Source organism: Taudactylus pleione, unplaced genomic scaffold (genome assembly GCF_031769625.1).
Source record: "Taudactylus pleione unplaced genomic scaffold, aTauple2 ptg000138l, whole genome shotgun sequence".
Lineage (NCBI taxonomy): Eukaryota > Metazoa > Chordata > Amphibia > Anura > Myobatrachidae > Taudactylus > Taudactylus pleione.
Genome location: NW_028284540.1, coordinates 9,882,492 through 10,170,849, shown reverse-complemented (window position 1 = coordinate 10,170,849; position 288,358 = coordinate 9,882,492). Strand labels below are relative to the sequence as shown.

The following is a 288,358-nucleotide window of genomic DNA, read 5'->3' as shown; positions in this document are numbered from 1 at the left end:
CGCTGGTTCCCGGCAACAGAGGTAGAGCTGGTCCGGGAGTGTCTCACTGCCTTTTGCAGCGAGACTGACAGCAGCAAGGCAGCAGAAGATGGAGGCGGGCCAGAGGAGAGCTTTCATTGTGTTCCCCACAGTGCCAGTCAGTAGCCAGGAGGCGGGCAGCAGGCAGGACTAGGTGGATCCCTCTTCTATGAAACAGCGGGGAGGTGGGCCCGGCAGCTACAGGAGCTGTGCCTCAACTACAGATAGGAGCCGGTGTGAGAGACGAGTGTTACTACGTGATACAGTTTCCCCATCACCGCTCACCTATCGATATCAGCCTAGAAGCAGACAAAGGGCTCAATTCTATTCTGCGCAAAGTGAATAGCGCCGGAAATCAGCTCCCGGAGCTATTCAATACACCGCGCTGCTAAGCCCGAGGCTGTTTTCTTCCCTTCGCGCCTGGAAAACAGCATCGCGCTGGGAAGTTAGGTCGGGGAATGCCCATTTTTGCGCCTTAAACAAGGTGTTTAGTCGCGAGAACGGGCATTCTCAGACTAAACACCGCGCTGAATAGAATAGCTCCGGGAGCTATCTCCCGGCGCTATTTACATCTTGGGCAATTGAATCGAGCCCAAAGATAGTAAGTGCCTCCCCACAATAATTCTCCTGAGCCCTTACTAGAGAGACAGTAAAGTGGCATTTAGTAAAGGATAGTCGCATGTTAGCTGCAGAGACTACCGCCATTAAGAATGCCTGTATAGCTGACAATACTTGTGCCCGCAGTTATTGACATGAAGGAGTGAGAGCAGTCAGCTGAACATAAAGAAAGACTACATCCAGCTCTTAGATTGTCTTCAGTTAAATAGCTGGCAGACTCTGCGGCCAGATTCAGTTAGAGAGAGACAGCAAGACACTGTTGTGCCGGGCTCAGGTAAAGATGGGGGCATGGCCTAATCGCAGGTGGTGTGGTCATGACCCCCTTGAGAAAAGAAAAAACCCCACACATTTGCCGCGCTGCTTTGCTGGGGAGGGGAGCGCAGTGAGCCCCTCAGCCCGGTGCAAAGCCAGGGGGGTGCGATCAGTGTGTCGCTCCACCCCACAGGCATAGGAGACTGCTGTGGCTGCTGCTCAGTAGCCACGAGCAGTCTCCCACTGCAGCTCAGCACACGCTGTGTGCTGGGCTGCTGTGAGGGAAGGGGGGGTTGCGCCGGACCTGGGCAGGAAGCCCGGTCAAATAGTACCCGCTCCCCCCCTCTCGGCGCCCTTGGTGACATTCTGCTACTTACACACACACACACACAGGATAATCGCTGATGGATTAAAAAGGCCAGTGGAAGAGCTACATTATTGAGTCTACAGTAACGACTGATTCAGCTAATATTCAGAGTGAATCCCACAGTGAGGTTGTCTCTACAATTTATGCAGCATTAGGATCATACAACATGCAGAGCTATAGCTGTAATTGTTACAACCACTGGCAACTAGTTTACTCCCTTTGGGATACTTCTCTACTAATGCTACAAAATGTTGCTAAAGTTCTCCACCTTTATTGCCAGCACAAAACAGTATTAACAGGCGCTTATTACGTAATGCCGACATATTATAAAAGGGACAGGAAATTGCACTTGAGAAGATAAGTTTGAAACAGTCAAGTTAGTAATCACTATCCACACTCTTCTAAGGAGTATAAGATCACCAAACACTTAACTTTTGTGCACAATCGCTTCAGACTTAGCTGGCCAGCCAGTAATAAAGTGAACTGACTCTCATATTTGCTGTTTTATCTATAAACTCTCTAAGATAAATGTTGTTTAAATGTTATTTAACTACTGTGTAATGTTCTATGGTACTGTTGTGCTATAACCCTCTTAAGTCACAGGTGGGCTGTCCTGAAGTCCTTGCAGTTCCAGTAAAATAAAACTCCACTGGGTCACGTGTACTTACTTTATCTTAAATTATTTATCTTATGTATTCACAAATGTAATGTACTGAGCGGCATATTGTCATTATTCTGTCTTACTGCTTGGGTGATTATTACTGTTAATAAAATACTACAGTTCCTGGTACCAATTGGCCTGATACATATTGGTTGGCGATCAGACTGCCTTCTATTCTGTTACGAGAGAATAAGCTGGAGGAGTGCTCCTGAAAGGGATCACACTTTTTATGGTAAGACACCTGCCAAACATTATTAGTGTTAAGTTAGTGGGTGTTACATTTGGCGTCCCCTAACAGGATCCGATACAGAACCCCAGACTCCTGCATCCACTCCAGGCCAGAGACTACTACCTGCTTCACCTGGTCAGAGACCTTCACCATCGACAAATGCATCACCCAGTGGAGAAATGCTATCTGCAACACTGGTATCGCCCATTAATATGCCATACTACTTCGGGGCCCCATGGCTGCCGACATAGTGGGGACGATATGGTTAAAGAGGGAAACACATTAATGTAATTTAAGAAGAAGATAAAATTGATATTACACCTGTATCCTCTGAGTGAGCAGCAGCAAGTTGATACTCATGGGTCAACTTAGGGGAGCTGGTCTTAGAGAAGTCTCGTCATGGCCGCGGGAAGAACAACAAAAACAGTCTTGCAACTAAAAATGAAGTTTTATGGTCGACAACAACGGACCGGAGAGACGCTTAGAGACTTCGCCCTGAGCCTCCAAGAGGCGCTAAAAGCTATACAAGTTGTAGATAATCAGGAAATCAGGAATATGGACAAAACTCTTATATCTCAGTTTATTGAAGGGGCCAATGAGGAAAGTGTTCGAAGTCAATTGAGGATGTTGAGAATGAAACTGTAAGATCATACATTCCTTGACTTCAAGGAGGCTGCCATTAAAGTGATTGGTCGTAATGGCAGACAAGGAGTTACATTCCCAGAAATGCTTGGGTTTCAGGAAAAGCCTCATATCCCAGGAAATTAAAGCAATATGAGGAACAAGATAGTTGGACAAAGTGCTCAAGTACTAACAAAGTACCCCATACAAGCGTTAAAGGGACAATTGGCCGACTTAACAGCAGAGCTGATGGAAATGCGTACACCACTAACACGACAAAAGCCTGCCACATCATCAGGAATGCGGTGGGGTCCAGATCAGAGAAGAGCCATGGATAGATACGATGCCCAAGGACGACCCATCTGTCGAAGATGCAACCAGAGTGGCCACATTGAATGATAGAGAACAGAGAGAGTCGTTAACACGAAAGTCCTGAGGTCGAGGACCAGTCCTCAGGAGAGACAGACCGAATAGGTCCATTGTTGGAAGATAGGCAACCCGGAGATGTGAATCAAGGCCCAATATCACAGAACCAAATAAAATTTGTGAGCACTCCACCTGCAGGAACAATTTCCGGAAAAGTCATCTGGATCCATGTGAGACACGGGTATGGATGTCAGGGTTCAGCCTAGGATCGGCCTCTCTCACCTCCTTGCCGGCTTCCCCTGACTTCCTTGCGGTCAGACGTCTGGTGCAGTTATGGATGTGGGGCTGAGTATTGGTGGGGATCGGAGTTCCCATCATGGGCGCCGCCATGACAGTTGCTCTCATGTGACAGTACTCCTAACCTATGGTAGCATGATTTCAGTCAGCTGATGCTGTGCTCCAGTAATCTGCTACCCCTGGGTATAAATCCGCCTCCAGAACTCCAGGAAGATGCTGTTCAACTTCGTTATTCCAAGTGCCTGTGTTACTTCCACTGTTGCTTTGTGCTAAATCCTTCAGCGTGTTGCTTCAGCCTGCTCACAGTTTCCCAGTTTCCTGTATTAGCTTCCATGCTAAACCTTACTCTGAGACTTTAGCTTTCTCACAGTACTTCAATGTTTCATGTCCCTTCCCTGTGTGTCCTTGTATATGTGCTGCTAATTCTATTGCAGCTTTCCTGTGGCTATTACCCTGTATCACTGAAGTGTCAGATTACCTACTGGTATTAATTAGCTCACAGCTGGACCCCCCAGCACATGTCTGTGTCAATCTGCTCTGTGTCTTGTCAGTGCAAATCTGCACTTGCAGTTAGCACTCTCCCAGTGTATGCCTATCTTCTCTATATGTCTTGTCTGTGCAATCTGCACCTGCATATATAATTATTCCCAGTATTTTGCCTTTGCCCAGTACCAGCATTTCTAGCTCTCCCAGTATTTTGCCTTTGCCCAGTACCAGCATTTCTAGCTCTCCCAGTATTTGGCCTTTGTCCAGTACCACATTTCTAGCATTCCCAATATATTCCTTGAGTCCACTCTACTCTTGTATGTGCAATCCCTAGTATATGTTGTGTTTTCCTGCATATTTAGCAAACTCCAGTACCTGCCTGTGTCCACATCTCCCTGAGCTGCTGAGCTAGTCAGCGCCTGGATTTCTTAGTGATTCTTAGTACTTTCTCAGTAATCTCATGCAAGCCGGTGATCAGGATTTCTAATTGTGTTCCAGTGTATCTCCAGTGTTCTAGCAATAACTTAACGTAATATAGTTCCGGTCTTCTGCCATTCCCAGGTACCTGTCCAGAGGGCCGCGACCTGCTCACTTGGTGCAGCGGAAAACCAAATCCCAATTGGAGGGGTCACTGGAGAAAACCACCAAGTGAGTTAGACTCCGCGCCTCTGGGCAGGTCTAGCCAAACCTGGGTTCGGCCGCAAATAGGAGACCTAGCCACAGTCACTCCGATAGTCACCTGAACCCCCCGGCTCACCGTCCTCCACAGAGGATCACTTTCACCGGATTGTGACAATGGATTCATCAACCTGGATGACACTAAGGAAGACATGTACTTCCACTATACAGCTATCAAAAAGAACAATCCCAGGAAGTACCTCCGCAGTTTGGGAGTTGGAGAGATAGTTCAGTTTGAGGTGGTGAAATGGAGGAGAGGTCTACAGGCAGCTAATGTAACTGGCCCTGGTGGTGTCCCAGTTCAAGGCAGTAGATATGCAGCAGACCACGAGCATTATTGGCATCAGTCACGTCAAAGACGTCCTCCACGTAATTACCAGCAAAATGACCGATATCATGAAGATGGAAAAGAGATGGAATGTGAGAAAGTACTGCAGAGTCGGCAGAATGTAATTGGGCCGCAACCTTTTTCAGAACCAGAACCCAAGAATGAATCTGAAGCGGAAGACATCTATTCTAGAATGAAATACCTCAATCTGGAAAATTCAAATGCTGCTGAACAAAAAACAAACACTGAAAGGGTGATTCACACGGTCACGGTAGAAGAATGGGGACCTCCTAAACCCCATTGCTCCGACTCAGTAATATTGAAATCCGAATCTGACATCTCTACCAACACTCCAAGCTAAGGAAGAAGGAAGTATCTCTTCCCAGAGTGGCATCGCACAGACTGCGAGTACATCACAATAAGCTCTAAAAAGGTAGTTGCAATTCTGAAACAAGCATGTAACAAGTCCGGGAGGAGATACAAAGGGAATTCTACCCATTAGATAAGGCAAGAGAGTGTCTAACAATTGTTGTGATGCTAGTGACTAACTGTTTAAAAGCATCGAACGATCATGTGATATCTCAATTGGTACTTGATCCAGTATGAAATTCTATAATGTTGGTATAGAAAAATTATTTTAAATGTTTAATGTGCCACGCGTGAGGACACGCATGTTCTAGCGGCTGTAACCACCCAGGAACTCCCAACACATTTCTAGTACACTTCTTCATGCATGCTGCTGAATTTGTACTGCGACTCTGTACAAACACCATTGGGATGTAAAATCAAGACAGGGATGAATCCTGCACCAGTGTCTTTATCATAACTAATATCTTCAATAGTCCTTAAAATAGCCTTGAGATAGTCTCAAAATAGCTCAAATCTGTAGTTACATGTCTCTACCACATAGTTATATGGCTTCGATGAGGTGCTACCCACCGCTCAATTTTTACATATACCACAAAAATAAGAAGAAAAAGGTAAGTAAATATAATTTAAAAGTTGTAAACTTTATTGGTGTATTAAACACTGTATATCAATCTTATAAGTTAAAATAGGTGAAATAAAAAATGAAAGAACATGAAAAAATTAAAAATAGTAAAAAGTGTATTAAAATATATGTTCAACTAAACAACTGTTTCCATATATCACTTATCACAGCTAATTGCTTATTCGTAATCACACACCGTTATGTCTTAGTTTCATACATTATAGCCAGAGAGTTTAATAGAATGTTATTCCCTCACATAGGGAGAGATTAGTACTGTGTAGTCTAGCCCTTTATCAGATTAACCAGTTGATGCTGCAGAAGATACTCTATTACACATCATTATTACACATTCTCAACTCATCAGTAATTGGCTAATCATTATAGTTCTGCTATAATTGTATATGTAGCCTCTCTTTGCTAATGTAGTTTAATATTCCAACTGGTGGCAGTTGAGCTATATGTATCACTTATATCTCCTGATTAAATATATCCAATCAGTTCCTCTTAGGTAATTACATAACTGGGCACTATGACCTTTATGATTTCATCATTCTTATAATATTCTTTATTAACCACACTGATTTTTACTGTGTTAATCAAATGTATTTATGTCCTGCTAAAGAGGATTCATATAATATCCCACACAGGTACAACTCAGTATGAATTAGTATATATTCTTAATATCTGTTCTCACATTAATCACCAATTAGGTTGTGACAGGTTAGGGCTACATCTGCGGTATCAATTAGTTACTGCTATTCAATCCTAGCATATTGTTGCTATCAGTGCTTTTATGACAGTCTGCTCCTTTTGTGGATACCTGACCGTTTACAGCACCAATAATCCCCCTAAGCCTCTTTTAGCACCTTCCAATATTTCTACTAGCGGCTGCTGCTCCGGCGTAACTGGTATGCTTCTGTATTACCCTGTCCTCTGCCAAAGCTGTCAGTGCCTTCTCATCGATTTGTATGGCGGCGGCTAAAAAGTCACCAGGTATATAGTGTAACACATATATCAATATCAGTCTAATAGCATTAACAATAACAGTGTGTTTCAATATATTCAGAACATAGACAACAGCTGCAGAGAGCCTGCCGCCATTTCACTATTCAGGCTTTGTCAAGGCATTACCTGCAACCTCATTTCCACTTCCTTTTATCCCCTGTCCAGGGCCCTGATTGGTTGTCTGTTTTTCATTCATAATATGGAGATCTAGTAAATCCTATAATTTACAAGGTATACAAAATTGCAATCCTTGTTCATCCATTAAACTATGCACAGGAGTGAAAAAATATTTGTATATATCTTAAGCGAGTATGATGTTTTAATTAATGATGTGCTCATTTTAGGATATTTATACAATATAGCAGTAAAATAAATACAATACAGTAAAAGTATATAAGTTTAGAAAAAACATTACTCGCAATATGAGCATAATTATAATCCTTACACATCCATAAATATAAACATCAGCTGGGGAAACTATTATTAGATATAAGAGGATGTAATGTCACCATTTGTGATGTGATAATATTTGTGCTCCTATGTACTCTAGTAACAGGGAGCAGCTGATTCGGCAAAAGCCCGGGCAAGACCTGCCTCCCCTACCTCTATCTGGCGGGACTGTACAAGCTGCTGGTGGCTGGGCAGGATAGAGAGGATGCTTGTAAAGGTGCTGAGCATAAAGCAGCTGCTGATGGGACTTAAGATAAGCTAAGGTACTATACCTTATGCTTATTTATATACCCACAACATTGGGGTATAAGAGAGGAACCCCAAAGCTAAGAACAAACCTAAGCACAGAGGTAGAAGAGGAGGTAGGAAACAGAGATATATAAAATTAAGACAAAAAAAGGTGTCAGAGTTCAGCCGGGGATCGGCCGTCCCGCCCGCTTCCTCTGACTTCCCGGGCAGTCGGGCGGCTGGCACGGCGACATGGGAGGAGCTGAGCATTCACCCTGTAGCTGTGGTGTCAGGCGACCTGGTGAGCGGGGATCGCAGTTTCCATCATGGGTGCCGCCATGACACTTTCCCTATGTCAGTACTTCCCTGAGTGACCCGGCTGGTCAGCTGACGCTGTGGGCCTATCAGCAGGCTTCCAGGGGTATATATCCGGCTCCTGTGCTCCAGGTAGTTGCCTCAACAATCATTGTCGCCGCTAGTGTAACTAGAGGAGTCTCGTTCCAGGTTCCCGTGCTTCCAGTGTGTTTCTTCCAGAGCTTCTGAGCTATCTCATCACAGTGCCTTTACTATCAGCAGCCTGTGTGAAAGCTAACCTCCATCTCACCACAGTGCCTTTACTAATCAACAGCCTGTGTTCAAGTTTAACCTCCATCTCACCACAGTGCCTTTACTAATCAACAGCCTGTGTGCAAGTTAACCCTCCATCTCTCCACAGTGCTTTTACCATCACAGCCTGTGTGCAAGTTAACCCTTCATCTCACTGCAGTGCTTTTACCATCACAGCCTGTGTGCAAGTTAACCCTTCATCTCATCGCAGAGCCTTTACCATCACAGCCTGTTTGCAAGTTAACCCTTCATCTCATCGCAGTGCTTTCACCATCACAGCCTGTGTGCAGGTTAACCCTTTGTCTCATTGCAGAGCTTTTACCATCACAGCCTGTTTGCAAGTTAACCCTTCATCTCATCACAGTGCTTTCACCATCACAGCCTGTGTGCAGGTTAACCCTTCATCTCATTGCACCCTAGTGCATGATCTCCGGCCGGCAATCCGGTATATACTTCGTGGGATATCCAGCTGTTACCTCAGCCTACCAATAAATCTCCACACCTCTCTAGCCAGCACCTCAAGTGCCTTTCTCCAGCCAGGAGTTCTATCCCACTCCCCACGTGCCTATTCCAGGCATTACCCTTGGGCCACAGGTGTTTTTGATTCTCTTTTCCCTGCAGGCCTTGGTCACCAAGTCAAAGGACCGTGACCTGCTTACAGGGAGCCGCACAAGCCCATATCCCGCTTGGAGGGGTCACTGGCAAACACTTCCTTGTGAGTTAGACTCCGCACCATTGACTAGGTCTAGCCAACGACCAAGACTTGTGGATGCGGAGATCATACGTCCAGGCCCCTCGCCTTCGCCTCCTCCCGCAGCCTCAGACCTCGGCTTTCAAAAACCCGCCTCCCAGCGTGACAGTTTGTTCAGGCAAATGGAAGCCGCAGGTGCCCAAGGTACTGGGACTCTTTAAGAGTTAACAAGCCGTATGGATAACCAAGAGACGGCACAGCGACATGTGGCTCAGTACCTGCAAGAATTGTCCGGACAGTTAATGACCATACAAAATACACTGGCAGCTATGTCCATGGCCTCACCACCTGTCGTTCCTGCTGGTTCTCCAGGGTTACCTCAAGGGGCTACGCCACAGAAGTCTCGTCTCCACTTGGCCACCCCTGAACGGTTTGATGGTACTCCACAACGTTGTCATGGTTTCATAAACCAATGTGAAATCCAGTTTGAGTGCCTCCCCCAGAATTTCCCTACCTCCCGGTCCAAGGTCACCTATGTAATTTAATTACTGACTGGGGCTGCATTGGACTGGGTTTCCCCTCTTTGGGAACAGGCTGATCCGTTAGTTTCTAGATACGAAGACTTTGTGACTGCCTTCAAACAAATTTTTGATGAGCCCGGCAGATCGGTTTCTGCTTCCTCCGACTTACTCCGTGTCCGCCAAGGTACTCGCTCGGTGGGACAGTACGTGGTGCAGTTTCAGACCCTTGCATCGGAACTTAGATGGAACGAAGAAGCACTCAAAGCAGCCTTCCTCCGTGGGTTGTCCGAAAGGATGAAAGACGAATTAGCATCCAGGGATTTACCTACGTCTTTTTCTGAGACTATTTCCCTCTGCATAAGGATTGATTTACGCCATAGGGAGCGGTGGGGTAATAGAGGTCATGGGGATCACCCTCGAGATCGTCCGGCCTCAGGTAGTCAATCCTATTCCTCCACCTCCAGGGGTGAGGAACCTATGCAGATCAACAGAACCAGGCTAACCACTGCCGAACGCAATCGGCGCTTTCAAAATAAATTGTGTCTTTATTGCACTACCCCTGAGCACATGTTAAAGAATTGTCCCCTGCTGGCGGGAAATGCGAGACCCTAGTTGATGTCGGGAGCATTCAATTAGGGGTCATTTTTAAGCACTCCCAATTAACTGACAGTTTATTGCCTGTATCTCTTTCCCACCAGTTCAGGACAATGGATGTTAAAGCCCTTATAGATTCTGGTGCTGCGGGAAATTTTATTTCCAAATCTTTAATCCAGTCCTTGGCATTTCGGTGGTACCTTTACCTGACAAATTACTGCTCTCCGGTGTAGATGGTAAAACCGTGTTAGGTGAATCCATATCCTTGAAATCCCAGCCCGTGACTCTCAGGGTTGGTTGCCTGCACCAAGAGACCATTGAATTCCTCATACTTCCTAACTCTGCTTACGAGCTAGTTCTGGGTTTACCTTGGTTAAGGAAGCATAATCCTACCTTTGATTGGTCCAATATGCAAATTGTATCGTGGGGACCAAACTGTTGCCATCGGTGCCTAACCCAAGTACTTCCTGTACGTACTCACTCTGTGCACCCCAGTACAGGTGCAAAGTTCCCCCCGACCGACAAGCCAAAAGATCCTTCTTCTCCAGTCTACCACAAGCATATCAAGATTTTGCCGATGTCTTCTGCGAGCAGGCTGCTGATCAACTCCCTCCTCATCGGTCGTGGGATTGTGGAATAGAACTTCTCCCGAGGAAGATTCCCCCGCGGGGCTGGACATATCCTTTGTCAGTTCCAGAAACAGCCGCCATGGCAACTTACATTAAGGAAAATCTAGCCAAAGGGTTCATATGGCCTTCCACCTCCCCTGCAGGGGCAGGGTTCTTTTTTGTGAGCAAGAAGGATGGAGGCCTCCGGCCCTGTATAGACTACCGTGGCCTCAACCAAATTACTGTAAAATATCGGTATCCTTTACCTTTAATTCCTGAGCTTTTCGACAAGGTCCGTGGAGCTAAAGTGTTCTCTAAACTAGATCTTCGTGGGGCATACAATTTGATACGAATAAAAGCTGGGGATGAGTGGAAGACCGCCTTCAATACCAGAGATGGTCATTTCGAATATCTGGTGATGCCTTTTGGACTCTGCAATGCGCCGGCTATATTCCAAGGCTATGTAAATGAGATCTTTCGGGACATTCTCTACAGCTTTGTCATCGTCTATTTAGATGATATTCTAATCTTTTCTAAGAATCTCCAAACTCACCGCCAACATGTTTGAGAAGTTCTAGCTCGCCTTTGAAAACACCACCTTTATGGAAAGTTATCCAAGTGCCTCTTTGAACAAACCACAATTCCTTTCCTAGGACATATAATTTCTGGGGAAACCATTCAGATGGATCCAGAGAAACTGAAAGCGATCTCTGAATGGCCATTACCAAAATCTTTAAAAGCTACCCAACGTTTTTTGGGATTTTCAAACTATTATAGGCGATTCATACCAAATTTTTCCACGATGGTGTCTCCCATTACTAGTCTCACACGGAAGGATGCTAACCCAGCCCAGTGGCCGGACTCAGCCATACAGGCCTTCCAGAGATTGAAAGAGGCATTCTCTACTGCACCTATCCTTTGCCAACCCCAACTGGATAAACCATTTTTTGTGGAAGTGGATGCCTCTTCGGTGGGTGTAGGGGCGGTATTATCCCAAATTTCCAGTGACAGGAAGAATCATCCATGTGGATACTTCTCTCGTAAATTTTCCTCTGCAGAGAAAAACTATGCGATTGGAGATCAAGAACTCCTGGCTATGCGTCTGGCGTTAATGGAGTGGCGTCATCTTCTGGAAGGGGCCAAGTTTCCAGTTACCATTATTACTGACCATAAAAACTTAATTTATCTTCAGACGGCTCATCACTTAAACACCAGGCAGGCCCGCTGGTCCTTGTTCTTCTCAAGGTTTAACAAAAAAGCAGATGCTCTCTCCCGGTCTTTTCTACTCGACACACAGGAAGAAGATCATCTCAGATCTCGCCCAATCCTGGATACCATGGTCTTTGCTTCAACTCAAATATTGACTCCGCCTCCGGGGAAAATTTTTGTGACTCCCGAATTACGGAAAAAGTTGTTAACCTGGGCTCATAGTTCTCTATTTGCTGGGCATTCTGGTATTTTCAAAACATACAAGTTTCTTCAGCGTTCTTATTGGTGGCCCTCGATGAGAAAAGATTTTCAAGAATTTATTTTGTCATGTGTAAAATGCTCACAGCATAAAGTTTCTCGCAAAAAAAGTGCAGGTCTTCTACGCCCGTTACCCGTTCCTCCTATTCCTTGGACCCATATATCCATGGATTTTATCTCTGAGCTTCCACGCTCCAAAGGCCATAACACCATATGGGTAGTGGTGGATCGTTTTTCAAAAATGGCGCATTTTATACCATTAGTAGGCCTGCCATCTGCCCCCCATTTGGCAAAAATTTTTGTTAAAGAGATTTTTAGGTTACATGGTCTTCCTAGAGAGATTGTTTCCGACCGAGGAGTCCAATTCGTAGCCAAGTTTTGGAGGGCCTTATGCAGCGCTTGTGGAACCAATTTAAAATTCTCATCAGCTTACCACCCACAAACTAACGGGCAAACTGAGAGGGTTAATCAGGAACTGGAGACCTTTATAAGACTTTTTGTGTCCTCTTCACAGGATGATTGGGTGGACTTACTACCTTGGGCCGAGTTTTCACATAACTTCAAGTACCACACTTCCTCCAATTCCACACCTTTTTATACTTTGTTTGGTAAACATCCCCGGATTCCAGATTTCGAACATTTACCTTCGGTGAAGGTCCCTGCAGTTACTGACGTTGTAGAATCTTTTTCAGCCATTTGGAAGAAGATACATGCCTCGATGAAACAATCATCCAAGAATTATAAAAGATTCGCTGACAGACGACGGGTCGCGGTTCCTCTGCTGAGAGTTGGAGATAAAGTCTGGGTATCTACTAGGAACATCCGACTGAAAGTTCCCAGTATGAAGCTGGCCCCACGCTTCATTGGTCCGTACCGCATTCACAGAGTGATCAACCCTGTTGCATATAAATTGGAACTCCCACCTCAATTGAAGGTATCTAATACCTTTCATATTTCTCTATTGCGACCTTTGGTGTTAAATCGGTTCCAAACCACCTCTCCTAAATTATCTCAAGTACAAACTTCTCAAGGTACAGAATTCGAAGTTGGGAAGATTCTGGATTCTCAGTTCAGATCCAACATTCTCCAATACCTCATTGATTGGAAGGGTTACGGTCCTGAGGAGAGGGCCTGGATCAGAGCCAAAGATGTTCATGCACCTCAATTAATTCGAGCCTTCCATATCAAATTTCCTGGTAAGCCTGGTGGGTGTCCGGTGTCCACCCTGAAAGGGGGGTGTACTGTCAGAGTTCAGCCGGGGATCGGCCGTCCCTTACCGTCCCACCGGGTTCCTCTGACTTCCCGGGCAGTCGGGCGGCTGGCGCGGCGACATGGGAGGAGTTGAGCATTCACCCTGTAGCTGTGGTGTCAGGTGACCTGCTGAGCGGGGATCACAGTTTCCATCATGGGTGCCGCCATGACACTTTCCCTATGTCAGTACTTCCTTCCCTGAGTGGCCTGGCTGGTCAGCTGACGCTGTGGGCCTATCAGCAGGCTTCCAGGGGTATATATCCGGCTCCTGTACTCCAGGTAGTTGCCTCAACAATCATTGTTGCCGCTAGTGTAACTAGAGGAGTCTCGTTCCAGGGTCCCATGCTTCCAGTGTGTTTCTTCCAGAGCTTCTGACCTATCTCATCACAGTGCCTTTACTATCAGCAGTCTGTGGGAAAGCTAACCTCCATCTCACCACAGTGCCTTTACTAATCAACAGCCTGTGTGCAAGTTTAACCTCCATCTCACCACAGTGCCTTTACTAATCAACAGCCTGTGTGCAAGTTAACCCTCCATCTCACCACAGTGCTTTTACCATCACAGCCTGTGTGCAAGTTAATCCTTCATCTCACTGCAGTGCTTTTACCATCACAGCCTGTGTGCAAGTTAACCCTTTGTCTCATCGCAGAGCTTTTACCATCACAGCCTGTTTGCAAGTTAACCCTTCATCTCATCACAGTGCTTTCACCATCACAGCCTGTGTACAGGTTAACCCTTCATCTCATTGCACCCTAGTGCATGATCTCCGGCCGGCAATCCGGTATATACTTCGTGGGATATCCAGCTGTTACCTCAGCCTACCAATAAATCCCCACACCTCTCTAGCCAGCACCTCAAGTGCCTTTCTCCAGCCAGGAGTTCTATCCCACTCCCCACGTGCCTATTCCAGGCATTACCCTTGGGCCATGGGTGTTTTTGATTCTCTTTTCCCTGCAGGCATTGGTCACCAAGTCAAAAGACCACGACCTGCTTACAGGAAGCCGAAAAAACCCATATCCCGCTTGGAGGGGTCACTGGTGAACACCTCCTTGTGAGTTAGACTCCGCTCCATTGACTAGGTCTAGCCAACGACCAAGACTTGTGGATGCGGAGATCATACGTCCAGGCCCCTCGCCTTCGCCTCCTCCCGCAGCCTCAGACCTCGGCTTTCAAAAACCCGCCTCCCAGCGTGACAATAGGAAAGAGATTTGGAAAAAACTTTCAATTTATCATCAAAAAATGTATAAAAAAATTAGATTTCCCTATTAAGTAAGGGTTTGAAATTCTCTCCCTCAGTGTCACCCAACATATTTGACCTTTTTGTCAAACTTAATAGGTTCGTTAGAGCCATGTGTCGCAAAAAATTCTTTGCTAAACAACAGCTTGACAAAAAAAACTATGAAGCTTCTCCCATTATACTGGACTTGGGAGATGTTCCGGCAATCAATGCCTTAAATGAACTATGGGAGTAAAGTAATTCTAGATCCCCTGGTGAGACACAAAATATATTTAATATAAATAACAATGGAGAGAAATTCAAATTGAAATCAGAATTTTACCCAATAAAATCAAAGGGCACTAGTATAGAGAGTTTTTATAAAACCACTTCAGATGATTTCAAAAAGATGTGTATGGACTCAAGTCAACCTCAAATTAAATTGAATTTAAACAAATGGGAGAGAAAAGCACTTAGAGATTTAACCAAAAACACCACCCTAGTTATTAAAGAAGCAGATAAGGGAGGAGGCCTCATGATACAAACAGGTAAGATTACATTATAGAGACTAATAGACAATTAGGAGATATAAAATTCTATGAAAAACTAACAAAAGACCCAACCCAAAGTTTCTTATTGGAGTTACAAAGTCTGCTTGAGGAGGCAGTAATAGATGGGTTAATTTCCAGGGAGGAATTCCAATTTCTTTATGTACCTCACCCCTCAGTACCCATATATTACCACTTACCAAAAATTTACAAATCCCTCACATCACCTCCTTCCTGGCTGCCCTATTATTTCAGGCTTTAATTAACTTTCTTCTAATTTATCATTTTATGTTGATTATTTTTTACAATCAGGGTGTCCACATCGAAATCACATATCAAAGACACAACTCACTTTTTACAAATGATCCAGGATGTTGAATGGAAAGACTCATATGGGTTTATAACCTTGGATGTCCAGAGTCTATATTCAACTATTCCCCATGACTTGGGCCTCCAAGTGATCTTTTCTAGATTAAACAAGGATGGTGATCTCCCAGAGAGACATAGAGCCTTCATCCTGGATTCAATTTCATATATTCTTCATCACAATAATTTTTTATTTTTGGACACTTTTAATTTACAGGTTATGGGGACGGCCATGGGGACCAGGTTTGCGAAAAGCTACGCCAACCTCTACATGGGTGATGTGGAAGAGCACCTCATGTGGGGTGGCAGCTTTGGCACACACCTGGTCCTCTATGGCCATTATATAGATGATTTATTTATTATTTGGGATGGTGATCACACTTCAGCACAAGAATTTGTCACGTTTTTAAACACAAATTCTTACAATTTACTATTCAATTCCATTTATCATGCCAATCGGATTAACTTCCTGGACTTGACCCTGGAAATCAAAAACAATAAAATTACCACCTCCAATTACTCAAAAGAAGTAGGGAAGAATGCCTATCTACAATTTAAAAGTGCCCATTATCCCCCTTGGAAGAGAAATATCCCCAAAGGCCAACTGCTATGTCTGAAACGTAATTGTTCTGAACTAGGGACTTTTAAAAAACAAACAAATGAGATGATAGGGTCCTTCCAACAGCGAGGTTATCCTGATACTATCATAAAAAAAGCATTTGAGGAAGTAAAAATTCTCAACAGAGATAAACTTTTGGAACCAAAACTAAAAAAACAGGAAGACAAATTAAGAGATAAGGAGGTGGCATTTATCTCCACCTATAACAACCATTGTTCTAAAATTAAGAACATTGTACAAAATAATTACAATATTCTAAAACAAGATCATATATTAAATGATCTCATTCCAAACAAACCTTTGTTTATTTTTAAAAAGAACAAATCTTTAAAATCTTTATTGGCTCCAAGTTTCTTGAAACCTCTAGAAACATCAAGAAATATGACAAAAAATTGGCTGCAGCTCCAACCCAAACCAAAAGGTTTCTACAACTGTGGGGGAGATAGGTGCCTAACATGTAATGAATAAAACAACTTTCATTCCGATTGGTTCAGTTAATAAAATCTATGAAAGCAAAAGTTTAATTAACTGTAATACATCTTATGTTATATACATGCTTAGCTGTGATTGTAACCTTAAATATACAATAGGAATGCTGAAAATTAGATTCTTAGAGCATCGTGGAAATATCATCAAAAAACTACAGACCCATAGTGTATGAAAACACTTTTATAGTCATCATAATGGGGATGCTAGTTGTCTAAAATTAGTGGGATTAGAGCATATTCCAGCAACTATTAGAGGAGGAGACAGATATAGGAAATTTATGTAAACAAGAAGTATTTTGGATGTTCCAAATGAATTCCATCTACCCTGAGGGACTTAACGAAGCGGTGGAACTCAATACTGTCATCTAATCATTGATCCATTCCTATATCTCTCTGCCCCCATATCTTGTTAATATACAACAGTCACTCATGTCTTGTAATATCTTTTGTTTCCTCCCCTTTTCTCACCCTATATAAAATGTCTAATAATAATATATATGTGCATCATATACATATATTTATTCCATATTTCTCTCTCTCTCCCCATGTCTACCTTTCCACTGTAATAAGCTAACAACCAAGATTCAGACGTCACTCTAACCAATGTTATTGCCTTGTATCGGTAATTTAGAACATCCTATTGTTGATTAAATACAGGTTCTGTACTTATTCTGTTGATTCTCTTTCATCTAAATGTGTTAAAGACAAGAGAAAGAGAAACACAGAATTTATTGTAATAACTGTTGTTAAAACTACAACTCCCATAATCCTGAGGACACTAACAGGTCTAATGAAAATGGATAAAACGTCACCTGACCATGGAGGAATTAACTACAATAAGTAAGTTGATCAGCCTGGATCACGTGACGCGGAGTGGTGTCACATGACTTGTGACATGGAATATCCGAACATGCGACGTGAGTCATCACGTGATTCGGAGCCCAGTCCATTGACACATGACACGGGATGGTGTCACGTGACATATGATGCGGAACATCTGGACATGTGATGCGAGTCATCACGTGATTCGGAGCTCAGTTCACCAGCGGAAAGTGCTTCTAAATAGCAGGGAAGCAGTCTCTATGACAACTCAGAGACGCAATCCCCTGAATGGACACAATCTACGGATTATGTGATGTAATGTATACATCACATGAACGGGATTTGAGCTATAAACGAAAATAGGTTTACTAATGAGAAAATAACTATTACTCTCCAAAAGTGTTCTTATAATAAAATATATTAATTATGGATATAGGTCTGCCTCCAACTTATTTTTACATTGTTATTATGAATATATAACTGAAAAGGTTAATTGCAACCAGGTGTAAATGAGCAATCAGATAGATAAGGGGTATATGAAGACCTCACTGGACACTGTGCTTTCACCAGTGGCGTAACTAGGGCAGGGCGGGCGGGGTTCGTGCCCTGGGCGTCGTTGGACCGGTGGCGCGGGGGGGCGCCGCCGGCCACAGTACCGGCCCGCCCTAGTTAGCCATAGCCAGTGTAGCGCCGACCGCAATAAGTGTGGTCAGCGCTACACATTTACACAGGACCGGCGCTAGGTTTCTAGCGGCGGTCCTGTGCTGCACGGCTGAGCCCGTTCCCTCCCCCTGTGCGCTTGCCCAATAGCGCCAGGAGGCGGGCTCAGGCTGTGCATAACACACGCATCGCTGGCGGCGATGCGTGTGTTAAACAGCAGCCAATGAGAGTCAGATAGACTCTCATTGACTGCTGCAGCACCCACTGCAAGAGCCGGACCGTCCGGCTCCTGCAGTGGGTAATGGGACTGACGTCATGACGTCTGTCCCATAATGCTGAGCGCGCCCGCCCGGGCGGGAGCGGCGTCGCGAGCAGGACCAGGAGCAGGAGCAGAGATTCAGGAAAGTATATTTTTATAGATATATATATATATATTGTTTTTTTTTAACCTATCTGCACAACGGGGGAGGGGGGTGGCTACTACTGGGGGGACCTCTACTGGGGGAGGGGTGGCTACTACTGGGGTGACCTCTACTGGGGGAGGGGTGGCTACTACTGGGGGCACCATTGGGAGGACCTACTCTACTGGGGACTACTACTTGGAGGGGAACTACCACTGGGGGCATTATAAAAGGGGCCTACTAGAGGCACTGCACTCGGGGGACCACTACTGGGGGCAATAGGAAGGGCCACTACAGGGGGCACTGGATAGGGGGGATTACTACAGGGTGCCTGCATAAGGGGACCACTACTGGGAAAACTGCATGGGGGGGACTACTGCTGGGGGCACTATATAAAGGGCACTGCATAGGGGGGGACTACTACTGGGGGCACCATATAAAGGGCACTGCATAAGGGGATACTGCTACTGGGCGTACTGCATTGTGGGGACTGCTACTGGGGGCACTGCATAAGGGGGAACACTACTGTATAAGGGGCACTACTATGGGCCTGCATAAGAGGGACCACAACTGCATACTGGGGGTACTGTATAAGGGGTACTACTGGGGTTAAGGTGCATATGGATAGGAATGTTCAGCGTGAAAATAAAGGGGTGTGTCATGTTGACACGCCCCATTTTTAAGTGACCACACCCATTTTTCCACGCGCGCGCACATATTGGTATGTTAGGGGGGGGGTGGCTCCGTTTTCAAATTTGCCCTGGGCTCCAAATACCCTAGTTATGCCACTGGCTTTCACCTTTGAAAAAGCTGCTAATCTGCACAGCGAACCGCATTAGACATTCCTGCCATCACCCACTGAGTGACCTGCTGTTCATCTAAAACCTGAACCAACTTACCGGACATCACAAGTGTTGCTATCACTTAGGACAATATATTCCGTTTACTGGACTGAACCAGGATTGTACACTGTGGACATTTTAGGTCTCCAAGCTGCATTACATGGACATGGAGGCTACATGTTAAAGGACCATCCCTCTACCGGTGAAAACCTTGATTAACATCCATTCATTTGGACAGTCCTATGTCCATACGGATACCAATCTCCACACCCAGTAATACCAAAGCCGGAAGTATATACAGGAACAGGCACAATTACAAATGGACTATCACTAGGGTGAGGCAAACTGCTCATTTATGTTATTTTAATATGTATGTAACATTTTTATTAAAGTGGAATATTTATTCTTTATTTTAAATTGTGTCATCTTCAGTGTCACTATATTTTATTATTTATATGTTTTGAAGGGTCTGACTAACCCTATTTTTAGTGGCTGCTTGGAAAAACAGACCAATTCAGTGCCTGTACTCCAATTTATTGGTATCTTGGATTTGCATATACTTTACAGAGGTACACCACTCAAACCCCAAAGTCCTCTCTTTTACAATTTTAATTTAGCTAAATCAACACTTATAGGGGTATTCAATATGGGAGCGAAAACATTGTTTTTGCGTTAATATCGGAGGTATGACGTAATTATCGCAAGTTTTACTTTTACACCGTATTCAATTTCAAAGACTTATCGCAGTTTTGAAAAGTCTTGGATAAAAAACGGTGATAATTTTTCACCATTGAATAGGTGTCGAAAAAAAGTGCAGAATTGGGGTTTAAAAAAAATAGCCTGCACCCCTGGGAATGACATTTAAAAAAGAACTGTGTCAAAAAAAGTTTTTAAAAAAATAGGGACACCCCAAAAAATGTATTTAAAAATTTGGGTGAAAAAAAAAAATTGGGAAAAAATTGTATAACAATAGGGAAATAGGTTCAGGGCTATTCTGCAAGTATGTGGCAGGTGTTTTGAAGAATAGAATTATAGCGGCAGGTGCACAAATGCAGAATTTTTAAAAATTTACTTTAGGGACTTAAAAATATGCTAGTACCCATTTTCATGTACCCCAAATTTGATGGGACCACTTAAAAAAACCTAAAAAAATAACCTAAGTGCTCTTCTGCAACACTTCTTCAATGTCGGGAAAAAAAACACCTGCTGCGGCTATTTAAATCCCCGACTTTCAATTAAAGGCTAAAACGGGGGTACCCATAGTGATCCCCCATGTTTTTACAACTTTAGGGGGGTCTTACAATTTTTTTAAGGAAAAATTCGTAACTTTACGCAAATCCAACTTCGGAGTTTCCCGTTTTCGTTAATTTTATATTGAATACGGGGATAAGCGGGAGCGCGCCCGATACTTTAACGCAGGTAAAAACTCCGATATGAAACATTAACTTCACTGTCGAAGTTAACGTTTCATATTGAATACCCCTCTAAATGTAATTGTTATAATTAAGATATATCAAGTAAGGTGAAAAACATTATATAGCATCCTATGAGATTATAGCAAATGTATGTCCCTTACCGATCTAGATTACATCACTGAGAACTTATGTAGTTAAGTTTGTATTATGCTTATATACATCCATTGAGTAGAGCCATGCACACTTCACCTATTTTTGAGAGAAATTGGGAATAATGTCTGATGAATAGTTTCATTAAGCACTATTGATTTATGCGTTCCACCTGCATGGAACGCAAATCACTTCCTCTTCCTTCCTTTGTGTGCTGTCGCTGCCCTTCTAGAGGAGTAAGCGAGAACCGTCTAGTGCAGGGATTGAAAAAGACGGCAGTCCGACGTCACGTGATGACACCGGCGTATGCATTCCACGCTAATGCTGTGAAACGCAACCAGGAAGTAGCGGTGCTGCACTCCTGTGTTGCATTCTGATTAGCGTCAATTCTGGTGGTAGTGAGAAGCAAATGATGTCATTCTATTAATTATTAATAAACTGCTCTGTTTAAGGACTGTGATGTCTTTGTCCTGGATTATTTATTAACGACCGATTTATTAATATGGGGCACCATCTATATATAAGAATAATACCATATATATTAAGGCTATTTCCAAATGATACTAATTAGCAATGAGGGAGGTTCCAATCAAACAATCACCTCTCCTCATTTAAGGAGTCTCAGTCCAGAGCTGCAGTTACTTTTGCAGAAGCTGGACTGAGAGACATAATATAGAGGATATAGAGGATTACTGAAAGTGACAGGCAAATTGTAAGTAAATTTAGGACACTTTTATGCTGTTTTTGACCATAGCTAATGGATTGTATTATTGTAATGGCACAAGGTTACAACCAAATATAACACTGTTCTGATATTTGCCAATTATTTTTTGATGTACAATATGCACTATATCTTCTATTAAGGGCACTTTTCAATTTATTTTAAAAGGCATGACATTTAGATCTAATAGGCTGATAATCCTATATAAAGGGATTTTATTCACATTGACCTCACTTTATGATTTATGTTATGTTATTGAATTTAACAGGCTAAAGCCTGCACTTGGGATCTTATTCACATTGATCAAGGAGACCTGATTACATCCATAGGAGTCCTTATACCATCAGGTGAAATTCATTTGGTATGTATACACATTAAATATTTTTTTTAAGTTTATATGTATAATATTACACTAAACTTTGGAGTTTATATGTGCAATATTACTTTATGAAAAATACACTATTTTTATGTTTTATTTTTAAATTAAATTTGATAGGCCAAAGTCCGTTTTATAGGACCTGATCCTCATTGAATCGTGAGACCTATTCCAGTTCTCAGAACTTTTTTGTAGTACACCATATATGAATTGGTTGTGACGACCTTAGTGGTATGTATCCATTTCATTAATTTTATTTACTGAGCATTCTGAACTTGTATTAATAATATGTAAATCAATGTAATTGGATTGACATCTGATATAATTATTTATACCATCCACTGTACCATGTACAATATTCTATTATTGTACACCCTTTAAGATTACCCCTGATGAAGTCCCTGAGGGGACAAAACCCGTAGGGTTTTAGGTCAAGAATTTCTGCCAAGAATTGAAGTCGTCACCGTGATGGGTTTAAAGAAATCACAATCCACCTAATCTGCAAAGTGATATTATCTATGTTTTATGGAAGAAATTATTGCATTAAAAATACTTTTAATTGAAAGATTTTTATCTGGTTTTTACAATTCATGGTGAACATCACACATAGTGCAGCATGCTATATCATGTACGAATATATATGGACGAAACAACGCAAGACTTTTGAGTGCTCATATTACGCTAACAAATAAGCTTTTGTCCAACTCATCATCCCCAAAATCTGTACGGATTCACAGCCACTAATAATGGTCTAATGCACAGCTTCCAGGGCGCCACTGGATCCACACACAAAAAAAAAAAACAGAAAGGGATGCCTGTTTCAGTCTCTGGCCTGCAAGCCTCCGGATCTCCCCCAGCCTCTGGCACTGCAATCTCACCTGTCAGTCCGGTAGAGTCAGCACTCAGCAGCAGTGATGACAGCCATTTCTCCTGCATTCCCCTCCTTCCCTCCGGAGCTGCCAGCCTGTCACTCACATCGGAAGCTCAGCCCCCCTAAGCAAAACGAGGAACAGGCCTGCTGCTGCAGCTGAATGGAGCCAGGTAAGGGTTCTCAGTTATGTATATATGAGTGCTGGCAGCGTTAAGCTGGCCACACACTAGACCAACTTTCATCCAACCATCCAACTAGTTGTCTGGTTGGAATGAAAATCTGGTAACTTATGGGAGTAAATGATGATCAGCAGTTTGCTCCTAAATGCCAGAAAACAGATGAAAATGGTCGTTCAGACAAGTTTGTTAAATGTTTGATCTAAACAATTTTTGTCCATTTTCCGGCATTTGGGAGCAAATTGCTGATTGTCATTTGCTTTCATACCTTACCAGATTTTCATTCCAACCAATCAACTAGTTGGACAGATAATCTGTAGATGTGTGGCCAGCTTTAGTGTGTGAATGAGTGCTGGCAGTGTTAGTGTGAGTGCTGGCAGGGTTAGTGTGTTTGTGTGCGTATGTATGAGTGCTGGCAGTGTGTGTGTGACACTGCGTGGCGTATTATGAATTGGAGGCAGCAGGGGCAGTTGCTGAAATGTTGCCTAGGGTACCTGGAAACCTTGCGCCGGCCCTGACAGCTCCTCAAACTCAGGGCCTGATTCAGACCCGCTCGCGAGCGCTGAGCGCCCACAAGCGGGTCGATGGTGCCCTAGTGCGCATGCGCACAACGGAGGGAGCTCCGTTGTGCGCATGCGCGAGACCCGCATAGCGACGGCCAAGCCGTCTCTATGGGCTTCGCACCAAAGGGGGCCTGCTGTCGATGGTGAGTGACAGCACGCCCCCTTTGGTGGGCGTGCCGGGGGCGTTGCTGCCCAGACTGAGGCGTTCCCATGGGAACGCCTACCGTCTGGGTCCGGCCCCACTGACATCACTAGTGATGTCAGTGGGAGTGCTTTTGGCTCTGATAGAGCCAAAAGCACTCCTGGGCTTGCGGCAGCGAGACCCTACCGCAGGGTCTCGTCGCAAGCCCGATGGTCACGATGGTCTTGACCATCGCGACCATCTTTTTGGCCGCTCGCATAAGCTGTTGGTGGTCACCCACAGCTATGCGAGCGGCCAGGAGGCCGCTCCAATTTTAGGTAGGAGGGCCCTGATTCAGAGCGAGCGCTCTTGTCAGAGCGTCCGGCTCTGAATCAGGCCCTCAGTCCTCAGGACCATACACAGTGCATGTTTCCAGGTCTCTTCACAGAATCGCAAGTGAAACAATCAGCTCCACCTGTGGATCTTTTAAAACATGTAAGTGAGTAATGAATACACCTGTGCACCTGCTGGGTGACCTGGAAAATGTGACCTGTGTGGGGTCCTAAGGACCGAGTTTGAGAACCACTGGTCTAATGCAAGTCAAATGATAAAAGTAATTGATCATAGTCCAGTACAAATTTTGCATGTAAATTAAATGCCAGTGAATGAGCTCTACTGTATTTATTTGTTGTGTCTTAAACGAAGACTACCCCAAATGTGATTCTGGCTTGTGGAAGCAGCTACATTAGGAACACATTTCTATTTCACTTTCCAAAGTTATAGCAGGAAGTTCATATTTATTTCTATACGGGATCGGTATGAAATACGCTGGAACACCGGCAGTGAAGATCCCGACAGGTATTTTCAATATTTACTAACTTACCCCCCCCCCCTTCCTTTAGCCTAACCCTCCCGGGGGGGTGCCTAACCCTAAGTACCCTAACCTAACCCTCCTCCCCGCGCCCGCCGCCCGGCTTACCTTCGATTGGTGTGTCGGGCTCCCGGCGTAGGTAAAATGACTGGCGTCGGGATTTTGATGCCTGTCATTAGACCCCTGCCGGGATTAGACAGTGGGGAAGCCGGTGGTCGGCATTTCGACCATCTGCTTCCTGACTGCATCCCTTCTATACTACTAGAGTGTAGGTTAAATCTGTCTCCCTCTATATCTATTGAATATAATGGACATTAATGAGTTTGGGAGATCGTAAAGAGGGCGAGGGGGGTGATATTTAAATCTTTGTAGCAAATAGGACATTCTGGGGGTGAATCAACTGTTTTAGTGAATTCACAATAATAAAAGGCAACACAGGGGATACAAACAGGCGCTAACAAATTATACATAAATTGTGTGTGATTAACTGAGACAGTACTTTTAATGCTTGAAGTGAAATCTTCATACACTTCTTTATGCACAATTCCTCCTCAGGATTCACCACCGTAAATTCTCTCTATATGGTGTATATGCAAGGAAAGATAAATAGGTTGTCACTGAGGGGTATTCTCACAAAAAAAAAACAGCCAGATACTATTCCTTACAGTAGAAGGTATTTAGTGCACTTAAGATAATGCGTACCCGACTCACATAGAATATATATGAGCGCCTCCTAAAAAGGTATCTTTAAATGGGGACATTCACACCCAAAGTGTGTTTAGTAGAGGTATCTTTTTTTTTTTCTCTTTTGTTCTCAAAGGAAAATGGTCATCAGAAATTGATAATAGTCCATAGGTTTTAAGTCCCAAAAAAATTCAGTATTGCAATATATATAGTAAATAAAAAAAATCATGCAATAAAATTATTAAAAAAAGAATAATAAAAACATGTGGCCAGAGGTAGTCCAAAAGTTGATAACTAACTGGAGTAGGTGGAAAATCCAGTAGTAAAAAAGATGATAAATGACATACCTCTAGATTCTAGTAGAAAAATCATACACCACCTCAAACGGTCAAAGCGTTTCAGCTCTCCTTGGGAGCCTTTGTCAAGACATGGAGCAAGGTGTATGATTCTAATGTATTTATACAGGTTATCACCAATCAGCTCAGGTGAAAGGCAGAGTTCTCCCGCCTAACACCGAAGAAATAATTGGACGGGAGGGACTTCAATCACCTCCGGTGAGGTGAGTGATCAGGGTTTTATGATATTTTTATCCCCATTCTACTTCTGGGATCGCGTCCGTGACCTGAAGTGACATGCCCGCATCATTCACCAGACGCAGACATGATCTCAATCATGTCAAACCTCCAGTCAGCGCAACTCGTGGCCTAGAGCACGCCTTCCGGCAGCACAATACAATGAAACGCAATGACATCACTGTCATACACATCCAACGTACCGCTAGCAGGACCACGATTGCTACTGGTAGTGACACACACGTGTCATCAGCCGGAAGTGAATGCGGTGTCCTTGGCAACATCTCTAAAGTTAGTGTCGCCTATTGTCTATGGAACATGGTTGTAACCTTACAGGAAAACAATAAGCAATACACAATAAAAGCATAAATGTACATTAAAACCAACTCTGAAATAAGTGTGACAAAACAAAAAACAATAATAACAGAAAATGATAGAAATTATAATAACAATATAGAGCTATTCTTCCTTATACAGTGGATTCTGGAAAAAAACTTTGACAGCATAAATTTCTCTTTCCATTTTCTTTATATAGATAACTGACATAGTATATTCCTCTATAGGGGCAGTCCATATGTGGAATAAAGGAGAGGGTGTCCATAATCCAGAGGTTTTAGAAACAATCCAGGACTGAAAGACAGATGTTAAATACTAATCAAAATCACCGAAACCATTTCACCTCAAAATCCTTGTTAAGCCCCCTCTGGATCAATGTTTTATATGTATAGATAAAATTCATTTCCGTTCTGGCTAGTAGGGAGGTAATATCTGCGCATCTCATATTGGGCTTAATAACTTTTAAGTCCATAGAATTCTACTATTTTAGTATGCAAGCAATTATGCATTTCTTAGAAATGTGATGCTAGTGAATGGGTATCAAGACCTTTTTTAATATTGCAGAGATGTTCCCCGAAACGTATTCTCAAAGGTCTTGTAGTCCGTAAAATATAGACTTTATTGCAAACACATTTCACAGCATAGATGACATTATTGCTGTTGCAAGTGATGAAGTCTTTAATTGCTATAGTTTTCCCATTAATCTCTACATTTCCATTTTGTTTTTCCCTTCACCTTCGATGAATTTGCACACTTGGCAGCCTTCACTTCTATAAAAACCCTTCGATAAAATAGTGGAATAATTTTTATTACTACTAGATAACATACTATTGACCAGTTTAGATTTTAAACCAGGTGGCTTTCTATAAATATGGATAGGTTTCTCTGGAATCAATGACCCTGTCACCGGATCTCTCCTTAGAAGGTCCCAATGCTTTCCGAGAATTATCTCAACATCTTTATGCTGACTGGTATACTGTGTAATAAATACCAACTGATATATTTATCATTTACATTTTGGGCTTTTGTTTAGTATTAAATAGATCTTTACGTTCAAGATCTCTTATTTCTTCAAGCGATCCACTAACTCTGTCCCTATCATACCCACATGCTACAAACCTCTCCTCCATCTTTTTAGCCTGATCTATAAATTCTTTTTGTTCTGTGCAGTTTCTTTTAAGTCTTTTCAGTTGTCCTACAGGGATGGAGTGGAGCCAATTATTGTGATGGCAGCTTTTAGCCCCTATGTAGGAACCAGAGTCTGTCAGCTTAGTATAAGTGTTTGTATGTATATTACCATCCTTTATATAGACCGTTATGTGTAGAAAATTTATGGTGGAATCACTGATATCAAATGTCAGGACTATATTTTTGTTTGTTATCATTCAAAGTTTTACAAAAAGCTTCTAAACTCGTTCTTCTATCTCTCCAAACAAAAAAAATCTATATACCTATGATAGGTCACTGGGCTTGCTCCGAGGTGCCCACAGCTCCACACCACCTCTTCCTCCCATTGACCCATGAAGAGGTTGGCATAACTTGGAGCGAACCTAGTGCCCATCGCGGTACCTGTCTTTTCTAAGAAAAACTCATATTTGAACAGAAAAAAATTGTTGTAGAGGATAAATTCGATACCATCCAATATGAAATCTTGTAAATCCCTCGACAAATTGGCTTTTTCGAATGCAATTTAGTTGCCTCTCGACCTGTAGTATGATCGATGATTGTATTCAATGAGCTAACGTCACATGTGACTAACAGGTCTTCTATTTCCCAACTGATTGTCTCCAATGATAAAAGAAAATCACAGGTATCTTTGAGATGAGATTTATTGAGCACAACCAGTGGTTGCAAATGAAAATCAATATATTCTGAAAGTTTTGAAGTCATCGAATCCACCCCGGAAATAATAGGTCTTCCGGGGGGATTCATAAGACTTTTGCGCACCTTAGGCAGAACATATAGCACTGGAGTGGTCGGTTGTTCAATCATCAGAAATTGAACTTCTTTTGAGTGATGGTTCCCTTTTTGGCATATTTATCTATTAAATTCTTACATTTGCTTAAAGTTGTTTTCGTAGGATCCCCTCTTAGTTTCTTAAGTCTTTGTATCTTTTAATTGGCGGTAAACTTCATTTTCATAATTTCCAATGTCCATGAGGACAATGCCCCCCCCCCTTTATCAGTGGGCTTAATTATCAGTTCTTTATTTTCTTTCAGTCCTTTGAGTGCCATACTTTCTTTATATGTCAAATTCAGGGTCCTTTTTTTATTCTTGTTGGGAGGTTACATTTTCCACATCTTCTAGTACCAAGGAACTAAAAGTATCCAAAAAAAGGGCCTTTCAAGTGTTGTGGATAAAAAAAAAGATTTTGGATGAAAAGGGGTGAGAGATGTCTCCGTCCCTTGATCCAAATCCTGTTTTTCTTTACTTAGAAAGAATTTTAATTGTTCATTTTCTAATAAATTTTTGTACATCTACAAAGACATCAAAGGGGTTGACGAATTTGCAGGGGGCGTATTTAAGACCCTTCTCTAATAGAGAAACTTCATCTTTCTGTAAATTATGCGAGCTAAGATTTAAAATTTTTACTTTTGATAAGGAGTAACCCTTATCTGTACCTTCATCCATATTGGGAGGATTGCTATTTTTACTTTTTTTATGTTTCCTTTTCCTTTTTAGTTTTCTTAGTGGTATGGGCCTATCTGGTCTTAATTTCTTTTTGCCGCCCCTTTTTCCCCTAAATTTTTTTTTAATGTAAGTTATCTGTAGTGATGATTCCTTGGGAACGCCTCTAAAAAATAGGGCTCATCTTCTTTGTATAATATTGAGTATCTATTATTTACTGGAATGTTGTAATCCTGATCTCTATAGGAGTCAGAAGAAACGTTTTGTTTAAAGTTTGGGGGTGACGGGTTCTCTCCTTTTTTTTTTTTTTTATATATATATATATATATATATATACTCAAACAAACAAAGTGCGGCACTCGGCGGTCTAATGAACACAATAGAAGGTTCTTTCAGCAAGCTTTCTGGCTTTAATGGCCCGTCCTCAGGCTACAAATATCAAACACAATACATACAAAAGTTACCTTAAATACCCGTGAAGTCTCCATTGCCGCGTCGGGCACCTCCGGTCTCTTCTACAAGAGATATATTGAAGATGTAATCCTTTTCTGGAGTGGTAGATATGAAGAACTAATGGAGCTTGTGGAGGGTATCAATAAATTAGATCATCCCATTAAATTTACCTCAGACCAGTAAGGAGGAGATTTCTTTTTTGGATGTCCATATTACAGTGATAGAGAATAAGCTGTTTACTAAGATCTATACAAAGCCAACGGACAGAAATACCCTCTTACGAGCTGATAGCTTTCACCCACAACCAATGATTAGCAGCTTGCCTTACTCACAGCTATTGAGGGTTAAGAGGATAACAAGTGAACCAAAAGTCCTTGATGAAGAACTTGACAAAATGATGCACAAGTTCAGACAGAGAGGATATACAGAGAGATCCCTCATAAAGGTTCGTCAGAAGGTGGATTTGATTCCGAGGGAAACAACTTTGATACAGAAGAAGAAATCAGTACAGACCGATACTTTAAATTGGGTCCATACCTACAATACAGCTCATAACTTGATACGTCAAACTAGCAACAATTTATGGACGGTTATACGGAATGACCGTGACCTTCAGAGTTTAAAGAAAACTAAGATTAGATCCTGCTATAAAAGAGGAAAGAACTTGCGGGATTGGGTTGTACATTCTGATGTTACGGGACATTCAAAAACACTTGGAATTACCTGCAGACCTACAAATGGATGCTATAAATGTACCGGCTGTCTAATGTGTAGCCATATGATTGTGGGAAAATATTTTCTACACCCGCATTCAGGACGAAAATATGAAATCAGATTTAGATTGTCTTGTATCACTACTTATGCTGTCTATTTGGTGAAATGTCCTTGTGGACTGTTACATGGGCAAAACCATGCGTTCTTTTAAGGAGCGCATGGCTTTGCACAGATCTGCCATTAGATCTGCATTGAGTGGAAAAGGATCTGATCAACCTATCGCTCGTCATTTTGCTGAATCTAAACACAATCTGTCAAGCTTCAGACATATGGTAACAGACCATGTGCCTGATGATGGCAGAGGAGGGGATAGAAATAAAAAAACTTAAGATTAGAGGCAAAATGGATACATGTTTTAGACACCGTTAGTGCCGCACTTTGTTTGTTTATCGATATGGTAGCGGGCACCGCGGCATATTGGAATTGGGAAGGAGTGTGCGAGTACCTGGAATATATATATATATTTTACATACACACAGGGTCTTCCTGTCTTATATTGTTGACGACTAATCTGGGTTCTACACCCCCTATCCCATCTCTTTGGAGGGGTTCTATAACTGTCTTTTTTAGATTGGTGTTCTCTTTCCCTATTGTCAAATGTCCTAATCGGAGGAATGTATTTACTTTCTTTTCTTATATTTCCTAGCTGTTTAATTTTAGTGTTCCCTTTTACAGGACCTATATCTAAAATAAAAAAAATCTTCTTGCTGTACACCAGCTTTATCTCTATTGAATTTATTTACTTTTTTAGTGATACATTTTCTTTGCCCTTTTAATTCTATATTCAATAGTGCTTTTTAGTTCTTTAAAATCTTCTAGCTCTGAAAAGGGTGTAACTAGTTATTTATAGATATTAATTTCATCCTCTAGAGAGTTAAGTTCTTTTCTACATTCCTTAACAATGAGATCCATCAGGGAAAAAGAACATTCATTAACGAATCTTGTCCATTCTTTTGTAAACTCATCACTTGCTGTATTGAAAGATGTTTTTTTTTTTAATCAATTTTAAGTCCCTTAGGGATTATTTGGTGGGGCAGGTAGTTTTCCAAAATAACTGCCTCCCACTACATTTTGTTCTCTGAGAAGCACAAGCTCTAGTTTTTTCATAATGCCCTCCAGATCGTCATCAAGCAGTTCCACATATTCTGTATCATTATTAAAAGCTTGTTTCAGAGTATCTAATCTATCTTCTCTAAAGGAGAACATTTTAACTTTTTAATATGCTGCAAAAATAGGAACCCACCACTGGAGGTGAAATAATGCAAAATATATATAAAAAGTGTGGTGGGTTATACTGCAAATGCGCAAAAGCAGCCTTAAATAATCTCCCAGGTCTAGATGGAAATCACCAAATCCATAAATACATACACAATAATAAAAGGCAACAAAGGGGATACAAACAGGCGCTAATAACAAATTATACTTAAATTGTGTGTGATGAACTGAGACAGTACTTTTAATGCTTGAAGTGAAATCTTCATACACTTCTTTATGCACAATTCCTTCTCAGGATTCACCACCGTAAATTCTCTCTATATGGTGTATATGCAAGGAAAGATAAATAGGTTGTCACTGAGGGGTATTCTCATGAAGAAAAAACAGCCAGATACTATTCCTTACAGTAGAAGGTATTTAGTGCACTTAAGATAATGCGTACCCAACTGACATAGAATATATATGAGCGCCTCCTAAAAAGGTATCTTTAAATGGGGACATTCACACCCAAAGTGTGTTTAGTAGAGGAAAAGATCTTGCATACCATTCACTCACATCAGAAAAGGTCTGGAAAATACACATAGGAGGTTTCTTTGCAATAACCCAGAAAACACTGCGTATCGAACTCACAATTCTCATGGAGTTACAACTGCACATCAAGGTATCTTTTTTTCCCCTTTGTTCTCAAAGGAAAATGGTCATCAGAAATTGATAATAGTCCATAGGTTTTGAGGCCTTAAAATTTTTTATTCATACAAATATTCCAAAGTTTGTAAAAATTCAATATTGCAATACATATAGTAAATAATAAAAAAAAAATGCAATAAAATTATTATTTCAAAAAAATAAATAAAAACATGTGGCCAGAGGTAGTCCAAAAGTTGATAACCTGACTGGAATAGGTGGAAAATCCAGTAATAAAAAAGATGATAAATGACATACCTCTGGATTCTAGTAGAAAAATCATACACTTTCTCAAACGGTCAAAGCGTTTCAGCTCTCCTTGGGATCCTTTGTGAAGACATGGAGCAAGGTGTATGATTCTAATGTATTTATACAGGTTATCACCAATCAGCTCAGGTGAAAGACCCAGTTCCTGCCCAACACCGAAGAAATAATTGGACAGGAGGAACTTCAATCACCTCTGGTGAGGCGAGTCATCAGGGTTTTATGATGAAATTTTCAGCCCCATTCTACTTCCGGGATCGCATCCGTGACGTGCCTGCGTCATTCACCAGATGCGGGCATGATCTCCATCATGCCAAACCTCCAGTCAGTGCAACTTGTGACCTAGGGCATGCCTCCGGCAACACGATACAATGGGATGCAATGACATCACTGTCATACACATCAAACGTACTGCTAGTGGGACCACGATTGCTACCAGAAGTGACACACATAACTGTCTATATAAAAGATGGTAATATACATGCTATGACACAGTCAGGATAGGGGTCCCTCTCCTGGGGTAAATGGACTCCCTCTTTACACATACAGTAGCCGTAGAAACAGGACACAAGTCTGGGGTTCTCGTACAAACTGGTCGGTGCCAGTCTTTATTGTGCCAAATGAATATAACTAATCATAAACCAAAGTCCTAGCCCGTCTGGGCAATAACTAAACAGTAGATATCCTCACTACCAGGACAGTAGGGCCTACTGCCCACACAGTCAACAGCATGTGCACAGTACTTACAGGGTTGTCATAACAGTGTCTCTGGACATGCTAGCCTGCAGGCCTACTTCCCCAGGTGTGAGACACTCGGCTACAATTGAACACAGCTTATATCAGCCAGTTCCAGCTGTAGGCCCTAATGAGCCTGCTACCAGGCTGAAAGGCCCAAAACCTGGAGTGGCCTGTGGATGGAGCCCTCCCTCTCCTCACATCCACACTCCCAGGACCCAAACCGGCTTTTCCAAAAGCCGATACTCTGGTCTGCTTACAAAACAGACTTCTCCTGGGGGTTTTTAGAACACATAGGCCAAAAACCTAAGACAAATGTACCTGCCATTGACCACTTTACCAGTGCTTTTATCACAACACAAAGACTTCTACTAAGCTGACAGACTTTGGTTCCTACATAGGGGCTAAAAGCTGCCATCACGATTATTAGCTCAACTCCATCCCTGTAGGACAACTGAAATGACTTAAAAGAAACTGCACAGAATAAAAAGAATTTATAGATCAGGCTAAAAAGATGGAGGAGAGGTTTGTAGCATGCGGGTATGATAGGGACAGAGTTAGTGGATCGCTTGAAGAAATAAGAGATCTTGAACGTAAAGATCTATTTAATACTACACACAATAGCCCAAAATCTAATGATAAATATCAGTGGGCATTTATTACACAGTATACCAGTCAGCATAAAGATGTTGAGAAAATTCTCAGGAAGCATTGGGACCTTCTAATGAGAGATCTGGTGACAGGGTCATTGATTCCAGAGAAACCTATCCATATTTATAGAAAGCCACCCAGTTTAAAATCTAAACTGGTCAATAGTATGTTGTCTAGTAGTAATAAAAATTATTCCACTATTTTATCGAAGGGTTTTTATAGATGTGAAGGCTGCCAAGCGTGCAAATTCATCGAAGGTGAAGGGAAAAACAAAATGGAAATGTAGAGATTAATGGGAAAAATATAGCAATTAAAGACTTCATCACTTGCAACAGCAATAATATCATCTATGCTGTGAAATGTGTTTGCAATAAAGTCTATATTGGACGGACTACAAGACCTTTGAGAATACGTTTCGGGGAACATCTCTGCAATATTAAAAAAGGTCTTGATACCCATTCACTAGCGTCACATTTCTAAGAAATGCATAATTGCTTGCATACTAAAATAGTAGAATTCTATGGACTTAAAAGTTATTAAGCCCAATATGAGATGCGCAGATATTACCTCCCTACTAGCCAGAACGGAAATGAATTTTATTTATACATATAAAACATTGATCCCGAGGGGTCTTAACAAGGATTTTGAGGTGAAATGGTTTCGGTGATTTTGATTAGTATTTAACATCTGTCTTTCATTCCTAGATTGTGTCTAAAATCTCTGGATTATGGACACCCTCTCCTTTATTCCACATATGGACTGCCCCTATAGAGGAATATACACTAAGGAAATACTATGTCAGTTACCTATATAAAGAAAATGGAAAGAGAAATTGGTGCTGTCAAAGTTTTTTTTTCCGGAATCCACTGTATTGTTATTGTCATTACTATCATTTTCTGTTATTATTGTTTTTGGTTTTATCACACTTATTTCAGAGTTGGTTTTAATGTACATTTATGCTTTTATTGTGTATTGCTTATTGTTTTCCTGTAAGGTTACAACCATGTTCCCTAGACAACAGGCGACACTAACTTTAGAGATGTTGCCATGGACACCGCATTCACTTCCGGCGGATGACACGTGTGTGTCACTTTCAGTAGCAATCGTGGTCCTGCTAGCGGTACGTTGGATGCGTATGACAGTGATGAATGGGGATGAAACTTTCATCATAAAACCCTGATGACTCACCTCGCCGGAGGTGATTGAAGTCCCTCCCGTCCAATTATTTCTTCGTTATGTGGGAACTCCGCCTTTCACCTGAGCTGATTGGTGATAACCTGTATAAATACATTAGAATCATACACCTTGCTCCATGTCTTGACAAAGGCTCCCAAGGAGAGCTGAAACGTGTTGACCGTTTGAGGTGGTGTATGATTTTTCTACTAGAATCTAGAGGTATGTCATTTATCATCTTTTTTTACTACTGGATTTTCCACCTACTCCAGTTAGTTATCAACTTTTGGACTACCTCTGGCCACATGTTTTTATTCTTTTTTTTTTTTTTTAAATAATTTTATTGCATGATTTTTTTTATTTACTATATGTATTGCAATACTGAATTTTTACAAACTTTGGAATTTTTAGTATGAATACTTTTTTTTTTGGGACTTAAAACCTATGGACTATTATCAATTTCTGATGACCATTTTCCTTTGAAAACAAAAGAGAAAAAAGATACATCTACTAAACACACTTTGGATGTGAATGTCTCCATTTAAAGATACCTTTTTAGGAGGCGCTCATATATATTCTATGTGAGTCGGGTACGCATTATCTTAAGTGCACTAAATACCTTCTACTGTAAGGAATAGTATCTGGCTGTTTTTTCTTTGTGAGAATACCCCTCAGTGACAACCTATTTATCTTTCCTTGCTTATACACCATATGGAGAGAATTTACGGTGGTGAATCCTGAGGAGGAATTGTGCATAAAGAAGTGTATGAAGATTTCACTTCAAGCATTAAAAGTACTGTCTCAGTTCATCACATACAATTTAAGTATAATTTATTAGCGCCTGTTTGTATCCCCTGTGTTGCCTTTTATTATTGTGTATGTATTTATGGATTTGGTGATTTTCATCTAGACCTGGGAGATTATGTAAGGCTGCTTTTGCGCATTTACAGTGTATATATATTAATGTGTTTGAGTGAATTAGCTCCCGTCAAAAGTGGGTGGGGATAATTCAATTGTTTGCGTCATCAGCCCTGCGCTTGACACTACAGACGCATTCTTGCACCCTAATATACTGGATTAAGGGCCTGATTCAAAGTTGGGAATAAAGAGAGAGATAGCACTTAACTGTGTGCCTGGACAAAACATGTTGCAATGCAAGGGGTGTAAATGCATAAAAAAAAAATTTGCATGCAGGGTAAATACTGGCTGCGTTTACATATAGCCCACAAATACTGCACAGCTTTATTACACTACAATTTAGATGTCAGTTTGGACACCTCCCTCCCAAATCTAAATCTCTCTGCACATTTTAAATCTGTCCCACCGGCAGTGCAGCATGGTTTCACCAAGATTATCAGTTGAGGGAGATATCTCTCTCTTTTCCCAACTCAGAATCAGGCCCTAACTGCGTTAAGTGACTTCTCCTTTGCTAAATGCCCAGTGCTCTGCAGTTAAGGTGCGCCCGGCACTCACGACCCCCCTAACCCTTTCTTCATGCGGATTTATGGTAACACCTCAGGATGATCCGTGATAAAGGTCACCCAAAACAAATAAATTAGCTCCTGGCCACTTTAGACGGGAATTAATTCTCTCAAACAATGGGCGGAATTCAATTCTTTTCATCACCTATCGCACCCGACGGAACTATTCTATTCTTGCTCCTGTCGGGCGCGATCAGCTGCCAAGCGCTACATTTCAGCTCGCAGCCCCTGGGGGATGAGAGCTGAAATGTGCGAAAAGTGACATGTTTGGGCGCCCAAACATCACTTTTCGCAATCGCGCCCAGCACTTTGGTCGGGTTTAGCTGCTTTACGCGGCTAAACCTGACCTCTATGCGCGCGATCAGCGTGAAAAGCTGGCACAATTGCATAGCGGCCCGCGATCTCCTGTCACTTTAGACGGGAGATGCGGGCCGCGAAATCAATTGAATTCCGCCCAATGTGTTACTATTGCCTCAAAACTACAGTGTATGGCAACAAATATTCTTTAAAGCATTATTTTAATTTGAATATAAATTTTATATGGCATTGCATATAAACATTAACTATGTGTGAATTGCATTGTTGATTTCTAAGGCTCCTCTTCTATGTTATTATCTGTGTAGAAATGTACAGAAATTACCCTTTGGATCTACTATACATTAGCATAAAACATACAATGGGCAAAATTTACTAAGCGGCGGTTTGACGGCAGTTTCTATTCTGTTGTAAACCCCGGGTGTTTGGTGGTCGGGTTCTATTCTGTTGTAAACCCCGGGGGTTTGGTGGTCGGGTTCTATTCTGTTCTAAACCTCGGGCATTTGGTGGCGGTTTTGCAGCGGTTTCTAAATGACAGCCCTGTTCTATTCTAAAATGTGTTTTGATGGCAGTTTTGCAGCGGTTTTGGCCTTAGGAAATCTGCAGATAGCAAAACCGCCGCCAAACCACAGTCAAAACACATTTTAGAATAGAATAGAACAGGGCTGTCATTTAGAGACCGCTGCAAAACCGCCACAAAACCCCCGGGGTTTAGAATAGAATAGAAACCGCCACAAAACTGCCGGGGTTTAGAATAGAAACAGTCGTCAAACTGCCTCTTAGTAAATTTTGACAAATGAATCTAAAACTCTTGACAGGAGTTGATAATAAATAAACTCCTCAACATACTAAACAGTCACATCAAAAAAAAAGCTAATTGTTGAACTAAAATTATATTTTAAGTAGCATATTACGAAAAATGCAGTTACAAGAAGATACTGCTGTATATATTATTAAATGTAAAAATGTTTTTAGATCTGTACATGCTGATCTCTGAAGAAACACCTGGTGGTGGTCCATTGGCACCTGCTCTGCATCTAATGCTGCGCCATCCCACACGTCACCTGCTCTGTATGTAATGCTTTTTATCCTGCTCTGTTATAAGCACAACATTTTGTAATTTTAATTAATGTTTGAGAGTTTTAAGCGAAGATATTCTTTGCATAACAGACTTCTGGTAAAATATAATAATATGAAAAATGTACTCTATGCCTTACCCACAGGGTATTTAGTGGCCCAATAAGGGCATAACTGCCCATAGCTAGGTATGATCTCTCATCGATGGCCTGTACTTAATACCCTAATGGCTTGCTTATTGGTCCTAGAGAACAATATATATGCAAAGTAAAACAACTGTGCCATACCCCATTTAATGGAGAATGCCTCTACAGCATACTTGCCGACTAATGCAGGTGGGCGGAGCCAGCCGGGTTGCATCATTAAGCCCCGCCCCCTCCCTTCTCTAGGGAATTCTATGATGTCTCGCATCGCTGGGAGTACAGGATGATTCTCCATTGATCTGATTGGTGCATCACCTCGTTTATGCCCGGCAGCGTCCTCGCAGCCTTGCCGGTTATAGCGTTTCCATACGTGCCTTTCCGGTTCCTGTGGCAAGATTCCTCCTCAGCGTTGTTGTTCTTCCACCACGGTCTCCACTAGGCCACATCAATTCCTACAGCTGTATTAACCGCACCACAACTAAATTTGCCGCACCACAGTCTCCACAAGGTCGCATCAATTCCCCGGCTGTATTAGCTGCACCACGGTCTCCACAAGGCCGCATCAATTCCTCCGTCTGTATTAGCCGCTCCACGGCTAACTTAGCTGCACCACTGTCTTCACAAGGCTGCTTCAATCCCCCCAGCTGTATTAGCCACATCACGGCTAACTAAGCCACACCACTTCTAACTAAGCCACACCACGGTCTCCACAAGGTTGCATTAATATCACCGGCTGCACAAGCTGCATCAATTCCACATCAGCTTTACCAGCTGCATCAATATCACCGGCTGCACAAGCCGCATCAATTCCTCCAGTTACACCAGCTCCATCAATATCACCCTCTGCACAAGCCGCATCAATTCCACATCAGCTATACCAGCTGCATCAATACCACCAGTTGCGCAAGCCGTATCAATTCCTCCAGCTATACCAGCTGAATCAATACCACTGGCTACACAAGCCGTATCAATTTCTCCAGCTATACCAACCGCTTCAATTCCACTAGCAATTCCACTTTCATCTATACCACTGGCTGTATTAGTCGCATTACATCTCATCTGCTTCAATTGTCTCACGTGAAACTCTGGTCTTCCTAGGTAAGCTGTGTAAACCACTACTACTCCGAGTTTAAGTCCAGGGGGCCACCTAAATACCGGTGAATGTAGTTAGTTCTAAGGAAGCAGTGGGTGGCTGTTATTGGCAGAAGACCTCACCTTGCTTGAGTTCTAGGGGGTTTACACAGTGTGGCCTAGGAAACCATAACAGTAGGTGTGGTTCCCAGAGAACTGACAAACAAATCTAGGGGTACCTAGTCAGAATTCGGAATCACAATCGGGTACAGAGTCGAACAAAGTCCCGGCATTGCATGAAAAAACAGGTAAAAATTACTTCATTTTTGTTTTTTTATTTAGAAAACCAAAAAACAAATCCAAAACACATGAAGGTGGTTTTGCAAAACTAATACCAAAATCATAACACTGGATCAGCACACATCTCTACCAAAAAGTAACCTCTCTGTACATTAAGTAGGAATTATGTCTTGGTACTGACCAGTATTCAATGTCGGTAAGTAAAGTATTAACTCAGAGCTCTATAAGTGGTATACCGAGAAATCTCTTCTCCAGAAAAGGTGGGTGTTATGTGTAGGGCCCCATTAACTTTTTATAGTGTGATCTGTTAATGGGGTGTGCTCCAATAAAGTCACTGTCTTGTGCATACAACCTGTAAACAAACACTCAGTAGATCAATACTAAACACTTTTACATTAACAAGAAGTTTGTAAAACTCAAACTCTTCCATAAATTGACAGAATGGGACAAAGAAAGAAATAAATAAATACACAAATGAGCTTTTTCCTGATGGGCATCCACCTGGAACTTAATGTGTCACAAACTCAGTATACAATTTTCACTGGAGAGGGAAAATAAAAAGATTTGGTCACTGGACATTCCTCCCCCAGATGGTGAAGCAGGGACTAACTAGAACAGGTATATTTACTAAAGTGAGAGTATTTAGAAATGGAGATGTTTGCCATGGCAAACAATCAGCTTCTAGCTATTATCTTCTAGAAGGTGTTAGCAACATGTTAAGTAGAATCTGATTGGTTGCTATGGGCAACATCTCAATTTCTGAAAACTCTCACTTTAGTAAATATAAATTCTCAACCTAATGTGTATTGAAGCTTTGTTGACTTTTTTAAATGAAACTCCGCCCCATTGCTATGGGGCACAGGGCCCCGTTCACTTAGTCCCATATAATATGAACTGGGGCACTACAGTGTGGCATTATCTGTACTGGGGTCACTGTGTTGCATAACGTGAACGAGGGCAGTACTATGGGCCATTAGATGAACTAGGGCACTATTATGAGGCATAACATTAACTGCAGCACTACTATGGTTCATAAGATGAACAACATCTGCAGAGAGAGGTGCCTTTCTAAAAGTATTGAGGCAGTGGCCCCTTCAAAATATTGTTATGGAGCCCATAAAATTTTGGCTATGCCCCTTATAATGTATACAATGGTCACCAGTGGATTAGTTACTATCTCAATCCTCCCAACAAATGCAGACTTGAAAGTGGGACCCCTCATGTGCCCAAAAAAGGGGTCGTGGCTTCCCCAGTTTTGCGACTAGGACGTACTAGGAAACTGCAGATTTATTTGATATGCTACACTAGTATCATATGAGCCTCTCACTTTTTGTCTTACATAAAACGCTTGGGACTGTACAACGATGGTCTGTTTGGAGAACATCCAGCTGCCATCAATCTCTGGGAAGTGGGAAAATAACAAGATTTGGTCACTGGACAGTCCTCCCCCAGATGGTGTCTCTGAACCAGCATACAAAGTGCTACGATGCAGCAGCAGTGGCTTATTTCCACGCTAAGTTGTGTTTACAGACTCAATTGCACAAAGATCTACAAGTGTCAGTCACATATCAAGTTAATCAGCACATTCAGCAAAAAAGATGCCTTACATTTGCAGAGTTGCACGAGACCTGGCGGTTCACTCACGCCAGGCATGTCGCACTGCATGGCATATTGAGGATAGATTTAGGAAGACACATCTGTATGCTATCTAGTTACTGTTGTATTTAATGGTTCATTGTAGGGATAGTGGGCCTACTACACAGAATTATTTTTTTTTGTAATCGTTTATTGGATGAAATTGAGAATACATTGAGAAAATAGGCGGTACTATGAAATTGTTATAAAACAATCCAAATCAGCAAAAAAAGAAGCTGTAAACAATTGTATACAATATAATTAGAAATGACTAGCAGAATTAACCTGAGTGGGTATAATTGAAAATAGGGATGAGAAAGGTAGAAGGGGAAGGTGAGGGGGGGGAGCAAGTTGGAGGGGAATTTGTAATTAAAAATTACAGTGGATGCGATCACCTCGGCACTAGCCAAGACCGGGGAGGGGTACATTTTGATATCAATACCAAGGACTCCATGTAGATTGGAACTTCTGGACAGTATTGTTCCTCAAAATAGTAATGTATTCCAAACCAAAATTCTTTTCACAAGTTCTTGTCGGCTGGGAGTGTTCGGAACCTTCCAATTACGGGCTATTTGATATCTGGCAGCTGAAGATATGTGAAGAATTAGTTTATTGGAAGTATTGGGAACATTATCGATCGGGGCGCAAAGTAGAAGATTAACAGGAGTGGGGAAAGTAGGGGGTCTGAGGAGTTGGGCGAGTAGGGTACGAACCATGTTCCAAAATGGGACAATCAGGGGACAAGTCCACCATGTGTGGAAAAATGTACCTATATGACCGCAACCTCTCCAACATAAGTTAGAAGAGTTAGGATACATCTGGTGAAGACGTTCTGGTACTAAGTACCACCTTGTGAACACCTTTATAAGAGTTCTCTCTGATGGCTATACTGATGGAACACTTTGAGATAGCTAAACGGATATTATCCCAGGTCTCCTCTCTGAGGGACAAACCTAAAACTGATTCCCATGCCCGTTCGTGTACTTCAAGTGTGGGAGACTTCAACGCCAAAATAGAGTGGTATATAGACGAGATAGCTCCTTTGTTGTTAAATTTATAAATGCATAGTCTTTCAAAGGGTGAGGGGTTGAGTGTGGGGCGAGCAGAGTAAGATGAAATCACAAAATGGCGGATTTGTAAGTATTGGTAGTGTAGAGTATTAGGGATTCCGTGTTTATGTTGAATATCTGCGAAGGACTGAAGGGAAAATGCCCCAACAATATGGTGGACCCTTGTAATGCCCGCCGAGATCCAGGGGCGAGCCATGCCAAGGGAGAGGCCTGGGGGAAATGCGAGGAAAGATTTAGTTTTTTATTTGTAAAATCCCAGTTATTAAGCATCAAGTTGATAGTGGGAAATAGAAATGAGGACTTGGGTCTGTGTTTACGAGGCAGCCACGGCAAGAATGAGATTGAGTGGATATCCACAAGGTCACTCTCTAGGTCGACCGAACGCTTGATATGTCGAGGAGAATGTCATGAGGCCAACTGACTCATTCGGGTAGCATTATAATAACGTCGTAGATTGGGTAGACCCAGACCTCCCTCTCATGTGCGTTTGAATAGAATATCTTGACGAATACAGGGCTTTTTATTATCCCATACAAATTTGCTGAGCGTGGTTTGAAGAGAGTCTAGGGTGTCGGAGGGGGATAGGTGCAGGGTGGGTCTGAAAAAGATATAGCAGTTTGGGAAGAATATTCATTTTCACGGCATTAATACGTCCTATCCATGAAAGAAAATATGTTCGCCATTGTTGTAAGTCTCTATAGATTGATCTGATAAGGGAGGGATAATTGGTTTTATAGAGTGAGTCATAGGATTTTGTTATGGAGACCCCAAGGTACTTCAGGAAATCCCTCTTCCAAATGAAATAAAAATTTGACTGTAATAACCTCCTCGTGTTTCCAGGGAGATGGAGAGGAAGGGCCTCAGATTTATCATGATTGATTTTGTAGCCCGATAAAGAGCCATAGAGAGAGAGTTCCTGAAACAGATTGGGAAGTGACGTGAGTGGTCTTGTGAGCGTGAGGAATATATCATCCGCAAATAAGGAGAGGGTATATTGGGATTGTTTGATTTTGACACCGGCTATGTTAGGGTTTTCCCTTATACAACTAGCGAGCGGTTCTATGATAAGGGCAAATATCAGGGGTGATAAGGGACAACCCTGTATTGGTGATAGAAAATGAGTCTGATAATAAACCACCTGCGGAGAGTGAGGCGGATGGGTTGTAATAGAGGGCTTGAATGGCCTGCAAAAACTTCCTTTGAAACCCAAAACTGCGCAGTGTTTGGAACATAAACAACCAAGAGACCCTGTCAAAGGCCATCTCCGCGTCCAAGGCAAGCACCAGAGAAGGAAGCTAGTGGGCATTGATATAACGAACTACATCAATGGTGCGTCTAGTATTGTCTAGTGCCTGCCTGGACGGGACAAAGCCCACTTGGTCTGGGTGAATCAGGGTGGGGAGTAGTGGGTTTAACCTATTCGCGAGTACTTTGGCAAAAAGTTTTAAGTCGGTATTAAGCAGTGAAATGGGGCGGTAATTAGACGTTAATAATGGGTCCTTATTGGGTTTTGGAAGGACGGTAATAGTAGCCCTGGTAGTTTCCGGGTGAAATGAAGTTACTTCCAGGACTTGGTTAAAGACCGCAGTTAAGTGGGGTATCAATGAGGTTTTATAATAAGACATTGGAAATCTGTCGGGACCTGGGGCTTTAGAGGGTTTTTGCATTTTAAGGGCCAAGAGGATTTCATCGGTGGAGATGGGGGTCATCGCGAGCAGTGGAAGTCGTGGTATTTATGTAGGGAAGATTACAAGAGGCTAGGTAATCTGTAATTGAAGTGTCAGGTGGAGAGGGAAGAGGGGAATACTCGGAAATATTGTAGAGGTGTTTGTAATATGTTTTGAATAACGAGTCGATAGTAGTAGGGTTATATTGAAGGGTACCATGGTTGTCTTTTAATACTGGGATCAGGGTCCTGGCCTTCCGAGCTTTTAACCTATTAGCTAGTAGGGAATCTGCTTTATTACTTTTTTCGTAGAATTTTTGGTTAAGCCAGTGTAAAGACTGTTCAGTTTTTTCGGCTAGAAGGGCATTGAGGGATGCTTTTGCAGAAGTTAGTTGGTTATTTAGAGAACGGGAATGGAGACATTTATGAGAGGTTTCCAAACGGTGGACTTCTTCTGTCAGGGAAGTGATTTGGGATCTACGTTCTTTGTTTCTAAAGGAGGCATAGCTAATGATATGTCCCCAGATGACTGCTTTATGGACCTCATTCAGAGTCGGTCGAAGAGGCCGCACGGTCGTACGCCACCGATGTTCGCTATACTGCGCATGCGTAAAGTTCGCAATGCGCGTGCACAAACTAGCCGCTATGATCAGAAATTTCTCTCTCCTTGAACACAGCCAGGTCGGTAGTTTGAGTGACATATTGAGGCATTTGTGGGTGGTAACAGGGGAAAGTGCTTGAAACCGGGGTAGTGGAGATCCGAACGCAGGCGTGCCTAATTATGCGAACTGCATTTTATGGGAGTGCATACGGTTTATGGGAGTGCATAATTAACAAAGTAGCGTCATGGCACATGTGACATGGGAGGTTTTTACACTGACATGATCGTAGAGCTTAAGAGAGGGTATGGTCAACCTTAAGCTCTACGACCACTTCCGATGGTTCCCGATAGTCTCGATTAATCCTTATATGCCCGGAGATGACGTGTAATGCGTACGAGAAGGGGGCGTATTTTTTTTGTCTTCCGGCCGCTTCCTCCCCTTGGTCGGCCAGCTACCGATCCAAACTTAGGGATTCAACTTGCGAGGGAATCATTTGCATATCCGGCCCCTTTTCCCGTACGACCGAGCGGCCACTTCGACCGACTCTGAATGAGGTCCTATGTGCTTCTCATGCCAATGGTGTGCATGCAGAGTCAGTAGTGTTCAGGGAAAAATAATCTGCAAGAGCAAGTTTAAGTTTCTCCTGAAATTTTGGGATCTTCAAAAGGGTTTCATTTAGATGCCAAGGAGGTCGAGATGTGGGCGTGTCAAAAAAGTCAAATCATGTGGTGACTATGGAATGGTCAGACCAGTGATTAGTGACTATAGATGAGTCAGAGAGATGTTTGGATGCTGAGGTGCAACAGAGAAAAATATCAATCCTTGAGTAAGATTGATGGGGAATTGAAAAAAAAAAGTAAAGTCACGGGATGTAGAGCTCGCCATGTATCAAAAATGCCTGATTCACGAAGATGTGAGTTCAAAGATCTGGTCAAAGAGCAAGGTCGTAAAATAGTGGGGGCAGGAGTTTTGTCGAGTTCATAATTGAGGACGGCATTGAAGTCTCCACCCACAAGAAGATAGCCCTTCCTATATTTAATTTAGAAAAAAAGGAGTTAAAGAATGATATATGGCCATTGTTAGGAGCATATACATTAGCTATTGTGCATTCCAGATTACCCAGTTTACCAGTTAATATAATGAATCTTCCATCAGAATCGGTGTGTACTGAATTTTGGACAAAGGGCACTTTATTACTGATTAGTATCGCCACACCATTATGCTTCGAATGACTAGAGGAGTAATAGGAGGTAGGGAAGTTCTTGGAATGTAGAGAAGGGTGCATATTAGCTTTAAGATGAGTCTCTTGTATTAGAACAATCCCAGCTTTGAGACTTTGGACAGATCGAAGAAGCAAAGAACGCTTTTGAGGGGTATTCAAACCCTTGGCATTTAAAGAAATAAAAGGTTAGTGACATAGTTATTGGGTGCGTAAAAAAAAAAAAAAAATGAAAAAAATTAGTTTTTAATAAGAGTGAGTAGAATCCGACTCGCTGGGGAGAAGGGGAAAGGTAGAAGATCAGAGTAAAAGGGATAATGGGGAAGGATCCGAATGGGAATTCCTCGTGTCCTGCAGAGGAAGACACACGTGGTAATCGGGACTATAATGTCCAAAAAGGTAGCAGGGAGAATAGTCCGAGCTACCTTGGGAAATTTAGACAATATAAACTGTAAAATGGAATATCATTCAATAGGGGGGAGCATGTGGAGGTAGTCAGAAGTAGATGGTGAAAGTGTCTAAAAGTCGTAACCCTCCAGTGGTAGTCATATAGTAAAAAGGAGAGAAATATAGAAAGGCGTAGTAAAAATGTGTAAATATTTCACTGTAGGTGATAAAGGGTGGAGAGTGCAGATGCAGAGAGCAAAAAGGCCGGTAAGAGGTTGGGTATACGGTATGCAAAAATAGACATTAAGATCAAAAGTAACAGAATACCCATTATGTAAACATAGTTTAACAATCAATTGGAGATCCCCAAAGGATCACTAAAATTGAATTATTAATACACACATAGAAATTGAGCTAAACTGCTGAAAAGTTATAAAATTGTCTAAGTTTACACAAACTTTTAAGAATATAACTCTATTAATTAGGGACATAATAAAACAATGGAATATTGAGAATAGCTAATATATAACAGAGTATCGAGTAATACTATTGTTGAAAAAGATATGAAATGGTCGTTGAAGAAGAACCTAAGATGTGGGTTGAGTGACCGTTGAAAAAACGGGGTAATAATTTATGGTGATGGCAAAGCTCAGTTTGTAAAGTCCCAACATGTATTGGGGTTTGCGAAATAAAGGAACAGTCAACTTCTTCAGGTAGCAGATGATGTGGTAAGAGAAGGGCCAGAGTCCTTCAGATGAGTGAGAAAGTCTTTGCCTTCTCTGGGATCTCTAATGATGACTGTTTTCCCACTGAAATCGATCATCAGTTTAAAGGGGAAGCCCCAGCGCTAGCGGATACCTCGTGAACGTAATGCGCTAGTTAGATCTCAGAGTTTCCTGGCGTTTGACGATTGTGAGAGGGGCCAGGTCTTGAAAGAATTGGATTTAATGTTCTCGTACAGGATATGAGATTTATTGCGCGTTGGAGCAAGGACTCTTTCCTTATCCTTGAAACTGAGAAAGCGCATGATTACGTCCCGTGGGGGTTCAAATTTCTCGGGGCTTGGGTCTAAGGGCTCGGTGGGCTCTTTCCAATGGTAGTTGTTGAGGACCCAGGTCAGGGATAATAAAGGTGAATATACTGTGCAGGTAGTTTTCCCAAGTTATCCGGGGTTATAGATTCTGGGATATTCCGGATACGAAGATTATGTCTTCTTTCTCAGTTCTCTAAATCCTCATTTTTAGTGCGAAGATCAGCAAGATCTTGAATAATGTGGTCAATATCTCTGTGGGTTTCGTTTTGGGATTTTTGGAGAGCATTTTGACGAGACTCCAATTTAGAGGTTCTGGAGGACAGTGATGAGAAGTCGGATTTAATAGATGTCACCGCTTTATCCAATTTAGATTCCAGAGATTCCTTGAGGTCTGTTCAGGGATTCATTGATACAAAATGATGTAGCAAATAAAGAATGTCGTAATAGCAATGGGTTGCTGATGTGAGATAAACAGTGCTGGCAGGAGAGTTCAGGACGTTACGGAACAGTAAACAGTGATTGTGGACTGGATCCGGACACTGCTCCGGCAAATAATAATTCCAAGTGGGAGGATCTGTATAATAAAGATTCCAGTGAGGTCCGAATTTTGTATTTACTTGGTGTCACAGTAGGGGGTCATGGCTATTTACAGGGTGGTAGCCTTATATGATGGTGTCTGAGAGCTCCACAATGTGAGAGAGCCTCTCTCTGGGCTGTCAACGGTATCTCTGCAGGGGACTCGCAGGAATTCCAAGTGCTAAGTGCAGTTGACATGCTTGGAGAGAAAACAGGTCACATCACAAGATGGCGCCAGTGATCCCTTGGCTCAGTGCACAGAATTGTACAGTGCTGCGTGGGAGCCCAGGGGTGATGGCAGCAGGCTTCTGCACCACCGGGCAGTGACTCCAGCAGGCAGCTGGGGGTAAGTATAACTCTCACCTCTGAGTGGTGCCGGTGTTCTCTTCAGGTCCCCCGCTAGTCGCGGTCAGGAGGGCAGCTCCAGGTCCCAGGCTGTTGCCGCCGTTCCTAGAGCCAGTACAGTTAGCAGTGGTGGGTAGTCAGGGGTCTCCTGGAGGTCGGTGAGCCAGGGGAGGGAATATCCTTAGAGTTCCGCTACACCGCCAGGGCCGCGGCGAGCGGGCGGCGTCCGAAATCGAGGCCGCGGCTTCTAGTGTGGGGCAGCCCCAAGGCTCCAAGAGCCCAGAGCAGACCTCCGGAGCCGCCGCTACCTCTGCAGATGGATCCGCTGGGCACAGTGGGTTAATCGGTAGGTTTTAGGAGGAGTAGGTGCCCCAGTCCTAGAGGTAGAAAGGGGTTTTTGATAGCTGGTATATTGGGTGCTTTCAGAAAACGCAGCTACCCAGCTCTGTAGTCAGGCTACGGTCCCCCCCCCCCCCGAATTTTTTTTTATCCATGCCTGGAGTAAATCTCCTTTGAATTTGAAAAAGACGTTTGGAAGATAGCGTAACAAAACTGATGACACAGAACAGAAATGAAATAATTGTCTACATTATGAAAGCACAGCTTTATTTTGCAGATTAACAAATATCCACAAATACCTAATATATACATTTCCTGTAACTATAGGACTATCTTTTCCAACATTAAATATAACCACATAAATAGGTCTTAGCATTCTGTTTACATGACATGATAAAGACTAAAACAAGGCACGATCAATGGAAAATAAGCTTACTGATTTGTACAGCTGCTGGTAATCTATAAATGAGATGCCCACTAGCATTAAGAAAAAAAAAAACCCACCTCTGGATGACTAATGACGCTGTACAATGCACATGTACTATGCTATGACCAGACTCTTTCTAGAAAAGCTATTTGACCGCCCGCATCTACAGTACCTTATGCAAGTTGTCCTTTGCACCTATTATCATTATTATCCTTTATAAAGTGGCAACATATTCTTTAGGCCTGTATAATGTACGCACATCAGTCTAGGCCCCAGTAGAGCTCACACACATACCATTTAGTCAGAAGTCACCTAACTGATCAGAATGTATAAACCCCATGTAGACTGTACTTTGGCAGGAATCACCAAAGAGGCAATGCCCACCCACTGCGCCAGTGACTACTATATGATGCAATATAATAAACTAACGTATGATGTAAACATACATGGTGCACAGCATATGCAAAAAGCTATATAGTCTCAGAGTTAGCCTCAGCTGCAGCAACAAGCATTGGGCAGCCAGTACTTTTTTTTTTTTAATAGCAATATACTGTATTACTAAATAAATAATTTGTCTTTCAAATAACAAGGGATATTTTTTTTCTTAGTGCAGCATGGTTTTATGTTATAGAAAGGATTCATGTTTGCAGCCAGAGGAAATCCATTGTGCACTGCAGACTCGCATAAAAGGCAGAGAGAAGCAACATCAAGGCAGAGACATGGAGCAAAAGATTCAAATATCCAGTGTAAGCCCCGACAAAATAAATACATTAATAACTGGACCAAATTAACACTATAATAAGCCTAGAACCTTTCTCAATTCAGACACTGCATTTCCACCCCCACAAAATCCCTATTTTGAATCCTGGTCTCCATTACCTTAGGTGACTTCAATATTCCAATTGATATCCCCACTGAACTCTCAGCTTCCAAACTCCTTACCCTCACATCCTCATTTGGTCTCTCCCAATGGACCTCCTCACCCTCCCATGTGAGTGGACATTCGCTTGATCTGGTCTTTACGCACCGTTGTGATATTTCTGACTATTCTAAATCCCCATTCCCCCTCTCTGACCATCACCTTCTCTCTTTTAACTTATCCCTCTCCCCTACCCCCCCCTCTACCGCCTAAGGCCACTATCACATAGCGTAACATTGAGGCTATCGACATCGTATCCTTTTCTTCCCTACTTGACTCACTTCTCTCTCCTTTGCTCTCTCTCTCCTGCCCTGAACAAGCTGCTTCCCTATACAACACCTCCCTTACTTCTGCTCTTGACTTTGTTGCACAGGCTATCACTACTCACCCTCGCAGATCCACACTTCAACCCTGGCATTCAAAATGCACCAGATATCTGCAAAAGTGTTCCCGAACCGCCGAGCGACAGTGGATAAGGTCACGCTCTAAGGCAGATTTTAGTAATTTCAAATTTATGCTCTCATCCAACAGTGCTGCCTTTCCCTCTCTAAACAGTCATACTTCAAGCACCTCATCTCCTCCCAGTCCTCAAATCCGCAGCATCTTTTCACCACCCTGAACTCCCTCCTCTGCCCACCCCCTCCTCGCCTTCCCTCCTTGCTCTCTGCCCTAGACTTTGCTTCCTACTTCACATCTAAAATTTACTCCATACGTCAGGATTTCATATCCCACCAATCCCCCAGCACTACACCTCCTTCTATCCCAGGTCATCCCTCCCCTTCCATTTTACCTACACTAACATCCTTCTCCCCTGTATCTGGAGAGGAAGTCATGGCCCTTATCCAGTCCTCCCCCCCTTCCACCTCCCCCCTTGACCCTATCCCTTCACGTCTCCTCTGCTACCTCTTTCCCTGTGCCTGTTCCCATCTTGCCCACCTCCTCAATCTCTCCCTCTCATCTGGCACTGTCCCTTCTGCATTCAAACATGCCCTGGTCTCCCCCATTCTTAAAAAACCTACTCTTGATCCTAACACTCTCGCCAACTACCCACCCATCTCTCTCCTCCCTTTTGCATCCAAACTCCTTGAGCGTATTGTTTACAACCGCCTTACCAGCTTTCTTTCCTCCCACTCCCTCCTTGACCCTTTTCAGTCTGGCTTCCGTTCTCTCCACTCCACAGAAACTGCCCTCACTAAAGTCAGCAACGACCTCCTTGCTACCAAATCCAAAGGCCACTACTCTACTCATTCTCCTTGACCTTTCTGCTGCTTTTGACACTGTGGACCACCCTCTTCTGCTGCAAATCCTTCACTCCCTTGGTCTACGTGACACTGCCCTCTCCTGGCTATCCTCCTACCTCTCTGATCGATCCTTCTGTCTCCTCTCATGGCTTATCTTCCCTCCCACATCCTCTCACAGTAGGTGTTCCCCAAGGTAATGTTCTTGGACCACTCCTTTTCTCCCTCTATACATCCTCTCTAGGTGAACTCATCAGCTCTTTTGACCTCCATTATCATCTCTATGCTGATGACACTCAGATCTACCTTTCCTCCCCTGACATCTCTCCCTCTCTCCTCACTTGTATCTCCAACTGTCTTTCTGCTATACCTTCCTGGATGTCCCAGCGATTTCTTAAACTTAATATGTCTAAGACTGAGATGATCATCTTCCCACCCTCCCACATAACCTCACCTCCCACTATTTCTTTATCAATTGATGGCACAACTATTTCCTCTAGCCCCAAAGTGCGCTGTCTTGGAGTTATCCTGGACTCCTCCCTCTCCTTTAAACCACATATCCAGAACCTCTCACAGTCCTGTCATTTCCATCTTAAAAATATTTCCAGGATCAGACCCTTTCTCACCCAGGATGCTACTAAGACCTTAATACACTCACTGGTCATCTCAAGATTGGATTACTGTAACCTCCTATCTGGCCTCCCCAAATCCCATCTCTCTCCTCTCCAGTCTATCCTTAATGCTGCTGCATGGCTTATCTTCCTCTCCAAATGCTCTACATCTGCCTCCCCTCTCCTACAAGCCCTCCACTGGCTCCCCTTTCCCTTCAGAACCCAATTCAAGGTTCTCACACTCGCTTACAAAGCCCTCACACACTCCTCTCCCATTTACATCTCTGATCTCATCTCCCTTCACTTTCCTGTCCGCCCCTCTTCGTTCGACAAATGCACACCACCTCTCTTGCCAACTGATTACTTCCTCCCACTCCTACCTCCAAGACTTTGCCCGTGCTGCTCCCCACCTCTGGAACTCTCTCCCTCAGACTCTCCACCTCTCTATAATCCTTCAAACGGGCTCTCAAGACCCACTACTTCATCAGTGCTTTCCAGCTCTCATCCTAACTTGCTACTACATGCTCCCTCCTCCCTGTCTTCCCCATCTGTATCATGCCCATCTGTCTGCCCCTCCACTTGAGAATGTAAGCTCTTGTGAGCAGGGGCCTCTACCCTCTTGTGCTTCTCCTTACTGTGTTTATCTACTTCTTACTCACCACTAGTACACCTAACACTTGGCGCCTATGCTTTGTTGCTTAATTGGGTGTTATGGCCACCTATGTATCAATGTATATTATCCATGTCCTTGTCCTTCATTGTATTGTATTTTACTGTAAGTCACTTTTTGGTTATGTACCTTGTAAGGCGCTGCGGAACACTTGTGGTGCCATATAAATAAATGATAATAATAATAATAAAGGACAATTAATTAAGATGAAGAGTCACAAAAATCATGTGCGAGTGGCTGGCAAGTAGCAAGTATGTGTTGCAGTCACCATAGGGATCTATTTTGTGACATGTTTGATTGTAATTTATAATAGCACTCAGACAAATGATACACATAAAATAATGTATTTCTTAGCAACAGCTTCCACCGACTGGGGACGGGATGCTGGCGCTCAATATCCCAGCGGTCAGAATCCCGACAGGGTTAGCATACAGACACCTGTCGGTTAGTGTCCTAACTCTCCCTCCCCCCCTAGTGTCTAAACCTAACCCTCCCCCTAACCCCAGTACTTACAGGTCAGGATCCTGGCACCAGGATTCTAAGCGCTTTTAACTACATCCCCTTCTTCCAGTTCTAACTACAGATCTGCATTTTTGCAGCTATATCCCGAAACCACCTGTTTTTGGGGGTTAAGTGCAAAGAATACGTTTTCCCCAGATGTATGAAGGAGGAACCACAGCAGCAGCATCCCTCCATTCCTGCTGGCAGCCACATCCCCCATAAGTTTCTATGGGGGATGCAATGCTGCCAAATTTACCAACAACCGGAATGCAATGTATTCTGGATATTGGCCCCATGAAGATGACGTTAGCCGCTGTAGCCTATGGGCTACATTTCGCATAATTAGCCAATGATGGCCGTGCATGTGCAGTCAGCATGACAGAGCATGCACAGTAGCCCCGGCAGCTCTCTGTGCACATCGCAGAGATGGGCTCCTGCATGCGCTAGATGATACACATTGGCGGCTCCAGGCACAGGCAAGCAGGTCCGTCGTCCGGAGCACCATTGTATCCGGTGGGTGCAGGAAAAGCCCTCTCTCCCGGCGCTAAATTCAGTATATATACGCTCAGGGGGAGAGAGCGGGGGAGGGAAGGGGCGGCAACAAAGGCCGGCCCTGATGATACATTCCGGTGACAGGATCGCATCTTGCAATGCGATCATGGGCGGTAATGTCATCATTAATGAATGGGGCCCTTAATGAGTTGGCTGACAAAATTAGTTTGGTTTCTATACAACGTTCATGATCAGTATGACTGGGAAGCTATAGATATAGGAAAACTTAACACTATTTAGATACATAAAATTAACTTAATATCCTTGTATACAGACCAACTTAGCACCAATGTTGGAAAACCACATTGTGTGAAAGCGAGATATATAATTACTGTGCTGATCAAACAGATTTAGTGATTTTTTTAAAGAAACCCTGAAAAGGAGGCCTGTTGGGGGTATACGAGAGCAAGGTTTAGTACCACTGGTCAGAGCTGTCCTGGAATTTGCATAAATCTCGCCACATATAATCTACATTTTGCATTTGAAAAGGATATTAATACAAGTAATTGAAAGGACTATTGCTGCTATTTTTACACCACAAGTATCATCTACTTGTACAAATAGTTGTAACGTATACAGCGTTTATAGACCTGTGCAAAAAGCACTATATTAATCTCATATATACCTATACAGTTAATGCCGGAATGTTTAATATTTACTGATACATCCAGAGGATGAACACTATTAAGTAAATGTTATATCTTCAAGTAAAGTTTTAGAGCTGGGTAGGGGGCCACATAAGACAGTTGTAGAGCGATGCCCATGGGACTATACTAGAGTTTGGGATTAAGGGTAGAAGTGTGTTTTTATTGAGAAAAATAACTTCATTTCTATGAATCCTGTGAACAGACACCAGGTTAAAAAAAAAATTACCTAATTAGCCACTTCCATAGTGACAAATAAGTCTAGAGATAAGGGGTAACTCCACTCAAGGATTATGCTGACTCAAATCATTATGCTGTGTACAACTCCCAAGGACAAGGACCAATGCTTGAAATAGCATTGCTGCCTGAAATATGTTGGGAAAAATAAATAACAATGTACTACCTTATTAACAACTATAACCAGGGAACCAAACTGTGCACTGCACAACAGATTATAGGCCTGATTCAGAGTTGTACGCTACTATTAGCATTACTGCTGCGTCTTTGGATGCGTCATCCGACCCATGTCCCGTTAACAGCATGGGGACTTCTGGGTTTCTCGGTGCTTGGGGCACCGGAAGAATTGTTCCACGGCACCCATGTGCACAACACAGATCCGGGACTAACCTGGATCCGTGCTGCATTAGAAAAGGGGTCTGTTCTGGGTCTGACTCGTTTTGTTCTAAATCTCAAGTCAGACCCAGGACTCATGTCTGTAAATTATACTGCTTTTCCACCTGAGTTTTCAGAAATAACACAGTTAAAAGTAGGGATGTGCAGGCTCGGCTAGGTTCGAATTTGCACGCTGAGTTCGGATTTTTCCCTCCAAAAAAACAGAACTCAGAAAGAGGCAAAACATCATCTTGCATGGACAAATATCATCATTCCTGGACTTTGTCCAGGAAGATGATGTTTGTCCATGCAAGATGACGTTTTGCCTCTTTCTGAGTTCCGTTTTTTTGGAGGGAAAAATCCGAACTCAGCGTGCAAACTCGAACCTATCCGAGCCTGCCCATCCCTAGTTAAAAGGCTCATGGACTTTGGTATATGAAAATATTCAAATTGCTTTTTTCAGGAAACAGAAAAATTTGATTAATTGTCCATGGACAAGTTTCAAAAGATTGTAGAAGAATACACGTAAAATAATTAGCATTCACAAATATATACATAAAAGACCCAGGGATCAATTCAGCATTGCTTTTTTTACATAAAAAATACGGAAACTATGATTTCCGTATTTTTTGTGTAACTCTCCTATTCAGCAATGGGATAATGGAGAAGATAACGCAATTATCTTCTCCATTGATCCCATCTTGCTGAGTACCGCACTGTAGGGATCAGCCATTGATCTATACAGTGCCTTAACACTTTTTGCTATTCAGCAAAGCAAAAAGTGTTAAATCACTCCATAAATATTTCCTTTATACAATGCCATCTCAGAATGGTGTTATATGAGGAAAATACTTAAATATCCCGAAAACTGCAGGGACAGAGGGAAATTTTCCCATAAGTTTCTGCAGCATCTTGTAAGCCCGCCCAGTCTCCGTCCTTGCTGCATGGTGATCGGCGACAGGTAAGTCACTCTAGAGTCTTTTAAACCTCCCTAAATTGATATGTGTATACAGGTCTTATACATCTATATTTATGTGCGATTATATTTAACATTTATATATAAATGTTAAATATAAAAGCACATAAATATACATGTATACAGGCTAGTATAAAGCCTGTACACACATAGCAATCAGTTGCGGGAGGCTGGAGCTGTACTTACCCTGTCGGCGGTCACCGGGAAGCCAGGACGAAGACTGTTCCCGAGCACATGACTGAGCATGCGTAGAGGAACAAACAGAAGGGATTTTTTTTCAGAATCCCGAAAACAATATCTTCTGTGACATCGCAGGGACAGTGTGTTACCGCAACCGCTGTCCCTGCTCCAAATATTGCTGCATAGCTTACATATTTTATCATAATTGATAAAATCTCGTGACAATGTTGCCCGATAATATTCTGGGCAGCATCGTCACTGTTGCTGAATAGACCCCTCAGGAACTTAAAAGAACTGTGATAATGAGCCTTATATGTCTATTTTTAAATGTTGCAAGATATAAAAAAATATATTGGATAAAATTGTATTTTCGGACTAGTTGTCTTGTTGGCATAATCCTCCACTGGAGAAGCAGTCATAATGTCAACATTTAACATTTCGGCATCTGCAGAATTTCACAAATTATCCCAGCGCCTGAGTCAGAGCAATGGGGAAATCACCTGCTGCAGTAATTAAAGAAAAGGGAAAATGCAAACCCCACAAAACCAACAGAAAATGTAAAAAAAGAACTGTGCTGGTCATTTCAAATTAATCAGAGGCTCTTATCAATTATAAAATATATTCTTTAGTTTATTTGTAACAATAAATACTTATATTGAGGATTACAAAATAAAACACAAAATAACTGCAATGTTGCTAAAAGAATCACATGGCATGAAATCAGCTTATAAAAGGATTATGCTATGCACCGATAATCAGATAAGTGAATTCAACATATATGTTTAGGAAGGAACCTCATAAAAAATAAATAGTAAAAATAAAAATAGTTTCTCAGTTAGGGGTCTATTCAGCATTGATTTTTTTACATAAAAAAATACATAAACTATGATTTCCGTATTTGTTATGTAAATTTCCTATTCAGCAATGGGATAATGGAGATTGATTCCCATCTCGCTGAATACCGCACTGTAGAGATCAGCCATTGATCTCTACAGTGCCTTAACACTTTTTGCTACTCAGCAAAGCAAAAATTGTTAAATCACTCGATAAATATTTCCTTTATACAACGCCAGCTCTAGAATAACGTTATATGAAGAAAATACTTAAATATCCCGAAAACTGCAGGGACAGAGGGAAATTTTCCCATAAGTCCCTGCAGCATCTTGTAAGCCCACCCAGTCTCCGTGCCTGCTTCCCGGTGATCGGCGGCAGGTAAGTCCAATTAGAGCCTTTTAAACCTCCCGAAATTGATTGACATGTGTATACAGGATTTATAATAGCCTGTATACATGTATATTTATGTGCGATTTTATTTAAAATTTATATATATAAATGTTAACTATAAAAGCACATAAATATACATGTATGCAGGCTAGTATAAAGCCTGTATACACGTCAATCAATTTCGGGAGGCTGGAGCTGTACTTACCCCGTCAGCGGTCACCGCAAGCAGGGACGGAGACATGACTGAGCATGCACAGAGGAACAAACAGAAGGGATTGTTTTCGGAATCCCGAAAACATTGCCCTCTATGACATCGTAGGGACAGTGTGTTACCGCAACCACTGTCCCTGCTCAAAATATTGCTGCATAGCTTACATATTTTATCAGAATTGATAAAATCTCGTGACAATGTTGCCTGATAATATTCTGGGCAACATAGTCACTCTTGCTGAATAGACCCTTAATTGTTAGTTTTTATAAACTAAATTCCGACTGGTATTTATTTCTGCCATCTTTCAAACATTATATATATATTGTGGCAGTATCACCAGAGGTGGCGCTGGTGAGCAGCAGATTCTGTGTGGGGTAGGAGAGATCCACCCACACAGAGAAGAAAAGGATTCTGGGAATAGGTGTAAGGGCTGCCAAGTGAACTCTGGGCCTGATTCAGACCCGCTCGCAAGCGGGTCGATTGTTAGACAGTGTGCACGCGAGCCCCGGAGCGAGCGCAAAAAGCACTCGCTCCAGCGCTCGCATCCAAAAGGGGCGGCTGTCGATGTTGATCGACAGCTCCCCCTGTTTGGAAGGCGGGGCGGGGGGGGGGTGGCTGGGCAAACGGAGGCATTCCTGCAGGAACGCCTGACGTTTGTGGGCGGCCCTACTGACATCACTCGTGGTCAGTAGGTGGACTTCCTGCTCTATTAGAGCAGGAAGTCCACTGGGGCTTGCGGCAACGAGACCCTACCGCAAGGGTCTCGTCGCAAGCCCGATGGTCTTGACCAACGCGACCATCACCTGGATGCTCGACTAAGCTGTGGGTGGTAACCCACATCTATGCGAGTGACCAGGAGGCCGCAACTAAAAAAACAAGCGGCCGCCCTGATTCAGAGCGAGCGCCTCTGAATCAGGCCCTCAGTCCAGGGAGGACTGAGGCAGACCAGTCAGACAGAGCTCACTGTGCTAGCAAGCCAGTGAGGACCAGGAGGCCTGAGCCTAGACCTGTGAGATACAGGGAAGGCTATCCAACTCTGGGACTGAGCTATGGTACCTGCAAGGAAGCAGGCCAGACTGTGAGAGGCGGCAGCCAACAAGCTAAGGAAGCTTTACCAGGCCAGTGTCCAGTCCTGCATGTGGCAGGAAGGACCCACCACTGACACTAGTCTACCAAGCTAATTACCCCAAGTATCACAATATATATATAATATTTTTTTATTTTTACTAGCGCAGTGATGATATAGTTTTATTATTAGTTCCTGATAATAACCTCAGAGCTGACGGGTCCTGCAGCTCAAGCACGCCGCTCTGTGATTGGGAACCAGAGCGGCTAAAATCTGTGACAGCCGCGGATGTACTACACTGAAGTCTGGACATAGGACCTGATTCAGCAAGGATCGCTATTCTGCTTGAATGCACGCACTGCAGTTGCTAATATTAGCGGGGAAATGCAAATGTTTTCATTCGCATTGCAAACACAGCTTACCATAAGGACGCCCACTTCCCCTTAAAGGCATCAGTATACTTGTGCAACATAGCGAAATAATCGGTAACATCGGACCCATACGCACAGTTAAGGCAGATCAGATCTCAGGAATTGCTAACTTCAGTACATGCTATGAGCCCTTATACTGTGTATGGTATTGCAGTGGATAATTTATGTACGCCACTGCAACGGCGTCCGAACGCACAGGCATGCCTGCGTTCATCTGACCACCCCCCATCACCACCCACAAACGGCACTTCCTGTCAATCACTGTGCCCTGTGTCTGCGTAGCCTCTGCAAATGCAGTATCCATCGCAATAGCTAGTTCGCGCACTGCGATGCATGCGCAAAGCTAAAACACCGGCAGAGTGCTTGCGTTCTCTCCTGTGTGTTCCTTGCTGAATCAGACAATATCTGAATCAGCAACAATATACAGCCATCCAGCACACTACCAAGCGCTTATCTGGGTTCCCCCTTTGTCGGCTAAATAAGGAGCAGGTAACCCATTAAACTTCTTCTGAAATATTAACAAACGGAGAGATATGATCACCTTAAGGAAATACATGGAATCTTTTATGACATTGGACACTGGGCCTGATTCAGACACGCTTGCGAGCGCACAGCGCTTGCAAGCGTGTCGATGGCCCCCCACTGCACATGTGCACGCCGGAGCCGGCTCTGGCGTGCGCGAGACCCGGCCAGCGACGGGCACTCCGTCGCTATGGGTCTCGCACCAAAGCGGGGAAGCTATCGATGGTGATTGACAGCTTGTCCTGTTTTGGAGCCGGGCAGGGGGGGTGGGGTGGCTGGGCAAACGGAGGCGTTCCTGAAGGAACGCCTGCCGTTTGTGGGCGACTCTACTGACATCACTAGTGATGTCAGTAGGTGGACTTCCTGCTCTATTAGAGCAGGAAGTCCGCTGGGGCTTGCGGCCATGAGACCCTACCACAAGGGTCTTGTCGCAAGCTCATTGGTCGCGATGGTCTTGACCATCGCGACCATCACCTGGCCGCTCGCATAAGCTGTGGGTGGTCACCCACAGCTATGTGAGCGGCCAGGAGGCCGTCTTTAAAAAAAAAAAAAAAAGGGACACCCTGATTCAGAGCGAGCACTCTTACTATTTATTTATGCGGTTCCTAAAAATATATGTTGAATTCACTAATCTGATCATCATTGCATAGGATAATGCTTTTATAAGCTGATTTCATGCCATGTGATTGTTTTAGTAACATTGTAGTTATGTGTTTATTTCCTAATCCTCAATATAAGTATTTATTGTTACAAATAAACTAAATAATATATTTTAGAATTGATAAGAGCCTCTGATTAATTTGAAATGAGCAGCGCAGTTCTTTTTAAAATTATCTGCAGTTTACAATGTCAACATTCTGCACAGACTGGCAGCGGAGGATTAAGTTACAGGAGAGGAGGTTAGGCACTATGGGGAGGGTTAGGTGTTGGCGATATACTAACTGCTGGTAGCATGACATTCTGGGGTAGAGTAGGTAGTGTGTGCGGGGAGTGAGTGCAGGGTTAGCGGCAGTAATGTAGTGTGTGGAAAGTGAGTGCAGGGTTAGCGGCAGTAGTGTGTGTGGGGAGGGGGTGCAGAGTTAGTAGTACCTGTCCAGTGCCCGGCGGGTCCATAGAAGTTGTGTGTGACGATGGAGAAGAGAAGCAGAGGAGGACAGCGTTGCAGAAGGTGAATAGTTAGGGCTAATTAAGCTAATTGGAAACATCCAATTGCTTACTTAGTCATGGGGATTCTTACTTAGTCCAAAGGATTCCAGAGCAAGTGCCGTAAATTTTTTCCTTAAAATATGGATTTTAGGAAACATTTGACGTGCTCTGGAGACGCTCAACAGAAAAACATAAAATCTCGCACCCAATTTACTACCAAAAATTTAGCACTGCTGTAAGAACCAAGCAGGCTCCATTCTTTTTGTAAACTTGCAACTAATTGAATATGCCCCTCTGAGTCGGACGCGTTAGCAGGAAGTTATGAGGATGTCATCGCTGAATCCAGAAGATACCGCTAGAGTAGACAGACCAGGTAAGTCACAACTAGACAAGCAGGGACATTTTTATCGAAATTAGTGTCGACATAGTAAATGTCAACATGCCAAGCATGTTGACAAAATATACCACACCCCCTCATTAAATACTCAATTACTTCCCAGTTAATACTGGATTCTGTGTTGTGTGAAGAGATCTCTGGCACAGGCAGCGATTTGCAAGAAGCAAATGTTTACGGTACATTTGTCAATACTCTCCTGATGGGGCTGATTCTGAGTTGGATGCAAAGTGGATGTTTTTACATAATGCTGCGGAAGTCAAATCTTTAGCCTTATGGTAAATGACATTTACCATAAGGCTAATGTGAGGATCCATAAAGCTTCAACAAGGAGCTCCACCACCCACTATTTTTCCATCCACAGCCACTGCTGTCATCATTAGTGTCGGCCCTTGCACCAGCTCCATGCTAGGAACTTTCCCTTTCACTGTACGTGCAGCTCAGAATAGCATGGAAAACTAGCTACACACTGTACTTCAGTTACACGTGAACGGCCCTAATCCAATGCAAGTGTCAAATACAACTGAATGAAATGCCGTCAGTTGTGCATGTGCAGTAAGTCCAACTTGTATGACACATTGCATTGTACAGACAGAATTGCTCCAATTCTAAATCCGGCCCCTGGTGCTCATGAAATCTCTATTTAATTTCTAAATTATTTTTAAACAATGCCATAAATTATTATGTACACCAAGTACTGTGGCAGCCCTGGAAGGTCATAGTCCCATAATTAAATTGTTCAAGGTCCTGTTGATCTGCGGTGCACAATCCAGATATTAGATGAAACACATCTTTCCCAAACAGTATGTGCCGATGAAAATGAAGCAGTGAACACTTACAGTATATATTGTATGATCATGAACAGTGTCAAAATCAAACGTGGTCTGGTTAATAGCATTTAAATTCCCTCTCTATATCTATATATATATGCACACGCAAAAAGAACAGCAGTGGGACATACAGTGGGCCACATGCAGTCCTGATTCGGTCACAAATGACCGATGGTTTCGGGACTGCGTCTGGGTCGCAGTGTGCATGAGCTGCAATGTTACTATGACCCCAGCCACAGTGCCCCTGATGCCGCAGCATTGTTGACATGCTGCATGCATCTGACGGAGCAAACAAGTCACGGAGTGTCGTCTCCATTTTTTTTTTTTGGGGGGGGGGGGATCAAAGCCAGTGGCTGCGTGCTCAAACGCAATTCCACTGGACCTGGCAGTGTAGTTTTCCTGAACATCTCAAGTAACCTTAGGGTCACTCAGATGTCCAATGCCGCGACCAGTGGTCATGATGGTGATCCGATGCAGTGTCGTCTTCAGACGCAGCCAGTAGATCGTTGAAGCTGGCAGTGGACGTCTTTTTACGCAAGGCGCCTCCCTGCGGCTTTTGCATAGTCACACAGCCGCTGCGCACAAAGACGCTGCAGGAATGACATTTGCATCCAGCTCTGAATCAAGCCAAGGGTGCATTGAAGTCTGGGCCACAATTTATGACCTGGAACAGGTGGTTTCTCTTTGGGCGCTCGTCCTATCTTCGGTACATAACACTGACCCCTCTTTATCCTTGAAATTCAATTTCGGTCTGAATTAATCAATGCTGGACCTGGCAGAGGAGCTCCCTATACGCACATGGTGATGTCCACAGACCTTATTGCTTACGAGAAGAATTTATTTCTACACTGATCATCCACAAAACAATGCGATAATAATAAGATAAAAATGTTAGTGCAAAGCAAAAACATTTCTAATTTTCACAGAAAACATAACTATAAAACTAATCTGATATCAGAGAAAACAAACGTTTTCTTTTAAAATATATTATAAAATTACCTTTACATTGAACAAAGTATGTCTGCAATAGGCTCATTCACACAGGGCCTGATTCAGTGATGTACGCTGTGGATATGCGGGAATATACAATGTCACAGATTCCTACATTTGTATTGAGACGCCCACCGGCAGCTTTGCAAAGCCACGTGTCTGCATACAAAAACGCAGCATTGGTCGCAGATGTTTCGATAATCGGCCTTATGAGTAACCCTATGGTCGCGCAGATTGGATGCCGGAGCCATGTTTATGTGTACGGGATCACAGTTGCAGTCTCTGACACGCCCCCTAAATGGTAATGACATGCCTGTATCTTTGTTGATACTGCCCTGTTACTTCCCCGAATGTCATTCACGATACTGGAAAATAGTCGCGGAGACAGCGGACAGTAACGTAACTTCAAACATGCGCAGCGTGACTCAGATGTATGCGCAGATGACTGATAATCGCTCAAACATCAGCACTGTGTGCTGATAAACTTAGGGACTAATAAGTCCCAATGACTGCCATAGACTTTTATGTTAAGTTTTTGCCTGATAATTGTTGTGAGAAAGCCGAATGGTAACTGTGATTGCTTCAATGAACCCTTAACGCATTGAAAATTTGTCTACATATCATATATATATTGTATCATATATATTATGCACTTTTCGGTAAATGAGTTAAAGTCACACTATCAAAATCTTGTTGCCAAATGGTGGTTTGGGGGTGGTAGGGTGAGGGACAGGGGAATTAATATTGGTGGCTGTATTGACAAGTAACCTATTAGTATTTTTTTCTTCATTATGCTCACTGCAAGCACTAAGAGGGGTAATAGAGCTTTCCCATTTTTATTATGGGGAAAATCCTGACCATGCAGATTGCGTTGCACTTAGATGTAACATTAGGTCTATTGGTGCTTGTAGTGTATACTGCAGAGAATTTCATAGCACCTGCCACCTACACTCTAAAAGTAATTTACCGACTGCAAATTGCTTGTTTCTGCCCTTATGAACCCATGTTTGTCAGCAAACGCAGGGATTTGTGGACCATTATCTGTGGAGGTGTGCATGTTTGCACAGTACCTTCTAAAGAGTGGCAAAGTGGATGATTGGATAATTTGGTGATCGGCAACGTTATACACTAACCTTAAAAGGGTTGCATATTACTCTTAATATCGGTAGTAAATTAAATGGGCGCAGCAAATGAAGGCTTGACAGGCTGCATGCTTCCCCAGGGCCACCTGTTGAACACCAGCATTTAGCAAGTACTTTGTATAAAATGACAGGGAGAGGCAGATTGGTTGCTATGGTTAAATCTTTAGAAGGCTCGATAGATCTCCCCAGGATACTATGAGAAGTAGGGTGAATAAAAGTGCACCTCGCCGAGTGCAAACTCGAAAGAAGTGCATATACTGTGTTTTTGCAGATGGGTGGGTTTCACTGTGACACCTGATTCTTTACACCATGTATGTTGCTTAGGTGTATTTTCAAATCCAGTCTGAGGGCTTGATATAATCGCGATTACGCATGCAGTTTAACTGCGATAGTATGCTATATCATTGCGATCGCAATGCCGCCGCAGCACTACATAAGGATGCCCAATGTACCTTACACACAACCGTAATGTTTAGCAAGACTGCGAAACCATTGGTAAAATAAGAGTAACATCGCAGCCTCACATACACTTGCACAAGGTCTGATCTTACTCAGAAATTGCTAACTTCCACGCATACTATTAGGCCTCAAGCCGTGTAGATAATTTATGAACACCCCTGCAGCGACGTTCAAACACACTGGAACGCCTGCGTTCGCCCGACCACACCCGTTACCACCCACAAACGGCACTTCCTGTCAATCACTCTGCGATAGGTCTGTGTAGCCGCTGCGATTGCAACGGCTAGTTTGCACACGATGCATACGCAGTACACAACAGTCGGCCGATTGCGTGCGTATTAGCATCTGCGTACCTTGCTGAATGAGTGCGTTATTTCAGAGGAAGTATCATAGACCACAAAGTGGGCACTGAAATGCACTACAACTAGGGGAATAGGTACACATAAACAAACATTGCGCATCCGCACTTTTTGCAGTATATAACTACCCTGAATGTGTAGGGCTCCATCCTATAGGCTACTGATGACCTAATATTCAGGAAAATGCATCCAGTTACTTCATTATAAACTAGTGATGTCACAAAGAGATTGTTTACCGAAGCCACTGTGACAGTCCAGGTGACAAGCGAAGTTTACAATAAGCAGGCAATTACCTTCTCAACCAAATGGGAATCGGTATGAAATACCAACGGAGGAGTTGCCGGCTGTCCGTACACGCGGCATCCCGTTGGTTGCAATCCCAACAGGGGAGTACTGTTCCCCTGTCCTTTCTTCTTCGAGGTCCATAGGGATCCACAGGGATACTATGTTGATATTATGGTTGAAAGACAAGGCAACAGTTAAAGTTTCTGCTCCCAGAATACCTGGGCTCTTCCCCATATATACCACACCCCTAGCAATAGGACTTCAGTTGTTTGTTTGGTGTTGCAGCAGAGGCACCTTTGTAACAGGGGACTGCTCTGGCAGTCCTAAGCTTACAGAGTTTATCGAGGAGGAATGGGATAACACTGATAAATGGTTTTATGTGAATAAAAGAATAACATCATTGTATCCGTTCCCACCTTCTGTATGTACTAAGTGGAAGGTACCTCCTACTGTGGATGCTCATGTAACACATTTAATCAGAAATGCTACATTGCCTTTTCCATCAGTGTCTTCGCTGAAGGATTCCACAGATAAAAAAAATATTGAAGCCTGTCTTAAAGCAATATTTTCGTCATCTGGAGCAGTTACTCGTCAAGCTATGGCTGAGCCTGGGTAGCCAAAGCTGTTGAAGAATGGATAAGGGCATTGGAGAATTCACTACCAAATGCTACCAGAGAACAGAAGATGAATTTCTCCCACATACAAGAAGCGGCTTCCTATCTGGGAGGAGCTGCAGTGGATGCTGGATTTTTAGCTTATAGGGCATCAGCATCATCATTAGTAGCACCCAGAGCCCTTTGGTTAAGATCTTGGAAAGCTGATATAAGATCAAAGAGGGTGCTGAAAGTCTTACCTTTCTTTTTGGAGCAAAGTTGGATAATATAATCACTACTCTGGCGGCTTCAAAATCTGCAGGTCTGCCATCTACGTCAATGACTAGATCTAGGCAGGTTTCTTTTCAGTCCTTCCGTCCTCAGGGATGACCAAAGGAACAGCTTTCCTCTAGGTCAAACTAGTTTCCGCAAGTCTAAGCGACAAACTAAGAGGTCTGGCCTAGCAAGATGTCCAGCTTCTAAGACGGACAACAAGTCCTCGGCCTGATGGAGCGGCCCTCCTCCTGGGGGATCCCAGGGTGGGAGGTTGACTTCTTCAGTTTGCAGATTATTGGCATCAGGCAACTAGAGATGCCTTGGTCCGAGAAGTGGCCTCTCAGGGGTATGCCATCACTTTCAGGAGACATCCCCACATGAAGTTTTTATGCAAAATTCTTCCATCAAATGCGGTCAAGGACTTGGCCCTTTAGGAAGCCATTCACTCCCAGCTGCAGACGGGGTTAATAATCCCGGTTACTGTGTCTCAACAGGGATGGGGTTATTATTCCAATCTGTTTCCGAATGGGGTTTATCACCCTATACTAAATTTAAAAACCCTCAACAGGTTTATCCATGTACCCAAGTTTTGTATGGAAACTCTCCGGTCAATTATTTTGGCAATGGAGCCGAAGGATTACATGGTTTCTCTGGACATTCAGGATGCATATCTGCATGTTCCTATTATACCATCCCACCACCAACTCTTACGGTTTGCTGTCCTTCAGCAACATTACCAATTTCAGGCTCTACCCTTTGGCCTATCTACGGCTCCCTGGGTATTTACCAAAATAATGTCAGTCATGATGGCCTATCTCAGGTGTCAGAATTCTGCCATATCTGGATGACCTTCTGATATTGGCACAGACTCCAGTTATGTTACAAAACCATCTTCAAAAGACCATAGCCTCCCTACAAGGGCACATCTGGATAATCAATTGGAAGAAATCGTCACTTTCTCCAACACAGCAGATTGTACATCTGCTGTATTTTAGGGCACAGAGTGTTTCTGTCAGAGGCATGATTGCAGATCTATCACTGCAACTATGCAAGCTGCTACGCAAGAGAAGGGTATCCATTCTGTTAGCAGTGAAGGTCTTGGGATAAATGGTATCCACCTTCGACATGGTGGGTGGGGTATGCTCAGTTCCATTCCAGGCCTCTACAAAGATTGAGATCTCTGATCACAATAATTTTCCCATTGTAGTCAATCAGCAGTTTGAAGGGAAAGTCCCATTTGTAGCGGATCCCACGGTCGCGAAGAGCTCGTCAGATCTTGATGTTCTCTTCGCTTTAAAATTGTAATAGGGTCTAAGTCTTGAAAAATGTGCAATTTGATGTTGTCGTACATGACATGGGGTTTACCCAGTGTTGGAGCCATAACTCTTTCTTTGTCCTTGAAACTGAGGTAGCGTATGACTACGTCCCTAGGGGCTTCACCATCTCTTGGTTTAGGCCGGAGGGCTTGGTGGGCTCTTTCCAGTGGAAATTGGTGAGGGCCCAGGTCAAGGAGATTGGAAGCAAAGACTTTATGGAGGTAATTCTCTAGGTTATCTGAGGTCACTGACTCTGGAATATTTCGTATGTGGAGAATATTTCTTCTTTCGCGGTTCTCCAGGTCCTCATTTTTAGTGCGGAGGTCGGCAAGATCTTGAATAATATGGTCTAGGTCCCTATGAACCTCAATTTGAGATTTGTGAAAAGCGTCTTGACTAGATTCTAGTTTGGAGGCCCTGGTAGATAATGAAGAAAGATCCAAATTGATAATTGAGATAGCTTTGTCAAGTTTGGTTTCGAGAGTCTTTTAGATCTGTAATAAGGGACCGCAAAGCCAGGATGTCCTCCTTAGTGGACAGAGCCGTGAAGGGTAGTTCATCTCCATCACTTTGAGAGAGGTGAGGGGAGGCGGCTGTTGAGTATTTGTCAACTTTAGAGAAGTGTTGGGAAATATCTCCTCCTGCTTTTTTCCTGGAGTTAGTGTTTGACCTGTTCATGGTGGCACGGATAGGGATCTCAGCAGCGGGGGACAACAAAACCATGTAGTCGTTTTTGGGACCGGGTTGAATAGTAATAGCAGTCCCGAGGTGATGGAAGTTTGCAGACAGGTATATATAGAATCGAGTTGTAGGGTCTCTACGGGGATAGAGATAAGAACCACAGGAGTGGCACAGCCTCGGCACTCTTAGGGGGTCATTGATGAAAGTCGCTTAGACATTTATTGAAATGGCAATAGATCGTGGGAAGGGGGGGTGGGATATTGCTAGTAGACAACATGAAGCCCCAGAGACCAGAGAGAGAATATAATGTGCAGACCACTGTTCCAGGTTATGGAAATAGAAATGATTGATACTTAGCTTGAGGTGCTGTATGTGAGTCAGCAGCTGGATGGTTCAATGTCCATGTACAGGGCTCTAGCACATCAGAGGCTCCAAGTCTTCAAAGGGAGTTCAAATGCTTGCTGATGTCAGTGTGAACACAGGTGGGTGTTCACAAAGATGACCAGTGCGCCGTTGGGGGTAAGAGCGGCTGGAGCCGTTTGAGTTTCAGCCAAGATGGCAGATCTCCGTCTGATATGGTATGTGTGACCCTGCCGCCCACTGGAGTCAAAAGGAGGCACTAGGGAGTGCAGAGGCTGAGATCGAGTGAGGAAGGACAGTGGAGACCTTCCCGGCGACGCAGAGCTAGGTTCCTGCAGCTGTGGCGGGGGTGGAAGGTCGCGGGCTGTTAAGATTATGGCCTCCTGTCAGTCGTGGATTCCAGCACAGGCGCCGCCCGGGACCCACAGGGAGTACTCAGGTGAGGTGTTGGAGCAGTGGCACTCTCCCTGAAACCACAGGGAGCAGCATCATCAGTAGCGGCGAGTATGGCGGGCCGTGTGTGTCTCCAACTCAAAACCGCAGCTTGTGAGTGGTTGGTAGGCCTTGTGTGGGGGAAAGGTGTACACACGCAGTTTAATCACTTTATAAGCTAGATAGATGTACCGGAGAATACTGGGGACACAGAAGCAATTTGACTTGGATGGTCCCTCATATATACAGGCTGATAGTAGAGCACAGTACCTTCCTTGATGGGATTGCTGTAGCTGCAGGTACTAGTTGTAGAGATCCAGCTGAAGAAGAGGACAAGGAATAGCAGAGTTAAAATGGCTGACTTCCGCGATTCGCGGCACTTTTGCAGGGCTTCTAGGAGATCCCTGTTCTCAACAAGGAACCGCCGCTAGCAGGGGAGAAGCCAGAGAGGTCAGCGGAAGCAGCGGGCAGCACTCAGAAAGCAGCTTGAACATGAGGGAATCCGGCGCGGCTGCAGCGGTGATGTCACGGGCCCCTCCAAGGGAGCATCAACTCGAGGCCGCGGCTTCTATTAGACAGGTAGGCCTAGAAGTCCCGGGAGACCGTCTCCGAGCTCGGTAATAAGGGAGGGGGGTCGTGGGAACTCTGTCAGAGAGGGCAGTCTGGGCGGGGATGCCTGAGGAGGCCCTAAATAGCACCCCAGGAATCCAGACCTGCTAAAGGAACATCTGTGCAGCTTGCCAGCCAGGCCACGTCTCTGTAGTGGCAGCTTCTTAAAGATTTCCAGGGGGCAGCAGGAGGGAGAGAGGGATCTACCTCTAACTGCGGTTTGCAGTGGAGAGGTCCAGCCGGTCCTGTTTCTAATCGAGCTCCCGGCTTCCTGGCACGAACAGGCCTCAGATCGCAGGAGGCCAGCGGGCACTATCCAAACTATCTGTCTTGGTCTCAGGTACCCCAGCAGGCTCCGATATGTTCGGGCTGTACGCTACTCGCCTTTTGGGTCACAGCCAGAACCATAAAAGGTCTTTCTATTGGGGTTTTGTCAGGAGCTCACTAAGAGTGCATCTACTCGGCTCAGCAGACAGGCCACGCTCCCCACCTCTACAAAGACTGAATCTCTCCAGGTGGAACAAACAGCATCATCTTTTAAAGTCTCAGAGGATCCTTCTCACTCCATACTCCAGAGGTTTGTCGCTCCCTCCTGTGGTGGCTGTGAAAGGATCATCTAAACCAAGGGCGTCCGTTCTGGATTCCAAATTGGGTGCTCTTCACCATGGACGCCAGGCTTCGTGGATGTGGGGCAGTGACAGGTCATTACACCTTTCAGGGAAAATGGACAAATCAAGAAAGTCCTCTGCAATAAACATTCTGGAACTGCGAGCATTACAGAGCTCTTGTTATGGCACAGGACCTGCTCCAGTCTGACAATGTAACTACTGTGGCCTAGAACAAAGGAACCTTCAATAAGGCACTGTTAATAATGAATTAAAAATATATCGCAGCTGTGGAGGTTGTCAATCCTCCTAAAAGTATATCAAAATACTAAACAAGAAAGTATAGTGTTAAATGTAAAAATCAATATCTATACAGATGAATCTGATAAATATCTTTCTATTAAAGCTCTATATAATAAAAGCACATGTAGATTGCATGAACAACAGTGGAATTTAATCACACAATTATTATTGGAACCGCAATATAGGGACACAATGACCTAAAATAAATAACCCGTGCTGGTTATTTATTTTAGGTCATTGTGTCCCTATATTGCGGTTCCAATAATAATTGTGTGATTTAATTCCACTGTTGTTCATACGATCTACATGTGCTTTTATTATATAGAGCTTAATAAATATCTATCAGATTCATCTGTATAGATATTGACTACAGTGTCCTGCCTCAATCATCAGGGAGGCACAAGAAGTTATGCAGCCATGAAGGAAGTGACATAGGTTCTGATTTGGGCAGAACGTCATCTTCCGGCCATCTCGGCAATATTCATTCCCGGGAGTACTCAATTGGGAAGCAGACTTCCTAAGTCGCCAGGACATACACGCCGGAGAGTGCTCTCTCCATCCGGGAGTGTTTCAGCTCCTGGTAAACAAATGAGGTTTACCAGAGATAGATCTCATGGCGTCACACCACAAGGTACCCAAAATCGGGTCCAGAGACCCATCAACAGCCTTCATGGACGCACTGGCAGTAAGATGGGATTTCAAGTTGGCGTATCTTTTTTCCTCCGATTTCTCTACTCCCAAGAGCTCTCCGAAAATTTAAAGGGGGAGGGCGGAACAGTAATACTGGTGGGTCCGGCTTGGCCCAGATGTAATTGGTTTACAGACATCCCGAGGGTCCCTGCCGACATCCGAACTTACCCCGTCTGGCTTTGACGGCGTGGCTCTTAAATCTTCCATCCCAAGAGCGAAAGGTTTTTCCAGTTCTGTTCTAATCAAACAATGATTAGGGCCCGCATCTATTACAGAGTTTGGTATTCTTTTGGTCAATGGTGTTCCCATAGGAAGTGATCCTAAGATCAGTGGTGTCACAAGAGGGGTGCGGGCCGCACCCGGGTATCACCTGCCGAGGGGTGACACCAAGGTGCAGGCTCCCCCTCAGTGACAGGAGCCGGGTGCAGCACTGTTTCATTAAGTGCAGCAATTGGCTCCTGTCACAATGAGGGAGCCGGCGTTGCCCGCACCTCCGGCAGGCACCCCCCACCACTCCATTACTAACTAGTAACTACGGGCTGGAGAGCTTTGACCCGCCCCCTTCCCGAGGCCACTCCCCTTAGCCGAAGCCACTCCCCCTTTTGTTGGCGCATGGCGGACGTCACTGCACATAACAAGGAGGATTCTACCCGTAGAAACAGCCGAACAAGTCAGCCAATTGCAGAGAAAAGTTCGAACAAGAAGATAACCAGACTTCTGGTAAGTTAAAGCATGTTGCAGGGAGCTCAGCTGAGTAGCACCGCTGGGGAGAGGCTGAGCATAGCTAAGAGCTTAATTAGAGAGCACTGTAATAGCACATAGTGTAGGTGCTGTGAGGAGGAGTACATGACAGAGCAGGCAGAGTCTGATATGCAGTGTACAGGGGGAGCGATTATGAACACAATAAAATATAAATGGGGCACAGTGAACAGCATTTAGACAATTTGTAGCATAATTCAAACAATCTGTGGTGGGGTGCACAATAAAATTAATATAGACTGTGTGAAGGGCACAATAAATGACATGTGAAACATGGAGACCTAAATAGGCATGTATGGGAAATATTTGGATATTGAGAGGCACATTTGGATAGGGGGCACATTCAGACTTGTAAGGGCACCTACAGGCACATAGGGCCAGATATGGACATGGAGGGGCACATAGTCATTGAGGGATATGTACAGGCCCACATAGAGACATAGGGGATCACAGACATACTGTAGAAGGACACATACGGATATGGAGGGGCACATATGAACATCTAGAGGCACTTAGACATGTGGTGGCAGATACGGATATATACAGATATAGAGGGGCACAAACAGACATGTGGGGGCAGATACGGATATAAAGGGGGACATAAGAGACAGAGGGATATATACAGATATAGAGGGGCACATACAGACATGTGGGGGCAGATACGGATATAGAGGGATATATACAGATATAGAGGGGCACATACAGACATGTGGGGGCAGATACGGATATAGAGGGGCGCATACAGACATGTGGGGGCAGATACGGATATAGAGGACATAGAGGGATATATACAGATATAGAGGGGCACATACAGACATGTGGGGGCAGATACGGATATAGAGGGGGACATAGAGGGATATATACAGATATAGAGGGGCACATATAGACATGGAAAGACAAAACAAAATTATAAAATGGGAAGAATAAGCTAAGCAGAATATATATTGTGATTAGTATAAATGCTAGCTAAATACATATAAACCTCAAAATATTTTATAGAGAAGGTAAATAAGGTCTGTAATTCAAATAGATAATTGACTATTACTATAAATTATATTTTCTAACTACAGACCAGTGGATGCTCCAGAGGTGGGGCTGCAGTGCAGTCCAAAATTCAATTAGGGAGCCACACCAGCTGATGTTTGGTAGCATTTGGAGTGGCAGATGGTGTGATTCCCTTATTTGAATTGCACTGTAGCCCCCGCTGGAGCCACTCCTGCTACAGACTCAGTTTACAGCTTTTCTGTTTTGAGGATGATATATTTGGATAGAGAGCCTTTATACTAACATTATTGCAAGCATTATATATCCTATTTACTGTACGTGTGTGTGTGTGTATATATACTATATTTCTCACTCTGTCTCTCTATATATATTTGCACCATTTTTATTTCCATTTGGAAACTCTCCTCTATAATTGTCTATTGCAGAGGTTTCCAAATGCGGTCCTCAAGGCTCCCCAGCAATTCAGGTATTAGAGATATACATGGTTGAGCATAGGTGGTTACAAATTGACCAAGGTACTAATTAAGTCACCTGGGTTCAACCATGGAAATCTCTAAAACCTGAACTGTTGGGGAGCCTCGAGGACCGCGTTTGGGAACCTCTGGTCTATTGCCTACAACTTTGTCTCAGGCCAGTGTTGGAATTTAGCAACAGGCTCAAAAGCTTCAGATAAATACGGCTGATTGTAGTAGGAGTAAAGAAAAGCTTTGGGAACCATTGTGAGGTAGGACAAGTTTATTTAAGAATTTAAAAAAGTTTACAATTTACTTTTGGTATTTTCTTCTCTTGTCAGATTTTGAAAAGGATATTTCTGTGATTGAGGGATATTTCAGTGGGGGAGGTATTGGGTCGGGAATTGATGGTAAGTGGGGGGATTACAGTAGATGAGGTATGGTGCCAGGGAGTGGTGGTAAGTAAATGGTATTGTTTTGTGGGTGAGGTATGGTGCCAGGGAGTAGTGGAGAGTATGTTATTTGTGTGGATATGGCATGGTTCAAGGAGGGCTTGTGCATTAGTGGTATTTCCGTGGGTGAGGTAATGAGGTACACAGTAGGATCAGGGAGTGATGGTAGTGGTTGAGATACATAGTCACCTAGTCATAGTGGGTGAGGAGTATTTTAGTAGTCCTCTCTGTGACTCTCTTCCTCCACCCTCTACTGCCTCCTTCTCATCTTTCTGCCTCTCTCTCTCTCTCTGCCTCCCTTGCTCTCTCTCTTCTTAAACGCCTTGTGCCCGTCTACGGTCTCTCCCCTTTGTTCTTGGCCCCCTTTGACTTTCTTCTCTCTCCCAGGGCCCTGGGCTTGCTTCCAGCGTGACAAAAATGGGGTGTGGCTCGTGGGTACAGTTTTTCTCATGAGACCATGCCCCCTTGTAAAAGTGCTCCATGGGGTGCCGAAATATATATCCGCTTACCAAGCAAATTGGGCTAAAGCCCCCGTAGAAGGGGGGGATTCTGGGAGACTGGCGGTGGCAGTATTTTGGTGTGCCCAGCAATCTGGGAGGAGCACAGTGTGAATGATGGACTGGGAAGAAGGGAGAGTTCATGGAGCTGTTCACCTTGGTCCTTATATTATATTTTGTTTTTGATGGAGGGGGGTGTTACATGCATTACAGCACCAGGTGACACCAACTCTAGTGACGCCTCTGCCTAAAATATTCAGGATTTCCAGGGTAGTGGCTTTTCTTCAGGCAGGATTAGACAAAGGTCTACATCTGGCCACTTTGAGAATGCGGGTTTCTGCACTGTCAGTCTGGTTTCAGAAGATTGCTTCTTTACCAGATGTTAGAATTTTTTTCCAAGGAGTTTTGCGAATTCAGCCTCCTTTTGTTCCACCAGTAGCACCGTGGGATTTGTCTTTGGTTCTTAAGGGACTACAAACTTCCCCATTTGAACCTTTGGACTCTGTGGATTTGAAATGGTTAACAGCAAAGACACTTTCTTCTTGCTATTTCTTCTGCTTACAGAGTCTCTGATTTGGCAGCTATCTTGTCGCTCCCCATTTTTGATTTTTCACCAGGATAAAGCTGTTCTTCGTACAAGGGAGGGTTACCTTCCTAAGGTAGTATCCCATTTTCATGTGAATGAAGAATTGTTGTTCTAGCTTTCCAGGCTCCAGACCTTTCTGTGGATGAAGCCTCCCTGGATGTAGTTCACGCTGTTAGAAAATCAGATGCTCTTTTTGCATTATATGGTTTTCACAAACGTGGATGGCCAGCTAATAAGCAGACTCTGGTGAGATGGCTACGCATGACTATCTCAGGTGTACACACAGGCTAATCTCTCTGTCCCAAGCACGGTGACAGCACATTCTACTCAGTCTGTAGGGCTATTGTGGGCATTTAGCTGTGGTGCCTCCACTGAGCAGTTGTGTAAGGCAGCCACGTAGTCTTCTGTCCACTCTTTCCTAGGTTTTATGCCTCTCAAGATGCTTCTTTTGAGTGACGAGTTCTCCTTTCTGCTCAGGGAGCGTCTCCCACCCTAGGGGAACTGCTTTAGGACATCCCCATGGTATCCCTGTGGATACCTATGGACCCCGAAGAAAAACATTTGAGTTATGGTAGACTTACCTAGATAACTCCTTTTCTTTGAGGTCCATAGGGTCCACAGGGCACCCACTCTCATACACCTGGCTTCATTAGGTTATATTCGGTCACAGAATCCCTCATCTTATGTAAGAGTGTTTCTAGTGTACGATTGCTCTTCCTTCTCCTGCCTTGAGGCTTGTTAATTAAACCGAAGTCCTATGGCTAGGGGCAGGGTATATATGGAGAAGGGCCAGGGGCATTCTGGGAGCAGAAGCTTTAACTATTTGGTGCCTTGTCTTCCAACCATAATATCCCCATGGTATCCCTGTGAACTCCCTATGGAACTTGAACAAAAGGAGTTATCTAGGTAAGTCTACCATAACTCTAATTATTTACCCCTAACCCTCCTTTTTTGTAACCTTATACTACTAACCCTCCTTACCCTGCACTCTAACCCTCCCGGTAAGTGCCTAAACCTAACCCTCCCCCTTAGTGCCTAAACCTAACCACCCCCCTGGTGGTGCTTGAACCTAAACCCCCGTCGGGAGCCCAACCCTAACCTCCCCCATGCCTAACTCTAAGTCCACGTGTGGTGCCTAAACCTAACCCTCCACTCCATCCCGCGGCTGATACTTCCCTTGCCCCGGTCTCCTTACGAAAAGGAATGCCGGTTGCCGGGATTTCGATGTCGGTATCCCCAGAGGCATGTCAGGTTTCCGGCGCCGGGATTTTGGCAGTTGGCACCCCGATCGTAGGGATATTAACCAGATCCCAAACACATGCAATAGGGAATTTTAATCCTCTTCTCTACAAGAAAATATATACTGGTTATCTGCATTATTAAGCATGGCAATGGACCAATCGTATTAATGGTTACTGATGTTACAACATGTTAATAAATTGTTTCTTTGCAAATAAATAAAAATAAAATCACAGCTTAAGAATAAATGGTAACAAAAGATTAAATGTCAGGCATGTGGGTACACAGACAATAATTTAAAGCAAGAATTCTCCTACGCACACTTTAATATTTTTTAATCAGAAGTATATCCACATGTCAATGGTTTATCAGAAGGCTGTACATATAAAACACATCCCTTTTTATTTAATAAAAATTCACATTTTCTCTTTTCAAGCAGAGACTGATTGGGATTCCTGGACAATGTGTGACCAGTGTATGTATATATATATATATATATATATATATATGTATGTATATATATATATATATATATATATATATATATAGATATAGAAGGCAGTGTGCACGGACAGGAGCAGATCGCTAGAATCTAAATACACAAACAGCAGGAACATTAATGCAAACACTAATTTGGGGTCTCAATGTCTGTGAGCCCTCAGTTGCGAAGCCAGTGGATTTGGAAGATGTGGTGTGATTTGGAAGTTGCAGATTGGTAATAACATCGACCTCTATGCCGGCAGAGTCATGGTTCTCACCAGGACTGGCAAAGGGGTCGCTGATATAACACTGAGTGGGTTATAAAAGAACTGGCACATGTTAAATCACCACACTTGCCTGATGTGTGATCCATAATAAAGTTTACTTGTTTTCTGCACACAGTGGTGATGGCCCTTCTGTGAGCTGAACCAATATTCAGCCTATCAATTCACTTGGAACTGGCGACACCACTGAGGCACAAGTTTCAAGTGAAAGGATTGACTAAATTCTTATGGATTTTGGCTCAAGCCACAAAATGACATCCTTGCTGTGTGTAGGTGATGGGTTTTGCTTAAGATGACAAGTACATAGGTTATTTTAGATGGATGCAGAACTATAGATCTGGTGTTTTCTCAGATATGCACCAACTGGCGACTCTGCCAGGCTGCAAAGGAAACAAAGCTAACACAGGGTGAACACAAGCTGGAAACTAGAGGTCCCGGATCACTGACATGCCAAACAATTGGGTAAAAACACTGCAACATTAACAGCCAGTGACAACCGAGCCTGACACATCTGAAACAAGGTTTGAAATTTACAGTTGTAGAAATATTTGCACAGTCCTGACACCACTTAAGAGAAATGGTGATGACCTGGAGTCTGAGTACTTTTCAGCATTAGTTTGCGTTTTAACATTACTAAAGTTGTGAGAATAATACAAACTATTTTTTTTTTCTGGTAATATTGAATTCAATGGGGACATTTATTACTGGTAACTGTATAACTAGTGGTACTGTAACCCAAAGCATGCTAGAGAAATAAGCATTAAAATGTGATTTGATGCTATAGAATACACAGTAGAACTTGCACCAGTTTTTAAAAAATGTCCCCAATGTGCGTTTCATTAGGTATTAGAAACATACTCCAGACTTAAGGAGCAATGCCAGGTACATCAGCAGGTTATTTGGATGGGTGTCAGCATAACTCCACACACTAGATGGCAGCATACATTGTATGTTGTAAGTGGCTGACGGCAAAAAGATTATTTCACTTGCGACACCACAGTCTGAACTATACTGTATATAACAATGTATTGAACTGGTTCTACAAAGACAGATTATGTTAGGACCTTGTGGACAAATCATATCTGTCACCTACATATAGTGGAAGCCCCAATATCCAGCCAATTCACTAGGAACCAGTATCACTAGAGGTATGAAGTACAATACACCTCATGTCTCCGATGATATACATGCCTCCACTCTGCCTGTAGGTAACAGATGCACTTTAAGACCTTAACCAAAACATAGGTGAACTCGAGAAAATAATGACATCCAATTAACTCATTAGTGAACAAGGAAAAACATGGTGACTTCTGTCCCACCCCTTAAGCATTGATTGGAGAACACAATTCATTTATATTCTACATTTATCCAGAATTTGACAACATATAATAAAAATATCTATAAGACTGATTTAATAACAAGGTGCAGAAAAGTACAGATATGCTGCCAGTCCATTGACTTTAATCCATGTCGCTTGTGAATTTGCGCTGGTCTCTGATTGGTTGCCATGGGTTACAGCGTATGGTTGCACTACGTTACTAAATATACCCATGTTCCTCACACCTGATGAAGGATAAACAGCAGATAAATACGTATAGGATTAATCTTTCCCAGCAAATCTAGTGATTGTTTCTGCGTTATATTCATTCATTTTGCATTACTATGTGTCAGAAAGGGACAGAGGCAGATCGTGCACAGCGGCAATGTCCGGCCTGGTTTGCTGGCAGTGGGTTACTGTATAGGATACATTGTATGATCTATGTGATGTATTCCCAAAGAGACCTGTGATATCTGGCTTTGAAATGTATATGATATAACTGTCTGGCAGTGCACATATAGGGGTATTGCGGCTCCAAAAGCAAAGTTACATAAATAATGAATCCATTTCAAGCAAAGCAGTTGTTAAACTGTTTTTCTAAAAGAAAAAAAAAAAAAAAGAGAAAAAAAAATGTTCCGATAAGAAATGTCGAGTTTCAGAATCTTTTTGTTTGTTTAAACATAAAGTGCAACAGTGCTGAATTTTTTACGAAGTCCTTCTGTACCGCCTTAGCCTCAATCCCCAAATCCTGGACCCAGGAGGGGAGCAGGCATTTGGGCGAGGATTGTTCTATCCTCGCTGGGCTCCTTCATTCATTGGTACCCTCCGTTAATGAAGAGATGTTTGTAAAGGTTTAACAATCCCTTCTTCATATACCTTTAAGATTGCTTCACACACAAATCTGTACTGACTCTGCAAACAACAAGACAGAGGATTATCGACTGGACGATGCTTTCCCATTAAGGGATAGGACAGAGTTTATCATTCTGTAAACAAGCAGATGGTAACGGAGTAACATGCGAGAGTACAGATGTATGTTATTCTGCACACAGATGTTTACTTCCCTGCAGTCTAAAAAATTGTACTGCTTTACATTTCCATGAATAGTTGCTTACTGGACCCTGTATGGCGCAGTAAGCAACTTAGATCACAGAATTAGATTAGAACAGTTGTTGCATGTTACATATTGCTTTGTTACTACTGTTGGAAGACACACATTCATAAACTGGCCACCTGGGGTAAATCTACATAGGTTATGGAAGGGTATATGAAAGATTTAAGATAATATCTCCACAGAACAAATTTGGCAGCTTTCACTCTAGGCTTCTGTTGTGCAGAATAAGTTTACGCCCATATGTTTTAGTGACAATTGAAGGAATTATACATGCTAAAGTTGAATTAACATGAAAAACACTACAAGAACAAAAATAAACTGTTTCACAGGCTTGTATAATACAACTGTGGCTTGTATAAAATAGATACATTCAGAAGTAAAAAGAAAAAAACAAAAGAAAAAACAGCATTCTACAAACATATTGACCAATAAAGCAGCTTTTTTATATTCAGATTCTACAAGCTGGAGACTGTTACCGGAGTCTGAATCATCATGGCCCTCTGGTCTCTCATCGTCCTTACAATGTCTAGTGGGTACACAGGCTGGTTACACTCTATCAGACACATTGCAGTCTCCATTGTGATGAGCACACCCGTCCGACCAATCCCAGCACTGCCGGAGAAAGGATAACAGAGATGGAAGAGCACTATACTCCTAAATAAACCACATGATATATGCCGTTTATGTAATCACTATGCCCAGAAACACATTTTCTAAATAAATTCAGTAAAAAAATATAGTTATGGTAGACTTACCTAGATAACTCCTTTTCTTCGAGGTCCATAGGGCCCACAGGGATACCATATGGATATATCATGGTTGGAAGACCAGGCACCGAACAGTTAAAGCTTTGGCTCCCAGAATGCCCCGAGTCCTCCTCCATATATACCCCCGCCCCTAGCCATAGGACTTCAGTTTAGTTAACAAGCCTAAAGGTAGGAGATGCAAAGAGAAGGAAGAACAATCGTACACCAGAAACACTCTTACAAAATATGAGGGAATCTGTAGCCGAAAGAAAATCACCCAATGAAGCCATGTGCGTCAAGGTGGGCGTCCTGTGGACCCTATGGACCTCGAAGAAAAGGAGTTTTCTAGGTATGTCTTCCTTAACTCTAGATTTCTTCTTCGGGTTCCATAGGGATCCACAGGGATACCATGGGAATGTCCTAAAGCAGTTCCCCTAGGGTGGGGGACGCTCCTGAGCAGAAAGAACTTGTCGCCCAAAGGAAGCATCCTGGAAGGCAAAAGTATCCAAGGCATAAAACCTAAGAAACATGTGGACAGAAGACCACGTGGCTGCCTTGCACAATTGTTCAGCAGAGACACCACGACTGAATGCTCACGATGGCCCTACAGACAGAGTAGAATGTACTGTCACCGTGCTTGGGACAGGAAGATAAGCCTGTATGTACACCTGAGAGATAGTCAAGCGTAACCATCTCGCCAAAGTCTGCTCATTAGCTGGCCATCCTCGTTTGTGAAAACCATATAACACAAAAAGAGAATCTAAAATACGGAGAGTACGAACTACATCCAGGGACACTACCTTAGGAAGGTAACCCTCTCTTGTACGAAGAACAGCTTTATCCTGGTGAAAAATAAAAAATGGGGAGCGACAAAGGAGCACTGCCAAATCAGAGACTCTGCGAGCAGAAGAAATAGCAAGAAGAAAAAGGGTCTTTGCGGTCAATCACTTCAAATCTATAGAGTCTAAAAGGTTCAATTGGAGAAGCTTGTAACCCCTTAAGAACCACAGATAAATCCCACGGTGCTACCGGTGGAACAAAAGGAGGCTGAACTCGCAGGACTCCTTGGAAATTTTTTTTTACATCTGGTAATGAAGCAATCTTCTTCTGGAACCAGACGGACAATGCAGAAACCTGCACTCTCAAAGTGGCCAGGTGGAGACCATTGTCTAACCCCGCCTGCAGAAAAGCCAGTACCCTGTAAATCCTAAACACCTTAGGATCACCAAAAGAATGCCAAACTCTGTAATAGATGGGAGCAGAAGCAGGCTTTCGTGCTCTAAGCATCATTTGAATCATAACTGGAAAATCACTTCGCTTTTGGGATGGAAGATTCAAAAGCCAAGCCGTCAAAGCCAGATGGGGCAAGTCTGGATGTTGGCAAGGACCCTGCATTAGCATCCTGCCACCGAGGAAGAGGATACGGACTGTCTACCGACAGATTCTGTATGTCGGTGAACCAATGACGTCTGGGCCAAGCCGGAGCCACCAGTATTACTGTTCTGCCTTCCTGCTTGAATTTCCTGAGAACTCCTGGGAGCAGGGAAATTGCAGGAAAGAAATACACTAACATGAAATCCCATCTTACTGCCAGTGCGTCCACGAAGGCTGCCGATGGGTCTCTGGACCTGGCCCCGTACCTGGGGACCTTGTGGTTGTGGTGTGACGCCATGAGATCTATCTCTAGTAGACCCCATCTGTTCACCAGGAGCTGAAACACTCCCGGATGGAGAGAGCACTCTCCGGCGTGTATGTCCTGGCGACTTAGGAAATCTGCTTCCCAATTGAGTACTCGCGGAATGAATGACCTTTGTCACTTCCTTCATGACTGCATAACTCCTTGTGCCACCCTGATGATTGAGGTAGGCCACTGTAGTCGCGTTGTTGGACTGGATCTGGACAGGCATGCCCTGGAGGAGGTCCTGTGGCCTGGTAAGTGGTATACTGCTCACAGTTCCAGAATGTTTATTGGCAGACGACTTTCTTGATTTGTCCATATTCCCTGAAAGGTGTGATGACCTGTCACTGCCCCCCATCCACGAAAACTGGTATCCATGGTGTGAAGCACCCAATTTGGTTGCCCTTTGTTGAGATGCTCCTTTTTTAGCCACCACAGAAGGGAGTGACAAACCTCTGGAGTGAGAAAGATCATTTGGGACCGTATTAAATGATACTGTCTGTTCCACCTGGAGAGAATCAACCAATGCAGAGGCCAGGAAAGAAACTGAGCATACCCCACCATGTCGAAGGTCGATACAATTGATCCCAGCACCTGCTGACAGAATGGATACTCTTCACTTGCGTAGCAGCATGTGTATCCGCTTTGATAAGGCCCCAATCTTGTCCTCTGGCAGAAACACACTTTGTACCTTAGAATTTAGAAATGCTCCCAGATGTACCATCTGCCGTGTTGGAGAAAGTGATGATTTCTTCCAATTGATGATCAGTTGAAGATGGTTTTGCAAAACCACCGGAGTCCGTGCCAATATCAGAAGGTAGTCCAGATTTGGCAGAATTCTGAGTCCCTGACGCCTGAACTAAGCCTTCATGACTGACATTATTTTGGTAAATACCCAAGGAGCCGTAGAAAGGCCAAAGGGTAGAGCCTGAAATTGGTAATGTTGCTGAAGGATAGCAAATCGTACAAATTGCTGGTGGGATGGGATAATTGGAATATGCAGAAACGCATCCTGAATATCCAGGGAAACCATGTAATCTCCCGGCTCCATGGTCAAAATAATTGACTGGAGAGTTTCCATGCCGAATTTGGGAACATGGATAAACCTGTTGAGGGTTTTTAGATTCAATATAGGGCGATATGCCCCATTCGGCTTCTGGACCAGAAATAGATTTGAGTAATAACCCCTTCCTTGTTGGGACACAGGAACTTCGACTATTAGCCCTACCTGTAGCAGGGAATGAATGGCTTCCTGAAAAGCCAAGGCCTTGTCCACATCTGATGGAGGCTTTGTGGCAAAAAACTTCTGGCGGGGATGTCTCTTGAAAGTGAGGGCATACCCCTGAGAGACCACTTCTCGGACCCAGGCATCTGTAGTTGTTTGATGCCAATAATCTGCAAACTGAAGCCGGCTCTCCACCCTGGGATCCCCCAGGAGGAGGCCCGCTCCATCAGGCCGAGGGCGTGTGTTCCGGCATTAGTTTGTCTTTTGATTTACGAAAACTAGTCGTCCTAGAAGAAGTCTATACTTTACCTCTTCCCTGAGGACGGAAGGACTGAAAAGAATCCAGCCTAGCTCTACTATGACTTAGATGGCAGACCTGCTGACTTTGAAGCTGCCAGAGTAGAAATGATGTTATACCATAACTCTTATTTTTTGGAGCAGAGTTGGATAACATACCTTTGTTAACTCTTTTTCTTCGAGGTCCATAGGGTCCACAGAAATTACCTTGGGATGTAGCTGGAGTGATCCAGGCACCAAACAGTCAACAAGCTTTAGCTCACAGGATGCACTGGGTCCTCCTCCATACATACCCCGCCCCTGGCTACAGGAACTCAGTTTGTTAACAAGCCCATGCAGGAGTAGGAAAGAAAAATTGAAAAGGAAGGAAGTACCCTTGCATTCCAGACACTCTCTGTAAGAAGAGGGAATCATAGAAATACAACGGAAAAGAATTTCCCAACAACAACAGGTGCATGAGGGTGGGTGCTCTGTGGACCCTATGGACCTAAAAGAAAGATTTAACAGATGTATGTTATACCATAACTCTTATTTTCTTCTTTGGGTCCCATAGGGTCCACAGAAATTACCTTGGGATGTCCCAAAGCAGTTCCCCCTAGGGGTGGGGACACTCCTGTGTCTCAGTAGAAAGGAGAATCCTATGCCCAAAGGAAGCATCCTGAGAGGCAAATGTGTCAAACGCATAAAATTTGACAAAGGTGTGGACGGAAGACCACGTGGCTGTCTTGTAAATCTGTTCAGCAAAGGCATCCCGTCGCATCTACGTCTGGTCCCACAGATCTCGTAGAATGTGCTGTAACCGTGTCTGGAACAACAAGATCAGCTTGTGTGTAAGCCTGAGAAATTGTCATATGCAACCATCTGGCCAAAGTCTGTTTATTAGCTGGCCAGCCTCACTTATGACAGCCATACAACACAAATAAAGAATCTGTCTTTCTAATGGAGTTAGTGCGGTCTACATAGATATGTAGAGCCCGCACAAGAGCCAATGATGCTTCACCAGCCGAAAGGCCAGAAGCTTGCAAAGCTGAAACCACAATTTCTTCATTCATATGAAACAGAGATACCACCTTAGGAAGTTAGCCAGCCCTGGTACGAAGAATAGCTCTACCCTGATGAAATATTAAAAATATTAAATAAGGAGAGCGAAAAGAAAAGGCTGCTAAATCAAAGACCCTGTGGGCCGGAGCGATAGCTAGACGAAAAACGGTCTACGCTGTCAACCAATTCAGGTCTACTGATTTCAGGGGTTCAAATGGAGGAGCCTGTCAAATGTCAAATCCTACGGGGCTACCGGGGGAAGAAAGGGAGGCTAAACACCCTGAAAAAATATTCTTACATCAGACAAGTTAGCAACCCTTCTCTGAAACAAAACCCACAGTGCCGAGGCCTGCACCCTCAGAGTAGTCAGACGGAGACTTGTGTCCAATCAGGCCTGAAGAAAAGAAAGGACTCGCGGGACTCTAAACACCTTAGGGTCATACTTCCTCAGTTCATACCACTGAAAAAATGAGTGCCAAATTCTGTAATAAATGCGGGCAGAGAAACGATTCCGTGCCCTCAACATTGTCTGTATTACAGAATCGTAAAAACCTTTTGCCTTTAAGATGGAGGCCTCAAGAGCCATGGCGTAAAGACAGCCGAGGAAGATCCAGATACAGACAGGGACCCTGAATTAACAGGTCCTTTCTTGGAGGAAGAGGCCACTGAGTGTCTATGGAGAAACTCTGCAGGTCGGTGAACCAATGGCGTCTGGGCCAAGACGGAGCTACCAGTATTACTGTACTGCTTTCCTGATGACCCTGGGAAGACGAGAAAATGGTTGAAAAAGATACGCCAATCTGAAATTCCACCTTACTGCCAGAGCGTCCACAAATTCGTCCGCAGGATCCCTGGTCCTGGACCCGTACCTGGGAACCCTGTGGTTGTGCCTTGAGGACATGAGGTCTACCTCTGGAAGACCCCATCTGTCCACTAGGTTCTGAAATACCTGAGGATGAAGAGCCCATTCTCCGGCATGTATATCTTGCCGACTTAGGAAGTCCGCTTCCAAATTTAAGACTCCTGGTATGAACACTGCCTATATTGCCGGGAGGCGACTTTCTGCCCAGACCAGAATGTTTGACACTTCTGACATGGCAGCCCTGCTCCGCGTGGCTCCCTGATGGTTTAGGTAGGCTACTGCGGTGACGTTGTCCAATTGTACCTGGAAAGGCCTGCCCTTTAATAATTCCTGAGCCTGAACCAGCACTCTGAATACTGCCCTTAGTTCAAGGACATTTATACTGTTTCCTGCCGTCCACTTTCCCTGAAAAGTGTGACAACCTGTCACTGCACCCCATCCTCGGAGGCTGGCATCGGTTGTGAGGAGAACCCAATCAGGAATACAGAACGGGTGATCTTTGTTGAGACGACCCGTCTGCAACCACCAAGACGGGGACAGCCACACTTCTGGCGAGAGACTGATTGTCTGTGCCTTTATTAGGTGGTACTCCCCTCTCCAGTGAGAAAGGATTAACCTCTGCAATGGTCTGGAGTGGAACTGGGCATACTCCATCATGTCAAAAGTCGACAGCATGGAACCTATGACTTGCATTGCTGCATGGATTGATACAGATTGGCTGAGAAGAAGCTTGCGTATCTTCAGCTGATGAGCCGCAATCTTGTCCTCTGGCAGATAAATCCTTTGTGCCAGAGAATCCAACCTTGCCCCTAGATGCACCATCTGCTGTACTGGAAGAAGCGATTACTTTTTCCCACCCATGTCTGTGTAGACACGCTACCGTCAGTCATCACAAGAATTGCAGCTTCATCTCAGACTGAGACAATATCAGCAGGTCGTCCAGATAGGGCAGAATCCTAATTCCCTGACGCCTGAGGCAGGCCGTTATTACTGCCATGACCTTGGTAAACACCGAAGGGGACGTTGATAATCCAAAAGGCAGTGCCTGAAATTGGAAATGCTCCTGTAAGACTGTGAACCACAGGGGGGCGTGGCCGTGGCTGCAATGGAGTGAGGAGCTTCTTCTCTGAGCTCTCCTGCCACTCATCCTGCACACCATTATCCTGCTCACTGTGACGGTGTTGGGGGGTACCTGCCGGCTTGACTGCCCTCCGTGCCCTTAAGGACTCACCTGAGGAGACCACCGGCGCTGTCATCTGCCCGGGAGCGGTCTTCCTGCCTGGGGCCTTATTCGTGGTCGCCTCTGATAGGCGGCGCGGCCGCGATCTTGTGCTGCGGTGGCTGCCGGTCACGTGTGCTGAGACCCGGAGGAAGACGGTCTCTCCCTTTGCTGTCGCAGCTGCTGGCTTCTCCCCGGGAGTGGTCCTCCTGCCTGTGGCCACCCTCACGGCCGCGTATATTACACAGAGCAGCCCGCGATCTGCAGGGGAAGCCGCCCACGTGTCTCCAGATCCGGAGGGGGAGGCTCTCTCACACCACTACTGCGGCTGCTGTTGTCTGCCTGAGTGGGGATCTCCTGCTGGGGCATTCTGCACGGCCTCTTCCTGTAACAGCTGGCACCTGAGTGCCATCAGACCAGGCAGGGATTGGTCTCTCCCATTCCTATTGCGGGTGCTGCGTGGGGAAAACTGCCGCTCTCCATATCGGAGAGTACAGCTCTCTACTACACCCTGCTGTGACTGACACTGATTGGCAGCCATATTTGATATTGTGTACCTCTCCGTAGCACTAGCTCCAACACTGCCATTGGGATCCGGTTGTTCCCATAACTATGGGCAAATCTGGTCAGGCAGCTGCTAAACTGGAGCGATTCGCACGCTCCACTACGCCGCAACCTCCATCTGCCTCTCAGTCAGAGAGTTTGCAAAAAACATCTCAAGATGCAACATTAGGGTGCTCTCAAGGTTCTACAGCTGCAGCGCCTCCTGAAGTCACCTTGCAGCAAGTTCTAGATGCCGTTACTGTAAATGGAAAAAATCTATCAGATAAAATTGAAAAGGTGCAATGTGACATCTCTTTGCTCCGTAATGATATGCAGCGGATTCGTGAGCGCATGGAGGAAGCTGAAACTCGTATATCTTCATTGGAAGACTCGCATGGCCCTGTACATGAACGTCTCTCTAATATGTGTCAACAGATGTCCGTTATGCAAAACAAGCTATCTGATATGGAAGGAAGACTTCGCCGCAACAATATTCGATTCGTTGGGCTATCTGAAAAAGAGGAGGGTTCCTCGCCTGAATCCTTCCTTGAGACATGGCTTTCAACTACTTATGGCAGAGAATCCTTTTCCTCTCAATTTGCAGTTGAGCGGGCGCACCGAATTCCATCTAGGTCTCTGCCTCCTGGTGCTCCGCCTCGCACGTTCATTGCTAAATTCCTGCATTTTAAGGATCGAGACACTGTACTCCGGCTAGCTCGTACTAAAGGTCCGCTTGAACGAAATGGAGTGCGTATTTCAGTGTTTCCGGACTTTGCGGTAGAGGTCCAAAAAGATAGAGCTAAATTTCTCCCCATTAAAAGCAGGCTGCGGGACTTGAACCTCTCATATGCCATGCTATTTCCATCAAAGTTGCATGTGGTGGTTGATGGGGAGACCCGCTTCTTTACTTCTCCGCGTGAGGCGGCTGTCTGGCTGGATCGCTATGCCCCGGGCAATGGCAGTTAGCTCCAGATTGATATACCTCTGATATAATATCAAATCCGTGATATTATCTGTAACCTTCTTTTTTTTTTCTCAGGTTGTGGCTGTCTGCCTGTTGCCAGAGGCAGAAGCTCTGCTCTATTTGTGTTTTATCTGTGGTTGTGTGATTGTTTTGGATGTTCTAGAGGCCTCTATGTTAGGAGGGTAGTCTATGTAATTCTCCTGTATATCATATGTTAAATGCTCTCACTGTCACAGTCTCTAATGGAGGGCTCCCATGTATTGGTGGCTACTTTTGTTTATTGCCCCTGCTAACGGTAGGGAACTTAATTTGGTTTAGGTTGTTCTAGGTTGGGTAATTTGTAATTTTGGGATCCAAGTATGCCTAAGTTGGGAGGGGTATACAGGGAGGGGGGTTGGCTGGGTTTGTTTAGAATGTTTAAATTTTATTTTTAAAATTTTTTTTTCCTATTATGTATATGCTGGCTGGTTTGTCACATTTTTTGTTTTTCGGGAAATTTGCTATGTCTCTATTCCCGTTTCTTAGATATTTTCTATTTTATTATGATACGACTACTTACGTGGAATGTGAGGGGGCTGAATGACAGAATAAAAAGATCTCTAGTGTTAAAAATGCTTAAACAATATGACCCTGATATCTCCTGTTTTACTGAGACTCATTTAGTCGGAAGCAAGATTTTATCCCTTAAACGTCCCTGGGTGGGATGGGCGTATCATGCCTCACACACTTCGTCCTCACGGGGGGGTCTCTGTACTTATCAAAAAATCTGTGCCGTTTGTATGTAACGCCGTTAAGATTGACCCTTATGGGCGCTATGTCTTTCTTGATAGTAGGGTTCACACTGTCCCTATATTTCTGCTTGCTGTTTATATACCCCCTCCATTCTCATATGAGGTGCTAAAAAAAGCAGCAGAATTTATTGCTCTATCTCCTACTACCCCTGTGATCTGTCTGGGTGACTTTAATAACTATTTGAATCCCCATTTGGATAAATGGCGAGAGGCCCATATAACAATCCCAGTGGGGGGTGAGAGTGGATTTGCAAAATTTGTGGCTGGTCTGGGATGGGTAGATGCCTGGAGGATGAAGCATCCGGGAATACAACAATATTCCTGTTTTTCCTCCTCTTTTTGCTCGTTCTCCAGAATTGATTTAGCTCTAGTCTCCCCTAGTTTGATTCCCAAAATATCTGGTGCTGAGTATAGGACGAGGGGTATATCAGACCATTCTCCCCTTATTTTGACTGTGGACCTGAACAGTCCAAGAGGGCAGACATTATGGAAATTACATCCCTCCTGGCTTTTACAGATGGGGGCAGGTTCGGAACTTGAAGCTGCTTGGAGGAGCTTTTTTACTGATAATGCTGGTTCTGCTCCAATTGAAGTAATTTGGGATGCATTTAAAGCCTTTATGCGTGGGGACTTTGCTTAAACGGGTTGCCGATCTTAAAAGGTATTATAGAGAGAAGTAGGTTGAACTTGAGAATACTTGCCGTTCACTGGAGTCTGAATATTTACTAAATAGGTTAGAGGAGACTCGGGTCCGGTGGTTGGCGGCTCAGTCTGCTTGGACTACCCATATTACTGATAGGAATACCCGCCGGCTGTTGTTCCAGTCTCACTCTCACTATATGTATGCAGATAAAACGGGCAGTTTTTTAGCTCACTTAGTCCATGCTGAGCGTCCCTCCACAGCTGTCCATGAAATATTTACTGCAGATGGGTTACTGGTTTCCAACACCTCTGACATTGCTGACACCTTTCTTAACCATTATAAAAATATTTATAGCTCTAGACTGTCTTGCACTCTGGCTGAATTGATGTCATATGTGGCAGCATTTGATCTCCCACATCTGGATCCTGAGGAAAGGTCCTTTTTGGAAGCGCCTTTTACCTTAGAAGAGGTCGAAATTGCTATTAACTCCTTCCCAGGTGGTAAGGCTCCTGGTTCTGATGGTATCCCACTGGAGGTTTACAAGAAACATGCTGATTTATTCATTCCGCGACTGTTAAAACTTTTTAATAATTTACATGATAAAGGTGTATTTCCAGCTTCCATGTCGGAGGCCATCATTATTGTGATACCTAAACCTGGGAAGGACCCTAAATTTCCAGACGCATACCGTCCTATTCCACTAATACCCACAGATGCAAAAATACTCGCTAAAATTCTCTCAATTCGTCTTAATCAAGTTATCACTAAAATTGTACATCCGGATCAAACTGGCTTTATGCCGGGTCAGTCGACGTCGGTTAATATCAGGCGTCTCTATTCTCATCTCCAGGCCTCTCATGGGGAGCAGTCCTCCTCTGTAGTAGTCTCTCTAGATGCGGCAAAAGCATTTGATTCGGTGGAGTGGCCCTTCCTGTGGGAGGTCATGAGATGTATGGGTGTAGGCCCAATATTCTTGAGATGGGTTCAGTTGTTATATTATAAGCCTACTGCTCGTATCTCTGTGAATGGTTTCATTTCGCCCTCATTTGTATTGTCCAGAGGTACTAGGCAGGGATGTCCTTTATCTCCGAGCCTCTTTGCTTTAGCTATTGAGCCATTGGCGTGTCTTCTGCGTACACATCCTGGTATCGTTGGCCTTACCTTGGGTAGCAGGATGGATACGATAGCTTTATACGCAGACGACATGCTGTTATTCCTCCGGAACTACGAGACTGCTGTGCCACTGGTTCTACATGTGATTGACAGGTTTAGTAACTATTCTGGCCTTGCCATTAATTGGGACAAATCCTCCATTCTCCCCCTCAGGGGACGCCCTCCTGTTAACCCATTCATTTCCATACCTCTACGTTGGGTTGACTCCTTTAAATATTTAGGTATTTGGGTGTCTAATAATATGGAGGATTATTCCTCTCTGAATATTTTGCCTTTGTTTTCATATTTGAAAGATAGGATAAAAATTTGGCGCAAACTCCCCCTGACAGTAACAGGACGGGTCAATTTAATTAAAATGATAGTGCAGCCTAAGTTTTTATATATTTTTCAACAAGCCCCAATTTATCTTCCTAGATCATTATTTCGGAAGCTGAACAGTATAATATCTTCCTTGATTTGGTTAGATAAACGGCCACGAATAAGGTTGGATGTACTTACTAGGTAAAAAAATTCTGGTGGTTTAGCACTTCCCCATTTTTTATACTATTATTATGCAGCGCAGTTGGCTCATTTATGGCTGTGGGTGCAGGACAGTTCAATTGACTCCCTTCCAGCTCTGTTAGTTTCCCAGGTGTCAGCGGGACATACACCCCTACAAGCTCTGCTCAATGCTTCGGGTTCTCGTAGTGTTCCCACCTTAGTTTTACAGGCTCTGAAAATTTGGCGTGCTGCTCATGCACTAATACAATTTAGCGAAACAGACCCAGAAACCTCTCTTTGGGGTTTCCGACAGCTGTCAGAACTCTCTTCTCTTAATGCTAGAGAGATTTGGGGTAGTAAAGGTATTATTAAGATTCATCAGTTATATCAAGATGGGATTCTTAAATCTTTTACTCAGTTGGTGGAAGAATTTAAACTCCCATCTACATATTTTTTTAGATATTTACAGCTCCGCCATGCACTGAATACCCAATTTGCCAGTAAGCCTCTCTCGTTGCAGCATTCCCCTTTAAAATCTTTTCTTTTACACCTAGGCCCTAAGCGGACACTCTCCTGTCTATATTCATTTCTGCTATCGTATCACCACGCTTCTAATTTGTCTAATTTGAAACACTGCTGGGAATCGGAGTTAGGCGATCTCACTGATGACGAATGGAGTGGAGCACTTGCTTGCCCCCGTGTATCTACTGCCTCTGTTCGGTTTCAGCAGATTCAGCTATTTTCACTTCATAGAACTTATTTAACTCCAGTGCGATTGGTGAAGTTTGGAGGGAGGGCTTCGAATATTTGCCCAAAGTGTAATTCAGCCTCTGGAACCTTTTGGCATATGTTATGGGAATGTCCTGGGGTGCAATTCTTTTGGAGCCAAGTCCTCATGGCGATATCTGATATCGATATTCCTCATTCTATTCTTACTCCAAGATTTTGTTGCCTTGGGATTATAGAGGATAATATTTTAGATAAATACAAATTGCAATGTGCGATAAATTTATGTGTATTAGCTAAAGTTTGTATAGCAAGACTTTGGATGGCCCCTATAAGTCCTGACTTTCAAGCCTGGGTGTCCCTAGTTGCTCTAACGGTGCAGCATGAACGTTATATGTATGTAACACGGAAAGCGGAATCTAAATTTGATAGGATTTGGTCTGGTTGGCTTGAATCAAAGTATGCTTCTTCAGGTCCGTCTGTCTGAGCATTTTTTGGCAGGTTTGGGATGTGATACGGAATCTGATCTTTTATAGCTATGCAAATTTTCACATGCTGTATTTAATTTGATATTTTATGTGATTTCTATATTATATGATTATATAGTAATTTAGTTTTTTTTGTTTTTTTTTCTCTTCAACAATATTTGTATCTGGTGATGTTATTTTTTGCTATATTTGTCTGCTAGCAGTTATTATCTATGTATACTGTGTTTAACCATTATTATTATATATTTTTTTTTTTTTGGTTTGTTTTTTTGTTTAGTTGTTTGAAAATGTTTTTGTTTTGTATATGCAAAATAATTAATAAAAAATTACTCAATTAAAAAAAAAAAAAAGACTGTGAACCACAGGAAATGCTGGTGGGATTGTGCAATTGGCACATGAAGGTATGCATCTTGGATATCCAAGGATACCATGAAATCCCCTGGTTCCATGGCCAACACAATCGACCGCAGAGTTTCCATGTGAAACCTGGGCACCCTGATAAACGTGTTGAGACCTTTTAGGTTTAGAATAGGACCCGTTGTGTTTCTGAATCAAAAAGAGGGTGGAGTAATATCCCTTTCCCCGTTGATTCACTGGAACCGGGATTATAACCCTCGATATTAGCAGGGAGTGTATAGCTTGCTGGAGGGCCAAGGCTTTTGCAGAACCCGCTGCCGGAGTTGTGCTGAAAAACCTTTGTGGGGGACTTCTCCTGAGTGTAAGGGCTTACCCTGGGAGACCACCTCCCGAATCCAGGCATCCATTGTTTTAAGATGCCAGGCATCTGAATACTGAAGAAGTCGGCCTCCCACCCTGGGATCCCCCAGAGGGAGGCCCGTCCCATCAAGCTGCAGGCTTGACGTCTGACCTGACTGCTGGACGTCTGTTGGGCCAGGACTTCCTAGACTGTGGCTTCCTATAAGCATTGGCTTTGGTGGAAGACTGACCTCTTGCTTCCCCTTGCGGCCGAAAGGCTGACCGCTTAGGTTTAACAGTGGATGCCGAAGGTAGACCAGCCGTTTTAGAGGCTGCCACTGTAGCCACAATCTTGTCCAACTCTGTGCCAAACAAAATGCCCCCTGAGAATGGAAGGGATTCCAGAGCTCTCTTGGACCCTGTATCTGCCTTCGAATTCCTTAGCCAGAGGGCACTCCGGGCCACCACTGAAACCGCTGATGCTTTGGAGGATAATATCTCCGCATCTAAAGCTGCCTTTCCCAGGTTGGACGCTGCTTCCTTAACATAAGAGGTGGTTGTCAGCTGTTCCCTGGAAGAGAAATTTCCAGTGTCTTCATCCATTCCTCAATGGCCTTAGAGACCCAAGCTGTAGCCATGGCTGGTCGGGTAACCGCACCCGACAGAGAAAATATTGCTCTAAGACAGGCTTAAAGTTTCCTATCTGTGGGACAATTAAGCGAGGAAGCAGAAGGTATAGGCAATGTGACACTCTTAATTAGATGTGCCACATGTGCGTCCACTGACGGAGGAACCTCCCATTTAGTGCATTGATCCACTGGAAAGGAGTATAAGGCTTCCACCTTCCTTGTAATATGGAACTTCCTATCTAACAATTTCCATGCTTCCCCCATGAGATCCGAAAGGTGCTCAGAATTGGGAAACTCAGGTTTTATAACCCTCTGGCATTTAAACCCTGGAGCCTTTCTTTGCACTGGCTCCACCTCGTCAATGTTTAACAGAGCCTTGACTGCCCTAATTAGATAAGGGACATCTGCAGCTGGAAAATGGTCTTCCTCATCTGAGGGTGATTCCTGAGAGGAATCCTGTGCATCATCCCCACCCCCCCGGTCGTCAGAAGATGTACCAGAATCTGAAAGCTGAATGGTGTGTGAAGCCGACCTCCTTCTGGACTTTGGCTGTACCGGCCTAATCGTCCGTTTAGGCTGCTGAAAAGCTGCTAACGACGAAGCCACATTCTGATTTGAATTAGCATACATGTCCAACCAGGATGGATGCATCAGGGGGAAAAACATAGCAGGTTGCAAATGTTGAGAGGGCCCCATCATTGTAGCTGGCCCAGCGGCTGCCAATCTCTCCGCAACCTGTGCCATAATCTGGGAAGAGGAAGCCCAGGGGGGTTCCAGCCCAGAAGCTGGTAAATTTGACTGATGTGGAGACTCCTTGACACAGCGGCCCACATAATCCATCCTGTATGAAATCCTGTGGGGACAACCCTGCTTTACAGGCCATACATGATATCAGCACAGGAGCCTCAGCCACCTGTCGTTCCGCTTCTTTGGAGATAATATCTCTATTGATATGCAAAGTCTGAGTACAAATGTGACAATGTTTCACACCCAATATACACAACTGCCACAGAGGGTTAAATGAGGGGAAACCGCAGTGAAAGATTATGACGGTCAGTTATTCAGATAGAGGCAGCATAACACACAGATTTCAAAATAGTCACATGCGATGCATATAGATACATAGTTTGATATATATATTATAACAATTTGCACCAAGCTCTTTTAGCCACTACCATATAGCCATACATGACACCAGCACAGGCCTGACACTATATTGAGCTCTGTATAACCTGAACACCGTAGAGAGAGGTATACAGGGAGACTGAGCCAGCCTCCTGTGAACCTAGCCACCGAGAGCACCTGAGAGTGGTCTCTGGCCGACTCATATAGAGGGAGGCTGGGAGGAGCAACCAGAATGCGGGAAGTCTTACGACTAAAGCAGTATCCAGGTTGGGGGAGGGGCCGCCAGGGGATAGCGTACCTCCCCTCATGCTGTATAGATCCACCGGGCACACTGACATGGCCGCCGACATCAAGCCCCTGGCTGTCAGGATCCCTCATGTCCCGGTGGTCTAGTGCCGGAGACAGTTTCCACATGGCTCTGCACAACAACATCCCCCGGCGGGTCTCCTACTGCCGAAGGCATGGACTGTCACACCCGGTTTACACCGTCAGCAGCTGCAGAGAACCCCTTACCTGCCATCCCCAATGTTTTCCGGTTGCAGCCCTGGGCTGGTTAGGCCCGCCGAAAGTACTAGCCTGACGCTAGAGTTGCAGCCCAGCAGGGGAAGACTGAGCGGAGGCACGAGCGTCTATATAGATGCTAAGCCAGTGTTGGCTAACCTTGACACTCCAGCTGTTGTGGAACTATATATCCCAGCATGCCCTGCCACAGTTTTAGCATGCCCTAATAGCAAAACTGTAGCAGTGCATGCTGGGTTATGTAGTTCCATAACAGCTGGAGTGTCAAGGGTAGCCAACACTGTGCTAAGCTGCTTCAGGTCTCCCCTCCATCAGCCGTGCGCTGCCACTCGGAGAAAAAAGAAAAGAAAAAAAACAAAACTTGTTTGGGGACTGTTCCAGTCCCACTGACCGCATGGTGCTCCTGCACCAAACAGCAAAAAACTGACTTCCTGTAGCAAGGGGCGGGGTATGTATGGAGGAGGACCCAGTGCATCCATGGAGCTAAACCTTGTTGACTGTTTGGTGCCTGGATCACTCCAGGTACATCCCAAGATAATTTCTGTGGACCCTATGGAACCCGAAGAAGAAAGTACCTTTCCATTAAAAGGTAAAAACTTCCAGCGCCCTCTTTGATCCTGTATTAGCTTTCCAAGATCTTAACCAAAGGTCTCTGCGTGCCACTATGGATGCTGCTGATGCCTTAGAAGCTAAAATTCCAGAATCCACTGCAGCTCCTCCCAGATAGGAAGCCGCTTCCCGTATGTGGGATATTTTCATCATCTGTTCTCTGGTAGCATTTGGTACAGAATTTTCCAATGCCTCAATCCATTCTTCAAAAGCCTTGGCTACCCAGGCTCCAGCTATAGCCGGACAGGTAACTGCTCCAGATATTGAGAATATTGCCTTAAGAAAGGCTTCAATCTTTTTATCTGTGGATTCCCTCAGAGAAGATGCTGATGGAATAGGCAATGTAGCATTTCTGATTAAATGCGTTACATGAGCATCCACAGTGGGAGGTACCTCCCACTTAGTACATACAGAAGGTGGGAACGATTACAATAATTTTATCCTCCTGTCTACATAAAATGTAGATAGGAGGATAAATGTATATGAGGTGAAAACATATGTGGACACCCCATCCAAGAAGGCATTGATGGAGTACCCAAGATGGCTCTTCTCCAACTACAGATAAACCGGACTGGTAAGGTGGTACTTTACAACAGTCAACACACAAACCTTCCTTTATGTCCTGTGAGGACACACAACCTTACATGATTTACATATAACCAGTACAGGTGGCTCCCCCCACCTGTTTCCCTTTATCTTTTGACATATTCAACGTAAAGGCACAATCGCAAAGTTATGTGACAGCCTTCACAAAATCTCAATGAATGTGAAGTACTTCAGAAAGAAATAACAGTGATAGTTATAATTGACAGATAGAAATAAAAACAGTATCAGTCAGCAGCTAGCAAACAGTCACATACCATGCACATGTAATATAATTACAATTGGCTCTAAATCATCTACAACAACACAAAGGAATGGTAGGACATAGAGCACTGCATACCTTAACCAAGGGAGAGGTATACAGGGAGACTGACCCAGACCCTCCCAAGACCACAGCTACCGGGTGCACTGCGTGGACCGTGAGCATCTTATACACGTGGAGGGTAGGCGGAGCAGCCCAGACGCGCAAAACCCTCGTAGGGACTGCGTATGGGTTGGGGGAGGAGCTGCCGGGGGAGCGCCTACCTCCCCTAAGCTGCATTAACCAGCTGGGTATGCTGGCCTCGTGGCAGCAGATTGCGTCTGCTGCTGATCCCTGGGGTCAGACGACAGGGCCCCGGCTGGTGTAGTAAGGATGCGGACAAACCCTGGTCCTTACAGCAGCGGTTTCTGGTGCGTCTTTAACACCAGAGGTAAGCTCAGCCACGACCCGCCAAAATCACCAGCACAATTACTGATGTTTCGGCCCGGCAGAGGTAGATGGAGTCGCAGTATATGCGTCTTAATACAGACGCCTGGTACTGCTAACTCAAAAAACTTAAAATAAAACATAAAATAAAAGCTTAGGACTGCTCTAAGCAGTCCTCCTGTTAAAAAAGTGCTTTTGAACCCTGCCGCACCAAACAACAAACTGAAGTCCTATGGCTAGGGGCAGGTTATATATGGAGGAGGAACCGGGGCATTCTCTGAGCCAAAGCTTTAACCATAATATCCCCATGGTATCCCTGTGGATCCTTATGGACCCCGAAGAAGAAAATTATTTTTTTAATACTTATAAAAAGTATTTTCCTAAATCATCTTACAGTTATCTCTGTGTTAATTGGGCCTGTTTCAGAGATGTGCGCTAATTCCATCGCAGCTGCTGTACGAAAATATGCAAGTGTTGCATAGGAATGTATTGAGATGCCCACTTGCGGTTGTGTAAATCCAAGCATGTGCGTACAAAGAAGCAGCATCAGTCGCAGATCATTCGATTATCGCAGTTCTAAGTAGCCCTATGGTCACGCAGAACAGCCGCGTGTACCGAGACACTGTAGACTAGGTATGTGATCGCAAGACGCAGGCTGTGACACGCCCCGAAAACGTCTGTATTTTTTGCTGACACGCCCTGTTACCTCCCACAAACGCTCCCTGACTGTCAATCACACTACGAGTCAATAGTCGCTGCGAGCAACTACGGTAACGTACCATGATGCATTGCTCAATTTCGTAAACATCGGAATAGCGTACAACTCTGAATCTGGCCCATTGTACATAGTGCAACGTCAAACACGAACCTCTGGTCAGACAGCACTGGGTGAGGACAGATGGTAAATTTGGGCTTTCAGAGTAATTGATGGTATGTCTCCACCTTATGACCAGGAGTGGACCTCCTAGACATACACTGAGGCCCGAAATATAATTGTAATGCTGATATCTTTTACCTGTAATCTGATCATAACTATACAAAAACACACTTAAAAATTAAAGGTGACACTCAATGTATTTCACCCTAATAAAATACCTTGTAAATGAATATGAGAGGATTTGACCATTAATGGGATATCTTATAATAAGTTTATAATACAATACATGAAAAATGCGTGGTACATTCACATAGGAGACATTATAATGTCTAATGTTATTATATATCCGCAGAGCACCAGACATGTACCACAGTAAAGTAAATTTGGGAAAATACAGATTGGGATATAAACATTAACTTACACCAATAGTAGCAAGGACACTGCTCTGAAATAATATCAAACTCATCCTCGCCTGATCAAATCCTTTCCCCACCACAGGTTTTCAGTTGGATCTTAAGTTGGACCTTAAAATACATGCGATGGGTGAATTCCACATTTGTCATAGAGGAAAACTATGCATTAGGAAGTGTATAAATAATACCTCATATAGGGCTCTATTTATTAACATTATGTTTACTAAAATAAAGTGAAAAAGGGTGTTTTCACACCCTTTTCAAATTATTTTAGTTTCACCTAAAGTTACTACAGGGCAATTGGAGTAGAATTCGTAAAATTCTACTGCAACCCCTAAGTATCGCTTATTTTTAGTAAGCAGATCACATTTCCCATAATTGTAATGGGAAATGTGATCTGACCAAAGTTATTAAAAATATATTGTGATAAAATACCGGGGGAAGCCCTGTGATAATAACGCCACCTGGAGGTGGCGTTATCCAGGGTCTCCCCCGGTTACCGAACTCCTGCTCCGCTCTGACGGGGAGAGCAGAGCCCGGAGCCGGCCCCAGTGATCAGCTGTGTGGTCTAAACAGAGGTTGCGGGGAGGTCCGCGATCGCGGGGCTTGGCGACGGGGGTAGGGCTTAGCGCCGGGGAAGAGAGGGGGTAGCAGCGGCGGCCGGCGAAAATACCGTGACTAGTGTGCAGAGGGGATTCGCAGGGACAGAGCTTTCTCGCAAGCTCTGTCCCTGCAAGGGATTTGTAGTAAATCCCTGTGATATTGCGAATTCAGTCGGTAATATCACACTACAATCTGCATTACCAATGCAGATTGTAGTAAATAGAGCCCTTAATGTGACTGCTGATATTAACATTGCAATAAGTAGGCCATAATGCAATGCTGTTTAACCACCAGATGGCAGTATAAACATGATTTGTAGGTAGAAACACATCTACACATCTCAAAAGGCCTATTTGTTTATAATCTTATTACTTTGAGGACAGAAAAGACTGAGACACGAATACATGCCAATGTAGAGATCGTACAGTAACTGGAATTAAATTTGCTTCAGTTATTAGTGTATATTGGGAACACGTGTCCATCTTATGCTGGCCATACACGCTACAATTATCGGGGTGATCCGCCTAATATCGGCGGATCGCCCACGATAATTGTAGCGTGTGTGCGGGCGACCGAGGGTTAAATATTGCTCGGTCGGGCATGCAGGATTGTCCAGCATGCCCGCCCGATGCAATATTTACCCGTAAACTGTCGGCTGCATCGGGCAGTGTATGCCCAGCGCGGCCGACAGACAGACATTGAACAGGGAAATATCTCCTCCCCCGGGGGCGGAGCGCGGATGTCGGGCTATACACTGTGAGATTTCTCTCACAGTGTATGCTGGCGACATCTGCGGCTGGCAGCCGGCCAGAAAAATGTCTGTCGGTCTGACAGACATTTTATCTGGCTGTGTATGCCCAGCATTACTCTTACGCCAGAAAATTACACATCAAAATTGGACAAAACAAATAAAAATTAAATGTAAATAAAACAAAACGAAAAAGATGTGTGAGAAAATAGACCTATGTGAGGAGGGCTACAGTCTGACAGGAAGGAGTACTCACATTTGCGGACAGTGAGGATTGTGCACCGTAAGTAAATAAATGGGACATATGTAGCCTCTTATTACTGAGATTATATCTCTGCATAACAATCCGGGAACCTTTACTGATGTGATTACTATTACTGTTATCCAGTCAGCAAGTCAACAGTCACTACCTAGACTTTAATAATGTCGACGCTTAAATGACGTCAGTTATGATGGTGACTGTTAAAATGTCGACATCTGGAAAATGTTGAAATAGTGACAATGTCAACATTAGGTTTAGGGATACCTTACAAAACCATTGTAGACATTATAATCATGTCGACATGGTGAAAGTCAACATAATATACTGGACACAGTTTACCATAAACACAAAGCAGCTTGTTTATCGCAAAAGCATTTTAAATGTGTTTTGTTTCAACCCCTGTCCCCTAGATAAAATATCTAAACTACAAATGAATCTCCTGTCTACGCTAGAAGATCATTCCGTTAATGACTGCAGTGATAGTGAGTAAATCACTACCTCCAACACACGATGGGCAGAGCAATATGGTGGTGAAGTACCTGCAGTGAACAATCACTGGCGCATCGTTGTTAAACCTCTTTTGTCGCACAAGGCACACAAAATCCAGAAAGTCGCTTGAATCATCGGGAACCCCGTGGTCTGGCCATGCTGTGTACTGGATCTGGGTGAGAGGTCGACTTTCATTTTTCTAAAGGAAGTGTAGACAAAAGGTCATGCTGTGAGAAAACCATTGTAGACTGTGGTTCCAGGAATAGGTCAGTGCCTGTTATTACTGGGAGCGCTATTTAGAGAGACAACGTAAAACTCACGCAGATTGTGCAACAAGTAAATCTTCCAGGTGCAGAGGTCAGGAACCGTTTATTTGCACACTTCAACAGGATATCCCAGTGATGTCACCGTGGATTTCCTCCAGGTCAGCAGGAATGGGTTATTGCTTGGGATAACTGATAACTGGACCAAGTAAGGCATTACTATTAGATTCTAGCTTACATGGATCTAGTAATAAAAGTGCCCATTGTACTTATTAGTTTACCTTGGAGTTAGTATTAATAAATATAGGGATGATCTATTGGAATTTCCAGTTAATGGCTTAATAAAAAGAAGAAATTCAATATTACTGCCCCCAAAAACCCATTTCCACTAGCTTGAAAAACCCTGGTCTTTGCACGGGAACGCGCATCAACCCGGGTCTTTTGGCAGTGGAAAAGGCTCCCTCACTTCTTTTTTTTCAAAATATCTTTATTCAGATTTTCACAATAAAAGACGTACAGAAAAGACCAAATAGAAATGCAAAGTCAGAATATTGATCGGCAATACGTGGCAGAGCGCCAAGAGAGACTACGAGCAGTAGCTGTCCATGTTATAAGCATATAAACAAACCAACATGATAGAGGTATAAGAATTGCATATTCAAACAATGTATCGTTAGCGAGGTACACCTAGTATACACTAGAAAATTCACAATATATTGACATGAGAATAAGTAGTAAGATAATTAAAGCAAGTGTTTTCCATTGCCCATAATAAACCGAGCCCACCAAGATTCTGAGAGGAGGAGCAATAAGAAAACCTAGGGTAACGAAGGAGGAGAAAAAAGAAGGGGGAGGGGGGAGAGAATCAGCTGCTGTACAAAGTGTGATCTGAAAGTCTATGTGAGACTATCAATGATGTAGCTCGAATTATGCAACATTTTGTTGTTTATGTTAATAACCCGGTAACAAAAGCCACAGTGAACATATATCACCAGTGTACAATCATTTGTCAGCATATAACAAAAGGCTCATAATATTTATAAAAAATTAACTTTAGGGAGCTTCCAGTAGTTTCTTATGCAGGTACCATTTAACTCCCTCACTTCTAATTTAACTATGGTGTTTTAGATGTATTTTCAGGTAAAATGATTGTCCGCTTCCTAAGTAGATTACTAGCTGTTCAGACCTCTAGTAGCATATGTGGAGGATACTTTTTTTTTTTCTGCACTTCCAGAACATTTGCATAGTGCATTGTGTGGTTTTAGAAACATTCAGCTAATTTGCACAATTTTCCCAGACACTGCCGACCACCTAATCAGCCGCTGCGTATGGATGGAGATTTAACATTTTTTCATATAGATGCCTGTTAAAAGCAGCTAAAATGAGAATGTTCCCAGCATAACAAAGACTTACTTCCAAGTTAGTTAGTGTCATCTCTCGAAAAACATAAGCAGGATTTCCATCCTCTGAGTGGCAGGATATTTGGAAATTCCCAAATTCAGAGCTCTTTGTGGGCTCAGGCCAATACTGATGGCACTTTACCTGAAATAATAGGAATTATTTTCTTGTTATAACTTCCATGTATTGGGAAATACAAATCCACTTCCACCAGATACTTAAAAGCTCCAGATACACAGAAAACATGAATGCAACTATCTCGAGTGTTTTGTTCTCAATATGGGGACAAATTTTTCTAAATTGAATTGTGCTACTGAGTATTGCATTAACAAAGGAAAAGCCCATCGTATCATTAGCATAACCCAATTAGGGCCTCATTTATTAACGAGTTTTATCACCAAAATGAGTGATGGATTTCACTGTGTATGATAAATGGTGCTCTAGCCAATCAGCTCCCAACTGTTAGAAAAATGACAGTTGGGAGCTGATAGGCTGGAGCACCATTTATCATACACAGTGACATTTATCACTCGTTTTGGTGATAAAACTCGTTAATAGATGGGGCCTTAATTAGTAATAAGTTACAGCTGACCACAAAGCATTCTAGCTGGTAAATTGGCAAGCTTTGAGGTGCATCAAAGGTATTATATTGCTTCCATCAACTATTTATATAGAGAGGTAACAATATGGTGAGGAATAAGATCAGGGCTGTGGAGTAACTATACTGTGAAGAATAAGACCAGTGCTGTGGAGTAACAATACCAAGAGGAATAAGATCAGTCCTGTGGAGTAACAATACAAAGAGGAATAAAATCAGGGCTGTGGAGTAACAATACTGTGAGGAATAAGATCAGGGCTGTGGAGTAACAATACTATGAGGAATAAGATCAGTGCTGTGGTGTAACCATACTGTGAGGAATAAGATCAGGACTGAGAAGTAACCATACTGTGAGGAATAAGATCAGGACTGAGAAGTAACCATACTGTGAGGAATAAGATCAGGACTGAGAAGTAACCATACTGTGAGGAATAAGATCAGGACTGAGAAGTAACCATACTGTGAGGAATAAGATCAGGGCTGTGAAGTAACCATACTGTGAGGAATAAGATCAGGACTGAGAAGTAACCATACTGTGAGGAATAAGATCAGGACTGAGAAGTAACCATACTGTGAGGAATAAGATCAGGACTGAGAAGTAACCATACTGTGAGGAATAAGATCAGGACTGTGGAGTAACCATACTGTGAGGAATAAGATCAGGACTGAGAAGTAACCATACTGTGAAGAATAAGATCAGGACTGAGAAGTAACCATACTGTGAGGAATAAGATCAGGACTGAGAAGTAATCATACTGTGAGGAATAAGATCAGGGCTGTGGAGTAATCTTACTGTGAGGAATAAGTTCAAGGCTGTGAAGTAACAATACAGTGATGAATAAGATCAGTAGGTTAGCAAATCCTTTGACTCCTCTATTAGTAAAATAGGGGAGTCAGAGTCAAAGGTTTGGCTTACCGACTCACAGCCCTGAATAAGATAATGTGTGTTTGAATGGAACGATCTGCATTCAATATCTGTACTGCCATCACTTTTAGGAAAGTTAAGACGGAACATACTCGTCCCCGCTCCACTTGCGTGGTAAGCATCGCGACAATTGATGAGCCTTGCTCCCAGGTCATTTGCCAGAAGTCTGGACATGTATTGGGCAGAGGCCCCTGGCAGGCAATATACCGGTTGATTAAGCTGGAAGAAGGGATCTCCATCTGCAGTCAATAAAGAAACAAGACATATTATTCATAACATGGAATTAGTGAGAAGTTTGGAGCAGCATTTGCTTACATCAGAAAGGCTTTAAATCACTCAGCGGAACATGTGCCCTGGGAATGCCAGTTTATGTGAATGCAGACTCAGATTTCCATCCCTGTTGCCAATCCTTTCCATCCAGCTTAAGGTCACCAACATAGTGAGTAAGGGCTGAATATTAGCACATTATTATACAGTCCTATTCTCCCTTACACCCACATGACTAGTGCTCAGCATACAATAAGAATAAAAAAAAGACAGGCGATAAGTAAATACCTGAAAACTAGAACACATTGGAGGACATTCATGAAGATTATTCTACATATAACTGTGTGGAAAAGGTGGCATTAACACAATAACAAGACATTTATTTTCAAACCTGTACTAGTAAAATTACAATCTGATTGGGTGTTATGAGCGACACCTCCTATTCTACAGAGTTAAATACAAATATAAGGCATCACTATTATCTATACTACAGAGGGAAGGCATACAGTGAAGAACCAAAATCATTCAATAAAGCAGATGGTGAGAGTTATTTTATTTGTTTGATATTATGTATATGTGTGTATATGTGTATCAGGTTTTTTAATCACTCTTAAGAGCAGTGCAGAATATATTGTAGCTGTCTCCTGTTGGAAGCAGAAAATCTGGATTTTGGGCAAATCTTCAGATTGTCTGGGGTTATCAGATAATTAAAAAATTTGAGTGGTATAAAATAAAGTAGTTATGTAAGGTCTTATGAGCAGGGCCCTCTAACCTCTTGTACTTCTCCCTACTTTAGGGCCTGATTCAGACCCACTCGCGAGCGGCTGTCCGCTCGCAAGTGGGTCGATGTTGTGCACTGAGCATGCGCACGACGGAGGGAGCTCCGTCGTGCGCATGCGCCCGATGCGACGAGCGAAGGACTTTCCTTCGCTCGTTGTGTCTGATCAAAGGGGGCGTGCTGTCGATGTTGATTGACAGCACGCCCCCTTTGGTGGGCGTGCCAGGGGCGTGCCTCCCTGACGGGGGCGTTCCCAAGGGAACGCCTACCGTCAGAAGCCGGCCCACTGACATCACTAGTGATGTCAGTGGGAGTGATTTTGGCTCTGATAGAGCCAAAATCACTCCGGGCCTTGCGGTTGAAAACCTCAACCGCAGGCTCCGGCTCGCAGTGGCGATGGTCGCGATGGTCACGACCATCGCGGCCATCAAACTGCACGCTCATATAGGCTGTGGGTGGTGACCCACAGCTATACGAGCGTCCAGGAGGACGCTCCATAATTATGGAGGGCGGCCCTCATTCAGAGCGTGCGCTCTGCTCAGAGCGTACGGCTCTGAATGAGGGCCTTAGTTTCATCTACTTCTTACTCACCACTAGGGCACCTAACACTTGGCTGCTTATGCTCTGTTGCTTATCTGGGTGTTATGGTCACTAATGTAGCAATATATATTATCCATGTCCTGGTCCTGTATTGTATTGTTCTGTAAATCGCTTGTCTACAACTTGTTTATGTGCTTTGTAAGGCACTGCGGAACATTTGTGCCGCCATATAAATAAGTGATGATAATAATAATAATAATACAGGTTGAGTCTCCGATATCCAAAATGCTTGGGACCAGAGGTATTTTGGATAACGGAATATTCCGTATTTTGGAATATTTGCATATCATAATGAAATATCTTGGGATTGGTACCCAAATATACACACAGAATGCATTTATGTGTCCTATACACCTTATACACACAGCCTGCAGGTCATTTTGTACAATATTTTCAATAATTTTGTGGCTCAAACAAAGTTTGTATACATACATAAAATTCAGTTATGTTTCATACACACCCTATACACAGAGCCTGAAGGTAATTTTATACAATATTTTTAATAATTTGTGCTTTAGACAAAGTTTGTGTACATTGAACCATCAAAAACCAAAGGTTTCATTATCTCAGTCATGCCAAAATGATTCCGTATTTCGGAATATTCCGTATTTCGGAATATTTGGATATGGGAGACTCAACCTGTAATAATAAAGTTGCAAGAAAGGAACACACTTTGGATTTCCGTAAGCACAAGCATAATTAGTGGTTCTGCTCATTTTTAAAGTGAACATACTATACTATTAGGGGAATTCAATATGGAGCGAAAACTCAGTTTTTGCGTTAATATCGCACCTATGACGTCATTATCGCAGGTTTTAGTTTTACACTGTATTCAATTTCAAAGACTTTTCGCAGGTTCGAAAAGTCTTTGAAAAAAAACGGGGATAACTTTTCACCCCTGGATGGGTGGCGAAAATAAGTGCAGAATTGGGGTTTAGGGGTGCAGGCTTAAAAAAAATAGCCTGCACCCCTGGGAATGACATTTTAAAAAGAACTGTGTCTTTCATTTGCAGGCTAAAACGGGGGTACCCATAGTGATACCCCATGTTTTTACATCTTTAGGGGGGTCCTACAATTTTTTCCAGGAAAATTTCGTAGTTTATCGCAAATCCCACTTCGCCAGGTCCCGTTTTCGTAGATTTTATATTGAATAAGGGGATAAAGCGGGCGCGCGCCCGATACTTTATCCCTGAAAAATCTCCGATGTGGAGCGAAAAGTCCAGCACGGACTTTTCGCTCCCATATTGAATACCCCTCTATGTGTATCTTTGCACTAGACAGAGATGTGTAAACCTAGTGTAATCACCCTGAACATGGGAGCAGGTACATGACACTCACATTGATATAATTTGCATTGATGTAATCATCGCCAGCATGTAAAATGACCCGTGTAGCATCATCTACAAAGACAAAAGCACAGAATAGGACTGTTAATCAGAGATATGGGAGCCCCATCTGACGAAAGGCTCATACACACTTAACGATATGCTCCATGAGTGGTATCATTAAATATTACCCCTGCACTGCCAGGCTCAATGTCGTTAACGACATTGAGCATACACACTGAACGATATCGTTCAGTGACGGCACCCTCCCTCATCCCCGTACTTGCAGAACCCGACGATACCGTCAGGTTGCCCATACAGGCGATGAAAGACATCGTTAACGATCCGCGGGAGCGTGCATCGATAACGATGTCTTGCATACACACTGGATGATATTGAACGTGATGAACTATAACGATATCGTTCATATTGTCCAACTTATTGTCTAGTGTGTATGCGGCATTACAACAGTTATAAATCTGTCTTTATTAAACTGACAAATAAACAACAGCACATAGTGAAGATGTGAGAAAACAAAGCACTGATAATAGGGGAAATTAGTTTAAGTTGGGGCACAAGGGGCAATGTGCCCCGGGCCCCCCTCTCTCAGGGGGCCTCCCAGGCTTTCATTACAGCTGCAGAGCAGTATTGCACTGTGAGTTGGAGAAGAGGAGAGATAGGTGGAGTCCGAGCAGGGGGCTGGGCTACACGGGACTGTACAGTCAAGGCAGCAGTTAATCAAAAGCTGGACCTTGGAGACCTGGCTGTCCACGTACCCTTACCCCCAACCGATACCCTAACAGCCTAACACTAATACCCAAACATCCTTAAACCCCCACCCTAAGAAACCCCTAACCCTATCTCCCTAACACTAACCTTTAACTCTAATACCTTAGCACTAATACCCAAACAACCTTAACCTTAATCCACAACCCTAACCCTAAATGGGCAGACTAGAAGGGCCAAATGGTTCTTATCTGCCATCAAATTCTATGTTCATGTTTCTATGGGAGAAAAAGGAGAGCAACAGCTGCAGACAGTGTGTACCACCCAGAGTGATGAGGACAATCAAGCACCCAAGGTAAGAGGAACGCTATTTATCGCTATGTAAGCATGTGTGTGTATATATATATGTGTGTGTGTGTGTGCGCGTGCGTGTCAGTATTTACGTGTGACAGTATGTATGTGTATAATTGTGTGACTATGTATAAATGTATAGATAGATGTATGTGTATATGTGTGAGTCAGTATGTATGTAAAGATACCACCCAACCATCACGATTTTGGTGGGACAGTCCTGCTCTTTGGGTACGGTCCTGCCTGTGGATATCAGTGTCCCACGGGGAAGAAGGGTAGGGAGGGAACCCTCTTACCTGCTGTGTGCGCTATGCTGGGGCAGTCCAGCAGCTGGGGAAGCAATCTACACGCCCCCCAGCGTGAAATGAAGGTGTGATGTGAGACCACACCAACTTTTTATGTGCGCGTTGAAGACTTGCGAACAAGGACCCGATCCCAGCATCCAAAATGTTGCTCTTTAGGGCCCCCATTCTTAAGTGCCCTGGGCCCCACAAAGCCTTAATTAAGCTTTGAATTGCGCTCCTTCAACGTTATAGATAACACATTTTTTTTTAAGGATTTCCCTTCACTGGAACTAGTGCGTACCATGAAAAGCAGAAAACAAACTTTATATTTGGCAGCACCCATCTGGGCTGGAAGTTGTCACCTGGCATTGCCAAACCCAGATTCATCTGTCAAGGGCCCAGATGGTAAAGAATGAGTTTTGACTACTCAAGTGTCCAATGACGCTCACTGAGCTCTTCAATACAACCCGATCTACTACTAATGTTTGACTATGGAGATTACTTAGCTGTATACTTTGTTTTATTTACCTGCTAGCGATGGGCGTGGCTAAAATGGGCAAACATACTAATCAGAATGGATGTCGCATATGTTTTGCCATGTAATACATCTCCTTTCAGGTTTCAGTTATGTTAGTCCTCCTTTTTACACTAAGCACTAACTTTTGTACTGACTTTTTTCTCCAATTTAGCACATTGTATTATGCATTTAGAGCCTGACTCAGCACGGATAGCAATTGCGATCGTAGCTGCATAAATGCACGCAATGCAGGTGCGAAAATATGCTAATGCCTGCCACAGCTCAGCCAGCATAGAGACACCCATTGCTGCTTTCTCCGCAATACCTCGCAGTTCTGCGCATACATTGATAACATTGAAGCACATCGGCCCCTCACGCACAATTAAAGAAGGTCTGACCCGTCGTAAGAAATTGCAAGTCTTGTCGCACGCAGAAGGCTCTCAAGCTGCATAAGCAATCGAAGTGGCTAATTTATGCATGCCCATGCAATGGCGTTCAAACGTACAGGCACGTCTACATTTCTATAACCACTCCCCCGTCACCACCCCATTACGCTCACAGCCTTGTCACTCACTCTGCGATGGACTGCTCTCTGCGTGCTTAATCGATGTGCGATCCCTGCACATGCGCAGTGCATACGCAATGGCTAACAATCACTCAATCTGCGTACGTAGTTACAATTGCAATCGCTGATGAATCAGGCCCTTAGTCTCTTTTACAGTAGTTTAATATGCTTATTTATATTAAGCTCATTTGATTTGTCTACATTGGAGAAGTGTTTTCTTAGCCTTTATAACCATTGGTAATTATTTGGAGAAACATATCAACCGTCTTGCTCTAACCAACACTGGGGAAGATGTATGAAGCTCTGAAAAGTGATAAAGTGCAGAGTGATAAACGATCAACCACTCAGCTCCCAATTGTCATGTTACAGGCTGGGTTTGAAAAATGACAGTTGGGAGCTGATTGCTTGGTCGGTAATCACTCTGCACTTTATCACTTTTCAGAGCTTCATACATCTGCCCCAGGGCTGTTATTCTGCCCCAGGGCTGTTTTCTGGACCTGAGACTAAGGTGTTGTTTTTACTTGTGTTTCCTTCTGCTATTAATTATGAGCAGGCAGGGCTATATTTCAGCCGGAATGTTGTTCTGGAAGTTCATGTGAAAAATTATGTAAACCAGAATGGTGTTCCGGAGCCACCTAAAAAATTTTAATTTTAATTTGATATTTGCTGCATAGTACAGCACAGCTTACGCTGGAGGAAATACAGTATGGCCACTGACTGCAGCACAGCTTGCCTTCTTGCCAGATTCCGCAATGACCACTGCCAGCACTAGTCAGCAGCAGTGCACTTAGGAACAAGCAGCGTTCGAGGTGGCAGACAAACTGTATTATTGTCCCCAGGAGTGCAAGCTGCTCTGTACTATGTTCAGGGCTCACATCATTTTGATGACCTCTGATCCCACCATCCCCAGGTGTGCCTCTGCTTCCCCCCCTACCCAGGTGTGCCTCTGACCTCACCCAACCATGTGTGCGCCTCTGACCCCCATACCCATCTGTGCGCCTCTGACCACCCACACTACCCGTGTGTGCGCCTCTGACCACCCACCCTACCCGTGTGTGCGCCTCTGACCACCCACCCTACCCGTGTGTGCGCCTCTGACCACCCACACTCCCCATGTGCGCCTCTGACCACCCACACTCCCCATGTGCGCCTCTGACCACCCACACTCCCCATGTGCGCCTCTGACCACCCACACTCCCCATGTGCGCCTCTGACCACCCACACTCCCCATGTGCGCCTCTGACCACCCACACTACCCATGTGCGCCCCTGACCACCCACACTACCCATGTGTGCGCCCCTGACCACCCACACTACCCATGTGTGCGCCTCTGACCACCCACACTACCCATGTGTGCGCCTCTGACCACCCACACTACCCATGTGCGCCTCTGACCACCCACACTACCCATGTGCGCCTCTGACCACCCACACTACCCATGTGCGCCTCTGACCACCCACACTACCCATGTGCGCCCCTGACCACCCACACTACCCATGTGTGCCTCTGACCACCCACACTACCCATGTGCGCCTCTGACCACCCACACTACCCATGTGCGTCTCTGACCAGCCCCACCCATGTGTGCCTGTGCCACCCACTAGCCATTTGTGCTTTGACCCCCCTCACCACACCAATGTGTGCCTCTGAACTACCCTTCCCATGTGTTCGACTGACTCCAACCTACCCATGTGTTTCTCTGGACCACTCTACCCATGTGTGCGCCTCTGAACCACCCTTCCCATCAATGTATTTTATGTGGTTCATAAGTTTTACATTTTTTATGTATATCTGTTTTTTTTTATTTTTTTATGTGGATCTGGCATTTTTTAGTTTTTTTTTGCAGATCTGGCTTTTTCAATGTATTTTATGTGGATCTGGCTTTTTTTTTTTTTTTATATGGATCTGGCCTTTTCAATATTAAAATGGATCCTGCTTTTCCTATATATGTAGAATCAGTGTTACTTTCCCTATATATTTAGTATAGATTCTGGTTTCCTGTTGGTGTGTGTTTTCTCTCCTATATTTCTATATTTGTATAGTTTTATATAATATATGATATACTGACATACTGTAACACCCACCGCCACAGCTGTGCCATGTCCTTAGGGTACACTGCAGTGGTTGCTCTCACATTTTTTCTAATTCTTCATTCCAACCTTTTTAGTTAGTTTGTTAGTATTTATGGACTAGGCGCGGGATGTAGTGGATCTGCTGGCGGACGGAATGCCGGCCGACTATATACAGACGCCGGAATCCCACCGCCCGGCAAAATGCAGATGGCGCTATCCCGAAGGGGATCAGGATACTGGTGTCAGCATCTTGACCGCCGGAATCCCGAACAATGAATCTGGGTAAGTATGCGCGGATAGCCCGGGGTAGGGGAGGTTAGGCACCCCAGGCAGGTCAGGGATAGGCACCACTAAGGGAGGGTTAGGGTAGGGAGAGGGTTGTTACTTACCACTGCCGTCCGGATTCTCCATCTTCAGAGTTACACTGTCAGCCCCTGGTATTTCAGACTCAACCCACTAGGCGTACCTCATTGTGTTTGGTGTGAGTGTTGGGACTGTTTTAATTTCTGTTTTTTTCTGTCTTTTTGCTTTATTGTTTTTCTTACAAATTTTTTTTTTAGTTGCACATTAGACAATAGGTTATGTATTTGAGGCTTTTTATTGTTTCTTTGTACTGTTGAGGTCTGTAGTGTTCCTTTACATATTTTGCCACCTAAATTTCTTGTTTTATGTCAACCGTATTGTCTGCGAATGTCTGATGTAATACCATAGATTATTTAAGCTTGTAGTTCAATCCACAATTTAAAACTCAGGTCTCTAGGAAAGTTTGTCTCCTGGAGACTCATTTAATGGATAGCAAGGTGTTATCCCTTAAGCGACCTTGGGTGGGATGGTCCTTTCAATCTACTTCTAGTGGAGTATCTGTTCTTATTAGTAAATCCTTCAGTTTTGTCTGCCACAAAGTGTAGGTGGATCCATTAGGGCTATTTGTTTTTCCTTGTCTGAATGACAGTTTTTGTTAAATTTCCTATGTTTGGGATCAAACGTGTGATTGTCATTTGCTACCATACATTACCAAATTTTAATTCCAAAAAGCCAACTAGGTGGATGGTTGGAAGAAAATTGGTCTAGTGTATGGTCAGCTTTAGAAGGTAGGAATAAACGACAAAATGATACCCCTTTCAGGCATAAATATCCGGGTTTGTGCCAATGCACGCACACCAACCCGGGTCTAGACCATGCGTGAAAGGGGCCAACCTGGATCGGAGTCCCGTGTTATTCCCAGGTCAGACCTGGGTCGTCTGTAGTGCGAATGGCATAACCCGGGTCACGATGACCTAGGTCATGCCTAAAAGGCTCAGATTGTCCAGCTCAGTGGCACTTGGAAATTACATCATCTCCAAGCATCCACTGTTACTTGACAGAAGACCTGGGTCACTGTAAGACCCCGGTCCGATGTGAAGGGTGACGACCCGGGAATAACTCGGATCGCCACCCATGTGTATAAGGGTTGCCCAGCTTCAATCCGTGCTCTGTGTCCCGTGTCCGAGCTGGCTTAAAGCCGGGGCTTTATGTCTGAAAGTGGTATTATCTGGGAGAAAGAGGAGGAAAATGAGTGGAGAGTGATCGACAAAGTGGAAGGAAGGAAAGTGGAGAAAGAAAAGAGTGTAAAGAGGATTAAAGAATTATATAACAGGAGCAGAAAAACAACGGGTCCAGTTACAATTTCAGTATCATACAGAAGGATGTGTTCTGTGCACGGAGGACATTACAACAAGATCATCACACTTACAAGGCGATATATCTCTGTATCGATTTTTGGAAATATTTTGAGGTAATTTGGCACAAGACATGGTCATTCCGGGCTTTTTTCTGTACAGTTGCTGAATGGGAGAAAGACAAGAAAATGACATTGTAGTGAACACATGAAACCAAATCTGTGGAAGACAAAGCTAGATTTAGGTGTGTCATTTACTACATTCTAATAGAAAAAAAGGACCAACCGAGTGCATACAGCCACACATAGGGCCTGATTCAGAGCCGCTGGTAAGCGGCCGCTCGTTCGCTCCGAGCGATGTTCGCACATCCAAGCATGCGTATGGGTCATAATGCGCATGCGCCAACCAGTCATTGTGGTCGGAAATCGAGCACTCGCAAAATAGCGAGTGCCTGCTAATTTGAGTGACAGGATGAGGCGTTTGTGGGTGGTAACAGGGGAAGGTGCTTGAAAACGGGGAGTGGTGATCCAAACGCAGGCGTGCCAAAAGGTCAAAATGGGCGTTTTAAGGGTGTGCATAATTAACAAAGCAGCGTCATCGACCACGTCACTTGGTTGTTTCTTAGCCTGAACTGTTCGCATGATTGCGGTAGGAAAATCCTACCACAAGCACTGCGAGCAGTTCAGATGCCTTTCGATGTACTTGATTAATCAAATAAATAGCGGAGATGACGTAGGATGCGAGCGGCCAGGGGGCGTCTTTACAAAATAGCGAGCGCATGTTTCGTTCGCTCGCTCAGACAGAGGCGTCAACAGACCGCAAAGAGCGAGCGCTCAATATAAATAGCCGGCCCCTTTTTCTGAACGAGCGAGCGCAAATAGCGTCCGGCTCTGAATCAGGCCCATAGTCTGACCAAGCATTAAACTACTCATTAAAGCCTACAGGGTAGTTTAGCTAAAACTTCTAAAAATGAAAAGTGGAGGTGTTTTTCTTCTCAACCAATCACATTAATTTCTATAATGCATCCTAGAAAATGTCAGAATCTGGTTGCTATCTACCCCTATGTTTCTATGTAAATAAAATGCCACATATGAGAGTTCATAATGACTAATGTATAGCACAGTATATATTTTCACAAGATTAAATAAAAAAACCTTGTAATGTGGCATACCAGGGGAACCGTATAGTATCTAAGGATATGCAGACCTTTGTGGTTAATTTTTTAAATAATATTTAAATGTTAAAGACTTGCATATAATTTCTTTAAAATAAACTAAATACCTATCTTAATTAGGTAGTAAAATAAACTATTTATTTGCATTTTGTATTGCAGTTGTGGACATTAGTAGTAGATCGGGTTGTATTGAAGAGCTCAGTGAGCGTCATTGGACACTTGAGTAGTCAAAACTCATTCTTTACCATCTGGGCCCTTGACAGATGAATCTGGGTTTGGCAATGCCAGGTGACAACTTCCAGCCCAGATGGGTGCTGCCAATTATAAAGTTTGTTTTCTGCTTTCATGGTACGCATTAGTTCCAGTGAAGGGAAATCCTTAAAAAAAATGTGTTCTCTATAACGTTGAAGGAGCGCAATTCAAAGCTTAATTAAGGCTTTGTGGGGCCCAGGGCACTAAAGAATGGGGGCCCTAAAGAGTCTCCCATGCAGAAAAGTGCGTATGTCAGGAAGAGGAGCAATCCTTTGCTGGTACCACACTGAAAGGGCAGAGATATGCACCTTCAGTGTAGCAAGGAGGAGACCAAGGTCTAAACCCACTTGCAGGAAAGCCAACACTCTGGGTATCCTAAACACTTGGGGGTCGTAACCTCTGAAACGACACCATTCAAAGGAGGTATGCCACACTCTCCTATATTATTATTATTTATGTTATAGTTTTTAGCCAAGAAAACAGACAGAGCTAGCATACAGTCGCAAACAAATGCAGAAAATAATATCTGCCCTTAATGGCACTTCCTTAAATCAACTACAGAGACTTAACGTCTAGTAGGACAAAAAGTGCCACATACACTGACCACCAACCAGAGGAGAGGTATGTAGGGGGATCCGTACTCTGCACTGCCTGTGGAGATCAGCGACACGCAGCCAGGAGAATGACCATCGAAGAACTCATGGGGAGGCGGAGCCAGAAACAGGAAGCTGTCACAGATCAAGCCAGACCACAGTGGAAAGGCGTGTCCAGCAGCGGGGAGGAGCTGGCTGTTAGACAAGGAAGGCTGCCTCCCCTGGCCAGGGTTTAATCCAAAAAACTCCAGTCCCAAGTGGCTTAGTGTGGACGCAGGACTCAGTGCCTGGCCACGCTTGCTGTCATCCCCAGGGTGTCCCCCAACCCTGGAGGTTAAAGACTGCGTCTTGGCACGCACCACCGCGGTGCAAGTCGCTTACCTGCACCCCTTAGTGTTCAGCCGCAGTCTAGGAATCCTCCGGGGACCCTGCTAGCCAAGACCCCTAAGGCCCGCCGAGAGGCACAGATCAGTACCGGCGTCTCAGCACTAGCGGGGTGATTATGCGGCCGTACGAACTTCCACTGGACTGTTCACGCTGACCGCACTTAGTAACAGCCCCACTGCAATACAGTGACCCGACTCCGGCCGGACACCAAACGAAACGAAGGCGCTTCCGGCCCGGGGCAGGGTGTAGAGGGAGGCCCCGTTGCATCCTTGGAGAAAAAAATTTAACTACATGGTGCCCGGATGTCTTCGTCATCACCTATACCCCAAGGTTTCCTGTGGACATTCTATGGACCCTGAAGTAGAAAGAGAAATTTCCTCCATGGTCATACACATATCCAGTCGGGTCAACCAATCTTTGATAGTAGGGGGTGTCACTGATCTAACAAGTATAACTGCCTTAGTGGCATCGTTCCTATGTCTTAAAAGAGATTTTTTTATACTTGGAGATAGGCCAAGATATTAAATCCAAAACTCCAGTCCATCAGGTAACCCTTCCCCAACAATATCTTTAGCAATTTGGATGACTTGTTTCCAAAAAAAGGACAATGAAGGGCAAAGTCGCCATATATGAAAAGGCGAGCCCAAACTCCCATTGCACCTCCAACATAGATTGGAAAGACTGATATTACTCAATAAAATGGGACATCTTTTTGGGAACACAGCGTTTCAAAGGGAGTCAAATCTCTAATCAAGACACCAGGTGTATTAGTCTTCCTAACATAGTCAACTTTTTGTTTATATTTGTATTTAAACGAAAAGAGTGATTTTTTTTTTTAGCATTTAAAAAAAAAACTAACTAATCAGTAATTTTATAAATTTTTACAGCTCTAAATATTCTTTGGGACAGTAACATATATACTGTTACCCAATTTTTTTTTTATTTGTTTGGGGTACAGGATGATTTGCACATTTAAAAAAAAAATAAAAATTACGTGTGTTTTTACTGGAAAAATTACTTCAACCAATTTTTTTCAAATGGATAACGCGGTAATCAGGAGCGCGCATACCTGCGTTAATAAGAAAATGGTTGTAACTGTTGCTGTAGTTTTCCCTGCAAAATGCTTGCTCTTAACTGAAAATGCCCCAAGTGTCATTTAAATTCTATTTATTCCAAAAAGTGATGTTAAAAGTCTTTAATGCATACTTGCCTACTTTTGAAAAAGCATTTCAGGGAGATTGTGAAAGCAACACCTATGAGCACGGTGGTAACGTGGGCGTGTACTGCTACATCTGAGAGGTGTGTCATAAAATTGATTTACATCCACATGTAAATGAGCCCCAAAGCAGTTAGTAAGATCTACTTGTTGATGAAAACACACTGATACTTCTCAGAAAATACATGTAACCATAGGGATCATTGTGCCTTATAACCAATACAGGGAAATTATACTAATGATCCCATTTGAATGCATATATCTCTCTTTTTTCTTTTAAATAACATTGTCATAATGGGGGTAAGGTGAAATAAGGGCGAGATTGGTAGACTATTCAGGAGGACAGGGAGATTGCTGCTATTTCAGGGAGTCTCCCTGACAATGAGGGAGAGTTGGCAAGTATGCTTTAATGGAATACCTTAAATGTAATTTTGAACCCCCCAAAAAAAGAATATGTATTTAGTGAACATAATGTAATTCCTATCCGGAGTACTCCACTTTTAGAGTACCCCCAAATACCCTTGTTTAGTTAAAGCTAGTAGTTGTGAGCCCAAAACCTCCTTACAGTCATCCAGATCCTATGAACATAAAGAAATTTACATGTACCCAGCATTTGGAGATCTTGTAGAAATGATGTTTGTGATACAATATTTTAAGTCACTGAACAGTAGTAACAATTTCTATTATACAGATCCACAATACAGTGAGACAGATAGAATGGTGATTCTTACATCGAACTGTACCAGGACTGTTCCATTAGGCAGACCCTCCGCTAACTGAATCATTGATTCCCTCAGCGCGTCATTGTCTGAATGAATGCCGTCTATGGACGTCTTTTCAGGGATATACTGGAAATCTGGCTCATTCTCCATCCGCTCTTCAATTATGTCATAGACAGCTGAGAATATAAACACACAAACATAAGAACATCTGCTAACACAATATGGTCTTATTTAACGTTTTATAGAAAGCTTAACAATTGTTATAAGAAACAAATAATAGTTTATTCACCCACAGTTTAATCTCCCATTTTCTGCCGAATGCCTGTGGGACTTTGACAGACATTCAGTCGCAATGATAATCTGATCTGATGTGAAATATATACTTCTAAGAATAATAATCAAAATGTGATGTTAGCAGGAAAAGCACAGAATAGATTTTAGGTTTTAGAGTAATAATAGTTTAATAAAGGCATAAGTAACTTTCTCGAAGGTACAGTATAAGAAACATTTTTTGGTATTATCCTTGTGCAATAGAATGGTTATCAAGATGGATTTAAAATGTGCCCTATAGCAAATGTTATACACGTATTATAGGATAATTTTGCTCAAGATACACAGCTAAAACCTCTCTAAAACACAAACGTAATAAAAATAAAAATACCACAGTAAAGTGAGAATAAACTTTGCAATAAAAGGTAACTTCAACTGGACTTATTTTAGTATATAGAATGATTTAAAATTATTGATCTTAGTTTATTGTGTCCTTATTACAGAAATAAAGTGTATGCTGCTGCAGTTTGTAAACATATACTGATCTGAAACATAATCCAGACCTTTATCAAGGGAATTTGAACAGGAAAAACTTAGGGCTTCCACAGCCCCCTCCTACTTCCACAGCTCCTCCTTGTCAACAGACCCTAATGTCCACGGCTCCCTCCTGCTCCACTGCTCCTAAGGTAAAACCTATATTCAAATGTCAAACAGTATTTTTAGCTACCTGTGTGACTGAAACGCGTTGGATTTGATATGCCTAGACTGACCAAGATCTTCCTATACCACCACCTGTAATATTCCTGGCTAGGGGACAAAGGACAGAATAGGAACTGGACACCTCGACATCCTGCTGAACCATGGAAAACTAAAAAGGTACAACTGGAAGTGGCCACATGCTGGAATATAGCAAATATATATAGCAGACTTGGCCACAAAAAGAACCAGAAGAAACCATGGAGCACTACCAAACTTGAAATATGTGGAGTAGGTAATTAAAAGCAAAATGTAAGCATATGCACATTGTAATTACAGTACACTCTTATCCGTTACATTTCGGCAATTACTGCAAGTGGCTAAAACTTTAACTAAATCCTGGCAAACTCAGCAGAAAAATAGACTTGGAACAACAAACAGACAAGAATGAGAAAGACCTAATCTAAACTATGTGGTGAGAGGATTGTGTATAAACAGATGCTCTTAAACACCAATGAGCTGGTGCATGTTCCTAATTCAGAGGTGGACACAATGCCGATGTTTTTGCAGTTGAGAGATTATCGGTAGTATGCATATGACTCAAGTTTCATTACTGACAGCAGTCACAGCGAGGATATGGACGCAGTGTTGGAGTGTTTGTGGGAGGTAACGGGGGAGTGGCGGATAAAGTGCAGGCATGTCGCAACCGTTTCAGGGGTGTACCCAGTAATAATGGCTCCGGCATCCCAGTTCCCACGACCATAGGGTTGCTCAGATGGTCATTTATTGACCAATATGCAGCCAATGGTTGCGTCCTGGCAAACTTGATAAGCAGTCATTGGGCGTCTCAATACAAAGGTGACATCTACATATTTTGCAAGAGTGTGACACAAGGGATCACAGCTGAGAAGCCATTTGTGCCCACCTCTGAATCAGGCCCTGAAACTCACATACAAAACAGGTACTTCAAGATCATTTTGCTCAAGGTTCAATTTACTAAATCATATTGTGTTATGATTTTTCACCTTCTTTGTCATCCTTTATTTAGTTGAATAAATAATGACAAAGTAAAACCTGTTATGCTTCAGCAATATTTTAGTACTTGGTGAGGTCTAAATGATTGCTACTTCTGTCCTGATATGTAAACACACAGATTTGAACTAGGGTGTAATTTCTTTTGTACATCACTATTTCAGTAAATAATGCCTATAAGCTTTAAAAAAAAAGGCCAAATGTATACTACATCACTGTGCTAGTTCTCTCTTTGGCCCTGTTACAACATGATTTGCTTCCAGCTAGAGTAATTAAATCAAATAACACGCCAGGCCCTTCTGTCAGGTTAGCACACACTCACCATTAGGTCGCACTAGTAGAACAAGCTCCCCCGAGTGTCTCTCACAACTTGCCTTTATAAACATGACAACTTGGTCGTGAGTGTGCTCCGAAATGTCCCGTCCATTGATCAGTACAACCTGATCTCCTTCATTAAGACGGGGGACACACAAATCAGCCTATATTGGGGGATACATGATACACATCAGACCTGCTCACCACAAATGTCTGAAGTACTGTACATATATTTGCATTAATAGATTTAAGTAGGATGTAGCTGTTTAACTGCTTTGTATGGATAAATGATCACAAAGTTTACATTGTTTCTGCTTTACTATTGTAGTATGGGACACTTTGCCTAATATGCTGCATTCTTCTTATCCTCATATATATCATTTTAACGCTATGTGAGAATATGCTAGAAGCAATTGATAGACTCCAATCTTTCTTCATATAGCTGGACAGATAATAGTTAATTACTAAAGGACATATTATCTAGGACACTCAAGTCTGACTCCAGTATAGTAGAAGCCTTTTATCTTGGCTACGGCCAAGAATTAAACTAACTCCGCTTGGATCATGGATATTAATCTTATTATCATATATTAACCTTCCCCCAAATCAGGAACTTGGGGCGTGGCCCAGAGTTTTGGGATGGATGAGCATATCATAATTTGGGGGTTGGATATGATGCCATTAGGCATCAGGATCGGAAAACATGGTGGCAAACATCCCTACACAGAGAAATTATATAAACCTCTTGCCAGCATATTCAGTCCCTTCTGTTAGGCACAAGTAATGAAGGGATATCTTTGAGGATGAAGCAAACATACAGAGGGTTACTGGTAAATTGAGAACTAAAGGGGCATACACACTAGACGATGTGCTGAAAGATATTGGTGAAAGATATTGGGTGAACGATAGCGTTAAGTGACGTCATCCTCCCACTGAACAGGCACTTTCTGACGATATCCTCAAATTGGCCTGCATGTTTGCACGACAGCAAACATTGTTAATGACCCGCCGGAGCGCGCATCATTGGTTGTTTGGTGCATACACACTGGACAATACATATAGTTATCTTACACTGGACAATACGAACACGATATAGTTATCTTTTATCGACTAGTGTGTATGCCCCATTAGACCCAGCACAGAGACCTAACACAAATACACATAAAAGCCACATACCGAGGTTCCAGGAGCCACCCTAGACACTATGACTGGCATTTTCTGATCATAGCCGCCCTGTAGGGAAACAGATCAGTGTAATTTATATATGACACAATGTTTACTTTTGTACAGAATGTCTAATTGCGTAATGTGGATCAAAAGCCAAAGAGATTCCCCACTATCCCCTATTACGACATACAAAAACAAGGTTGGCGATAATCTATGACTTTTTGCACAAAATACAATGGTGCAGATGTATGAAGCTCTGGAAAGTGATAAAGTGCAGAGTGATAACCGTCCAGCCACTCAGCTCCCTACTGTCATGTTACAGGCTGTGTTTGAAAAATGTCAGTTGGGAGCTGATTGGCTGGTCGTTTATCACTCTCCACTTTATCACTTCACAGACCTTCATACATCTGCCCCAATATGTGCTAAATGCATTTCTTTCCTTGACTAAACACCACAGATCATTCACTGCTCTTCTCTTTTCCTGATGACAATGAAGCACACAGAGGTTTAAGAAACAAGGCCACTCACCTTAACATTGAAACCAAACCGCCCATCCTCATCTGGCCTCATTCTAATCAATACGAGATTGTCATGGGGTACAAGGCCGTTGGGCTGCGAAAATATACATGAGGGAATTAGGGCAGCACAAAATTACTTTATAAAGATTCTGCTGTGCATGGGCGATACAGGAGTTCTTCCTCATGAGTCTATGTTGCAGTATGAACAGTGAATATATAAGAGACTCTACAGTGACTTATTCTCCATGAGAAAACTGGCTGAAGTAGGACAGCAATAGGAGGCGACGCACGGGTATAATTCTAATTGGTGGCTATAAAAACACAGGGACAGAAATTATCCCTATACTAAATGGGAAATTAAAAATGAAGCAGTGACATGGCTTATGTACCTGTGCCTCGAAACTAAATGACGACAGAGGTGTTGGGTGTGGGGCAGAGAGGGTTAGGCTACAAAAAGGGAGGGTGAGGGGGAGAAGGGAAAGTATACTTACCCTACCCGTCGGGATACCGACCATCGGGATGCTGCTGTCGGTATTTTGACAGGAGGCATCCCGACTGCCGGTATTACATAACCATTCCCTCTGAATCAGGCCCAATGTCCACAGAAAAAAACAGAAGTTCTGCAAAATCTACTTTAGAAAGGGACTGTGGAGAAGGGAAAACGGGAGGCAGACTCACCGTGGACCTTTCAGGAGACCAAAGAGGATCGCACCCTTCATTAATGTGGTTTTCCAGGTCTTGTTGGGAGTGGTAGATTTGGTTCACACTGTTCTTTTTAGACTGTTTTGGTGGCAGCGCAGGGGGAGGAGCTTCAACTGAATTGTCTTGTGAACTAAAGTGTGAAATAATCAAAATCTCAATCCTTGAAAATTCTGTTATGATCATGAAAACCCAAAGCTCTGCATCTGAAAAGTTCCAGAATAAAAACATGCTCTATTCCTATTATTTGTTCAATACCCCATCATATGTAAAAGGTCTATGGTACATATTAAAGAACTACCAATACACTAATAAATATAGAAGCTGATGCAGAGTTGAACATATGCCTGTTTCCATAGTATGTCTTGCATATACTCATATTGCTAATGCACAGAAAATATATTCAGGGAAATATGAGAAAGCAGAGTCATACACATTCTTATCGCATCTATACTTAAAACGGAAAGGCAGAACGGAGTTGGGAAGGGGCATTGTCACTTACGAAAAGTTCAATAAGGGCCAAACCAAAATGTGAATATACTTCTTTTATGACCCATATCTTTGCACTTAGTATAGGGAAGGTGAGAGTACATCGGATGATGACTTGTAGGAAACCAGACATGCTATACATACATCTTGAGAGCTCCGCATATGCACACGTTTCTTTTGATTAGTGCACACCCGTTTTATTTCCAACTATGCATCAGCTCCAATGTGTCTTGTGGGGTTCAGCGTGATGTCAGCGTGGAGGCATTGCCATGGTCTGATAAGCTAAAAATTGACAGATAAGGTTATTGTAACTAGAACTATTACAGGTTGAGTCTCCCATATCCAAAATGCTTGGGACCAGGGGTATTTTGGATATCGGAATATTCCGTATTTTGGAATAATTGCATATTATAATGAAATGTCTTGGAAATGGGACCCAAATATACACACAGAATGCATTTATGTGTTATATACACCTTATACACACAGCCTGCAGGTCATTTTAGACAATATTTTTTATAATTTTGTGCATCAAAAAAAGTTTGTGTACATACATGAAATTCATTTATGTTTCATATACACCTTATACACACAGCCTGAAGGTTATTTTATACAATCTTTTTAATAATTTGTGCCTTGGACAAAGTTTATGTACATTAAACCATCAAAAATCAAAGGTTTCATTATCTCAGTCATGCTGAAAATATTCCGTATTTCGGAATATTTGGATATGGGAGACTCAACCTGTATATACATTCCCATGTACTAGGCATGACTAGGAAAGATTATTAAGTGTATTTAAAGGTGTAGTACTACGGTTATTAACTTATTACCAATATACAACTCCTGATTAAACAGCCAAGTTGTGAGTTACATCCTGACACTGCTATATGATATCACATCCCTGATCAAACATGGAAATATGATACAAGTTCACCAATGTTCTGTATATGTACACACACACACATACATATGTATAGGTTACTTCTTAACACTGTGTACATAAGTAGTATAAATATAAACAAAATAACCAAACTATTCTAGGTAACAGAATTAGATGGTGTGTTGCTACCCCCCTGAAAGCCCACCAACTGCTCCACTTCCCTAAAGGCCACTCTTTTGCACCGGGTGGTAACTGACATTCAATATATCTGCCTTGTTTTTACTGCGCACAGGAATGGTGTCTGCATGCCGAAGCCTCCAGAGACACAACCTGCAATAGGTATGTGCACTCCCAGATTGTGTTTAAGAGAGCACTGTGCATTGTATATGCAGATATGTCCACATACATCTTATCCTACAAGTTGCATTACACAACGCGTGAGCGCCGTGAGACTCGGTAGTACCGAGCGTCTTTTCATGAGAATTTTTACCTTCAAATGCGTCTTATTCGCTAAGTGATGCAAATACCACGCACAAGCAGCTTATGCTGAATAACATTAAATGTAGCATGCCTATATTCTGTGTCCGACTGTGGGTGTATATGAGTGCAAAATGCTATATTACAGTGTCAGCGGCTGTGACACTAACATAGCAAAGAATATTGGGGAGATTAAATTAGCCACTAATTGAACACACTGCCCAATTCAATTAGCTGCAGGAACCCCGCACGCTAAACAGAGGGTGGAATTTTCTTCGCAGTCTCAGGAGAGGCTTCTACATTTAACGTGCGGGGAAACCCATAGATTCCAGCATTTTGAGCATTAAACCATGGTTGACCGCGCAGGGAAAATGCTTATTAATTGAATATCTCAGACCGTGAAACCCAGAGCTTTTCCCTGCATGGCTAATTGAATCCTCCCTATAACTCAATTCAAAATAAATCTGTCAGAGGTCCCATGTGTGTGTTTTTTTTTCCAAACATCTTTTTATTGAAGAATGGAGTTTGTGCTATGCACAGTGAACTGAGGGTGAGCAGTCACAGCCAGAGTCCCTATACCCTGAAAGAGAGAGAGTGAAACAGAGCCCTGTGTGAGGCTCTCTATCCTCAGACTGCCTGTTGCTATTGCAGCGCAGGCTAAGCCCGGGGAGTGAGACAACACCAGTGCCTGTAGGAAGAAGAAAAAATACCTGAGCTGCTACTGAATGCTGGGTGACCAGCTTTGGAGGGTTGCGTTCTACCTCCATCCCCTCAATATTCAGGAGATAGGAACTCGGGCTGTGACCGCTCACCCTCAGTTCACTGTGCATAGCACAAACTCTGGGCAGCAGCACCCCAGCCCAATCATCCTCCCTTCCACCACTATCCTACACCTCATTGTTTAGACACTCTCAATGAGCCTGGGACTTCTCACTATCTGCCTGCAAAACTATGTAACAGGCATACGTCTGATAGGATCGCTCAACAGCAGATGTCATTCCTTTCTTCCTTACCGCCATATACTCACAGCAGGTCCACTCACACACAATTCACTGCAGACGCACATGAGGTACAGCAGCCACTTGTGATTGCGAGGTTAATGGGGGTAACCCATTTCATGAACTTTTTATCCATGTCTCTGATCGTACTGATCTCTATCCGTAAGCAGATAGAACTTTGTACACAGGAGCATTACAACTAATACCATTGATTGCCTAGGACAGTGGTTCCCAAACTTTTTTGAATCACGGCGCTCTAGTGTATCAGTACTGTTTTCACGGCACCCCTAAGCCAAAAGTTTGTTAATGAGAAATTCAGAAAAAAAATGTAGTGAAGTAGTACAGTGAAGTAAACTGTGCTTACTGGTCAACCTTAGGTTTGGTTATATAGTGGTGGACAGGTTTGAGCTGCTGTTTGTCCACATATTTACATTACATTGACCATAAAGAATTTGATTTGGTGCTGTACCACCAACCTGAGGCACTCCTGCAAGTGTCCCAAGGCACCCCAGGGTGCCACGGCACACAGTTTCGGAACCACTGGTCTAGGACATAAATATAGTCTTTATTCAGTATGACTTGCCGGTATAATGCACTACTGAGTTAACAAGCTCTTATTGAATATTAATTGAGCATACTTGTCGTACTGATTTTTATGTTCCTTTTGTAATTATTTGGTCTCTAATTGTTAGGCATAAATGTGTACACTGGAGTATTACAGTTTAAACCACTGACTGACTACCTAGGACACAAACACATTTATTCAGTGTGAATTGCTTATATATTTAATTATTGTAGTAATAACCTCTTATTGAACATTATTTGAATTCATCTGTTGCACTTATTTTTGTGTTCTATTTGAGATGATTTTGATCTCCAATTGTTCCCATGCAATGTTGTTTACACAGGGGTATTTTGCTCTATGCTATTAATTGTCCAGGATATACCTGTCACTTTGTGTAAATGGTATCACAAAAGACAATTGTGTCTTTTCTGGAAGCCACTATAATTGACGAGCTGCATATATCACTGTATTTAGTATCTTCCTTTTTGATATTGCCGGGGAGACTGCGGTTTATTTTTAGAAATTATTCCTATTGATTTGCATAAAATCATATCCTATATACAATTTTCGCCAGGGGATAGTAATCTTTCAGCTTATATGTTGATTATATTTTTCATATTTTAGATTATCTGTAATATGCTTGACTACTCTTCCCAATTTGATTATCAATACTTACTACTATATGCATAAATCTGTAGATAATATATCTATACACTTGTGAAGTCTGAATAACAGTGTTATTTCAGCACTTTTGGGACACAGAATATTTCATCAGGACGAGACAGCAATTATTTGTCTCTGTGTTGCATTTTTTATTGTATTTGGTGTGAGCTTTTTTTCTCTCATCTCTTAAACATATTTTATTGAAAGTTATATTTATATCAAGTAAGACTAAAACTTATCACATATGATGGATTAGTACCCCATAAAGGAGAGTACTATGTTTCTTACTCTTCACCTGTATATACTCTTACCTACTCTGAAGGGAGCACCTCCGTGAACTATCCATGATCATTATTTCGGAATAACCTCATATCACGGTAGTATATCCATAATTTCCATTCTTTCTTTGCATTTTCGTCTTTAAAATGGTTTTTTCACCAGTGCTCAGGTCGTGCCCCATTTTCCCCTTCCTACCACATTTCTGAACAGTCAGGGAATACACAGCACCAGTAAAGAGCAGTTGCCCCAGTAGAGAAGGTAGATTCTCCCAGGTGTACCAGGCAGCAAAAGTATGTCAATACTTAGTCCAGTATCAGCGGTCCAGCAGCTAAATAGGCTCCGGAAAGGGGCAGCATGCGAGAGACACTGTCCCGATCAGCAAACTCCAAGATGCTACAGGTGTCCATTCAGCAGCCAAACGCCGACAGGGAGAGAGTATGCACCCGGAGAGTCACCACACTCTTAGATCCCAACCCAAGGTGGGGGCAGAGGGAGATGCCCGTTGCAGTGGGATAATGTAAAAAGAGAGCCTGAGAGAGCAGTGTTGAGGCAGCTTAGAGCAAAACCTCTTGGACAGCAAATGGAGTGTTTTGCCCCAAGAAGGCCACGCTGTTGTGGCCAGACTCCGGGGATGAAAATATTGCCTCGTCCTGGCATAAACTTATTTCCATTGTGTGCTGTCAAGCTTCCCCCTCCTAGTATTCCAAAATTGATGGTGGTAAGACAGTTTAGGAGTGTATTAGTAGCCTAACTGGCCATGTAAGGAATGGAGCACATCTGAAATGTGTCCATCTCGAATGCACCCCACCGAAGTACCGATTTTTTTTCTTAATATCAAGTTTACAGAAAGCTTTTTCAAGTTTACACATCACACACGTAAAGACCATTAAGAAATTTGGAAGACAATATATCAGCAAATATATGGAGCAGGAACCTCCTAATCGGTCCCTGTCGCAACATGGGTAAATTAGATTTCTATTTATATTTTTTATTCCTATTCATATTGTGCTACATTGCAGTTTTGATATTTCATCTTGTCTACTTGTACTTGGCACATGTGTATTTTAGTATATATGATGTTTATCTCTGTTCTGTGGGATCTGTTGTTTTATTCTCCAGATATTGTTGAGGGATATTTTCAAATCTCTCACACTATAGAATTCACACAATTTTTTCTGTGCAATCGTATTTTCATATTGATGTACAGTAGTTGTAAAACAAAAAAATCACAACAGCAACCTCTCTCTCTCTGAGCTGCCTCAGGTTGTCAGGAAATAACGCAGTGTACTATTCTAATATTGTACTGTATTTTATTTCATTCTTGATATGTAGAATGTAAATTTTACTTTGCTGTTCAAAAACAGATTTAAAAAACAAATGTTTTTTATATATACAGCACCTTGCAAAAGTATTTTGTTGCCTCACAACCTGGAATTAAAATAGATTGTTTGAAGGTGTGCATCATTTCATTCACAGAACATGCCCACAACTGTGAAGTTGTGTTTTTTTCATATTGTGAATCAAACAACATTTAGGACAACATAACAGAAAACTTCAGCGTGCATAACTATTCACCCCCCTAAAGTCAGTACTTTGTCGAGCCACCTTTTGCGGCAATTACAGCTGCAAGTCGCTTTGGATAAGTCTCTATGAGCTTGCCACATCTTGCCCCTGGGATTTTTGCCCATTCCTCAAGGCAAAACTGCTCCAGCTCCTTCATGTTGGATGGTTTCCGCTTGTGAACAGCAATCTTCAAGTCTGACCACAGATTCTCAATTGGATTGAGATCTGGGCTTTGACTAGGCCATTCCAACACATTTAAATGTTTCCCCTTAAACCACTCGAGTGTTGCTTTAGCAGTATGCTTCGGGTCATTGTCCTGCTGGAAGGTGAACCTCCGTCCCAGTCTCAAATCCCAGGCAGACTGAAATAGGTTTTGCTCAAGAATATCCCTGTATTTAGCACCATCCATCTTTGCCTCGACTTGAATCAGTTTCCCAGTCCCTGCTGCTGAAAAACATCCCCACAGCATGATGCTGCCACCACCATGTTTCACTGTGGTGATGGTGTTCCTGGGGTGATGGGATGTGTTGGGTTTGCGCCAGACGTAGCGTTTTCCTTGGTGGCCGAAAAGTAACATTTTATTCTCATCTGACCAGAGCACCTTCCTCCATACATTTGGGGAGTCGCCCACATGCTTTTTGGCAAACTCAAATCGTGTCTTCTTATTTTTATCACTAAGTAATGGCTTTTTTCTGGCTACTCTTCCATAAAGTACTCAGAAAAAAAACCTTCCATTGACCTCGGCCAATGTGCAGCAAGTGATTCCTTTGTGGGGCACTCTTTTATAATAAATTAATTGATATAATTGATATCAGGAAATATACATAATTACAGTATAACATTTAATCGGTTCCCTCTTTAAAGAGATTGAGGATTATTGTAATTGTAAAGCGCAACGGAATATGCTGCGCTATATAAGAAACTGTTAATAAATAAATAATAATAATTATTTTGACTTTGAGTGTGAAAATATGACAGTCACCCATCAGTAAAGCCACCAAAAACATATGGTTACTCTGCACAGTTTGTCCCATCTCTCATTTGGACAATTAGAACTGTCAAAGAACAACGGTTCAGGTCCTTCACAGATATGGACTATAGGGGAGAAGAAAACTCAATGAGAACTTACCTAGAGTTTTCTCCGACAACATATGGGAGATCCGCATAACAAGCAAAGGAATAGTCTATGGCCTGAGGAGACTAATAATGAACCTTCTGGTCATCTCTAGACTATCTAATATATAAAATGGGGGGTGAAATAAAGAGTATTATATCTGGGTGTCAATCTCCTGCCCCAATTCCAGGCTATACTAGGATCTTGGAAACAAATTAGAAAGGAACCTAAACTTTATAAACAGACTTCCTGCAAACAAACGGTGTGAGAGATTGTATATACATATAGAGGTGTCCTCATGCATCTTTGCCGCTTTTGCATGGCACGAGTCACGTACTCATAAGCGGGTAAGCACGCTGTGTTCGCACCCGCGACGCCATAGCATTGCATGCTGCGAACACAGCAAGCGGCATGGCGCACATACCCATGGCTAATCGAATGGCGCGATGCGTGCGCACGTTTGTAGCGCGATCGGCAAAGTTGCAAGACACATTTATACACGCAATAAGCTCTTCATGATCTATTGTACAATATTTATACACTGCAAAAATGGCCAGCACTAAGGAGGCCTGTCTGCTGAAGGTATGGGGTGTGCAGCTGGGTACTTAGGAACTTAACAAAAAGAGGGGGTCATTCAGACCTGTTTGCGAGCAAAGGACGCTCGCAAACGGGTTGATGTTGCCCCACTGCGCATGCGCACGACGGAGGGAGCTCAGTCATGCGCATGCTCGAGACCCGGATAGCGACGGGCTCTCCGTCGCTCCGGGTCTTGCACCAAAGGGGGCGTGCTGTCGATGTTGATTGACAGCACGCCCCCTTTGGTGGGCGTGCCGGGGGCGTGACTGCCAGACGGAGGCATTCCCATGGGAACGCCTACCGTCTGAGTCCGGCCCCACTGACATCAGTAATGATGTCAGTGGGAGTGATTTTGGCTCTGATAGAGCCAAAATCACTCCTGGGCTTGCGGAAGCGAGACCCTACCGCAGGGTCTCGTCGCAAGCCCGATGGTCGCGATGGTCTTTGACCATCGCGACCATCTTTTTGGCCGCTCGCATAAGCTGTGGGTGGTCACCCACAGCTATGCGAGCGGCCAGGAGGCCGCTCCAAATTTAGCTGGGACGGCCCTGATTCAGAGCGAGCGCTCTGGTCAGAGCGTTCAGCTCTGAATCAGGCCCAGAGTTCCAATAGGTAACAATATGAAAAGGGGTGGTCCAATGCTTCTCCGACTTCATGAAAGTTGATGACGTGTGTCATATGCAAAGGTTCATGATACTGTACTGACAAATAAAAAATAAATATAGAATACACTATGTATCAGAGGGATAAGGACCAAGTGGATGCTGTATGCTTACCAAATGTAATGTAATCTCGCACCATTACATAATGACGACTGCGTGTGGCAGGGGCGTAACTAGGTATTTAAAGGCCCCATAGCAAAAGTTTGTACCACCCAATGGTGAAAAAGCTTATTTACCAACAGTCAACTTGAAAATAGACCAAAAATCCACCCAAATTCACCATTTTCACAAGAACCATCAGAAAGAGTTCTATTTGGTTTAAGAAATGAAGATAGAAATATCTCTGCCCTTATCTTAATATTGTGAGATGGCAGAAAATATCAGTCAGGACTCCTATACTTAGGTCAAATACACATTATTTAATATAAATTCCACAAATAAAAATATTTTTCAACATCAATTACATATAATTGACTCGAAGTCAATTATATGTAATTGATGTTCAAAAATATTTTTGTATGTAGAATTTATATGAAATAATATGTGTATTTGACATAAGTACTGGAGTCCTGACTGATATTTTCTGCCATGTCACAATATTATTAAGATAAGCGCAGATATATTTCTATCTTGATTTCTGTTCTCTAGGTGTCTGAGCAATCACAAGCTTATTATCAATCTCTTGCTGCTGTATTAATTAATATATTCATCTGAAGGACACAACATTTTTTCTATTTTGTATATATACTCATGTGAATCTAATTAGCGCCGGAGATTGTGTTTTTCTTCCTTGGCTATTTGGTTTAAATCATGTACAATTGTCTGAAAACTCAATATGATGGAAAAAGCATGGGAGAGAAGAAGGTGAGGCACTGTAATGTTATAAAATCAGACATTTAAAAGGCATAGCAATGACTTTTCAAACCTCATGGATATGCAAATTAGCACTGGGATGAAGATGTTTGTGGGTAATACAGTGCATGTGACATGTTTTGGCCAATAGGAATGCTTTTGTATAATTTTGTGTCCATTTTGGGTTCTATTGAGGGTGAATAGAACACATTTAGAACTTCAAATAAAAACCAATGCACCATCAAAATCAGAATGGAACCCAAAATCGACTGTTAGTAAATGATCTATTTTGAATAGTAACACTGTGGTCGATTTTGTGAGGAAGTTGGTTCTATTTTGGTCGATTTTAAATGGAACCAAAATCAACTTTTAGCAAATTTACCCCCTTGTGTCCGTTGTGTCGAAGCTGGATAATTGACTGAGACAGGATCGGTTTAAAATTAGATCGGGGTGACGCCATTTTGTGAACGGTAATGAGACGCCATTTTGCGACTGGCCGCCCAGCGCCATTTTAGTGAAACTTGCCATTATAAATACATACGCCGATGCTAATATTTAGCGTTGTGCGATTCCCACGCAATAGAAAGAAGTTAAAGGTCCTCACCATACAAATACAGACAGTCATTAAAACATATAAAATTATTATCCCTGCAAAACACGTACCACCGTGTACTCCACAAAACAGTCGCACAATGCTAACTAGCGTCTTTTCCCAATTCCCCAATACTTACACACTGCACACTTACACAAAAGGTTCCCTAGCATTAAAGTGTAATAGCCAAGGTTTATGCAGTAATTATTAATGTTGTGTAACAAGGTTATTTGATATCTAAGGTTTAGTACATGGTAAGCAGACCGTGTTTGGTGTTGTACTGATCCACTGTGTCTTCCGGTATCATCGGTGAGAAGATCGCAACATGAGTCTGCAAACTATGGACTATAGAGAGTTTAAACATTAAAATGTACTCTGTAATGTTAGCAGCTTAGATTAGCATGCAGCGGGAAAAAGGACACAAAGGGTTGTTAGAGGCTGTTTGTGTCCATTCGAATTTACCTATGAACTATCCTGTAACAAAAGCACCTTTAAGAAGAACCAATGGAATCATGTCAAACTTATATATCCTCTTACAGGGATAGGCAATACAATAGATGAGCGTTCTCTGACCCCAGTCTTGAGTCTTCTGGCTGTGCTGTTGACGGAGGTTTCTAATGCTGATGCCGGTATCTGGGCCCAGAGCGCGTGCATATATAACAACTGTACCTTGGGTCTGTATGATTTATTTGCGCTAATTGTCTTTAGATCACAGCGTGTAACCATCTGTTTTTATATTGAATAATAACTTTTTGTGCTTTGGAACCACATTCAAAGTCTGAAAGCATTTATTTACTGTACGACTCACTCCGCTAAATAGCGACAATTTTAGAAGGTATAGGCAGGATTTTAGAAGGTATTGACAGGATTGCAGAGGTTTTAATTAGGTATCCATAGTTGGTTAAGTTTCCATAATGTATTAGACAACTCCAGTTTGCAGGTACAATTTGCAAAGAAATTAGATAAATAATTAAAATGAAAAAGGAAATAAAATAAAAATATGAATGGTAATAACAGAAATTAATCTATATCCATATAGAGTTATTTTAAGTGTAATGGTGCGTACACACGGGACAATTTTTTGAACAATTTGTCGTTAACGACAAAACGTAAAAAAAATGGTTCAGAGGTGTAACTATGAATGAAAATCACAAATGCGCGCTCCCGTTTGTTGTTTTCATTCATTGTCCGAACTTCCTGTCCAACCTGACGATATTGTCAGGTTGAACATGTTCGGGGATGAGGGAGGGAGCCCGGCACTGAACTAAATCGTTATTGATTTAGGTCAGTATTGTGCTCAGTGTTGTTAACAACACTGAGCACACCCCTGCCGGGGACACACAGGACTATTTTTGTTAGGGGTGAAAATCGTCCCTTGTGTACGCACCTTAAGCAAATGTAAGTGTGATAACAACTATTTTGTTTAACTGATGTTTGTACATTTTTCTATGTCAGTCGATTACACTATTATGTAATTCATATAGGTTACCTGTACTCTTTAAAAGACTGCAATAATACTATGTAATTATGTATTATGTTGATCTGTAATGCCTGAATAAAAGAAAATGTATAAAAAAATAAACAAACATGTTGTCATTATGGGGTATTGTGTGTAGAATTTTGAGGACAAAAATGAATTTATTCCATTTTGGAATAAGGCTGTAACACAACAAAATGTGTAAAAAGTGAAGCGTTGTGAATATTTTCCGGATGCACTGTATATCTGTAATGAAATGGTTCATAGGACATGGTTTACAGGATATCCCTGTTTCATCACATCAGCAAAGTGTGCTCAAACAATTTTGTCAAACAAGATTATTGTTAAAGAGGAAGTCAAAGCTCATTTAAATGAGTCGCATCTCATTCTAAATGTAGTCTGCATTTCAAAGACAATGACACTTCCCTTTATTACATGATCTGTTATGTGCCTATAATATACAGCGGAGTTATAAAAGAGATAGGGTAGGGTATCTGAGCCTGCCAATGGTGCAGTGCGGGTAAGGTTTCAAAGGAAAGCTTTTCCTCATTACCACCCTAGACCACCAGGGTGTCGAGTGTTCGACCCATGGCACAAAAAAATGCTGCAAAGTAAAAATGCTTTCAAAAATAAAAGTGTTAATAGATTTTTTTTATCAAATAACAAAATGCAAAGTGAATGAACAGAAGAGAAATCTAAATCAAATCAATATTTGGTGTTATCACCCTTTGCCTTCAAACCAGCATCAATTCTTCTAGGTAAACGTGCACAGTTTTTGAAGGAATTCGGCAGGGAGGTTGCTCCAAACATCTTGGAGAACAATAGATTGAGGCTTGATCAAATCCTTCAGTCTCTTCATGTAATCCCAGACAGACTCAATGATGTTGAGATCAGGGATTTGTGGGGGCCAAATCATCACTTCCAGGACTCCTTGTTTTTCTTTACACTGAAGATAGTTCTTAATGACCTTGGCTGTATGTTTGGGGTCGTTGTCCTGTGCAGAATACATTTGGAGCCAATCAGACGACTCCTCGATGGTATTACATGATGGATAAGTACCTGCTTGTATTTCTCAGCATTGAAGACACCATTAACCCTGATCAAATCCCAACTCCATTTGCTGAAATGCAGTGCCAAACTTACAAGGAACCTCCACCATGCTTCACTGTTGCCCGCAGACACTCATTATTGTACCGCTCTCCAGCCCTTCAGTGAACAAACGGCCTTCTGTTACTGCCAAATATTTAAAATTTTGACTCATCAGTCCAGAACACCTGCTGCCATTTTTCTACACCCCAGTTACTATGTTTTGTGCATAGTGGAGTCACTTAGCCTTGTTTCCACGTCAAAGGTATCGCATTTGGCTACAATTCTTACATGAATACCACTTTTGGTCAGACTTCTCCGAACAGTAGATGGGTGTACATGGGTCCCACTGGTGTCTGCCAGTTCAGAGCCAAAGGGCTGTAGAGAGGTACAATAATGAGTGTCTGCAGGCAACAGTGAAGCATGGTGGAGGTTCTTTGGAAGTTTGGGGCTGCATTTCAGCAAATGGAGTTGGGGATTTGGTCAGGATTAATGGTGTCCTCAATGCTGAGAAATACAGGGAGGTACTTAACCATTATGCAATACCATCAGGGAGGCATCTGATTGGCTTGAAATGTATTCTGCAGCAGAACAACTACCCCAAACATACAGCCAATGTCATTAAGAACTATCTTCAGCGTAAAGAAGAACAAGGAGTCCTGGAAATGATGATATGGCCCCATAGATCCCTGATCTCAACATCATCAAGATTATCTGGGATTACATGAAGAGACAGAAGGATTTGAGCAAGCCTACATCCACAGATCTGTGGTTAGTTCTCCAAGATATTTGGGACAACCTCCCTGCAGAGTTCCTTAAAAAACTGTATGCAAATATACCTAGAAGAATTGAAGAATGTATGCCATTTTGAAGGCAAAGGGTGATAACACCAAATATTGATTGGATTTAGATTTCTCTTCTGTTCGTTCACTTTATTTTTATCAATTACCAAAATGTAAACTATTAACACTTCTATTTTTGAAAGCATTCTTACTTTGCAGCATTTGTTCCACACTTGCCTAAATCTTTTGCACAACACTCTATATAATCAACGTCAATACAAAGATTAACTTTTTGTACCAAGGAACCTACAAAGAATAAGAAGATATCAATAGTGAATAGAAAAATGAAAAATTTACCATAAGCACAGGAAGGGTTCTCTACAGTAAGGGTGGTTAAGTTTTAGGGTTCTTTGCAATAAAAGCTGGTGATAGCAGACTCAAAACATAGATTTGATGCCATTCTTACAAGATGGCATTTGTAAAGGATTTTGGTACCTACCGGTAAATCCTTTTCTCTGATTCCACAGGGGACACTGGAGGTGCTTACGCTGGGTATAGAGGAGTGGATACCTGGAGCCGGCACTTTAAATAATTTAGAAGTGTGAAGCTCCTCCCCCTCTATGCCTCAACAGCCCTCAGTTTAGAAAATGAAGACCGAGAGGAGATGGAGAACAAGCGGCGTGAAAGGGAGAGAACAACACAATAATCAAAATATACAACATACGGAACAAACCGAACAGGCAGGTGAAGAGCGCTGAGGTGGGCGTCCAGTGTCCCCTGTGGAATCAGAGAAAAGGATTTACCAGTAGGTACCAAAATCCCATTTTCTCTTTCATCCACTAGGGGACACTGGAGGTGCTTACGCTGGGGACGTCCCAAAGTTTTCCCCACGGGGGGGAGCGCTCTGCGGCACCTGCAGAACTAGGCGGCCAAAATGGGATGCCGAAATAGCCAACGTATCAAATTTGTAAAACTTGACAAACGTGTGAACTGAAGACCAAGTGGCCGCACGGCACAATTGTGACGTGGAGGCTCCCCTACCGGTCGCCCATGACACACCCACAGAATGTGTGGAATGAGCCGAAATGGACGAAGGAGGCCGGCGGTCAGCACTAACATAAGCCTGCTGAATAGTCAGCCGGATCCAACGTGCCAAAGTCTGCTTAGACGCTGGCCAACCCCCTCCGAACCGCATCATAGAGGACAAAAAAAACGACTCAGACTTATGGAGGGAAGCAGTCCTGTCAACACAGATGTGGAGAGCTCTAACCACATCCATGGTAGAAGAACCACCACAGTCCTCCACCGAAGACGGTACCACAATAGGCTGAATAATATGAAAAACTGACAGTACCTTGGGAAACCGTCCGCAGTTCCTCCCCATCAGCATGAAACACAAGGTAAGGTGGTTTATAGGACAGAGCACTCAATTCTGAAACTCTACGAGCCAATGCTAGAGCCAGGAGGAGGACCGTCTTCCAAGACAAGTACTTAATATGAACCTCTTCCAAAGGTTCAAACATGGACGACTGAAGAAACAGAAACACCAAATTCAAGTCCCAGGGCGCTATCGGAGGTACAAAAGGAGGCTGCACACGCAAGACCCCCTGAAGAAACGTCTGCACCTCAGGAATGAGGGCCAATCTCCGTTGAAAGAAAATGGAAAGGGCAGAAACCTGCACCTTTAAAGTTCCAAGACGAAGGCCAGAATCCAGACCAGTCTGAAGAAAAAAACAGAAACCGGGACAACCGAAAAGTCCTAGAGGGAAGATCCCGACTGGAACACCATGAGACATAAGAACGCCAGATGCGATGATAATGTGCAGCCGAAAATGGTTTCCTGGCGCGTAGCATGGTGGGAATAACAGAGTCTGGGATTCCTCTGCGTCTTAGGATATCAGGTTCAAGAGCCACCCCGTTAAATGCAGTTGCGCTAGGTTGGAGTGTATGAAAAGACCCTGCTGTATCAGATCTGGGCGCAGAGGAAAGGGCCATGGATCGTCTGCCAATAGGGACCGAAGGTCCGAGAACCAACTTCTTCGAGGCCAGTTCGGAGCCACGAGAATGACAGTCTGACGCGTGTTTTAGCCTTTTTAGCAGTCGAGGAAGAAGTGGAATCGGAGGAAACGAAGTCGTAGATCCACAGAACTGTCAGAGCATCTACTGCCTCTGCCTGCGGATCTCGAGTTCTTGACACGTATACCGGGAGCTGACGATTCTTTCTAGATGCCATGAGGTCCACCTGAGGACATCCCCATCGACGTATCAGCGCATTGAATACATCTGGATGAAGCTTCCATTCCCCGGGATGGATATCCTGGCGGTTTAGGTAATCCGCTTCCCAGTTGTCCACACCAGGGATGAATACCGCTGACAGGATTACTGACTGGCTCTCGGCCCACCGGAGGATCTAAGTTACTTCTCGCATGGCCATGCGACTCCGAGTCCCTCCTTGGCGGTTGATGTACGCGACGGTCATCGCGTTCTCGGACTGAACTCTTACCAGACGAGTCCTTAGAAACTCTGTTGCTTCTATCAGAGCAATGTAATCGCTCTGAGTTCCAACACATTTATTGGCCACTTTGTTCTAGAGGGGACCATCGACCCTGAAAGTGATAATCGAGGACTACTGCTCCCCATCCTCGAAGGCTGGCATTCGTTGTTACAATGATCCAGTCCCACACTCCGAATCTTCGGCCAGCTAAAAGATTGTTGGATTGTGACCAGAGAAGGACCACTCTGGTAACTGGGCTCAGACGGATCTGTCGATGTAGAAGCAGATGAGATGATAGTAGGTCCAGCTGAAACACCCTTGACTGGAACAGCCCGAACTGTAGTGCCTCGAAAGCAGCTACCATCTTCCCCAGGAGACGCAGACAAAGAAGTATAGACCTTCTTTGGTCTGAGTACCAGCCAAACTAACAACTGGATATCCCGGGCTGTGTCTATTGGAAGGAAGATCCCCTGTGATGCCGTATCTAAGATCATGCCCAGAAGCAGGAGCTTCTGGGAGGGATTGAGATTTGATTTCTTGAAGTTGATTATCCAACCGTGTTGGATTAGAGTCTGATATGTCAGTAAGGCATGACTTGTAAGAAGAGATACCGATTGCGCCTTGAGTAACAGGTCATCCAAATAAGGGACTATGTTCACTCCCTATGACCGAAGGAGAGCAATCATGACTGACATGAGTTTGGTGAAGATACGGGGAGCTGAGGATAACCCGAACGGCAATGCCCGAAACTGATAATGATCTTTCAATATGGCGAAACACAGAAAGGCTTGGTGTGGTTCCCAGATGGGAACATGGAGATAGGCATCCTTGATATCCATGCATAATAGGAACTCTCCTGGTTCCAAGCTCGCAATAACGGACAGCAGAGACTCCATTTTGAACCGATACATCTTCAGATACCGGTTCAATAACTTGAGGTTCAAGATGGGCCTCACCGATCCATCCTGTTTGGGTACTACAAATAGATCTGAGTAAAACCCCATACCTCGTTGATGTTCTGGAACCGAAACTAGCACAGATGATATTACTAGAGCCCGGATAGCCTCCTGTAGAACCATGGCCTTGTCTGCAGGTATTGGCAGACTTGTAGTAAAGAACCGAGGTGGAGGGGGGACCTTGAAGTCTAAACGGTACCCCAGGGAAATTAGTCTGCAGATCCACGGTTCTGGAGAGGTCTGGTTCCAAACCTGTTAAAATCCTTGCAGGCGGGCTCCCACTGTAGGTGGTCCCAGGTGGGACTGAACACCGTCATGCCACCTATTTCTCAGTTGGTTTAGGCTCCTTTCTACGTGCAACCGTGTGTGGGCGACCTCTACCTCTGCCGCCTCTTGCTTGTGAGGGAGCACCACTGGCTACCATGAAAGGAATTTGGCGCACGAAAGGAACGAAACGAAGGTCCAGCGTAAGCTCTTCTGGGAGCCAGTGCAGTTAATGGGAGAAAGGAAGACTTACCCCCCGTGGCCTGGAATATCCATTTGTATAATTCGGGCCAAACAGCATGTCGCCATTGAATGGTAAACCCTCCACCGCACGCTTGGATTCTGCATCCGCATGCCAGGTGCGTAACCAGAGGGCTCTGCGGCCCGAAATACCAGAAGCAGATATGCGAGCACTAAGCTGACTGATATCTTTTGACGCTTCTCCCAGGTAAACTGCAGACTCACGGATGTGTTCCCCAAGCAGTAACAAGGGTGGGCCTAAGTTAGGCACCCGCTGCAGTATAAATAGATCTTAGCGTTGTCTCCAATTTACGATCCGAAGGATCCTTTAGTACTGTAGCTCCCGGTACTGCCGGTACTGGGAGTGCTGTTTTCTTAGAGAGATGGAAGACAGACGGATCTACTGGAGAGGGTGTTTCCCACTTTTCCCTCATGGATGATGGAAAAGGGTAGCTAGACTGAAATCGGCGTGGAAATTGGAACAGTTTATCCGGTTGTTTCCAGGCCACTGATAGCTGCTTTTGAAGATGCAGTGAGAATGGAAAAACCGCAGCGCTTTCACAAAATAATTCACACTCCTGGGATGCAGGAATTACATCCTCAGGTAAGTTAAGGATTTTTCTGACTGCCAAAATTAGAGATTCCACCCCGGGAGAGGTGGACTCTAGAGAGGTCTCGTCCTGTAACGCTTCCTCCAATTCCCCTTCGTCAGTCCTTGTAAGGAAGTGGAGGGTGCGGACACAGCTGTACCCATTACCTGTACCAGGGTGTCTAGAGACTTGGTTAGCCCAGCAACCCAGGGAGGCTGAGACTTCCGTGCTTCAACTAACTCAGACGTTAAATACGTCATTACTCCTACCATGTCAGCGGCCCATGTAGGCGCAGGTGAGGCAGTAATAGCCATAGGTGGATCAATAGCTATACAAGGATCACATAACGTGGACCCAGTGGCATGCAGCTTAGATAGTTTGTTGTTACACATAGAAAAGACAAACATCTTTTGAGCAGCTTTTCTTCTGTTTGACATGAATACACACAGTCACCACACACAGAGGGACAGAGTATAAAGTAAAGATAAACAGAAGGCTGGCTTGGGACACAGAGGAGGAGATACACCCCACTCCCTTCCCACAGATCAGATTCCCTGCACCCCCAGTGTATTATGCACAGCCTCTGTACCAGAGCCTTCTGTGCCTAATTTGTATCTGCACACTGCAGCCAGGTTGGGGAGCAAGAGAATCCAGCCTCTGTAGCTCTGCTGCACACTTCCTGAATAAGGGAGAGATGCAGGCATGTATTAGTTAAACACGGCAGCCACGCTGTTTAACACAGCCACTTGCCGCGTATAGAGAGACAGCCTGCGGTGATTAGGCTCCGCCCCCTTCTTCATGCCCTAAGGGCTCCAATTATGGCTGCTATGTGGCCATTACCTCCCCCTCCGCGCCAACCGCATGTATCAGTGGGGAGAGGGGAGAAGCAGGGAGCCGCGTGTAGCGCTGTGTACACGCAGCTTCCCTAACACAGTGCAGTGTAGCGCCTACAGCGGGACAGGAGCCACTTGTAGCGCTTGTTAACCTGCGCTATGTACACACTAGCACAGTGCAGCATGCTGTGTTAGTGCTATTGACAGCGGGGAAGGAGCCGGGGGATGCACAGCTTGTTACTCACTGCGTGTCCCCGAAGGTCTCTCTCGGCAGGTCAGCAGAGTCTTCTCTTCTTGTGTGTGAAGACTCTGTTGTGGCGGTAAGGAGCTGTCAGGAGCTCTTTTGGAAAGAGCCCTGCGCACTCCTTCCTGATGTTCTAAAACACCAGGGCGCCAGGTACCCGGACCCCACCTTTTAGATAGGTGGCGAAGGGTACCTATAGGAGTGTAAAAGATGTATAAAATAAAAAATAAAGAAATAAATAAGTGTCTTGCTGGAGCACAGCAGATTGTGACCAGCTCCTAGAGGCACATTTTCTAAACTGAGGGCTGATGGGGCATAGAGGGGGAGGCGCTTCACACTTCTAAATTATTTAAAGTGCCGGCTCCAGGTATCCACGCCTCTATACCCAGTGTAAGCACCTCCAGTGTTACCTAGTGGATGAAAGAGAAATGTAATTTGTAAAGAACATTAATGCTGGTGATTGACCCAGGATCATTTTTAAATCTAAGGTTAAATTGGTAGCTGCCAGGGGTTTTAATTTGCCATTCTCTGGACAACGGATTAATAATTTATGAAAGGTTGAAGATGATGGGCCTGAGTCTACATCGGACGCAAAGTGGCTGTATTTGTGTGATGCCGCTGACCCAGAATTACTACCGTATGCGACAATCTTTATTGCTAATGTGAGTATCAGTATGGCTTCAAGTGGGAAGCCGCAACGCCCACCATTATACCTTCTACAAGCGCAATCATTAGTATGGCATTTTCACCTGACCCATGCTAGGTGCAAGAGATCAGCTCATATAAACCTCTGCAAACTAAAAGATACACTAACCTTAATGTTAATATGCGCCTCGCACATGGTAACCTCCCTGCCAAATGGAGTTTTAACTTATCCCTATGTGAAGACTGTGAGTAGACTTATGGGGGGCTATGTCAGTGCCGCGGTCTGTCATAAATTCAGTCATGTTTGGAACTGGCTACACACACCCACATATAGCACTCTCTAACCCCTCCCCTTCATGTCATCACATGTATCTTTGGATTAGCTCCGCCATGAAGAAATTGTAGAAGATTAACCACATCTCAATTAGATTGGCAGGTAACCTCTGGTAGGATATAAAGGCATTATGGAGAGGAGAAATAACAGCTATGGTAAACTTACCTTTGTTAACTCTTTTTCTTCGAGGTCCATAGGATCCACAGGGATAACCATGGGATGCAGGTGGTTGGAGCTCACCGGGCACCAAACAGTCAAAAGCTTTATCTACCAGGATGCACAGGTCCTCCTCCACATATATCCCGACCCCAGCCAATGACAGACAGTTTTGAAAACAAGCCCAAGGCAGGAAAGAGGAGAAGGAAGAACAGTACACACAAGAAACACTCTCACAGAAGATGAGGGAATCAGTGACCAAGAAGAAAAATACCCAATGAAGCCAGGTGTGTCAGGGTGGGCGCCCTGTGGATACTATGGACCTTGAAGAAAAAGAGTTAACAAAGGTAAGTCTACCATAACTCTTATTTTCTTCATCAGGGTCACTATGGATCACCATGGGGATGTCCTAAAGCAGTTTCCCCTAAGGGTGGGGACGCTCCTGCGCAGTAAGGAGAATCCAGCACCCAAAGGAACCATCCAGAGAGACAAAGGTATCAAAGGCGTAAAACCTGAGAAAGGTGTGGACGGAAGACCACGTGGTCGCTCTGCAAAATTGTTCAGCAGAAGTGCCACGGTGAACCGCCCACAGACCTAGTAGAATGGGACCCACAGACCTAGTAGAATGTGCTGTAACAGTGTTTGGAACAGTAAGACCAGCTTACGTGTAAGCCTGAGAGATTTTCATGCTGAGCCATCGAGGCAGGCAGGCTAGCTATCATGCTGCTTGAAGAAATACAAAATGTACAAAAGCACAGATGACTGGACATTTACACAATAAACTGGAAACTTACTTTGGAGAGTCCAAGATAATGCTGTTTGCCTGGGTAGAAGACGGAGACCTGTGGTTTGTGAAGACTTCGCCTGGAGAAGTGTGAATTGCACGTTCTACCAGGTGCCCAACTGAAGAGGGGCGCAGTCGCGTTCCCTCCTGAGTGAATGTGGAGCTCCGGCTACGTATAAAGACAATGTGGTTAGAAAGTGTCCTGAATATGAAGTACATTTCCAATAATAATATGAACAGGAAAATAATTACATTTATATATGTGTCTTGAAACCTTCCCCTAGAATCAGGCTATAAAGAACCTCACAAAGATCGTTGGACCCACAGTTAGCTTATAATTTGCAGCAGAGTTCGAGCGCCGTCATGGCAACAGCCCTGCTCTTACTATACAATCGTGTTTACATCAGATTGAGGACCACTCACACTGATACATACAAAGTGGCTCACATTTACTGCATGAAAGGAAATGTGCAAATGTATAATTATCTGTCCATACCTATAAAATAACTTTCCAAAATTTTAGGGTTTTAATGGTTCTATAAGTTCTGCTTTAAACCATCTCTTTCAAAGTGATGCCAGCCTGACACAATCTGATTACTCATTTATAACAATACAACTTGCATTCAGCTATTTTCTTGAACCTACTGCTGTATATATTTTTTCAGAGCTTTAGCATGGTTGTCAGGTGCCAGCCCCTTCTATACAAGCATTCACTGATCTATTGCTGGAGGAATGAGAATAAAAGTGCTACTTACTGGTTGGGGGTTCCAGGCGGGGAACGGGAAGGCAGGCTCTGTGTTTCTAGTCTTTCATTAGACAAGGAGTTCCTGCTCACCACCTCCCAATCCATATCACTGACCAGTTTACGTGATAATGGTTTACTTGGGGACCTGTGAAAAACACAAACTTACTCAACTTTCCTACTTATTCACAGAACCACCATAGCTGCGTTCATGACATAACCATACTATTCGCAGCATTCTAAGTGGTAACCAAACAGTGTGCCAACTTGCTTTAGTCAGCCTTTTCCTAAGTTTGATGTGTAAAACACGGGCCTCTTGGCCTCAGACACCCTCCTACACATTCTCATGACAAAACCTTCTTTTACACTTTCTAACGTTTTATCACCACACAACAATTTAAAGGATGAAGGAAACTAACAACAATGTATAGACATACAATGATATAAGAAGATGCTTACTAAATTAGTATTTCATTCTGTATTAGTAGTGTGTGGATGACGGGCAAGTATATATTTTACTTTAGCCTGAGCGATAAAATCATTTTAAGTAGTTCTAACCTATGAAACTCATATTTATTGGTTACTTTGATTAATGTGGCACATTTTTTATTATATAAAACTGTGAGAATATTCAACTGCCCTGAAACATTTTTATATGAAACATAGTAATGGAATTTCAACCTGTTGCACATACTGGGGCTAAAGAAAAATGTACAGCATAGCATAATGTTATCACTCAGGGCCGTAACTAGGGTAGTGCGTCCGGTGTCATGGCACAGGGCACCGCAGGGCAGGGGGCGCCGTTTGGGCCAAATTTCTGTTTATTATCATTCTCACTTGTAGCTTCCTCTTATTTTATCCCCAGCATCTCCTGGCCTCCCCTATCTTTTCCCTGGCCCTTCCCCATGAGGTATGGGCCCTCTTTTGGGTGCATTATATCCCTAGTTGCAAAATGGGGGGGGGGGAGCCAATGCTCTTTCTGGCACAGGACACCAAAAAAGTCTTGTTACGGCTCTGATGTCACTGTCTCACAGGGAAAGAAACGGCTGTCTTCTGGTGAATACAAATTCACAGCACAAAATGACCGCCTCACCGGTGTGTGCAGGCAACAACTTTTTTGCAAACTTTTTCACATACACACTGTAGTAAAAATAAAAGATAGAACCACGCACCGCCATCACTACCCCTGCCAGGCAACGGGCACTGCATCGAAACAAACCTGCTACCTACACATCATGGAGGGCAAAAGGAATGAATCAAACACAAGATCATTTCTCCTGATCAGCATGCAACCCAAGTGTTAATCCATGTTCCGGATCTGCCAAACAGTCACTTAAGTCCAACAGTTATTTGATGGAGACTAATTATCACTTTATATTGTGGTGGTAAATAAACTGGTAATGTACATAATAATTTTGTCTGTACATCACCCTATACAAATTACAGGCACCGGCATCACATCCTGTCATGTATTTTTGTTTAGTGAAAGAGCCCCCCTCCCCCTAAATATGGCAGAAGGAGAGTAGGGAGATCTAATTACACAGATGGAACTGCCTCTTGCATCGGGGACTCACCTGACAGGCTCAGTGTGAGCCAAAAATGTGATAATGCTGCATGACAGCCCCTGCATTCAGCGAATCTGCATAATATTAGGTTTTTTTGACTCTAATAAACACTTTTGAAAGCCAGAGTCCCACCCACTCATTGGTTTTCTTCTACATTTCCTGTTCAGCCCGTCAAGTCGAAGTTTACCACAAGGTTGAATGTCTAATCACAGCAATTAACCTTCTGCTTGCCAGGAGCTGCTGTACATTGTACTGTAGAAGGGTTTTTGAACACTGTCTCTGCAAAGGGGATTCAAGCTGGTAGAGTTTCCACTGACATACATGCACTAAAAAATATTGTGCACAATTTTATTACTGTGGTATCCAGCAGCCAGAGACCCTGGCTTCATGGACTACCAGAATGGTGCACCCATTGCACACTAATGCACGTTTATATTCTCCACTGCAATGTAGTAGTGCATCTAGGTCTACAAAATCTGAAGGTGAACTGCGCAGAAGTGGAAATGGCTCATCAATATTCAAACTTCGCTGCCTTTAGAACAAAAAGTTTTGGTAACTTATTCCTTACATTTTTTTCCTACATTACTCCTCAGGTTCACATATGGCTTGAATTAATCATGAGAGTGATGGGTTATCAAGACTGTATTTATTACATGCATCAAAGCTTTTTATTCCACTGCTGTGAAAGTCAGCCACAACAGGCAGAAATCAAACCGCACTTGTGCAAATCTCTCAACCCACAGTGGAACTAAAGCTGACCAGCACATTTGCACTCCAATTAGACATCTACTTACTGACTGACTAAGCTTGCCATACACGTCCAGATAAAATACCTGTCAGACAGACAGACATTTTATCTGGCAGCCTGCCAGCCGCAGATGTGCGCAGCATACACTGAGATTTATCACAGTGTATTTGCCTGACATCTGCGCTCCGCCACCAGGGGAGGAGACATTTCCCTGTTCCTTCCATTGGAAGGAACACAGGAAATGTCTGTCTGTCGGCCGCGGCTGGGCATACACTGCTCGATGCGGCCGACAGTTTACCTCTTAAACATTGCATCGGACGGGCATGCTGGACAATCCGGTATGCCCGACCGAGCACTATATAACCCTCGGTCGCCCGAACACATGCTACAATTATCGGGGCGATCCGCGGATACCGGGCGATAATTGTAGCATGTATGGCCAGCTTAAGCAAGCCGTATTAACAACTTCAGAGAATTCAATTTGAATTTTTTCCTTCATATTATTATAATTTTTTTTTGGGTTGGGTGTAATTAGACATAACCTTGTTCTCAACCTTAGCACAAGCTGCTGTCATACAAAGCCTTTACTCTGCTACCCCTCATCTTGTTAAGATTCCTCCCAATATAATATGAAGACCACCATTCTACTGAACAGTTGACTTTCAGTTTTTAAAGAAGAGGGAGGCAGTGTGGAGCAAGACCAAGACACTACGAGACATCTCTGATGGAGTGTTGCCATACATAGCTGAAACTCAGATTTTAGTGGTAAATTTACTAAGATGGGAGTTCTATTTAAGTGATGTTGTCTATAGCAACCAATCAGATTCTACTTCTCATTTATCTAGTACCTTCTAGAAGATAATACCTGGAATCTGATAGGTTGCTATGGGCACCCTCACTTCTTAATAGAACTCCCAACTTAGTAAATGTACCCCTTAGTATGTGGCTATCACTGTACATTTGAAAACTCAGCGAAGCTTTGAAGCATTGCGCTACTGCCACCTGGTGGATGACTAATTTAATTCCATAATGTACACACATCTTGCAGTCAGAATACAGAACTATCGCCCCACTGTCAACAGGGATGTAGATGTTGCATTACAAGTAAATAGAGCAGAAATCTTTAGATTAAAATCATTGTCCAGTCTTCACACCGTGTGGAAGACCGAGGGTGGGGAAAGATACAACTTGTGCGAATGCTCCTGCTTACTATTACTGTTTGGTGACATCCATATCACAGGCAACATGATAATATCAAGAAGCCAGAGAAGAATGACTCAAATATTGGAAAGAAAAATCTGCAAATGAAACTAACCCATACAACAAATACATAAGACTATTTTGGGTCTTCATATTGGGAAAACACTGTATTAGGACAATGATATGGATATCTGAGATAAAGAGTAAATCTTAACACACATATGTAGAACAGAGAACAGGGCAATCTGACAACAAGCAGCGAGAAAACCAGTCATGTATTTCTATGGAGCTAAATGCAGATCACATGCAGAGCTTTATCTTTTGCCAAACCATAAACACAGTGTTGTCATGCGGGATCCTTTAAATAGCATTTTTACAAACAAAAAACAGAAGAAGAATAAGAAACACAACCCATAGCAACACAAACAGCGTATGTAACTTATTGCTTACCGTGCAAATACCCTGTCCTTATTGGCCTTCTCCTTTCCATACTGCACAGACTGCACCTCTGTACGCCCACTACAATGAGAGAGAAGGTATTATTATTTAGCTTTATTCACAAGTGATATTTAGTGATGTAGTAATTAAATAACTATGTAATACTTTTAAAAATATACAAATTAAGACCAGTTTTAAGAGCAGCAAACCTACTCATAATGTGAAATAGTTCTGAGACAGATGGGGCACATCCACTACGATCTACTCCCTGTCCAATCTCTAAACGATTTTCTCTTGATTTTTTCCCTTGAAATTTATCTATCAGTCTGAACGATTTGCAAACGATCTTTAATAGATCAGGTGAAATTGACCTGCATGTTCAGTCGACTGACGAGACGATCAAACGACCAGCGGGAGCGCGCAACGTTGATCGTTAACGACCAAACACTGCACGATTTATAAACGATTTTTAAACGATTGAACGATAACGTCGTCGTTATCGTTCAATCGCCTGTAAAAGCCATGTAGTGGATGCCCCCCTTTAGGTAACCTGAGGGGTCTTTAGGTGTTGTGAAACTACAAGACTCTGCATCCCCTGCCAGCCAAAGACCACGATTTGTCATTTCAAAACACCTGAAATACATGTGTATGCCTAATAGTAACTAAATATAGAAGAGTAACACCAGCCCTTCTCAGCTTAGACAACACTTTCGGAACACTTGTTACGTCCACACAGGCAATAATTTTGACACCATCTCTGTTTTGTTTTTGCCAGGCGAGCAGGTGAGAAGCAGAATCAGACCTGGAGGTCACTGGCTGGTGTAAGCAGATAGCAGAACAGGTATTGGGAAATGAGAAGCAGCATCCGTATACACTGTGCCAGTGACTTGCCAAACTAATCAATTATTGTGATGTATTATTTTGTCTCCCATCCATTCAGCTGCCAAAATAGAACAGATGAGGCATGGAATTAATGCACATGTCCAATCTCAGATAATCTACATACAATGTAAAGCTGCGCGCGCACACACACACTATAAACAGTGCTGATAAAAGAGCTCACTCTAGCAGGCCTAAGGTGTAGTATACCCAGGGGGCTCTAGGACTCCATCATAAATAACCAGACCCTATATTGCCATGACAGCTGACTTTAAGATATTACCACAATTAAGTTCACTGTCTGTAGGAAACAACACACATTTGACATTTAAAGGGTCTTTATATAGTTTAAGTATAGTGCATTACCTGTTACTATTGTTGCAAAAAAAAACTTTGACACTTCCCTCTCTGAGACAAACGGTTGTCCAAGACCATAGACAACATTACAGTAATCCGAGATAAAATAAGTATTGTAGGTAGCACCGAGCAGCCATTGAAAAAAACAATAAAACTGGACACTTGTTATTACTAGAGGAATTTAAGCATAAGATTAAAAACTGCTAAAAAAATAATATTTATTACTATTAATTTCTGAAAACATAGAAGTGTGATATGGTAACTGCGTTTCTAACATTACCGCAGCAGTAACCAGTGCCACATAACCAGAATGATCTGGTGTTTGTTTTACCGGAACTATAAAGATTTTGTCTCCATTCTAGGATCTGTCCATCAAAAATTGAAGAAACAATCTAACAAATAACTAAGAAAAAATATTTCAAACTTGGTTTATGGGAGTCATCAGAACAGGTGAATTTTGCTCAGTCTGGTCTCATGTTTCAGTCAGCTCACCCTAGACTGAGACTTGATGGGGAAGGGGGAGTGTGGCACTACTGGAAGTGTCCTCTCTAGTGACCAAGAGGTTACATGAGGAATACCAAAGACAGATGTGGGTAGATCTGCGAGCCAAGGAGCAGCTCAGACAATTTTTAGAAACGGACAGTTTGCCAGCACACTTGAGCCTGTCAACTAGCAGTGAAATATCTGACACCATCATGAATGGAGGGGACGACTGCAGGAGACTCAGATGGAATTGGATCTGTCAGAAATGTTCGGGGCCAACAGAAAGGAACTTGGTAAATTTGTTCTATATATTCAGGTACACAGGCGCCGACCAGACCTCTAAAAATAGCCAGCTCTCCGGCAGTGGAACTGCAGACCAGAGTAGGTGCTGCTTGTGCCAGTGACCAGGCAGCAGTTACAGTCTGTGAAAATTGCTTTTTTACCATTAACCACAGCTGCTAGTTTCATGCATATTGTGAGCATTGAATATGCTGCCACTATATTAGGCACAGGATACATATACAGACAAAGACTAACTGTGCATCATGAGCGACTGAAATAGTTACAATAAAATTGAACATCAAAAAAAATTAAGATACTTCTTTAAAAGCTCCATAAGTGCATCTATTCAGATAAGTGAAAAACTTATTTCAAAAGTAACAACACCAGTATATAGTCTGAGTTTTCATGACTGCTATATATAAAGGAAACAAATTGCTGCTTAATTTAAATGTTTTGCCTATTTTTATTAAAAGGAAAAAAACACATTAATGAGGTTAAGACATTTTTTTTGCAGTGGGCTTCCGATACTTCAGATCCAAGTCAACGACATGAGATGCAGGTCAGACATGTTATGACTAAAAAGTCTCTCGAGTTATAAAAAAAAAAAAAAAGTCGCTAAAAGTATACCCAAACCGTAATAAAGCAGAAACACGTCACTATCAATAATAAATCTATTTACTAAACGTTTAGTCATCCACCAAGAACTACCTTGGAATACAAATAATTATAAAAATCCAGACAAAAATATCTAACAAACATTGTATTATTCTATAAACATTATATATGAGCAATTCAGACTTATATGCTGCTAACTGGAACATTAACAGTAAGTTGTCAGTATATCTTGTCTTAAAATATTTTTAATTAGTAGATTCACAAACTTGACAGGCTGCCAAATCCCATTTATTTTACTCCATAAAGACCAGCATATTGTGTGTGTGTATGGGGAAAAAAACAATAATGGAGGACAAGAATGAAAACTGGAACATATGTGTAAATGAAGCGTGAAGCAGTCACTGGTGTGTCCGGCAGGAAGAAAAAAAGTGAAAATCGGAAATGTGAATATCATACAGTTTTGTACTTATAGAGCTATGGGGTTCATATGCACGGACATCCAACCATTCAATATGGTAGCCAAATGTTGATAAACTTATATACACAGGTAGGAAGATAAATAGCATTGATCTGGTTGAGTGTGGTGATCATCAGTTTACCTGTTTTTCCATCATACCCAACACAAATTTGATTGTGTTATAAGGCAAACAGAGCCTACTGTGGTTGTTCAACCAAATTCTACCATGTGTAACCAGCTCTGGTCTTAGGATGCAGATTATCTTTGTAGGTAGAAAGATAATGGCAACTTACACAAGCTACAGGAATAGCCCAAATCAGAATGACAAAGCTATGTTGGCACTTACCAGTACCTGAACCTGGAGCCCAAAGTAAAATAATGAGCAAAGAAGTTCTTGTGAGGTGGTAATGGAGAGTCCAGACGGAAAAAGGTGTGATGTTCTACACATGTCTTCCAGACGTTCTTACATGCTCGGTAATTCACCATGTTAAACCCCAGCACGGTCTCCCGATACTCATTCTGAAAACAGATGAAACTGCCAGTCAGTAATCCACATGGGTGATACATGTGAGTAAGAGTAAGATCCAGCAAGACTCATTTATTCCCATCGCATGAAAGAATATAATTTTCTATGTACAGTAGTTCTTTCATACTGTATATGCACTTTCCAGTCTGTTTCAGACATGATATACAGTCAGGTGCATAAATATTGGGACATTGATAGAATTTTCAGATTTTGGCCTCTATTCACCACCACAATGGCTTTGAGATGAAGCAAACAAGATGTGCTTTAACTGCAGACTTTCAGATTTAATTTGATGGTAATTACATCCAAATCAGGTGAACGGTGTAGGAATTACAACTGTTTCTATATGTGCCTCTCACTTTTTAAGGGGCCAAAAGTAATGGGACTATCAACTCAAAAGCTATTTCATGGACAAGTGTGGGCTATTCCCTCGTTATTTCATTATCAATTAAGCAGGTAAAAGATCTGGTGTTGATTCTAGGTGTGACATTTGCATTTGGAATTAGTTGCTGTCGACTCTCAATATGAGATCCAAAGAGCTGTCACTATCAGTGAAGCAAGCCATCATTAGGCTGAAAAATCAAAACAAACCCATCAGAGAGATTGCAAAAACATTAGGTGTGGCCAAATCAACTGTTTGGAACATTCTTAAAAAGAAAGAATGCATCGGAGAGCTCAGCAACACCAAAAGACCCGGAAGATCACGGAAAACAACTGTGGTGGATGACAGAAGAATTATTTCCCTGGTGAAGAAAAACCCCTTCACAACAGTTGGCCAAATCAAGAACACTCTCCAGGAAGTAGGTGTATATGTGTCAAAGTCAACAATCAAGAGAAGACTTCACAAGAGTGAATATAGAGGGTTCACCACAAGATGTAAACCATTGGTGAGCCTCAAAAACAGGAAAACATCTAAAAAAGCCTTTACAGTTCTGGAACAACATCCTATGGACAGATGAGACAAAGATCAACTTGTACCAGAGTAATGGGAAGAGAAGAGTATGGAGAAGGAAAGGAACTGCTCATGATCCAAAACATACCACCTCATCAGTGAAGCATGGTGGTGGTAGTGTCATGGCATGGGCATGTATGGCTGCCAATGTAACTGGTTCCCTTGTATTTATTGATGATGTGACTACTGACAAAAGCAGCAGAATGAATTCTGAAGTGTTTCGGGCAATATTATATGCTCATATTCAGTCAAATGCTTCAGAACTCATTGGACGGCGCTTCATAGTGCACATGGACAATGACCCGAAGCATACTGCAAAAGCAACCAAATAGTTTTTTAAGGCTAAAAAGTGGAATGTTATGCAATGGCCAAGACAATCCCCTGACCTGAATCTGATTGAGCATGCATTTCACTTGAAGACAAAACTGAAGGGAAAATGCCCCAAGAACAAGCAGGAACTGAAGACATTTGCAGTAGAGGCCTGGCAGAGCATCACCAGGGATGAAACCCAGCGTCTGGTGATGTCTATGCGTTCCAGACTTCAGGCTGTAATTGCCTGCAAAGGATTTGCAGCAAAGTATTAAAAAGTGAAAGTTTGATTTAGGATTGTTTGGTTTGTCCCATTACTTTTGGCCCCTTAAAAAGTGGGAGGCACATATAGAAACCGTTGTAATTCCTACACCGTTCACCCGATTTGGATGTAATTACCCTCAAATTAAATCTGAAAGTCTGCAGTTAAATCACATCTTGTTTGTTTCATTTCAAATCCATTGTGGTGGTGAATAGAGGCCAAAATCTGAAAATTCTGTCAATATCCCAATATTTATGGACCTGACTGTAGATGTATTCAGCTTCCATTCAATAGAGCTACATTAAAAAGCTTAACAATGTCTAGATAGTCACCATATGGTAGACAGTCAATAGGTCGCCAGGGACAAAAGGTCGACATGGATGGAGAAAGACGGGTACAAAATGTCGACAGTGTCAAAAGGTCGACACTACAATGATTGACAGAAAATGGTGGACGCATGGTTTTTTTTTTTTTGTTAGGTATAGGCACTTACCGAAGGGTTAGGGTCTAGGAGGACCGGTTAGGGTTAAGCTCTTACCCCATTGGTTAGGGTTAGGCACTTTCCGGAGGGTTAGTGTTAGGCACTAGGAGGGACAGTTAGGGTCAAGATTAGGGTTAAAAAAACCAAAACATGTGTCGAACATTTCTGTGTCAACCTTTTGAACCAGTGTATTTTCATCCATGTCGACCTTTTATATGTCGACGGATTGACTGTCTACCAAGTGGGGTCTATCTAGACATGGCTTATCTTTTTCATGTAGATCTTTTATACCAAACCCGATGTATTAGCCATGATCAATTTAATTCTGTATAATGTGCTGCCCATCAGTTTTATGTATTCTGGCACAAGCCGTAAGTAGGGAATTAGACATTATTTCTGATCTGCATTTTGCAGGAACACTACTTTTGGCTATGACATGATTTCAAGGGGTGAATAAGTATTTATCCTTACAAATGTCCAATTAACCTTACTTACATCAGTGATAATTACAGATAATTATGGTCAAAGTAATCAACACACCATTCCCCTTTACCCCATTGACAAATATGACAAAAACATTGATCAATAGCTTTCCCATTCATGGCCAGAAATAGTTGCATTTCTGGGATTAATAAAAAAAAAAAAAAAATCTAAAAAGTTCAAAATCAGATCAGCATCTACTAGATGACAATCACGGCTGCAATTGGCAACGTATATGGTTATCTGTAAACTAAACTATCTGGGCTCTACAGGATCCATCCAAATACTGCCAGAATTCTATGCAGTTACCATGAATATAAGCAACAGTGAAGGGGCTATGGGATAACATACATTTGTTTGTACGCTGATATATATCACTTTAGGTGCTGGAACAGAATGGCATCAAATAAAGACTGATAACAGCATAGACAGAACCTTGTACTTTGTCCTCACTTTACACTCCTTTTTCCTGGTCTCACTGCAGCAGTGTGAACACTGAAGGCTATGTCAGGAAATGTGTTTAACCAAACCCATTGGCTTGTATCATTTTAATACTACATGTTTACCAGACTTTAAGGGTGCAATTTAATTCTGCATGATGGCTGCGAGGTGGCGACGATCCAAACATATTGCAGACCAATCACGACCATCAACACTGCAGATTTTTTCATGCAGTCTATGGAGTGGGCTAAAGTAATTCTGAGTAATGTATCCCAGCTACACATTACGACAGAACATAGCTCAAATTAAATTGTCCCCTAAGAATTTACAATAGGCGCCTAATATTGATTAGTGTACAAGGCCAAAGTTTTAGAAGTTTCACAGATATGGGCATAGGAAATTGGTAAAAAGGCATGATACTAACGCACACTTCAGGGATGCATTTTAAGTGTTTTCTAAGCTTCACGCTTTTAGCAATAAAATCTATTGTATTGGTAGTGTGTGTTAACCTATGAGAAATAGGTTGCGCTACAATCTTAAATGTAGCATAAGTGCTTTAAGATGCGATGGTGGGAAAGTGAAAATGTTCTATCTTCAATGCATTTGCAGGCAGTAATTAGCGGCTGAAGAGTGCATTAACACATATCAGACCTTATTTAACATTTATAGCAAAATATGGAAAAACATGCAACATTGAGGAACCCTGATACGGATTATGATAAACTCATCATACCAATAAATAAACTCTATCTTTGCATCAATATACATTCCATAGGATAATATGACAAAAACACAATCCATTATGGTTTGAAAAAAATAATTTCCTCCCAGAGAGTGTCCAGAGCCAGACAGAGAATATCTGAAGACAGCTGATCCCTATGATAAACAGACATTATCAGTGGTCAGGACTGTGCTTACAAGGTACTGTAGACTGAAGCGGTTGCCTAGGGCAGCAGTACTTTGGAGGAGTAACAGCATACACATTTGTATAAGAGAGCAGAAAGGGGCCGCCACATTGTCGTAGACTGTGATGGAACATAAGTCCCATTCAGAATCCAGACTTCCAAAATGGCTAGTAGAAGCCACTTGCGTGTGGGTTCCCTAACACTGACAAATCTGGCAGCAAGAGAAAAAGTGAAACATCATTAACAGGCAATAAACGAGATGGCTTCCAGCTTCTCGAAGCAAGTTCTTATCATTAATTACTCATAGATTGGCCACATACTGACAAAAGTCTCTATTGGGATCCCTGACTAGAGTAATAAAATGAGTGGCACAATTACACTTATATTCATCTTTCCAGCAGATCGGGGAAACCTAATCTGATATAATGGTAAATCCTGTACAGTCTCTGTATACTGAAGTGATCAATACTAATGTAGATAGATCAAGTTATTATTTGTGTATAAGTAGTATGAATATTTATCATGTCGGTTCTAGTACCAGACACGCATATAAAGAAATAGAACATAAGCTCACACTTGAAAAATTAAATTTCACGGAAACAGATTACAGGGTGCCCTCAAGATTTGGAGGGATGAAGGATTGGGTGGGACAGATGCAACCACAAACTTTAGTTATAGTCTGCATTCATTTTTAAGGGAAAATAAATTAGACTTACAAATAAGACTTGCTTTCTCTTTACTGCTTCACTGTAATAAAAGGAGACACTAGACTGCAACTGAGCACCACCCAACGACTATTATACTTCTGGGCACTGTGCTTAAAATGCAGCAGTTCCCAAATCACCTCATACCAAAATAAAGAAAATCCATAGGATGTGCGAGTTGTGGCTAATATTTAGCCAGTACACTCCCATTGGCCGCCACACAGCTTCCCCAGCCACCCTAATAAAAGTGTGTGTGTGTGTGTGTAACTCCTGAATAACACAAATGTAAACAACTTCGATAAAAAAAAAAAAGGTGGTTAGTTTAACAATGGTAGGTGTTTAGCTTTTACTAGATCTAAAGCAGTTCCCATGGAGTTTTAGGCAGTGGCTGGTGTGTATGGGGGTCCCCCCTATTATATGTAGAGGGCATTAACTATAGGTTACATTGGGCTACATATCCAAGACTATGGTGTAACCACTATATGGCATAATCTGGTAGATTATATTGCATGAACTATCAGTATCTACTCATATTTATTAACTGTTTCTTACATAGACCAACATATTCCGTTGCACTTTACAATTGGAAACATTGAACAAAACTGGGTAATAACAGACAGAGATATAGGTAGGAAGGCCCTGCGCGTATTATTATACACACATATATACACACACACGTTGAGTCTCCTATATCCAAATAATCCGAAATACGGAATATTTTTGGCATGACTGAGATAATAAAACCTTAGATTTTTGATGGTTCAATGTACACAAACTTTGTCTAAGGCACAAATTATTAAAAATAATGTATACAATTACCTTCAGGCTGTGTGTATATAAGGTGTATATGAAACAAATTAATTTCATTTCTGTACACAAACTTTGCCTGAGCCACATTATTGAAAATATTGTCAAAAATTACCTGCAGACTGTTTGCATAAGGTGTATATAACACATATATGTACTCTGTGTGTATATTTGGATCCCATTCCCAAGATATTTCATTAGGATAAACAAATATTCAAAAATACAGAAAATTCCGTTATTCAAAATACCCCCGGACCCAAGCATTTTTGATATGGGAGACTCAACCTGTGTACTAAAAAAAAAAAAAAAAATTATATAATATATATATCAAAATAACGCCGGCACTCCACATATAGATAAACTGTACATGCCTGGGTGCCCTCTGATGGTCCAAACAGGCCAAAAATATATGCATGCAAATAACAGCGGCACTCACAGGACTTGTAAAGAAGACTCCTAAAGATGATGCGGCTGCCGGGCGCATCGCTGCTGTAGTCATCTTTAGGAGGCGGGTCCCGTCTTGATGACGTCATTGCATCCGGTGGGAGACGCTGGGCAGGCTGAATGTTTAGTCACTATGGGATGCATTTCTGGTATATAGGTATGTATCTTTTCACTGTTCTATGGATCTTGATAAAAGTCGTTTGACTTACACGTTGAAATTGACCTTGGGAGTCTGGAGTCTTCTTTACAAGTCCTGTGAGTGCCGCTGTTATTTGCATGTATATATATATATATATATATATATATATACACACACATTTTTAAAGGGGCACAGACCATACACTAAGGTAGCCATGTTATCTGCAGACTATGCCCTCTCTAATGGTTGACCAAGCCTCTGTGGTGGCTTGCCACACCCATACCACTGCATTCCCACTGGGGCACCCTTCATGCCCCAGGCTGACATTGCCCATGCAAGATAACGGCAATCATTTTACATCATTAGTTTAACTGGATTCACTCTGTAGCTTTGTGACCAGACACAATTTAGGATATTTATTCTGTGCTGGTTAAACAACAATAATTTATATGGTAGGGTATACAAGAGAAATGTATAGTTTTTTTTATGACACACAGAAAAGCACCATTGGTATCATTGTAAATTTTATTATATAAACTTAAGGTTAGGCTGCAGAAGGGGAGGCTAAGGTTTAGGGCTTAGGTGACAGGAGGGGAGGTTAGGGTGAGGCACCAAGGGGAGGGTTAGGGGTTAGTAATGCTCACCGTTGGAAGCAGCACAGGATCCGCTGGAAGTCATCATGACATAACTGCTGGAGTGGCCGGACCCGGTAAGTCACCACTAGACCATCAGGGACGTTTTGTTGACATTTTAATCATGCCGACATTTCATGAGGGTCGACATAATGAATATCGACATGCTACATGTCGACATTACGCCCATGTAAAAATTCTTATTTCGACATTATGAAAGTTGACAATATGCCACACCCTAGTGGACATTATAAGAGATAGAAGAGTGTGTTTATGTATCTTTTATTTAAATTCATTTTTAAATATACTTTCTTTGACTTTCACAAGATGGTTACCCATGGTGTCAGAATAGATCATGGTGCACATATCAGTTCCAGCTGAAAACAAACAGGTGCTATTCTGTATTATTTTTATACAGAGCTAATCGGGGTCTTGTTTGCTATCTCCTGCAAGGGAACCCCAGGGGATCACCCCTGTATATAATGAACTATGTACAAATCTTCAAGTGTGCAGCTGCCACTTCTAAGATATGTGAAAATGCAACACATAAATGAGGCCTTATACTGCCCACCATAACTATACAGGATAAATAGTATAAACAAGTCGCTGGCATTACTTACCAGTTCTTTCCTTAGCTGAATAAAAAACTGTTTGCACTTGAATGATATTTTTACGATCTTCAACCTTTAAATGGAAAATACAGAATTAAATGTTAAGAGCACAGAGAACAAAGTCACAAATTTCATACTGGTCTCATATTTCAATGTCATCAAGTCTCTGGGTTTCTACTGGGAGATTACACGCATAACATAATTATGGAGGCCTCAGGTTCACCCTGGCCATGGTTCTCTAAACTGGTGTCTGACGATTTTGCCAAGCAAGACTTAAGGGTTGGGTACTGGATGCCGATGTTCGGGATCCCAGTGGTTTTTATGGCCAATAACAATTACTTTAATAATAATTTAACTAAGAGAGTTCTTTTTTTCAATGTGCTCAGACTAGTAATAATCAATAATCAGCAGCGGTAAAACAATAACAATGTCTGACAGTAATGTAAATGGAGGCAGTTTTCTCTTACTGTCTGCGCTCATCCTTGATTCCCCCCTGCACCCCCCTCCAGGCACAGATGTGATGTCCCCTTGACTTATTTTCCAGCTGTATTGCCCCTGTACGAATTCAGTGACCTTCACTGACTAATGAAATCCTGTTTATTTATAGCCTGAAGCTGCTGGACCATAGAAACATTAGTCACCTGGTGAATTTTATTAATGTCAGAAAATCTCCTTCACTTTTGTGGCTCCTGGCAGAGGATGTGTTATTTTTACAGAGAAACCAGATTCTCATTTATTCTTGGGCACACATGAAAAATTGATTTGTATCTATGCAGCGCTCACACCTTTCTGGATGGCAATTCCTAAAGGAAGTGGCAAAGTTTGTTCATATTGTCCCAGAGGTAAATCATGATAAATAAATAAGTCAGTCTGCTAGCTGAGATGTTTGAAAATAGTGAGCAAGTGAATAGGCAAGAAACATTACTTTGCCACATTATTTCAGTTATATAAAACTTATGCTTTATTATTCTAGTCCTTTAATTAGAAATGTTACAATAGATAAGTGCTGCAATAACTTTCTGAAATATACAATGAAGTGAGCCTTTCCACAATGTAAATGAAAGTAACACTGCACATATTAGGGCTGGGTGTTGTATGCAAAATTAATTGACAGTGAAAAAAAGTCGACATTTATTTATTAACAGTTTCTTATATAGCGCAGCATATTCCGTTGCGCTTTACAATTGAAGGTCCACTGGTTCTGAATGTTGACAGTCAATAGGTCAACCATCATTCTGAAGACATGTATTTAGGTTGACACTTTGAAAAGGTTGACATTTAACACACTGACATTAAAATTTAGAATTTTTTTTTTTTTCTTTTATATTATAACCTAACCCTAAAAATCATGGAAAAAAATATGTTGACATTTTAGTGTCGGCATGTTAAATATCGATCTTTTGAACGTGTCGACCATTTAACCCTATTAACACAAAAACAGAATGACATCCGGCCTAATGACCATGTCGACCTTCAGAATGAGTCTACCTTTTGATTGTCGATATTTTTAGTGTCAACCAATCAACCGAATACCTTGGGACTTATGTGACAGATGGGTCTTCTCCAGTATATTTACAGAAATGTCAGAGGATGTCACATCGTTACACATAGCGTGAGATGCACTAAGCCTTCTAGAGTGATAAAGTACCAACCAGTCAATTTACAGACTGTTTGAAAAATGACAGTTAGGAGCTGATTAGTTGGTACTTTATCACTCTTCAAGGCTTAGTGCAGCTCCCCCATAGTGACCAGCACTATCCTTCTAGGGCACTGTAGGGAAGCTGGAAGCTTGGATAACCAGCCTAATCGATGTGACATCATCACACTTGTAGATTTAAACTCAGTGTAAAGCTGTATTGATGGAAAATCACCTCTAGGTGGGGCTGACACAGAACCCACCAAGAACTAATATATATATATATTAATAACAGAAGAACGACTTTAATGAGTGACATATCTATGATGCCGTTGTCTGAGCAGGGCACATCATATACCACATTAAAAGGTCTTGGTCTGTAAATTTGCTAAAAAATATTGGCGTTGTAATTGGTAGCTTTGTTTCGAATTTATGTGGAAAAGCGTCTGCCCGCCATTTACAATGCATCACCATTGTGCTCTGAAATGGTGTCAATTACTGAACTCTCCCTGTGCACCTGTTGGGTGACTTGGAACATGTGGCCTGCTGGGTTGTCTGAAAACTGTGAGACTTATTTGCAGCCACATATAGCGTCTTGGAGGGACCTCAAACACCAACTGCTGTGTTATTTCATTATTCACTTCACCTCGCATTGTTTACACCAAACATGCCTAGAGACCGGCCTCAAGGACGTCGACATGGTGAAACCCTTACAAGTCGCCCAGAGCACGCAGTTCAAAGATCTTAACGTATAACAAGATCAACGCCGCTTGCATTGATATGACATATTTGCCACAATACTACTCTTTGGGTCTTATGGACGTGCAATGTGTGAACTGGTTACAGAATTAAGCAGACATGGAGACTGATTAAGTAAATAGTTAAATTTTACAAAATATTACATTTGTCTTATGTACGTACCGTACAAAAAAATCCCACTCTATTGCACAAAACACACTAACTTTTTGACTCAATAACCAATAGGGTAAACTGTCGTAATCCACACAGCAGTCAATTAAGTAATGCGCATTTTGCACAAAAAAAGGTGTGGTTCCCCTCCTAGCGCTCCCCTAACACCACATGCACATAGGTGATAAGGTACAAAAAAGGATAATCACCATAAATCAATTCCACTGGTTATGGGAAAATGTAACCATGTAGATGGATCTTGCAACCTTATAATATATATAAAGCATGAGTGTTCCTTATCCTCCAATGTTTTCAAACGTTGGTCACAACAGGTCTCACATATGGGGATATAAAAGGAATACAGACATAGTGTAGATCCAAATACAACAAAATATATTTAATAATAAGTAGCACTCACAAATTACAGATAAAATTTAAGCATAATAGCATCCATTCAACATGACACAGCAGCAGCATGTACGTGACCTTCCTCCTTGGATTCCTTAGATGATATAAGGAGGGCAATAATACCTGCTCCGGATGCAGTCTAATGCCCAAAGGTAAATCAGGTACAGCCAGACCTCTGTCCGTGATGGATGTCGTCCTTAAAGCCTACGCTTAACGCGTTTCAGACCTCTTGATCCTTCATCTGAAGCGTGTTTAAGGCTCAATATTTGTAACATATATATACCCCTCCTAAATGTAATACCATAGCGCTTCAATTACCGCTAATCGGCACTGATTAGTTTAGCACATGCGCAGGCACATTCGTATTCCGGAAACAAGATGGCTGTGCGTTCCACTTGACAGGAAGCAGTCATATCATGCGTTCCACAACCTCCGTGGAATCCAGAAGTGGTAGTTTTGTTATGTTCATATCCCGGAGACAAGATGGCTGTGCGTTTCACTCAACAGTGTATATATTCGATCTACGTTTGAAGGACTAGATAAATAGACTATAGATGGCCTTTGAAATATAATAAAATTGTGATTTCTGGATTCACGGAGGCTGTGGAACACATAATATGGCCATTTCCTGTTGAGTGAAACGCACAGCCATCTTGTCTCCAGGATATGAACATAACAAAACCACCACTTCCGGATTCACGGAGGTTGTGGAACGCATGATATGACTGCTTCCTGTCAAGTGGAACGCACAGCCATCTTGTTTCCGGAATACGAATGTGACTGCGCATGTGCTAAACTAATCAGTGCCGATTAGCGGTAATTGAAGCGCTATGGTATTACAATTAGGAGGGGTATATATATGTTACAAATATTGAGCCTTAAACACGCTTCAGATGAAGGACCAAGAGGTCTGAAACGCGTTAAGCGTAGGCTTTAAGGACGACATCCATCACGGACAGAGGTCTGGCTGTACCTGATTTACCTTTGGGCATTAGACTGCATCCGGAGCAGGTATTATTGCCCTCCTTATATCATCTAAGGAATCCAAGGAGGAAGGTCACGTACATGCTGCTGCTGTGTCATGTTGAATGGATGCTATTATGCTTAAATTTTATCTGTAATTTGTGAGTGCTACTTATTATTAAATATATTTTGTTGTATTTGGATCTACACTATGTCTGTATTCCTTTTATATCCCCATATGTGAGACCTGTTGTGACCAACGTTTGAAAACATTGGAGGATAAGGAACACTCATGCTTTATATATATTATAAGGTTGCAAGATCCTTCTACATGGTTACATTTTCCCATAACCAGTGGAATTGATTTATGGTGATTATCCTTTTTTGTACCTTATCACCTATGTGCATGTGGTGTTAGGGGAGCGCTAGGAGGGGAACAACACCTTTTTTTGTGCATGATTTGTTGAGTAGTGGGTGTTTACTCTATTGTGTTTTCATCCTTGCTGCACCCCTAATTTTATTGCGCACCCATTATCAATATAATTCTTACAAAGTACATAAACAAATGCGCATTACTTTATAAGGCGCTGCAGAACCTTTGTGGCGCTATATAAATAAAGGAAATTAATAATAATACACAGTCATATTAGAATTCACAGCTTACTTCTTCCAATTGTTTGACAAGCACTACTAGTCCTTCATACAATATCTCCTGGTAGGAGCCGGCCCCAAATAAAAATACTTCCTTTGCTTTCCCTACACATCTGTAAAGCTTCTTTACAATGTATCTCCATCTTACACCTCAGCCCTCACCTCCAATTACAAACCTACAAAAACCTTTACTACAGATGGTAGAGAATGTGGTCAAACATCATGTATACTACATGTATATACCACCTTTACATTCCCATCTACAAAACTTTACATTCCTATTTACATAGCTATAGAACAGACTGTAGAATTGATAGAACTGGATAATGGATACAATTTATACCACTGATAAAGGTAATTTAGCAAAGCTTATATTCATGGTCATACTTTGACTATAAGAAAGCAGGACGGTAGAGTATCACAAAATAAAAAAACAACCTGATCATTTCCCATAATAAAACAACAGCTATACAATAAAGGCAAAAAAGGCAATCTTCTTACCATGGAAAGGTGTTAATGCGTACCCTGTTTTTATAAATTACAATTCCTCCTGACATAACTCCAACCAGGATTTCATTGCTACTTTGATCCTGTAACATAAAAACACACACGGTTACAACACTGAACTTTTAACTACACAGAAAAAAAATAAAAATAAAATAAAAATATTTTATTGAATATATATTGATGTAAGCAGAAAAATAATTTTGTCAATTCTGGACTAAAATACATGGATCTAGTCACAGTCTCCCCAAATATGCACCTCTTTATGGTAGTGGAATATTACATTATTTGCTGACTTAGCAGAATACTTGGCTGTCTTCACCCATGTGTTTCCCTCCCCCCCACACCCATTTAATAATGGAGTTGTCCAGTGGCGGCTCCAGATGTGGGTCTGCAGCGCAGTCTGAAAGGTGCACACACCCGTAACGATTTTTTGAACAATTTGTCGATAACTACGTCTTTATCGTTAAAAGAAATTCGTTCAGTTTATGAGTTATAACGATGAACGATAATCACAAATGCGCACTCCCGTTTGTAGTTTTCGTTCATCGTTCATTTCAGACTGTCCAACATGACGATTTTCATTAAGGGAAGGAACATTATTTGTTAAAAAAATCGTTCATTACACTTCAAAAAATTGTTCACTTTTTCAAGGGACAATCTGAAAGAAAATGTGACAGAAAATATGACAGAAAATGGCTGGTTACAAAGTGTATGCACCTTAAGATTGAAATAGGGGAGCCACACCAACTGCCATTTCACACACTGCCACACATAGATGGCCGGGACTCACTGGCAGTTGGTGTGGTTCCCCTATTTGAATTTTGCACCCACTGGAGCTGTCCAATCAGCAGGGTAATTTATGGAATGTTTGTTTGTAAATATCTAAAGATTAGTTCAGCTAGACTGGCCAACTGAACGATTTTCATTAAGGGAATATGCAAAAATTGTTTGTAGTTCAAAAAAATCGTTCATTACACTTAAAGCTGCATACACACACAACGATTTTGTTAACAACGATTTTCTGTCAGATTATCTGATTTTTAAAAGTGCAATGAACGATTTTTTTGAACTACAAACGATTTTTGTATATTCCCCTAATGAAAATTGTTCAGTTGGTCAGTCTGACTGAACTACAAACTACAAATGTGAACGCGCATGAACGAAAATCGTTCATTTTAACATTGTTTAACGATAATTGTTCAAAATATCGTTGTGTGTGTATGCAGCTTAAGAGTTTACACTTTCATAATGCTCAATATATCACAAGAAGCACAATAATAAAATCAACTTTACTCATGATTCCAGGAAACAAGATTTCATATGTGGAAATCATCATCTATTACACATTACCGGTAGTTTAAAAAAATAAAAAATAAAAAGAAAGATCAGATGTGCATATACATTTCTCATGTGCTTTGTAAGTGCATACTCTAGCATGCTTGTTGTTTGACATATACTATAATCCCTGTTTAGTTAAAAAAAAAAAAAAAAATCATACGTGCAATATCCTTCTACAAATAAGAATTAACAAGTCATGCTCAAAGTTACACTTTGGGAAATCAGTCTGCTTAAATCTTCCCTATATTACAGAAGGAAAGTGTTTTTTTTTGTAACAATGGGTACTGCGATGTGGCAAAGGGGAATTTGGTGCAAAAGTCATCAACATCTTGTGACTTTAGTTCGATTACATCTAAAAGTTGCAGATATACTGCAGGATTTACGTCACTCTCTTGAGACGCAGGAGTTAGACACTACAGGGTGAGATTTTAAAAATGCATACAAAAAAAATTAAGAGAAAGTAATCTCTTTTCCACCAAAAACCCGGGTCCGACCTGGGTTTTCAGACATGGGGCCTGATTCAGAGCCGGACGCTATTTGCGCTCGCTCGTCCAGAAAAAGGTGCTGGCTATTTAAATTAACCGTTCGCTCTTTGCGGTCTGTTCACGCCTCTATGTCTGAACGAGCGTACGAAACATGCGAACATAATTAAAAAAAAAACGCCCCCTGGCCGCTCGCATCATACGTCATGTCCACTATATATTAGATTAATCGAGTACATCGGACGGCGTATGAACTGCTCGCTATTCTTGTGGTTGGTTTTTCCTACCACAATCATGCGAGCAGTTCTAACTATAAAAAAACCAAGTGACGTGGGCAATGACGCTGCTTTGTTAATTATGCACACCCTTAAAACGCCCGTTTTGACCTTTTAGCACGCCTGCGTTCGGATCTCCACTCCCCGTTTTCAAGCACCTTCCCCTGTTACCACCCACAAACGCCTCATTCTGTCACTCAAAATAGCAGGCATTCGCTATTTAGCGAGCACACGATTTTCGGCCGCACTGACTGGTTCGCGCATGCGTATTAAAATCCGTACGCATGCGCAGTTGTGAGAACATCGGTCGGAACGAACGAGCGGCCGCTTACGAGCGGCTCTGAATCAGGCCCATGGTTCCAACCCAGGTCAGACCCAGTTTACACAGCACCATCGATCTGGGTTATTCTCAGGTCAGCCCCATTCACACTGAACCTCGGTCTGCCCTACTAGACTTGTGAAGTCAAAAAAATTGGGAGTTGTCTGCTCCACACCCACCAATCAGCTCATTTTAGGCATGACCCAGGTCGTAGCTACCTGGGTTGGACTGCAGGGTCACTTGACCCGAGTTATTTTTCAGGGACCCTTTTACACTGAGCTGCGACCTGGGTAGACCCAGCGAAAACCCAGGTTTTTGCTCCGGTGTAAAAGGGGTATTATAGTGTCAGAGGTGATGTCTGTACATTGCGTCAGGTATTTACCACAGGAATCCTCTACAAGAGCAATGGGATTTCTCCTGCTCTGATCAATTAAACAAGAATGACACATAAAATTCAAAACAGGGCTATAGAGCGATCACGAAACACTGTTGTATGGGTTAATAACACACACACACTTCATCCAGTGAAGGGTACTGGTCCCATAGGTGTCCTTGAGATGAAGGAAAGAACCTGTCTGGATAATTAATATGCAACGTCCAGTGAACGCAACAGGACTGAACCAATATCCATGCATGTGTATCTGGTATAGCAACATATTGTACACAAAGGCTTTCAGCACACCAGATTACTATCATTTGAATTATAAACAGTCCGCTACTTGTCAGAAGTATAATGAAGCAACTCGCATCAATTGCAATTCTAGCCAGGTGGAATTACAAGTATAAATCAGTAATTTCTTGCAGTGTAATTTCTGGAAAGATTAAGGTGGAAGATTTAAAAATGACAAGAGCCACTCATAGCAAATAATTTACATAACACGAGTAACCATGACACATTCACAAACAGCACAAAGTATAAAATAACCATATGCACAGAAGCAGATCTGTTATATAATGGGCCTAATGTCTGTCTAGACCAAGCCCCGTCACCTCCGCTCACAGTTCGAACTAGCTGCCTGCCAGGACACAGCCACCCCCCACCCAGCTATCACTGGCTTTCTGCCAGAAAACATTCTTACCATATTCCCCTCACAGCTCTCATTGGCTGATTGCCAGGACACAGCCCCTCTCCCATTACAGCTCTTACTAGTTGCCTGAAAGAACACAGGGGGTCATTCAGACCCGCTCGCGAGCGCAGGATGCTCGCAAGCGGGTCGATGCTCCCCCACTGCGCACCTGGCGAGCGACTGGCTCTCCATCGCTCCGGGTCTCGCACCAAGACCATCGCGACCATCATCATGGACGCTCGCATATGCTGTGGGTGGTCAGGAGGCCGCTCCATTTTCATGGAGGACGGCACAGAATCAGGCCCACAGCCCCCTGCCACCTCCACTCACAGCTCTCACTGGTTGTCTGACCGGATATAGCCCCTGCCACCTTCCCTCACAGCTCTCAATGGCTGCCTGCCAGGTCACAGCCCCACTCCCAATTACAGCTCTTACTAGCTGCCTGCCAGGACACAGTCCCCTGCCACCTCCACTCACAGCTCTCACTGGTTGTCTGACCGGACATAGCCCACTGCCACCTTCCCTCACAGGTCTCACTGGCTGCCTGTCAGCGCACAGCCCCTTATGACGTCTCTACCATAGTGCAGAGAAGCGGTGCTTCAGGTAAGTACAGTGCTGTGTGTCATCACTATGTGTAAGGGGCACTACTAATGAGAGTATTGCATGTGAAAGGCACTATTATTACAGTGGCCATTGAGTATAAGGGGCACTACTGTGGGCATTGAGTATAAGGGGCACTACTGTGGGCATTGTGTATAAGGGGCACTACTATATGGCATTGTGTATAAGGAGCACTGCTATGTGGCATTGTGTATAAGGGGTACTACTATGGCCATTATGAAAAAGGAGCATTACCACTGAGGCATTGTGTATAATGGACACTATCACTGCGGCATTAGGTGTATAAGGGGCACTACTACTGTGGCACTATGTATATAAGGGGCACTACTGTTGTTGCACTGTGTGTATAAGGGGCACTACTATTGTGGCATTATGTGTATAAGGGCCACTACTACTGTGTGGCATTAATTTTACGTGGGGCACTACTACAGTGTGGCGTAACGTGAATAAGGGGCAATAATGTGTGACGTAGTGTGAATAAGGGGCAATACCATTTGTTGTACCGTGAATAAGGGACACTACTACGTGGCGTAATTTGAATTGGGGGTACTGTTGTGTGACCACGCCTCTTCCTTGTGAGACCATGCCCTTTTTGTAGCTCATGCCTTCAGCGAGCACTGTCCCTTTATTAAAAATGGAGGGAGTAGCAGGTGATGATGTTTTGAAATCCTTGTTATCATTTGTTGTATCCATTTCATATAAAAATAAATATATTTATTGGGACTTTCTTATAATTGACCTTCTTATAGTTGATAAAACTAAATAGTGCCACCCATTACACGATAATTGGTCCAGAGATTTTCCTGATAACGTAATTTCTGCAGAATCACTGATCAGCATGGAACTCACTTTGAAATATCTCCCCTCTGCCAACCTCCAGGAAGTACATTTTCGTACTCTACATAGGGCCTATATCTCCCAAGGAAAACGTATGCGTATGGTGGTTGATGAGACAGATCAATGCCCCAAATGCAGAGAACAGAAAGTTCTTTTTTTCTCATAACGTTTGTAGCTGCTCTAAGATTAAAACATTTTGGAACAAAGGGCCTGATTCAGAGCCGGACGCTCTGACAGAGCGCTTGCTCTGAATCAGGGCCGGCCTACTTTTTTTTTTTTTTTTAGAGCGGCCTCCTGGCCGCTCGCATAGCTGTGACTGACCACCCACAGCTATAGCGAGCGGCCAGGAAGATGGTCGCGATGGTCAAGACCATCGGGCTTGCGACGAGACCCTTGTGGTAGGGTCTCGTTGCCGCAAGCCCAAGAGAGCTTTTGGCTCAAACAGAGCCGAAAGATCTCCCACTGACGTGATGTCAGTTTGTGATGTAAGTGGGGCCGGCCCCAGACGGTAGGCGTTCCCATGGGAACGCCTCCATCTGGGCAGCCACGCCCCCGACCCTCCCACCCAAGGGGGCGTGCTGTCACTCAACGTCGACAGCACGCCCCTTTTGGTACGAGACCCGGAGCGACGGCTTGCCTGTCGCTATCCAGGTCTCGCGCATGCGCACGACGGAGCTGGCGCATTGGGCCACCTTCGACCCGCTTGCGAGCACTTGGCGCTCGCGAGCGGGTCTGCTTCAGGCCCGAAGTTCTTATTTTTATTAACTAGACTTTCCGTCTTCATTTACTTATAGAGGATTTACCGTATATACTAGAGTATAAGCCGAGTTTTTCAGCACATTTTTTTGTGCTGAAAAAGCACACCCTCTTCTTACACTCGAGTCATGCCCGCATGGTACGCTGCTGAGTAGCGTACCATGCGGGCCACGTTGCAGACTGTGTCTCTGTGACACAGCTGCACCGCGTGTGTAGCGCTGACCGGACGGAGTTCGGTCAGCACTACACTGCCAAACACACAGCCGCCGAAGCCAGCAGCTGTGTGTTTGTTGTAATTAGCAGCCGATGAGAGTCTGTCAGACGCTCATTGGCTGCTGCTGCTCCCACTGCAGGAGCCATCTTCCGGCTCCCGCAGTAGGTAATGGGAGAGACGTCATGACGACGTCTCTCCCATAATGCAAAGTGGCCGGGGAAGCTGATAGCAGCGGCTGGACCAGGTAAGTGTTTTTTTTAATTTTTATTAGGACTACTGGGGGCACTACCAGGGGGGGATTACTTCTGGGGGCACTACCAGGGGGGGGGATTAATTCTGGGGGCACTACCAGGGGGGGATTACTACTGGGGGCACTACCAGGGGGGGGATTACTACTGGGGGCACTACCAGCTGCTGCATTTCCCACCCTAGGTTTATACTCGAGTCAAGTTTTCCCAGTTTTTTTGGTTAAAATTAGGTACCTCGGCTTATATTCGGGTCGACTTATACTCGAGTATATACGGTAATTAATTGCCATTTTCTGGCCTCCTTAAGCATTTAATACCAATACTAACAATAATAGTAACTAGTGCTAAAAAAGTGATTTTATTAAAATTGGACCTCCATAAAAAGCCCCTCTCTTAGAAACCTGTTAAGCTCTTACTAATGGAGACCCTTTATTTTGAATGGCAATCTACTTTACCAGGTGTTGAGAAGGGAGTTCTTAGATTCTATAAAAGTGGATCCAAGTCCATGGATTCTACTGTCGCAAACTCTCTGGATAAGGATCACTCTTATACATAATGTGTGGTACTTGCTACAATAATATAAACTTTCTAATATATAACTAAATACCAGCATTTTTTTAAATGCCGCCAAAAAAAAATGCTCACGTTTTTCTTTCTCCTGCCCTACTTTCCCTTCCCTTGTCTTTAGTCACACATTTTTCTTGTCCATTTCTGTTTTGCGTATGAGAGATTATATTATCTTTAAAAGTCATCTTAATTTTGATAATTTTGTCATAGTACTTGTTTGTTATCAAAGTTTGATGTACACTAGACTGGTTTAAAAGTTCTGTTGCTGGTCAATATTGGACCTTCATCAATGTTCTTATTGCCTTACTGTATTATTGTGTAAACTCTCTGTACACGCTTTGCTATTCAATGTATGTATTATCTTTGTTTTGTAAAATTAATAAAATACATTTAAAAAAAAATGGGTGGGAGGGTGTAAATTTATAGTTTGCAGGGGGACGCTGAACAGCCTAGAACCGGCCCTGTGTGTGGGTATAACCATCACACACATACAAATCATCTTACTATGTCAGAGCACCTCTCAATTACATAAAACAAAGTATATAACCAGCAAAGCACTGGAAAAAGTGCAGGTTTTCATAAACCTTTTCCTCCCCTCTAACAGGAGCCACAGTGGCTGCTACCTGAAGCCACATTTCCAGGGCTTCAGGAGAGTAGAGAGCTCAAGAAAAATAAGAGTTATGGTAGACTTACCTTAGTTAACTCTTTTTCTTCAAGGTCCATAGGGTACACAGGAACTACCTTGGGGGTATGTGGTTGGAGAGATCCAGGCACCACACAGTCAAAGCTTTAGCTCCCAGAATGCACTTGTCCTCCTCCATTTATACCCCGCCCCCAGCCACAGGCATTCAGTTTGTAAACAAGTCTAAATGGCAGGAGAAGGAAGTACAAAATACACTAGAAACACTCTCACTAAGAGGAGGGAATCAGTGACAAGAAGAAACAGATCCCAACTGAGGCCAGGTGCGTCAGGGTGGGTGCCCTGTGGACCCTATGGACCTCGAAGAAAAAGAGTTAACAAAGGTAAGTCTACCATAACTCTTATTTTCTTCTTCAGGGTCCATAGGAACTACCTTGGGGATGTCCTAAAGCAGTTGCCCTAAGAGTGGGGACGCTCCTGAGCTGAGAGGAGGCAAAAGTATCAAATGCATAAAATTTTATGAAAGTGTGGACAGAAGACCAGGTGGCCACCTTGCACAACTGTTCCATAGAGGCGCCATGTCTAAACGCCCACGATGGTCCCACAGACCGAGTCGAATGTGCTGTCACCATGCTAGGAACAGGGAGATCAGCCTGTGTATAAACCTGAGAAATAGTCATACGTAGCCAGCGAGCCAGAGTCTGCTTGTTAGCTGGCCAGCCCCGCTTGTGAAAACCATATAACACAAAAAGCACATCTGATTTCCTGTTGGAGTTGGTACGATCCACGTAGATATGAAGGGCTCGAACCAAATCCAGGAAGCTTCACCTGTAGATTAGTCTGAAGACTGAAAGGTCGGGACTACAATTTCTTCATTCATATGAAAACGGGATACCACCTTTGGAAAGTACCCCGCCCGTGTACAGAGGATAGCTCTATTCTGATGAAAACTCAAATATGGGGACTGACATGAAAGAGCTGCCAAATCAGACACTCTGCGAGCTGAGGAGATAGCAAGAAGAAAAAGTGTGTCTTTGCTGTCAAGCATTTGAGGTCCACTGTGTCCAAGGGCTCAAAGGGAGGAGCCTGCATCGCCCTGAGAACCAAGGATAAATCCCACAGTGCCACCAGAGGGATAAACGGAGGTTGAAGGCAGAGAACACCCTGCAAAAATATTCTAACATCTGGCAGAGGATCAATTCTGCACTGGAACCAAACTGACAAAGCAGAAACCTGAACTCTCAGGGTAGCCAGACGGAGACAGAGGTCTAGTCCAGCCTGGAGAAAAGCAAAAACTCAGGAGACCCTGAAAACTTCAGAGTCGTAATTTCTGTGGGAACACCATTGAAAAAAAAAAAAGAATGCCAAATTCTGTAATAGATGCGGGCAGAGGAAGGCTTTCTTGCCCTGAGCATTGTCTGAATCACAGAAGTAGAAAAACCCTTGGCCTTTAAGATGGAAGACTCAAGAGCCACGCCATCTAAGCCAGACGAGGTAGTTCCGGATGTAGGCAGTGACCTTGCCCTAACAAATCCAGAGGAAGTGGATTGTCTATGGAAAGACAGGTCAGATCGGTAAAACAATGGTGCCTGGGCCAAGCCGGGGTTATTAGTAACACCCTGCTGCCCTCTTACTTGAATTTTCTGAGGACCCTTGGTAGGAGGGAGATTGAAAGGAACAGGTATGGCAACCTGAAATCCCACCTCACAACCAGAGCATCCACAAAGGCGGCTGAGGGGTCCATCATCCTGGACCCGTACCTGGGGACCTTGTGGTTGTGACGTGATGCCATGAGGTCTACGTCCAGTAGTCCCTACCTGTCCACCAGGAGCTGAAAGACGTCCGGATGGAGAGCCCATTCTCCCGCGTGTATGTCCTGAAGACTTAAGAAATCGGCTTTCCAGTTGAAGACTCCTGGGATGAATATTGCCAAGATTGTATGAAGATGGTGTTCTGCCCACACCATGAATGTTCGCCACTTCCCTCATGGCTGCCGGACTTCGTGTGCCTCCCTGATGGTTGATGTAGGCCACTGTGGACATGTTGTCGGACTGAATCTGGACCGGCCTGTGCCAGAATGAGCGCCTTGTGGACTGCACGAAGCTCCAAAAATGTTTCTGGGAAGGTGACCTTCCCGAGCCGTCCATCTTCCCTGAAAGGTTTGATGACCTGTCACCACGCCCCATCCTCGAAGACTTGCATCCGTGGTGGGGAGAACCCAATTTGGGATCCAAAAGGGCTGTCTGTAGCCACCATGAGAGGGAGAGCCGAACCTCTGGTGAGATGAGGATCATTTGAGACCTTATCAGATGATACTGACCATCCCACTGAGACAGAATCCATCGCTGCACTGGCCTGAAATGGAACTGGGCATATGCCACCATGTCGAAGGTGGATACCATGGACCCCAGGAGCTGCATTGCTAAGTGATACTCTTTGATTGCGGAGCAATTTGCACACCCGCAATTGAAGAACCAAAATCTTGTCTCCTAGTAGAAAGACCCTTTGAGCCAGAGAATCCAGTAATCCAGATGTACCATCTGTTGAGTTGGAGAAAGAGAAGACTTATTCCAATTGACTATCCAGCCGTGGTCTTGTAGACTGGTAATGGTTAGCTGGAGATGATGTTGCAATATCTCTGGAGACTGTGCCAGCATAATTGACCATAGGGTTTCCATACGGAACGTGGGCACATGGATACACCGGTCAGATTCAGAATAGGGTGGTGAGACCCATTTGGCTTCTGAATCAAAAATACATTTGAATAATAACCCCTTCCCTGTTGGGCCAGAGGAACAGGGATTATTACTCCTGCAACCAACAGGGCACAAAATAGCCTCTTGAAGGGCCAGGGCCTTGACCGGGTCTGATGGAGGAGTAGTACAAAAAAACTTGAGGGCATATCCTTGTGAGACCACTTCACGAACACATCTGTAGTTGTCGGATGCCAGACGTAGGGAAACTGGAGAATTCGTCCTCCCACCCTGAGAGCCCCCAGGGGGAGGCCCGCCCTATCAGGCAGATGGCTTACTGTCCGGCTTGGAAGGTGAAAGTCTGGCTGACCAGGATTTCTTGGTCTGCGGTCTGGCCTTCCTGCGGGAATTATCTAGTCTGGAAAAGGACTGTCTCTTTTCCCTTCCTTGCGGGCGAAATGTCCGAAACGAAGACTGCCATCTGAGACTACCTCTAACTATAGGCAATCCTGCAGATTTTGCTGCTGCCAAGGTAGTCACTAGGTTATCCAATTCTGGATCAAACAAAATCTGGTAAGGTATGAAAGCAAATGACAATCAGCAATTTGCTCCCAAATGCCGGAAAATGGACAAAAACTGTTGTTTGAACAAATTGTTTAGATCAACATTTAACAAACTTGTCTAATGACCATTTTCATCAGTTTTCTGGCATTTGGGAGCAAATTGCTGATTGTCATTTGCTTTCATACCTTACCAGATTTTAATTCCAACCAATCAAGTAGTTGGATGGTTGGACAGAAAGTCTTTACGTGTGTATGCAGCATTAGATCCTGTATCTGCCTTCCAGGACCTTTACCAAACGGTTCTATGAGCCACAACCGAAGTTGCCGATACTCTAGAAGCCAGAAGTCCTGCGTCAATTACCGCTTCTCCCACATAAGCAGCCGCTTCCTGCATTTGGGAGAAATAGGACAGTTGTTCTCTGGTAGCCTGTGGCATACTGTCTTCCAGAGCTTTTTCCCATTCCTCCATCGCCTTGGCTACCCAGGCTACGGCCATATCCGGCCGGGTAATAGCTCCAGACAATGAGAAAACGGATTTCAAACATGATTCAAGATTCCTATCTGTAACATCCTTAAGTGAGGATGCAGATTAAATAGATAATGTAGAGCTCTTGATCAATCGTGTTACATGAGCATCAACAGCCGGAGGAACTTCCTACTTGGTACATTCACCAGGTGAAAACAGGTACAAAGATGTTAACTTTTTTGTAGCATGAAAACGTCTATTAGGAGTGCTCCTGCTTCAGCCATGAGGCCCGTAAGCTGCTCAGACTGAGGAAAGTACTCCGTTACCACTTTCTAACGCCTAAAGACCGGAGTCTTAGATTTAGGCGGGACCTCCTCTTCCTCTATACCAAGGGTGGGGAACCTTTTTCTGCCGAGGGGCATTTTGATATATATTATTATTTGCGGGCCTGGTGCAAGCCACGCCCCTCCATGTGACATCATACGGGGTGGGGCCACAATCGATTATAGCAATGCCTGGAGCATCCTGAGGATGGATGGGCAGTGGTGTGACCGTCTGAAGTGTCCGAAGGATGCTCCAGGTGGCACTGCTGCATAGATTCTGGCTGCAGGGTGCCTTTTTTGGCACCCTGCTAGCCAGATATGGCTAGCAGAAAAAAGCTCCAAGGGCCAGACCAAATGATTCAGCGGGCCTTATAAGGTCCCCGGGCATGAGGTTCCCCGTCTCTGCTCTATCCTAAGGATGGATCTAACTGTTCTCACCACAGAGGGAACATCCACAGACCAGCCGAGAGAGACTCAGAAGAGGAATCATGTGTATCATCATCTCACGAGGAGTTAGAATCCCCAGGCTGCACCTGATGGATGCCTATGCTGAGCAGTAACTGGTCTATCCGCTTGCACTACTTGCTGAGCAGCAGTAGATGGTTGAAATATACTCCGATTTGAGTATATCATAAGCCTCAATCCAGAAAGGATGCATAGGGGGCATATATATAGCAGAATGTAACTGCTGCGGGAACCCCATAGTGGGAGGCAGTACAGGAGCTGCTGCACAGTCCACTAAATGCGCCATAACCTGAGATCAAGAGGAAGCCCAGGATGGCTCTTGTACAGGAGCTGGTGCACTGGATTGGTGAGGTAGCTGCCTCCTATGACAGGAAGCACACAAACCATCCTGTATGAAATCCTGTGCCGACAGGCCTGCTAAACAGGATTTACATGAAACTAGCACAGGAGCTTAAGCCTCCTGATTATCCTTAACCATTGACACATCAATGTATAAAAGGTACAAGGTATAACTGTAATGTGACAGTCTTCACAAGTACCAGTATTTGTGAAGTAAACAGAAAACCCCACACACCCTGTTCCAGAGTGTTGAAGAGAAAAACAGTGATAGTTATAACTGACAGTCAGAAATAAGAGGCAGTATCAAACAGCAGCTAGCAGAAGTCACATACAATGCATATGCAATTAAATTGCAATGAGCTCTGAATCAACTGACCAACACCAAGGCTTGGTAGATTGGTAGGATGTAGAACACTATATACCTAACCCAGGGGAGAGGTATACAGGGATACACCCAAACCTTCTGAGAACAACAGCTTCAGCATAGCACCGATTGTGAACTATGAGCGTCTCATATACACAAGGCGGGTAGGAGGAGCAATTCAGATGCGGGAATACTTTAAGTAGGGTCTGGGTCACTAAGCTGCATCAACCTACAGGGTACACTGGCCTCATGGCAGTAGATGTGTCTACTGTCGATGCCCCGGCATCAGAAGATAAAGTCCCGGTGGTCTAGTGAGGCCGTGGGGGTGCACTGGGCCTTCACTGCAGCGGCTTCCGGTGAGTTTCCAGCGCTGGAAGGACTGCCGCGTTGGGAATCCTCGTAAAAGAGGAATCGCCTTACCTGACATCTCCGTGTGTCCGATTGTAGTCCGGGCCTCCAGCATCGCTGCTAGCTAAGCTCCTTTGTGACCCGGTGATATCACCAGACATTACTGGTGTTGCGGCATCGACGGAGGTAGAAGGAGTTGCAGGGCATGCGTCTTATTAGGACGCTCAGCACTGCTAACCCAGTAAAATAGTTAATTAAACAAATCACAAAAAAAAAGCTTGGTACTGCCAGAGCAGTCCCCTGTTCTAAAGGTGTGTCTGAACTCCTGTTGAGCACCAAACACCAAGCACCAAACAAAAAACTGAATGCCTGTGGCTGGGTTGGGGTATATATGGAGGAGGACCAGTGCATTCTGGGAGCTAAAGCTTTGACTGTTTGGTGCCTGGATCTCTCCAACCACATACCTCCCAAGGTAGTTCCTGTAGACCCTGAAGAAGAAATTGGCTTTATGGAAACCCCAGGACTCCAACGGGTGGGCAGTAATGCTACCTTACAAAGCACCTTTTTACAAGACAGTACTACAAATGAAACATGTATTATTACACACCCAGCATGTTCTGACAAACTTTACAACAGCCTGGAAGCACATTCCCTTTAATTACATTTGCTCAGTGAGACAAATCACAAATATAGTCTCTGCATTGTGCAATGGAGAAGGCTGCAGCATAAGACAGTCACTGACCCGTGCGTAGTGTAGCTCCACTCCATACAGATCTAAGGTGCGAGCAGTGCTGAGATAGCTGAACTCTGCCTCTGCTGGAGACAGACCCCTGAAAGATAAAATACATCATCCACCATCAGAACTACAGATACCACAATATATCATGACACATCTTAAAACATTGTATTAAATAAAACATGAATCATAATTTTATAGGAAAACAAAAATGAGTGAAATTAAATGTGTTTAAATTACAATTAAAATAGTATTTCACAAATAAGCTCAATTACATCAGAAAATAATTACTACAAGAAGTTTTCTACTTTCGATCAAATGCTCTTGTAAAACATCCATCCTAAAAAAAAGTAACAAGTGTCCTGACACACTGTTTGGGAATCCCATTAGCCAAAATGAGCAACCCCTGGGCTACAAGGTTTGGAAGGCAGTGCAATTAATTTCCTCCTCTTCTGCAAGAAGAATCACTGTGACAAATGCCGCCATTTCACTGGTATAGGCTGTGACAGGCAAGCATGTAATCCACCAACCACGTGTTGTGTGCCGCTGATGCCAGGACATCACTGTGTGAAATGAGGAACCAAGTCTCAATTACTGCAAGGTATATGCTATGACTTTAAGAGGGGTATTCAATATGGGAGCGAAAAGTCCGTGCTGGACTTTTCGCTCCACATTGGAGATTTTCCTGGGATAAAGTATCGGGCACGCGTCCGCTTTATCCCCGTATTCAATTTGAAAGCTACGAAAACGGGACCCGGCGAAGTAGGATCGGCGAAAAAAAAATGAAATTTACCTGGAATAAATTGTAGGACCCCCCTAAAACTGTAAAAACATGGGGGATCACTATGGGTACCCCCGTTTTAGCCTGCAAATGAAAGTCGGGGATTTAAATAGCGGCTGCAGGTGTTTTTTTCCCAACATTGAAGAAGTGATGCAGAAGAGCACTTAGGTTATTTTTTTCATTTTTTTTAAGTGGTCCCATCAAATTTGGGGTACATGAAAATGGGTACTAGCATATTTTTAAGTCCCTAAAGTCTTTATTTAAAAATTCAGCAAATATGCACCTGCCGCTAATAGCCTACTCTAGAATACACCTGCCGCATACTTGCAGAATAGCCCTGAACCTATTTCCCTATTTTTAAACACTTTTTTCCCATTTTTTTTTTTCACCCCAAATTTTCAATAATTTTTTGGGGTGTCCCTATTTTTTTTTTAAAACTTTTTTTGACACAGTTTATTTTAAAATTACATTCCCAGGGATGCAGGCTATTTTTTTTAAGCTTGCACCCCTAAACCCCAATTCTGCACTTTTTTTCGCCACCTATTAAATGGTGAAACGTTATCCCCATTTTTTTTTCAAAGACTTTTCGAACATGCGAAAAGTCTTTGAAATTGAATACGGTGTAAAACCAAAACCAGCGAAAATGACGTCATCGGTGCGAAATTATCGCAAAAACTGACTTCGCTCCAAAATTAAATTGCCCTGTAAGTGGGCAAGCTTATGTAGGTGTTGTATTGTATGTATGTATTATCTGTATTCTGTAAAGGGCAGTGGGAAAATGCTGCTAGTCAGAAATCTGTGTTCTGACATCATGTATAATATATATATACAGTCAGGTGCATAAATATTCGACATTGACAGAATTTTCATATTTTGGCCTCTATTCACCACCACAGTGGCTTTGAAATGAAACAAACAAGATGTGCTTTAACTGCAGACTTTCAGATTTAATTTGAGGGTAATTACATCCAAATCAGGTGAACGGTGTAGGAATTACAACGGTTTCTATATGTGCCTCCCACTTTTTAAGGGGCCAAAAGTAATGGGACAAACTAAACAATCCTAAATCTAACTTTCACTTTTTAATACTTTGTTGCAAATCCTTTGCAGGCAATTACAGCATGAAGTCAGGAACGCATAGACATCACCAGACGCTGGGTTTCATCCCTGGTGATGCTCTGCCAGGTCTCTACTGCAAATGTCTTCAGTTCCCGCTTGTTCTTGGGGCATTTTCCCTTCAGTTTTGTCTTCATCAAGTGAAATGCATGCTCAATCGGATTCAGGTCAGGGGATTTACTTGGCCATTGCATAACATTCCACTTTTTAGCCTTACAAACCTCTTTGGTTGCTTTTGCAGTATGCTTCGGGTCTTTGTCCATCTGCACTGTGAAGCGCCGTCCATTGAGTTCTGAAGCAGTTGACTGAATATGAGCGTATAATATTGCCCGAAACACTTCAGAAATCATTCTGCTGCTTTTGTCAGCAGTCACATCATCAATAAATACAAGGGAACCAGTTCCATTGGCAGCCATACATGCACACGCCATGACACTACCACCACCATGCTTCACTGATGAGGTGGTATGTTTTGGATCATGAGCAGTTCCTTTCCTTCTCCATACTCTTCTCTTCCCATCACTCTGGTACAAGTTGATCTTTGTCTCATCTGTCCATAGGATGTTGTTCCAGAACTGTAATGGCTTTTTAGATGTTGTTTGGCAAACTCTAATCTGGTCTTAGTGTTTTTGAGGCTCACCAATGGTTTACATCGTGTGGTGAACCCTCTATATTCACTCTTGTGAAGTCTTCTCTTGATTGTTGACTTTGACACATATACACCTACCTCCTGGAGAGTGTTCTTGATTTGGCCAACTGTTGTGAAGGGGTTTTTCTTCATCAGGGAAATAATTCTTCTGTCATTCACCACAGTTGTTTTCCGTGGTCTTCTGTGTCTTTTGGTGTTGCTGAGCTCTCCGATGCATTCTTTCTTTTTAAGAATGTTCCAAACAGTTGATTTGGCCACACCTAATGTTTTTGCTATCTCTCTGATGGGTTTGTTTTGATTTTTCAGCCTAATGATGGCTTGCTTCACTGATAGTGACAGCTCTTTGGTTCTCATATTGAGAGTCGACAGCAACTGATTCCAAATGCAAATGTCACATCTAGAATCAACTCCAAACCTTTTACCTGCTTAATTGATAATGAAATAATGAGGGAATCAAGCACACCTGTCCATGAAATAGCTTTTGAGTTGATAGTCCCATTACTTTTGGCCCCTTAAAAAGTGGGAGGCACATATAGAAACCGTTGTAATTCCTACACCGTTCACCTGATTTGGATGCAATTACCCTCAAATTAAATCTGAAAGTCTGCAGTTAAAGCACATCTTGTTTGTTTCATTTCAAAGCCATTGTGGTGGTGAATAGAGGCCAAAATATGAAAATTCTGTCAATGTCCCAATATTTATGCACCTGACTGTAGATGTGTCCTTATACATCTTTGCTTCAGTCGCGCTAAAAAGCCTCTCTTGGTGCGCCAGATCCAGTGAGACACTGCCAGCGCTGAGTGTCTTTTTTGCTTCTTTTGTTTCTGATAATGCATCTAAATCGCAATGTGATGTGACTAGGACACATCAGCAGACTGTGCTGATTAATTTGATATGCAACACTTGTATATCTGAGTGTGACTGTGTCTCTCTATAGGAAGTGCTACAATGTAGCGACAACAGCTTTTATCATTCCAAGTTCCACTGTGCTTTATATACAAACTCAGGTGCACACATATATACAAGTGTCACATATCAAATTATTCAGCACACTATACTAGTGCGACCTAGTCACATCACATTGAAACTTAGATGCAGTCTTGGCGAAAAAAAGATGCCAAACACTAGCAGAGTAGCACAGGATCTGTCGGCTCACTCTCACCAGGCAAGTTGCGCTGAGTGGCGAATTGAGGCTAGATGTATGAGGACACATCTGTACCATTTCTGGATAAGTCGAAAACATTAACCGTTCAAGCCTAATAAAAGGCTGCACAATCGTATAACAGCACACTATAAGGGGGAAGCAGAGAAATATGAAAAAATCCCCAACCATGTACGCACATCAAACACCCATTATAATAAAAAAGTACAATTATAATTAATTATTAAGACATAAAAGGCAATACATAAAAAGTTGAGCAACAAATCAATAGTTATTTAACTGCCCTTATAATGAACCTACAAAAAGGATTGTGAGACTAAAAAACCTAAACATGACATATTTCTTTATCACTCCTTGAAGCAAAGAAATGGTAAGTATAAACACCCTATTTTTTACTAATATTTATTTATATAATCACCAAAATATTCCATAGTGAGGTACAACTGTGAACAAACACCGTAATAAATCAAGACCAATAACCCTACGGCAAAACTGTAAAAGCAGAGAGTACAAGTTAATTATTTACACTTTAAAATCAGCTACTTGAGAGCCGTGTGTCTGCATGTTTTATAGAATCCATAGAATGTAATGTTTATCCCCATAACATACAAAGTGGTCTCCTGACCAATGAATGTACTGACAGCAACACGCCCCGATATCTCACCTGTGCTGCTGATGCAATTTAGCAATTTCCTTCTCAAAGTCCAGAGGTTGGTTGGGGATAAAAGTGTAGTCAGAGAGGTAACCGGGCAAGTGCTCCGAATGACTGTAGTCTCCCAGTTCAGCTTACAAGGAAGAAGATGCTATTAATTAGATGTTGATATGACATGGAATTTGAATACATACGATATTTGTGGGAAGTGACATTGTGTTTAGTACAGGTGTAATTAGAGTCTAGAAAACATCAGGATCATCGAGATCTACCAAATAGGTAATGTGTTCAGGAATTTCCTGCGTGATTAAGTGTTCGTCAATTAGATTAGTGCACGATTAAGGAAATCTGAAAAACATTGTGTACTGCAGACACTTCAGAGGAGAGTTGACAAATTCTGGTCTGAGTTATCAATGAATTGTGGCTGACAAAGCAATGGTACAGAGGCAGCAGAGCATATAAAACTACAGTAGGTGATCTTATGGCGTTACTGAACAGTAATATTCATGTATGGCTGCTATTAAAAAAAAAAAGAAATCAGAGGCAATAAAACTGGAAAGATTACATAACAAAAAAAATTTGGAAGTTAACGGCTGAATTGAGAATTGTGGGTATATACAGTTTTAAATCTTTAGTTATAAAATGTGTTACCAGGAGAAATATATTGAGATCGCTGTTAAATAGGTCTATGGTATTCAAAACTGAAGTTCAGACACACACAACAAAAATTACATGCTACATGTTGAATAATTACAGCATGTATGATACCAAGTATGTAACTCTTGTAGTAATACTTACATTGAAATGCATAAGAAGCCAACAGGGCGGCAGTATTGTATGGGCAGGGCAATCTGTAAAATGAGAAGAAAAGAATAAAGGAATTACGATATCCATAGAATGAATAATATATTATAAATATAATATATAGTCATATTCCCCAAGCTTGATTTTGCCAATAAAATGTACAATATGATACTTCTGCCTCATAATTATTAATTTTGTGTTATCATCAGCCTTTAAATTAAAATCTTTATTGAATCATTTACGGTGAAAACCATGTTATGTTTGGCTCTTCTTGCCCACAAAACAATGCCTGAGAGATGTTTTAGCCAAGTTAAGTATATGTAGAACACAAGGAACTGGAGACAACATAATCCTTGAACCATGACGTCTTTGGGATTCAGAAAAGTGTCCCAAGTTGCGCAATGTGAGTGGTGTTTGTGGAGTTGCGTTGAAATGTTTGTGCCTGGTGTATTGCTGTGGCATGGACAGATATAATAATAACAACTCTCACTTAGCGAAGACATTGTTAGACATTATATTGGAATGGAAAAGTATTTTCATAATTCAATAACTACTGTATTATATATACAATATATTGGGGTCTGTGCTGTTCTAAGTTTATATATGCAAACATTTACTGAAAGCCACTTTTGATGGTGGAACAGGAACAAGCCAATACAAAATACTTTTGAAGCTCCTACAATATGAAGAAAAAACTTGGAAATATATGTAATCTCCTCTGACAATATAATGAATGATTTGAGGATACTACTATAATTAAATTTTCAGAGTGAAGCGATTAATATGCAGGTTTGGCATGATAAACATTTATTGTAAGTAACAGCTACCAGTTTCAATGTATCACATGTACCAGAAGAGTAACCCCCCACTAGTTTATATTCTCATTTGTTATAACCCTTTTGGGGAGCAAATGCAGATGTGCAGATTTACTGCATAATTGACTATAGCAGGAACTGTAAATATTGATATTTAAAAACCACAATACACAGAGGAAAACACCTTTAGTTTTTCCGAGGAATTATGGACTATAAAGAACACCCTACCTACAGCTTTATATAACATTTCTTTAGGACCTTACAAGAACACCCATCCTAAAAAAATCTGTTGAACACCAAACACAAACAATAACATTGGAATTAGCAACAGAATCTGAGACATTTAAGGACACCCATCCAACAGATTACAAAGTCAGAACCTACATTTTCACAAAGATCCAGGTCCTAGTGACATTAGCTGACTATTCCAACTTCAGTAGTTATTACAAATAATGACATTGCGACACTAACAACAACACTTTAAAATATTACACTGACCACTAATACCCCAGAGTGCACCATATTTTCACAATAATAAGTATTGATATTTTCACAGTTACAGTATGTATGGAATTTCAGTTCTCTCACCACAACTTTTGTCGGACAATGTAAACTGAACTGGTCTGCCGGCTCGCAATCACATGGCAAAATCATACATGTCCTGTAAAAAAAATATTGTATTCCTCCTTCCTGGCACTGCAGACAAAATATGCTAATCTGAAGCAGAAAATAAGCCAGTCATATGCCTATATGTGACAACCAGCTTAGTTGCACCCAAGGGTGGACCAGTGTATCACTGGTTCCCATAGTAAATCATTTAGGTGTCTGGCGATGCCAATTCTTGCCTGGTGGGCACCAACACTGCTCTCAACAGTGCAGCAGGAGTCTTTTCTGAACAGTCCAGACATTTTGAGAACAGGCCAGGGGCGATGGGAGGGTGTAAGGGGAAGCAGGGATCTCTCACTTCTAAGCCTCACAGCAGCAGTATCGATTGTACCACTATAGGTCCACACTTACTCACAAGCAGAGGCGGCTGCTTCATCTTCCTATTCCTTTTAGGAGTACAGTCAGGAACAAACATACAAAGTAAACAATCATATTATTGTACTGGTTCACTGGTCGAGTGCTGCCTTACCTCCCAGAGAGAATGTCCTGTTTTATCTGCAGAAAATACTGGTACCTGGAAGGCGAGAGGAAAGTTTTGTTGCAGTCAGGGTAACTATTTCTTAAAAATTAGAGGAAGGGCACTGGCATCACTGTATATAACCCGGCACACTTGTAACAAGCCTGTATGCTATTAAATACAAGAGGGAAAATGTGACGAGGATTGCGGTTCCTGCACACAGCCAGCCTCCCACATTACACTAACTGTAATTACTATAACATATTCAAGTTTCTACAAGGTAACGGCAAATTGTTTCACTGGTAAAGGCTATGAAGAAGAGCCCTGCTGCCAGGGAACCATGGTGTCCAAAATGTAAAATCATATATAAACAGAATTGATGTGATTATTACATGTCAGAATACAATATTTTCAATAACACTTGCTCCTATTGTGTTATAATAAAAGTTATTTGTTTTGTTTCTAAGGCCTGGTAGTGTAAAACATAACATGCTTAAATTCTTTAGTGCAGAGAAGTTTCTTTTATATTTAAGATGCACAGGATTGAAGCTTGGTTTTATTTAAAACAACTTGCAACAATACATCATAATTATTTCATAAATACATACAATTATTACAAATTCCAAGAAAAGCACACGTCGCCTTACCCCTCCAAAAAAAGCCTTCTACCCCTTCCCCTGCCCCTAACACTTCCATCTTCCCTGCACACCCCAAACCTAAGCCTAAAGCTGCATACACACACAAAGATTTTTTGAACGATTATTGTTAAACAATATTGTTTAACGATAATCGTTTGAAAAAATCGTTCACTTTCTGAGTCAAATGATGAACGATTATCGCTCATGCGCGTTCACGTTTGTAGTTTAGTCAGACTTGTCAACTCAACGATTTTCATTAAGGGAAAATGCAAAAATCATTTGTAGTTCAAAAAAATCGTTCATTACACTTTAAAAACATCTGACAGATAATCTGACAGAAAATAGTTCATAAAATCGTTGGTAACAAAATCGTTGTGTATGCAGCTTTACCCTTAAGTAGTGGAAAGATAAGTAGCGTTCCCGCTAGGCTGTTTTAGCGGGGCGCGGTGCCCTGCCCTCCTTCTGGAGGGCAAAAAGCACCCTGCCCTCCAGGAGGAGGGCAAAAAGCGCCCTGCCCTCACAGCCTGCGGGTGCAGTCTTCACCCGCGGGACGCAGTGTCCCGCGGGTGTAAAACTGTGCGGTGACCCGGTCACCGGCGGAGAATAGACACCGGGCGCATGCGCCCGGCATCTATTCTCCCTTTCTGCAGCGCTTGGGGGCTGCCCGGCGTGTCCGTAAGTGCCGGGGCACGCCCCCAAGTATGACGAAAAGGGGACGCGTCTTATAGACACGCCCCCTTTTCGGACGCGTGCGCGCACATGGTTGCCCTCTCTAGCTCCGGCGCCCTGCCTGCCGCCGGAGCTAGAGTGAACACTAGATAAGCAAAGCTTTTAGGTGTATGAAAACTATTCCTTGCACAAATTTTCAACACCCGAGAGCATGATAGAAGAAAGCCATAAGATTAATAAGGTAAGGACTTCTGTTACCCACTCAAGGGGGCTTCAGATGGCGCCACAATCGGGACCAACTGACAGCATCTATCCTTTCCTAATCAATATCCATCATCCCTCTCACTTTGTGCAAAATTTTCCCCACCACCATCTCACAGGGGAGGACTTTACACCTAGGTGCATTTCACGTGCAAAATCTAACTGCTACCACCTTCTATCAAACTTTTAAGGAATGGCAACACCCAAGCTTTCCACACCACCGATCCTTACTTTAATGGATTTACAATTATTCTCCCCTGGAAGGATTGTATTTGTCACGCCGCAGAATGGAACATTGAAAAGTCCACTTCTTGCTGACTGCAACAAACGTGTAATACTCGTACTAGCAACAGACTGCACAGACTGCAGACTATTATATATCCTGCTGAGAATGCCCATTTCATGCCCTGCATTTATTCAGTGGCACCGGTAAATGGATCTGCGATATTGTGTACACCATGTGACATTTATCCAGTGACGGAGTATGACAATTTTAAGCAATCTGTCTGGGGGGACTGAACTATTCTACAGACAAGTGTTTTTTTATCACACTGAATCCACCCATACAAAACTATGGGCCTGATTAGTTTTGGATCGCAACAGCGTACGCAGTTGGCAGTTTGTTGTGTATTGTGCATGCACCAAAGTGTGCGAAGGCTACACTGTGATTGCACTGCAATTACGCAGAGCACCGTAAGCCATCGCAGAGTGAGTGACAGGTAGTCAGCGTTTGGTGTGCCTGTCCGTTTAAACGCTGTTACTTAAGCGTATCCAAATTAGCCACAGCGACGGCTGGATCTGGTTTAAAGATCTACTGTATAAAGGTTGACAAAGTCTAGATAGACACCAGATGTTAGCCAGTGAACAGGTCGTCAGGGACTAAAGGTCGACACAAACAAGGTTTAGGCACTTATCCCAACGGTTAGGGTTAGGCACCAGGAGGGAGGGTTAGGCACTTACTGGAGGGTTAGGCACTAGAAGGGACGGTTAGGGCCAGGCACCTACCCCGACGGTTAGGGTTATGCACCAGAAGGGAGGGTTAGGCACCAAGGGGAGAGTTAGGGTGAAGATTAGGGTTAGAAAAAAAAACACTTTTCAACCAATTTTGTGTCGACCATCTGTACATGTCGACCTTCTTACATTGACCTTTAGTGTGTCGAAATTTTTACCATGTCGACCTACTGATTGTCTAACATCTTGTGTCTATCTAGACATTGTTTACTGTAGGTCTTTCAATCCACACCCACAAAAGGCATACGCAGCTTGAGTACTTACTGTATGCAACGAGGTTAGCAATTTCTAAGTAAGGTCAGGGCTGTAATTGTGTGTGAGGGGACTGCTTGGTATAACCGTTGTGAGATAGCGGTAGTGGGAGGCAGTGGGCGTCTCTATGCTGGCTGTGCAATAGCATTCATAGTACAAATAAAATGATTTTTAGTCAGTGTGATTGGCAACAGCCATCAATGTTTTTGCCTATCAAAAAATGTGGCCAAAAAGAAGAGCAGCCCTTTCAACTACCAAATAATTGAACCTAAGGGTGACATATAAGCATAATTTACTTAATTTAAGTTTTGCTGAATTTCTCAGTAAGAAACTTTTGCCCCAGTGTTGTGATGGAAATATATGAGATATGGTAAGAACTTACCCTTGTTATCTCTATTTCTACGAAGTCCATAGGGTTCCACAGGATACCTTGGGGTATAGGTGTGACGTCAGTCGCAGGGCACCAAAGAGTTAAGCTTTCAGCCTCCCAGGATGCACTGGGTCCCCCTCCTATATACCCCGCCCCCGAGCCAAGGCACCTCAGTTAGTTACCAAGCCATAGGCCGGAGGAGGAGAAGGAAGAGAGAGAACAAAGATCTGGACACATACAAGAATCACATTCTCACCAGAGGGAGACGGAAAACCGGTGACCAGAGCAAAGCCCATCTGCAGCACAGGTGCGACAGGGCGGGAGTCCTGTGGAACCCTATGGACTTCGTAGAAATAGAGATAACAAGGGTAAGTTCTTACCATATCTCATATTTTCTACTTCAGGGTCCATAGGGTATCCACAGGATACCTTGGGGATGTCCCAAAGCAGTATCTTTTAAGGGTGGGGACGCTCCTGTGCTGAAAGGAGAATCCGCCGCCCGAAGGAAGCATCCTGAGAGGCGAAGGTGTCAAACCTGTAATACCTCACGAAGGTATGGACAGAGGACCACGTAGCAGCCTTGCAGATCTGGACTGCAGAGGCACCACGTCGAGCTGCCCACGAAGGACCCACAGACCTAGTGGAATGAGCCTTCACAGAAGGAGGAACCGGCAGGCCTTCATGAAGATAAGCTTCAGAAATAGCCATACGGATCCAGGCTGCCAAAGTTTGCTTTGAAGCAGGCCAACCCTTTTTACGGAAGCCATAGAGGACAAACAAAGCGTCCGACTTCCTAAACGAAGAAGTGCGGTCAACATAAGTCCTTAAGGCCCGCACAACATCCAAAGAGGCCTCACCCACGGAAAGACCCGGTGAGTTAAAGGCCGGAACAACGATTTCCTCGTTAACATGAAACTGGGAAACAACTTTGGGAAGAAACTCGGGACGAGTGCGGAGCACTGCCCTGTTCCCATGAAAAACCAAGAAAGGGGGTCTACAAGAAAGAGCCCCTAACTCAGAAACACGTCTGGCCGAAGCAATAGCCAGAAGGAAAACAGTCTTAGCTGTTAGCCATTTAAGATCCACTGAGCCCAGTGGTTCAAACGGCGGTCCTTGGAGAGCCCTCAGGACCACAGCCAAATCCCAAGGTGCCACAGGTAGAACAAAGGGCGGCTGAATGCGGACAACACCTTGCATAAAGGTGCGCACATCCGGGATTGTAGCAATCCTACGGTGAAACCAGACAGACAGGGCCGAAACCTGTACCTTCAAAGAAGCAAGGCGAAGCCCATGATCTAGTCCCGCTTGCAGGAAGGCGAGAATCCGAGACAGACGAAACTCCCGCGGTGCATAACCTCTCGGTCGACACCACTGGAAGAACGTATGCCACACGCGATGGTATATCCTCGCGGAAGACGGTTTCCGAGCTCGCAACATGGTACGCACCACAGAGCTGGAAAACCCCCGGGACCTCAGCATGGCCGTCTCAACAGCCACGCCGTCAAAGACAGCCGAGTCAGGTCCGGGTGACGACAAGGACCCTGAGACAAGAGGTCCGGTCGTAGCGGCAACCGCAGAGGACTGTCCACGGACAGACCCTGAAGGTCTGAGAACCAGTGCTGTCTGGGCCACGCGGGAGCTATCAACAGGAGCGTCCCTCCTTCCTGTTTGAATTTCCGGATTACCCGTGGAAGAAGGGAGACCGGAGGGAACAGATATGCGAACCGGAACGTCCACCGGACGGACAGAGCATCCACCAGAGACGCCCCTTCGTCTCTTGTGCGAGACCTGTACACCGGCAACTTGTTGTTGTGCCGGGACGCCATGAGGTCGATCTCTGGAAGACCCCATCTGTCCACCAGTAGTTGAAAAACGTCCGGGTGCAGGGACCATTCCCCCGGATGAACGTCCTGGCGACTTAGAAAGTCAGCCTCCCAATTGAGCACTCCCGGGATGAAGACCGCTGATGAGGCCGGAAGATTGCGCTCCGCCCAAACCAGGATCCGAGACACCTCCACGAGAGCCGCCCGGCTTCGGGTTCCTCCTTGCCTGTTTATGTAGGCCACGGTGGTAGCGTTGTCCGACTGGACCTGTACCGGGTGACCCTGGAGAAACCGATGTGCCTGCTGGAGAGCATTGAAGACCGCACGGAGTTCCAAGATATTGATTGGAAGCTCCGCTTCTGTCGGAGTCCACCTGCCCTGGAAAAGATGTGGACCCGAAACTGCTCCCCAGCCCCGAAGACTGGCGTCCGTAGTCAACAGGACCCAATTTGGAATCCAGAACGGACGTCCCTCGCTGAGGTGGGTCGTCTGTAACCACCAAGCAAGGGACAGGCGAACCTCCGGGGTGAACACAATCGTCTGGGACTTCAGAGACTGAGGCAGCCCGTTCCACTTTGACAGGATCAGGTGCTGCAGAGGTCTGGAGTGAAACTGGGCATATTCCACCATGTCGAACACCGACACCATGGAGCCCAGTAACCTCATCGCCGAGTGTAGAGACACCTGGCGGCTATGCAGACAACTGCGCACCCTTGACTGCAAAGCAGAGATCTTTTCCTCCGTCATGAAGATCTTTTGCTGTCCCGAATCCAATAAGGCTCCAAGATGCAGAATCCTCCGAGACGGGATTAGAGTGGACTTCTGCCAGTTGATTAGCCAGCCGTGCCGTTGCAGCAGGGCAATGGTCAGGTCTAAGTGGCGTAATAGGAGCTCTGGAGATCCCGCCACCAATAACAGGTCGTCCAAGTACGGCAACATGCGGACTCCCTGCAGCCGCAGAGAAGCCGCCATGACCGCCATCACCTTGGTGAAAACACGTGGTGCTGTCGCCAGGCCAAAAAGTAACGCCCGAAACTGGAAGTGGTCGCTGCGGATTGCAAACCTGAGGAACTGTTGATGGCGCAAAAGAATAGGGACATGCAGGTAAGCGTCCTGTATGTCCAATGACACCATGTAGTCCCCAGGTTCCAGCGCCAGAATGATGGACCGTAGGGTCTCCATCCGAAACTTCGGTACCCGCAAAGACTTGTTGAGTGCTTTGAGGTTGAGAATCGGACGATACGACCCATTGGGTTTCTGTACCAAAAAAAAAAAAGATTTGAATAGAAACCCTGGCCCCTCTGGGAGAATGGAACAGGCACTATAACTCCAGCCTGGAGCATAGTGTGCAATACCTTCCGCAGCTCCGTAGCCTTGTTCCGGTCTGATGGTAGACCCGTGGTGAAGAATCGAGCCGGGGGTCTGTGCCGGAAGGAGAGGGCGTACCCGTGGGAGACCACCTCCAGAACCCAAGTGTCTGTCGTAGTGACCGACCAACACTGGGCGAACTGCAGCAGGCGGCCTCCCACCCTGGGAACCCCCAAAGGGAGGCCCGGACCGTCAGGCCGCAGGCTTGTCATCTGGCTTGGGGGCCGGACGTCTGGTACTCCATGCCTGCTTCCGGGGCTTGACCGATTTCCTAGGGCCAGCCTGACGAGGAAACGACTGTGGTTTGGGCCTGCCCTGGGCCCTAGATGACCGAAAGGACGATGGTCCAGAACCAGAAGGAGCAGCGGCCGACGGGAGACAAGCCGATTTGGCTGCCGCCAGCGTGGCCACAATCTTATCCAGATCCGGACCGAAGAGAACTTCTCCGGTAAACGGCAAGGCTTCCAGACCCTTCTTGGAATCTGCGTCCGCCTTCCAGGATCGCAGCCACAAGGTGCGACGAGCAGCTACCGCTGCTGAAGAAATTCTAGACACCAGAGTACTAATGTCTAGAGCCGCCTCGTTGATGTAAGTGGCCGAATCACGGAGATTGCCAATCAACTCCGCCTGTTCGGCCGGACAGTCGGAATCAAAAGAAGCCTCTAATGAATCCGCCCAGCGCTCCATCGCTCTGGCAACCCAGCAAATGGCCATAGCCGGCCGTGCTGCCCCCCCCCGCAAGGGAATAAGCGGACTTCAGGCAGATTTCCACCTTGCGGTCCGTAGCATCCTTAAGGGAGGACATGGATGGCATCGGCAATGTGGCACTACGGACAAGACGGGTCACGTGAGAATCCACCTGTGGAGGGGATTCCCACTTAGCAAAATAATTATCCGCGAACGGATAAGCCACCGCAAGGCGTCTCTGTGGCTGGTATCTTTTGCCAGGCTGTTTCCACGCCTCCTCTAAATGGTCCACCAACTGACCCGAAAGAGGAAAGACTGTGGCATCGCCCTTCACATCTTTGAAAAAGGCATATTTAGACTTAGCCGCTGGGGGAACTTCGTCCTCAATCACCAAGGCTGTGCGGACCGCCCGAATAAGTCCAGGAATATATACTTTGGACTTAGCATCAGCGTCCTTAGTATGGAGAGGTTCCTGATCTTAAGGATCCAGAATCTCCCCATCATCAGACGTCCCTTCGTCATCCTCATAAGGAGCGGACAGAGACGCCACCGGCCGTTTATGAGGCCGCATCACAGACTCCCCTTGCAATACATCCGACAAGTGCTGTACAGAACTCGTCAGGGAGTTAACCCACGCTGGCTCCTGAGAAACCGGGAGCGGGGAAATAGGGAGACTGTGGGGTACCACCAATTGTCGTGGGAAACCCTGCATGGGTGACGACACCACAGACTGCTGGGACAAACCCATCGGAGTAAACGCGGGCTGCGGAGCTAACTGGCCCACTAAAGCTGTTAGCGCCTGAGCGAAACAAGCCCAAGGCGACTCCTGTACCGGTGCTGTAACCGTAAGAGGCCGCGCCATGGACAAACACTGCCGGCAAAGGCCCTCCGCGCTACCCTCCCCCTCCGCTAACGGTACTTTACACGTGGTACACTGTAGCCGGAGGGGAAAATCACTTTCAGACATGATGGCACCACGTATGTGACCCCTCTCACCAATTATATATTAAATAGGCGAGAGACCACCCTGCAGCACCGCACCCTTCCGTCCAGTGCTTCCAGCAGCGTTCACCATGCGTTGGAGAAGATGGCCGCCGAGGAGCAGAGAGGAGGCTGGCCTGGGGGAGGAGCGATGACACAGGGCCAGTCAGCACAGTGCAGAGAGGGCTGTGTGCAGCGGGGGAGGCGCCGGCTGTGAGACAGGGAAGGCGCGCTCCCCTGGCATGCATTTAACCCCTGGGACGCCGCAGCGCTACCGCTCTGCTGCGGTCCGCTGTCCCAGGGGGTAGTGGAAGCGCAGGTTGGTCGCCTGGCTCCACGCTGCAGCCAGTCCCCAGGGAGCCCCCTGCCTGGGGACTTAGGACCATGTGATCAGCGGGGACCCACCGCGGGACCCCGCTGCTTACCTCTGTCCCCCTTGAATCCGGCCATGGTCCGGAACATCTGGGGTCACTGCTAGCTGTGACCCCAGATGCCCACCAGCATCCCCGGATCAGTACCGGCGTTCTGGTACCGGCGGGGTGTAGGGAAGACAGCATGGACGTCAGGACTGACTGTCCATGCTGTTCATCCAGATGTGCAGCCACAGCTGCATGAAGAAAAAGCTTCAGGGGCTCTTCTAGCCCCCACTCCAACTGGTGCACCCGACTCCGGCCGGGCACCAAACTAAACTGAGGTGCCTTGGCTCGGGGGCGGGGTATAGGAGGGGGACCCAGTGCATCCTGGGAGGCTGAAAGCTTAACTCTTTGGTGCCCTGCGACTGACGTCACACCTATACCCCAAGGTATCCTGTGGATACCCTATGGACCCTGAAGTAGAAAAATGCTGATACTCTAGGGCGCCGTGACTCTAAAAAGTTTGGGAACCACTGCTCTATAGTAATGCATCCCCTCCCTCACTGTAAGACATTACTATCAGTCACCTGTTTACTAACACATTCCACTACCTCAACTCTGTAATAACACATTTCCCTCCCATGTCCATGTTGTAACACATTTGACATTCCCCTACCTCACCTGTGTATAAATATAATACCTCCCTCACACCCGTAGTAACACATTACCCTCACTCACACCTGTAGTAACTTATTCCCCTCCCTCACCTCTGGAATAACACATTACCCTAGCTCACACCTGTAGTAACACATTCCCCTCCCTCACCCAAGTCATAACACATTTCCTTCTCTCATCCCGTAGTATCACATTTGACATACCCCTCCCTCACCTGTGTAGCAACACATTCCCTTCCTTCACTATTCAAATAGGGGAGCCACACCAACTGCCAGTGATGTTTGGCAGCACTTGGGCTGACAGTTGGTGTTTGAATATGAACTGTGCTACAGCCATGATGAGACAGTCAGTACATTGCACAGGGGGAGGAAACAGTTTAGCTCTTTTCACCCCTTTAGGAGTTGAATTTCGAAAAATCCCTTTATAGTGGGCACCTACGACATGGAAGGAACACACTCCCCTATGTTCAGGTTTCTAGGTCCATGAATTTGGGCTAGGCGTTGAAGTCAGTCAGGACATTTGATTTATAATATTTATAACATGTGTGTAATAGATATATATATATATATATATAAGCAGCAACAAATGGACGGCGGCACTCAGACACTTCCATGAAAAAATATATTTAAACATCCATAGTATCATTTTAAACATATTTTTTCATGGAAGTCTCTGAGTGCCGCCGTCCATTTGTTGCCGCTTTTGAATCTGATTGACGCGGAGGGCACCTGGTGCTTTACTTCATCGTTTTGGGGTCAACCACCCCGTCATCAAGGCAACACCTTGTCCAGATGACGGGGATTTGACCCGCAATCGTTGAAGTAAAGCACCGGCTATTTTTCTGCCTTACCAGTCCTGGAGTGCAGTCTTCTTTTTATGGTTTGGGGACCTAGTACCTCAGGGTGGGTTGAGTCTCCCATATCCAAAATGCTTGGGACCAAGGCTATTTCGGATATTGGAATATTCCGTATTTTGGAATATTTGTATACCATATTGAAATGTCTTATGAAAAGGGCCCAAATCTAAACACAGAATGCATTTATGTATTATATACACTTTTATACACACAGCCTGAAGGTAATTTTATACAATACTTTCAATAATTTTGTGGCTCAAACAAAGTTTGTGTACATACATGAAAATCATTTATGTTTCATATACACCTTATACATACAGCCTATAAGTCATGTTATACTTTATTTTTAATAATGTTGTGCCTTAAACAAAGTTTGTGTACATTGAACCATCAAAAATCAAAGATTTCACTATCTCAGTCATGCTAAAAATATTCCGTATTTCAGAATATTTCGTATTTCGGAATATTTGGATATGGGAGACTCAACCTGTATATATATCACTTTATTCCCAATAGGACTCAGAGTGCTTCACATTTTCATTTAAAAGAAACCGAACATACAAAAAAAGCTTAATAAAAAAGCATTTGGGTTGTATTGTTTTAGGAACTAAAGAAGGAACATTAGTGAAATACTTGAGTAAACAGGTGAGTCTTGAGTCTGTTTCTGAAGCATTCTAGAGTGAAGGCCTCTCAAACTGTGCGGGAAGAGAGTTCCATATAGTCGAAGCCACAAAACTAAAAGCTCAACCCCCAAATGAATTAAGGGAGATTCTAGATAATGCTAATAGTCTATCTACAGATAGCAGTAAGCGAGTGGGGCAGTAAGCAATTAGAAACTGCTGAGGTACCTTGGGCCCTGGTAATGTAGGACTTTGAAAGTCATTAAGCCAATCTTGAAATAGATTCCCCATCTTCCAGGCAGCCAGTGAAGGGAGTAGAGAATGGGTGTTATGTGGCAGGAACGGGGCTGGTTAGTTAATTGCCTGGTAGCTGCGTTTATGTACCAGCTGCAAGCGGTGCAATTCTTTTACTGGGAGACCCAGGTACAGGGCATTGCATTAATCTAAGCATGATGAAATAAATGTATATCAATATACAGCATATATTTCAACTGTAGAAAATGGTATCACTAATAGATCCACCATGCCTTAATTACAGTATGTGACCATTGACTTAGATATTATAAGTATCTAGATATATAAATATACACAAGCGCTAATAAACAATGTTGCATGAGACGCTGCAGAAGTAACCACAATAATTCAGTAAGAGACCTTGGGGAAATTAGCTCAATATTTATTTTGTAGCCAGGGAACAGGCTGCAGCAAAGATCAGTGAACAAAGCAGATAATTGTGTTGAGACAAATCTGCAGTTTACATGTTAAGCAAGTGATCGTATCATGATGTAACTGTGGAAATGGTTTAAAGACACCATCTACAAAACAAATCTGCTCTATAAACCTCCGGTGACAGAGGATTCTTCTTGTCTAGATACAGTATGGGGGCGATTTAATTACTCGTGATGGCCGCTAAGTGACCCTGACGAGGACTCTTCATGACCAGTAACTTTACAAATTTTTCCTTGCAACCCATAGATGTGTGCATTTGTAATAACATAACAATATTGTAAGCACTGTATGATAACATACTGCACATTTACTTCAAACATTATATTGGAGTTCACTAACATAAGATAACCCGCTAGCCTCCAATATCTACTGTATACTTTGTGCACTGCCCTATTCAGAGGCAGATTCTGAGTTGGCCACAATCACATCTGCCTCTTTATGATGATGCCGCTCCAAAGTGGTGCGTCCGAATGTGCAACGAGTGAAACACTCACTGTCATCATCCATACAAGCTGAAATACCAATTGGTGCATCTTTAGAAGCCACCATCGGGCGCACTATTGAAACTTGCTCCAGCCGTATCGCAGGTGCAGTTTCTCCGTCCAATCCTGACCCCAATGTGAGCGGCAGAGCGTCTTTGTACAGAGCCGATTTCCTGACAACCGCAGCACGTCGACGCTCCCATAAGCCGTATCATCTGTGCGCCTTTTCTACCACTCCTGTTACCTCCCAGTCACCATCCAGGAATATCCCTCACATTTCTACTACTGTGTGTTCAAATCAGAATTGCAACTCTCTATGAACAAGATTGGGACGCATGCAGTGAGACTCAGATGCATGTGCAGACAAAAAATATCGCTCCACTGCGCCTGAGTCATAATCACCAAGACAGTGTTGTTGGCAATGTGGCTAGCAGTTTCTAGGAAGTTGCTGCAGAACAGTGTCTTTGTTTTTGAATCAGGCAAGTATGTGAAGTATTGGTAGAGCGCTCAACGCTTATGGGACCCTGACCGATCAGGAGAAGCATAGAATCAACATAATACACTTCACTCCTAATTAAAGCTTCAGGTGGAGAAAACTTAACAAAAACAAACAAACAAACAAACAAACAAACATAGGAGAATCTGTTCTAAAGTAAAGGTTGATATCCCTACCTTGTGTATTCCTCTTGTAATTTGCTGGGATCACAGACAAAAAACTTGACTCTGAAGTTCAAGCTGTGCGGAGAGCCCCCTGTAGGTAAAAGCAGAGCTTAGTGGGATGTACATTAGGATATCAGGGTAACGTACAATTAGTCAGAAATCACTAACTTTTCAGCTGCTTCCTGATTAGTTTATTTGGGTCCAGCCACCTCTGTAAAACAAAAAAACAAACAAACAAATCAAAGACTTAAAACAAATCTGTTATGGAGACTAGAAAAAAACTGTGTGAACAAACTGTTTGCACTCATTAGACAACTGTGAACAGACTTCTACATGGTGTAATGTCATCATGGACAGAAAGAAAACATCCTTACGGGGTTATCAGTGGAATCGTCAGCCAACTGCAGTCCAAAATAGTCTCTCTCGGTCAGATCCAGAAACTTGAAAACTAAATCTAGCAGAGCTTGTCCATGATCGTGTTTCTGTAAGACACAACATTTCCCAATGTAACTCTGTGCACGGTATCTTCCATATAGGAAGAAATCAATACACTGGCATACAGGAGCTTTCCTGTAAAACACTTGGGAAGAAGCAGTAATCCATTTCTAGATTATGGGGGTATCCAATTAGCCACGGCTAATTACCTCGCCCGGGGCTATCCAATTAGCCCCGAAGTCGGCCTGACGCCGGCACTTATCGGGTTTTTTTTTGGGGACCGGATGTGTCCCGAAAAAGAATCCACGATAATTGTGTTTTTTCACCTTAAAAAAAGCCTAAAACACATAGGCGCCACGATAAGCTTGCGCACCTATGTGTTTTCGGGAGAACTATCCTATTATTTTGACCAAAGTAATAGGATAGGGCGGAAAAAAAAAACATCAGAAAAAAATCAGGGATAATCTGTGAAAAATCCCTATTTTTCGGACGATCGTGGGGATCAATTAGTGCCCGAACAATGTCCGGGGCTAATTGGATACCGCTCTATATTGGGATTTGCCTTGCAATACTGCACATATATCGGTATCGTGGACCTATCAGCATTGCAGGGTAATATAGAATACAGCAATACCAACACTTAGGGGAGTATCTATAATGGGTGTGGGGGGCCCACACTCTACAACAATATATAGGGGTATTCAATATGGGAGCGAAAACTCCGTTTTTGCGTTAATATCGCACCTATGACGTCATTATCGCAGGTTTTAGTTTTACACCGTATTCAATTTCAAAGACTTTTCGCAGGTTCGAAAAGTCTTTGATAAAAAACGGGGATAACTTTTCACCATTGAATAGGTGTCGAAAAAAAGTGCAGAATTGGGGTTTAGGGGTGCAGGCTTAAAAAAAATAGCCTGTACCCCTGGGAATGACATTTAAAAAAGAACTGTGTCAAAAAAAAGTTTTTTAAAAAAATAGGGACACCCCAAAAAATAAATGTAAAAATTGGGTTGAAAAAAAAAAATTGGAAAAAATTGTTTAACAATAGGGAAATAGGTTTAGGGCTATTCTGCAAGTATGCGGCAGGTGTTTTCTAGAATAGATTTATAGCGGCAGGTGCACAATTGCAGAATTTTTAAAAACTTACTTTAGGGACATCAAAATATGCTAGTACCCATTTTCATGTACCCCAAATTTGATGGGACCACTTAAAAAAACGAAAAAAATAACCTAAGTGCTCTTCTGCAACACTTCTTCAATGTCGGGAAAAAACACCTGCTGCGGCTATTTAAATCCCCGACTTTCATTTACAGGCTAAAACGGGGGTACCCATAGTGATCCCCCATGTTTTTACAACTTTAGGGGGGTCCTACAATTTCGTAACTTTACGCAAATCCCACTTCGCAGGCTCCCGTTTTTCGTTAGTTTCATATTGAATACGGGGATAAGCGGGGGCACGCCAGATACTTTATCCCAGGTAAAAGCTCTGATATGAAACGTAAACTTCGACAGCGAAGTTTACGTTTCATATTGAATTCCCCTCATAGTCTTATACTTACCTGTCCATAGTCTCCAGAGTGCTGCTCTAGAAAAATGGCGGCGCCCATTTTCCCGGTGACTCGCGCATGCGCAGTACTGCTGTCACCAGGAAAACGGTACGTGCGCCATTGTCCTGGAGATCCGTGCATGCGCAGTAGATCCTACCACTATGCCAGAATCTACTGCACCGCCAGAGAGAGGAGGGGGCCCACACTGAGTCTGCACATGGGGCCCCTCCTCTCTGAAAAAGCTACTGCCAACACTGCAGGGGTATACAGTATACTAATATACCAGAACTCTAGGTTTATAGCGTATGGGTTCCAGTCAACATGTCGACATTCAAAGTGTCAACAATCAAAAAGATGACACTAGAATGTTGACATGTTCTGAATGTCAACAGATGGCATGTCGACATTCACAAAGTCAAAATTGTGCACATGTTCATGCAATTAGAATGTGGACAGAAGTATTTTAGTTTAAAACTAACCCTAATCCTGACTGTCGAAATTAGGGATGATGGTGTCAACATATTGAATGTCCATATATCATACCCAACTCATACAGTTTACAGTGATACTAACACTGCAGGCTTACACAGGATACCGCGACACCAGCATTGGCTTCTTATACAGGATACAGCAATACTAGCACTGACATCTTATTTAGGATACATTGGTTCCAGCACTGTAGTTTTATACAGGATACAGCAATATCAGCACTGTAGGGTCATACAGGATACAATGATCACAGCACTGCAGGGTTATACAGATAACAATGCTACTAGCACAGTAAGGTTATACAGGATACAGAGACACCACCAATACCAGGGCACCCGCCACCGATCAGGGGAAATAGTGCCCATACCAGGAGTCACATGCTCCTCTGTGCCCAAACATTCAGACACACCCCTATCTGCCATTACCACCATGCTGGGTGTTTTACAGGAATTTAGAAGTCGCATCAGAAAAGTATTAACACACAGCTTGAAATGATGTGGTATGATGTGTCGACATTCATAATATCGACATGAGAATCATACCATAAAACACCTGGTTGGGACTTCCTGAAATATTTAAATAATAAAGTTAGTTGTAAACTAGTGGTTTAAGTAATGTTCTGTCTTTGTTACATTTATTAATTTCCAGAAAAGTGATTTTCTTTTACAGAAGATGACACATTTGTCAGGCTTAACCACCTCCCCTTTATCCAGTCCCCCCCTCCCCCACAATAAAATAAAACAATGGACAGGTTTTTAACAAACCATTAATCATGTAGGTAAAACCTAAAATTGTAACCTGTAACAAAAATGTGATGGGGTATTTCCTCCCACTATAGCAGAGGTTCACAAACTGTGATGCCTCGGGGCTTTGCAGGGGTGCCAGGACCAAACCAAATTACTTATAGTCAATGTAATAGCCAAAACCAATGCTGGTGGCTGCAAATCAAAAAATATGTGGACAAACAGAAGCAAAACCCTGTCTACCACCACATATCTGAACCCAAGAATGACAGGTAAGCACAATTTACTTAATTTTATTTCTGAATTTCTCAATAAGAAACTTTTGGCTTAAGGGTACCATGAAAAAAATACTGATACTCTAGGGTGCCGTGAAGGTTTGGTAACCACTGCACTACAGCATTTCCTCACAGCAGTCCACATGGGCCAGGAGCTGAAATTTATGAAGGGCCTCTTGGGTGTCGCTGCATGGGGTGTGACCAGTGTTGTGTGGGTGTGGTCTACACAGGTGGTGTGACCTGTGTCATGGGTGTGGCTATCTCCGTGAAGGGCATAGCTAGTGCTTACCTTCAACCACTTTGAGGCATCCTGCTGCATTACCATATTAGAGCTATTGGAGCTACAACCATATAAGCATCTGCAATAGCACCTCCGTACTCTGAATCAGGCCCTCTATTCCATAGTGAACGAAGGGCCAAATTCAGAGATGGATGCAGTGAGTATTAGTGCTGCATGCAGCAGTGATGCTCAAATATTCTAATACAGCAGGAGGCAACTGTAAGAAAAAGAAGCCTCCTCATGCAGCGCTGATCTGAGTGATGCGTCCTTAGACGCAGCATGGGATCACATTGCAACCATCGGTCACAATAGTCGCATGCATCGGCCATCTGTAGAAGCTGTAGCTTACTTAGACTGGACGCCGGAACTCTTCTGCTGGGGCCAGGACAACTGAGCCTGGCATCGGCACACCTACAAAATGGGGGAGAGTCCCCTCCCCCGTTTTGCAGAAGGGTCCATACCACCGCCTCCACTCTGTCCCCCAAATGGTGCAGTCAATCATGCTGCGAATGAGGGGGGGGGCTGCGAGTGGCCACACAGGACTTGTTCTGTACATGCACAGGTTGGGTCCTGCGCATGTGCAGACCATAATTCCCTACACTCCCGATTTGGTCGGGAGGCTCCCGAAAATAGGGTGCCGCTCCCGACCTCCCGGGAAGGCAGGCAATCCTCCCGGCCCCGGCAATGTGTCCGCACCCCCCTGTGCTTTTAAGTAACAACCCCGTGTCGAAGCTGAATAATTGGCTGAGACAAGTTCAGTTTAAAATTTAATCGCGGCGACGCCATCTTGCGACTGGCCGCAAGACACCATCTTGAAAATGAGATCGCAAGACGCCATTTTGCGAATGGCCACCTAATCGCCATTTTAGATAAACTCACATAGTAGTACATGTGGCGATAATACTATTAGCACCATGTGATTGCATCTTTCACCATTTCTCATACACACATTAATATGCACAATTGCGCTGTTAACTAGTCGCATATTAGCGAATGCATAGGACTTTGTATGAAACCGCTGTTTTATTAGCTTTATGCGCACGCATCTGCCCCAAGTTAACTAGCGTCCTTATATCAAACCCCGAATACTCACACATTACATATTCACACAAGGTTTAATAAGCTTTAAAGTATATGATTTAAGTTGGTTCAGTTAGTTTAAATGCTGAGAAATAAAGATATTTGATAACTAAGGTTTTATACATGCTAAACAAGCAGTGTTTGGTTTCGTACTGATGCGTACTCTTTCCACAGTATTCCGGTGTTATCGGTGGGGAGATCGCATCATGCATTCTCGAGTTATAGATCGCAGAGACTTCAAGCAACAAAATGTATTAACTGTTAGGATGTTACAGGGGGCGGGAAGGGAAAGGCCCCCAGCTGTTAGAGGCAGGGAGAGTCTATTTGAACCAGCCTGTTAAATGCTCTGTAACAGATGCTTCTCCCCTGGGAACCAATGACATCAGCAACAAACTTCTCTATTGTCCTGTCTATTCTGGGGGGGTATAAATATGTGCGCTCAAACGCTGGGTTCTTAGTCTTCGTGCTGAATGCTGAATGATGAGGGGTCTCTTGCTGATGCCTATCTTCGGGTCCGGAAGCGCTGCGTATGTATACTGTACTTGGGTCTGTATAATTCCTTTTGCGCCTAAATTGTGTCTGGATCAATTGCGTGTAACTGTCTGAACTTTTACTTGAATAATACTTGTGCTTTGGAACCACAGATTCCAGGTCTAAGTCTTTATTTACTGTATGACTGCGTACGCAAATTAGCGTCATCCTCAGAAGGTATAGGCAGGTTATCAGAAGGTATAGGAAGGAGTGTATAGAGGTTCTGATCCAGTATCATTACCCGGCAGTAGGGGGTCGGTGACGCGATTCGTGCTTAATCGAGTCATCGTGGCTCCGCCCCGGCTGCACAAAGCCATTACTCACGGCATTGTGAACAGGGGGCGGAGCCATGATCGCACTGTCATGCCCCATGCTCCGCCCCCAACAGCGTCATGTGCCGGGCCCCGCCCCATTTGGCCACGTCACGCCCATAACCCTGTAAGCCCTACAGCTCCCTCCCGGAAGGAGGGAGCTAAATGTCGGCAAGCCTGGTGCAGACCCACAAACATCTGGGATGTACACAAACCAACAAGTACATCTCCGAATCAGGCACTGATGTTGTTAAATCACCATATGCTGCCTGTATTGCAGAAAACTACAAGGAATACAACAAAGTAGGGAAAATCGGTTCTACCATTCACCTCTCCAAGTTTGCAGAGTTCCAATGTTGTACTTGGTCCAGGCTCCAGCGTTTCAAAGGATGTCTGCTGTTCCCAGATGGGTTTTAGGAGGGTTTTAGCCCGCAAAAAAGGGCTGCCTGCACCTATGGTTTGGTGTGTCCTGATGTGACCAAATGTGTCACACCAAACCATGGGTATTTTGGATGTCCGAGGGTGGAGTTTAGCGAGACCAGGTGGTTCCCACACTGGTGGCACATTTTTGGGTATCTGGGGCAGGGCTTAGCAAGAAGAGGGGACTCCCACACTGGTGACAAAGCGTTAAGTTACAGGGGGCGGTGCCTAGTGCGACTAGGTGGTGGAGCCTAGTGAGAAAAGGGGACAGAGCCTAAAGTGACCAGGGGGCTCCCACACTTGGGACACAGATTTGGAAGGCCAGTGGCAGAGTTTATCGCAACCAGGTGGCTTGTACACTTGTGACACAGCTTCAGATGGCCGGGGTTGGAGCTTGCCACAAGTAGGGGGCGAAGCTTTGGATGACGGTGGTCGGGCGGTTGTTGAGTGGGTGGGCGATACTTCAGGCAGCTGGGAAGATATGCTAGGCTGGTCGTGTGAACAGGAAAAATATTATGTTTTTTCTTTTAACACTGTCTGCACTGCAGGTGGGCCTGGAGCTGCAGCTCCACCTGCCCCATTGTTAATCCGGCCCTGCCTCCCAGTATTCTTTAATAGACAGCTGGTAGATGGGAGAAATATCTGTCGCGGTAAACGACAAACGATCTTTTTAAAGGAATTGAATAGAAACATAAAAAAAAATCCACTCCCTGAATGATGTCATGCAATATCGTTCGTCGTTCGCAAAAATCTGTCATGTACATGACAGATATCTGTCACAGCAGCCCCAGGAATTTTCAAGGGATAAATCTTTTGTCTTTCATCTTACAGAAAGATCTTCTAATGGATAGGCCCCTTTAGTTGCAGAATCTCAGAAGAAGCGTTTGCTGATAGCTCAAGATCAGTTACACAGGGTATGGGAGACATATTTTAGGTGAACAGCACAAGGTCAAAGACCATTTTAGTCTCTAGAGGTCAAAATACCAAGAAATATAAGGTTGGAAGGATATGGCATGGTGAACCCCATCGTTGCTGCCTTTATAGAATATTACTGCTGAGATGGTTTTATTACAGCCAAATGCACCCAGATCACGTCTGCAGAGTTATAACTGTGAGGTTTAAATTCTAATAAGCTACAAATATGCTCAGTTTTATTCACAGTCTTATCAGATTAAGGATGACAGCCAGTCTTCCAAAAGGGTGACTGACTTGAAGTACAGTGAGAAATGCAATGCCTACTCAGAAACATGAGAAATGTTCTGTATGGAAATCAATAGCTAGGGAATCCATTCACCTTTACAATCTGTCCCTCTCCTTCATATTATTCATGAGGATCCAGCCTAGCCACATAACCAAGGCATGAGGCACAAAGTGATGACACTGGTTACAGACCCCAGAATGGCCGATTGCACTATAATATGAAGCATGCATCACACAGTAAAAGTAATAAGGGAATCACGGCAATCCCAGGCAATTCCTAGCCCAGTAGTGTAGGGTTAACACTACAGTATACAATTGGGGGCCACCTGATAATATGCTATATGTATGAGATTCCCGCAGGAGGAATGATAATTTACCAGTACATCCCATCCCCTACTCCACACATGTAGATAAAAGTGAAGAAAGCAGAGGAGTTTGTGGCAACATGTGGAGCTTTGCCCAAAAGTGTAGAACGGGGCCGGTATTATTCTGTTCGTAGACTCTACATGCACAGTATAAATGTTCGGAGGGATGTGTACATGTCTCCTCTGCATGACAAACATACTGAACCTGTCAAAGAAACCTCTCTCCATCAATTTCTTTATTGCACCACTGGAGACAATGTTCATTGGTGTCTAAAGAGAACACCACACCTTACCTCTGCATACAAGCAGTTTGTTGCAGTTTATACAGTATAATATATAGTATAAAGTAATCTGCAGAGAAATCATCTGTTCTGCGTACAGTGACATAAAATACATGTTGGTGATTTCCTGGAGAATCACACACATGCAGATCTCTTACTTACATTCACACGGAAAGCTTGTACAGAGTTATCCAGGAGGACAATATTGCACACCACCTCTGTGCTCTGTCTGTCTCGGGCCTGCTCCGATGCACGTACATTGTAGGTTCTGCCAGCAGGCAATCGGAAACGTGCGCTCATTACTGTCCACACAAAGTCTGGGGAACGGGGAACAGAGAACAGACTGTGAAACATATGTACATACATAGGACACTTCTAACATTAAGATGGCGCAAAGCTGCAGTAACAAACAGCAACTAATCAGGTGTCTACATTTATTAGTATTGGAGTAACTGGACCAATCACAGCTCACTGGTTGCCGTGGGTTATTGATAATTTGCACCACAATTTATCATCAAGCAACAATAAAACACAAAAAAACCCACATTTGTATATAGAAATAATAGTCAGTTTTCCTCCAGGGGTAAAATACCTCCAGCTTTCGAGGACTGTATTTTATGGTGTTCACACACCTTTTAATAAATACACATAATTGTATTTATCCTGGTTGTATCCTAGGGTGAATAAAATAAACAAACTGAATATATGAAGCCATGGTAGGAAAACACAGCAGTAGTAACATACAGCAACAGGTTTACTAAAAGCTGGAGGAAAACACAAAGTCACTAAACTGAAAGCATGTGACTATGTATAATTTCCCCTTTAAAAAGGACAGCTCCACCCAAATTACAGAGAGCAATAGTAACTACTCAGTGTCATTGCAAACTTGAATAGCATCTTACATTCTGTCAAAGTATGGTATACATTACAGAAGAGGTTGTTTATTTGGCACACGTATACATTTTGCATATGAAACATATTTTAATTTAGGTTTCAAATGCAAAATGTATATGAATGCCAAATAAGCATCTAGAGATTTCACATATGGACGGTACACAAGTAAAGGAAGTCAGACTATCAAAATATCTGTTATGGAATTATACACCTGGCTGGATAGAAGGTAACCCAGTAATACCCCAGGAAGTGGATACTGGAAAACAATAATTTTATACAAATATGTTCACAAATTCAACATTTTACTTCAACTGCATTATTATGGATATGACCCAGTACCTGTACATATGATTCACAAGGCACATGGAGCAGGTACGATTCCAGGGGTAATACACTGAAATACAGGTCAACACACTCACCACTATACTGAGGTCCTGACAGGGAACACAACAGGTACATACCGCACGTTGCTCGTCATGATCTACGGAACGGCTGCCAGTTTATTCCTGGAGTACAGGAGTCAGCTTAGCATGACATGTGTGTTTAAACTTCCATTTGACACCCAGAAAATTGTACCCATGTAGTGTAAACAATATTACGCAACAGTGTGCTGGCTGCCCTCCAATGATCCTTATCTGATTATTTCCCCTGTGGTTTTGAAGGATAAGAAGTCGAGTTGAAGTACTTCCTAAGTGAAAGGAAGATGGGATGTTTCCCTTAAAGAGGGGCAGAGTACAACCGCTTATCAGCGCTAATGTCAACACTGTCTGCAATCAGACTTCCTGCAACTGTGCAAAGGACAAACACTGCTGGAGTGGAGGAAATCTTATAACCCATCATAATTTCTATTAAAAAAACAACTATAGTTAAAAATCACAGCCCTGATTCAGTAGTGCACTGCTGAATGCAAATTCCAGATATTCGGGAATCTGCACAGGCGCATGACCCTGTGATTGACAGTCTGCTGCCGTTTTTGGGCATGGAGGGGGCGGCGATGGCCTCAGTTTCCTGCCGCTGTTGGGGGGCGGAGAGAAGAGGCCAGGATCTCCGGTAGCTGATTTCCTGGCCTCTTCCTCTCAACTGCGGTGGTCGGCTGTGTGACCCCATGGGTCACCTTAGCAGGCCGATGTTACGCAGATTATCCGATGCTGCGTTGGACAACGCAGCTCGGATACCAAATGCACATGAAGCGTGATGCCTCCTGCTGCATTACCATATCTGCAAGGATTGCAATTGCAAAGCTGCCTGCGTACATACATCATATATCTATAGCCTGCATGCAGCTTTGCAAATGCGATCCTTGCTGAATCAGGGCCACTATTCGTTATTGAACCCCACACTTGTAATTAATAACAACTTACCCTACTGCCATTTCCACTGGCATGCTTTGGAATTTTCTCTGTAAGTTTTCCTTACGGGATGGGTAAGGATACCGGCGCACAAGTTCCCGGCGGTCAGAATCCCGATGCCGTCATCCTGACAGGGTTACAATACCGACACTTGTCGGTCAGTATCCTAATCCCCCCCCCCCCTTTCCCTACCCTAACCTTGACCCTTCCCTCCCGGGGGATGCAGTCATAAGACCAGCGGCCGCAAGGCCGCCAGGCACAATCCTGACGGCAGAATGACTGCTAGGGATTATTGATAGGCGTCGAAATACAAACGCCTATTATAATCCCGACAACGGAATCCAGAACGATGCGGGACTGAACGAGGCAAGTACGGCCCACGCGTCTTCATAGCCCCGGTGGGGGGGGGGGTGGGGGTTCTGGAGGAGGGTTAGGTTAAGGGCACCCCAGGGGATTTAGGGTTAGGCACTCCCGCAGGAGGCTTAGTCTATTGGAAGGGGGGTTAGGGTTAGGCACCCACGGGGGAAGGTTAGGGTGAGGCACCCCCCCTCGGGAGGGTTAGGTTTAGGGTGCGGGGAGGGGGGGGGGTTAGGTTTAGGCACCCCAAGGGGTAGGTTAGGGTTAGGCACTAAGGGGTGAGGTTAGGCATCCCTAAAGAAGGGTTAGGGTGTTTACTCACATCCGCGGGGATCTCAGCTGTTCAGCCTGCCGGCATCGGGACTTTGACCGATCCCCTCCCCAGTGCCTGACCCAAATCCCCCCCCCCCCCCAGTGCCTAAACCCAACCTCCCCCTCCCCTAAACCTCCCCAATTAGTGCCTAACCCTATTCCCTTTGGGATTCTGGAGGTCGGTATGCCGGCACCCTGAGCACCAGAATCCCTGCGGTCAGACCGCATCCCTTTCCATACATATTTGAATCAAAGTGAATTGAGAAGTATTACGTCTGAGCAATGCAAAATTGTAAAATATTAACTCTGAGCATCACAAAAATAGATCAGAGCCCAGTGCTGGTTGCGCTAAATACAGGAGACCCCTACGTTGTTTGTCCCCTGCATTTAGCACAACCAGTACTGGGTCTCAAAAGCCCTGTTTGTGCTTTCGGGGGTGGCCACACACGTTTTTTTTTTTTTTTAATTTTACACAAGTTTACATTTTTTTTTTTTTTAAAACAGAGAAGCACAGACGGATCTCAGTGATCCATCTAATGCATCCGTGTTCATTTTATTACACACAAATGCATGCATCTCGGATCTCCCTGATCCGTGTCGGTCATCGCATCGTTCACCATGCATACACACTGAACGATCTGTGCAAATTGTGAAAGACAGGTCAGTGATATTTCTGCATGTTGAAGAGATCACGGACCACGACCAACAACCAGCTGGAGCGCGCATTGCATCTTTAGCATCCCCACACATGGCACAGTTTTAGACGATCTGTTGTTCCAAACGGTCGGAAACGCCCATATTGTTTAAAAAAAATCATAACGTGTGTGGGGGCCTTAAAGCTGGGATATATCTGTCTGGGTACACACTGACAGATATATTGGGCAATCAATTGACATCGTGATGCACAGCCGATGGCAGATATGTCTGACGACTCCCCGTACACATGCAGCAGAGGCCGGGGGGAGGAAGGTGGGACACGCCCCCCGGCCAGCGGGACCTGTGGCCAGAAGCACATAATGGTTGTTCAATGTGTATGAACGACCATAATCTGCAGATCACTTGAGCTGCAGATTTATCTGTGAAGTGTTTACCCACCTGAAGGTCAGATTTATTCAGAGTCTAATAATCAGTATGATTTTGGGACTGTAGTAGGAAACAGGAGCACTGTAGGAAACAGACAAGAACATCAGGAAAACTCCACAGAAGCAGTGTCTTGGTTGGAAAAGAGAACTCATACCCTTAGCCAGGGCCGGATTACTAATGGGGCGGGTGGAGCTACAGCTCCAGGCCCACTATTAAAATAGGCCCACAGGATTCAGTGCAGACAGGAAAAAAGAAATCCCTGTGAACACTGTCTGCACTGCTTTGAATCCGACACTGCATTGCAGTGATGGAGTATCCGAAGTTTGGACCATTCACCCCGCTCCCCACATCGGCCGTCCGAACTCACACCTCACTAGCTGTCCAAATATCCTCTCCATGCAGTAGGAGGCTCCGCCCCCATGGCACCTGAAGCCCCGCCCCCTTGCCGGCCACAGCTCCGCCCCCAGGTCGTACAAAAGTTCCCCATGCCATCTGCAGTTGTGTCCCTTGGGTCACCTTATGCTCCGGCCCCCCGGATCATCTGAAGCACAGTCCCATTCACCCAAAGGGCCACTACCCCCCTCCCTGGGCAACATAATCAATAGCTGGGCACAGAAATTAAACAATATAAGGTCAGCCTATGGAGTGGAGGGTGAGCTGCCTTGCAAAGGAAGGAGGGAACTTTCACCAGCCGAGAGAAGAAACCAGCATTCCTTCCCACAAGTCAGTGTACTGTCTGCCACCTATGTATGTACATATGTGTGTATATATATTTATATACATACATACACACATAATGTGTATATTGTATGTGTGTGTATGTATTTACATATGTGTGTGTGTATGTATGTACATATGTGCGTGTGTATGTATGTACATATGTGCGTGTGTATGTATGTACATATGTGCGTGTATGTATACAAGTAGATATGTGTGTATATATATTTATATACATACATAATGTGTATATTGTATGTGTGTATGTATATATATATATATATATATATATATATATATAATGTGTGTGTGTATGTATGTATGTATGTATGTATATGTGTGTGTATGTGTATATATATATATATATATATATATATATGTGTGTGTATAATCAGTTATTGAAGCCGACATGCACATAAATAAAACTTGCACTGGTGTCCTCCAACTTCTGCAATAGGTTGGCATCCACACATATATGCCAATAAAGGCGGCACCCTGACGGTAATTATAGGCCACACTGGACATCCAGTTGCTTTCAACATTTCAGAACTCTTTACTTAAGCGGGTACACACCGATAGATATATCGCTTGTTCCACTGAATTGGCGATATATCTATAGTGTATCACCAGGTGTGTACAGCAGATATGTATGTGAATGATATGGTTCACAGACATAGCCCATCTGTGTGCAGCTGTCAAGCCCGGGTCATCGGGCAGACGATTGGCAAGTGTGTATACACTCACCAATCGTCAGATAGTTTGCGTGTCAGCCAAACGTCGACCTAGTGTGTACATGGCTTAAGATTCTTTCATGATGAAACAACCGAAGTATAGAATTCTGAAACGTTAAAAGCATCTTGGGGGTCCTGTGTGATCCATAATCGCAGTCAGAGTGCCGCCTTCATTGGTATTGGATGCGGTCATCATACCGACTGTCGGGATGCCGGCGCTTACAACGCCAGCGCTGGAAAATTGACAACTGTCAGAATCCTGGTCCCGGCATCCCGACCGCTGGTAATCCAGCTGTAAGTACTGGGGCTAGGGTTAAGCATTAGGGGGAGGGTTAGACACTAGGGGGGGGGTTAGGTTTAGGGGTGCAGGGGGCGGGTTAGGTTTAGGCACTAGGGGGGGAGGTTAGTATTAGGCAGTGGGGAGTCAGGGTTAGGATACTGAACGACAAGTGTTGTTATCCTAACCCTGGCAGGATACCGGCATCAGGTGTTTTTCACTGGCGGGATCCTGAGCGCCGGCATCTCGTGTGTGTGTGTGTGTGTGTGTGTGTGTGTGTGTGTGTGTGTGTGTGTGTGTGTGTGTGTGTGTGTGTGTGTGTGTGTGTGTGTGTGTGTGTGTGTGTGTGTGTGTGTGTGTGTGTGTGTGTGTGTGTGTGTGTGTGTGTGTGTGTGTGTGTGTGTGTGTGTGTGTGTGTGTTAATCTGCGCACCCCCGAGACTTTGCGTGCATTGGTAATAGTGTAAATAAATAGAAAATATTGTTCATTACAGGTGGACTAGAGGTCCCAGCAAGCCTGCCTGGGGAAGATGGCACTTGTCAGACCACAGGTGCCAGTATTCTCGGACATTAAGGGTCCTCTGGCACCTGTAATCCAATAAAAAACTGGACTCTCACACCAAATATTATATTTTATTAAAGACACCCTGACACAATCCTCATTTACTAATTTATTACTCACAAAATGAAGGGTTTCACATCCTCTTCGGTTCCTGTAGCATCCCGATTCTTATATATGAATACCTAAGTGTTTTACATACAGTGTATGTGTGTGTGTGTATATATATATATATATTATATATACTCCCACTCGGATTGGCATTCTCCTGTCAGGTATTCATCAACTCCGGTGCCTTCAGGGAGAATCCATGTAGACCGACACAAACAAGCTGCGGCACTCGGAGATTTGTGTAAATAGTAAATCTGTATTACATACACATTGTAACACCACCAACGTTTCAGGATGCACCTGTCCCTTTGTCAAGGTACAAACATACTGATATATATATATGTATATATGTCTGTGTGTGTGTGTATATAGGGAGCTGCTGCCTCAATGAGGGGTGATGATGATCAATAATAGCCTTCAGAGGTGCCGCAGGCCGGGGATGGCAGCTGTGTTTGCCCTTTCACCAAAAAAACAAACCTTTTTTGTTATAGCTCTATAAATTTGTTAAAAGTAGGCGCAAGTTATGCCACCATGGATAGCCACACCCCCTGTGCTGACCACATCCACTAGGCATGCCCCCACATCACTGCCACAGAGGTTATCACATTCACCTGCAGCAGCACACAATAGGCCCTTCATCATTTTCAGCTCCAGGCCCATGTAGACCTTAATCTGGCACTGCCCATAGCGCTGCACTGCACAGCTACCCTCATACCAACTAGTCCCCCATCTAACCTGATAGAACTCTAGAAAAATGCAAATAAGAATGACTAGAAATTGCAGATCTGTTAGAGACCTAAATTGACAAACTGCTGTGAATACGGATATCGTGCTTCTTCAGTACTAAGCATTACAACAAGACGGTGGATACTAATGTAATCAATGATTGTCTAATATTTAACTAAGAAAATATTCATAAACGGACAGAGTAACCTAACAGCTTTCCAAATGTAGCGACTACTGTTCTGAGACATAGCAGGAAAACATATTCATGTGTGTGCAAACACTGCATAACACTCTGCTTCGAAAAGGAAAGACATTGGCGTGGGCTTGAAATTAAAACCAGTGGGTGGTTTAATAAAACTTTAATGAGCCTATGGCTTGACACGGTTCCCCGGATGGAGAAGAGAGAAATTCACAGATGATCTATGTGCAGGATACAGAACAGAGATTTCTGGAGAATAGTGACGTGATTATACTAGAATATCAACCATTAAAGGAATAGTTCAGCTTCCCATAGGCAGCACCATTGCACCTATTACACCTGCACCCTTCACCAACGCATAGTCTGGTAGCTATTTTGTGGGCTAAACCAATATTCATGAGAATGCAAGGACTATTCGGCTGTGTGCTGCTATCAGGGCAACACAAGAGAGTCCCACAAACCCTTTGAAAAGTTAATACAACAGCACTTAGCAGCAAGTTCCAGAAATAAATAGAAAGGAAAGACAAATTTATATATATATATTTTTTTTGTATTAGGGGTGAGCGGGTTCGGATTTCTGAAATCCGAACACACAACCCCCCCCCCCCCCCCTTCGACTTTCCCGCCTGACTTGGATCTGAAACCGAGGCAAAACGTCATCATCCCGCCTTCCGGATCTCACGGGTTTTGGATTCTATATAAGGTACCCGCGTCTGCGCCATTTTCTCACTCGGCTGTGGACAGTGAAGAGGGAGGGTGGGAGTTAGGGCTGGCTGGGCTGTGCAGTGTAGTGTTGTGCTGCTGTTTTCCATAGGGGCTGTGTCCACTCCAAAGTCCTGTGCAGCCAGGGGTGCTGTAGTGTTGTCCAGGGGGTGCTCTGTCCATCAGGGGTGCTCCCCCCAAGCGCAAAAAAAAATATTTTTCCTGTGTTTGTGAATTGTAGCCGCACGTGCATCAACAAAGTAGCGCCAAGCGTGCGCCTGTGTCATAAGTAAAGGGCCGGCTGGCTCGTCTGTTAAAGGGTGGTGTAACCCCCAAAGTGCACTCCAAACAAAATAAAAAATAATTTTCTGTGTTTGTGAATTGTGTGCACTGTGGCTGCACGTGCAGCAACAAAGGAGCAGCGCCAAGCGTCCGCCTGTGTCCCATAAGTCTGTTAAAGGGTGGTGTAACCCCAAAGTGCACTCCACAAAAAATAAAAAATAATTTTTTTTCTGTGTTTGTGTGCGAAATGTATGCGCACTAGCCACGCGTGCATCAACACAGCAGCAGCGCCAAGCGTGCTTCTTTGTCATAAGTCAAGGGCCGGTTTGGACATCTGGCCCGGACTGAAGGACGTGCCAACAATTTCTGACATGTCTACTGTCACTGCATATGATACTGTCACCACTGACAGAATGGTGGAGGAATTATTTTCTGTGTTTGTGAATTGTATGCACTGTGGCTGCACATGCATCAACAAAGGAGCAGCGCCAAGCATGCGCCTGTGTCATAAGTAAAGGGCCGGCTGGCTTGTCCGTTAAAGGGTGCGGTAACCCCCAAAGTGCACTCCAAAAAAAAATTAAAAATTCTTATTTTTTTCTGTCTTTGTGAATTGTGTGGGCTGTAGCCGCACCTGCATCCTTAAAGCAGCAGCGACAAGCGTGCGTCTGTCTGTTAAAGGATTACATCGGTGACAGCATCCAAGTAGGCATGTCAGACAGTCCATACCTGTACTGGCAGGAAAAAGAGGCAATTTGGAGGCCCCTGTACAAACTGGCTCTATTTTACCTGAGTTACCCCCCCCCTCCAGTGTGTACTCCGAAAGAGAGTTTAGTGCAGCGAAAGGTGTAGGAGGTTGCTTCCACAAAATGTGAAGAAGATGATGTTCATAAAAATGAATTATCATCAACTCTTCCAGGGAGACCAGCCTCCAGAACGTACAGAGGGACCTGTGGTGGTGGATTCCAGCGGGGACGAATTAATACTCTGTGAGGATTAGGATGTACTGAGGATGTACACAACACTGAAGAGGGTGAGGAATCGGTGGATGAGGACGACATCTTGCCTCCGTAGAGCCAGTTTGTGCAGGGACACATTAATTGCCAGCTTGTTTTGTGGGGGCCCAAACGAACCAATCATTTCAGCCACAGTCGTGTGGCAGACCCTGGCGCTGAAATGATAGGTTTGCTAAAGTGTGCATGTCCTGTTTATACAACATAAGTGTGGGTGGGAGGGCCCAAGGACAATTCCATCTTGCACCTCTTTTTTTTCTTTGCATTATGTACTGTTTGGGGCCTAGTTTTTCAAACTGCCATCCTGCCTGCCACTGCAGTGTCACTCTTAGATGGGCCACGTGTTTGTGCCGCCCGCTCGTGTCGCTTAGCATAGTCATCCAGCTACCTCGGTGCAACCTTTTGGACATAAAAACACTATTGTGAGGTGTTCAGAATAGACTAGAAATTAGTGGAAATTAAGGTTATTGAGGTTAATAATAGCATACGAGCAGAAAAACCAACACATTCTGTGATTTTAGCTGTTTTTCAAAATAATACAGATCCAAAACACAAAACCCAGAACCCAAAACACTGAAGGGTGGTTTTGGCAAAATCAATCCAGATCCAAAACACAAAGAAAGATCCAGATCCAAAACACGAAAAGTGGCCAGTGCACACCCCATATATATATATATATATATATATATATATATATATATATATATATATATATATATATATATATATATATATAAAACCTAGCGGTTCCCACCATTGAAGTCAATGATGGGAACAGCTCATTGGCTGAGAAAGGTGGAGGCTCGCTTCTCTCAGCCAATGAACACTCAGTCCATGCATTTCTATGGGAAATGCCGTAGATGAGCCCTCATTCGCGAGGTACCTTCTTTAGAGGACAGTACAGTTCCGTGTGGTCGGGTTTTCTTGTTTTCTGAAGACACTGGACGCCTACATGGACAAAAGAGAATCGAAACAAGGGGTAGGAGAGTATGGATTTTTTTTTTTAACAGGTCTCGTGGATGCTATATGGATAAGAGGACGTGAATGGCTACAGGGATTGTAGGCGAGTATGTCCTGTGTTTATTTTAATATTTATTTTGCAGGTGAACTAGAGGTGGTTCTCCAAGTACCAGCATGCGGGGAGGCTTGCTGGGACCTCTAGTTCTACTGTAAAAGACAATATTATTCAAGCTATTTTTGACACAATCAACCTGGGAACCCATCGCCCAGAGGTGCCAAGGATACCCCGGGCTATCAGCCCAGGCCTGAGGAGCCCTGGAGGGGGGGGGGGGGGGAACCCCTTTATTGAGGGATCCCCAGCCTGGGCTGACTAGCGGTCAGGTGCTGAATGCTTTGGCCAGGGGACCCTTTCACCGGTTCCCCTGGCTGTTTCATTACAACCCCGCTAGAGTCCGGTGTTGGTGGAAAATACAGGGGGCCCCTACGCTTTTTGTCCAATTTTGAGCTTCATGGCAAAGGCTGTGAATACTTATGTGATTTCTTATTTTATTTTTTTTTAATTAAATTTGCAAGAATCTCGAAAAAAAACTTTTTACACGTTGTCATTATGGGATAGTGTGTGTAGAATTTTGAGGACAAAAATGAATTTATTCCAATTTGGAATAAGGCTGTAACATAACAAAATGTGGAAAAAGTGAAGCGCTGTGAATACTTTCCGGATGCACTGTATATAGGATGAGTTCTAAAAATGTGAGAGTATAGCTCTATACTGTCACATTTTTAAAACTCGGACCCTATTACATTTAGTCCCATGTCTCAAGAGGTCAGAGCTGTTTTGGAGGCACAAGGGTAACCTACACAATACTAGGCAGGTTGATTTAATGTTAAGGCTGATCGGTGTATACATAAACACACTATATATTATATATATATATATATATATACATACATACACACACACACACACACACACATATATATATCATGTCGTGCCCTTATATTATGGCTGTATCTATAAAACTGCAATTCCGGATTGGGGGGGGGGGGGGCGCGTGGTGTTTAAGGGGCTACACCTCAAAAGCTATTGGAGGTACGGAGCTGAAATTTGGCATGGCCGGGTAGAACTGTCGCTCGGTGCTGCATTCCAAATTTCAGGACAAAAAAAAAAAAATGGAGAATATGGGAACAATATAAAGTTCCTACTGTCAGTTTTTTCTGACATTCAATTAGGACCACTTTTCTGCTGTTGTCTATGGGGGATTTTTGGGAAGGAATATCTCAGGGTAAGGGGCGAATTTAGACTTAGGGTTTGTTTTATTAGGTAGCTATTGTTCCAGGGTACGTGCTTTTGGGTTCAGGTAAATTAGAAAGTTACAGTTTTTAAACTATTACCTCAAGAATGCGCCATTGAACAGAGAGGAAATTTCAACTTGTTGCGCAGCCTCAGTAGGAGCCTCAAGCAGGTGTACCCACTGTGGCTTCACTTGGGTGCACAAAGATGGGCGTCATTTGCGGGCAATAGCGGCGCTGGAACACAGCAATGGCAGCGGGGACATCAGCGGCACGGGTGTCAGCAGCAGCCGTGGCGCGGGTGGCGCCGCCGGCAGCAGCGTGGGTGTCAGCAGAACCCAGAGGCGGCGGAGGAACCGGCGGCAGTGGGGGCATTGGCGCACGAGAGGATCCAGTCCATGCCTGCCATTTTGCAAAGTACGGCAGTGGAGCCCATTTCAATATTTTTTTTTAAATTAAAAGATGGCCGCCGCAAGCCAATCACGGCTCGCGACGTCATCGCCCTGCCCGCTCGGCTGGCTTATACAAACCAGCGCGAGGAGGCAGCATGGCAGTCCTGAAGAAAGAAGATGCCGGAAGTCCTATTGGGCGGCGGCCATGCAAAAGAGCTGACACAGGCTGCCGCCCACTAGGTCACTAAAAGCTCGGGGCTGGTTGCTCTTTGGGGGGTGGGCTCGCCATTTGTTTCTTTTTAACACAGGTTTTTTTTTTTTTTCTTTTAATGCAGCAGCACAGACGGGTATCTGTCAATGACAGATGCATGTAGCACGGATCTCCTGGTCCATGCGTGCATCTGTGTAATTGAAATACACAGCAGCTCAGACGGGTCTCACGGACCCGTCCGTGCTTCTGTATCAATGACACAGATGCATTGGCCACAGGTAAATATGTGTGAATGGGATAGGTGTATGTAATAAAGTTGTACTTGTCATGGTGTGAGTGCTGTGTTTTTTTAACTATTTTACAGTGGGGGTACAGGTGCCGGCTGCCTGCTGGCACCTTTAGTTCCACAAGAGCCAAAGGGCAGGCATGCTGGCACCTGTAGTTACACTGTAAAATACAATAGTTTGTGTGTATTCCAATGAGCACACAATTCTATGAATTGGCAGCTCCACCATTTTGTGAGTGATAGCAATCTCACTCTGTGAGAGGGCTGAATCTGCAGTTAATCACATGGTGTCATGGCATACCATATCTGCACTACGCAAGGAACACGTCCATTAAGGCGTCAGCCTTAATGATCGTAATTTCATTGCTTTTTGAAGTCTGAGTGGCAGAAATTCAATAGGTTTTGTGAAATTTCAAATCATGCCTAAGCAGCTTTAATGGGATTAATAGTTATATATATATATATATATATATATATATACAGTCAGGTCCATAAATATTGGGACATTGACAGAATTTTCATATTTTGTCCTCTCTTCACCACCACAATGGTTTTGAAATGAAACAAACAAGATGTGCTTTAACTGCAGACTTTCAGATTTAATTTGAGGGTAATTACATCCAAATCAGGTGAACGGCGTAGGAATTACAACGGTTTCTATATGTGCCTCCCACTTTTTAAGGGGCCAAAAGTAATGGGACAAACTAAACAATCCTAAATCTAACTTTCACTTTTTAATACTTTGTTGCAAATCCTTTGCAGGTAATTACAGCATGAAGTCTGGAACGCATAGACATCACCAGACGCTGGGTTTCATCCCTGGTGATGCTCTGCCAGGCCTCTACTGCAAATGTCTTCAGTTCCTGCTTGTTCTTGGGGCATTTTCCCTTCAGTTTTGTCTTCATCAAGTGAAATGCATGCTCAATCGGATTCAGGTCAGGGGATTGACTTGGCCATTGCAAAACATTCCACTTTTTAGCCTTAAAAAACTCTTTGGTTGCTTTTGCAGTATGCTTCGGGTCATTGTCCATCTGCACTGTGAAGCGCTGTCCAATGAGTTCTGAAGCATTTGACTGAATATGAGCATATAATATTGCCCGAAACACTTCAGAATTCATTCTGCTGCTTTTGTCAGCAGTCACATCATCAATAAATACAAGGGAACCAGTTCCATTGGCAGCCATACATGCCCACGCCATGACACTACCACCACCATGCTTCACTGATGAGGTGGTATGTTTTGGATCATGAGCAGTTCCTTTCCTTCTCTTCTCTTCCCATCACTCTGGTACAAGTTGATCTTTGTCTCATCTGTCAATAGGATGTTGTTCCAGAACTGTAATGGCTTTTTTAGATGTTGTTTGGCAAACTCTAATCTGGTCTTCCTGTTTTTGTGGCTCACCAATGGTTTCCATCTTGTGGTGAACCCTCTATATTCACTATTGTGAAGTCTTCTCTTGATTGTTGACTTTGACACATATACATCTACCTCCTGGAGAGTGTTCTTGATTTGGCCAACTGTTGTGAAGGGGTTTTTCTTCACCAGGGAAATAATTCTTTTGTCATCCACCACAGTTGTTTTCCGTGGTCTTCCGGGTCTTTTGGTGTTGCTGAGCACTCCGTTGCGTTCTTTCTTTTTAAGAATGTTCCAAAGAGTTGATTTGGCCACACCTAATGTTTTTGCAATCTCTCGGATGGGTTTGTTTTGATTTTTCAGCCTAATGATGGCTTGCTTCACTGATAGTGACAGCTCTTTGGATCTCATATTGAGAGTTGACAGCAACTGATTCCAAATGCAAATGTTACACCTAGAATCAACTCCAGACCTTTTACCTGCTTAATTGATAATGAAATAATGAGGGAATAGCCCACACCTGTCCATGAAATAGCTTTTGAGTTGATAGTCCCATTACTTTTGGCCCCTTAAAAAGTGGGAGGCACATATTGAAACTGTTGTAATTCCTACACCGTTCACCCGATTTGGATGTAATTACCCTCAAATTAAATCTGAAAGTCTGCAGTTAAAGCACATCTTGTTTGTTTCATTTCAAAACCATTGAGGTGGTGAATAGAGGAAAAAATATGAAAATTCTGTCAATGTCCCAATATTTATGGACCTGACTATATATATATATATATATATATATATATATATATACACATATACACACACACACATACATACATACACATGTACATATTCATATATATATCTCTCTATCTATCCAGTCCAGTACACCGGCAATCCTGCACTCTGTGTAATTGGGCATATAGCCCTAACCTGCTCCGGTGCCCTCCAAGGAGGACAGCACCAACATGTTATTATAAGAATACAAAGTGTAGGCGGTACTCAAGAGTCTCATAAACAAAATACCCTCACCAGAGGGAATTTAAGGTGTGCATGGTCTTACAGTGGGGTAAGTGTTTTTTGATTGTGTATTTATATGCTGTTCTGTTATGTCATATCACTTTTTGTTGTCCTGTTCTGTTATATATACACACACACACACACACACACACACACACACACACACAGTGCTGAGCAAAAGTTTTGGGCAGGTGTGAATAAAATGCTGCAAAGCAAGAATTCTTTCAAAAATAGCAGTGTTAATAGTTTATTTTTATCAATTAACAAAATGCATATTGGATGAACAGAGGCGAAATCCAAGTCAAATCAATATTTGGTGTGACCACTCTTTGCCTGCAAAACAGCATCAATTCTTCTAGGTACACTTGCACAAAGTCGGGGATTTTGTAGGATTATAGTCGGTGCATGATTAACCAATCATACCAACCAGGTGTTAATGATCATCATTTTCATAAGTAGGTTGAAACACAATCATTAACAAAAACTGCTGTGTAAGAGGCATAAAACTGGGTGAGGAAAAGCCAAACTCTGCTACAAAGGTGAGGTTGTGGAAGACCGTTTCATGTCACAGGTCATACACCAAGGCAAGACTGAGCACAGAAACAAGACACAAGGTAGTCATACTGAATCAGCAAGGTCTCTCAGGCAAAGATTTCAAAGCAGCATGGGTTTCAAGATATGCTGTTCAAGCTCTTTTGAATAAGCACAAAGAAACGGGCAACATTGAGGACCGTAGACGCAGTGGTTGGCCAAGTGCATCAGATGAAAGACACATCATGCTTACTTCCCTTCGAGCAGTGCCATCAGCTCAGAACTGCCAGAAACCAATGGGTCCCAGGAACACCCATTTACTGTTCGGAGAAGTCTGGAAAGAAGTGGTCTTCATGGAAGAATTCTGGCCAAAAAGCCATACCTTCAACGTGGAAACAAGGCCAAGTGACTCAACTGTGCATGAAAACACAGGAACTGGGGTGCAGAAAAATGACAGTAGGTGCTCTGGACTGATGAGTCAAAAAGTTAAATATTTAGCTGTAACAGAAGGCAGTTTGTTCGCAGAAGGGCTGGAGAGTGGTACAATAATGAGTGTCTGCAGGCAACAGTGAAGTATAGTGAAGGTGTCTTGCAAGGTTGGGGCTGCATTTCAGCAAATGAAGATGGGGTTTTGGTCAGGATTAATGGTGTCCTCAATGCTGAGAAATACAGGCAGGTACTTATCCATCATGCAATACCATCAGGGAGGTGTCTGATTGGCTCCAAATTTGGCAGCAGGACATTGACCCCAAACATACAGCCAATGTCATTAAGAACGATCTTCAGCGTAAAGAAGAACAAGGAGTCCTGGAAGTGATGATATGGCCCCCACAGAGCCCTGATCTTAACATCATCTAGTCTGTCTGGTATTACATGAAGAGACAGAAGGATTTGAGCAAGCCTACATCCACAGAAGATTTGTGATTAGTTCTCCAAGATGTTTGGAACAGGTTGTAGTTGGTATCCTGGCACGCGGGATGCCTACGGTCCAAATACTGGCGCAGAAATCCCAACAGGTCGGGATCCCGGCACCAGTATCCCGACCGTCGGCATCCTGAAGGTAAGTATCGGGGTGTTAGGGGGAGATCGGCGTTAGCTAGTGGGGTTAGGCATTAGGGGGAGGGTTAGGCACCGTGGAGGGAGTGTTAGGATTAGGGTGCGGGGGGGGGGGGGGGGGGCAAGGATAGGTCTAGGCACTAAGAAGGGAGGGGGTTAGGTTTAGGCACAGGGGAGTGGGGGATTAGGGGAGGGAAAATACTTACTTGCCATCCTATGGGTGTCGGGATTCTGGCTATCAGGATGTCGCTGTCGGTATTCGGAACAGCGGCATACCGACAGCCGGGATTTTATACCCAACCCGTTTGGAACAACCTCCCTGCCAAGCTCCTTCAAAAACTGTGTGCAAGTGTACCTGGAAGAATTGATGCTGTTTTGAAGGTAAAGGGTGATAATAAACTATTGATTTGATTTAGATTTCTCTTCTGTTCATTCACTTTATTTTTATCAATTAACAAAATGCAAACTATTCTTTTTTGAAAGCATTCTTACTTTGCAGCATTTTTATCCATACCTGCCTAAAACTTTTGCACAGCACTGTATATATTTTACACATACACACAATATATATGTGATGATTACCTAAATATAAATACAAAATTTTATTTTAATAAAAACACAGGTAATAATATATGCAATAAATCTGTAAACAATGTTTACAGCCTCATGCTTTTATATAGGCCCCTTAGGTAGAGCGCTGTCACATATATAACATCCAAAGCTGTGTCAGCTCTGCACCATGTGGGAGAAGATAGGTCTGCTTCGTCCTGGGATTGGGTTTGCTGTTAAAAATCACAGAAAGAATTATCCACAACAACACTAACAGACGTTGCATCATATGACGGATACTGAAAGCACATACAACCTTCAGAATTTTGGTGCTGGGTAAGACAGGTTTCAGACAATGTATTCCTAGACTAAACGCCCACACACAAATGCATCACCCAGTGCGGAAGCTTTTATATTAAATGCTATGGGAAGAAACTGGGAAACACGCAATGTTAATTTCAATGGCCGTTCCAGACTATAATACACACATCTGGCTGTGGGATCCGGTAAACACTTTGTACAGACCACAAGTTGCGAAGATGATCCTATATCCGGTATCTATGGGAACATTTCTAACACACAAAGAAATTGTTATTTCAGCCATGTTCTTGAGATACTAATGTTATTTACCACTGGCCAGAAGGTCACTTCAACGAGTGTCTTCGCTGTAATAAAATGACATAGTGTTCCCCCACAAGAGAAGACATATACACAGATAGGTACAGTCCAGCCACATACAACTAGCAGTACTTAAAGTAACACTCGTACATGCTGCAATCTTGCCAGACAGTTAATTCATCTTTCAACTAATTTGCTACAAATTACAGTGGATTCAATGTCAATCTGGTCTACATAAGGACACCTGTAATTGCTGAACTGACATACGTTGTGCTGAGGTTTATCCTAACCCTCTGGTTGGCTACATAGAATACTAGCTCCACCCACTCCATCTCTTGCATGTTTGGAAGTAGCCAGTACTAAAGAATGATACATCAGGAGCTGTGGGCCTGATTCAGACCCGTTCGCACGTAGCCTGCCGATGTTTGCAATCTGCGCATGCGTATGACGCAGTGCACATGCGCGAACCGGTCCATGCGGTCGCACCCTGTATATAGACACCTCGCTAGAATGAGTGACAGGACGAGCAGTTTGCGGGTGGTGAAAGGGGGTGGTCGATGGAAACGGGGGTGTGGTGGTGCGAACGCAGGCGTCTGCTGTGCATATGCTGACGCTGTGTCTTCATTATGCAGGCGTGCATAAATAAGACACAGCGTCAGCATACACGTCACATGGCTGAATTACACACTGCAGCACCCGCAGTGCTTGCGGTAGGGTATGGTCAGTCACAAGTGCTGCGTATTGGTCCGATGTTACCGATTGTTCAATACACTTCCAGGACATGACGTATGTTACTAAGCGAAAGTGGGCATCTTGTGACAGGCTGGTGGGCGTCTAAATATATAACGCGATCGCAGGGCAAGACATAGTGGGCGTGCTAATGTCTTGCTTGCAATCGCGTGATTTGCACACTTTGGCTGCTGACGGCTGCGTGCGAACGCATCCTAGCGAGCGGGTCTGAATTGGGCCCTGTGATCCCAACCAAACAAACCTTATAAATAGTAGAGAGGAAATTGCTGCTTGCGTAAGGACTAAAATAATTGTGAGGTTTGCGGTATGACACCCTGGTAGCACTTTCCAGTACTATGAACTGGAAATTGTTTCAACTGGCAATCAGCTGAAAGTAGCTACGAAAGGTGTCTGTAGTAGCGTTCTCGCTAGGCTGTTTCAGCAGAACTTTAAAAGTGTCCTTGCTCTAGGTCCGGCACCATGCCTGCCGCCGGACCTAGAGCGAACACTATGTAGTCTCATTATTTTGTTAAAGCATTCATATTATATAAGTAGAATCTTCTAGCAAAATATAAACGACCTGAAAATAGTGGTTCTTGGGATCTATATATGTATCTACTACATAAAGTTGTTTCCTCATAGACCGAGTGTCTATACACCATATTGTGCCAGATACCCAGTGCAACTGAACCGCTCAGAGAGCTGTGGCATACCATCTTTTTCTTAAAATTGTGGATTTTATTTGCATCGTAGATGCCGCGAAACACCAGTCAAAATGTACAATGTCAAGATGCTGGGCTCTGACTTTAAAAATTAGTTTAGTACAGAAATTAGTTTTAAACATGTATAAAGTTGCATATTAAGCATAGCGGAACTTACCGTGAGAAAAAGCTGTGGCATCGTAGCACTTCGTATACAGATTCAGACTCATTCGCACACAGATGTACAAATGTCGCATATCAAATTTATCAGCGCATCTAGCAAAGGTACTTTTGTCATGTAAAGTTGTTTTATTTGTGCAAATAAGCCAAACATTGAGCGAGAAAGACGCTCGGCGCAGCCAGGATGACTGGGACCTAGTGTGGTGAGAGGGGCTGATTGGCGCAACTAAAGCCACAGTGTTTGAGGACACATCTATATGTCAAGCACACAAGAATTAGTAAAGCTTTTCCAGGATTAACTGCATATAGAAAAAAAAAAAAAATCATATTAAAAGAATGCATGGGAATGCTCTTGGCACTCTGAGCCAGGCTGCAAACCATGGTTGGATCTTTAAAATGCACTAATTCAGAAAGGAAGGGTTATTTGGCTCACCTGGCCCAACAACCCGGCCTAGGCTTACGCTGTACCGACTGTTCGGATACCCTGTCAGTGTGGGGTAGACTTCGAGTAGCTCATGACCAAGCTCCTCTCTCCTTCACCTTGACTCTGCTCTGTCGTCATCCCTTGCTCCTCCCAGGATGTAGTGTTACCAGAGCCACTTTGAGGCAAAGGTACAAAAAAGACCGTTTTTTACATGTGAAGGTAAAGTTTGCTCCTTCTTGTGTGTTCTCCCCAGGGCCTTTTTGATAGGCACTTGGTCCGACACTTATAATGCCGCCCAGCATTAAAAAATCTTCTGAAGAGAACATGGTTCTTCTTTTGCAGACCTTCAGTGTCTTTGTCACCTTCTCTCCTCATAAAAATATCAGTACCTCCAGATAATTAGCTTTGACCATTCTCAGGCCAAGGGCCTATGTATCAAGCAGATTTCTACATTAAATTATGCAGAAACTGCAGTTTCTGCAAATTTTAGTATCGTTCCTATGTACTAATAGCACAATGCAGGAGATTTCACAGAACTCTCCGTCAAAGTGCTAAATTGCACTGCAGATCACAGTCCCCATTATTATCAATAGGAAATATGATCTGACCCCTATGTACTAAACTTCAAGTTTAGCACCGGTAGTTTATACCATCTTCAGATGGTGTAAACTACTGTTTGTCTATGGGGTCTCCATCTTTCGATCTCTCTCCTTCCCCTTGAGACCCTATAGACAAACATGGCCCCAGAAGCTGACGCTGTGCTCATGAGCAGTGTCAGCTTTCAGCGGGGAAGTCTTTCACTTCTGGCAAAGACTCCTCCCTAAATGCCGGGGATATAACTCGCGGGGACATCGGTTACCTCAACCGCTGTCTATGAGAGTTCCCGGTAGTACATAGCCAGGATATTTTTATTAAATATGAAAATATCCCCGACGAGTTGGACGATTAATAATTGCGGCAGTAGCGCGATTATTAATACATAGACCCACAAATCCTGCATCTGGAGGATACTGCTCTCATTAGAATGACTCTCTCTGTACTCAGTAGGTCATAAAGATAACATTTCTGTGATTTACTACTCCATATTAACCCTGACTCTCACTCCGCAGGACCCTCATGAACTTAGCTTGGGAAGCCGACCTTTCAGACCCTATTGATGAAGAAAGATAGGCCACCATTAGAATATGTAATGCTAAAGTCTCAATTAGTGCTGCTATTAGATAAACTTGTTACAAGGTTTATACCTGATGGTACTTTGTACCAGCCAAGCTTCATGCTATATTTTTGTCGATGCCGAGCTCCAGCTGAAGGCGTCTTGGTGCTGAGGGTAAGTTTTTTTAATATATGGTGAACATGCCCATTATCCAACCGTTTTGGGGCCCTGAATATTTGAACCACCGGCCTAACATTCACTCGTGATCCATCTGTTTTTCTCTTGAATACCACTGTTCATCCTGCTAGTAAACCTCAAGACAAAGTAGTAGTGCATATTTGTAATGTAATGATAGCCAAACATAGGAGAAACCAGGTTTCACCCCCATTGCTGCTCTTCTGGATTATATTTGTGGCATCCATGGAATATATTATGGGCACGATTCAATTAACCGCGAAGTGAATAGCGCCGGGAATGAGTTATGTCAGGGAAGGCTCGTTCTCGCGCCTTAAACAGGGTGTTTAGGCGTGTGAAAGGACATTCTCCAACTAAACTTCCCGATGCGATGCTGTTTTCCCAGCGCTAATTGCAGAAAACAGCATCGCGCCTGGACATTTGTCGGATTTCTGCTCGCATCCACGGAAGGATGAGAGAAGAAATCCTTAGTCGGGGTTAGCAGCGCAAATGAATTGAATAGCTCCGGGACCCGATTGCCAGCGCTATTCACTACGCGTTGAATAGAATCGTGCCCTACGAGTTTACAAAATAATATGGTGGCTGCCTTTCACAAGGTTTGGTCCACATGGATTCAATCACAATCCATTCCCAGTCCCAGACTCTGCTAACTGTTGCTTCCTTATCTGTATCCAGTTTTAATTTTATTTTTTTCACAGTACTGGCTACTGCCTACTCCCCCATGCCACCCTCCCCTCTGTACTTTAAACCCCCTTCCCGAGTCCTTCCCCAATAACAATCTTTTTGGTTTTCGTCATTTTAGGGTTGAAGTAATTTGTTCTGCCTTTACCATTTTATGTACCTCATCTTTATATACTGCAGGTCTCTGTTTTCCTTATTACTCTTTTAATGGGGGATGCAGTCAGGAAGCCGATGGTCGAAATGCCGACAGCCGGCTTCCCGACTGTCTAATCCCGGCAGGGGTCTAACGCCTGTCATTTTACCTACGCCGGAAGCACAATGTTCGGCATACCGATCGAAGGTAAGCCGTGCGCGGACAACCGCAGGGGGGAGGGGTTTGGGTTAGGCACCCCTCCAGGAGACTTCGATTTAAGAAGCGGGGAAGGGGGGGGGTTAGGTTTAGGCACTTACAGGGGGGGGTTAGGCACTTGGGGGGGAGGTTAGGGTTAGGCACCCCTCCTAAGGGAGGGCTAGTAAATAGTTAAAATACTTCTCCACTGCCGGTCTTCCAGCGTCGGGATTTCAACCGCCGGACATGCGTCTGGCGGTATTTCATACCGATCCCTTTAATGTATGTAGTGTATTACAGTACGTTCTATCAGTATTCACAATAAAAACACTTTTTAAAAAAACAGGTTGGAAATGCTTTACAATTATTTTACAACCTATGAATACATTATATCATTTACAGCCTTAAAATTTTTTAAACCAAAACTTTAATACCTCAAAATCATTGTATACACAAGGTAACGATGCATGAACTTGCTAGTGATTTGCTCTTGAGGCTAGTTCATTGGAGACTCTTAAAATTGTAAAGTGGGAGATAATATCGGTGATCAGCTGGAGTTAAATGTAGAGGTAACACTGGTAATAGTGGTGATAATCTGGAGGTAATAATGGTGATAACAGTTAGCGATAATCTGGAGGTAATATAGGTGATAAACTGGAGGTGAGTGGGTAGATAACAGTACTCATAAATATGAGATATTAGTGATTGAATTGCATTTACAGTGGAGGTAACCTTTTTACCTACAGTTTATTATAGAGTCATCAAATTTCTCGTCAATAAAACAAAAGCAATTATGACTAACTTCATGTTAACTGTGACTTGACACCAATATTCGAGTGATCCATCATTACAAAAACAATGTAGGAGAGAGAGCAAGCAGCTAATCTTTCTACACAATGTAAAGATGCTGCATCAAGTCCATCCACATAGTCTCACATACAGAAGAAGAGATGGAAGGAACAAACAAAAGCAGATTGTCGAGTTGAGGATGGAAGGAGTAACAAAAGTAAGGCCTTGTGTACCATCTAGCACCATTACATTGAGAGAAAGACAGAGGAGAGGAAAGCCAATCCCGAGATCCCAATCCGCAGGATCCCAGGAATTAGCCTCGGAAGGTTCAAAATTTTAAATCCCGAGATTGGCGGCAACAATCCAGAGGTTTTGGGATTAGTAAAACTTAAAAAATATGTCAGACTGAAACCGGGTAGGTGAGAGGCAGGTGTCACTTCCTGCACTCTGGTGAAGTGGCTGCCACATTTGCTTCAGTTTACAAATTGCGAATAACAACGCGGTGGCCCCATCGGCGACCCTGCACCCACCTCTGTCCAGTGGCGGAAGGAACAAGACGGAGCCTTCTTGAACTGTGCTGTCGATGTGGGGAAATGAACAATGAATTTGAACCCATGATCCTGACTAATATCTTGTACTCCCTGTATTTCAAGGTGCAGCTGTACGAGCTAAACACCTACCAGAAGGTAATGGACAAAATCTATTTTAAGGTTTGAGAGATTATGTGTAACGTGTCCCTTTGATCGTGTTGTAGTTGCGTGCTGTGAAAGTGATGTGCTGTGTGCTGAGGCTACAAATATTATAGGGTTCCTGGTTGTGGCATGCAGAAGACACGGCAGTGTACCAGTACAGTGCTATCCCCGCAGGTGGGGGTACTCTTAGTATCTCATTATCCAGCTGTTAGTAATCATGTAGGACAACAGATCACTTGACAGTAGTTTGTTATTATCATGGATAGGTCTATTAAATGTGAATAAAAGTAATTAGTTAACCAATATTGATGACTGACTGGCTTATATAAAAGATTTTTCCTGTGGCGGTATAACAGCTAGTTTTGTTTTGTCAGAGAACATATCTATCCATGCCTGTATAACCATGTGTTGTTCTGATGAAAAGTTATAGAAAAGGTTAGACTTGATACATCACAATACAACTGGTAATTATAAAGCTTCATTATAAATGTTTCCATCAACATGGGCATGTGGTCCAGCTTTTATATGGGCAGCACGGTTGATGTAATGGTTTGGATTATTGCCTACAGCACTGAGGTCATTCGTTCGATTACCACTACAGCCCTAACTGTTTGGAGTTAGTATATTCTTCCCATACTTGTGTAGGTTTTCCCTGTGTGCTCTGGTTTCCTCCCAAGATCTAAGAATATACTGGTAGGTTAATTGAGATTATATATATATATATATATATATATATAGACATATATAGACATGTGGTAGGGCAGTGGTGTCAAACTCGGGCCATCCAGCTGCAGTATAACTACACATCCCAGCATGCAGTTCCACAGTTTCGCTATTAGGGCATGCTAAAACTGTGGCAGAGTATGCTGGGATATGTAGTCCCACAAAAGCTGAAGGGCCCGAGTTTGACACCACTGTGGTAGGGGATACAGACTGTAAACTCCATTGATGTGAATAGCCAAATATTCTCTGTAAAGCGCTGTGGAATATGAATGTGCTATATAAATAACTTGTAATAAATAAAATATATTCTGGGTAAAAAAAAATTTAAATAGTTAAATTAGTAATATTTATTGCTTTTTATTATAATTATTTGCAAGTTAGCGCCACTCCTCCCTTTTGAACCTTTCTTTACAATTCTTCCACATTAGCGAATCTTGATTTAATCTTGGTAGTGGGAGATTTATAAACAGCATTTTACGTGGAAGCACCTCTGGTGAGCGAACAGGTATCAGTGTAATTAATGGTAACAGTGCAAAATTAAGTACCTTTCTTTTTTATAAATTAATAAAAGTAAAGGAAGTTTTTTATTACTCAAAAATATTAATTGTACAGAAAAACACCCTTTAAGGGGGGCATTTAAATAGTTTTATTGCAGCCGCAGCTCCAGTCTAAAGTGACAGGAGCTACAATATTCAATTGTTTTTGGTTGTCCATCACTTATCATAGGATTAGATGTGTAAAGAGGCTTCTCTCAACTAAAGTGGCAATTAAGGCGCCCAAAAGCCGGGTACGCTGCAGTTAAGACACCCAAAAACTGTACTTCTCATGGATTTCTGCTCATACCTCGGGAGGGTGTGAGCAGAAATCTGCAATAAGTGAAAACAATTAAATAGCTCCCAGTCGCCTTAGATGAGAGCCACTAGTTTTGCAAATAATTGAAGCGGTGCTGTGAAAACACAACATAACAGATAAAATATTGGTTAGTTGTTCCACAACATAAAAAATTAAAACCATAAATCCGTTATTCTTTTGAGTTTGAAGCACTTGCAAAGTCAACCCATTAACCACTCATAATGGAAACTGCTGAAGCAATAAGCAACAGGTTAACTGTAAAGCTAAACCTCATGCCTAATGCTGGGTACACACGGAACGATCATCAGCGATAACAATATCGCTGAACGATCTTTCTTTAAAAATCCTGGTGTTCATCCACACACCCAAAAACCACCAACGACCCACGATCATCAATCGCGGATCCCTATGGAGAGATAATGATAGCGTCCAGATTGGCCTGCATGCATGGACGATTGTCGATATCGTCCAGCAGAAGCGCGCATCGTTGGTCGTTCATTGCATACACGCGGAACGATATATCATTTGTTAAAGTCAAATAATTGGTTATGATCTCTGTACAATTATTACCTGACGATCTAGTCGTCTATGGGCTGATAAAGAGTAAATCGGACGCCACTCTGCGTCGGTGCAATCTGATGCGCACAAATGCGTATCAAGGTTTAGTCAGTGTATGGGAAACAGGTTTTGTATGTCTGTAACTAATAATTAAAATGCACACAGATACTGGTGTGCGCAGAGGAGTGTTTTAAATGCAGAGTTAAAGACCATTGTCAGAAGACTGAATATCTTTAGCAATTGTATGCCTTTTGTTCAATGCTACTGTAGTTAAGAGGAACTGACATTTAAGGTGCGTACACACTGGGCGATAAAGTGGACGACTGAACGATAACGATATCGTTATCGTTCAGTCGTCCACTTTATCGTCCATTTTTAAGCCCAAAAAGATGAACGATGACGCGCGTTCCCGCGGGTCGTTCGTCATCATCGTTCATCGGGCTGACATGCAGGCCAACCTGACGATCTCGTCAGGTTGCTGCATGTCAGGGAATGGGGGAGAGAGCCCGGCGCTGAACAATATCGTTAATGATATCGTTCAGCGGCTGTGCTCAATGTCATAAACGACATTGAGCACAGCCTGCCGGGGACACACTAGACGATATCGCTCAGGGAGCATATCGTCTAGTGTGTATGCACCTTTACACTCCAAATAAGCAGAGGAAAACCTTTGATGAGCTATCAGACTTTATGACTCCATCAAACATCTGCTGGTCACCTCTGAGCAGAACAACTTTATTGTCTATGACACCTTGGAATTTGGTACAGGCAAACATAATATTAAATATGTCAGTTAATGGATAAAGTTAGGGATATATATATTAATCTATTACACATACACTGATGCACATAACACACACACACATAAACGTATATGCATACACATATCCACATAGACGCTCACATGCGTACTCACATACATACATACGGACATTACATGGACGCACATATGCATAAAATGGTTCCCATTCACTACGGTTAATAATCAGAGTTATTAAAAGGTATTTTGAGCTAATGATTACAATGTAATATGTACTTAAACGAGACCTAAGGTTTAGAATATAAGGGACATGTCATGTTTGGTACCATACTAAATCCCTGTTCATTTGCAGACCTCCGTTCCTATCGGCAAAGTCGTCGCATCATGCATCTGCTAGTTATGGATGATAGGGATTTATTGCATAGATTGTTGTTATTATTAGTATGCAGTGTTGTAGCTAGTTGTTCGGCGGGAAACTACACAATGTGACCATTTGAGGACTGTGCCATCCCCCTGATGACACCGTATGAACTAACCAATGACCAGAGTGACCAGATGCAAGAACCAATATGCAGTGAGCTGGTCTCAGTGTTTAGTCATTTCTCCATTTCTTTGGGTGACGGTGACTGCAGGGTTCAGGATTGAAATACTGCATACTGTCACACCTAGAATCAACTCCAGACCTTTTACCTGCTTAATTGATAATGAAATAATGAGGGACTAGCCCACAACTATCCATGAAATAGCTTTTGAGTTGATAGTCCCATTACTTTTGGCACCTTACAAAGTGGGAGGCACATATAGAAACCGTTGTAATTCCTACACCGTTCACCTGATTTGGATGTAATTACCCTCAAATTAAATCTGAAAGTCTGCAGTTAAAGCACATCTTGTATGTTTCATTTCAAAGCCATTGTGGTGGTGAATAGAGGCCAAAATATGAAAATTCTGTCAATGTCCCAATATTTATGCACCTGACTGTACATCTTATTGCTTTTTATTCTAATTGGTAAATCTTTCCCTGTTTACATAAATAACTTTTTGTGCTTTGGAATCACATGATTGGACTGGAAAGCAACTCTTTCTTAAGCGACTTTCAGCGCTAAATAGCGACTATTAGGAATCAATACATTGAACGATATCGTTAATAGCGTTGAAATATATTGTTCCATGTGTACGCACCTTAAGTCCTTTAATAATCCGGTCAGATCCTAGATTTGACTGACTCTTGAATTTTACATTATTTTGTCCACCCAGCAATATACACAGTTGTTTTATTCTTCCACATATCCAATCTACAGTTCTGCAATGTCCTGTGTTACAGAATAAGAATAATAACTCCTGACAATGTATGCCAGTCTCATTAGCCAGCAGCAACATTGCTTTGTGCAGCAATTGGAAACCCAGACATAAGGAGACAGAAGCCTCCGGGATAATACCCTCACCTTCACTTTCAGTTCTTACTACACAAATTGGATGTGAAACTCATTCCATTACACGCATTACAACTAACAAAGAAATTGGGTGGTGGATCTTTTTCCTGTGTAATTATCCAGCAGTGAAAACTGAGTTCTAGAATACGTAATTTATTAACTTATTAAACGCTCTATTAATAAAAATTAAAATATTATACTAATAAAAGCGCTACACCTAACGTTTCACCTAATGTCCTGGATGATTACAGATATTTCTTCAAATACACTTCTCAGAATCACTGGTGTCGCTCAGTATTCTCCAAATCGACCGTTGTTGCGGGGGTCACACAATTTTTTGGAAAACAACAGGTGACAATACAGCGCCTGATTGTGTAATAGTGTCAGAATTTATTAGGGAGTATGTTGTTAGTAATATGCGTACCATATAGATTATATAAATAGGTGTTAAACCACTCTGCACTCAGTACATCTGGCTCTTTCACTTATGGTACAAGAATGCAGACAGAGGTTCATTTCTGCCGCTACTCATTCAATGGTTTGCAGAAAGCATATGTAAATAGAGAGCAAGAACTATCATGGTGTAGTATCACACAGCATTTATTATATACACCACACAAGGGGTAAAGTTGCAATTACAATGAAATCTCTTAAAAAATAGCTTGTCTGAATCGCTCAGTTGGAGGGAGCATCAACGTCACCACATCCTCTACGTGTTTCGTCACTTATGCTAGGTTAGCTGGACTTCAACATACTCCCTAATAAATTCTGACACTATGAGGCGCTGTATTCTTACCTGTTTATATATATATCTATATCTATATATATCTATATCTATGCTGTAGAATACCCCCGCCCCTCCTCCAGCCCCCCTCCCAATGCGTATTAGAGACCGTCTCTCTTCTCCTGCAATGCTGTAGTCAGTGTCCTGATCACAAGAAAAATGCAACCTGTGTGAATCACCCAGGACTGCGTCACACATACTTCTAATGAAAGAAAGCTCATTAAATTGGTTAATTATTCAGCATATTCAAATTTATTAATTACAGTATTGTATTACAGAATAGGCAGCAGTTGCTCCAACAACAGGCAGACTGGATGAAAGTAAATGGATAAATACCATAATTTGTAGTAAGAAGAAAAATAAAAAGCTGAAATTCTCAATGATTTGATCACACTCTGGGCAGGTGTAGTAACAACGCCATCAGCAGAACAGTAGGCTGACAACAATTCTGGGGACTTGTTCAATGGAGGTGCAGATAGGACAGATACGAGACTTCTGTGTTAGAAGCCAACAGCCCTGTTTGCACCTTCCCGGTTGTTGATGCAGGAAGAGGACACAGTACAGCGGAGATGAGTACTCCCAAACTGTGAAGATCCCTGGAACGGGACCTATGGGTAGCCTAATTTATTGGCAGACGTATCCTTTAATACTTTGGAAAGGCCCAGTAAAAGTTAAAAAAGTTACTAAACTATACAAATCTCTGGAGCCAGGGCAACAGCAAACTGATCACACAGGACAATCTCCGCTGCCCCATGTGAGGGCACCTCGACCAATTCTTATATAGTGCCTTGTGCAACCAACTGCATTAATTGCTGAAACTTCAGATTCAATGTTTGTGGCAACATTACTCAGAAACACTGATAGGCTGCATTTTCACGAATATTACTGGTTCTGCCGAAAGAATGGCTGCTCCCATTCTGTGTAACCCAGAATATACTAAAGGTGCATACACACTAGACGATATGCTCCCTAAGCGATATCGTCTAGTGTGTCCCCGGCATTGGTGGGCAGGGATGTGCTCAGTGTCGTTAACGACCCTGAGCACAAACACTGAACGATATCATGAAAGATATCTTTCAGTGCTGGGCTCCCTCCCTCATTCCCGAATATTGTCAGTTTGGCCTGCATGTTCGGGCGATGGATGACAAAGACAAACGACCAGCGGGAGCGCGCATCGCTGGTCGTTATCATTCATCGTTTTTGTGCAAAAAATGAATTATATTTTGGACTGAACGATAACGATATCGTTCAGTCATCCAAAATATCGCCCAGTGTGTACGCGCCTTAACACCAGACGATTATTACTGGAACCATACAGCAATCAGGACTAGCTTTTATAACAGTGGGTGATTCTTTACCTCTCAGAGGTTACCATGTATTTTACTAAACATCTACACAGCAGGCAATAGTCTAGTTGAAATTCTTACTTAACTGAAAAATGACCCCATTAGTTTACTTATTTCTTAGGCTGGGTAAATGTTTAATTCCTTGTAATCTGTGAATTGCAGATAAATGGCAAAACTGCATGTTGCAAAACCACAGACAAAAATCGCTCATGAAATTCCAAAGCCGTTACAGAAATAGGTCACACAATATTAGTCTGGAGAGAGGGGGGACAATGCAGCCAAATGCAGGCACTTCATTCCTGCCCAAATTGCACTTTAATACGCTCTGTCCTTAATAACCACATATTGTTATGAAAGCTTAGTGATACATAGAGCACAGATAATTTTCTATAATGCAAGTCTATAATCTTTATACATACAGTATGTACCATCAATCACCCAATGAATGTGGAAAATTAACTGTAGACCTGCACCTTCAGTTATCCCCTCAAAAGAGTAACCGCACATACTGTACTCTGCCCAACCCTTGGAGCCAAAAGACTTTAGGCCAGCCTTTGGCAGAAACAGTGGGCCTCTTTTCACTGAAGTCAGCCTCCACCTTAACCTCCACTAGACCAAGGGCGCTGATAGCCCTTAATCATCTGACATGTTACACCCAATCAAACACAAAAAAAGTGCTAAAATGTGCCAAGCACTACAAACTAATGCATGAATGAATAAATAAATCAGCAGTTGGAATGCCCCAGCTGCTCAGAAAGATGCTAAAATTCTACATGCCCATCCACAAGGCCAGGGCAAAGAAAAAGTCCCCTAAAAACATACACTACACTTGATTTTAGCCAAAAGGTCTAGGAGTAATATTAGTGAAGATCTGACAAGTATAGGTATTACAAACATTCTCCTTTGAAAATAGCACCATTTTTATATTTATTCCTGGACTGGCTGTGTTACAACTGCACTGCTTGTCTGTAGAATTACGTAAATGTTAATGCCTATTCTGTTCACTATAGATATACAGTTAACGGAGAGAGCTACTGCAATTATATGAAGGGTGCTGCTATGTTTATTAGCAGGTTGGGCTATACTAAACACATACTTTGCAGCACAATAATGTTGCAGATCCTACTTAAAATGTTCAAAAGACTATTGTAGATTACAGAACACATATGTAATTTAGAATAGCCTATGCCACCCAAACCCCATCCTCCAAAACACATATTAAACTATAACCAATCAGTACCACCCTGATAAACAGTACTAACTAGCCTGTGGTACCATGGCACACAGTAGTGGACTAGCTTGTGCCTCTTCAACACAATATAAACACCAGCCAACTGACACAATCAAGAGAAACTGTTGTGTTCAGAGTGGTGGGCAATAACTGGATCCTTGACAATGTATTGCCAAAGAGGGACAAAATCTAGAATCCCCATGATGGCTGGCATCTGTCAAGGCCTGTTCTAACTGAACAGATAGCAAGTGACCAGATTAAAAAAAAAAAAAAAAAAAAAAAAAAAAAGTCTCATAAAGGAACACAAAATACTTACTTAAACCCCCTGTGCCAAAATAACTCTTTGCCAGCATCGGGCACAGCTCAGAGCTTAACAAAAAAGTCCTACGGTAGAAATTTTTTTTAAAATCTGCCCAAAGAAAAGGGACCCATACATCAAGGTATGCAGTCAGGAAGCTGGCGGACCTAATCCCGACAGCCGGCTTCCCGACTGCTTAATCCCGGCGAGGGTTAAAGGACAGGCATCTAAATCTAGATGCCTGTCATTTTACCGACACCGGGAGACTGGCATCCCGATCAAAGGGCGCCGAGCGCAGATAGCCGGGGGGGAGTGTTAGGTTTAGGGTTCCCGTGGGGGACTTAGGGTTAGGCACCCCCCAGGAGCGTAGGTTTAGGCTAGAGGGAAGGGAGTATTAGGGTTAGGCACCGTCGGGGAGGACCTAGGGCTAGGCACCCCCCTGTGGGACTTAGGCAGCAGGGTTAGGTTCAGGCACACTTGAGGAAGGTTAGGGTTAGGCACCCCTAAGGGAGGGTTAGGGGGTAGAATTAGGTTAGTCAATACTTACCTTAGGACGATCGGGATTTCCTCCTCTGCCGGGATTCCAACCGCCGGGCATGGGTCCGGCGGTAAATCATACCGATTCCATACATCAGCAATCCACAGTTTCTGCTATTTATTTATGTATTTTTTCAATTTAAATATTCCCCAATCTGCGACCATACATTACAGATATTTTTCAGTGATTTGCAGATTATTTTCAGCAATCACAGATTTGCCAATCTTGAAAGTCTCATAATTTTACTAGTAACAGCTGGAAAATCGGCTGATCGTCTCCATACACTACAAATCTATAGCCCCGTTTCATCTCCGAAATCTAACATACTGGACAATCTGATTTAGCGATTTCGATCATTTTCTGATCGGAATCGGTGAACCTCATACATTGACGATTTTTTTGTGACAATCATCTGCAAAACGCCAAATTAATTGCAGATGCATGGGGGCCTTTACTTTGAAAACTGCTAATACCTTTCACAAAATATATTTGACATTGGTAGCAGGGGCGTTTCTAGAGAGAAGGGAGCCCATGTGCAGTCTCCAACACGGGCCTCCTCCTCTCTGTCCGGCGGCCGGGAGCACACTGAGCTGTGTGCGGCCAGCGCCGGAGCTATAGACTCTGGGCACTAGAGTGTGCAAAGAGTCTATAGAGTATGCACAGGTCACCGGGAAAATGGCCGCGGCGGCCATTTGACATGTATTGCGCATGCGCAAACGATGGGAAAATGGCCGCGGTGGCCATTTTCCAGTCATTTTTAGAGCGCCGGACCCCCGCTCCGACGTGTGACTGCGGAGAGGTAAGTAATAATATGGGTGCAGGGCCCCCTTGGACACAAGGGCCCGTGTGCCCCGCACACCCTGCACCCATTATAGATACACCCCTGACTGGTAGTCTCATGCAAACAGTGTTCTATGGGAACTACTGTAGATGTGATTATTCTGCTTGCACACAACTGTATGCAATAATATTCACATTGCAGAGCAACGTTCCCCTCAGTGTGTTTTTCACAGACGCACTGCCAGACATTCTTCTCAAGACACCCAGCTAACATCTGGCACCCTGGGCTGGCCTGAATGACGCAATACTCAGATGTACGCTGGCACTAGCCAGCAGAGGGTGCCATGAGCAACAGAAATGCTCACTGAATGGAGCCGTCCCCACTGGAAGAAGAATCCTGGCCGAGGCCCCCCCACAAGTTCACACTGCCTCAACCCCAGCCCACCCCGCAGTGGAAGCAAACCCTGCAGACAGAGTTTCCCCTTTTTTACCTGGAGCCTGCCAAACAGTAATACCCCTTTCACATCGCAAACTCGGCTCTGATCCAGGATTTTGAACATGGGCCCAGCCCAGATGAGACCCGGGTCAGACACCTTTCACACTGCACCTTCGACCAGGGTTATTCCTGGGTTGGCCCTGTTCACACTGAACCCGGGTCAGCCATGTAAAACCTTATGGATGTCATTAAAAATTTACTTTTTCAGGATCACAAAGATAAGATCACAAAAGGGAACAAAAGGGAGGGGTGGGGACTGCTCCCAGCATTGCAGGAATCATGGCTGATAGATTACCACTATGTTGCCCTGAGGTCATGAGGGTTTGGTCTTTACTGCTGTTTGATTCAGCCAGTGAGAGCATGATGCAGTTTCTGACAGCATAGTGTACAGTTCACTTCTTCATCACTCCAATTAGCTATCACTGTAATGACTGTAATTAACCCCCTCCAGGCTGCCAGAATACTGCCTCTGCTGTTGTCTGCAGTGTGCTGCCTGTGTGTTTGGCTGCTGACATCATCAAGTGAGACCTAGGGACATCCAATCAGTGGTGTTTGCTGAGTCCCAGGTTGGATAACCCAGGTAGGGCCTGTTCACACTGCACTTCAACCTGGCTCGTTCTAGTGTTCAACCCTGCTCGATTGCAGTGTTGAAATGCCGACCTGGCAATATCCGGGTTATTTTTGCGATGTGAAAGGGGTATAAGTGAGATGCCGGGTGGGAGAGGGCACACCATGTGTTGTTGCTGCTTACCCTTGTGAGTTCTCACTCACTGTGTCGGTATTCTGCATTAGGTTTTATATGTTTATCTTGATGAGTACTGCTGTGGTTTTAATTAAGCTTTTTTGTCATTTATACCTATAATTAGACACTGACTACATTTACTATCTTGAAAATACATTTATTTATGACTGACTATCTGCATATAACTTTTCCCTAACTCTACAGTTTATTACGTCTAAGGGTTTTCTTTCCTTGCACCCTCATGCTTACAGCTCTGTCTTTATATGCAACTGTGGTCATTTGGAATTACCTACATCCTTGGGCAGCATAAGAGCTCCCTTTTTCTGAACCACACTAGCCCCCAATACTGTCACAAAGGAGCGCAATACACATCCATACAACTTAACCCTAAGCGCAGTCTAGCAATAAAACGGGCAAAAATCAGGCGTCGACATTATGTCATGTCAACCTCCCATCAATGTCGACATTCGGACCATGTCGACATTCTCACTGTATACAAAGGATAGGAATATGCAAATACCAGTGCTCTCTTCAGAAATTTGTCAGGAGTGTGGCATTAAGAAGATGTTGGATAGGGGCAGTTTAACAATGATGAAAAATGTTAATATAAATTTTTAAAAACTCTTGCAGATATTGCCCACTTGCTGTTTGGACACAGATATAATTGATAAAAAGAGGGCTTCACTCTGAGACACAATTACCACCATCCAAACAGTGTCCTGGCTCTTACATATGGGGGAGGGATCTCTGGTGGGAGGGATATCTGTTACTGTGCCTATCACAATAACATAAGTGCAGTGCAACTCTGGTCTGGGCAGGCAGATCCCTTGAGCAGAATATTGCCTAGTGCCTGTGAAATAAATCCTGGGGAGAACACTTAAATGATCTCAATTGTTCCTCATATGACCTAGACCAGCGGTTCTCAACCTGGGGTACTAGTACCCATAGGGGTACTCACTGGGACATTCAGTGGTGCCCCAAAATAATTCTGTAATGGTGGGTTGTGGTGGTGGGGGCAGAGTGTGCATCATTGGGAAAGTAATGTCCCAGGGATCTCCCAATTCCATGCATCACAGTTAAGACTCTGACAACAGACAGGAAAATATAGTGACATGATCACTAGTATTTCCTACATAAAAGAGATTAAGTGGATATAGTGAAGACCATTTCAAGCGCAGCGCCACTAATGGCAGAGCTTGTGACTATGACATCAGCCTAATTGTGATGGCTAGATGATTGGGTCTGAGCATCTCCAAAACGGCAGGTCGTGTGGGGTGTTTCCAGTATATAGTAGTTAGTACCTACCAAAAATTGGCCAATGACGGACAACCAGTGAACCGGCGACACGGTCATGGGCACCCAAGGCTCACTGATGTGTGTGCGGAGTAAAGGCTAGCCCATCTTGTCCTATCCCGCAGAAGAGCTACTGAAGTACAAAGTGCTAAAAAAAGTTAATGCTGGCTATGATAGAAAGGCATCAGAACACACATGCTGCGTATGGGAATGCGTAGCAGCAGACCGGTCAGAGCATCCTTGCTGATCCCTTCCACCGAAAGCACCAACAATGGCCACATAAGCATCAGAACTGGCCAATGGAGCAATGGAAGGTGTCCTGGTCTGATGAATCATGTTTTCTTTTACATCATGTGGACGGCCAGGTGTGTGTGCTTCGTTTACCTGGGGAATAGATGGATACACTATCGGAAAAAGGCAAGCCAGCAGAGGCAGAAAGATGCTCTTTGAGCAATGTTTTGCTGGGAAACCTTTGATCTTGGCTCTCATGTGGATGTTACTTTGACACGCACCACATACCTAAACATTGTTGCAGGCTAACTACACCCCTTCACATCAATGGTATTCCCTGATGGCAGTGGCCTCTTTCAGCAGGGTAATGCCCCTGCCACACTGCAAAAAACGTTCAGGAATGGTTTGAGGAACATGACAGAGTTCAAGGTGTTGATTTGGCCTCCAAACCCCCAAGATCTCAATCTGATCGAGAGTCTGTGGGATGTGCTGGAAAAACTATTCTGAGCCATAGAGGCCCCACCTCGCAGTTTACAAGACTAAAAGGATCTGCTGCCAAAGTCTTGATGCCAGATACCATAGGACACCTTCACATGTCTCATGGAGTCCATGTCTCAATGGGTCAGAGCAGTTTTGGAGGCATGAAGGGGACCTACACAATATTTGGCAGGTGATTTTAATGTTATGTTGGATCGGTGTATGTATTATCAGTTTCTAGTGGATTCAAAATAATAAAGAGAAAATTTATTTTTGTACTTTGTTCAAAGCACATATATTGCTTTTATATATAGCTGTACCTAAACATTTTTTTTAATAGCAATTATATTCATTCAAAATGTTTTGTTTTGCAAATGTTGGGGGTACAAATAACACAAGTGGGCTGCCAAAGGGAACCCTGGTGGAATATGTTTGAGAATCACTGGCCTAGACAGTGACAGTGCTTGTTAAAAAAAGAATAAATGAGAGCGTTTCTCTGCTCAGTATGTCCATATTCAGCGAGGAGTGACAATCCCTTTCTTTCACTTCACTGTGTTTTTCAAGATGCTGGAGCAGATGTCCGACTGAATAGATCGTTCATTTATAACCTACTAACCTACTTCTGTGCTCTCAATCACTCCATGAAAATGCACAGCTGCTATAATGGCTCTATTCACTCAACAAATGTACACTCACAAAACTGGACTTTTACTGTACATGGACACATATTCTTAAATTCTGAAGTGGACCAACAGTACCAGAAATATGGCCTGTATATAAATATATTCTGATTAAGTCGATCTCACATCTCTAGTCGGTGACTAGAGACGTGAGACTATATTCAGTAAAGGCTGTGATTACAAATAATCAGTGTCACAACGCACAAACATAACTTTTACATATATGAATAGAAAGTCATAGATTAAGTCAGAGGCGTAACTAGAACTTTGTGGGCAACATTTTTAAGGGGCCCCCATTCAAGGTATGACACAGTTGTACTCTTATAAACATTATGCCACACAGAGGTAATGCCCCTTATACATTATGTGTCACACGCTGCCCTGGAGACCCCAGAATCAGACCCCGCGCCGTACTCCTCTCTCAGGGTGGTCTCCTCTGTTGTCCTCTGGAGGGTCCCACTGCTGTGCTGCTTCCACGCCGGCTCCTGCTGATCGCTGGTCTCCGCTGGTTACATCCAAGAAGCGCTGTCCTCTGGTCCATGGGCGCGGCCATCTTGGATTGCCCATGTGACTCCATTCCACCAATGAGGAATCTTCTCCTTCTTTCTCAGCCTGTCAGCTCTCAGAGTCTACTATAAAAGGATCCCCAATGCTGACACAAGTTGCCAGTGCAACTAGTCTCTTAGTTTTACTAAGTGAGCCTTCTCACTGTGCTCCAAAGGTGTTTCGGCTACCCAGCCGCTCCACGTAGCGTCCCAGCTACCAACGTCTCCACTCGGCTACCCAGCCGCTCCACGTAGCGTCCCAGCTACCAACGTCTCCACTCGGCTACCCAGCCGCTCCACGTAGCCATCCAACTACTAACGTCTACCCACGGCTATCCAGCCGCTCCACGTAGCCACCCAGCTACCAACGTCTACCCACGGCTATCCAGCTGCTCCACGTAGCCACCCAGCTACCAACGTCTCCACGGCTATCCAGCCGCTCCACGTAGCCACCCAACTACCAACGTCTACCCACGGCTATCCAGCCGCTCCAAGTAGCCACCCAGCTACCAACGTCTACCCACGGCTATCCAGCCGCTCCAAGTAGCCACCCAGCTACCAACGTCTACCCACGGCTATCCAGCCGCTCCACGTAGCCACCCAGCTACCAACGTCTCCACGGCTATCCAGCCGCTCCACGTAGCCACCCAGCTACCAACGTCTCCACGGCTATCCAGCCGCTCCACGTAGCCACCCAGCTACCAACGTCTCCACGGCTATCCAGCCGCTCCACGTAGCCACCCAGCTACCAACGTCTCCACGGCTATCCAGCCGCTCCACGTAGCCACCCAACTACCAACGTCTACCCACGGCTATCCAGCCGCTCCAAGTAGCCACCCAGCTACCAACGTCTACCCACGGCTATCCAGCCGCTCCACGTAGCCACCCAGCTACCAACGTCTACCCACGGCTATCCAGCCGCTCCACGTAGCCACCCAGCTACCAACGTCTACCCACGGCTATCCAGCCGTTCCACGTAGCCACTCAGCTACCAACGTCTACCCACGGCTATCCAGCCGCTCCACATAGCTTCCCAGCCCCAGCTTCTAACGTCCACTCAAGGCTATCCAGTCTTTCCTAGTGGCTTCCAAGCTACCACGCTACTTCTACACTACTCAAACTCCCCATCAGTTCACTGCTCCCTCTCATGCGGAGGAACTTTATTAAGCCAAGTCTCCTCCAGCGAGCGTCTGCGCCAACTAGCACAGGTCCTAGGCCCAGTCCGGGAACACAGCCTCTAAATCCCACGTCTGTGACAGTTTGCAAAGGCCCAATGGACTCGGCAAGTGGTCAAGGATCTGGGGTAGATCCCTCGCAGGATGTACTATCTCGTCTGGAAAAACAGGAGACCTCTCAGGCGCAGTTGATCCAGTTCATCCAAGATATGTTGTCACGCTTGGACAACATTCAGTCCTTATTGGATCATCCCGCTCCCGCTGGCTCCCAAGTCGCCTCTCCTCCTGTGGTGCCACCTGCTCCTCCGCTTCTACCTCCTGCTAGTCTTCAGCTTTCGCCTCCGAGCAAGTTCGATGGCAACCCCAAATTGTGCAGGGGTTTTTTAAACCAATGCGAAGTCCAGTTCGAGCAACAATCCGCCAATTTTCCGACAGCCAGAACCAGGGTGGCATATATCATCTCTCTGCTCTCTGGCCAAACACTCGACTGGGTCTCGTCCCTTTGGGAGAAGTCGGATCCTTTGCTATCCAATTACCCCAAATTTATTTCCACATTGCGCAAGATCTTTGACGAACCTGGAAGAACCACTTCCGCATCAGCTCATATTCTACGCCTCCGTCAGGGTAGCAGGACCGTCGGTCAATATGTAGTCCAGTTCCAAACTCTGGCTTCAGAACTCAATTGGAACGAAGATGCTCTCATCGCTGCCTTCTGGAGTGGCCTTTCAGAAAGGCTCAAAGACGACCTAGCTTCCCGTGACCTTCCAACCAATTTGGATGATTTAATTTCCCTTTGCAACAAGGTGGATTTTCGTCACAGGGAGCGTGCCTTGGAAAGAGGCAGACTTGATCGCGGAAGGCCACGTCCAGCTTCCCGTTTACTATCTCCTCCTGTGGGTGAAGAACCCATGCAGGTCAACCGCTCTAGTCTATCGGCTGAGGAACGACAGAAAAGGCAGAGGCAGAACCTCTGTATGTACTGCGGATCTCCTCAATATTTAGTTAGATCCTGTCCCATCCGTCCTATTCGTCCGGGAAATGCCTCCTCCTAACTTATGACAGAGAGGTTAAGTTAGGAGTTGCCATTGAATCACATAGGAAGTCTGATTCCACCATCCAGGCTCATTTAAAGCTTCCTCGAGGTTCCAAAGCTGTATTAGCTCTTCTAGATTCTGGAGCAGCAGAGAACTTTGTCACTACGGACTTTGCCCAGAAACATCAAATCCCCATAGAAGCGTTGCCTCGAGTCATCACTTTAACCACCATCGATGGTAGTCGCATTACTAGTGGAACCATCACCCATCGTGCAGCACCACTTAGACTTACCATTGGAGTGCTCCATACCGAACAACTGTCCTTCCTAGTGATTCCCAAAGCCTCTCATTCTTTAGTCCTCGGACTACCCTGGCTACAGAGAAATTCACCACAAATCGATTGGCCCACCATGCAAATAACCTCTTGGGGTTCCAATTATTTCAAAGGCTGCCTTCAGCGGGTAGTACCTGTCCGATCTTCCGTCTTACAGGATTCTAATAACCTGCCCAAAGCTTATGGTGGGTTTTTTGACGTCTTCAGCAAACAGAGCGCGGATCTATTACCTCCCCATCGTGATTTGGACTGTCCCATAGATCTGATTCCCGGAAAGAATCCTCCTAGAGGCCGAACCTACCCTCTATCTCTCCCTGAGACTCAAGCCATGTCAGAGTACATCAAGGAAAACTTAAGTAAAGGCTTCATTCGACCTTCCACGTCTCCAGCCGGGGCTGGATTCTTCTTCGTAAAAAGAAAGACGGGGGTCTGCGCCCGTGCATTGACTACCGGGGTCTTAATGAAACAACTATTAAGAATCGCTACCCTCTTCCTCTCATAACGGAGTTATTCGATAGAGTCAAGGGATCCACAGTTTTTACCAAACTCGACCTAAGAGGGGCCTATAATTTAATTCGTATCCGTCCAGGCGATGAATGGAAAACGGCCTTCAACACCAGGGATGGGCACTACGAATACCTCGTTATGCCCTTCGGCCTCTGTAATGCTCCAGCCGTCTTCCAGTTTTTCGTCAACAAAATCTTCCGGGATCTTTTGTACAAGTGTGTGGTCGTTTACTTGGACATTTTGATTTTTTCTCAAGACCTCCAAACTCATGGAGACCAGGTGAAAAGTCCTTCTGAGGTTGCCGTCCAATCAACTTTTTTGCAAATTAGAGAAGTGTCTCTTTGAAGTCTCAACTGTACCATTCCTGGGGTACATAATTTCCGGAACAGGCCTTCAAATGGATTCTTCAAAGCTACAAGCCATTCTTGATTGGTATCTTCCTTCTTCCTTAAAAGCCATACAAAGGTTCCTAGGATTTGCCAACTATTATCGCAAGTTTGTGAAAGGTTTTTCTACACTGGTAGCTCCTATTACCGCCCTCACCCGTAAGGGAGCAGATCCAACTAAGTGGCCCGTCGAAGCTACCTCGGCATTTCAGCTCCTTAAGCAAGCCTTGATCTCCGCTCCCATCTTAAAGCAACCGGATTCCACCCGGTCATTTATCCAGGAGGTGGACGCATCCTCTGAAGGTGTCGGTGCTGTGCTCTCCCAGCGGTTTGAAGATGAAAAACTTCATCCTTGTGGTTTCTTTTCCCGGAAGTTTTTGCCTGCAGAAAAGAACTACACCATCGGAGATCAAGAGCTACTCGCCATGAAACTAGCCCTCAAAGAATGGCGATATCTTCTAGAAGGAGCTCACTACCCCATTACCATTTTTACAGATCACAAGAACCTGCTTTATCTTAAATCTGCAAATTGCTTGAACCCTCGTCAAGCCCGGTGGGCAATGTTTTTCTCCAGATTTAACTTCAAACTCTCCTATCGCCCCGGCTCATAAAATCTCAAAGCCGACGCACTCTCCCGTTCCATGACAAGCAACCCTGATCTACCCATGGAACAGCCCCAACCAATCCTAAATCCCGCTTTCTTCGCCTCTACCAAATTATCTTCTATACCCCCGGTTGGGAAGACTTTTATTGCTCCAGAACTCCGCAAGAGGTTGCTGCATTGGGCCCATGCTTCCTGGTTCTCTGGACACTTGGGTATGGATAAAACCCTTGAATTCATCCAGCGGTCCTATTGGTGGCCTTCGATGAAAAAGGACGTCAGGTCTTACGTATCGTCATGCATCAAATGTGCCCAACACAAAATACCTCGGCGGGTTCCACGCGGTCTACTCCAGCCTCTTGCAATTCCATTTAAGCCATGGGACTCACCTCTCTATGGATTTCATCTCTGATCTTCCTCCATCTCGGGGCCACAACACCATTTGGGTTATCGTGGATCGCTTTTCTAAAATGGCTCATTTTGTACCTCTTACTGGGCTTCCGTCTGCACCTCTACTCACCCAGAGTTTTATAAAAGAGATCTTCAAGCTCCACGGCCTTCCTCAAGAGATCATCTCCGACATGGGAGTACAGTTCATAGCGAAGTTTTGGAGGTCACTCTGCTCAGCCCTTCAAATAAAACTCATATTTTCTACCGCTTATCACCCCCAGACCAATGGTCAGACCGAAAGGGTCAATCAAGACCTAGAACAGTTCCTGCGCACTTTTGTCTCCTCCTCCCAAGATGACTGGATTGAACTTCTTCCTTGGGCCGAATTTGATGACAATAATCATTATCACACGTCCACCAACTCAACTCCTTTTTTTACAGTTTTTGGTCATCATCCTCGAGTGCCAGATTTCCCTCTTCTTCCAACATTAGATGTGCCTGCGGCCAAGATGTCTCTTCAACGGCTCTCCAACATCTGGGAAAAGGTTCGTTCCTCTCTGACTAAAACCTCAGCTCGGTACAAGAGATTTGCTGACCGCCATAGACGAGCGGTTCTCAAGTTCCAACCTGGGGATATGGTCTGGCTCTCAACCCGAAACCTAAGACTCCGAGTACACTCAATGAAATTTGCCCCGCGGTACATTGGTCCATTCCCAATCGTCAAAGTCTTGAATCCTGTGGCCTACAAGCTAAAACTTCCTCCATTCCTTCGCATTCCAAGCTCTTTCCATATTTCTCTTCTAAAACCACTGGTCTTAAACCGATTTCAGAAGGTCCTTCCCAAAGCTTCTAGTGTTCAAACACAGCAAGGAGAGGAGTTCGAAGTTGACAGAATCTTAGATTCCCGTTGTCGATACAATCGTCTTCAATACCTCATCGACTTCAAAAATTATGGTCCGGAAGAACGAATCTGGATAAATGCCTCCGATGTCCATGCGCCCCATCTAGTCAAAGCGTTCCATATGAAATTTCCTCATAAACCAAGGAAGTGTCCGGTGGCCACTCTTGAAGAAGGGGGTACTGTCACACGCTGCCCTGGAGACCCCAGAATCAGACCCCGCCGCTTACCTTTGCGGGTGCTGACCCGCGCTGCCTTCCGGCTCCCGCGCCGTACTCCTCTTAGGACAGTCTCCTCTGTTGTCCTCTGGAGGGTCCCGCTGCTGTGCTGCTTCCACGCCGGCTCCTGCTGATCGCTGGTCTCCGCTGGTTACATCCAAGAAGCGCTGTCCTCCGGTCCATGGGCGCGGCCATCTTGGATTGCCCATGTGACTCCATTCCACCAATGAGGAATCTTCTCCTTCTTTCTCAGCCTGTCAGCTCTCAGCGTCTACTATAAAAGGATCCCCAATGCTGACACAAGTTGCCAGTGCAACTAGTCTCTTAGTTTTACTAAGTGAGCCTTCTCACTGTGCTCCAAAAGGTGTTTCGGCTACCCAGCCGCTCCACGTAGCCACCCAGCTACCAACGTCTACCCAAGGCTATCCAGCCGCTCCACGTAGCCACCCAGCTACCAACGTCTACCCACGGCTATCCAGCCGCTCCACGTAGCCACCCAGCTACTAACGTCTACCCACGGCTATCCAGCCGCTCCACGTAGCCACCCAGCTACCAACGTCTACCCACGTCTATCCAGCCGCTCCACGTAGCCACCCAGCTACTAACGTCTACCCACGGCTATCCAGCCGCTCCACGTAGCCACCCAGCTACCAACGTCTACCCACGGCTATCCAGCCGCTCCACGTAGCCACCCAGCTACTAACGTCTACCCACGGCTATCCAGCCGCTCCACGTAGCCACCCAGCTACCAACGTCTACCCACGGCTATCCAGCCACTCCACATAGCTTCCCAGCTCTTAACGTCCACTCAAGGCTACCCAATCTTTCCTAGTGGCTTCCAAGCTACCACGCTACTTCTACACTACTCAAACTCCCCATCAGTTCACTGCTCCCTCTCATGCGGAGGAACTTTATTAAGCCAAGTCTCCTCCAGCGAGCATCTGCGCCAACTAGTACAGGTCGTAGGCCCAGTCCGGAAACACAGCCTCTAAATCCCACGTCTGTGACATTATGCCCCACAGAAATGCCCCTTATAACACATTATACCCCAGAGTAATGCCACACACAGTATTGCCCCTTACCTAGGCTATTGTCACCTCCCCCTTGTGTCCTTCCACCAGCCTCTATTCTTGTGTGCCCTGGGGAATTTGGTGCCAGGCCACTGTATGCAGCCTGTAAGGCGCTGGTCGCGAGCCAATTGGAACTTGTGGACCAGCAGCGTCTGCTGGTCTGCAAGTTTCTATTGGCTCGCAACCAGTGCCTGATTAAAAATGACATCAGCGCTGTTCCTCAAGAGCTGCCGCGGCTGCATGAAGTTGCTGGTTGCCCCAGGGCTGGCAACAGAAATCTTCTCACCACCACCCTCAATCCTGCACATCCCTCCCCTGCATGTGTGATATGTGCAGCATGATAATGTTAACTAAAAGATATGCCAGCCTTTAAATAAAGTAAAAATACACTATGACTTACCACACTGTCTCTCTGTCATGAACGATGCAGGCTGTAGAACTTGTCTACCGTCTCTTGGAAGGTCTTCTTGATGACAGTGCTGTGGATGCCCCAGGGGCAGGAGAGATGGTGTCTGCAGCCAGCCATCCTCGGTCCTCAGCATCTCATCACCTTCCTCAAATTCATTGTCAATGATGCAACTAAAAAATGTCCATACTAAAGGCCCCCATACATCAGCAATTGATTGTGTATAAAAATCTTTCCCTTTTTCAATAGACTGCCACAATCGATTGAAAAAGGGAAAGATTTTTATACACAATTGATTGCAAATTGCACGATTGCTGCAATCAATTGCTGATGTGTGGGGAGGAATCAGGTGTGGGGGGGAAGGGAGTTCAATCCTCCACAATGAGAAGAAAAAATAAAATAAATAAAATAATGAAACTGAAATAACTTGTTGCAGAAATTAGGTCTTATAAGGAATAGATCCGATTGGTCGGTGTAAAGTTGAACTCCCCTCCCCCCACACCTGATTCAGGTGTTCGCCACCCTTGTTACTGTTTTAGCTGTCTTTGTTACTTAGTACAGGTTGAGTTTCCCATATCCAAATTAGGGATGTGCAGGCTCGGATAGGTTCGAGTTTGCACGTGGAGTTCGGATTTTTCCCTCCAAAAAAACGGAACTCAGAACGAGGCAAAACGTCATCTTACATGGACGAACATCATCATTCCTGGTCTTTTGTCCAGGAATGATGATGTTCGTCCATGTAAGATGACGTTTTGCCTCGTTCTGAGTTCCGTTTTTTTGGAGGGAAAAATCCGAACTCCACGTGCAAACTCGAACCTATCCGAGCCTGCACATCCCTAATCCAAATATTCCGAAATACGGAATATTCCGAAATACAGAATAATTTTGGCATGACTGAGTTAATGAAACCTTTGATTTCTGATGGTTCAATATACACAAACTTTGTCTAAGGCACAAATTATTAAAAATAAAAAAGCATTCTGTGTGTATATTGGGGTCCCATCCCCTAGATATTTCATTATGATATGCATATATTCCAAAATACGGAATATTCAGTTATCCAAAATACCCCTGGTCTCAAGCATTTTGGATATGGGAGACATTTTTTAGTTGCATCATTGACATTGATCAGAGCTACGTTTTGTTATTGTATACCATTTTTCTTTGCATGTTTACTTTGTTTCGAATAGTAAAGATTAGTTTAAACCTTTAGATACCTTTTATCATTTCCATTTGCACACCAGAACAAAAGGGTTTTTTGAGCGCATCTATACCATCACTTAATTTAATATCAAAAGGTCAGACACCCTTCTTCATAGACACAGCACACCCCCCACATTAGAACCTTGCCCTACGCGCAGTGATTTATTCAGAATTTGTACTTCCTCTAATTCAGCCTCTCAGCAACTTCCTCTGCCCCCAGCCCCTATGCCTAATCTAGCTGGTTAGGTCTAGAACAAGGTGCTGTATAGGACCTCTGACGTCACAAACATGTGACCCATGACAATAGGTGGAGGGGCAAGGTTCAGAAGGTGGGCCAAAAGTGTTTGCTCGCCATGTTCCGAGCACGGTGGCTCGTTTCGCTTGCCACAGGTTTATATTCCCCCTCTAAGCCCACGTGGATAGTAACACTGGTAGCTGACCGGCCACCAGAAAAAGCCCAGCGCTGCCGGGGCAAGACTACAAGGGAGCTGGGGCTGGGTGGCAGCTATGCGTCCGGGCGGCCGCGGCCCGCATGCTGGAACAATGAGGCCACCATCCGCGGCCCCGTTTTGAGCAAGCTGGACCTCGGGCCACAAAGGTAAATAATAAAAACTTTGCAAGATGCAGGGGGGTTAGTTGCGTACTGGGCCGACGGGCCCCATAGCAAGTTCACCCACTGCACCCTCTATAGTTACGTCACTGGATGAAGTTCTATAATGGGTTTTTATTAATGCAGTTCTACTTCAAAGGTCATTTAACAACCACAAAAAGCAATTCAAGAATTTTTTTTTTTTTTTTTTTTAATAAGATACAGTTATGCAACTTGGAAATGGCTATACCATGTTACACCTAATGCTCTCATTGTAAACATGAAAGGACAGAGTTAAGGTTTATCTCTCCACAAATACAAATATACTGCTAAACATCTCTAGCAAAAAAAATAAAGGAAATTGCGCTCTCGTAGAACGTCATTATATTGTACTGAGCGATAATACTGAACATTACATACAGCAATGAAAATGCTGCAAAATCAGAGTTTGCTTGGTCTATTCAATAACATTATTTTTGAACTATGGGGCTGATGCAGCACAGGACGGAACTGCAAAGCTGCACACAAGTTGGTCTCAGGCTGGGATAACCTATGGATGCAGATCCTGGCCTTGCCGCCGCAAAACGGGAACGCCGGCCGTTCCCGTCCCAAAAATGCCTCTGCCTGTCAATCATGTAGAGGCATAGCAGGGGCTGCGTGCGATCATGCAGGACCCATTTCTACGCATGCACAGAACAGGTCCTGGGCACGCACAGATTCCCGATGATCGGGAATCTGCGTTCAACACTGAGCTGAATGATCCCCTATAAACATTAATATTTTATAGGCTTTAAGAACATTAGTTGAATATTAGAATTCACTGCTTTTGTGTACAAGCTCTGATTTCTTTCAACCACTGTGGTAGGAGTGACGTTCCTCTCTATTAATAAAGTGTAAAAATTGTTCATTAATTTTTATTTTTTTTGTACATGTGGAGACGATTTGATGACATGCTATGGTCATACACCACAGATTAGAAAACTATTCACACCAGTATTCCCAGTGAGAGAAGAAGAGGGGTGATGTATGAAGACATTCTTCTGTTGGACGTTACTTTAGAAACGACCAACTTTCAAATTCCAATATTTCATGCTTTAAAAAGTTACTGGGCTTCCAGTGTTCACATACTGCTCTTACAATCATCACATTTACATAATTGCTTTTTTAGGTTTAGGGCTCCCAGGGGGGACTTAGGGTTAGGCTAGGGGGAGGGAAGGTGAGGGTTAGGCACTCACGAGGGGGACTTAGGGTTAGGCACCCCCGCCCGGGGAACTTAGCTTTAGGCGGCGGGTAAGGGGGGTTAGGGTTAGGCACCCCTAAGGAGGGTTAGGGGGGTTAGGTTAGTTGATACTTACCTGGGGACGATCTGTATTTTCAGCCGTGTCGGCCTGCCGCTGTCGGGATTTGAACCGCCGGACACAAGTATGTATTCCCATGTACTAAGTGTATATCATTAAATGGGATTTATTTAATTTCATCTGACAATTTTTTCAGTTGTCATATATTCATATACAGCCCGCATACTGGTTTTACACATATTTATAATCTGTACTAATTATGTATTTTTATGCCTGTTTGAATTTTATGGGAGAAATACTATTCTTTGGAACCTATCACTTTAAAAAGGAACTCCGGTTACCATGGTGATCATCACTATCCACAACCGGGAGATGTTTGCGTTCCAAGCATCAGTAATGTCGTCCTTACGATCCCCTGCAAAAAGCCGTCCCTCGTTTGCTATATGGATGGAACTGAAAGTACTGTCTTGTGTTTCCTGAAGAGCCCGGATCACATCAAGGTCATGTTACCTACCGTGTGACTACTTCCGGTCAGGTGACGCTGACCACCTCTGGAACTCAATTTTGTCAACAGGAAGTTACCATCAGCCCGGTTCTCCTCATCCTTCCAGGTTATTTTGGCGCTTAAGAGAACATTTAGACGACTATGGGGTATCTAAAAACATAGACTGGATGCACTATAACATTATAGTATATTTATATGCATGCTTATATTTTTTGTTTTTTGTTAATGTCATTTTTAGTACCGGATATATATATTGATGCTAGGTGGTACTGATAATCAGAGCATATGGAGTTTCCCCATTTAGATGAATGGTGAAATCGAATGAATTTATCCGGAGTTTATATAATACCTGAATATTGCCATTTTGTCATGTGATCTATGTTAGGGTATATATACCCTTTTAGTTTTTGATATTCATTACACCTGAGGAAGGTTCTATGATCAGAAACGCGTTGGTGTTTATGTAAAGTATTTTCTACATCCTATTTTTATGGTACCACCATCTACTATTTTGGAAGAGATGAAAAGGTCTTTTTTAGAATATTATTGATGGACATTTGTTTTTGAAGCTGTTTTTATCTATTGTTATTTCTTGCTATTAAATTTATCGTGTTTATGATTTGCTGGTGGTAAATACCTTTTTTTGACCAGTTGTACATGGAACCTACTGGTAACATGAACTATTCCCATTAACAAAGAAACCTTTATGGGAACGTTTATACCTGATCCCAGGTGAGTGCTCTTTTTGAGGGGTTCTTTTGGAAAACGTAAAATTTAGATTTCCATAGCAACTTGATGGTGAAAGAAAGATACCTTTATGTGAATGCATTATATTTTGTTGAGGTGAGTCTCAGAAGGAAGACTCCAGAATATTAAAAGTGTTCTTATACCTAAAGCGTAACCCGCTGCATATCTTCTTTTCTGTTTTAAATGAAATCCTTATCATGGCGGACATCCTTTAAGCATTTCCAGGGGATCGCGCTTCTTTGGATCACTCTATTGTTTATTGTGCCCGCATACTTGCATGCAATCACTGAACGGGTGTGCAGAACAGCAGGAACCAGCAGAGGTTTTTTGGTGAGTAGTACCTATCATATTTAACATCTGCTTAATAGTGTCCGCATCCATCCCTGATACTGCACTCATTAACCCTAAGGTACGCACGGGCTGTGACTTAAAGATCTTTATAGAGGAACATACAGGAAGACTAACATCATCACCTTATCTACAAAACTTAGTCAATGACCATTTGAGAACACCCTGCACACAGTTCTTGTCTACCAGTGGATGTGAAACACTTAGTTGTTTTTGGTGTTGAACCTAAGACATTTCGCTATCTGGACATTTGGGACGTTATTCTAGTCCTCACCATAGGACGAATAATTTGCCTATAGATATTGCCTAACAGTTGGTATATAACTTACACATTATATCGAACATCCTGCCTACAGTTATGCCCGGCAGTTTCGCTTAGTATCATTTACACATATACTGTGATATATACATCCAGACCTGCCATATACCGAACATGTAATTAGAATACATCCTTTTTACCACAGAGCGCTTGCTCTGCTCCCTATATTGTTTCACTTTATGTTCAGGACCCCCTTTTTTGAGCCAGCAGCTAGTGGTATATATCCCCCAACAAAAATCTGCCCGTTTTTTTCTTGGAAAAATATGAGATATGGTAAGAACTTACCCTTGTTATCTCTATTTCTACGAAGTCCATAGGGTTCCACAGGATACTTTGGGGTATAGGTGTGACGTCAGTCGCAGGGCACCAAAGAGTTAAGCTTTCAGCCTCCCAGGATGCACTAGGTCCCCCTCCTATACCCCGCCCCCGGGCCAAGGCACCTCAGTTAGTTACCAAGCCATAGGCCGGAGGAGGAGAAGGAAGAGAGAGAACAAAGATCTGGACACATACAAGAATCACATTCTCACCAGAGGGAGACGGAAAACAAGTGACCAGAGCAAAGCCCATCTGCAGCACAGGTGCGACAGGGCGGGAGTCCTGTGGAACCCTATGGACTTCGTAGAAATAGAGATAACAAGGGTAAGTTCTTACCATATCTCATATTTTCTACTTCAGGGTCCATAGGGTATCCACAGGATACCTTGGGGATGTCCCAAAGCAGTATCCTTTAAGGGTGGGGACGCTCCTGTGCTGAAAGGAGAAACACGTCTGGCCGAAGCAATGGCCAGAAGGAAAACAGTCTTAGCTGTTAGCCATTTAATATCCACTGAGCCCAGTGGTTCAAACGGCGGTCCTTGGAGAGCCCTCAGGACCACAGCCAAATCCCAAGGCGCCACAGGTGGAACAAAGGGCGGCTGAATACGGAGAACACCTTGCATAAAGGTGCGCACATCCGGGATTGTAGCAATCCTACGGTGAAACCAGACAGATAGGGCCGAAACCTGTACCTTCAAAGAAGCAAGGCGAAGCCCATGATCTAGTCCCGCTTGTAGGAAGGCGAGAATCCGAGACAGACGAAACTCCCGCGGTGCATAACCTCTCGGTCGACACCACTGGAAGAACGTATGCCACACGTGATGGTATATCCTCGCGGAAGACGGTTTCCGAGCTCGTAACATGGTACGCACCACAGAGCTGGAAAACCCCCGGGACCTCAGCATGGCCGTCTCAACAGCCACGCCGTCAAAGACAGCCGAGTCAGGTCCGGGTGAAGGCAAGGACCCTGAGACAGAAGGTCCGGTCGTAACGGCAACCGCAGAGGACTGTCCACGGACAGACCCTGAAGGTCTGAGAACCAGTGCCGTCTGGGCCACGCGGGAGCTATCAACAGGAGCTTCCCTCCTTCCTGTTTGAATTTCCGGATTACCCGTGGAAGAAGGGAGACCGGAGGGAACAGGTATGCAAACCGGAACGTCCACCGGACGGACAGAGCATCCACCAGAGACGCCCCTTCATCTCTTGTGCGAGACCCGTACACCGGCAACTTGTTGTTGTGCCGGGACGCCATGAGGTCAATTTCTGGAAGACCCCACCTGTCCACCAGTAGTTGAAAAACGTCCGGGTGCAGGGACCATTCCCCTGGATGAACGTCCTGGCGACTTAGAAAGTCCGCCTCCCAATTTAGCACTCCCGGGATGAAGACCGCTGATATGGCCGGAAGATTGCGCTCCGCCCAAACCAGGATCCGAGAGACCTCTACGAGAGCCGCCCGACTGCGAGTTCCTCCTTGCCTGTTTATGTAGGCCACGGTGGTAGCATTGTCTGACTGGACCTGCACCGGGTGACCCTGGAGAAACCGCTGTGCCTGCAGGAGAGCATTGAAGACCGCACGGAGTTCCAAGATATTTATTGGAAGCTCCGCTTCTGTCGGCGTCCACCTGCTCTGGAACAAGTGTGGACCCAAAACTGCTCCCCAGCCCCGAAGACTGGCGTCGGTTGTCAACAGGACCCAATTTGGAATCCAGAACGGACGTCCCTCGCTGAGGTGGGTCGTCTGTAACCACCAAGCAAGGGACAGGCGAACCTCCGGGGTGAACACAATCGTCTGGGACTTCAGAGACTGAGGCAGCCCGTTCCACTTTGACAGGATCAGGTGCTGCAGAGGTCTGGAGTGAAACTGGGCATATTCCACCATGTCGAACACCGACACCATGGAGCCCAGTAACCTCGTCGCCGAGTGTAGAGACACCTGGCGGCTGTGCAGACAACTGCGCACCCTTGACTGCAAAGCAGAGATCTTTTCCTCCGTCACGAAGATCTTTTGCTGTTCCGAGTCCAATAAGGCTCCAAGATGCAGAATCCTCCGAGACGGGATTAGAGTGGACTTCTGCCAGTTGACTAACCAGCCGTGCCGTTGCAGCATGGCAATGGTCAGGTCTAAGTGGCGTAACAGGAGCTCTGGAGATCCCGCCACCAATAACAGGTCGTCCAAGTACGGCAACATGCGGACTCCCTGCAGCCGCAGAGAAGCCGCCATGACCGCCATCACCTTGGTGAAAACACGTGGTGCTGTCGCCAGGCCAAAAGGTAACGCCCGAAACTGGAAGTGGTCGCTGCGGATTGCAAACCTGAGGAACTGTTGATGGCGCAAAAGAATAGGGACATGCAGGTAAGAGTCCTGTATGTCCAATGACACCATGTAGTCCCCAGGTTCCAGCGCCAGAATGATGGACCGTAGGGTCTCCATCCGAAACTTCGGGACCCGCAAAGACTTGTTGAGTGCTTTGAGGTTGAGAATCGGACGTTACGACCCATTGGGTTTCTGTACCAAAAAAAGATTTGAATAGAAACCCTGGCCCCTCTGGGAGAATGGAACAGGCACTATAACTCCAGCATGGAGCATAGTGTGCAATACCTTCCACAGTTCCGTAGCCTTGTTCCGGTCTGATGGTAGACCCGTGGTGAAGAATCGAGCCGGGGGTCTGTGCCGGAAGGAGAGGGCGTACCCGTGGGAGACCACCTCCAGAACCCAAGTGTCTGTCGTAGTGACCGACCAACACCGGGCGAACTGCAGCAGACGGCCTCCCACCCTGGGATCCCCCAAAGGGAGGCCCGGACCGTCAGGCCGCAGGCTTGTCATCAGGCTTGGGGGCCGGACGTCTGGTACTCCATGCCTGTTTCCTGGGCTTGACCGATTTCTTAGGGCCAGCCTGACGAGGAAACGACTGTGGTTTGGGCCTGCCCTGGGCCCTAGATGACCGAAAGGACGATGGTCCAGAACCAGAAGGAGCAGCGGCCGACGGGAGACAAGCAGATTTGGCTGCCGCCAGCGTGGCCACAATCTTATCCAGGTCCGGACCGAAGAGAACTGCTCTGGTAAATGGCAACGCTTCCAGACCTTTCTTGGAATCTGCGTCCGCCTTCCAGGATCGCAGCCACAAGGTGCGACGAGCAGCTACCGCTGCTGAAGAAATTCTAGACACCAGTGTACTAATGTCTAGAGCCGCCTCGTTGATGTAGGTGGCCGAACCACGGAGATTGCCAATCAACTCCGCCTGTTCGGCCGGACAGTCGGATTCAAAAGAAGCCTCTAATGAATCCGCCCAACGCTCCATCGCTCTGGCAACCCAGCAAATGGCCATAGCCGGCCGTGCTGCCCCCCCCTGCAAGGGAATAAGCGGACTTCAGGCAGATTTCTACCTTGCGGTCCGTAGCATCCTTAAGGGAGGACATGGATGGCATCGGCAATGTGGCACTACGGACAAGACGGGTCACGTGAGAATCCACCTGTGGAGGGGATTCCCACTTAGCAAAATAATTATCCGCGAACGGATAAGCTACCGCCAGGCGTCTCTGTGGCTGGTATCTTTTGCCAGGTTGTTTCCACGCCTCCTCTAAATGGTCCACCAACTGACCCGAAAGAGGAAAGACTGTGGCATCGCCCTTCACATCTTTGAAAAAGGCATATTTAGACTTAGCCGCTGGGGGAACTTCGTCCTCAATCACCAAGGCTGCCGGGAGCGGGGAAATAGGGAGACTGTGGGGTACCACCAATTGTCGTGGGAACCCCTGCATGGGTGACGACACCACAGACTGCTGGGACAAACTTATCGGAGTAAACGCGGGCTGCGGAGCTAACTGGCCCACTAAAGCTGTTAACGCCTGAGCGAAACAAGCCCAGGGCGGCTCCTGTACCGGTGCTGTAACCTTAATAGGCCGCGCCATGGACAAACACTGCCGGCAAAGGCCCTCCGCGCTACCCTCCCCCTCCGCTAACGGTACTTTGCACGTGGTACACTGTAGCCGGAGGGGAAAATCACTTTCGGACATGATGGCACCACGTATGTGACCTCTCTCACCAATTAAGTATTAAATAGGCGAGAGACCACCCTGCAGCACCGCACCGCAAGGGCTTAGCAGAAAGAACAGGGACAGTAATAAAGCTGACAGTTTTGAGAAGATAAAGTTACAGGCAGCAGCACTAGCACAGTCACATACAATGCAGAGAAATAACCAATCCTGCACTAACAGCGCTGATCACTCAACTACACAGACACAGGGCCTGGTAGGACACAGCGCTGCATACACAGACCTGAGCCACAGCGGAGGAGAGGTATGCGGGGGGACCCAGACCACGATGCTTCCTTCCAGGCTTCCAGCAGCGTTCACCATGCGTTGCAGAGAAGATGGCCGCCGAGGAGCAGAGAGAAGCTGGCCTGGGGGAGGAGCGCTGACACAGGGCCAGTCAGCACAGTGCAGAGAGGGCTGTGTGCAGCGGGGGAGGCGCCGGCTGTGAGACAGGGAAGGTGCGCTCCCCTGGCATGCATTTAACCCCTGGGACGCCGCAGCGCTACCGCTCTGCTGCGGTCCGCTGTCCCAGGGGGTAGTGGAAAGCGCAGGTTCAGTACCTGGCTCCACGCTGCAGCCAGTCCCCAGGGAGCCCCCTGCCTGGGGACTTAGGACCATGTGACCAGCGGGGACCCACCGCGGGACCCCGCTGCTTACCTTTGTCCCCCTTGGATCCGGCCATGGTCCGGAACATCTGGGGTTACCGCTAGCTGTGACCCCAGATGCTCACCAGCATCCCCGGATCGGTACCGGCGTTCTGGTACCGGCGGTGGTGTAGGGAAGACAGCATGGACGTCAGGACTGACTGTCCATGCTGTACATCCAGATGTGCAGCCACAGCTGCACTGAAGAAAGCTTCAGGGGCTCTTCTAGCCCCCACTCCGACAGGTGCACCCGACGCCGGCCGGGCACCAAACTAAACTGAGGTGCCTTGGCCCGGGGGCGGGGTATAGGAGGGGGACCTAGTGCATCCTGGGAGGCTGAAAGCTTAACTCTTTGGTGCCCTGCGACTGACGTCACACCTATACCCCAAGGTATCCTGTGGATACCCTATGGACCCTGAAGTAGAAAATTCTGTGAGCGCTAACTCCTGTTCTGATACTATCACATCATTTATACCTGCACATAGCCATCCCACACTATTTACACCTCCACATACATGTCCCACACCAGTTACACCTCCACATCCCTGTCCCACGCCAGTTATACCTCCACATACCTGTCCCACGCCATTTACACCTCCACATACGTGTCCCACATAATTTACATCTTTGCATAACTGTCCCACATCATTTACACTTCCACATACCTGCCCGACATAATTTAACCAATTTTTTTACTTTTCAGAGAATTTCACCTGAAAAATAACACGTCTTTATTGTCCAAGTGCATGAATATTCATTGAAAAGAGTAAATCAGAGGTTCTTCACTATGTTACCACATTTTTACCTTAAAAAAATATTTTCCCTACCTTTTCACATTTTTAGGAAGCTGCACACAAAACAATACAAATTTGCAGAGAAAAAGAACCACATATTGGGAATTGAATCGCTAATGGACATTTGCATGAAGATGGACCGCCATCAGGGGTGGGGGACCACCATGCCTCAAGTCCTGGGCCCGGAGAGAGAGTGGGGCCTGGGTGGTACCGGCAGCTAGGGATGGCAGGGAATATTGATACAATGCCGACAGCCACAAGCCAGCCTAAGATCACGGAACGACGGACGCTCTTAACTAGCTGCCGGTCCGTGAGCTGTAATTGGCTTACGGCTGGCGCCATATTTGAAAAGCCCCATCTCTCTCCATATTTGAAAAGCAGTCAGCGCTGATTCTACCTGGCTGGCTGCACCAGCGCAGCCATCTGATCAAACCACTAAACCAGGTACTTCCTGAACTTGCCCTGTGCTCCCCCCCCCCCCCCGTGTCTAGCCAGCCTTCCCTGTCCACCCTCATGTTCCAGCAAGCATTCCCTGCCCTGTGCCCCCCCCTGTCCAGTCAGCTTTCCCCCCCCTCCGTTACAGCCGTCCCTGCCCAGCCCCCCCTCCCCGTGTACAGCCAGCCTTCTCTGCCCTGTATCTCCCCCTTGTCCAGTCAGCCTTACCTGCCCTGTGCCCCCCCCTAGTCCAGCCTTTCTTGCCCAGCCCCTCCCAGTTCAGCCAGCCTTCCCCTTCTGGCTTTTTGTGTGGATCTGGCTTTTTCAGTGTATTTTATGTGGGTCGGCGTATATTATATATATTTTAGAATCAACGTTTATTTGATTACCCTATTTACCGTATATACTCGAGTATAAGCCGAGTTTTTCAGCACAAAAAAAGTGCTGAAAAAGTACCCCCTCGGCTTATACTCGAGTCAAGTGTAGCGCTCTCCATCTTCCGGCTCCCGCAGTGGGTGATGGGAGACACGTCGTCATGACGACGTCTCTCCCATGCAAAGCGGCCGGAGGAGCGGACAGCGTCGGGACCAGGAGCAGGAGTTTAAGGTAAGTGTTTATCTTTTTTTTATTCTTTTCACGTCTCTCTACTAGGGGGGGGGGGGGGGGGGGACTACAGGGGGCGATTACTACAGGGGGCACTACCAAGGGGCATTATCAGGGGGCGATTACTACAGGGGGCACTACCAGGGGGGGTTTACTACAGGGGGCACTATAGGGGGGATTGCCACTGGGGGAACTACCAGGGGAGGATTACTACAGGGGGCACTACCAGTGGGGGATTACTACAGGGGGCACTAAAAGGGGGGATTACTACTGGGGGTACTACCAGGGGGGGATTACTACTGGAGGCACTGAAAGGGGGGATTACCACTGGGGGCACTACCAGGAGGGATTACTACTGGGGGCACAACCAGGGGGAATTACTACTGAGGGCACTACCAGGCGGAATTACTACTGGGGGCACTACCAGCTGCTGCCATTTCCCACACTAGGCTTATACTCGAGTCAGTAAGTTTTCCCAGTTTTTTGGGGTAAAAGTAGGTACCTCGGCTTATATTCGGGTCGACTTATACTCGAGTATATACGGTATATACATTCTGGTTTTGGGTGTGTGAATTTACAGCAGTTTTCTCTCGTATAGTTTCATATATTATATGACAGATCGACATGTTATAATAACAACCACAGCCCAAACTGGTTTACACACCAATAGATGTCCCACCCCCCTCCCGGTGCAGCTCTGCCCCATCCCCCCGGAGGGACGCGGTCTATTTTGTAAGTACCGGGCCCCACAATTTCTGATGGCAGCCCTGCTCGCAGAAACCAACTTGCTCTGAATTGTATTGACTTCATAGAGGTTATATACAACAGATAATTGCAATTAAAATTAAGGCACAATATATAAGATCATACAGTAACTAGGAGCTTTTAGATGAATTTGAAAGTATAAGCAACATTAAGGACGGTTAATGGTCTAATGTTTTAGGGCTGACACATTTTAAATGTCATTACTTTACCTTAAAATATTAATAATTTGAAATGATTGTAAATTTGACAATATTTAAATATCATCCCTATGTGACTCATACTATATGGGATTTCAGTATACAGGAATCCAGTGTTTACCAGAGTCCTGTACGATGTGTAATCAGAGATTTCTCAATGAAATTAAAATGGATGCAGTGAACACATTAATGTGAAAGGGGATGACATTTGTCAGAGTGCCAGGTCTCATAGCAGGGGCAGAGATAAAACCCCGCCACAACACATATAATGATCTGCTTTGTATGCTCTGAAAGTTATGCAGACTGCACATTACAAGTGGTCACTTAAATATTTTACATTAATTATAGACAGCTAACAACCATCAGGGGAGCATTCTCTGAACGTCTGAACTGAAACCTTTCACATTGGGTATTTGTAATTGTGTTAATTCAAGTTAAAAGAGAAGGCACAGCTAAAAAGAAATAGGTTTTTATTTAGTTTCTAAGCAAAATCCCAGATACTGGGAAATGTCAGAGCAGCAGAGCTTTAAAATAAAGGCTTGGCCAACATGGACACTGAAAGACACCTGCTAAAAACAAAACCTTATAGACTGTTCCTCACTTTAACAGAACGATCAAAGTAATTTCTTAGTAATTCTCTGTAGCTTGGTGTTTTATGTGCTTAATGAGTGTCCCATAGAGTGTCATTAACTTTTATTGAGTGTTCATATTTGGGAACACTTTAGGGAATACTGAAAATGATGCAAAGCTTACCAGAGATAAAAAATTTATATTGTCGGGCACCCATTAAGAATGGGTGCGCAGAAAACAAATGAATACCCCCCTGTACATGCTCAATCCTTACTGCTAATAAAGCAACTGTGACAACATCATACATCTAATCATAAGTCAGGAACAGAGTGACCATGTGAGAGTATTTTTTGCAAACATCCAACATTAGTTACAATTTAGTGGAGAGGTCGGGTGTGATAAGTAACATAATAGACTACAGCTTAAGACGACCTAACCTTCAGCATTTTACCACTTTTGGTTGAACTTGTACTGTAACTCAAGTTATATTTGTGTCATACTTGTCTACTTTTAGAGGGAAGCCTGGAGAAGAGATGCGTCATGTGTGTCATACTTGTCTAATGGTGCATACACATGGTCAGATTTGTCAGATTTCTCAGATCTGTCAGATGAACGATTTGAACGATTTTTGACTGAATTAAAATGAATGGAATCGTCCAAGTCTGTCTGCAAACACATCAGATGTCAGATATCGTTATCTGACCATCGGGGACGCGTATCGTTCAAATCGTTCATCTGACAGATATGAACGATTTTTTAAATTTAAGAAAAATCTCACTGTGTGTATGAACCATAATTCTCCAGAAGAAGCCTGGAGAAGAGATGCGGCTAACCACTTTTTGGGCCGGGTGGTGTACATCATTAGGCCCCTCCCCCATCGAGACAAAATGTTGCAAATCATGGGTCTGTGGGGAGCATCATTTTAGCCTTGCACCATCCCTACATATTTGCAATTCTCTGTATTATCTCCCCATCCAAGGTCCCCACACTTCTGGGGGTGTGAGGGACTACCTGAAAAAAATCAGGAGTTACTCACACCTTCCGGAAGAGTAGGCAAGTATGATGTGTTTAGCTTAATGATCAATGGCTCATCAGCTTTCCATGGGTGGCATTCAATTGTTTAGCCCCCCACCCCCCCCCAACGTGCCCGACAGGAGCTATTCAATAGATGCCCGTCGGGCGCGATCAGCTGCTGGCGCACCATTTCAGCTCGCAGCACCAGGTGGGTGCGAGCTGAAATGGGCAGAAGGGGGCCGTTTTGGGCACCCAAACAGCACTTTGGTCGGGGGTAGCCATTTTACGCAGCTAAACCCGACCTCTGTGGGCGCAATCAGCGTGAAAATCTACAACAATTGAACCAGCCACATGCAAGATCTCCCATGCTGTTCCCCTCTTCTGGAACTACCCTACCCTGTCTGACCACTCTCCGCACTCATCTATTCAATGCTTGGTAGAGTTAAGGATGGCATTCCAGAAGTTTGGAGAAGCACACAAGATGGACGTAAGAGAAGGTGATCAGTGTTGAGAGGCGGCACTTATTGTAAGAGAAAAGTGGGCAGGAGTTGGTCTGTGCAGGAATGAGGCTGGAGATGTAGAAGTGGTTGTAGGCTCTCTTAAACCCAGGGGCGTCTTAAGAGAAGAAGGGGGCTGTGTGCATTCCCCGTGCGGGGCTCCCTCTTCTCTCCCCGGCGGCCAGCAGCCGACTGACTCGACTAGCCGGCCACCGCAGACTCTGGGCACTGGACTGTGTCCAGAGTCTACTGCTCATGCGTAGAACGCCGGAAAAATGGCAGCGGCGGCCATTTTCCCGTGTTCTGTGCAGCACTGACACCAGACGCGGGACCACGGACAGGTGAGTTTTAGATAATGTGGGTGCAGGGTGTGCGATTCGGGGCCCCATGTGCCCCTCACACATTATAGATACACCCCTGCATACCCCACCATTTCAATCAAATACAGAGGGCCGGATACTATTAGTGACGATAAGCCCAAAACTGGCGTTAACTTTTCTCAAAAAAAAAAAATTTTTATCGGGCATTTCAAATTCTGTGGTTTTCCGCATGGTGTAAAGTCCATTTTCAACTTTACGACAGGACTTTTTTTTTTTCCTGCACCCTGGAGCAGGTAAACACTTTTCCAAAATCCCTATTTTTGGGTAAAAATGTCTCCAGAACCCCCTTGACACCCCCCTTAATGACTGATTGGGAATAAAGAAATCTAGAAATAGCTTAATTTGGCCAATAATCACATGTCAGATTTGGGGTTAAAAAAAAAAAAAAAAGAGTGCTGGAAAATGTGTTCAAATTAGTTGGATAGGTAATTTGGTTGTCAGTATGGATGGGAAAGGTGTCTTACACGTTGCAGGAGGCGGGGGTGACAGGTATAGTTTTAACATTTTTAAATGTGCTCTAAAATGACACAAAAATATACTTACACCCATGTTAATGTACCCAGAAATTAACTACAGCATTTATTTTGTCCAAAAATGATTGCTTTCTAGCATGTTTTCACTGATTTAGAAAACTGCTTATAATAGCCAATTAACACAATTTAAGAACCCCAAAACCTTTCATTATGGCCACTACCACACTTCAGACCATTTCCCTATCTTATATCTTATAGCCCTTTTCCACCTAAATTCCGGGTCTGACCCGGAGTTGGAACAAAGTTCCTATCCAGATCAGAACCGGAATTTTGCCGGCGCCGACTCGGGGTATTCCCGAGTCAGCGCCGCTCACACCGGAGTCGGGTCTGCATAGTCCCGGCTTTTCCGGAGTAAAAGTGGTCGCTTGGAGATAATGTCATCTCCAAGCGCCACTGAAGCCGGACCAATCGGCCGGCTAGCAACGCACTCCAGGTCATTGTGACCCAGAGTGCGCTGTTCTCACAGCAGGGTTTCACGGGCTACGCCAGTGTTAAACCCTGCTAGTTACCTGGGTTGGATTGCCGGGTCATTCGACCTGGCGATCCAACCCTCTCCCCTTTTACACCAGGGAGCTGCCTGGGTTAACCCTTAAAAAACCCGGGTTTTAGCACCGATGTAAAAGGGGTATTAGTTTGCCTTTTTTTGGAGTACAGACATGTATCCCTTTTTTTCTGAAATCATCCCCAAAGAAGTTTTCGGGAGAATGATTTTTCGGCTGTTTTCATGCGATAAACTAGAGTACTCATACATGCGAAAAGGGTTTATTTCCAAATGGGCCAGATACGTTTTACCACATCTAATTAAATTCCCCCCAGAGAATTTGATTGTAAAACAATAAATTTAATTCAATTAACACTTCTATTGCTGCTATAAATGGAGGTAGTTATCCATGAATTATTTAGTAGCTGTTAAATTGCACAAATTAAATGAATGATACCAGAGTTCAATGGGCAGTGTATACATCTTGTGCAAGAGGGATCTGTGATTTACACAACATGCAGAAAAACAATACATTATATATTACATAGGATGTTTTATGCTACATTAGGTCAGCAATGCACCGGATTACATAGACTGCAGACAGCTGTTAATCTAGTTTCCCAGTTGCTTGGGAAGAAGACAACATGCTGCAATCCATTAAATACAGTTAACACATATAATATAATTACAACAGTGAAACACTACATTGTGGAGGTATATCAGAGGTCGTAGGTCACCACACTAACTACTTCTGAAACAAATTATTCAAAGCTTGTTAACAGGAAAGTGGGAATACTGGACAGATTTCTGTGTAGAACAAGCTTCTCTGATTACAGAAATAGGGTAACTGCTGCAGATAGGATAAGATCCTGATTTGTAGTCTAAACAACACTGTGCATCCCCGGAATTGTAAAATGTGATCACCCGTTTCATCACACTGGATTCCTACACAGCGAACAATCTCTAACATTGGGGACTTAAACCTCTGTCTCATGATCTTTACTGGAATTTTCTCATCTCTAAATGACAGAGTACCAACATTGTAACATATAGTGCATTGAATACTTAGAATAATGTTTCCTACTACAAGGAGCACACATCGAGTCTACACATGTACTAGTATGTACCACGGATACTGGCATCTAAAGAATAAACTTGTAGCTTTATTGTTTGCTGTATACGAAGTTACTAACTAGAACATCACACTTCTACTAAGAAAATCCACTTTCATCTGAGAGAAATTTACAGCAGTAACTGCTATATAAATGAGTCACTCCTAGGCTGAACCTGCAACTCTGGGACCAATATGGCTCCACACGGCCAACTTAGATGAACATTGGCCATATGGCGCACCAGCTGAGCAGACGGACCTAATCCAGCTTCACTCTTGATGATGGCATGATGGTCATCTCCTGAATACATTCACCAACACACCCAATAATAATTCTAACAACTGTGATCAGATTATCATGGTGCACATTTTGGGGGCCACATGCTGCAGTGAGACACCAATCACCTAATATTGCAGTGTGTTGGGCCAACTTAACTAATATATAAAAAGAAGCCAGGAGTCCCAAAGGACAAGTGAAATGTAGCCTCCAGAAAGACAATAGTGGGAACCATGTCATAAAAAAATACTTTAAAATGAGTTATAGGAACATATCTATTTAATTTATTTCTTTGATTGTTGAGTAAACAAGGTAAGCCAATATCTGAAATACTCTCAATTAATCAAATACAATTAACTATTCTGCTGCTGCCTATGGAGGATACCAGATTTTACACTGATGAGAAAGCTACTTTGCTGCACTACATGCTATTTACATAGACTTGTACATAAATACTATGCACAAAAGATAGTAAGTAGTAGTGTGGCACACTATGTCTTGGGGGGCACTCCTGCGTGTGGCGCACTACATATTGGGGGGCACTCCAGCGTGTGTGGCACACTATGTATTGGGGGCACGCCTGCGTGTGGCACACTATGTATTGGGAGGCACGTCTGCGTGTGGCACACTATACATTGTGGGGCACGCCTGCGTGTGGCACACTATACATTGGGGGGCATGCATGTGTGTGGCACACTATACATTGGGGGGCACGCCTGAGTGTGGCACACTATACATTTGGGGGCACGCCTGAGTGTGGCACACTATACATTTGGGGGCACGCCTGAGTGTGGCACACTATACATTTGGGGGCACGCCTGAGTGTGGCACACTATACATTTGGGGGCACGCCTGAGTGTGGCACACTATACATTTGGGGGCCAGGAAAGAGGCATGTGTGGTAGTCTGATGGCATGTTGGAAGGTCTGAGAAGCGTTGAAGGGGGCATGTATGGTAATCTATACAGGTTTTCATATATTTTGGCTCGAGAACGATATTCTGGCCCCTAAACTTTTAAACTGGCTCCTAGATTTTACAAAAATGTGTTGACCCCTGTGCTAGTCTGATGGACAGATCTGGATTTGTCAGATACCATGAGATCACTGCTGGCCATACACGGTAAGATTTTCTGTCCAACCATCCAACTAGTTGGTTGGTTGGAATGAAAATCTGGTAAAGTATGGGAGTAAATGATGATCAGCAATTTGCTCCTAAATGCCATAAAATAGATTTAAATGGTCATTCAGACAAGTTTGTTAAATGTTTGCTCTAAACAATTTGTTCAAACAGTTTTTGTCAATTTTCCTGCGTTTGGAAGCAATTTGCTGATTGTCATTTGCTTTCATACCTTACCAGATTTTCATTCCAACCAACCAACTAGTTGGATGGTTGGACAGAAAATCTTACCGTGTATGGCCAGCAGTTCTGTCTGAATGCTGACAACTGTAAGGTTTAGTAGAGGAGGAATAATGGTCTGTGGCTATTTTTCATGGTCTGGCCTGGGCCCCTTAGTTTCAGCAAAGAGAATTCTTAGTACTACAGCATACAATGACATCCTAGAGAATTATATGCTTCCAACTTTGTGGCAACAGTTTGCAGAAGGCCCTTTACTGTTTCATAATGACAATTCCCAGTGCAAAAAGTGATGTCCATCAAAAAACAGTTTGCAGAATTTGGTGTAGAAGTATTTGACTGGCATGTACAGAGTTCTCACCTCAACTCCATCGCTCATCTTTGGATTGGAATGCCGACTTAACCCCTTACATCAGTGCGCCACCTCACTAAAGCTCTTTTAGCTAAATAGATGTGAATCTGTTACAGACATTTTCCAGTATCTAGTAGAAAGTATATACAGGAAGTGGATGCTGTTAAAGCAACAAAGGGTGATGTTCGGGTGCATATATGTACTATATTGGTAACCGCTGAGGTAATTTTATTCCACAGAAAGAAAAAAAAAAAAACAGTGCAATAACGGAGCACCACAGAATACAGTGGTAGCTTTGAATAATCCACAAAGTTCAACAGGATATCTCTCTTCCATTAAACCAAATCAACAAGGAAAAAGACTATCCATATGAAGGAGCTTCTGAGGATTAGCAGCACAGAGAAACACTATTCTACTGCAGGTGCTGAAGGCAGATACAGCACGGAGATCAGTGAGCAGCAAAACATGCAATATCTGTGTGCAATAATCTATATGACATGTACAGATCATGTAGCGGTATCTCACAAGGCACTGATTAGTTGTCTGACTGGCAGGTATTTCACAAAGAAGATTAAAGTCTGTGCTTACACACGGCATTATGACCTATGGTAATTATGCAGCAGATAATATAGGTGACTACTTGCAGTGATTTCATGGTACAGTATATAACAACTACTTCTTGTCAGTACTGGGGCATGCACTAAATCTGAATAATTATACAGAATGTTATTCTTTTCATATTATATACAAGTGAATGTATTTTCTAATGTGGTTATAAAGATAAATAAAATGGTAATTTTCGAATGTAAAGCAGAAAAACGGATGAGATGAACGTTTGTGTTTGGATCATCCTTTGACAATGTGGAGTCAGTTCGCTGTGGCCACAATAATGCACATCTAGTGACGTCATCCTATGTCTATATCTCTACACTCAGACTGCATTCATCAGCATTATAGAGTAGTAATCAGAAAAACAAAGCTATAAACAGGAAGATTCTACACACCGCAGTTTAGATAATATCATGAGTTGCTTACATTGCAAATATTCTGAGAGCAGCATGGAATACACCAAACAGGTTCGTGGTATATACAGGTAAACAATACAGATATGCAGCTTAGACTAATCGCACAAGCACGTAATGCTAGCAGCGAAGGGTAAAAAAAAAAAAAGGCCATTCGCAGGATGAGCACACAACCAGAGACAACTCATTCTCAACACACAAACAAGAGATGGTTCCCTGAAGCTTAGGAATGTCTCCATTTATCAGGGTCATGTGAGGGGCCGGGAGCAAAATCGCCCACATGGCACCTTTCAGGAGTTCATCCCATGGGATATGGAGATAATGGTCTCTGCTAGCAGGTGGGGGGGACATATTACACTGTTACACAAAACTTTACCTTCATATAAAAGCCACTTTTGCAGTTTGTGGTGAGGAAACGGGTGTTCCAGCTGGCACCGTTGTAGTGTCTTGTTCCCAGCCCTCAGTCCCACTGGCATGCCAGAGGAGGCGCCAGTCCGGGTAGATAGAGCCTCATGCTGCAGCCAAGTAGGGTATTTGGGGGTAGGGGACTGAACAGGGAATAGGTTGGGAATGATTTGGAGACAGGCTGCAGAAGCTGCTGCACAGAAGCAGAGGGGTAAGACAAGGGAGGCAGATGGACAACCCAGGTGATAGAGGGGGGGCACGTAATGACAACGAGGATAAAAATCGGTGTATGACAGGTGTATCTCACAAAGCATTAAGCTTTACAGGGAGCTATAGGTGACAACAAGAAAATATGCAAAAGCTTATACAAATGATAGATTACTGCAGTGGTAATGAGCGGTAGTTTTCCGGATATAGATGGGAAACAGATCTTACATGTGACAATGTATAGTGATGGCATACAGTGCTTGCTAAGTGACGGCTTATAATGATGAAGTAAAGATATTAAAGGTGACGTGTTTATGTTTAGTGTATATATATATATATATATACACACACACACGTGTGACAGTAATGGTATACAGGGATATATGGATGACTTAGGTGTAGGAATGGGGTATAATGAGCTCTCAGTGACAGAGATGGTATATGTTGATGTATGGGTGAATGCAGTGATGGGGTATATGGATCTATAGATGACAGTGTAGCGTTGGCTATAGGTATCTATAGGTGCAGCGATGGACTATGGGGATCTATAGGTAAGTGACCCATCATTGGAATCTATAGGTGACAATAATAAATACCTATAGGTGGGGGTTATACCAGGGCCAAGGAGGAACCAGGGGTGGAGGAGGATAGAAGAGAAAATGGGATGGGGTAACTGGGGGATCACCGGGGGTAGAGATGACAGAAGACAGTTAAGAGATTTATGGGGGCGGGGGGGGGGGGGGGAATCTGTGTGATAGATCTATATGGGCTAGCGGATATATGCGATAGATATATAGTATAAAGGACAGGGTCTGTATAAAGGATCTCTAGGGATCAGGGGGGAAAGGGGTTTATGCGTCCCAGAAGGCAAACGATCTACAGATGCGATCTGTCGGCAGGTCCCGAGGCTCCGGGAGAATCACTTGACGGCGGCAGTAGACGGGTCCAGGGACCCCGGCCCGGGGGGTATGTGTCGGCTCCGGCCTCGGTGCTGGGAGGAGCCGGGTATAGTGTTTCCGCCCCCCTCAGCCTGTGACCGGTCACACCTTCTGCCCCGCCCTCAGCCCGCAGCATAGCAACCGAACATGGCGCAGTCATCTCCAGCCCAAATATCGCGAGTGCTCCAGCCAGGGGTGACGTCACCTTCTTAACCCCGTCTCTGCCACGTTGTATAAAGAAGAGACTCCGTATTGTATCGTCGTCGGCGCCATCTTATCATAGCCCAACCTGAAAGAGGTGTGAGGGCAGCGCCACCTGCTGGTCGTGCAGGGAACTGCGTGTCTGATCGTTATCCTCTGCCTTTAGTTTATATCTATATCCTCCTACACTCCAACATGACACGTTCCATTAGGTACAAAATGCTCTGTGCCTGGACTTCCCATCTAATGTATGATTGCATTAGGTGGGAAGTCCAGGAGCAGAGCATTTTGTACCTAATGGAATGTTGGTTGGGTCTGCAGCCTTAATAGTCATTTTATATGGCATAGGTTTCCAAACGACACCAATACAGTCCAGGTTTTAAGGATATTGATGCTTGAGCCCAGATGGTTAAATCTAATTGACTGCAGTACTAATTAAGTCACCTGCGCTCAAGCATGGATAGCCTTAAAATCTGGACTTTTTGGGAACCTCTGTTATATGCAATAGATATACCACTCTTAAGTATGTGGTCGCGCTCTGATATACGCACAATTTCTTATAATATTGCTCTTTTTGTGACTAAATAGTTCCACGTGGAGATAATGTAGGGTTAAACAGATACAGAATAGGAGCAAAAAAATAGTTTAGAATAGGATGTCTGATTTGAATTATGTTTATGAATAAACATTTAACTGGATAACAGTGTCAGTGAATAAAACAGTTGAACATTTTCTGACAGAAATGTGTATTTCTGTCAGTGATGTAGTAATGTGCTGCATTTATGTGAGCAGTGTCTGTGAGAGATGTTATTGTTTACTTAAGTGGAGTGATACAGCTGTGGCTTTGTGATGAGGTTCAGATTACAGTAGGAAGTAGACCAGGCCTCAGGAGTGCGGTCGTTGGGAAATAATGCACGGTCATGTGACCTAGTGTGTCCAATCATGTTGGTTTTATAATTTTTTTCAGTATACCACACCATTATAAATTGGTGTCACAAGGGGGGTGTGGGGTGTGTGGGCTGCGCCCTCCAAGGGGTTGACACAAAAAGCTGTGCGCTCATGCCCATCCCCCGCCACACTCCTGCCTGCACGCCAGATTACCGATGGGGTAGTTGGAGCTACAGCTCCAGGCCGCCCATCAAAATAGGTCAACGGGACCACTAATCGCTGTGCTGCTGTAGACAGGAATTTTATTTTCCTGCTATAGTGTCCATCCGAGGCCCGCTCCCTGATTGCAGGCTCTGCCCCCAACAAACGCTGGCCGTGACTTCCCTCCCCCCTCCGGGTCCAGGATCATTGGCACCTACCCCATCATGAGAAAGTTTGGAGAATTGGGCCCCCCTCTCACCTGCAGTTCTACCCTCTCAGCTGCCCACCTGATAATAAGCTTCCTTTCTTAGCTCTGCCTGTACAGCTATCCGGCCCCACAGCTCTCCTATTCTGCTTCCATTGGCCCGGGCATAATGTGCATACACAGTGCACTGCACAGAAGAAGATACTACGCAATATGACGAGTGACAGCGCTGCCGTGCACACACTGCACAGAGGTACCTCAGCCCTTCTTTCCTATGAAGTCTGTCCCACTGTCCTCCTCTTTGCCATTCCTGCATGTGCCCCTCCCCATATCTGTGCCTCTGCCTCCTTCCAATATGTTGCTCTGCTCTTTACTCTGCCCATACATGCCTACCCTCCCTGAATTCGCAGGAGGCTCACAATTTTACGGGTAAGCCTCCCACACCCCAGCAAGGGTAGGCACTTCTCCCGCATTCTGCCCACTTCCCATTGAAGTGGGCATAATGGGAAGAATTTCTGCAGCGATCGCGGGTCTTCGCGCAGGGGGCGGGGCTTAATTACACGATTCTGCATGATTCATGTCATTTGGCCCCGCCCCCTATTTAAATTTGATCCAATCGCGGCAATTTGCAGGGCTTAATGACGCGAATCATCAGGCCCCGCCCCCGTCTCCACCCTCCTGCTTGTCTTATTCGGGGATCTCCCGGGAACAGAAATATAAAGGTAGGCAAGTATGACTCTGCCCCTTCCACATATATGTGCTTTTGCTCCCTCTCCATGTCTGTGCCTCTGATCACTCTCTATCTGTGCCTCTACCCATCCCCATATCTGTGCCTATGGCCCCTTGCCATATCTGTGGCTCTGCCCCCCTCCACATATCTGTGACTCTGCCCCCCCTCCCCATATCTGTGACTCTGCCCCCCTCCCCATATCTGTGACTCTGCCCCTCCTCCCCATCTGTGCCTCTGCCCCCTACCTATCTATGCCCTCGTCCCTTTTTCCTTTGTGTTCCTCTCCACATTTGTACCTCTGCCCACATTATCTATGTGTGCCTCTGCAGCCTCACCCAATGGCTACTGGCTGGCGATGAAAAGAGGCACGACTGAACAGGGGATCAACATCGTTCAACACCACATAAATTAACATAAGGAAGCCAAGTAAGCACAATTTTCACTTATTAAGGGCCCATATATATTATTAACGCTGATGCAGTCGCTTCACTCCTTGCACATCGCAGGGATGGGCTGCATTCAGATCCCCTGTTCCTGCGGCTGCTATTTCATAAACCCCGGCGCTATCATTGCATAATGCAATGCGAACATGGGCACAAATTTTGCACCTAGATCTCATTGAGTATGCTATTGTTGATGAATTGGCTACCCAAAACTTTTTCTCCAGTTTAAAAAATGCTTTATTCGTTAAAATAAACTTTTGAAAGTTTAATGGTTAAGATATAGTTAATCTACTCCTTAACTTTTTTAGCGCATATACTGTATATATATCTATATATCTATATATATATATATATATATATATATATATATATATATATATATATATATATATATAGCAGCAAGTCCTATGTGGACAATATCCAGCACATCTCTTTGTAAATGATCCAAAAAAAATGTTTAATAGTTAAAATGTTACCATCAGGGTATATTGACAAGCCATAATGTCATTGAAAAAACTTTTAGATATACTCAGCACATATTTCGGTGAGCAGCCTTCACAGGGCCCAGGGAGCCAAGCTCTGAACCCGGATGGTTCCAACAGCTGTTTCGGGTTGCCTTCCTCAGGGAACCACAAAACAACACTGCACCCATAGCCTGTTAAATACCCCACCTACTAAGTAGTGAGATAACTCACCTGTGCCCTGTCAACGCCCGCGTCATCTCCACGCCTGGACCCCTGCCAACACCATGCTCCACGCTGACCACGCGCTCCGTCCGTCGCACCGGAAGTGACAACAGACGGAACCATCGTGCACCAGCTATAGCAACGGGGAAGGCATCAAGGTTCCTAGGCAACCGGAAGTGACGCTCGCGGACATCACACAGCCAGCTAACGTAAACAATAACACACATGACATTAAACAGACAAAGTTGTCATCAAAATATTAAATGCATCAAATATATAGCTCAGCTGAACCACCCAACTATAAAAAATTAATCAAAAGTACATGATGGATATATGAGGTTGTGAGACTGCTCCCGGTTGACCATGAAACAAGATATGGGAGAAATTATGGGGACAAAGAGATTTTTAGATGAGGACATATCAAAAATATTATTCTCAAACACGTCTCAGTTGGCTTTTGATGTGGATTCTCCAGCAGAGACTTTTTCTGATTTAATCAAGTTGTGTAAAAGGATGGTGGAACTGGAACTACATGGTCTTACCCTATCACAATGCCATAAAGAGGGACTTATACCCAGAGGTTTTAGGATCCGTAATCAGCCTACTTTGGGACGGAGTAACAAAGATTTCTGTAGGCAGTGGTGTATGATTCTAAACCAATGTAGCTTAGACCTTATGGTCTTAGTTGTACAACAGGTCAATTGTGATATAGAATGTGTGAAAAAAGACATAACAGCATGTGAGGCCACTGGCATAGAGGTGTTGAAAGCAGACAGCAGTGTGGATTGGCTGGCCAAGTTGGAAGACACAGTTAATAAATTTAAAACTGATTTATTGTTATTTAAGAAGTCTAAATATAAAAAGGTCAAGGAAGACTATAAAGATTTGAAAGTATATCCTTGGCTTGTTGGTCAGGTGACTAGACGACCGTGGAGAAGTGGTGGAGGAGGAGCTCGTAAACGAGCAGAAATGCAATTCACCGATATTGATACATCACAGAGTGATTCTGACAATTCTGTGGCTAGGGGCCATTTTTTAGGGGAGAGGATGTATACAAGGGGCATCTCAAAAGAGCGGATGGAAGGAAGAGAGCATGTAGGAGGGGTGGACATAAACACTAAAAAGCGAGGAGGAGGGAACAAGGGACCCAAGAGATAACAGTCTTTAACTTGTCAAGACATTTACTCTCTGATCAGGAGATGTCTGTTTGTCTAGGGGTCTGTCATTTGTACAGACCTTTAGACAGCACAGTTTTGACTATGAAAAAGAATTGTACTGTTTCCATAGAACATTAAGAATTAAGGATTACTTTGCTAGAAAAGGAGATCAGGAATTCATTAAAAATCCTTTTAAAGTTAGTAGTTCCTTTGATCCCCCCTCTGCTAATGCCTCGATAGAAACCTTTATGAGGCTTGTTAAATCCGATACTTTACCCGCTGTACAAAAAGCCAAAATTTATCGATCAAACCTTTCCAAATCCGAGACTTTAGCTATTAAGGAATTACGTGAGAATTCTTCTATTGTCATTCACCCCGCCGATAAAGGCGGGGGCATCGTGATTATGAATCATGATGATTATGTTACTGAAGTAATGCGCCAATTGGCGGAGATTGAATGTTACAAACGTCTTACATTCGACCCCACTGATAATTTTAAAAGGGAAATAGATTCAATTATCCAGATGGGCCATACTAATGACTGGATTGATGATTATACAGTACGTTTCTTAAAACAAGACTTTCCCAAAATACCATTACTCTACATCCTACCTAAAGTGCATAAATCGCTTACACAGCCACCTGGCAGGCCCATAATAAGTTCTCGAGGGTCATTATGTCAAACTCTATCTCAATTTGTGGATTATTATTTGCAGCCTGTTGTCCAGAATACCCCCTTCTTTTTGAAAGATACTTCTGATTTTTTTGTGTAAAGTGTCTTCCATCGGCCAGCTACCACAAGACTGCTTGTTGGTGACATTGGATGTCACCAGCTTATATACAAACATAGGACATGATGCAGGAATGCAGGCTGTTAGAGAGGTTCTGTCCTCCAGTCCACAGTATGTGGGTCCACCTATCGAATTTATTTTGCTGTTAATGGAGGTTATTTTGCATAAAAATTATTTTTTGTTTAATAACGCTTTTTATTTACAGCTGAAAGGAACGGCAATGGGGTCTAATATGGCCCCGGCGTACGCGAATTTATTTATGTATTGTTTTGAAAAATTAAACATTATGGCAAATCCTGATTTTTCACGTTTTATTTTGTTTTACGTGAGATTTATTGATGACCTTTTCATACTGTGGACTGGAGGAGAGTTGGCTCTCAAAGAATTCATAGAGGGTTTGAACCGGTTACCTGGATCTATTAGGTTTACATACACATTTAGTACAGAACGAATTGACTATTTGGATGTCTGTGTTATGGTCTCTAATGGGCAAATTTCTACGGAAATCTTTAGGAAACCAACAGATAAAAATATGTTACTGGAGGCTTCCAGTTTTCACCCGGCACCCCTCAAAAAGGGTTTACCCTACTCTCAACTTCTAAGAGTAGTGCGTATTACCTCTGATGTACATAATCTCCCAGAGGCCCTTGAAACCATGGGCAACAAGTTTATCGAAAGGGGCTATCCATCTAGAGAAGTCAAGAAAGCAATCGAGAAATGTATGTTATTAAAAAGAGAGGATCTGTTAAAGCCTTCTCCTAAGGAAGAGGACAAGGATATGAGACTAATCTTTTCCAGCACTTTTTCAATCACCTCAGGGGTAATTAAGAAAGCCATACTACGCCATTGGCACATTATTCAGTCTGATCCAGTTTTGAAGGACATATGTAGGAATAAACCACTTTTCTGTTATAAAAGGAGTAGTAATCTAAAAGAGAGAATTTCATGCTCCGATACTGGTCCAACAGGAAACTTAGCCGCTAATTGGTTAAGTCTACAGAAGGGGTCCTTCAAGTGTACTGGTTGCGTGAATTGTCGCTATATGAAGACTGGTAGTACCTTTGTTCATCCTAGGAAAGGAACGGCGTACCCTTTGAAGCATCGGATGAGTTGTGATACGAGATATGTTACTTATATAATCATCTGTCCGTGTCAGAAAATATATGTGGGCAAAACGATCCGAATGCTAAAGGAAAGGATTGCTATGCACAGATCCTCCATTAAAAAAGCTTCTGTAAAAATGGAGCCGGCCACACCCCCAGTGGCTAGGCATTTTGTTACAGAGGGCCACTCGATTAAAGTCTTTCTTGTTAAGCCTATTGACCATGTGCCCCCTTTGAGGAGAGGTGGTAACAGAGGCAAATTGCTCTTGAAACAAGAGTGCATGTGGATTTATAAACTTGGAACCATGGTTCCCCATGGACTAAATGAAGAATTTACATTTGCACCCTATCTGGGCGAGTAATAGTTTATCTGTGTTTGTTTACTAACATGCTTTAATATACCGGTTCAGCCCTCTGATGTTTAATGAATTCTTTGTATTGGATTTAACCTCTGACACGAGGAATTAATTATGCCACTGGTCTGGAATAAGATCTGCGTGTTATTTATATATTCTTTGCTGGTGATTTAGCCTGCTGGTTGTCACACTACAATCTATATGCTTATATCCATCATGTACTTTTGATTAATTTTTTATAGTTGGGTGGTTCAGCTGAGCTATATATTTGATGCATTTAATATTTTGATGACAACTTTGTCTGTTTAATGTCATGTGTGTTATTGTTGACGTTAGCTGGCTGTGTGATGTCCGCGAGCGTCACTTCCGGTTGCCTAGGAACCTTGATGCTTTCCCCGTTGCTATAGCTGGTGCACGATGGTTCCGTCTGTTGTCACTTCCGGTGCGACGGACGGAGCGCGTGGTCAGCATGGAGCATGGTGTTGGCAGGGGTCCAGGCGTGGAGATGACGCGGGCGTTGACAGGGCACAGGTGAGTTATCTCACTACTTAGTAGGTGGGGTATTTAACAGGCTATGGGTGCAGTGTTGTTTTGTGGTTCCCTGAGGAAGGCAACCCGAAACAGCTGTTGGAACCATCCGGGTTCAGAGCTTGGCTCCCTGGGCCCTGTGAAGGCTGCTCACCGAAATATGTGCTGAGTATATCTAAAAGTTTTTTCAATGACATTATGGCTTGTCAATATAGCCTGATGGTAACATTTTAACTATTAAAAAAATTTTTTGGATCATTTACAAAGAGGTGTGCTGGATATTGTCCACATAGGACTTGCTGCTATCAATTACTTTTGATCCTGGCACTCTTGCTAAAGTTTTGTGTGCGAGCTACAACAAGTTTCTATATATATATATATATAGTGGCAGTATCACCAGAGATGGTGCAGATTCTGTGTGTGGCAGGAGGGATCCGCCCACACAGAATACAAAAGCATTCTGGGAGATTGTGTAAGGGCTGCCCAGTGGATTCAGTCCAGGGAGGACTGAGCCATAACAGTCAGATAGAGCTCATTGTGCCAGGAAGCCATTGGGGGCCAGGAGGCCTGAGCCTAGACCTGTGAGGTACAGGGAAGGCCATCAAACTCTGTTACTGAGCCTATGTTAACTGCAAGGAAGCAGGCCAGTCTGCGAGGCTGTGGCAGCTAAAGACCAGGCCGGAGCCTGTGTCAGGACAGCGGACAATTGAAAAGCCAGAGGCCAAGCCAGGCCAGGCTAATTATCCAAGTGTTACTCTGCAGGAGGCAGAGAGAGACTTTGAACTATGGGCCTGATTCAGAGCCGGATGCTATTTACAGTCGTTAGTTCTGAAAAAAGGGGTGGCTATTCAAATGAACCGTTCGCTCTTTGCGGTCTGTTCACGCCTCTATGTCTGAACGAGCGAACAAAACTTGCGGTCGTTTTTTTGGAAACTACGCCGCCTGACCGCTCGCATCCTAAGTCATGTCCGCTATTTATTAGATTAATCGAGTACATCGACCAGCGTATGAACTGCTCGCTATTCTTGTGGTTGGTTTTTCCTACCGCAATCTTGCGAGCAGTTCTGACTATAAAATAACCCAGTGACGTGGTCAATGACGCTGCTGTATTAATTATGCACACCCATAAAACGCCCATTTTGACCTTTAAGCACGCCTGCGTTCAGATCTCCACTCCCCGTTTTCAAGCACCTTCCCCTGTTACCACCCACATACGCCTCCTCCTGTCACTCAAAATAGCAGGCATTCGCTATTTAGCGAACAAAAGATTTTCGGCCGCACTGACTGGTTCGCGCATGCGTATTACGATCCGTACGCATGCGCAGTTGGGCAAACATCGCTCGGAACGAACGAGCGGCCGCTTACGAGTGGCTCTGAATCAGGCCCTATGTTTGCAGACTAGCTGCCCAAGGTTAGTTAGGGGCGAAGAAGTGAGCTAGTGCCCTAAGAAAGAGCTATGCGTTTATTATTTTCTGTTTGTTTCCTGATTATGCTGGAAGTAAAGCACCACGTTCATTAATTTAACTGAAATGCCACGAGTGGAGTCTGATTCTGCACCTAATCACTGCACCACTGACACCAATCTACCAAGCTAACTACCCCAAGTTGTCACTATATATATATATATATATATATATATATATATACACACACTGTATAATGAAGCAGCGGCACTCACTGGACTTTTCATCCATATGCAATCAAAAAACAGACAGACACTTGTGTCCTGCAACGTTTTGGGATTTATTTCCGATCTTCAGGCAGTCAATACAAAATAGAAAACATCATACATCCTTACCTATTTGTAGACACCCTCATGTGTGTTACACGCTGATCAGCTGCTGGCTCAGATGGCAGTGCAAGCCGGACTTCCGGGCAGTACCCGGCTCCGCACACGCAAGCTCACTCCCCTGGTAACCATAGCTGTGCAGCATAAACAGTGCACCTTTAGAAAAATTAAATGTATAATATACTTATTTTATATGTAAAATAGATATATACAAAAATAACAACCAAAAAAGCTGCAAATAGGTAAGGATGATGCTTTCTATTTTGTATTGATTGCCTGAAGACAGGAAACAAAGCCTGAAACATTGCAGGACACAAGGGTCTGTCCGTTTCTTGATTGCATATGGATGAAAAGTCCAGTGAGTGCCACTACTTCATTTTATATGTTTATCCTCTGAGCGCGCACAGTGGTATTTGCAACAGTGTGGAGAGTGCCGGCTATTGGAATATATGTATATATATATATATATATATATATATATATATATTTATATATATACAGTGCTCGAAGTGTATGACATACCGCCACTTCGGGCACTAAACAATTTTTTATTCAACTTTAAGGCAGAGGGCAGGGGCGTGACTTCAGCTCTGTGCCGCTACACTAACACTGCTCACATTCTGTCAGCAGCTGCTGTAGCAGGATGACAGCCCTCAGTACAGCCGCAGCCGCCATGTGAGGAAATAAGTAAGAGGAACTGAGGAAGTGCTTTTTGTTCTAGAAGTACAAAAATTTGTACCCCTTCTCCCCAGGACCTCAACATTCTTATGATGCCCGACTACAACAGTGGATTATTATTATTATGACACTGTGAGCCTCACATAATAATACACTGTAGTAAGCGGACATAATAAGAATGATGCAGTCTGTCAGTCTGTGATCACAGATCAGAGGACGCTGGCTGCGGGCGGCTGGAGAACGGCTCTGGCAGCTATTCAATAGCTGACAGAATGCCAGCTCCAGGTGCACTGCTTCTCACAGCCAGGGCTCACTGATCTTCTCCACCACTGATCGTACCACAGCTACCTGGATCCTGACAGCGTGTAATGTAATGCTCAGGATGGCTGCGGGCAAGGGGTGCTCAGGAGTATGGCTGCGGGTTGGGGGTGGTCGGAACTCATTATGGCCGCGGGTGGGGGGGTCGGGAGTATGGCCGCAGGGGGGGGTTTCTGGCGTATGGCTGCAAACAGGGAGGGAAGGTCAGGAGTATGGCCGTGGGCAGGGGGGTCGGGAGTATGGCCGAGGGAGGGGGGTAATCTTGCATATGGCCGTGAACGGGGAGGGATGGTCGGGAGTATGGCTGCGGGGGGGGGTGTCGGGAGTATGGCTGCGAGTGAGTGGTCTGTCTGGCGTCTGGCCACGACAGGGAGAGAAGGTCAGGCGTGTGGCCGCGAGTGGGAGATGGAGGGGGACTTTCACCGGCATTAGCCTACTAGTGGACTGAGGACTCTGACACAGCTCGGTCACACACATGAAAATTAGGTGAGCTAAGGAAGAGTAAAGAGGGGGGAGAGTAAGAAAGAGGGAAACCGGGTTGTCACCTATTTATTATAATTATTAATAACACTCAGAGCACCTGATTTCCGGACTGTCCAATGGGTTATGACTAGAATAGGGGGCTGCAGGGGACCTGTGATGTCACATCTACATGACTGGCACTGAAAGGGGGAGGGGCTGGGATGCTAACGGGGGACCAAAAGTGGCCCCTTGCGGGATCGCTACGCTCGCTACGTTCGCCACAAATATTTATTCTCCCTCTATGCCCTAGTGGATGGTAAAGCAGGAGCGGTCCAGCCTCCTGCAGCGGTCACATGGTTGATACGTCACAGAGGTCCTTTAGCCACATAGGATCTAGCATCAACCCTGTCCAAAGTCTTAATAATTCTAGCTAGTTGAATAAGGACGACTACTACTGTGGGCATTGTATAGGTAGCACTACTACTGTGGGCATTGTATAGGGGCACTACTACTCTGGGCATTGCATGGGGCACTACTGTGGACATTGTATAAGGAGCACTACTACTGTGGGCATTACATAGGGGGCACTACTACCGTGGGCATTGTATAAGGGGCACTATTTTGTAGCATAGTGTATATAGTGTGGTACACTACACTGATGAAAAAGGGGCGCGTCTTAAGGACACCCCCCTTGTGAGTGGCCACACCCCCTTTCCCAGCACTCGCCTAAGTACAACCTTAGATTTTCCATACCCCCACTTCAAAATTCCCACTTCGACCACTGTGTGTATATATATATATATATATATATATATATATATATATATATATATATATATATATATATATATATATATAAAATATATATATATATATACAGTCAGGTGCATAAATATTGGGACATTGACAGAATTTTCAGATTTTGGCCTTTATTCACCACCACAATGGCTTTGAAATGAAACAAACAAGATGTGCTTTAACTGCAGACTTTCAGATTTAATTTGAGGGTAATTACATCCAAATCAGGTGAACGGTGTAGAAATTACAACGGTTTCTGTATGTGCCTCCCACTTTTTAAGGGGCCAAAAGTAATGGGACAAACTAAACAATCCTAAATCTAACTTTCACATTTTAATACTTTGTTGCAAATCCTTTGCAGGCAATTACAGCCTGAAGTCTGGAACGCATAGACATCACCAGACGCTGGGTTTCATCCCTGGTGATGCTCTGCCAGGCCTCTACTGCAAATGTCTTCAGTTCCTGCTTGTTCTTGGGGCATTTTCCCTTCAGTTTTGTCTTCATCAAGTGAAATGCATGCTCAATCGGATTCAGGTCAGGGGATTGACTTGGCCATTGCATAACATTCCACTTTTTAGCCTTAAAAAACTCTTTGGTTGCTTTTGCAGTATGCTTCGGGTCATTGTCCATCTGCACTGTGAAGCACCGTCCAATGAGTTCTGAAGCATTTGACTGAATGAGCATATAATATTGCCCGAAACACTTCAGAATTCATTCTGCTGCTTTTGTCAGCAGTCACATCATCAATAAATACAAGGGAACCAGTTCCATTGGCAGCCATACATGCCCACGCCATGACACTACCACCACCATGCTTCACTGATGAGGTGGTATGTTTTGGATAATGAGCAGTTCCTTTCCTTCTCCATACTCTTCTCTTCCCATCGCTCTGGTACAAATTGCTCTTTGTCCATAGGATGTTGTTCCAGAACTGTAATGGCTTTTTTAGATGTTGTTTGGCAAACTCTAATCTGGTCTTCCTGTTTTTAAGGCTCACCAAAGGTTTACATCTTGTGGTGGACCCTCTATATTTACTCTTGTGAAGTCTTCTCTTGATTGTTGACTTTGACACATATACAACTACCTCCTGGAGAGTGTTCTTGATTTGGCCAACTGTTGTGAAGGGGTTTTTCTTCACCAGGGAAATAATTCTTCTGTCATCCACCACAGTTGTTTTCCGTTGTCTTCCGGGTCTTTTTGTGTTGCTGAGCTCTCCGGTGCGTTCTTCCTTTTTAAGAATGTTCCAAACAGTTGATTTGGCCACACCTAATGTTTTTACTATCTCTCTGATGGGTTTGTTTTGATTTTTCAGCCTAATGATGGCTTGCTTCACTGATAGTGACAGCTCTTTGGATCTCATATTGAGAGTCGACAGCAACTGTTTCCAAATGCAAATGTCACACCTAGAATCAACTCTAGACCTTTTACCTGCTTAATTGATAATGAAGTAACGAGGGAGTAGCCCACACCTGTCCATGAAATAGCTTTTGAGTTGATAGTCCCATTACTTTTGGCCCCTAAAAAAGTGGGAGGCACATATAGAAACCGTTGTAATTCCTACACCGTTCACCTGATTTGGATGTAATTACCCTCAAATTAAATCTGAAAGTCTGCAGTTAAAGCACATCTTGTATGTTTCATTTCAAAGCCATTGTGGTGGTGAATAGAGGCCAAAATCTGAAAATTCTGTCAATGTCCCAATATTTATGCACCTAACTGTATATATATTGATGCTGGGCTGCAGGCTTAAGTGCTTTGATCAAATCATGACAAAATCCCCTTTGTTTTATTTGCTGCACACACATAAATTTGCAGTATATTATTGTTAGCGCCGATAGCAAAAGTTTTTTCTGTTTTGTATACATATATGGCATTAATATTGCCATGCTGCTGGTACCATGTATGATATGGGTAAAACCGAGCGCGGGCATATTTCTTTTCTGTTTTGTTTCAAAATTTTGCCTTGTGCTATCATGGCAGCTTTCAATTAAGGCTATAAAAGGCCTAGTTGGGTGTGGCTCACAGCCAGCCCTGTATAGATGTGTCCCTCTGTATCTAGGAGGTGAGTACATTTAACTGCAATGTAATGATGTGCTAGGCATATATGCTAGTGTTAGGGACCTGCAGAAAAATGGGGTCCCTTGATGCTGGGCTGCAGGCTTAAGTGCTTTGATCAAATCATGACAAAATCCCCTTTGTTTTATTTGCTGCACACACATAAATTTGCAGTATATTATTGTTAGCGCCGATAGCAAAAGTTTTTTCTGTTTTGTATACATATATGGCATTAATATTGCCATGCTGCTGGTACCATGTATGATATGGGTAAAACCGAGCGCGGGCATATTTCTTTTCTGTTTTATATATATATATATATATATATATATATATATATATATACACACATAATGTAGGCGTGGATACAGCGGCACTCAATACGGACTTGTGATAATGCAAATGCACTGGTTGAAATATCAACATTTCGTAATTTAATCTGTCTTCAGGATATACAGTATAAATATACAAGTAAAAAACACTCACCTATATAGCCCTCCACCAAGAAGGAAGTGTCAGGTAGCGTTCGGCCAGCTCTGACGTCACATCCGGGCCTGCGCCGCTCACGTCCTTGCGTCTGTGCGTCACCATGGGAACGTGAGTTTGGACACGGAGACTGGCTAGAAAGCAGTTACCATAGAGATGTGTAAACAAACAGAAGAGTGAAACATGTGGACATTGAAAAAATACACCAAGTAAAACATTAAGTTATCACATAAAGGATAAGACCACGTATGCAATTCCACTACCAGTGGCATCAGCATGATAGATATCTGAATATTATATATGAGTATTATTAGAGTCCAGCAAAACATAATATAAAAATATATATATATATATATATATATATATATATATACTGTATAAATCAATAAGGAGTGAGTGAAAGAGAACTAAATATGCATAGATGAAGATATAGTAATAAAACAAGTAGGGCAATTCTCAATATATTACAGAAAAGCATTCTGTCAGTTGATCATTCAGACCCCTTGGTCTCACAGTATCCAATTTAAGGATCCATTGTGTCTCCAGTTGAAGTAATTTACGTCCTCGATCTCCACCACGTAATGATTCTGGATTATGTCCTTGTTATTCAACACTGCTCTATAGCCGATCTGTTAATATAAAGAGAAACCGCGCTAATATACAAAAGTAAATAGATAAATATTTAATAATAATGGTCAGAACATGAATATAAAGGACATGAATAACAATAGGCACATATAACATAAAATAAATCAATTATGGATGAATAAACAATAAAATAAATAAATGGTGTGATAAGAATGACAATAATATATGGATAAATCCCAACTTGGCAATATTCACTGTTGATGAATGGAAATGGACAACAATGTCCCAGAAATAAGATCAATAGTCTGTAGTTTGTTTACAATCAAATGCAACAGTGGCAAAGGGTTATTTCCATCAATTAAAGTCAATGGTACCTGTAGTGATATATTAGGTCCACTTGTCCGTGTCAAATCCAAAAGGTAAATGGTACAGTGGTAAGTGTGGAAAAAACCTAGTGTACAGGCATCCGACCACGAAGCACCCTGTCAGCCGCCGTAGCGTCCAGCCGGCAAATAATGGACAGCTGATTGTAACCAGCGTGTAGATCTCAAGCTGATGTATAATGTCAGGTATTCGGCTCTCTGGTGTACTCACATGTGTGTGAGGGAGCCGCCCGTGTAAGGAAAGCCTGGATGGGCGCTGGAGGTAGAGAACCAACGTGTGGGAGAGCGCAGCTGCGACTTGTGGGAATGTCCAACACACGGAGGAGGCGGCAGGTGCACAGGTGTAGCGGTGATAGCGTTGGTGGGCGATGGCAACGGGAACAAGGTAGGACAGAGGGCAGCAAGACAGCAACGTGTTTCATCCCAGTCCTGGGACTTTTTCAAGCTTTTTCAGCTTTTCAGCTTTTTATACATGGTCTGACCATTATTATTAAATATTTATCTATTTACTTTTGTATATTAGCGTGGTTTCTCTTTATATTTGTGGTTTTTGTGGGGTTGCAATTTTGCCCCTTTTTTTATTGACCGCTGTAGTTACATTATTAACAGAGTATTTAAGTGCCTTGGAATTTTTTTTCTATAGCTGATCTGTGTTGACACATCCGTTCTTTGAATGTTCAGATCGTTTTCCCTATGTAGTAAAGCCCACAAGGGTATTTGATGAGATATACTACATAGGTACTGGTACAGGTTAAAGGAAAGAGTACGTTATATTTGGCTCCAGAGGGAGAATGATAGAGATATTTTGTGCCAATAAGGAAGCTGCAAGTAGTGCAGCCCAAGCACTTATAACACCCTCCAGGTCTAAGTTGAGTGTTGGAGGGTTTTATTTTAGATATGTCCATACGGACCAACCATTCCCGTATATTGCGTCCTCTGGAGTAACATGACATGGTGCTCATATGTTTCAAACTTTTCAAATCGTTATCCTGTTCTATTATTGGCCATAAAGATTTTGAAATTTTCTTAATAGATTTATCTGCTGTGGAATACTTGTGGACCCAATGAATCCGATCTTCTCTATGGGCAGAGGATTCACAAGATTTCTTTCAAGCATTACTTCTTGGTATAGCATCTACTTTGTATTGAGCCTCTTTAAGTACTTGATGGGAATATCCTCTATTGTGAAATTTCTCTACCATCATCTGCATATTGGATTGTATCTCCTCAGGATTGCTTTTCAATCTCTTTACTCGCAGAAGTTGTGAAAAGGGTAAACCCCTTTTCAATGCTGGAGGATGGTGGCTCTATGCCGCTAGGATCGTTTGGTATATATACCTGTAGTTAGTTGGTCATTCCGAATATTGATGTCCACATCCAGATAATGTATGTTAGTCTGTCTCATTTCAAACATGAATTTAATTGGACAATCCAATGCGTTGATCTCCTCTAAATGTCTCATAAAGGAGTCCTGTGTCCCAGTCCACAAAAATAGAACGTCATCTATATAACGTGTATAGAAAAAAATATCGGGGGACATATCTGTAGAGAAAAATAGCCTTACTTCTATCATAAACATGAATGCATTAGCGTACGAGGGTGCGACATGTGACCCCATTGCACACCCCGTACGCTGTTGAAAGAATTCACAGTTAAATAGGAATATAGAAAATAATTCCGTGTGAGTTCAAGCAATTTCAAGAAAAACTCAATTGGAGGACCAGCATAGGTGTCACGATTCCAAAAATCTCTGTGTGGCCTCTAATCCTGCACTATGAGGTATACATGTCCACATGTTTCACTCTTCTGTTTGTTTACACATCTCTATGGTAACCACTTTCTAGACAGTCTCCATGTCCAGACTCACGTTCCCATGGTGACGCACAGACGCAAGGACGTGAGCGGCGCAGGCCCGGATGTGACGTCAGTCCAGGAAACGGTGGGGGTCCCGAAGCTGGCCGAATGCTACCTGACACTTCCTTCTTGGTGGAGGGCTATATAGGTGAGTGTTTTTTACTTGTATATTTATACTGTATATCCTGAAGACGGATTAAATATATCTTGAAGACGGATTAAATTCCGAAACGTTGATATTGCAACCAGTGCATTTGTATTTATTATCACAAGTCTGTATTGAGTGCCGCTGTATATTGTCTTATCTGAGAGCTGAGCACCACAGCTGCTGTATATTGAATTGGAGTGCCTGCTATCTGGTTTATATAATGTATACACTCAATAAACAAAGTGTCTAATACCCTGGTGTCCACAGTAAAATACGGAAGTACTCGGCAATAATAGTAGAAGAATAAGGACGGCAATCACAGATTTTTGGAAAAGCAATTAAAACATTTGTATTCAATAGATAAATCATCATCTTCATCAACGTTTTGGTGACCACAGCACAGTCATCAGGATGAGTTACAATATGATACAAACAACACCTACAGCATGATGAAGATGTTGATTTAATTTTTGAATACAAGTGTTTTAAGTGCTTTTCCAAAAACTGAGTGCCGTCCTTATTCTTCTACTATATATATATATATATATATATATATATATATATATACACTGTATATGTAAATATCAAATAGTGGCAGCACTCCGGAGACTGATCAAAATCAGTGAAAAAATGTGTGTATGTATATATATGTGTGTGTATGTACCTTGGTCCCTATTTTTAATTCTAATTTATTTGGTGGGGGAGAGGGTGTCACTGTGTGTTACAGTACCGGGTGACTGACACCAACCCTAATGATGCCTCTGCCATTATATATACATATATATATATCCCTCCTGTGGGCTGCATTGTCCCGCGGTGAGGGGGAGATGGGGGAAATCACTCACACCGCTGCTCTGCATGGCACAGTATTGGGAGAATAGATGCCGTATGCTTAAATTTGACATATATTCCCTGTGCAGGGAGAGCCTGGGGGTAGTACAGCATCTCTGAGAGTGCTGGGCTCACCCCAGAGTAGAGATGAGTGGGTCCGGCTCTCTGAGAACCACACCCACCTGAACTTCCATACATTTTAGACATTCGCCAAATACTTGTCGAAGATTGCATGACCAGCAGGTACAGTTAAATTTGCCCTGCCATCACCTGAAGCAAGAGGTAGTAACTCTGTGGAATTCTACCCTCTATATATTTCAGCGGATGGAGGAACAGCAAAAGGCCATCCAGGGCTATGACATAGGCCGTGGAGGGGGAATGCACCTTACTCAAGCGCAGTGGAGAATAATTTCCGTGTTGTGCAAGGTTCTCAAACCCTTTGAAATTGCCACACGTGAAATTAGTTCAGACACTGCCAGCTTGAGTCAGATCATTCCCCTCATCAAACTTTTGCAAAAATAGCTGGAGCAACTGAAGGAGGAGGTGAAATGGAGCGACTGCGCAAAGCATGTTGGACTGGTGGATCAAGCCCTTGATTCACTTCACCAGGATCCAAGAGTCATCAATCTATTGAAATCTGATAAGTATATTTTGGCGACCATTCTGGATCCTAGGTTTAAGTCCTACCATGTGATTTTTTTCCAACAGACCAAAATCTAAAACTGTGCAATGAGATGTTGGTAAAAAATTGTCAGCTGCAGCCGCACGTGAAATGCCATTATGTCCTCCTTCAGTTTCTGCAGCTGCCAGGAAAAGACTCAATTTTCTTTACAGAATGCCTGCTGGTCATGCAGATCGTTCACCAAAAAATGACATCTGGTCGGGCCTGAGAGAACTGCCTACTAGTGACATGTCTTCTACCGTGACTATGTGTGATACGGTCTCCATTCACAGAATGGTGGAGAACTATTTCAGAGATAACATCCTAATAGGCATGTCAGATAGTCCCTTTCAGTACTGGCAGGAAAAAGAGGCAATTTGGAGTCCCATACACAAACTGGCTTTGCATTACTTAAGTTGCCCACCCTCCAGTGTATACTCTGAAAGAGTTTTCAGTGCAGCTGGCAACCTTGTTAGCGATCGGTGTAGGAGGTTACTTCCTCAAAATGTGGAAAAGATGATATTCATAAATGAGTTACAAATTCCATGAGGAAGACCTCTACCAACAATTGCATGAAAATATTACAGAGGCTCCTATGGTGGATTCCAGCGGGGACAAATTAATATTGTGTGAAGAAGA

General features: G+C 43.8%; 1 protein-coding gene across 4 annotated transcripts; it reads right to left on the bottom strand.

The window, feature by feature from the left end:
- Nucleotides 1-75,324: 75,324 nt before the first annotated feature.
- PTPN4 (protein tyrosine phosphatase non-receptor type 4) lies at nucleotides 75,325-284,347 on the bottom strand. 4 transcript variants are annotated; one of them, XM_088473641.1, is made up of 29 exons: nucleotides 284,217-284,347; nucleotides 283,723-283,883; nucleotides 283,255-283,388; nucleotides 203,381-203,535; nucleotides 195,636-195,743; nucleotides 195,430-195,472; nucleotides 195,274-195,352; nucleotides 182,839-182,883; nucleotides 180,883-180,935; nucleotides 180,097-180,217; nucleotides 175,731-175,818; nucleotides 162,058-162,146; nucleotides 156,999-157,062; nucleotides 149,643-149,815; nucleotides 146,236-146,304; nucleotides 142,286-142,420; nucleotides 141,541-141,699; nucleotides 120,912-121,065; nucleotides 120,244-120,327; nucleotides 119,725-119,781; nucleotides 118,556-118,712; nucleotides 116,245-116,411; nucleotides 111,966-112,056; nucleotides 105,732-105,793; nucleotides 102,841-102,987; nucleotides 101,241-101,369; nucleotides 99,615-99,763; nucleotides 78,904-79,039; nucleotides 75,325-78,225 (listed from the first exon to the last, which is right to left on the bottom strand). In XM_088473641.1, the coding sequence occupies exons 4-29, from the start codon at nucleotides 203,516-203,518 to the stop codon at nucleotides 78,142-78,144; spliced, it is 2,781 nt and encodes a 926-aa protein (XP_088329767.1). In that variant the 5' UTR covers nucleotides 203,519-203,535; nucleotides 283,255-283,388; nucleotides 283,723-283,883; nucleotides 284,217-284,347; the 3' UTR covers nucleotides 75,325-78,141. The 4 variants fall into 4 exon arrangements, with proteins under 4 accessions (XP_088329767.1, XP_088329764.1, XP_088329765.1 ...); XM_088473638.1 differs by lacking the exons at nucleotides 283,255-283,388; nucleotides 283,723-283,883; nucleotides 284,217-284,347 and adding an exon at nucleotides 268,206-269,585; XM_088473639.1 differs by lacking the exons at nucleotides 195,636-195,743; nucleotides 283,255-283,388; nucleotides 283,723-283,883; nucleotides 284,217-284,347 and adding an exon at nucleotides 268,206-269,585.
- Nucleotides 284,348-288,358: the final 4,011 nt, after the last annotated feature.

Excerpts from the sequence above, each read along its gene's own strand:
- PTPN4 (XM_088473638.1), bottom strand. The coding sequence starts at position 268,548 with ATGCTTTGTGAGATACACCTGTCATACACCGATTTTTATCCTCGTTGT. Across the intron at positions 162,147-175,730 it reads TGGAGCTACACTACGCACGG|GATCAAAGTAGCAATGAAAT; the intron begins GTCAGTGACTGT and ends TTTATGTTACAG. Across the intron at positions 119,782-120,243 it reads GGTTTGGTTTCAATGTTAAG|GGCGGCTATGATCAGAAAAT; the intron begins GTGAGTGGCCTT and ends GTTTCCCTACAG.